At 34.9% G+C, this 288,358-nt stretch overlaps 22 protein-coding genes across 34 annotated transcripts; 11 read left to right on the top strand and 11 right to left on the bottom strand.

The window, feature by feature from the left end:
• Positions 1 to 13,303: 13,303 nt before the first annotated feature.
• On the top strand, positions 13,304 to 26,092 carry LOC106132076 (allatostatin). The gene is made up of 4 exons (XM_013331392.2): positions 13,304 to 13,416; positions 21,846 to 21,947; positions 22,256 to 22,386; positions 25,158 to 26,092. Exons 2-4 carry the CDS (start codon positions 21,858 to 21,860, stop codon positions 25,312 to 25,314), a joined length of 378 nt encoding a protein of 125 aa, XP_013186846.1. The 5' UTR covers positions 13,304 to 13,416; positions 21,846 to 21,857; the 3' UTR covers positions 25,315 to 26,092.
• Positions 26,093 to 36,192: 10,100 nt separating this feature from the next.
• On the top strand, positions 36,193 to 40,836 carry LOC106132096 (ovarian-specific serine/threonine-protein kinase Lok). The gene is made up of 9 exons (XM_013331415.2): positions 36,193 to 36,545; positions 36,731 to 36,860; positions 37,245 to 37,381; positions 37,615 to 37,742; positions 37,941 to 38,066; positions 38,291 to 38,494; positions 38,997 to 39,208; positions 39,487 to 39,688; positions 39,909 to 40,836. The coding sequence occupies exons 1-9, from the start codon at positions 36,365 to 36,367 to the stop codon at positions 40,152 to 40,154; spliced, it is 1,566 nt and encodes a 521-aa protein (XP_013186869.1). The 5' UTR covers positions 36,193 to 36,364; the 3' UTR covers positions 40,155 to 40,836.
• A 23-nt stretch (positions 40,837 to 40,859) lies between these two features.
• LOC106132095 (protein spinster) lies at positions 40,860 to 67,681 on the bottom strand. 4 transcript variants are annotated; one of them, XM_013331413.2, is made up of 10 exons: positions 67,138 to 67,681; positions 51,462 to 51,658; positions 49,075 to 49,226; positions 47,144 to 47,344; positions 46,266 to 46,397; positions 43,700 to 43,961; positions 42,793 to 42,891; positions 42,376 to 42,565; positions 42,020 to 42,044; positions 40,860 to 41,863 (listed from the first exon to the last, which is right to left on the bottom strand). In XM_013331413.2, exons 1-9 carry the CDS (start codon positions 67,337 to 67,339, stop codon positions 42,025 to 42,027), a joined length of 1,455 nt encoding a protein of 484 aa, XP_013186867.1. In that variant the 5' UTR covers positions 67,340 to 67,681; the 3' UTR covers positions 40,860 to 41,863; positions 42,020 to 42,024. The 4 variants fall into 4 exon arrangements, with proteins under 4 accessions (XP_013186867.1, XP_013186866.1, XP_013186865.1 ...); XM_013331412.2 differs by lacking the exons at positions 42,020 to 42,044; positions 43,700 to 43,961 and adding an exon at positions 44,604 to 44,865 and having other exon boundaries at positions 67,138 to 67,679; XM_013331411.2 differs by lacking the exon at positions 42,020 to 42,044 and having other exon boundaries at positions 67,138 to 67,679.
• A 1,619-nt stretch (positions 67,682 to 69,300) lies between these two features.
• Positions 69,301 to 71,729, top strand: LOC106132094 (LDLR chaperone boca). Its single transcript, XM_013331410.2, has 3 exons — positions 69,301 to 69,567; positions 70,566 to 70,820; positions 71,139 to 71,729. Exons 1-3 carry the CDS (start codon positions 69,437 to 69,439, stop codon positions 71,311 to 71,313), a joined length of 561 nt encoding a protein of 186 aa, XP_013186864.1. The 5' UTR covers positions 69,301 to 69,436; the 3' UTR covers positions 71,314 to 71,729.
• LOC106132092 (replication protein A 32 kDa subunit) lies at positions 71,725 to 74,463 on the bottom strand. The gene is made up of 6 exons (XM_013331409.2): positions 74,316 to 74,463; positions 74,144 to 74,226; positions 73,841 to 74,053; positions 73,316 to 73,501; positions 72,658 to 72,869; positions 71,725 to 71,863 (listed from the first exon to the last, which is right to left on the bottom strand). The coding sequence occupies exons 1-6, from the start codon at positions 74,323 to 74,325 to the stop codon at positions 71,779 to 71,781; spliced, it is 789 nt and encodes a 262-aa protein (XP_013186863.1). The 5' UTR covers positions 74,326 to 74,463; the 3' UTR covers positions 71,725 to 71,778.
• A 168-nt stretch (positions 74,464 to 74,631) lies between these two features.
• Positions 74,632 to 83,436, top strand: LOC106132068 (spindle assembly abnormal protein 6 homolog). The gene is made up of 12 exons (XM_013331382.2): positions 74,632 to 74,889; positions 74,970 to 75,133; positions 77,150 to 77,306; positions 77,702 to 77,887; positions 78,153 to 78,310; positions 80,410 to 80,569; positions 80,654 to 80,722; positions 81,004 to 81,147; positions 81,552 to 81,759; positions 82,141 to 82,324; positions 82,695 to 82,798; positions 82,914 to 83,436. Exons 1-12 carry the CDS (start codon positions 74,773 to 74,775, stop codon positions 83,057 to 83,059), a joined length of 1,797 nt encoding a protein of 598 aa, XP_013186836.1. The 5' UTR covers positions 74,632 to 74,772; the 3' UTR covers positions 83,060 to 83,436.
• Positions 83,437 to 84,022: 586 nt separating this feature from the next.
• On the top strand, positions 84,023 to 93,078 carry LOC106132142 (protein lap1-like). Its single transcript, XM_013331480.2, has 2 exons — positions 84,023 to 88,013; positions 88,175 to 93,078. Exon 1 carries the CDS (start codon positions 84,345 to 84,347, stop codon positions 87,102 to 87,104), a length of 2,760 nt encoding a protein of 919 aa, XP_013186934.1. The 5' UTR covers positions 84,023 to 84,344; the 3' UTR covers positions 87,105 to 88,013; positions 88,175 to 93,078.
• A 9,662-nt stretch (positions 93,079 to 102,740) lies between these two features.
• Positions 102,741 to 107,544, top strand: LOC106132080 (cationic amino acid transporter 4). Its single transcript, XM_013331396.2, has 7 exons — positions 102,741 to 102,818; positions 103,552 to 103,703; positions 104,126 to 104,374; positions 104,458 to 105,437; positions 105,587 to 105,803; positions 106,176 to 106,337; positions 106,687 to 107,544. The coding sequence occupies exons 2-7, from the start codon at positions 103,562 to 103,564 to the stop codon at positions 106,911 to 106,913; spliced, it is 1,977 nt and encodes a 658-aa protein (XP_013186850.1). The 5' UTR covers positions 102,741 to 102,818; positions 103,552 to 103,561; the 3' UTR covers positions 106,914 to 107,544.
• A 144-nt stretch (positions 107,545 to 107,688) lies between these two features.
• LOC106132140 (acetyl-coenzyme A transporter 1) lies at positions 107,689 to 112,890 on the bottom strand. Of its 2 annotated transcripts, none has more exons than XM_013331477.2 (8): positions 112,688 to 112,883; positions 112,383 to 112,613; positions 111,947 to 112,236; positions 111,433 to 111,790; positions 111,136 to 111,255; positions 110,596 to 110,778; positions 110,008 to 110,229; positions 107,689 to 109,485 (listed from the first exon to the last, which is right to left on the bottom strand). In XM_013331477.2, exons 2-8 carry the CDS (start codon positions 112,593 to 112,595, stop codon positions 109,315 to 109,317), a joined length of 1,557 nt encoding a protein of 518 aa, XP_013186931.1. In that variant the 5' UTR covers positions 112,596 to 112,613; positions 112,688 to 112,883; the 3' UTR covers positions 107,689 to 109,314. The 2 variants fall into 2 exon arrangements, with proteins under 2 accessions (XP_013186931.1, XP_013186932.1); XM_013331478.2 differs by having other exon boundaries at positions 107,694 to 109,485; positions 112,764 to 112,890.
• A 2,194-nt stretch (positions 112,891 to 115,084) lies between these two features.
• Positions 115,085 to 128,752, top strand: LOC106132124 (uncharacterized protein F21D5.5). Its single transcript, XM_013331453.2, has 6 exons — positions 115,085 to 115,395; positions 115,733 to 116,427; positions 116,576 to 116,845; positions 117,108 to 117,257; positions 127,752 to 127,957; positions 128,593 to 128,752. Exons 1-6 carry the CDS (start codon positions 115,263 to 115,265, stop codon positions 128,714 to 128,716), a joined length of 1,578 nt encoding a protein of 525 aa, XP_013186907.1. The 5' UTR covers positions 115,085 to 115,262; the 3' UTR covers positions 128,717 to 128,752.
• LOC132902378 (uncharacterized) lies at positions 118,652 to 119,759 on the top strand. Its single transcript, XM_060947190.1, has one exon. It carries the CDS (start codon positions 118,755 to 118,757, stop codon positions 119,661 to 119,663), a length of 909 nt encoding a protein of 302 aa, XP_060803173.1. The 5' UTR covers positions 118,652 to 118,754; the 3' UTR covers positions 119,664 to 119,759.
• Positions 128,753 to 128,760: 8 nt separating the features above from the next.
• On the bottom strand, positions 128,761 to 137,129 carry LOC106132125 (cationic amino acid transporter 3). Of its 6 annotated transcripts, XM_060947187.1 has the most exons (14): positions 137,087 to 137,129; positions 136,532 to 136,821; positions 135,939 to 136,132; positions 135,192 to 135,502; positions 134,497 to 134,625; positions 134,265 to 134,419; positions 133,879 to 134,120; positions 132,546 to 132,695; positions 132,052 to 132,201; positions 131,577 to 131,794; positions 131,042 to 131,207; positions 130,703 to 130,867; positions 130,121 to 130,271; positions 128,761 to 129,874 (listed from the first exon to the last, which is right to left on the bottom strand). In XM_060947187.1, the coding sequence occupies exons 2-14, from the start codon at positions 136,543 to 136,545 to the stop codon at positions 129,871 to 129,873; spliced, it is 2,049 nt and encodes a 682-aa protein (XP_060803170.1). In that variant the 5' UTR covers positions 136,546 to 136,821; positions 137,087 to 137,129; the 3' UTR covers positions 128,761 to 129,870. The 6 variants fall into 6 exon arrangements, with proteins under 6 accessions (XP_060803170.1, XP_013186908.1, XP_060803169.1 ...); XM_013331454.2 differs by having other exon boundaries at positions 136,532 to 137,117; XM_060947186.1 differs by lacking the exons at positions 136,532 to 136,821; positions 137,087 to 137,129 and adding an exon at positions 136,467 to 136,517.
• Positions 137,130 to 141,577: 4,448 nt separating this feature from the next.
• LOC106132049 (sodium channel protein Nach-like) lies at positions 141,578 to 146,096 on the bottom strand. The gene is made up of 10 exons (XM_060947405.1): positions 145,996 to 146,096; positions 145,333 to 145,527; positions 144,564 to 144,851; positions 144,371 to 144,452; positions 144,187 to 144,272; positions 143,559 to 143,761; positions 142,986 to 143,151; positions 142,654 to 142,757; positions 142,256 to 142,466; positions 141,578 to 141,593 (listed from the first exon to the last, which is right to left on the bottom strand). Exons 1-10 carry the CDS (start codon positions 146,094 to 146,096, stop codon positions 141,578 to 141,580), a joined length of 1,452 nt encoding a protein of 483 aa, XP_060803388.1.
• Positions 146,097 to 148,059: 1,963 nt separating this feature from the next.
• Positions 148,060 to 148,887, bottom strand: LOC106132048 (uncharacterized). The gene is made up of 2 exons (XM_013331362.1): positions 148,696 to 148,887; positions 148,060 to 148,248 (listed from the first exon to the last, which is right to left on the bottom strand). The coding sequence occupies exons 1-2, from the start codon at positions 148,885 to 148,887 to the stop codon at positions 148,060 to 148,062; spliced, it is 381 nt and encodes a 126-aa protein (XP_013186816.1).
• A 4,347-nt stretch (positions 148,888 to 153,234) lies between these two features.
• On the top strand, positions 153,235 to 160,701 carry LOC106132047 (sodium channel protein Nach-like). Its single transcript, XM_013331361.2, has 11 exons — positions 153,235 to 153,317; positions 155,063 to 155,194; positions 155,424 to 155,630; positions 155,947 to 156,112; positions 156,614 to 156,762; positions 157,024 to 157,165; positions 157,403 to 157,483; positions 158,199 to 158,451; positions 158,694 to 158,889; positions 160,076 to 160,182; positions 160,440 to 160,701. Exons 1-11 carry the CDS (start codon positions 153,235 to 153,237, stop codon positions 160,682 to 160,684), a joined length of 1,761 nt encoding a protein of 586 aa, XP_013186815.1. The 3' UTR covers positions 160,685 to 160,701.
• On the bottom strand, positions 159,162 to 159,605 carry LOC106132078 (acylphosphatase-1). Its single transcript, XM_013331394.2, has one exon. The coding sequence runs from the start codon at positions 159,526 to 159,528 to the stop codon at positions 159,223 to 159,225; it is 306 nt and encodes a 101-aa protein (XP_013186848.1). The 5' UTR covers positions 159,529 to 159,605; the 3' UTR covers positions 159,162 to 159,222.
• Positions 160,702 to 161,366: 665 nt separating the features above from the next.
• Positions 161,367 to 166,245, top strand: LOC106132046 (pickpocket protein 19). The gene is made up of 8 exons (XM_013331360.2): positions 161,367 to 161,494; positions 162,036 to 162,230; positions 162,566 to 162,719; positions 163,053 to 163,183; positions 163,383 to 163,556; positions 163,845 to 164,109; positions 164,474 to 164,672; positions 165,430 to 166,245. The coding sequence occupies exons 1-8, from the start codon at positions 161,367 to 161,369 to the stop codon at positions 165,666 to 165,668; spliced, it is 1,485 nt and encodes a 494-aa protein (XP_013186814.1). The 3' UTR covers positions 165,669 to 166,245.
• LOC106132139 (uncharacterized) lies at positions 165,402 to 167,388 on the bottom strand. The gene is made up of 2 exons (XM_013331476.2): positions 166,924 to 167,388; positions 165,402 to 166,769 (listed from the first exon to the last, which is right to left on the bottom strand). The coding sequence occupies exons 1-2, from the start codon at positions 167,252 to 167,254 to the stop codon at positions 165,811 to 165,813; spliced, it is 1,290 nt and encodes a 429-aa protein (XP_013186930.1). The 5' UTR covers positions 167,255 to 167,388; the 3' UTR covers positions 165,402 to 165,810.
• Positions 167,389 to 169,003: 1,615 nt separating this feature from the next.
• LOC106132131 (uncharacterized) lies at positions 169,004 to 170,811 on the bottom strand. Its single transcript, XM_013331466.2, has 2 exons — positions 170,459 to 170,811; positions 169,004 to 170,103 (listed from the first exon to the last, which is right to left on the bottom strand). The coding sequence occupies exons 1-2, from the start codon at positions 170,751 to 170,753 to the stop codon at positions 169,175 to 169,177; spliced, it is 1,224 nt and encodes a 407-aa protein (XP_013186920.1). The 5' UTR covers positions 170,754 to 170,811; the 3' UTR covers positions 169,004 to 169,174.
• Positions 170,812 to 170,870: 59 nt separating this feature from the next.
• Positions 170,871 to 177,973, bottom strand: LOC106132130 (WD repeat-containing protein 75). The gene is made up of 11 exons (XM_060947262.1): positions 177,784 to 177,973; positions 177,240 to 177,447; positions 176,816 to 177,099; positions 176,350 to 176,540; positions 175,807 to 175,971; positions 175,244 to 175,431; positions 174,157 to 174,909; positions 173,370 to 173,511; positions 172,317 to 172,459; positions 171,706 to 171,888; positions 170,871 to 171,190 (listed from the first exon to the last, which is right to left on the bottom strand). The coding sequence occupies exons 1-11, from the start codon at positions 177,891 to 177,893 to the stop codon at positions 170,894 to 170,896; spliced, it is 2,664 nt and encodes an 887-aa protein (XP_060803245.1). The 5' UTR covers positions 177,894 to 177,973; the 3' UTR covers positions 170,871 to 170,893.
• Positions 177,974 to 178,623: 650 nt separating this feature from the next.
• On the top strand, positions 178,624 to 182,819 carry LOC106132088 (ribosome biogenesis protein WDR12 homolog). The gene is made up of 9 exons (XM_013331405.2): positions 178,624 to 178,801; positions 178,891 to 179,190; positions 179,455 to 179,595; positions 180,129 to 180,304; positions 180,728 to 180,792; positions 181,166 to 181,310; positions 181,636 to 181,737; positions 182,244 to 182,373; positions 182,615 to 182,819. Exons 1-9 carry the CDS (start codon positions 178,743 to 178,745, stop codon positions 182,757 to 182,759), a joined length of 1,263 nt encoding a protein of 420 aa, XP_013186859.1. The 5' UTR covers positions 178,624 to 178,742; the 3' UTR covers positions 182,760 to 182,819.
• An 847-nt stretch (positions 182,820 to 183,666) lies between these two features.
• LOC106132087 (protein alan shepard) lies at positions 183,667 to 274,863 on the bottom strand. Of its 4 annotated transcripts, none has more exons than XM_060947575.1 (10): positions 274,568 to 274,863; positions 207,138 to 207,362; positions 192,899 to 193,170; positions 192,605 to 192,663; positions 191,817 to 191,908; positions 189,698 to 189,892; positions 189,361 to 189,516; positions 188,836 to 189,102; positions 188,368 to 188,406; positions 183,667 to 187,814 (listed from the first exon to the last, which is right to left on the bottom strand). In XM_060947575.1, exons 2-10 carry the CDS (start codon positions 207,267 to 207,269, stop codon positions 187,680 to 187,682), a joined length of 1,347 nt encoding a protein of 448 aa, XP_060803558.1. In that variant the 5' UTR covers positions 207,270 to 207,362; positions 274,568 to 274,863; the 3' UTR covers positions 183,667 to 187,679. The 4 variants fall into 4 exon arrangements, with proteins under 4 accessions (XP_060803558.1, XP_060803556.1, XP_060803557.1 ...); XM_060947573.1 differs by having other exon boundaries at positions 191,784 to 191,908; positions 274,568 to 274,860; XM_060947574.1 differs by having other exon boundaries at positions 189,370 to 189,516; positions 191,784 to 191,908; positions 274,568 to 274,858.
• Between the last annotated feature and the right edge of the window lie 13,495 nt (positions 274,864 to 288,358).

Below are 288,358 nucleotides of genomic sequence, written 5' to 3'. Positions count from 1 at the left end.
AATCAGTGTTAGACAGTTATTGTGATCACTTTCAATGATTTTGAGCTCGAAGCGATTTTAAAAAAATCACAATATAGGATGGTGCTACCATGTCAAATGCCTACTTTCAAATCATAGAGTAACAAAACAGCTGAGAATGAGAACCATACATTTATACTCGTATTCACTTTGCGATTTGTGCCTGTTATTGCAAACTTTCTTTGAAACCTAAGAACATAAAAGAAAACCTTAGTAGGTATATTATTCAGATATCTAAGGCAGTACCTATACTACGACTCAGCCATAAACAAGAGCGGCTCTGTGCCCGCTCGTGGCCATTTCATTCCCTGTCAAGTGTCGGTTTCTTTATGCAAACGAACAAAAGTGCAGGGGAACAGAAACGCCTCACTGATGCTCTGAGGGAACAATGATGCCTGTCTTTTCAAAAACCAAGCAGATATCGAGGTGATTTTCATTAGCTAAGTAATTAAAATTTAACTGTTTTATTATCGATATAAGCCGTGTGGTTTCAGCCTAGGAGAGCATTTTGTACACTTTCAACAAAATATTTTACGTTTTCCTCTGAGACAATTTAATTTTTGTTTACTAAAGTTCCTTTCATTTTATTTAATTACCTGCGTTTTATTACTTTTTGTAATTGCTGTTAATGTTAACCTTTATTTGAATTTAATTTAGTTTATAACTGTGCAGGTGAATCAGTATTGTTTTATATATCAACGCTGTGGAGATAAATATGAGTTATATCACGAAATATTATAACTGAATATTATGCTATGTACCTAACTAGGTACTTACTCCAAAATTCATGAACTCGCAATAGCGAGCTATTACTTAATTATGTCATAAATAAATAATTTTAATTACTGAAACATAATACTCGTTTACATTTCGTTGTATATTTGTGTTGATACTTGCGGCATTCTCGCCTACGACAACAAATATGAAGTAAATGATTTTAGTACGAGTAGAAATTTGTTAGTGTTATGCTGTAAATCAAATAAATATGATTCTTTTGCCCGCATATTTTTATTATACAAAGAAATTGAAACGCAAGCTAAAAAACGATGGATCTAATGTGAAACAATACTAGGTAGATCCAGCAGATTTATGCTTGTTTGTTTAGAAATAATTACTATTATGAGTTAAAGATTATTAATAAAGTAAACTTCTTTATCCAAGCATTACATTACTTTGCCAATGTTCATTCTTCGCGAACATATAAGTTGATAGGTATATATAATTGTGCTTTCAAACTAAGGTTTTCATTATTGAAGCTTCCGTATTTATCCAAAGCGAAAACTAGCAATCCAAAATTAGGAGTGTAATTACAGGGCGGACGGCTGCACTGTGCGGACATGAAATTGCGAGGTAACGCGAGTTCACAGGCAGCGGACTTTGAATATAGCCTCCTAATTGTCCGTGATAAACTGTTAATAATAAAGTGCGAAAATAGATTTGCTCATCATGAATTCCCCTTACAGTACGTATGCATAAGTAGATATTTACCTATTTATTTATTTTTTTAGCTTTTGGTTTATTTTGTCACTCATGTTTTAATTTTTTCCTTTGCCTTCTGCTTTATTTGCTATTTGATACAACTCAAATCAGTTGGTTAATATTTTCTAGGTTGATTTTTTTGTGGGGTTTAAGATGATAAAAGATTTTTGAAAATATCTTTATGTTGCTAACTTTTCACGTGCTTGAATAAGTCTTACCTAAATAGCGAGTATCTTCTAGCACATTAATCAAATTGTGCGATTGTGCGCCATATTCTATGATTTATTTACTTTCCCAACCACATGGAATGAACCATATTGTTTATTTTGTAAATACATGAATTAAATCCCACATCAAATTACCGTATTAATCAGTGATAATGCGATAAAAGCTATAAGAAATCTATTTGTTCGATACCAAGAACTTCCAAAGTCACGATCTCCCGTGATTGTGTAGAAGAATTTGGTCAAAACTTGTGTGTTGAACAGTACAATTATACCTTCAGCACGTGGTTTTCCCTGAATTAGGGATAATTTGGTGGTTAACAGAGGGCGAAAAATCAGTTAATTATGTCCATTCATCAATTGATCTAAAACAGTTCCAGTAGCGTGATGTATAAAGTCATAAGGTTGAATTAGTTGTTTACAATATGTGACTATATTGTATTTAATTCTTTCAGCTTCACTATTGCATTCAATATGCTTATATGTAATCTGATTTTTTTTCGTGAAAGTACTACGAATACAGACAGATACCTGCACACTAACTTAGTATACTCTTAAATCCTAGTATTTTTTCATCACATTCGTTGAAAGGATCCAAGGTCCCCGATTTAAAAGTAAATATGCTGGATCGTTACAAAGGGCAACTCCCTTCTGACTTTCGAGACCCTGTCAGCAGACCAACCTGACCTTTTGAATCAGTTGCCTTAATTTGGAAGGTTCCTTACAATTTTTACATACATACGTACATGTGGTCACGTCTATATCCCTTATGGGGTAGACAGAGCCAACAATCTTGAAAAGACTGATAGGCCACGTTCAGCTATTTGGCTTAATGATAGAATTAAGATTCAAATAGAAACAGGTTGTCATCGCCTAAAAAAGAATACCAAGTTTGTAAGGCTATCCCTTAGTCGCCTTTACGACATCCATGGGAAAGAGATGGAGTGGTCCTATTCTTTTTATATTGGTGCCGGGAACCACACGGCACTACAATTTTTATCTCATAACTTATATGTATATCTATCTACATATAACATGCAATTAACAATGTAAGTTACTTTTTATCACATTTATTGATAGCTAATATATAAAGAGAAATTTGCTGATTCACACAGAACAGCAGGAGCAAACTTTCCTTTAACACAGTTTTAACACAGTTATATTTTGAGCACACCTGTTACGTTACGCTAATGAACGAAGGTAACGTTCGTGAATTGATATTCTGTAAGAAGTTAATTACCTACGTTAAATGCATTCTTCAACGGTATTAAATTACGTAAAGTAAAGAATATTTACGCTATATTACTTATGTCTATTTGTTTTATGACTTTAATAGATTGATAGAGTTTTTGTAAGTCTACTGGAGCATACCATTTTTTTTTTTTGGGATATATAAAGGTGATAAGTCATTTTAAGAAATTATTAGTTCAAACACAGATAATAAAATATTGAAATCATTACAAGAGGTTGCTGTACTGCAGTGAACGAAATATCCTGAAAAAAAAGAAAATTCTAATTTATTACTATGTGATTTGCAATTGAACGTGTACGTATATTAATTGAATGCGTATGTCACCATTAGTGTGAAAAATAGATCATTATTTTCGCGCTTGGGATAATTCGCTTTTTAAACATAAATTAACTTGGTGGATAAATTACATTATCTATGTACTAGCTGTGCCCGCGACTTCGTCCGCGTGGAATAGTTATTTTGGGCATCATTGAAGCATTTATAAAGCCTTCCTCGATAAATGGTCTATTCAAAGCAAAAAGAATTTTTCAATACGAACCAGTAGTTCCAAATGAAACAAACTTTAAATGTTTTTCTGAGTTAAAACAAAGCAATTGGTGAAAGTTTTAAGTAAACTGTTCAGTAATTTCGGAGATAAGCTGATACATACAGATAGACAGACAGACAAAAAAATCAAAACCAAAATTTTTGCTTTCTATTATTCATTCTAAGTGTCCCTCTATCCATTTTAGTCAAAAATACTAAATGTAAAGACAAAATATTTTTACTGTTTTATTATACATATGTATAGATCTTTCACTTAGAATAGGACTCATGAAGAAATGAATGAACAAAAACAAGTATTATTTCTAAAATATACATTTATATTATTACTTATAAACTGTGTTTGTGATTACTAAAAATAGAAACACAAGTAATGGCTTTTACTTTCTCGATTTTGAAATTTATGAAAACAATCGCTTTATTTCATACAATTTTTTATTCGATTAAGTCAACACTTTAAATAGTTGACCTCACATGTTTTCACATGTTACTGGCCAGTTGAAAAAAGTTAAATTTTTTGTTTCTTATTAAGTTATTATTATAATTAAATTTTGAAAGCAATTTCTACGCAATATTTTGACACCGAGCTAATTTAAGGTCGCATTTATTTTCAACTAGAGGCCGCCCGCAACTTCGTCCGCATGGAAACCGTATCAATCCCGCGGAAACTCTGGAATAAAAAGTAGCCGATGTGTTATTCTGGGTCTTCAGCTACCTACATACCAAATTTCATTGTTATCGATTCAGTAGTTTTTGAGTGAAAGAGTAACAAATATCTATACTGACATCCTGACATATCACAAACTTTCGAATTTATAATATTAGTAGTATATAAGTAGTAAGTAGTATTTTCAATATATACATATAATTAAAGTTTTTATTTGATATGAACACAGTTTGTAGGTATAATCGTGTATTTCATAAAGCCACGTACGTATGTAACCTATATTCCATTGGTCTATTACAATAATAGTGACCTACACATAATCAACATTGTTCCGACATTTCTGATTACGCTATTCAGGGCAGATTCGGAGTGCTCTGAAATTTTATTACGTAACACAGTTGCATACTCTCTACTACTTTCTGGCATGAAGCTGGATAATGTTAGAAACTAACAAGGATTTATCAATTGCCTCGATCAGGTTAGGTCAAATACAAAATGTTTTTTTTTTTCTGATCTCGTCATAGTTTGTTTAATTTAGTGATGGATGAATTAATCTAACATTTTTTTTAATTGATTGGAATCAATATTTCAATTCTATATTTGTCGCTATTATGAAATAAAAAAAAATATTTATTTAGTTAAAATATGTTTGTAATTTTTCTGAAAAAAAATAAATATGTCGATTATTTTTGTCTACAAACAAGTTTTTAAATGATTTCGTGGTACAAATACAGGGTTACTCTTCTTTATGAACAATAAAGAAGAGTAACATGCTCATTCCAGCACTATAGTGATCCCGAAAAAGCTCAATCAAACTTTAAACGACCACAGACTGCTTATGATACCAATGAGTATTACTAGAAGAAAAGTAGTATTACAACGCATAGTTTCACGAAGTTTCTTGATATTCCAGTGTCCTCCAATAAGCATAGAAAAGGAAAATAGTTGCCAGTTCAGCGTAGTGCGAGCAAATGTCGAGGCAGCCATTGACCTGTGTTCGTACTGTTCATTATTAGACACTGTGCCCTAGCTACCCGTCCCAAGATACCTTTGCAGTAACAACAATGTAGGGTCAAATCACATCTATTAAATGAGCAACAAAGTAAACACGAGACCTGTGTTATGACAAACTTACTGTAATTAATCGCCTTTTATCAAGAAGGAAATAAATATTAAGATAAAAACTCAGGATATTTTTTCACAATGATGTGACCACTTTGTAACCTGGGCGGGCCTGGCGTAGGTGATGAGAGAGAGAGTGACTTAAAGAACCGCACATCACCACTGCACTAAACAAGGGCTAACAAAAGTCTATAAAATTAAGGTTGTGATGGTTCTATTTTTCGTTTCATGTACTATTCATTATTTTAAAATGGATGTCATACCAGTGTTGGCATGGCCATCGGATGGTGTAAAGGTATTATTGATAGGGTATTCGGTTTCAATTACTCGCAAAGAAGGTTGCAGGTCGCCATCCGATCCTCTCGCAGATTGAGTGAAGCGATCGCCTTCATGTGCCAAGGAAACGTGACAGGGTTTTACATACATATACACGTAACCACATCACTTCCCTGGGAAGGTAGGCAGAGACAACGCTACATCTTTTTATTTTCCACGATACCTTCTTTTGTTCTATCATTAATTTACCTTTTCATGCAAGCTCGTTGGTTTAACATACATTTTATCTGTCTTTTGGCCAGAACTTCCTTGATCTATTAAGGTGTTTACTTTCTTAAGCAGTAAACATATGGATTTACACTTTCTGCCTATACGCACATCACTCTCTATATACGCTAGATGAATAAGAGTCCTATTTAAGGAGAGCTATATGTTTGCCGAAGTCGATCTGCTTAACTCATTCATTAATCTCTGCTTTATAAATAAATGCCTTTAATTAATTGCCTCTTATCCATTTTCCCAACATGTTGAAATTATTTTGCAATACCCAAATACAAGGTTTTTATTGATTTGTTATCACATATGTATGTGTATGATGACCTTAGTTGCCTAATGGTCGTCACGCCTATCTATCGATGGATGCCGTGGGATAGGAGTCTCGTTTTGTACGCGTTTATTGTACTGTCATCTAATACGGTTGATATTATCACATCCATTTGAATATCGTCTATACTGCGCAAAAAAGAATGAAGTCTTGTGAAACATTGTTTTTTTTTCATACGTAATATCCCTTGCAGAGTAGAGCCAAAATCATGAAAAGACTGAAAGGCCACGTTCATGTGTCTTTTTTTTTCTTTTTTGTAAATATTATTGTCACTTTATAGACGAACTCGATCTCCCAGTAAGAGCTTACAAAGTCTTAGGAGCACACTTACGATCGTTATATTATTCTATCATATGCCACAAAAGCTTTGATATTTTCGCAGAAAGCGGACGTTTACCACAGATAAGAAAGCAATGGACTTGGCCCTTTCCTTTTTCTGCTTCCTCCTCTCCAATATTTTTTATTTTACAATGCGACTCGTAAAATAATTTCAAGTTGAAACTGATATCTTTTGCTAGGTGTTTCTTTTCGAAAGAACTGGACCCTAATCAGATATAATAAGTAGATACGAATAATATTTATCATTTCAAAGAGACCAAAGAAGAAAAGCCCCAATTTTTAGACGAATTTCATTTGATTTTTTTAATTTACAGTTTAATTTATGGCATTTGTTTACGCATTATTTAATATTTATTTTGCGGTGTTATCTGTGGCGACTTCCACTTCAAACCATAGGATACGGTAACAAAGAAAAATAGAAGTTAAGGTATTTGTTCAACACTTCATAGTAAAATGAAATTGTACATACGTACAGTAATTCTTTTCATTTCTTTTCATATTATGGTTAGGATGTTATAATAGTTTCTTAAGATTCGAACTTAAACTACTGGTCGAGATAATTACTAGGTTACCTCTGGGATTCTAAGTTGAATTGCTTATCAATAATTTTGGATTAGGTTTATAATTGTCAAAATAAATTGACCTTCATTTGTAATTGCTTTCGAGTCCCCACAGACAGGACCTTTATTTGTAAACAACAAGCCTGGTCCAGGAAATTATTGTCAAATAGAGACTTCGAGTAGCTTTTTGCTACTTAATATTACGGTGTTTTTAACTGATCTTAAACTTTTATTTTGCATTTTACTAATTATAAATAATAGAGGTATTAAATGTAAACAGGTATTTTTTAATATTTTATAGTAGGGTATACCATAATGTCATTTTAAAATATTATATCTATATTTTAATGGATAAATCATACAGATAAGCTACTCCCAAAGTAAGCTGGACTATAATAGGCATAAGCACAGATTTGGATATCTGTGGGTATAAAGCCACCTCAACAGGAATACATTATTTTCATCATGACCTAAGCAGCGACAGTTCACAATTGTTGTCTTTTACTGTGTCAATTTTGGTAAAAACTTTTTTATAGATTACGCTCATGTCAATGAGCGTAATAAAAGATAAGTACCTAAACAGTCATGATGATAAGGAATATACAAGGCATGAAATTATTATTCTGTGGCATAAAAATATCCTTTTAAATTTAAGAGCCGTAAGCATTTAGTTTTATTGGCCATCAATCGAGTCATCCATTTCCTACATGTAAGGATACACTGATGCCGACATTTTTTTGTATCGAGAACTTTATCGTCGAACAAAATTCAATAAGTAAATACAATTTATTCGCGCTATGACATGACGCAGTGTGCACATAGAATTTTTATATATTACCAGTATTTTTGGTATATTGTAAACAACATTTGGATCTATCTACAACAAATGGATGTGTATGTATATAAGTATTTATTATAAAATATAGTATCGTTAAGTTAGTATCTCGTAAACACAAGTTCAGAACTTATTTCGAGGATGACTCAATCTGCCCCGTAAATTGTCCCGTGTATTATATTTATTTATTTTTGTCGGCCTGTCTTTTTAAGAGTGTTGGCTCTGTCTACCCCTGATAAAGACATTATCATAGGTACGTTTGTGTCAACTTAGGGAGAATATATCGCAAGTCTTCGTGATTTTAAAATGATTGGCGGCTATTTTAATTAACAAATTGTGGCTACTTCATTTACGTCACACACGCCATCATCCAATCACATTGAGAAAACGATGCCCTCGACCAATAGCAGCGAAATGTCTATGGCGCTATTTCAAATGACATACGCCACCTAGCCTATCACAGCGCGTATGCTAAATCGCGAAAGCAAGGACTTCACGGATTTAAGCATAAATACAAGCTCCTCACTTTCAACATCGACGGAGCCACGGTTTTCCAAGCTAAACACCTAGCGTGTCGGAAGAACTTCCCTTTGGTGGCGGTCGAGCCGAATCATCGCTCCCGCTACACAGATAAAGAATAATAACAAAATTAAAAATTAAAGAACGGACCCAAACCAAATTAACATGAGCCTTTACCTATTTCCTTAGTTCGCTGGTATTTTCTAGGAAATAAATGGAACCTTTAGTACCAAAGGAAATAAATCCTGAATAACCCGCAGGAGCTCAATGGAAGGCATAAGGGAATCGTTTTTACAAGTCGTAAACGCCAAAGTGGCTTGTAATGGACTCAATCAAAACATGATAGATTTATACCAAATGCGAGTTGTAGTGATAATGTAGGCGTGCTTAGCTTATTTGCCAGCGGGAAACCTTTCTATGTTCTTCGACTACCAAGAGAAATAAGTTCAAAATTGTCCAATACCCACTCACTAAATCCGTTGTTAATCGTGAAAAAAAGCGTAAATTTCGGAGAGGAACGAGGCGTGCGCAGTGTCTTAATAAGTAAAAAAATATTTTTTTTCCATTATGTATTTAATATATATTTATTTCCATCATAAAGCCATACAGCGCGGACCAGCCATATACCATGAACGTGGCCGTTTCATGTTTCAGGCTTTTCAATACTGTTGGCTCTGTCTACCCCGCAAGGGATATAGACGTGACTATATGTATGTATCAATCTATTTTTCTTTTGCAAATTAAACCGTTATTTGCAGGTTGGTGGTTATTAATTCGTCGCCCCTTCATTTGATTGTATTTTTTTTATGTACTAAAATCACAAACTTTCAATATAAATCTATATTTCACCTCCTACTGTTCATTCAATTGCTATGTTTTAAATGTTTACCCTATGAACTGACTTGTGTTTTCGACGACGCTCAAGCTATCTTCAGAACTTCATACGAGTATGAAGACTTTGTTTAGATTATGCAACTTTCAACTAAGGATTAGATGTAGGAAAATATCCACTGGCTATCAGTCTACAATATTGTTAAACTTTTATCGTATAATATCTATATTAAAAACTAGACTGATTTAAATGAAATTTTAGCTCAGAAATAGACCTTTAAGAGTAACTAAGGGTACCTACTTTTTCTGAAAATCCTCCAAGAGCGAAGTCCAAGGTTAGAGGTTGATAGTTGCATTTAGCATATGAATTGTGACTGAGCGAATCTAATTAAATAATGCAATGTAGGACCTAATTAATCGTGGTGAAAACACAAAAACTTAATGAGCAAAGTAATTGAATACATCTAGTATTTATTTCAAAGAAGACGTGCACAGCAATAGCGCAAATGTAATTCGTGGCTTGCGAGTGTGCATAATTGAATATCCCAGACAAGCCGTATTTATTAAGCGAAAACTTTTATTTACAAGTTACCAAATGATCACATTCATGCCAGGCCGAAATGTCAAAAAGAGGGAAGTTGTGGCAGTGATTTACAGTTATTTATAAAAGTTACTTGACATTGCGGGTGGACAAGGTTTTTTTTTGTCGAATTCTTTAACCATCGTTCTCTTATTAGTGGACAGTACTTGATTTGATTTTCCGAACATCTAATTCATTTTTTACACGTTTGTTTGGAAATCCGCACCACACATTTACAGTGCGTTACTCGGGCACGTAGGCAGTCACGGCCTATCCGATACCCTTTAAAAGCACTCACGATCCATTATAAATTACTACGGAGCCCCCGTCCGTAACCGTTAAGTTTTATTACTACTAGAAACAAATATTATGAAGCATGAGTGCTTTCAAGTAGTGGACAAAATATCTAGGTATACTAAAGATAGGTACATAAATAAATTAATAACTTTATGCATTACTATTTATTTTTCATTGAAAAAGAATCGGAAAGATCATAACCAGCCGCTTCTATTCGTCGCTGGCAACCTAGAACATTTTGAAAAAGTTTATAAATGACACTAAAAACTACGACTACATATACCTTGAACAGAGCGCAGGTATAATGAATCGACGGCATAATTTTATGTCGATGTCATATAAGGCATAGGCAGTGCCTTGTTGTTCGTAAGTGGGTATTCAAAATTCCATTATGTAGCTCCGTGTGCAGAGAATTCATTTAGCAATTAGGTTATGGAAATTTCGGAAATATTAATATCATAAAGCCAGATAAATCCCTTTTGTATGGGCGATTCCTCAAAAAAGAGTTCTTATTAGAACCTTTTTCTGATCAGAATATTTAAAGGTGAATAAATTAAACTGTCGTATTTATGTGCACATATATCTATGGTGATGCTCACTAATTATATTTGTTTTTAAATATAAAGACAGCAGGAGAAGATCTCATATTGTCTAAGTATAATACTGTTTTGTGCCGTGTGGTTCCCGGCACCAGTACAAAAAAGAATGGGACCACTCCATCTCTTTTCCATGGATGTCGTAAAAGGCGACTAAGGGCTATCCCTTAGTCGGCTTACAAACTTAGGATTCTTTTTTAGGCGATGGGCTAGCCACCTGACACTATTTGAATCTCAATTTTATCATTAAGCCAAATAGCTGAGCGTGACCTCTCAGTCTTTTCAAGACTGTTGGCTCTGTCTACCCCACAAGGGATATAGACGTGACCATGTATGTACATATATGTATATAATACTGTTTTCACCACCACATATTTATTTTAACAATGTTAAAATGAATATGCGGTGGTGAAAACAGTAAGCGCACGGGAGCATCGAACACTTGAAGTTGATTTATTTGCTCCGAGGTCTGTTACCTTTTGCGGTTGAAACGCGATGCTCAATACCGTAGGATACTATTTGGCATTCCGGCTTGAATGACACATTATCGTTAGCTACAAGTTAAAAACGGAAAATAACTTAAAATCTTCAATCCCTGGCAATGGGAAGTCCAATTTTTTTTTAAGTTTTTTTGGTGGGATTTGATTTTTTTGTTTTGTTTTTACAATTTTTTATGGTTTTTGTGACATCCATCGATTTTTTTACTATTTTCTTGACGTCTACCGAGTATAACTCCGTCAACCAGGTGCTTCTATTTAGGTCCACTAGTCGTTCGCCGCGTAACTTTGACCTCGCGAACATTTTTATTTCTAACAAAAGTGTAAATATCTTAAAATAGGCTGATTTGATTTTGTTGCCCTACGAACTTAAAATTCTTTTGAGCCTACATACCTTTAAGGCTTCATCAAAATTATACCAGCGGTTCGAAAGTTAACGCATTACAACCAAACAAACATACATAGAAATAAAAATGTATTTACTAGCTTCGCTCGCTCAATCTTTATATAAATCGACTGATTGATTAATAATCGCATTGCCGAACTATTGATACTTAACGGAAGGAGGCTAGTTCTAAGAAAGGACTTCCCGAAATTCTTCCGGAAATGGGAAAAATAATGATAAAACACATTTATAAAAATTTTAACAAAACGACATTAGAAAAAAATCCAGTAAAACATGTCGAAGTCATGATATTTAATTTTTCCAACTTGTATCCAATTAAAGTAGAAATCGGACACTTTCCGGGTAATAATGACAAGCGTGATTGTGTAGTATCATCGAGGCTTAGCGGGGGCAATAATATAGATTTCTTGTTATCTCCGTCCTGTTTGCGCGCCGTAATCGGAATACCCCAAATTGTTATTAAATCCTTCCATGACATATGACGATTGATTGTGATGACGTGTCTTGCTGAAAGAGTTTTATTTCATAACTACACAAAGGGGCGTGAAAATTTTTATTTGGCGGCTCAAGAATCATTCATAGTGATGCATGCGTGGTGCAGGCGTCCATAGATCTGTCGTAAACCGGAATTTAAATCAAATAAACCTATATTACCTCGATGCCCAAATTTGTTTATTGAATTTGTCGAATATAAACCTATTAAGTTAATTTCAAGTCAAAATGTGACTTGACTTGACATGACAGTAAATTTTTAAAATAAAAATAAGACATCAGATGTGAAGTTTGGGAATTTATAAAAATAATCTCAATCAAAAAAAAATATTAGGCCTATTCCATCTCTTTCTCATGGAAGTCATGAGAGAGACTAAGTAACTCAGGGAATATTCACTTTTACCAACGTTCTACATTACCCGTACGTACCCAAAGAGGGTTGACGTCAGGCTGGAGGCCGTTACATACATACGTATAATATATATATACAATACGTATTGGGATTGGGTATATATATAATATATATATAGTCACGTTTATATCCCTTGAGGGTAGACAGGGTCAACAGTCTTGAAAAGACTGAAATGCCACGTTCAGCTTTACATAATATGGCTAAATGATGATAACCCATCGCCTACAAACAGAATCCTAAGTTTATTAGCCTTTCCCTTAGTTGCCTTTTTGACATCCATTGGAACGATATAGAGTTATCCTATTCTAAAGCACCCGAAAACCACACGACGCTGGAAGCCGTTCATAAAACTAAATTATATACAAAACATATGCCACACAATATTATAAGGAAATAAAATAATACAGGTCACTGAAGATAAACAATCTAATTATACTAAAAATATTTTAATGTTATTAACAATAAAATATAATTTTTCATCACATTGGCGATCAAAAATAACATTGCCTCTCGTACAATGAATAAAGATCGTTTTAAATAACGATGTAATTTTAAAAACTTAATTTGAAATTCAGCGAAGGTTTTGTTATTCCATAATTAGTGCTTGTTGTCAACATATACAATAGCGAGCGGCCGATTCTTAGCTTGAAATATGTAGCGGATGCGTAGCTTCTGCCGTGTAGGAACGTAGCCGCTACGTAGCGACTGAGCGGATAGTATATAAACCGCGCCAACACGCGAGGCACAGCATTGCTTTTGAACCATCGGCGGAGAGCGCGAGCAACAAGTGGCGTAGCCGTCGTAGCGCTTGACATCGTAGCAAAAAAAGAAGTTCTTAAATAGAAATTTTCTATAGTTACAAAGACGGTAAGTGCTTTAATAATCATTGATTTACAAAACTCTTGACGCGTTAAAAATAAAATTTATTTTAATTTATAATTATTATTTGAAATATTTTCTTTGAAACTTACGTAGTATTTGGACGCTTTTAAAACTTTTTAATGTAAGTTCATAATCATTGTATACTTTTAAATATTTATAGAATTAAATAACGTGTTTTTATGTACAGTACTTTATTTTACCAACTTAAACATTAAAAAAAACATCTCTGAAAGGAAAATTTTCATACATTTATTATAGTAAATGGAAAAAAAAAATTCTTTATATTAACAAGTAGCCCTAAAAGCTCGCTCACAGAAACGTGTCTAAAAAGCTAGCAGCATTGACACTTGAAAGATATCGCGACAACGCTACGCACGCACTACTTTTAATTTATGAAATTTCAGAATTTATATTTTAATTGATTTTAAACAGAATCAATTTTTATGATATTAAATTAAGGATAAGGTGGAAAATAAAAAGATAGTTATCATTTAATTGGCGAGAAAGTTATGAAAATTTATTTATATCATAATATTTAAGATAATTATCTTATCAACAAGTATTCGTAATTACGAATACCTATTGGCAGTTATACTGAAAGGGTTGCTTACGGTATACGAATGACCTTTCGCAATTAGTAAAACCGGAAATTCCAATTAACAACTTTGTTTGCTCGTATTTCATGGAGTATCAAAATATAATTACTAAAAGTATTCATACATTCGCATAGGTATTTATATTTTAAAAATAACTTAACATTTAAATAACAAAATTTAAAGTTTCTATTATGAGAACCATCATTATTCATATTTTTTTTCTGAACTTAGTATATCTTTTCGGTGTTTTAAACAGCATAGCTTTTCATTACTTGTGAAATGTAACTCCTAAGGCTCGGCTGTCATTTGCCAATCTCCAGGTCACGATGCTTTGATTTAATTAAACCAACTGGACATACTTCATGTCACAATACACTGTGTTCAGGACTTTTCTGCATCGTGATATATTTTTGGTTTAACATGGTTTCAGTATTTTCAGCCAAATCAAAATAAAGTTACTGTTATACTGTATTATTATATAATGATAATTACTTACTTCAAAAATGGAGCCCATAAAATGGAATATTTAACATTCCTTCACTTTTGATCTCAATAACATCATAAAACCATCCAGCTGAATGAAATCCTTATGGGGAAGCTAGAGACTATTGGCTCTATCTACCTCGTAAAGAATAAAGTCATGTTATATGTTTGAAGATATGATTATTTGAAATTTATATTATACATAATATCTACAATATTTCCGAACAACATATATATAATTATAGCCAGCTACCTACTACACAATAGCCTTTACGCAAGCGTTCTCTTACTTCTCTGAATTACGATTTATGATTATATTTTAATGATTATGATACATGTCACTTTTTGAACCTCAATTCCAAAAAAAAACTAAATCCAGCTGAACGTGGTTATTCAGTTTTTTCTAGGCTGTTGGCTCTGTCTAGCCCGCAAGGGATATAGACTTGACTATATGTATGTATGTATATGTGTAAAGAGTATAATAAAATACCAGTAGGTTCACACTGGCTTGACATGAACAAAAGTATATATGTATTTACAATTTAAAAATCATTTCGTATTTTCTTATTATGCCCTTAACCAAATAAGACAAAAGGAAAGACTTATGGTATTTAAAAAGTGTTTAAGCAAGTGCCTTCTTATTAGTTCCATAGAAAGCAGAATTATTCATGATGCTAAAAGTATGCTGTAACTTAAAGCAACATGAATAATGCTGCTGCTACAAAACTGTACCTAGTAAAAAAGAACTAATTCCCTATCGAACTCCATATATATAATTAGCTTAGCTCGCAGTTTTTTAAATAACAAAAAATGCTTTTTGCTCCTTAAAATGTATCGGAATATCCTCTGGACCCTCCCCAAGGTATGTGTCCCAAATTTGTGAAATTTTGGTGCTTAGCCCAATTTGATCTTTTCCAATTTAATTAGGTTTAGAAAATTCCCAGGCCAGGGGCATTCAATAAGACAATAATAGACAAAAAGAAAATAAATGATTTGAGCGAACTGATAAAAAAAAAACCTTTTCAAATCCAAATATCTTAGAGTAATAACCTCGAATTCAAACGCTTAATTATTGATGTCAATTCGGTATATAACTCTTCAGTTATTTCGAATGAAATCCATTGACCTTTCCAAAATTAATTAATATACATAGGCATAAATAGCACATGTACTTATACTTATTCTTAGTTACAAATATTGTCCTGAAAAATCTTAGTGACAACTTTATAAAACTCATGCGTTAGTGAGTGTGACTGACTGACATACAACGCACATCCCAAACAGCTGAATCTAGAAATTTGAAATTCAGTATTTGCTCTAAGAGAGGATTTCCAAAAATTTCTGCTGGAGCGGAAATTACCAGGATATTATGTTTTACCGAGTCCGAGAGGGGGACCGCGGGCGAACGCAAATCTTATCAAAAACTATTGCATTTTACTGAATGATTGACTGACTGAAAGACAACGTAGAACCTAAACCGCTGCATCTAGAGATGTGTAATTCGGCACGTGGATTCCTTATTTGGTCAAGGGTACTAACAGAGAACTTCTTAAACTTCTGTTTCATAAAAGTTCATCTAGCATATTAAATATAATTAAATCTTGTGTCTAGTAGATTTATATATTCCCAGATAAACACTTGGAGTGCGTAGACACATTTTCCCAATAAATAAAATGGATAATTAAATTAATACACCTTGCCCGTGTAACTCATTTTAATTATTTTAACTAAAGCGTGGTTACACGTACGGTAATATACATAGTTCTTACATTTACTTTATGGCCATAAATCCATTATTAAAGGTGAGAAGCTTCGGATATAATTAATAAGTTTCATATAAGTTCAGAAGTGCAAGATGGAGGACTGAGTTCCTTAAGTAATTTCCGCTCTCCTACATAACTACACCTTAGTGTACCCCAGACATTAATATATTAATGAATCTTAGTTGTTAGCCAATAAGGTATTTTGAGATTAGAGCGACGGTGGTCGAATCGGTAAGATGGCCGGTTAAAATGCGCGATGCGCTTAAAGGCATAGTTCCTTCATCATTCGGCATCCCACCTTGGCCATGTACCAATGACTATTTTCGAATTTATGTACATTACTTTGAACATTAACCGATGCTCTTACATTTTTAACTTCATTCAACAACATTTCTTACTTAAAAACATTGTGAGGAAACCTACATATTCAGGAAACTGAATGTGCAACCATGATCCAATACGGGTTAGGAAAACCTAACCCGTATAGGATCATTGGATTTTGCGTTGAATAGACCATTTATCGAGGAAGGCTTTAGGCTATATAACAACATCACGCTGCCACTATTAGGAGCAAAGAAATAATGGAAAATGTGAAAAACAAGGGGAAAATTATTTATCCTAGAGGGCTTCATTGATGCCCAAAATAACTATTCCACGCGGACGAAGTTGCGGGCACAGCTAGTGACTAATATAAAAATCGAATCAAATATATTATACGCCTAAGACCAGCCAAAAAAATGTATTTGCGTTAATTAATGTCTCCCCACCTTTGTATATAATTTTGCACGTAACCTTTCAAGAAATTCACGCATTTACGTTCGCAAGGATGCCCGTATAGTAGATTCAATGCAATTATGTGGACGTAAGTATGAACAAGCTAATTAATTAATAGAAGGTCCGCAAAAGTTCCGGCCTCGGGATGTTTTCATGTATTACTCGATACCTTTTTCTTACATGTTCTTTGTGTGATGTGAATGTTTTCGGAAGGCGTCGGCGGCGTAATGTGATGTGACATATTTTTGTTTTGTATTAGTCGTATACTCATATAGAATTAAGGTGTTTTACAATACTGTAAAATAACGAATTAATCTTTATAATAATATGTTTAATTGTACCTAATAAACATCCTATCCTACTTATATTATGAATGCGAAAGTGTATTATACCTAACTATAGATAGATGATAATGTATAAAGGTTTGCTTTTCACGAAACTACGAGTAAATCCCTATTATCATGCACACCCACGAGTTAGAAATATTTAAATTTGTCTGATTACATGGAATTCTATCCAGTGATCAGTGATCGTATAATTCTCTTGCTTTAGAAATGAAATATTTTAACCGATCTCTTTGTAAGCTATTGAACCATACAGGTTCGCAAGATTGAGCAGTCGTTGTACCTTTTCCTATCACATTCGAAACAAAACGCAATAGCTTGTATGTAATAAGGAACAATATTTCTTGTTGAAAGAGCGCGTTCGAAACTTTACGGGGAGCAATATGCAATGCATATCGTGGGATCATAAACACGTCTTTTTGTGACACATTTTTCTCATAAAGGAATATTGCTCAGAATTGTATTTAATATTAGGATATAGGATTATCCAGAGACGTATAAATAATCCAGCAAAATGACATTCAACAGAGCGTCATATGAATTTACATTCTTTTGTTATAAAATGAAATGAAAATGTCAGGAAATAAAAGTTTAATTCGGAAACAAATTTAACATTAAATTAAATACAAAACTCGGATGTGTCTTGATCAGGAGAAGTCTTACATGTCAGATTATGGGTACCTAAAATATATTCTCAAATAACTTTATTAATTAGCTAATATCAATTGCTTTGCGGGGAAAAATATTATAATAAAGATTAGGTTTTACTTCGCAGAGTTATTTTAACTGCTAACAGTTTCAAGTAATCTTCTTGACGTTGGAAATAGTAACATAATAAGTACCACATTTAACAACTGCTTCAACAACTCCAATAATCGCTTAAGCAGAATTCTTTGTAAACGCAGGTGTCTGTTTTATCAAAGAAAAAGTCGCTTGAGCAACCGTTTTCCTTTGTAAAGTTCTTTAAAGTTAAACTTTTATAAAATGACTTCAACCAACTCCATTGGGTATTCCCACCAGGACGTCATTTTGTGGGTGGCTTTATTGTACCATACCATGAACCACCAATTTTTTAATAAGCAAAGGAAATAATTACAAACAAAGCACACTTTTATACAAAATATTCTCATATTTTTTTCAATACTGTTGGCTATGTCTACCCCGCAAGGTTTATAGACGTAGGTAATATGTATGTATTTTCATGTTACTATTTTTTAACTAGTACCTACTTCTAACAAATTTGATGTTGTTGATTTTCGGAATGTAAACAGTTAGTTGGGATAAAGTTATGTTTTGACAAATTTTCAATGTGCGTAGGCCTGATAACTATTCATGGAAAGGGTATATAGCCCGTAACACCTGGCTTTGCGTAGGCTGAACGTAGATTATTGTAATAATTGAAACGATAAACTGCATTACATATTTTATTGTATTCGCCCGGGCGTAATTAACCTTACATACATACATACAAATAGTCAAGTATATATCCCTTACGGGGTAGACACAGCCGACAGTCTTGAAAAAAACTCATAGACCCCGTGCAGCTTTGAATAATAAATTAAACATTTTCACAAAAAATAAATAATAGCTGAACGTGGCCCAGTCTTTTAAAGACTGTTGGCTCTGTCTACCCCGCACGGTATATAGACGTGATTATATGTATTTAGCGCGACTTAGGTAGCTATTAACATTCATTACTTATAAGGACAGCCTTTTTCCGTTTTACTTCCTTAAAACATGTTAAGTCGGGTTTCAAATGATTTTCAAAACTGAGATTCTTTAATGGTAATGGTAGGTAATGTTGTAACAACAGCTAAGGCAAGACTGGTGAACTTTATAGCTAAATAAACGGTGAAATACGAGATAAGGCTGCGGTCTTGTTACACGTCTCGGCGGAGGTTATACGAATAAGTTTTTATATCCTCATACTAAGGTGATGCGACGTCGTTTGTAGGGTTAATATTTTTTCGTAACTTCATGTGGAGTACTTGTTATATCTCAACAATAGCTGATGAAAATAAAGACATACAATATATTTGTGGAGCTATAAGACGGGAAAATCATTCACGTGAACGTGGCCTTTCTGTCTTTTCAAGGCTCTGTTTACCCCGTTATTATATGTATGTATATACGAAAAATAAGCGTTCTACTACATTTCATTAAAACTTAACATCATCGGCTCGTTGTTACTATAATCTAATAATATATTTTGTTTAGCCCTCTAAGAAAAGAAATTATTTTTAATAAATAGAAAAAGTGATACAAGATTCTTAGTTATATTCAATTATACGTCAAGGTGAATCAAATTCTACTGGCCGTTGTCACCGAGCGCTCATGAAACCCCATCGGGACGCCCTAAGATGCGTGAGGAAATTACCCCTTTATCCTTTCCGTCCCACAACATCTTCTCGAAATATACAATAGATCTAACGTCTAATAAAGATGACCCGTTTCTCAAAGGGTAATCGCTTTTTAAGCACTTACGCACTATTGAAATAGATATGTCATTATTATAAAGCATTTAAACATAAAGGTATTATGAAATACGTATGTTAAGTTCACGTCCAATGTGAACTTATTGTACGTAGGATCATAATGTGTGGTGTGTTTTATTTAAATAAGTGCAAAATTATAAGTGTTTTACAACAGCAATTCACCAATCAAACTTATATTACCTATTAAAATATTTGGATACTTGTACATTTCAGGTTAAACGTTTTAACACCAATAAATATTGTATACTCAGAGTATTTATTGAATTTTTAGTATTAATAGATTTCGTTATGTTTCTCTGTTGAAGTATTCGTAATCGGTGAGCACAGTAATAATATTTTATTGTTTCCATTAGCACGGATTGAGCCTTTGATTAAGTAACGTTAGTCGAGATTAATTAGTTTCTATTGCATGAGCGGTTTATTGTTGCTCATAAAATTGGTCTTAGCGGTTGTGGTTTTCATCCTTTATTCTAATATTAAGTAGTTTATTTGCAAGTTATCAAATGGAATAGACTTTTTATATATACAGCGTCTAAATATATAAGCTAGTGCTGTTTTTCTAAAAGCACCGTTTCTGTATAACTTACAGTAGCTCGTTTATTTAGACTTCCATATGTCTATATATCTTCTTTTTATACGATATCAGAAAATGCTTATCAGGCTGAAAAACTTTTGCTGAAACACTATTAACTATTTAGGCATATAACAAAATTTTTAATTTGAATTAAATTTGAATTATTATATTCCTCTGTGTTTCTATTCAATCTTAAGTTAAGAAACGATAAAAGTTGTATAAAATATATATGGTACACGTATATGTAGTTGATGCAATGGTTACATCAATTTCATATACGAGTACATGTATTAAAATAATGTTTACAACAAGGCGTACAATGTATATGACACTTTGACATGAAAAGACGCAGGCGTCGAAATAAAACCACATTGGCGACTGTCCGTAGCAGCCGAGACACCCCGTGTCATGTTTATTTGATTCACTCGAGCTTAAACACTCCTACGTTGTAATTACTTCCATATAGGACTATCTACCTACATCGTTAGATTCGTAAAATTTGATTTATTATTTACCTACTTGTGTATATATCCCCAATCTCAACTACTTAATATTATAAATGCGAAAGTAGGTAATTTTGCTTGATATTTATTTTTTACCTCTTCGTCATCTTTCGAACCAATCTTCATGAAATTAGGCGGGATCTTTTGACCCCAAGAGTCTAGAAGAATATAGGGTACTTTTAATCCGAGTAAAAGCTATAAGTTCTTTAAGGATTTACTTACTTTTGTAGGTGGCGCTAAATTCGCGCGGAAGAAGATGCGGCTAGTATTTAACTTTCGACTTGATTTTAAACCGCCAAAATATTAAAAACTATTGTTTGTGTATTTTAGGAAAAACGAAAAAGTTAGATCTAACATAACTTTCTGTGAATATCAGGAAACTCACAATATATAATTGTTTTTAAAAATTACCATAATTAATTGATTTTAATATTTATAATAACGTTTCTACGTGCGCCTGATAACTGCTTATTAAAAACTGTTATAATTACACACATGTACATCGTTAGGTTCGTGAAATCTTATTTATTATTAAAACCTTTTTTATTATGAATAGGCATAGGTACATTTTAAAAAGTTACATCAGATATCACTGTTTTGTGAATATTTAGTAATTTACTTACAGAAACTGTGAATTTGAATACCGTTGCATAAAAATTATTTCCAAAACAATTGACTTACAACCGGACTGGAAGCTAAAAACAAAATAGTGATCTATGTGCCTCCTAACTGCTTTTGTTCCTGCTCACGTCGTTGAGAGGTCTTTCAAATGTTCCTGACACTAGACTTAATATTGCATTATTTTCGAGCTGCTTCTACCATATACAAGCAAATTACATTGGCTACGACGCACGGGACTCTACGTGAGATTTTTTGTTTCAGAATCCATTCAAAATGAAATCGGCGAGCATACACAACGCCAGCGCGGTGATAGTAGTGGGTACTGTTGCTCTGCTTTTCGTGACAGCTTTCGCTGCGCCAGTGGTAACCTACTTTTTATATAAAATACCTTTCCCTTTGGCCCCCTATAGAATTTTTTTAATTAATCCAAAACCGTTCCTTAATACATTGTTCGTAACAGACAACAAATAATTATGATTTGATAGGTATTAATAAAATTTATTTCCTTTTTAAATAACAAAAGATTGTATGAATATAAAAACTATAATTTCACAAAAAATATATATAGGTACTAAAAATAATTAAAAAAAAATTATGAAATGCAGCAATAATGGCGAATTTTTTTTCTTTTCTAGGTAAAATACAATGAATAATTTAACTTTTGTACACAGGAATCCGACGACGAGCAATCAGAGAACGCGCTGGTGGCGCGCCCCGACGAGCTGGACGCGCAGGCCCCCTGGGACGCCGTCGACACCGCCGCGCTGCGCAAGCTGCTGCTGCAGCTTGATGCCGAGAACAGGTTCGTGACGACAGCACATTATAATTATCAGTTAATAAGTCACTGAAAATAATAGTTAGATAAATATACACTGAGCATTATGAGAACATCTGTTGCAGATACGAGATCAGTGATTGAGACGTAACATGTATTACTATGATACACTAACGTAATGAACATTTAATCCTAAATCAACGCAACAAATTACAAACTAAGACTTGCTTGTTAAATAAGGAACTTCGTGAGTAAACACTAAACGAGGGAGTAAATAAAGTGATACGGTGTTTGCAAACATGGCGGCTTGGTCAAGTAATCTCAAGTGAAGCCTCTAGTCGCCTTGTGATTAGTACCCTCAAGGTAGTTAAGTGTCGGCGTAATTATAACGATACCTTGACGACAGCGATGCTTCGTAACAAGAACATAGTAAGCTTATCTCAACTTACACATGCGTGCTCTTAGAGAGAAGGCACGCAATTTCTATTCATTACTATTATTATATATTCATTGTTAAAATAATATTTGAACACTCATTTTCGTGGATTTTTGAGCAAATTTTTGTATCTTACGATATTTTAAATTTAAATAAATCATCAAATCTAAATTTAAATAAAAATAATTACAGAATGTTGATGCCATGCAGGGACTGTACAATTTGTAAATTAAATTTTAGTTTGTAGTCATCTTTTTTCTTTCTTTTTATAAGTAGTTTTAGTTTTAATTTGATTTAATAAACCATCTGAATTAATCAAAATTTTGTAAAGCCCTTGTAAAGACCATGTTATACTATGTACAAACGACCGCTTATAAAAATTATTGCTATGACTAGGTGAAATGTCAGGTCGAATATTACCATCGGCTTCCAAACTTTTGATATAACCTAAATAATCTTCTAAAGTTAGTTGGCTTATGGAGCGTTGATGAAGATATTTAACGTAATGGATAGATTACATAACATGTATAGTTTGACGAATACATACCTACGTACAGATTACCAAAATAAAAATTGTTTCGGCTTTATTAAATTATACGAAGTGACAGTTTGCATCAATCAAGTACAATTTTTTTTTTTAATCTTAGCTTACGTATGTTATGCTTATATAACCCTACGGAATGAATTTATGTGGGAAGATAAACCATTTGTTTTTTCTTTCACTGTACCAGACCATACCAGAATTTTATTCAGTTCGGTTGATAGAAATAAATACGTCCTCTTTAATTATGTAATAAGTAATATAACTATAATTAATTAACACATTCATCTGCTACAGAATGACCATTAGATATGAAAAATATATGCCACTCCAACGTATTAATTATACCTCTAACAGGGCGCGGCCTGCCTTCAGCATCAATCAATTCTATGGCCATATTGGAATTATCATCAAAACATTTACTTGCTCTGTAGTATATTTTATGTGAGCATAATTTCATTTCCATATTATATATTCCCTGGAGTTCACTTAGGATAGCAAGTTCATAATAGGTAGTTTAGAAATGGCAAAATTATTTGGTAGCTTTATTCTGGTGATTTGTTTTGTCATAAGTGTATATGGTTAGAAACCCATCAATTTTATATTTTTAGGGAATTCTTTTTTAGTAATATAATAACTTACAATATCTCATAGAATAAACCTTTCTTACTTTGATGGAAAATACACAGTAGGCTAACAAAAATCTGCCAATATATGTATGATTAAAAAAAAGAGCTTGTTATGCTGATGATATTTTATTATACGGCCTTTTGTAAAAAACATTTAATTCCACACAAATTCCCACAAAACGAATGAAGGTGGCGTGTAATACAAGAACAGAAAATTAAAGCTTTGAATGTTTAGCAACATGTCACCTGCCAGTACCACCGCATAGGAAATGGGTTTTGAATTCAAACTGCATGGATATTAAAAAATAAATGAACTCTTAGAGTCTGGTGCGAAAGATTCAGTGAATGAACATTGAAGGTGTTGAACCTACTTTTCCGACGAAATTTCTGAATTTCAATTCCTTTTTTCATTCTTAAAATGACTTAAACCATTACTGTGTCTATACTGAATATAACCAATATTACGAGACGAGCAAAAAGATAAAACAAACAATTTAAAAACAAAACAGATACATAATACATTTATTTGAAAATTTAATAATCACAAAAAACTTTTACTTAGGTATTCTAAATTACCAAGAAAGGTTTAAATACACTTAATATAATTTGTATGCCTTTTGTGTTCCATAATAGAGCTTGATTAAATTGCTTTCTTAGAAAGAAGGGCTTGTTTCCCTATTATATTCTAGTTGATGGTTTACTAAACATACTTAATTAAGTATTTTACGGATATCTTTTGCCTATTGATGTATAAGACAAGAACTTTTTCTCTACTAAAGTGTAGGATGAATTAATGAATGAATGAAAGGTAGTGTGATTAAAGTTTACGTCTGAAAAAGTCGATCATGCTTCTCCAGGTATCGTCTTGTCCAACTTTTATCGCAATATGCCGAATGGCCTAAATGCCATATTTGCTTTTTCTTTGCAATGACAGCCATGATGTTTTTTACTTTGGTGTTACTACGAACCCATTCTATACACCTATATGAAACTTCCGTTACTGAGTTAGTGACTAACTGACAGAAAACGCACAGCCCAAATCGCTAGGTGTAAGAACGTATATAATCTGGAACTACGCATGTAGTCTAGAAGTCCACTAACAGAGGAATTCCCGAAATTTTCGCGGGAATAAATGGGATTTTTCTCTAGCTATTATTAATATTGATAATTGACATTAAAATTTTGTGTACAGGATGGGTCGAGTAAGTCGGTCATGGCCGCAAGCCGAGCCCCGCGGCTGGGGACTGCGGACGCTGGACGGGCGGCTGGCGCGGCAGTGGCGGGCCGACAAGAGGCAGGTTCGATTCCGCCAGTGCTACTTCAACCCCATCTCCTGTTTCCGCAAGTAAACTGGCAACACTGGGACGCGACACACGACTTACTAAATCCATAGATGTGTAATGAAATATTTTTTGAGATCCTTATGCGCATTCATAACTCTATGGAACTAATGGCCATATCGAATCTTGTTTAAAACAAACAAAAGCAAATGGATGTGGTAAACGAGTGTAAATAAAATACTAAACGCTTGACTTCTATTAATTAAATTATAACAATTAGTGTCGGACATTTAATTCTAGTCAATAAATTAATATTAACATTCCAATTATTTTTCCCTTTTTCAATGGATAACATGAAATTAGTAATCTTAATAATGGCCTATATTTAATGTTAGAATACATTGTCATATGTATTTTTAAACTATTATACTGTAAACAAATACGTTCGGGAAAAACAAAATAGTTAAAATAACGAGAAACAAAAAAAATCTAATGGAACTACTCTTGTCAATACAAACAAATATTGTAACCACTTTTCCATCTTCACAACAAATTAAATTGAATTCACAACAGAGTATAATGTATTTGTATTTTACATCTATAAGTTATTGGAAGTATTTTGCAGGATAACTCTTTCATACAAGTTCATCTAAATTTTTTACTTTTTTCAGTCTCTTTTTTTCTCGCTGTTGTTATTACAAAAACTTTAATTCTCTGTATTTATATCTTGATGTATATTTTTATATGATATGAGTACTTTTTAAATTATATCACATTGATAAATAAATGTGGAATCATTAACAACATATGTGTAGATAAATGTTATGATTGATCCCTATCTTATAAATAGCTGGTTCACGAATTAAATTGTTTGTGTACGACATTTGTTTTATTTAATGAATCATGTAGCTTTTGCGCAGAGCTTCGATCCCGGTTTTTTTACAAAAAAAGCAGTTTATATTACTTCTAAAGATTTCTTCTGTACATACATATGGTCACGTCTATATTTCTTGCGGGGTAGACAGAGTCAACAGTCTTGAAAAGACTGAATGGCCACGTTCAGCTATTTGGCTTAACGATAGAATTGAGATTCAACTAGTGATAGGTTGCTAGCCCGTCGCCTAAAAAAGAATCCCAAGTTTGTAAGCCTATCCCTTAGTAGGCTTTTACGACATCCATGGGAAAGAGATGGAATGGTCCTATTCTTTTTTGTATTGGTGCCGGGAACCACACGGCATTTCTTCGGTACTGTACCAAATATGACCAAAGTCGGTCCAGTAGTTTTTAAATTTATTCGTTAGAAATATATTTTCTTTTAATAATAGCACCTCTGATAAGTATATGAATAATGATAACTTACTTTCAAACAAAAAAAGTCATAAAAGTTTTTTTTTACCTGCTACGACTAACTAAATGCTACGTCGTAGGCACGTCATAGACAACGCAACGAGTTCTTGCTACGACGTAGGTGATACTTCTACAAAAGAGCAGCTGCATGATGCTACGACAACGGTAATCAAGTGACGTTGTACTGTCAAGAGTTTATAAGCACTAGTTTGTTAGCAATCTTACTAACGGCAATCGAAATTTTTCACACGTTTACAATTACACAGTCGCCGTGTGTTTTCATATAAGATGACAGCAGTAAAGGTTCGTCTTGTCCATCTATTAAAGATTAACCGCGATGCGGTTCGGTTGGAAGTGTAAAGCATCGGTAAAGATTGAATAAAAATTCACCTTACCGCGATTGGGCCGCAGAACTAACATAAAAATCGGACATTTGCAATCTCCCGTCCAATCCTGTTTAGACCCGCAGAGAGAGAGAAAGATTGATGAAAAGGGAGAGAATTCAGCACAAAATATTCAAGCAATGACTACACATAATAACACTTAGGCATGTACACTATATGTTTAACATAATTTTCTAAAATGTTAGGTCCTTACGGCATAGAAGGAACAAAAAGTCGAATATTTTTTTAATATAATAAATACTATCTTTGCAGTTATTTATTATATCTTCAATTTCTAACTAACACTGGTTTTGATATTTATAAATATAACACACTTTTAACTGTGAAGCACGGTTTGATTGCACACTCGTCGACAGCAATATAACATTTCCATAAGTTTCATTTCAAGGGCAGGTAGGTTTCTGAAGTGGAATATTATAACGACATGTCGACAATATTAGAGATGACTACTTACACGTGCAATATTTCTAATAATACGAAACTTGTCGTTGCACATTTGTATAACGAGTTCCACTATATTATAACGCAGACTGCGACGCTGTGAAAGTTTGTATTGGTTCGGCGTGCATTCAACCTTATCACGTCTTTTTCCTCACGGGGTAGACGGAGTCAATAGTCACAAGACGCAAAAGCCACGTGTAGATGGATGAATTAGTGATAGTAAGATGGTAAGTTAGTTACTACTTACCTCCTCAATTTATAACTCTAAGTAAAATACGCCCAATTCCATCACTATGCATCCAGATGCACGTGGCCTTCGTGTCTTATAACTATAACTTCTTATTCGATAGTAGTTTTCTTTGGCGTGCCAGACAGACTAATTATGCACTAGTTCCAATTCATTTTGTCCAGATGCATAATCTAAACATAGCAGAAGGAAAGAACACGTGTATAAATCTGATTGAGCACCAACTTAATTTACTTATCTCATAAATTTTCAACCCATAAATGGCCTCCGTGGTCTAATATGGCGTTTGCTTAATGACTCGGAAGTGGTTTTGTATCCCGCGGGTAACATACTACTTTAGTTGTTCATTTACCCTTGTGCCCCGGTACAACTTAGTTATTTCTAGTTTGGAAACAGCTAGGACATTTTAAAGCCTGATTGTCCGTTGTGAAAGCTTATTGGGGTTTCCGGTGTGGTGGTCTTAATGTGAACCAAGGCAAACGCAGTAAACAGGTTTACATTAGAAGAGCACTATTTAGTTTGTACTATATTCGTATTCATTAAAACCTCGAGATTCCATTATACCACCATATCTATAGTAAACCAAACCGATGTACTTACTGATTTTGATAAAATTCAATATGAATAAAGATTATTATCCTAGGTCTTATTCAATTTATTTATTGCATATCATTTTGTAAATTTCAGTTCTAACTACTACAATATCAAATCTATACTTATAATAAATCTGTAGAGAGGTCAATTCTGTACATGGAATATATTATAATAAATCTGTAGAGAGGTCAATTCTGTACATGGAATATATTTTCAAAATAACTATCAGGGGGTGATTAGTGATCGATACTGATGCCAAAAATGCAATCAGTAAATTTTTTGTCTGTCTGTCTGTCTGTCTGTCTGTCTGTCTGTATGTTCTTTATAGAAACAAAAACTACTTGACAGATTTTTACGAAACTTGGTACAGTTATTCTTCATACTCCTGAGCAGGTTATAGTATACTTTTCATTACGCTACAATCACTAGGAGCAGAGCAGTGAAAGGAAATGTTGGGAAAACGGGAGAAGTTACTTGATTTTTTAAGCTTCCGTCGCGTGTGCAGCCTTAATGGTTAAAGATACAGCGAAACCATGTATAACGGAAATATTCTACATAAAATTATTAAAAAAATATCCCAAGACAGCATAAGTCTATCTTTTATGGTTGACTCACAATAACACGTGTAATTCCTAATAGCTTAGGAGTTCGGAGATTTCTGATTATATTTCTTTACTCTAATGTTTATAATACCAATAACACTTACACTCATTCGTAATTCTTAAAAATTAATATAAGTACCTATTCAATAAAAAAAGAATCATCGAAATTGGTATAGAAACACCAAACTTATACATGAAATAAAATACCCTAACAAGCCATCGTGCGTAAATACTGAATCATGCTATAAGGATTATGTTTGCGTAACGGTTGCCGCGCTCGACGCGGCTAGCGGCGGCAGGGTATAAAAGGGGCAGGAGGCGAGCGCAAGCTTCATGACCAAGGCAGCCAGGGGGAGACCTCACGCAGTTCTCTCCTCCAGCCTCCTTCTGAAGACGAAAATCGGGATCTACCAAACGTACGTCAGATCCCGCCTCACGTACGCGGCCCCGGCGTGGTACGCATTCTGCTCTAAGAACAACAGGAGAAGACTCAGCGCCCAAGAGAACCAAAGTCTCAGAGCAGTCGTCGGAGCCCCGCGCTACGTGAGGAACTCGACGATCCTCAGGGACCTGAAGTGGGAGAACTAGATATTCAAGAGGGCGGACGCGTCATCACACAGCCACCTGCATCGCGCCGCTCCACGCCTGCCCTCCGGGCCGTCGGGTGAAACCCTCCCCTCGCTGCCTTGCGGCAGACGTCGTCGACCAGTGACAATGCCGCCGCCGATGGGAACTTCCAGTGTTTGAAGACGTGAAGACCCAGGCCGTTACGGCCGCCCCATCGACCTGCCTACAGTCGTAGGCAGCGATGATGCCATTGAAGAGGGCCAAAAGCCCTGACCAAACTACTCCGACTCCCCTACGGGAGTATGGGAAGACCCGAAGACGGCAAGATAGTATTGCAAAGTTGAAACACTTTATTTTCATTTCTTTTGTAAGTTGTAGGTACATATTTCTGGGTATAATTCTATTAGAATATTTTTTTAGTTTAAATAGGCACTTAGATTTATCTATACTGATATTATAAAACTGAAGAGTTTGTTTGTTTGTTTGAATGTGCTAATCTCAAGAACTACAGGGTTCAGTTTGAAAGATTATTTTTGTGTCGAATAGACCATTTATCGAGGAAGGCTTTAGGCTATATAACGTCTAGCTGCAACTATTAGGAGCGAAGAAATAATGGAAAATGTGAAAAAAATCGGGGAAGGAGCATCCTTGAGGGCTTCAATGATGCCCAAAATGACTATTCCACGTGGACGAAGTCGCAGGCACAGCTAGTATCTAATATAAGTGAACATTAATTTTATCAAATTATACAGCAATCAACCTAAAATCTCTCTTGAACTACGTCAAAAGTGGCCTATAATTTTCCATGCATACATTTCCCGGCAGATGATCGGAGTTCCCGCGATCAGATAATACGTGAGGCAACAGGGGTACTATTCCCGAATTTGTCTTCCTATTGAAAACCGGCGAGACGAGTGATTCTCATTAGATACTGAATGAATATGTTATGTTTTTAATGGTGTACCTACGGTTGGGAACAGATCCAATTAACTCTAGTTTATATGGATGTGTGTTTAGTTTGATTCAGCAACATCAGCAACAGCAGCGCAACTTGACCCTGTTCATATTAACCAAACCTAAAGTATATTAATTGTTAGTAATAAGTTGTTATTATTAGTAAGTCAGATTTATCTACCTTTGAGATAACTAATCGTATAATATTGAACAGTACTTACCCCTTTTTTCACGTTTGTTGAACGAGTGACACGATTCGAAAATATCCCACCAGGATAACATTAGCAATACAAATATCCGCTTTGAACCCGTAACTCCCGTAAGCCGCAAAATTCAAATGACGCCCAGCGTTTCCGAATGAAACAACGAATTGTCTTTAATACCCGAGGGTGAAAGGTATTAGCTTCGTTCAGGAATTCAAATTAGATTTTTATATTGTACAATGCAAAATTCCTTTCCTGCAGTTGTTTGGCTTGGATAATTAAGAAAGTTCAAATCAAAAGGGATAATCTTTACTCATAACAAAACATTGCCCAATAGGGTATGAACTTTTCGTTGAACACACGTAAGTAAGTATGAATTTAAACTATTTAAGTATGTAACTTTTTGAAAAATTCAAATTTTGTTCATGGTTTTTTTTCAGTCTCTATTTTATAGCTGATTTATGTTCTCATAAATTAATTAATTTATTGATGGAAAAGGTTTTTCAATTATTTCTCTCTTGAGAAATTTCTTCCATTAATAGTTTTATACTCGTAGTATGTTAGTAGCTTTATTTTAGGTAGTTATTCCATAATATTTGCCAACAGGGCTGTTCGACCCTTTGAGAGATTAATCCAATTTATCAGGACGAAGGACTCCGTTCGCCGCAAATCAATTACCCATGCAGTGTCCATAATCGTGAAGTTGAAAACACGCGTACATAGAAGACTGTCTTGACATTGTCTTGACACTCCAAAGACTTGGTTAAACTATACTTAATATGAAAAGATTCAAAACATATTTACTTATTTATTTTTAGGTATGATCTCGCCTACAAGTTATAATAAATATGCCTGCTTATATCAAAAGGTAAGTATGTCTGAAAGCTGTAAAGAATATCTTCATCCTATATCGAAATTAGAAATGCAAATTTAAATTCACGACATCAAAAGCAGTACCTACAGCAGAACCAAAATCTCCGTAATTTGCTGAGGTAAGTAACCTTTAAAGATAATTAAAATTACTAAACGAACAACAGAAGAAGTCTTGTGTGAAACGGTATTGTTTCATAATGAACATATTCGAAACAAAACGCAGAAATTTCCATTATTTTAAAAGCAGGTAATATGACATCAAAGATGGAAAATGAATATTATGCTATTTTTAACCAACTTTCAAAAGAAGAGTAAATTTTCCGAGTGTTTTTAAAACGCATTTTAGTGTTGATCGTATTGGATTGTATCTTTTAATATTCCAGTTTTGTAATACGTGTCACCTTAATTATTTTTATTTTCCATCGGCTAAGGTAGCATAAAATCCATAGTGGTTATCGTTATTGATACCGTTCAAACTGTTACCTAGATTATGGTGTGATCACACTAAGTTTGTTTTATTTAACTCTTGCTAACAGCATTTTATTCCGTTCAATCCGTTCAATTAACATGTCTAAATATATTCTGGAATCTTATGTATATATATATATACCTTTTTATACGTAAGTATGGCAGATATTTTCCTTTAAATGTTTAGAAACATCAATGGTAACAAGGTAGGTACAAAATATTTCCAGTACAGAGGAATAATTCGTAATCATCATTCAGTTACATATATATTTCGATAAACACTGTTTAAAGTTTATTAAAAGTCAACTTATTATTTTTATAGATAGGTAGTAACTAACTGAATATTTGAAACCAATACTGTCTAACACTCTTCCCTAGGTACTATTATTTTAAATGCGAAAGTCTCTTTTGTTACGCTTTCGCGGCTAAGCCAATATAGCGATTTTAAATGAATTTAGTTAAGTGTAAATTAGTTATATAATGTCTTGACAGACATCGTGTTATTTATTTTGTACTAGAGGCCGCCCGTGACTTCGTCTGCATGAAAACCCTATCAATCCCGCGGGAACTCCGGGATAAAAAGTATATATGTATGTTATACTGGGTCATCAGCTAACTACATACCAAATTTCATCGTAATCGGTTCAGTAGTTTTTGCGTGAAAGAGTAACAAAAATCCATACTGACATACTCACAAATTTTCGCATTTATACCTAATATTAATAATAGAATGTGATGATATATAAACATAAAATGCTGGTTTTATATTTTCCATATTTATCTGACGGCCTCTGTGGCTCAGCGGTAGTACGCTTGTCTGTGACACCGGAGGTCCCGGGTTCGAATCCCGGTCAAGGCATGATGAGAAAAGAACTTTTTCTGATTGTCCTGGGTCTTGGATGTTTATCTATATAAGTATTTATTATAAAATATAGTATCGTTGAGTTAGTATCTCGTAACACAAGTTTCGAACTTACTTCGAGGCTAACTCAATCAGTGTAATTTGTCCCGTATATATATATATATATATATATATATTTTATGCTATTGGTTTGGAAAGTCCTTCAATATGCTTGTATCCGATTCGATTTGAATCAATGATAAATAACTGGGTGATTTTCTCGATGGGACGTAATGATATAAGCAACAACGTAATGAAGCTAACAAGGCTAGTTGATGATAATAAACCAAACATTTTTCTCTACACGTGTAATCAGATAGCTAAAGAGGTTAGTTATGTTAGGACATATTTTTTGCATTAACAGATTGATACCTAAATACCTTATTGTAAGTAGTGGTTTACTTATAGATAGATTTAAAGGATATTTGGCAAAGACAAAGACAACCTTCAGGGCTAACATCGGCTATTTTTTCTAGAAATTCCAACGGACACGGCATAATTAGGAAAATCCAGTTAAAGAGGGCAAGGCTACGGCTTAAAGCTATAGGTTCTTATTTATGTATTTAAAACATAACTGTGCCTTAAAGCTACAACAGTTGAATAATAATAGCATTATCTACCAGTCAACCTTTAGAAAAATCAAATTACAAAACAATTACAAGTTTTATTTAATAGACTGGACATACAAACATTGTATACTTATTTTAATAATATGGATACCTATGTTATAAAAGTATGTAGCTACGTATGTACTCGTAAAGGCACTTTCAGAAAAAGTGACTTGCGTTTTTGTATGAGTTACCTACTAAGTAATGTAAGGTACAAAATTTATGGGTAATTTTCTAAACTTAACGTCATCATCGATATTATTAAAAAAGTTTGTTTTTAAAATGCCTTTATATCCTGCCTGTCAAATTTTCTTGCAAAGTATAGTATTGATTTGCTTTTCTTACAATCGGGTATTTAAAAATATTTCCCAAAATTTCCCTAAAACGTTACCCCTAAGTGTTACTAGGTACGTATGAGAACTAAAATTACATTGTTTAAGGCTTGGTTTTGTATTCTTATTCTTCGGCGGGAAACCAAATTTTCTTCTTTCACGGATCGAGAGACTATTTGTTTTTTTTTTTATTATGTTTAAGAAAGGATAAGTGACAGCTGGCTCTGTCTACCCCGCAAGAGATATAGATGTGATTTCATGAATGAATGAAGGATAAGTACTTAGTGCCGTGTGGTTCCCGGCACCAATACAAAAAAGAATAGGATCACTCCATCTCTTTCCCATGGATGTCGTAAAAGGCGACTAAGGGATAGGCTGACAAAGTTGGGATTCTTTTTTAGGCGATGGGCTAGCAACCTGTCACTAGTTGAATCTCAATTCTATCATTAAGCCAAATAGCTGAACGTGGCCATTCAGTCTTTTCAAGACTGTTGGCTCTGTCTACCCTGCAAGGGATATAGACGTGACCATATGTATGTATGTATGTATGTAAGTACTTAGAGTATTTGAATTCCTCCCTCATACATAGGTAGACACCATATCTAGAAGTTGATACTAAAGAGCTAACTATGTATGTAAGCGCAGTTCTCACGTATCTTAACTTTTGGTATTTATAGGTACTTAGCTATTGTATTAAATTTTGGTGAGTAAAAACCTTTACGTAGTCTACCAGTGGTTGTTTGTCGAAACCTTTTCCTACCCTTTTATATGAAGCAAGGTATATGAAGCATAAATAATACCTAGCAAGCAATACGTAATTTTTTACATAAAATATTGGTAACTACGTGGATTTTCAACTTCAAACATTCCTAACTTTTAATGAACATGATCCTAGCTAGATCACGTGCGTGGCTGATTGGTAACCGAAGTGCAGACTTTATTACATATTTAAAAAATTACGTGTGATATACCAGTACGTAATTTATTAAACCAGACGACCTCTGTGGCGCAGTGGTATAGTACTTGCCTCTGGAGTCGTAAGTTCCCAGAGTTTGATAACGGCCATGCCATGAGACAAAAACCTTTATTGATTGGCCTGGGTTAAGACTGTAGAACCATAATTTGAAACAAGATAGGCCAGTAAACCTTGCTCAGAACACGTTTTCTTTGCCAAAACAAAAGTACCTTAAATATATAGTATAGTGCCCTTTATCCTATACTCTTTACACACTATCTATATATTAAACGAGCAATATTTGTCAATGTGCCACCTCTCATAGTAAATTTATAAAACTTCCGGATATCCATTCGTAAGATTCTAAACGGTTCAACCAATCGACGACGAAACAGACGAACTAATTTTACGCTTCTTTAAGATACGGCAAATAACACTGAACTCTCTGATTGATCTATGTTGAAAGTGGCAGTTTTTATGTCGTTTAATATGGGTCAAAATAAATAAAGCTATTTTTACAGTTTCAAAACAGTAGCATCATAAAAAACTTAACAAAGACGCACAAGCAACCGATTGCTCCGTAGCGATCAATGGCGGAGAGGAAAGAGTAGGAACACATCACTTATACAACTACTCAGAGCGCACAAATCATTTGGTTAGTGTTTACTTATTATTTTAGGCGTGAGTTCGATAAGTTCATCAATTTACGTAAATGTGGACGTAAAAAAATACTATTTATGTTTCGTTTCGCATCCTATTGTTCTCGTTATTGTCCGGTGTTTCCATTCTCGAAAATTGCTCTAACGATTTCGTTGAAATTTAAATATGATGTACCTATGTATATGGGCGTAAAACATTAATTTAGCTGGGTTGTCTGAAAGTCCCATATAATTTTTCCCATATTTTTGGCCAAAATCATTTTCCCATAAAAGATGGTCACTAGGTGACTATAATTTCGGTGCGCGCGAAATCATCACTGGTGGCTAACAGCCTTCTTCCTCTTGGCTTTTAGTCCCGGTTGCATTCTCATCATTCTGGATTGGACGAGTCCAATTTTTACACGAAGCCACTCCTATCTGACCTCCGCAACCTTTGCCAGCCTTTTTTTAGTAAACCTAAGATGTATTGGATTGATCATGGTTACGCATCCAGTTACCTGAGTGTGCAGTTTTCCTCACGATGTTTCTCTCTCCGTAAGAGTATCCGTTAGTATTCAAACTTATGTATATAACTTTCGAAAATAGTCATTGGTACATGGCCGAGGTGGGATTCTAACCTGAACCTTTCTGCGCAACAAACCAACCATCGGAGGAGAATTTTCACATAGGAGGACACAAATTCGATTCCCGGCAACATTTTTTAATTTTCTTGCGTTGGTTGGCTAACCTGACTGACTCTTGTTATTGTTAGTTGATTGACAGTTGACATCGGTTGTCAGTATTGTCAATAACTTTGTGAAGTCGATTCCGTTGGTTCTTTTTCTTGAAACTTGAAATTACCTTGCTGTTTTCATGTGATAGCTGATTGCGATGCCGCTTAAAAAGTGAGAACTTGAGATGTTTTAAAGTGTTGTTAAAATAAAGTCCATTTGTTTAACAAAATATCTTCATAGAGAAAGTCACTATGGGTGATGATATACTCACAGATTGTGAAAATACACAAACTCAAACCCAAAACTCGCAAATAGATTGGAGCCAACACAATACACCATCTTTCATACCTAATATTTGGGGAAGACTTTATCCTACTAAAACGTCGGTCAAAGGACAATATTGTTGGAAAAAACACAACGCTGAATATTATGGTAAGTACGAAGGTACTGTGTTTATTAATATTGTACTGGGTTGAAAGATTTATTTGTTATTGCCGACGCCGACTATGCCGTTCCTTGTCAGTCTTTTTCTTTCTAAAGTGCTAACATGGTACCCACCTAGCTAGTTAGAAATCTACCTTCAGAATAAATCCTTAAACCATTTAAAAACTTTACAGATCTTATACAAGCAGAATTTACACTGGGGAGATCACTGAAATGCACATATGTAATGAGAAGAGAGCTTGTAAGTGAAAACATAATTAAAAATGTTAGCAAACAACATTTTATTATCACAAGGGATCTATCGTAAGTTCTTATACTTAAGCCTTTTAATTACCAAAATATAAAAGATTATATTATGATGACTAATTATGTATGAGAGAAAGTATTCCATGCTTTATATTTGGATTGTCCCCGAGAAATTTTATATAGGAAGAAAAAGAAACAATGTGTTCATCATCTTCATTCTTCATCTTCACATTTGTCAAAGTCTTCCCCAAGGAAAAGCCTGCCTTCTACAATCAAGCAGTAGATAATAACATTCAGGTCCTATTCCAGAATGCCAAATACCACATTGAAGCATTTTTAATCAAAATATAAACTGTTATTTTAATATATTGAAATATTTATGAATCATCTATAACCAGGATCAAAAACTCTGCGAATTAAAATTCAACTTTTAATTCACAGAGAGCCCCTTAATCCAGCTATCATAACAGACCTATCCTACAATGGTACTTTTGTTAATGGAGAAAAAATTGGAAAAGGAAATAGTAGAGTGCTGGATGACAATGATGTAATTTCTGTTACACATGCTCTAATGAAGAGTAAGTTTCATATTAAAATTTCTTGTGTAATATTTGTCTTTGATAGTCTCATTAGGTACCTACCTAAATGCTTCTTATATTTTTTATGATGTCTAAAGTTACCTTATTATATTACTTGCTTTTTTTTGTTTTGTTTTTAACTCGCAAAGTTAACAGTTTTTTAATAGCAAGAAAAATTACAAACTAGTAGAAGTCTAATATAAATTTTATGAACTATTTATTATTTTTTTTAGTTTTTGTTTTCAAAGATTTACTTAAAAATGAACAAGACCAGGTACCCAAAGAAATCTCACAGAAATACTACATATCAAGGACACTGGGTCAAGGTGCTTGTGGAATTGTTAAATTAGTTTATGATAAAGTGAGTATTTTTTTGTAAAAATGAGCAAAAATGCATTAACTTAAGAAATTCATTTTAATTACTAAGTATGAGAATTATGAGTTGGAACTTTGTGTTCTTAGATCAAAAAGTTAATTATCAGAATATATTTCAGGAACTGATTCAGACTTGTACCATAGAATTTCAAGACTTCTTTATATAATTCTTTATCAATTTCAGAAAAAATGTTCAAAACATGCCATGAAAATGATTAAAAAGAGCAGGCTTACAAATGGACAAATCAACCATTTGACAGACCCAGAGAAAATAATGAATGAAATCAACATTATGAAAGCTTTGAGGCATGTAAGTATTACATTTACATTACTATAAAATTTAATATGTAGTACCTTCACATTGTTTTTGATTTCAAGTTATCAAGTGAAACAAACTACACTGCAGCCTATTCTCCATATATACTTCTATGAACCATTAGAGCCTTAGAAGCCTGAACTATGAAACCATGTACCTTGTTAGCCATTATTATGTGTTTATTTTTTACAGTATATGTAATTTTCCCTTCTTTCTAGCCCTGTATAATATCGACAGAAGAAGTGTTCGACGCTCGCGATGCTGTGTACATTGTGCTGGAACTCATGCAGGGTGGAGAGTTGTTCGACAGAATAACCAAACAGGGTCGGCTCACGGAGCAGCTTACTCGGTTCTACTTCAGGCAAATGATACTGGCAGTCAAGTACCTTCATTCTCAAGGCATCACTCACAGAGACCTTAAGGTAATTATTTTATAATTTAAGGTCTTGAAATATTTTATTATTAAATGATTGCAGGAAACACGAAAGCGCAAATACAACCTACAAAAATAAAGTTCACTCAAGGTTTAAGAGACCATGAAATTGAAGAATCAAGAGGTTTTGTTTAATTAAATAAACAGTAACTTCTGCCTAGGTTTTGCCTATATGAAGTTTCCTATATTTGTGAAAAATATACAAAACTTAATATTTTATAAAATTTAAAGACATGGCCTTCCAGTCTTTTCAAGACAGTCGTCTTTGTCTACCCAGCAAGGAATATAGATTGATTATATGTAGTTTAACTTACAGATGCCGCATGTGAAAAAATCCGACAACTATCAAACATTTAGGACCTTGTTATTAGTTTTAATTTAACAATTTAAAAAAAAAAAGATATAATTTTAAATTCAATTATTATTGTGGTACAAAGTAAACCCATACAGAACTCATAAAGAATAAAACAAAAAACCATTTCTTTTCCCAGCCTGAGAATGTTCTATTGGAGAGTAAGGACGAGAAGACACTAGTCAAGATTACTGATTTTGGACTGAGCAAGTTTGTAGGTGAAGACAGTTTCATGAAGACAATGTGTGGAACGCCACTTTATCTGGCACCTGAAGTACTGCGGGCGAACGGACAGAGATGCTATGGGTCACAGGTTGATGTCTGGAGCTTGGGTGTCATATTCTTTGTTTGGTTAGTATGGTTTCTATGAGGAATTTATTTACCAGTATATCATGTAAGATAGTATGCATTATTTTAACGTGTCTGTCTCGTCAGTTTAATATTTGATTAATCAGTTTTTATTAATATACCACCTGCAATAAATTGGAATGTTTGAAAGCAATCAATCAATATGTTATTTTCATTCTAAAATATTTTTGCTTTAAATTGTAATAATATACCATCTTTTTTATTTAATAAAATTTTCTTTTATAAATTTTATATACCTATTATATTTGGTTTTCTTTCAGTCTTGTTGGCTATTTGCCGTTCTCATCAGAATATAAAGACATGTCACTGAAAGATCAAATAATGAATGGAAGGTACCGTTTCTCTCAAGCGCACTGGAAAGGCGTCAGTTTGCAGGCCAAACTGCTCATGCGCGGCATGCTTACTGTTCAGGCTGAGAGACGCTTGACATTAGATCAGATACTCAACCATCCGTGGATGGAGGTAAGATTAGTCTTATTTTTTATTTCAAATCATCTTTCTGGAGTTTATCCCGGTTGCATCGTCATTAGGAAGGAAATCTGCCTATGAACATGTTTCAAGAGTCTATAAGTCAGGTAAATAACGTAAGAGGTTATATTCTCAATGCCGTGTGCACGCAATTTGTTAAACATACACATAAACTTGTACATTTACGAGTAACAATTGTTATTTACTTTTACAGGATAACGAAATTACTATTAGTGTGGAAAAATTAATTTCACATAGATCTGACACTAAAAGTTACGAGTTGATTTCGTCGGTTTCTGACGAGAAAGAAAATTCAGCAGAAAATGTCACTGTGATAAGGTTGACGGCCGCGGCCAAAAGGGCGATGAGCGACAGTTTCAACTCTGCCGAACCTATCCCCAAAAAAATGAGAGTTGCTAATGATACGAGCTCGACGAATAGCTATTGTTCTGAAGACTGATTTGCTTAGATTGGCTAAATATTATTATTACTATAATATCAATTTTTTTTGTGAACTTTGGCATAAACAGATACTATGATTTTAGAAGAACCAGAAAGGTAGACCTATCTCTTTGACTTGGTAATCTCAACTGTGGTGTCTGCTTATGATAATTTCCATTTTCAAATTTATTTTCTCACCTGCAGTATTGTTATTGTTGTTAACCCTGTTTAAGCTTATTTTAGAATTCGCTAGATAACACGTTATTTTTTTATTTTTTATTTTATTTGCCCACCTCCAGTATTGTCTTAGCAGTAATAAGTATGCTAAGTAATTATAGAATCTACTTAAGAATTTATCTTCAGATAGATTCTGTAGATAAGTTTTTAATTTTTAATACAATTGTACCTCAATATGTACCTCGAATTACTTAATTATTAATTTTAATTACATGTAAGAGAATTGTTTTTATTCCTAGTATATTGTGATTATTCTACTGGTCAATTAATGTTACAAGTTGATTTATTATTGTGATGTTAATGGTTGATGACTTATGTCGAACTTAAAACAAATGTCTTGTGTTGACATTAGAGTACAATACTCAATCGTAAGTGTGATTGCGTGGAACATTCATGTGAAAAATTGACGTGCCATCATGTTTCATTTGGCGTGCTCCCAGGTATGCTATTTTAATGAAAATAAGAATTGTTTAAAATAAAAATTCAATTGTTAAAAATAAATTATATTTTCCTTTCAATTCCTTCATATAATCTATACATGGTATTTACAAAAACAATTATTCTATTAGGGAGCTATTTATTTAATCATTGAATCAGTTCAGTCTTGCATATTCAATACAGTTTAACTTATGTGGTATTAGTAGTAATTATATAATCGAAATTTTAATCAATACCAAATCGAAATAAAACATTAAACAAGTATCTTAGTGAACTAAACAGTCGAATTTTAATTACTAACATACTAAGTTGCCAAACATATGAGGATAAACATTTATTTTTTATTAATGTTTAAGCATAAAATTAGTTGTTTGCTTTAAAATAATTTATAGGAACTTTTTATTTGCAACAATACGCGTATTTGTTAAACTGCTTGAATATCATTCGGTACTTATTTAATTTCCATCAAATATCTTTAATTTTCTGCTATTATCATAATTGAAATAATATAAAAGTTAAACAAAATATTCACCAAATCGAAGACTACTCAATGCCTAGAATTTTAATGAAAGTTAATACTTTTTCAGCTATCAATTATTTAGGCACATGATAATTTGAAATTCGTACCAATATGTACTGTGATGTCTAATTCCTAATCCAAACATACAATAGTTTAAGCTATGCAATGATTCGCTCTCATAACCCGTTCTCCTTTCGTACCCTAGCTATGCATTAAGTATCAGTCTTTCTACTTTGCGTCACAATCAAATTACATTAAATTACTTCAAAATGCATAAGCGCAGCAGCTCTATTTAAGATGTAACATTAAATATGCAGACACAGGTATCTTTCTTGACGAATATTTTACCGTGACAAAATGGCATTTAGAGAATATTCAAAGAGCGTATCTAAAAACGTAATTTGATTTGACTGTGGACTCTCTTTGTGAAGGTAGATGCGGTCCTCTCGTAGACCACGTGGAGAGTTAATCTTCACTTGCAGGCGCTTCATGGGCTGCTCTGTGCGTTGGTTCTCTGCTTTGTCCGTCGGCCTCTGAAAAAAGAATAAAAAGTCACTTAACTGGCTATGCAATGCCACTTATTACATGTGTTATATATTTTCCCCTTTATTGTTAGTTAGACGACATCAATATTTGTGGAACCTAGCAACAGGCGTGCACAGTAAGCCTTATTTTAACGTGCAACTCACCTACTTTACATAATTTTTGATGAAACTGAAACAATGTGAAAAGTATTTTCACAAAAACAACTTCAGACAACTGTTAGATTGAACAATAACTACTTGTGTGTTAAATATATGACTAAATAAAGAAGAAAAAACATTTAAAATAAAAGACACAAATAAGTACTACTAACAGTCTAAAAGCTACTTGTAGGTTAAACTATTAGACGTTATAACATTCAGAAAAAAAAAAAACTTACAAACAAATATAATAATAGTAAATATCTAAACAAAGACACAACATTCGTAGCAGTCTTAAAGCATTATTAACTAAAGCATAACACAAGAAACCAAAAGCAACATCAAAACATTTTCTTACTTACCGGCAATAGCTCTATCCACTTTCTGTTTGTCTTTGACGATGTACATAGCTGTGAGGAGGAAGAATACACCGCCGATGACCTCAACGAAGCACGTAACGAACAGTGCGTACTGCAGGGAGCGGAACTGCACGAATTGGGACGGCTGCTCCGAAGGATTTGTCGACAACGATCTCTTAAGGCTTTCGGATATCTGTAATATGAATAAAAAATATGTATTTACATTAATATTTTGTAAAGACCATAATTACTTTGTAGGTACTAGAACGACAGTGGTGGCTCCGCAGCCCGTACTACTGTCTAGTCTAGCCCGTGTACTACTATTGTAGAAGATACCCTACATACTATTTTTATAGGAGATTGGCTGCATTACGATAATTTAAATAAATAATCTAAAAGAAATAAAGAGGATAAACTTACCACCCCAACCAAATATGGGCTACCAGCGTCACCGAACATGTGCGATATTAAAATCTGGAATGCTTCCGCAGTAGATCGCCGAGGCGGTATCACAACATACTGAAAAATAATATAAAATTGTGTTTAATTTTAATAATTCACATTTAATAATCACATTAATGCAGCATCAATCCGTAGACAGCCATGTCAAAAATATTTTACCTGCATCTAGATATTAAGAATGTAAAAGCTTAAGACAGAAAATATATTATTTATAATGAAATAAGCTAATTTTAATAAATACATCTTGTTAAATCTACTTTTGAGTATGTATTATTTTTTATAATTAATCTTTCTAGCTACTGTCTACTTTATTTAAAGAAATAATAAAGCAAGTAAACAGTCTTGTAAACTTACAGAAATAAGTTGCATTTGAATTTCGCGCGGTTTTATTGCGCACTATTGCCATCTACGAAAATATGTATGAACTACTACCGCATGCGGAAGGATATCATTCTTTGTGATTCCTTAGTATTCTAAAAGATGTCGCTACTATTAAAGAAATGAAATCAGTTCACCCACTTGAATATATCGCGATATCAAATCCAATGAGATAACGACAATGTGTTTTTACAAGTTTCCTAGTCTGAACTAGGCAATAGTGATCCAATGTCTGGCTAATGAGTGACTGAATTCAAATCTGGTTTTCTCTACAAGCAGTTATATTAGCAAATAAATAATAATAATAAATACTAGTATTTAATTCATGCACATGCACCAAACCTACTAAAACTAACCACTCCAACAGCCAATTATAATAGAAAAAAACTTCCATCTTCTTCGTTCTCGGCCGCGGTCGATCCTCATATTCGACAAGACGAATGAGAGTCGAGCTCGCACCGGGAACGCCGGGGAAGGGATTCCTTACCATCGACATATCGGCCACTATTGCCCAGTTGAGATTCAGAGAGAGTTGGCCAATGAAGACTAGGACGAACGGTAGATAGAAGTAGCCTTCGCAAAGGAGCAAGGCGAGCGTGAGCGCTGGAGCCGAGACGAGCAGGCCGGCGCCGCAGATGACGGGGTGCGCGCGCGGGAACCGCTTGACGAGCGCCGTGCCCAGCCACGCGCCCAGCGGCACGCCCAGCAGCCCCGCCACCATCGTCACCACGCCGAACATTAGCGACAACCTTCGTGCAACATCAGGTCTTAGCAACGGGCCGGCAGGACGGCACGGGAACGGTGCTCGTTATTACGAGATGGGGTGATTGGAGCAAGATGAGCGCTTCACCCAGCGAACGCGCGCTGATGTTTTTTTTTAAAGGTGAGCTTGGTCTCAAAATCAAGGCAAGTTTTTCGTATAGTAATTATTCATAAAAAGTTCAAATGACGTCGCGAAGCAGCGCTCGCTGTGGTCAAGCACCTGTTTTCCCCAGTAGATATTGTTATGCGCGTTGATGATCGTTATCATGCTGTGTTTATATGATAGGTTACAACATTTTTGATATAATATTGTAATTAAAAAAAACTGTAACATATTGATTATAAAAAGCGGCATTCTATATAAATAAGTAAGTAGCACCACAATGGGATGTCACAATAATTATGATTTCCTAAACACATGATCGTGCATTAACACATTTATTTTGTCGTTGTCTCACTGGAGTATCGCTGTATTCGAGCCGGTGATCGATTTCTGTTCAGAGTTTATGCTTGCATCGGAACGCGTCCGGATCATGCTCGTGCAATAATAACCATAATAACCTTAAAAATTTAACTGATTGACCCTCGTACATGCAAGCATAATCCCATCGTGTCAGAAATGCTCTCACCAGAACAATGTCGGCGACGATCGACCAGGTGAGGTTGAGGGTGACCATCCCGAGGAATATGAGAACGTAGGTGAGCGCGACGTGCGCGTCCACGGTGATGAGGCCGAGGTAGACGAGGGGCGACGAGGCCAGCAGCGCGAACCCGCACACCAGCGGGTCGGAGTCCTGCCAGCGCGGCCGCAGGCGCTGCGCCAGCGCCGCGCCCAGCGGCACGCCCAGCGCGCCCGCGAACATACCCACCAGCCCGAACTTGTACGACACGCTACAACCCACATGCTATACTCTTAGCGCTGACCGAGACCAATATGGCAGGCTAGAGCCCACGCCGCGGGAATATTTTGTTTTGTTGTTCTCAATCAAACCAAACTTATGATAAAGGTAAAATATTTTCTACAGGCAGATTCAAATCAAATTTTGGCATTTGAATAAAACAGTCTTATGTAAGTAAACAAAATATTACAGACGGCGTGGTTGTCACCCGTTAATATTTCACACTTAATAAAAATTTTTTTTTACATCAATGTCATGATTTTCACTCTTAAAAAATGTGTGCAAAATTTTCAGGTTCATCATCTAAAATATATATTTAAGAAATGTTATGCTCGCTTGATCATCAACGGTATTTTAAATTATTACATGTTATATTACAAACACATTTTACAAATTAATGACAAATTCAGTATAATGGTAAGTAATATTTACATAGTGTTATGAAAACATGGTAATAAAATCAATATTACCTATAGTGATAAAGATACAAGAAAAAATGGGCATCGATCTGGTTTAGAGAAAAAGTTAAGACGCCGCAGCGCAAAGACCAAAGTAAAACTAATTAATGCTCAGTACCGGCGTTTGTTTGTTTGTAATATATTTATTGCACATAAATTCACACAATCACAAGAAATACTACATAGTACGTAGGCGTATTGCTAATTACGATTTATTATCACATGTTATGTGTATCATTACACATCACGCCGTTAGATGATTCGTCTCATTGTTATGCTATCAGTGTCATTCATGACCTGCATCAAATATTAGTACATCAACATATGAGTACGTTACTCATGGTTATATTACCCCAATTTAAAAAATGCGTCATTTCCGTATTTTCCGTTTCTGTGTATGTGTATGAGTAAAAATTCACTAAAATAAATGCAGGACTAAATAAAAACAAGTGATAGCTGAACTTTGTTTTAAGTGCCCAAGTTGTTTTCAAAGAACAGATTTATATTGTGCCAACTTATGTTTGAAATAAAAAATTACAACATTGTTACATATTCATAAAAAAATTTGACTAAATGTTTTGACAACTTTGGTTTCACTTTGATCTTAAAACTGACTTATTTAAGCAGGCGTATTTACTTCTTATTTAGGAAATAATTGTCCTACGCATGTCCTACGTCAGGGATATCCAAAAGCATTTTCAACGACGCATTAAACGACTACTTTCAAATGCATTTGAATATTACAGTACTAGCTTTATCCCGCAAGTCCGACCGCGTTGAAATAAAATTACCTCTTTCCCCGTTCCTACGGGAATATTCAGAAAAAATTATATTCATCAAGTCATGAAAATCGGTCTAGTGGTTTGGCCGTGAGCGCGCAACAGACAGACTTTCACATTTATAATGTTAATGGGTGTGTTTGTGTCACACTCACCTCTCGATAGTGATATCGACGTCGGGCTGCAGCGTCAGGCCGAGGAAGATGTACTGCGGGCCCCACCACGCCAGCGCGCCGGTCACGAACGCCACGCACGTAAACGCCAGGGTAGACATCATGAACGAACGACTGGAAATTAAAAAAAAAAGAAATTTAATATACTGCCATAGACATGGAAATGAATCGAGTTCGTTGGTATCTCAGGAAACATTCATTAAAGATTCGGAAAGCCGATCGCAATCAATATCGGAAAAGATCCCAGTTACACTTGAAAATGAGCGAGAGTATCAAAAGTGATGTACTCGAATGTCAATGTCCTTCCGAATGTTTTGACATACCACACGCGGTCATACAATGAGAAAAGTGAAACACTCATCAAACATTTACAAATTTCTTGTGAAAGTGAAAAGTAAGCTTCTAATCAATATTTCGGAAGAATGTGGCATGAGCCGAGTTAACGAAGCCGTTCAAATTGGGGCACATCGCGTCCATTAGTATATATCCCGGCTCTACACAGTTTCAATGTATTATTTACGGTCTAGTAGTAAATTATCTAATGGTTAGAATATTCAAAAGATTGCCATTGTGAATAAATATTTGTACCTACATTGATTTAAAATTTACATCTACTACATTGAGTTTCTGCGTCATAAATAACTGTGCATTGTGGGTTCGTTATTAGGCGTTTTCATTGTAGATTTGGCGTGAAAGAATAACAAATTAAGACACAAAAATCACAAATTTGGCATTAAGTATTTAATCTCGGGTTCAATCTCCGGCCAGATTATGACTTTTACCATATCACATTCTCAAACTTACTCTAGCTAGCTTTACCTGCGTGATTTGTCCAGTATAAAATAAAATAAAACACTCACTTTCTAACTAAAGATCGCAAGTCATCTCCGTACGAAGTGGGCTTGATCTGGCTCTCCTCAGCCTGCCCGCGCTCAGGGTCCTCCATTACCCACAATATGAGAGCCACGGCCACTGACCCCAGGAACGGGGTCACCCGGAGACCCCAGCGCCAATTGCCGGCCGCCGCACCAGCAAGCGACCCAACTATGTAACCCATTCCACTGGAAAGAAAAAGAACTCAAGTTACCATCACCTCCTTTTAAGGGCAGACATACCTACATTAAATCACGCCTCTTTTCAGGAAAGGTAGGTTAAGACGTACATCTTTCCGTTTGCCCACGATTCCTACATACTTCTTTCGCTTCATCCACATTCATAACTCTCATTGTATTCAAGAAATACCATCGGAATGTTTGACTAAATTTATCCTAATTCTGTTAAAACTTACTGAATAGCTTCTGTTAATTAAACCTTCCTTCATACAAAACATCAGGTTCTACCAAAATTTTCACTACATAGTTGATCTAATAGGTCAACTATTTTTTCCATATTGAGCAGTTGCAATTATCTTTCGATTCATATGACTATATGTCCAAATAAAACGGGTTGACAGTTTGCCTTTCTAGTATTCATTGCTTTTCTTTTTTTGTCACCCGTAGGCGCAGTCAACACTGGCTTCGCACTTTATACAATTTATTTGATCTGACCACTTGAGATTCATTTGTGGTTAATTTACACTATACCGGCATGGGAACCCGGTGGGAAGCATCGTGTCAGGAATGTGGAATAAAAAAGGAGAGAATCGTCATGTCTAAGTAGGTAGCTAATACAAATATTGAATCTTGGAATTGTTGTTAGTTCAAATTTTATTTATTGTTTTTGAAGCCCAGTAAAAATGAATATTGTGCGTATGAATAGGATAAAAACACCCTGCTGTAGTTATTGCGTATTTGGTTTCCAAAAAGAAAACCGAACCCCAGTTATATTTGAAAACCCCCAGAGTTATATGTATCATATAAACCAGAAAAAATTATAGTACCTATACACCTGTAGAAAGCCTGTAAAGTAAACAAAAGTGTATTTTATCTAACAGAAGGATAGTATGATAATTAAGAAACATGTAAAAATACCTATAATATTATTATATTACTTGTTGTAGTATTAGTTAACAATAACAGAAAGTGCGTCATGACATGAACCGTCATATATTATTCCATATGTTTCGCAAATATATGTATACGAGTACACCACCACGCACGTAAATTATATTTTCATTTATCTTAAAAAGCCCTAATGAAGTTCTCATTCGAAATATGTGTAGGTTCAGCAACTGCTTTTATGTTTAGCGTAGAGTAAATTTTATTTATTTAAACTTTATGCATATAAAATGTACAACAGGTGGACTTAATATTAATAAATTAAATTTGATTTTTATAGAAAAACTAGAAGTCGCCCGCGACTTCGTCCGCATGGAAACCCTATCAATCCCGCGGGAACTCCGGGGTAAAAAGTAGCCTATATATTATTCTGGGTCTTCAGCTACCTACATACCAAATTTCATCGTAATCGGTTCAGTAGTATTTGCGTGAAAGAGTAACAAACATCCATACTCACAAACTTTCGCATTTATAATATTAGTAGGATATTTTCCATTCAGTGCTCCAAACTGGAAATGTTGGTACCCCACCAGTAAAGAAGTGTAATAAGATATTTAGGTATGTTACAGACAGTTTTTGAGGACCTTATTAGTTTACACTATCTTTTCAACCGTGTAAAACTGCAATTTACATTTTCTCGTTCCTGTAGGAATTTCCAGAAAAAAAAGCCAAAACCTCGCATATTTTGATTGTATTTTTACAAAAGTTCATCAAAATCGGTCTAAATATAAAAGCGTGTCAGACCAACATTCGTAGTATTTATCAGTATGGATTACGGATAGACTATTGTTCACCTTCCAACGGGTATGGCGAAGTAAAAAAGCGCCAACATCTTGGTGCGCACGTTCCCCACGAACAAGTCGCTGATGATGGTGGGGGCGATGGTCGAATAGGACGCCTCGCCGACACCCACTAGCCCGCGGAACACCGCGAACCATGCGAAATGCTACAAAAATAAAAAAAATAAATAAAACGCCCCAAATTTGTCATGATGTATATCTATAATTCCACTATATACATAATATAATGTCTATCATGGTATATACTCATATGCTCATGGTGCTCACGCCGTTTATTTGATACCCATATTGAGATTCCTAGTGTCCGACCGAAGCTTCGGCTTCGGCTTCGGCTTCGGCCACCTTCGGCCAAAAAATCCACCTTCGGCGAAACATTCGGCTTCGGCCCAAAATCCGGCCGAAGCCGAAGGTTTCGCCGAAGGTCCGAGCGACCGTCGAGATTGAACGAACTGTTACGAAAGTCATGAGGCGCGGGGAGTCACTGTCAAAATATCACATTGCTGATTGCATGCATCAAAACAAGTCCGTACGTGTATTTAAACGAGTGTTTTTGTAAGAAATCAAATCATAATTTTTTACCAGTAGGTAAATCACAAACTTTTATCTATACATATAATAAAGCAGTAAAAATATTTTGTCTGTACATTTAGTATTTTCGACTGAAATGGATAGAGGGACACTTAGAATGAATAATAGAAAGCAAAAATATTTTTTTTTAATTTCTTGTCTGTCTGTCTGTATGTATGATCACGATTATCTCCGAAAGTACTAAACCGATTTACTTCAAACTTTCACCAATTGCTTTGTTTTAACTCAGAATAACATTTAAAGTTTGTTTCATCAAAATCGGTTCACAAAAAAAAAGTTATCGACATTTGAATGAACTCAAGGCATCAGTATGCCTGCAAATAAGTTACGAAATTAAAAATTCAAAGTCATTTATACGACGACATATTATACGACGGCATTATACTTATAACATATAAATATAAGTGAAACGCGACTAAGGGATGGGCTTACAAACTTGGGATTCTTTTTAAGGCGATGGGCGAGCAACCTATCGCTTTTTGAATCTCAATTCTATCATTAAGTCAAATAGCTGAACGTGGCCATTCAGTCTTTTCAAGTCTGTTGGCTCTGTCTACCCCGCAAGGGATAAAGACGTGACCATATGTATGTAGTCTACTTTAATTTCGACACCAACGCAACGGCTTCGATGGTCCAGTGGTTAGCCCGTGAGACTGTGAAGTTGGCGGTCCAAGTTCGAATCCCAACAATTACAAGATATTTCTTATTATTAAAAATATATTTTTTTTGTATTGTTTGAGTATTTTATGTAAAAAAACTGAAAATCAAAATACTACATATAATAATAAAACGGTAAAAATATTTTTTCTGTACATTTAATATTTTGACTGAAACGGATAGAGAATTTTTTTTTTACATTTTTTGTCTGTCTGTATCTGACTGTATGATTAAAATTCAACTCGAAATTTACGCGGACGAAGTCGCGGGCAACAGCTAGTTTATCTCTAAACCAACCACCTCTATGATATATCATCAACTTGTATATGAGACAGTCAATAGTGCTGAGAGAATATAAACCTTCGGCTTCGGCTTCGGCTTCGGCCGAAGGTTGTGGCGATAGCCGATTAATCGGCTTCGGCTTCGGCTTCGGCCAAAAATAGACCTTCGGTCGGACACTAGAGATTCCTGACAAAATACCTATGTTAAGCGGCGGCGGCATCGTGGACACAATGCCATCAACTATAAGAGCATTAAGAATACTCTCAACCAAGTCACTTAACAAACAAAAAAAAACAAAATCAAAATCGGTTCATCTGTTCGGGGGTTACGATACCACAGACAGACACGTGAAACATTTAAAGCCCAGTGGGATTTTTGTGGCGAGAGCTAAAAGTAACCAAGTAGATATTTCAGAATACTCAGGTTGGAATATGACAACGCACATTAAAGTAAATCTAGAACGGTCCTACCACAACTCTGTTACCTAATAATTACTCATTAATGTTTGAACTGGAAAGTCCAAGGGGAACCAAAGCATATATTTATTATTAAAACATTGGCTGAGCACCTTTCTACGAACTCTATTCAAAGTGGAAATTGTTAACGTATACATTATTGGTAAATGGTAAAACAATATCATACCTATCGACATAAACATGAATTCACATGATATTCGAATATAACTAACCCTACTTTATGTAGGTATCCCTTGGCAACATCGTGTGCTCTTAGTAATTTCGAGTCCGTTTAAACCGTCCAGCCTTTCGTTGCTGGCTGGGTGGGCAGGCGGGTGTCTTCCCACGCTTTGAAAAAAGGGTACCAAAGGCTAAAATTTCGATTCCGGTAATACGTACCTTAATGAATGATCCAAGGAATGTTGTGATGCTCCAGAGCGCTACACCGAATGCCATGATGGCGCGTCTGGAATGCCTGTCTCCGAGGTATCCGAAGATCGGTGCGAACACCATGTACGCCACCACGAAAACTGTCTGCAGGAGGCCTGCCATGTCGTCGCCGATTGCAAATTCATTTTTAACGTCTCCTAGCACTCCTGCAAAGAAATGAAGGGATAAATTAGCGAGAAATAATCCTGAAATGATGAAACTGTCATATTCTGACCACATAGAGAAACAAGCTATCATATTTTGGTTTGGGATAGAATTACGATGAAATAAAGCGCCAGAATTTTGTTTGATGCTGTTTTGTCTTAAATGTAACGGAAACTTCGTAAGATACAGATATCTTACGAAGTTTCCGTTACGTCTCAGAAGACATGCACAAATAGATAATTTGGTAAGAGTCTGAAAGTGGTATCACCGACGTCCATTTGACCGATTAACACTGCGGTGATACAATTTTTTGTTACCGGGTGACAGGACTTTTACATCAATTAATGATTTCGCGACATGAAAGCAGGGATCCATTCTGCCGAAGAATGTTTAAGAGATGAATAGTCGGTTGAACAACTTATTTACCAAAGTTGACAAGGAATATGTCTTAACTTCCCTCTCACCCTTTATTTTAAATCAACCGCAGAGTAACAGAAGAGGGAAGATAAGACATAACGTTTATTTAACATAACGTTCGTGAATTGCCTCCTGTTCATAGGTCAAACTACCATATCAGTTCAGACGTGATTTGATAAGAAAAGATTTATGCAAATTCCGTGTGAAGTACACTTTAGTTTGATGATTTGAACCGTTGTAAATTTACCAATACATTCAGTCAGAAAAGTATCGGGAATGGATTATTTATTTATGGTTCCAAATTCAAATTTTTGTTTTTTTTTGTCGTTGTTAGATTGGCACAACTGTTTTCCATTTTGGCGCGGAGTTTGAGTTGCATCTGTTGTTTACATTAAATACAGTGCTATTTTTAGTTATATCATATCTAGTGTGTATTGCTAATTTCATAATGGATAAAAACATCGAACAAAGAGATTGTCTTAAATTTTGCATTGCCAATGGAATATCGTGTTCGGAGTCACTGAAAATGTTACAGAAGGCTTACGGTGAATTGACTTTATCAAACACTCGTGCTTATGAGTGGTACAAAGCGTTCAAAAGCGGTCGAGATGTGATGGAAGATTTGCCTCGCTCTGGTAGGCCATCAACGTCTGCAACTGAAGTTAACATCGCAAAAGTGAAGGAAATAGTGACTGAAAATCCTCATTCAACTTTGAGAGAGATAGCCACCGAACTTTCTGTATCTCACGAGTCGATCCGTACCATTTTAACTAATAATTTGGGTATGAAACATGTTGCCGCTCGGCTAGTCCCAAAAGACCTGAATTTTTTTCAAAAACTCAATCGCATGAGAGTCGCTGAGGACATGCTAGAACGAGTCAATTCCGACCCAACATTCATGAAACGCATTGTTACTGGTGACGAGACGTGGGTTTACGAGTTTGACATGCAAACTAGTCAACAAGCTTCGGAGTGGCGCCTTCCAACTGAACCGAAACCGAAAAAACCACGCCAAAGTCGTTCAAAAGTCAAAGTCATGTTGACTGTTTTCTTTGACTATCGCGGTGTTGTGCACTCGGAATTCTTGCCGGAAGGTCAAACGGTAAATAAGGAATATTATTTGAGTGTTATGCGGCGTTTAAGAGAGCAAATCCGACGAAAAAGGCCAGATTTGTGGAAAGAAAATTCTTGGATTTTGCACCATGATAATGCACCTTCGCACAAGGCCATCATTGTGAACGAATTTTTAACCAAACACTCAACAAATACCATCGAGCAACCACCATATTCACCAGATATGGCTCCAGCCGACTTTTTTCTTTTTCCTAAACTCAAATTACCACTTCGTGGCACCCGTTTTCAATCGGTAGAAGACATAAAAGAGAATTCGCGACGAGAACTGACCTCAATTCCGGAAACAGCGTTTAAAAAATGTTTTGATGATTGGATTATTCGTTGGCGTAAGTGTATCGTTTCTAAAGGAGCATATTTTGAAGGTGATAAAATAAATTTGGATGAATAACAAACAGTTTGTGTATTATTGATCTTTTCCTGCTACTTTCTTGACAGAGTAGTACATCAAACCTGGACGTCATTGAAAATAATATTAGAAGCGAGCGTTATTGTTTAAACTTTTTAAAGACAACTATATGAAGCCTGCACACAAGCCACAGCTGCAGTCTATCTTAGCTTAAGCAAAGTGTCATTCTTAGAAAAAGCTATCAAATCTACGTCGTTACGTCTACGTTACACGTTTAGTTAAGCGTTAAATTTAGATTTTCCTTTTATAACCAAGCACGACGGAAGTTGTTATTTCTCGGTAACTAAAAAGAACTGTTAAGATATTTTTTACTTCATAAGTCAAGAGAAAAAAATACTAGTTTAACATTTAATAATTTAAGTTGCTAGTACATATTTATCTACGTTTTGCTTGATTGACGTCACATATAACTGTGAAACCGCCTACACCATTAAAAGTAGGTACCGCAAATTTAATATTATGAATGCATGTTTATGTATAATAAGGCTATCTTACTTAATTCGAGCTAAAACTTGCTGAAATTTTAGAATACTAAAAAAGCAGGCATCGAAATATATTTATACAAAAGTTTTCCTCCAACTAGAAGTTTATAGAAGTGAGAGTAGATGGTCGAATCGGTAAGCTACCCGGTTAAAACGCGCGTTGCGCAAATAGGCATCCCATAGGTTCCCACCGCGACCATGTACCAATGACTATTTTCAAAGTTATGTTCATTACTTTGAATACTAACCGATACATTGACGGTGATGGAAAACATCGTGAGGAAACCTGCACATTCAGGCAACTGGGTGTGCAACCACGGGTTGCGGGTCAGGTTCCCCGAAGACTGCGGAGGTCGGACGAGAATCACTTCGTGTAAAAATCTGACTCACTAATCTACGGTCAAGGGCTTACCCGGGGCTCCTCTTCAAAGTGGTGAGGATGCAACCGAGATTAAAGCCAAGAGGAAGAAGTATGTAGAAGTTGTGCTAGAGCTGAAAATATTTAGGTACCTATTATTACTCAATAGCAACAAAGCATACAATTATTAATAGTACTTACCTACTAACGTATAAGTTATATTGTAAAAAATCTTTAGATGTATTTCGAACTGGGACTCAAGATAGCGTGAGTATTGAGCACCAATGTTCGCTAAATGTTCATGCAGTCTTTTTTTGTTACACGAAAAAATGACCTTGGGAATTGGGGAGTTGATTGGCCGACGTCGTGGCCGCAAATTCGACAAGACATCTGATTATGTCTGCTTGTTTGAACAATAAGAACTTTGGTTAATATAACAAAATCGAAATCGGAAGATTTCTACGTCTTACATTTGTGACTAAGTTTGGTCTTCTGGTCGTGTTCATCCGAATACAGGCATTTCTATTTGCCCTATTCATGGCACCGCGTGGATAAGATGTGGATGATTTAATAATATGTGTCTATGTAAGGGATCGGCCACGAGGAAGGCCGGCAGGCAATAATATTTAAAAAAAAATACACATTTTATTCATATAAGTAAATCCTATTACCCGGAGCGAGTGTGACACGTTCAAGACTTGATCATATCATTAATACAAGTAAATTTTTACAGACCAGCCGTAAATACGTGACAGAATGTAAAATTAACTAAGACCACTATCCACAGTGCATTATACCCATTATACGACTCTAAATAATACTTAGTTCTTAAAAATCATTTGTAATTATTCAACATGTTTTTTATAAATATATGTAAGTAGCGTTAAAATACAACAAGTGCGATTATTATTTACTGCTATAGGTACTTACTTAATAGATGATGATGAGGACAGAATCCGATTACTACGTATAATCAGATGAAGGTAATTATATTTAAGTTATTATCAGTGCATTTGGTTCTACATTCTACTAAGTACCTACAATATACACGAACTGTAAAACATATCATGTGTAAAAAGTTGGAATGGGGCTACAAATAAACCTTGATGTGCTTAACATGGGTGTGGATGGTTTGCGAATACTTGAAAACGCCTGATAACACTAAATAACTTGAAAATTCATACATAGAAAGGCATAGGTAGTAAAAAGGAATCAACTTAGAACCAAAAATCTTCGAAGCTTATACCAAAGTATACTTAGATGATTCTTTATAAGTAAAATAATATTTTATCCATGATTTCAAAATTGTCACAGGGAACCTTTTCTCTTTATCTAAAAGTAATATAATAATCTATAAACGCATTCCCCATAAAGTTTGTTTGACACTTTAATAAATCATACCTTTTATTGCTCGGCCCCCATTGTTTGCTCCACGGTTATTTGTTGACTCCCCAGCTTGGTATTCATGGTCTACGTTTTAAGCTTTTTGGTTTACCTTTTTTAATTGAAACAGAAGAGGGATTAAGATTATGATTTATGATGAAGACAAGTTTTGTTTTTTGGATTTTTTCCGAATATAATATTAAATCCGATATTAGATCATTTTATGATACTACAAAATTATTGCGTAATAAAACCACGACATAAAACACAGCAAAAGAAATTAGTAAATATAGTCGTTGAAGCGTGTGCTGTGCTTTTCGATTATGTCCCAAAATTAACCCTATCCAATCTTATAGAACATGCTTCGTCTAAATATGACATTAGATAAAAATAAATATCCGGTAGATAATGTACTTAGATAACGTGTAAAAATCAATGAAAATATGTTTAAAGTTGGTGCAAAAGTAGAATGAATAATCTGGAATTATAAATTCGTGTTTACGTCATCCAAAGTGGCGTGATGTATGACGTACGTCTAAATCTCTCATGATCTTCACGGTCGACTATGGGAAGGTCAATTTGAGAAAGGTGAACTATCTATCTATATGTTATGTTATTCTAAAGTTCCATTTCACATATGTATACACATATTTACTTGGGTTCGGTTTTATTTACAATTTCGTAGTTACAATCGCATCAGTAAAACATAGTCTTGATAAACACCTTTCCATAGGAAAGTTTACTAAGCAAGCGGTGAAAGTAAAACCGATATGATCAAAAGAGTATGATATCTAAGTACACATTAAATTCGTTTATATAAATCCAAAAAAATAACGAACAATTGACTAATCAGGTGAAAACATAAACATAGTAGTTAGTAATTTTGTTATGAGATACTAATCTGATTATGGATTTAATTCATCGATTTAAGAATTTATAAGTTACATAATAATGTCCACTTTTGAACATTTATCTTCCGGGACTATTTCAATTTGATTCGACACTTCCAGTCACCGTGTCTATTTTGTCGTCCAACCACCTCGGACTGGTGTTTGTCTGTTTCTTCCTTCATCTGTACGGCAGATATGTCCGGCCAAAAATCATTAAAAATATTTTAAAGGAATTTCTTTCCGCTTTTAGATTCGCAACTTGGATATTTTTATCGTACCGGTCGATGTTATTCCCTCAGGTGGAACCTTCATGGTTATCACATCGCCCCACCTCGTGACGTGGGTCGCTCATGCGTGCTTCATTGTCATCAGACCAGACGCCCGGCACGAGACGCTAATGCTACGTCACCGGCTCAATTATCAAGGGGGCAGCACCAGCGACTGTAGCGTGGAGACCCGACTTCACACGAGCATAGCCTACGAGCTTCCACGAACGTCGTTTGCCGATTTCATCGTACTAATCACGCCATCCGGCTGGTCCAATCAACGCGCGAGGCTTGTGGCGCGAAACAGAACAGTCTGATGACATGACGGTGAAGGTACCAATGCGGTATTTTGTGTAGATAACGATAGTTTTTCTTCAAATTTTATCTTGATTCATAAGATGGTTATCTTAGAGATAAATAAGAGTCACGTTGTTTTGAATTTTAGATTCGTTCAACACCTGTGATTTTAAACCGAACAAGATATTTAGGTAGGTACAAAGTTTGCTTGTACAACATAAATTATTTGAAAATGTTTTTCCTGACTCCATCCTGTAAGTACCCAAAATTTCCAAAACAGAATGAAATATGATGTGGTTAAACAGGGGAGGGTAGGTAACGAAGTGTCAATCACAGCTAGTAATGAGATTTTCCACAACAGTAACGTAATCATTACTGGAAAATGGGAATAGGTTTGTGCACGCCGATTCATTTCCGGAAAGAGGGACTCAATTTTCTGCAAATGACGGATCACCCTAGGGGTTCAATATAGAGCCCTGGTAAATGAACCCCTTAAATATACATACACACATATCTGTTTGTTTGTAAATACTTTATTATACTTAACAAATTTTTAATAGTACATAATCTGACATAGAAAAATGCACAACATTGTTTATAAAGTAGATTTAAGTTACCTCTCTTTTTTTTCTACAAAATTGCAGTACAATCAATAGATTGTATGTAGCATGCAAATATGCAATGTACACACATTTATGCTCATAGCACATTATAAAACTGCCATATGTATTGTACAATATAGAAAGTGGGCTTGGAATCTGTTGAATTTTCTACAAGTCATTAGAAGACATTCGATCAATGATCTTGCTTGCCTCGCATCACAGAATGAGTAAATGAGAAAACTGTGAAGATTAATATTTAATACAAAACATAAAACTTTAGCAAAAACCCATTATTGCAGTTGAAGTTTATAGTACATAGCTTCCACTTAAGGTAGATAAAGCAATAAGCAACAAACGACATTTATTACCACTTACTAACAAATAAGAAAGATCAAAAGTTGAAATAAGAAACTGAACTACTCAAGGTAATAATATCTCATTCAAATAAAGTTCCTATAAGGTCTAAAGACTACGACCGACTCGACTCGGTTTAAAAGTTGTATACGAGCAAATGATCTTTGGAACGGAATAGTTACAAAAAAGTCGATGTACGGCAGCTGCGTGTTTCTTTCCATTACATCTCCGCTTCAGAGTAACAGAGATTGTAAGGTCAATAGTTTGATTTATAACTTGCAACATGATAATAATAAGCCTGACAACAGTTGCCAAGGTGTCAACGTATGTTTATCTGAAGCTGCCGTACTCATTTCCGATAATGTGATCGGTATTGTTATTTATAACTCCTGTTGACGAGAATCTAGAACCGGACCACTTGCCAAGACCAAGACAGTAATTTACAGAATGACACAAGTATGTCAGGTTAATTGTTACATAACATCTTAATCTTTTAGGTAAGTAGAGCGTTCATTCGAATAGAACAACTTCTTTTCATTTATCACCGAACAATTTGATTGATAAATATTTTCATGGCCATGCAATGGTATAAAACATTGCAATGGAAAATGTAACCAGGGCACTGAAATAGTAACACTTATCACCAGTCATTGTCCATCTTTACAGAAAGCAAGGTAAAATTTGCAAAGTGAGTAACAGACAAAAGATAACGAAACACGAAAACTATACGCAGAGTCATTACAGCTTTCTTCTAATTTTAAATAATCACTTCTAACTAATGAGAGTATAAGTTAACAGTTAACAAGAGAAATGTGGACAGATAAATCTGTCACAAAAATTTTGCACACAAGCTTGTGCAACTCATTGAATTTGCATGAATTTTTAAAATGAATCCACATATAATAAAAGTAAAAGCAATTCCTTTTCTACCTCTTCATCAAAAAGAACGTGTAACTTGTCAAATTGATGATGCTGGAAAGACATTTTTCATATTTGTTAATATAAATTCCCATTATTTCAACAACGTTTTGTAATTTGTACAAATTATAAGCTATTCCAGAAATCGTTATAAAATTAAGAACTTATCACAAATGAAAAATATAAAAAGTAAAAATTATGCCGAAACACTTATAAACTTGAAAATATATAAACTAGACATAACGTCGTTATTGTGTAATCCGATGCAAAAATAAGTTCTTAGAAAATTCGCAGCTCGAAGCAAACTCAACCTTTTCAGAATTCACACTGAGCAAATTTTATTATGCACTGTAAACTTATATTCATTGTTAATACTAAATAAAGCACATCATGAATAATAAACATACACGTTTTAATTATATTGAATTAACACGCTGATAGCTTGCCTCCAATGTAGATTTCAAAGTTTATTATTTACGAAAAAACACGTAAAATATTAACTTCTTATGTAATTAAAAAGTGCGTAAAGAAATATTCTTAATCTGTACAGTAGGTACTTGTGTCAAACTTAAAAAGCAACGACAATATGAACGCACATGGGTAATAATTGAGGACTTATTAATAGTTCTAAAGAAGTATCTTAACATGTTATTTTTATAACCCTCTTTAAATCATCTTCCGGATATTTAGTAATTATAAAATAGATGACTTTTTTGGTTTCCAAATATTTTTTTAGTGTAGTGCACTCAGAACTTCTTTTGAAAAGACGAAGCTCTTAATTTATAAACTGTGTTACCTACTCATTTTGAACCACAAGCTGGCGTCTACAAGTTGCTTATCATGTTTTGGCGCCATCTTATCCGGTGACTCCGGTAAAATGCATTTTGGTAGGGGATGAAAACAAAAACATTCGTTAGATACGAATGTCGTTCAGCGATAAGTTTAAACAGATATTTCCGCAATAAAACTTATCATGATGATATACCTAAGATGGGTACTTATTTACTAACCATGTTTGAGATAGTTTCTCGCATCTTGACTAACAATTATGGATCGTAGAATGAGTCACAATTGGCGCAGACCGACCGTCGCCAAATACAAACTTTAATGTTTTTGGCGACGCTTATGTATACCAAACTGAACCACTTTGACATGACATGAATACTACATAAATACTAGATAATCAAGCAAATATAGTAAATTATACATCTCTTGAAATCTCCTCATTAACTAGTTTCGTCATTAACGTAAAAATTGCCCCCTACCATGGAATTAATAACAGTATTTAACTACTGCTGTTAAAAAAACAGAGGACACTACACACAGTTGTGGATGTATCTTTTCTATTTCTAGCAATATGTGCCTGTATAAAATATATAAACACTTTCCTAAATATAGTGATATGGCATGCAAATTGTGTAACAGTATTTTCGTTAGAGTATTTAGATAGACGCTACTTGATTTGTCATTACTTAAATTCAGGTAATTCACGGCTAATAGACGGTGCATCGACCCCTCTCTTTGAAGCCACAGCCGCAGTAGAGAAACCATTACGAATTTACGAAAAGTTTATTACCACTCAAATTGATACAAAGGTGTATATTTTATTATCACTACCATGCGATATTCATTTATCTACAGTTAACGTTTACTTTGACAACGGTATATATTTTTATACATAGTATAGAAACGTGATGCAATCAAGTCATATCTTTCGATTACTTTTCACATCGTGATTAACTTCACAAGAAACACGTGCTAATCCGACAAAAAATAGTTTTAAAGTTTTATCGGATTAAATAAAGAAACTGTCTTTAAAGTTTCCATACATTTATGGTTGACCCTTATGCCATGGTTTCAGCGGAACTAATTGGGCTCAAGTGCAGTCTCAATAGGCACTCGAGCCTCGTACCGGTGCAAGTTGCAACGATACACCGATAAGCCGTACCTTAATGCGCGCAGCTGCACTGAATCACTCCAATCGTATCAAAGGCACCACTATTACAACTGCAGGTCAGTTGAACCCACCCTGAACAAGTTTAACGGCTGTTTAATTTCAGATTCTTATTCATTTGTTTCGCTGGCATAACCTAAATTAAAAAGCAAATTCCACTAACAGCACAGAATTACACATTACTAAAAATTTAAGGTAATCGTCCTTCAATGTTACAATGTTTAATGAGTTAAAGTGTAAGATGATGTAATACTAGCTCCGTAAACAGAGTAGTAGCAGTTAAAAGACCACCCAACCGAACAAAATCAACATTTTTATTTTTCCACTTGAGACTGGTTCAATAATTTGATGGAGGATAGCGTGTGTGCTTGGTTTGTCATTTAGCGTTTAGATAACCACACAAGTAATGGGCCTGGGAAATCAATTTCTTATATCGTAAAGCATGACAACATTACTTATCATGGTATGTTAAACTCCTAATCCTCTCTTAACGCGAGTGCAGCGGAGCATCTGAGCTTGTACATTCATCAGTAATCCCATTTGATCCTCGGTATGATATATCGTAATATGGGGGCGTCCGCTTAATTAGGGTTAAACTAACGGAAATTTAGGCAAAGGGAAAAGTGGATCTATATTTTGTGAAATATTATGAGATATTTCAATATAATGAGACATTTCTGTGACAAGACAAGGGTAGAATACAAACTTTAAAAAAGGGTATAAATAAAATTTGACGAATATAATCGTAAAAATGATTATTATTACTGTGACAAGGGAAATAAAAAGTGACAGGCTGAACGTAGTACAAAAGGGTAAAAAAGCAATATGTGTACACAGTTTTAAGGGGACAGTATTAATATTGTTCAACGTGACACCCTTCCCTTGGCGCATATTTAACCCCACACAGGGCGCGGTGTACAGTTGTATGAGATGTGCTACACAGCTAACACATTTTTTATTCATAAACGAAAACGATGTGCACACACTTTCGTTCGCGGTGGGATCCATAATCTGTAACTGTGTAATGTGATCAGGGGACCTAGAGTAATAATAGTGGCATTCAAATGTATATTAAATAGAAAACTTGAATTCATCATTCACATCAGCATTCGTCCTAGTTCAATAAGATTTTGTTAAATAAAACTGCATAATTGTTAAAACAATAAGGAGCAAGGGTCATTAAAGTTCCTAGATAACTCTTTATATTGTGAGGCGAAGGCTGACAATAGAACTCAATGATTGAACTTTGAACTACATCTACATATTGTCTTAGGTAGTTAGATGAAATTAACATAAATAATGTTGTAATAGATTAAAATAATGTTACAAATAAAATGGAGACTTAGCAGTAAGACCTTAACGTTTGTGCTACTACGAGTATTATTCAACAAACTAAGAAATCACTAGTACAGATTTACTTAATTTGTTAGTTTAATTCCTATGTGTCCAGTATATTTTACGTCTTTCCAAATCTTCCAATCCAAATAAAATAAATGCAAAGAACGAATAAAACGAATAAAATTTTATTCTTTCTATCCTTGCCTTTGCCGTCACAACACTGTGTAGCCTCAAACACTGGTTAAAATAAAAATACCACACAATCCTGCCCCAGCATGACAAAGCGTTTTTTTGTTTCTTTAAAGGGTAAAGTACACAATAGAAATATTGTGATGCCGTATGGTTAGAATATTATGTAAAATTAAAAAAAGGTAAGTTTATTGACTTTACGACTGCGATGGGAAATTTAATGAAGACTAGTAAGTTGAGTCGCTTAAGCAATTTACCTTTCATACTTCGCACTCTTTCCTTACTCCACAATAAAAATATATCTATCTAATCTAATATATTTAAACGAGCAATTCTTGTATATATATAATCAGGATCTCGGAAACGGCTCCAACGATTTTCATGAAAGTTACAGATTAGGGGCTTTTCGGCTCAAGGAATCGATTTATCAAGGTCCTAGGTCCTAACATTTTAAAAACCGCGTTTTAGGAAACTATATCAGCGCCATCTAACTATATCATTTTAAGAAACTATATCAGCGCCTATGTACGCCTGGGTACTATGTTTTTTTGTGTAGAACAAAATGAAAGCTTCCGTTAGCATCTTAACCTCTATAAGTGTTTTTGTTCTTGTGTACGGTTCAAATGTGTAATATTTCATCAGACAAGACAATAGAATGAACATTGCAACAGAGATCATTCAAATTATAGTCTAGATCGTACAAAAATGTAGAAACAATGAATACCTACGACAGATTATATTTTAAAACTTTGATGTTTTAATAAATTATGAAGCCTTTTTACAAAATATGGCTATTGGATAAAAAAAAAGTCACTTAAGACTTCCTTTTAAGTTCCTTCCTTTTTATCTTTTACGTGAAAATATCGGGGAATACCTGGATGCCAATAGCAAATATCGGATTCCAATTAAGGATCATAAAGATGCATACTTATATTTTCCGAATGTTTAAAACTGATTTCAGTCAAAAAGAGCACGTCTACCAAACTGTCTCTTAAGCATGCTATATAAAATATCCTCTGATATATTATAACTAGAGGCCGCCCGCGACTTCGTCCGCATGGAAACCCTATCAATCCCGCGGGAACTCTGGGATAAAAAGTAGCCTATGTGTTATTCTGGGTCTTCAGCTACCTATATACCAAATTTCATGGTAATCGGTTCAGTAGTTTTTGCGTGAAAGAGTAACAAACATCCATACATCCATACAAACTTTCGCCTTTATAATAGTAGTAGGATAGTACAACCGCAGCTGAACTTTTAAATTGACATTCTGTATACCAAAAGATTCTAATGAAGATTAAGACAATCGCGGCCCTTTTTATTACGGTGGCAACTTGTTCTTCACCCTCTGGGGAAATCAACGCTCCTACCCAACTTACTACAATGTAAACATCCCGAATGCAACAGGAAATCATCATTGAGATCATCTTTTATACATATCTGGAAAATGGGTATTTATAAAAATTGATTGCATCTACAGAAAGACATTGAAATATTTCTTTCATAGTGTTGATTGTGGACCTTCTATAAACTCAAATAGAGGCATATTTATAACTATAAACATATTTTAAACCTACTGCTGCGCCGCCTGTACTTTATTACTTTCTCAAATCTAAAAAGGACATTGTATTCAATGGAGAATAACTTTAGAATCATAGCGGGCCCACGCACGTGAGTAGACATTGGAGATTAGTTCTCTGATTACGTGACATCGACCCTTCTTGGGTGTTCAGCATTCATTAATACTGTGTATTCATTCATACCAAAAATAATTCCTTTGGACACAATAGTGTAGCAATAGCACCAACTCTCGCCTGACAAGGTGCATATGAGTTTTTATTATATTGAAGAATGTATGTAATGCAATGATATTATGAATCAATAAATAAATGAACTTTACTATGTCCAGTTTTTATAAAAGCAAGTAGGTACTTACTTATAAAATTTTAATAAACTGTACCTACCTATAAACAATTGGCTATGTGACTGAACCAAAACTATAATCTATCCGTGATTCACTTTGATAGCTAACAAATCAACCTCAATGCGTTAATAAAAACGTGGCCAAGTCCGTTTTACATACATTTTACGAGCATTCGACTTATCGAAGGGATTTTATGGTAATTCAATTACACAATCCGATCAACACTAAATTTTCAATAATTGGTGTCTGGCTATAAAAAGGCAATACTCAATGAGCCCACGCCACCTTTCCATCTCATCTCAAACCACATTTAACGATCGCCGACAGAGAATACAAAGGTAGGTACTAAAGCTATGAATTTCAATCTCACAATCATTTTCATCTCGTCGGGACTAATATCGTTAACACCATAGGTGGGATTAATGTAGTGACATCATGGTAGATTACGCACGATGATCCTAGCTCCTAACAATTTCGTAACGGTCTTACATTATATTGTAATTTTTATGGTCCACAAGGAGATAAAGAAGATAAATATTTCAATCATGTCTAAGTAATCTCTCATAATTCCAGTGAAACCGCCAACTTAAGCTCCAGTGTGATGTGAAGATGGTCCCACATAAATGATTAAGATTAAATCACGATATTATATTTTGGACATTCTCCTTAGTTTCTCTATCAAAAGATTCTTCTGATACTAGTACTATAAAAAAATAATGTTTTTCAGAGCAATACATTAGCAATTGTTGAAGTCTAAAATGATAATATTACAATCGCCGAAATAATTATTTAGGAACTTTTATATTTCTTCAAATAGATATGCCAAATAAATTCGCCAATTGATAAGACATCGATAGAATCTCTTGCCAATGTGAGTTTTTTAACACCTTAAAAATTCGAAGCTGACTGCATAACAGACCTGAGCTACACAATGGAAGATGATTCACTGTTAATGGACTTTAGGGTGACTGTCTCATTCTGGTGTCTTGATTATCTCAAAACTGGCTGAGCTTCAGCATGCCACTATTGACATAGTAGATAAGGTTGAAATTGTTGGCTGTATTTAATCCTAATCAAACACAGTAAGTGATGTAACTTCAAGAGGAGCTAAATTAAACAGTGCAAGTCAGTGTTTACCATAGCACATGGGTCCCATTCTGTTTCATGAATTATTTTTTCCAAAAAACAGGATATACATTGGAAATGTAATGGGCCTATTTACAAACATTGTCAAGGTATTTCTTATCTTCTGCCTCATTATCATTGAGAAGAAGACAATGTTCATGAATAGCCGCATTTGGCTGCAATATTTTGCTTCTACTTTTCTATATTTCACAACACATTTTCAAAAGATTTGGTTAATTCCTTATGCGGTCTAGGGGCACCAAGCGGAGATGAGAGGGTATTCTCGTTCACGTGAGCAAAGCCGCGACCATATAGTCTCACATAGGCAAGCTACTTGCACCAAGGACAGATATTCAACTATGTGCCTAATTAATGGTAAAAAATAATTACTTCGAATGCCATTGCTACATGGCAACAATGAATAACCATAATAGATCAGACAGATAGCAGCCACATCATGTGTTCTTGACCAAATGTTCCAATAATCAATTGTTGGTTGGATGCCTAGTTCTCCCCGGAGAACATGTAAAGAACAAACACCAGGATGATGGTGACACAAGTTTGTAGTTTGGGTCTAACATATCGCAGGTGTAATTATACACTCTTGGATACAAGATGAGCTGCAGCACAAGATTAAACAATCCCATTAAACTCTTGGCAGGCAACACATACCATAATCAAATAATTCTGATACAAATGCAGCCAACAATTCTGCATTATCAATTCCTGATGGAGATAATCAGTGAATAGATTACACATACAAAAAATACACAATCTGTCTACATTGATAATAATATTTTTTCAAAAGAAATTTGTTGCTAAAGGAGATTTCATGAACATTAAATTTCTCAAATGATAACAGTATTTTCTTGTTTAGCAGAGATTTTAATGAAATATTCTCTCTCAGCTCAAATGACAACCGGCCAAGTGTGAGACAAACTCGTGCACAAAGAGTTCAATACCATTACCTATAAAAAACTTGTATTTATTGTATAAGATCCTCCATTGTAATAACTTAAAGTGTCCCCCTGTTACTATTATTAATATTGATTTATATTTATTTACAATCATTACAGAACAACAACAGAAAAGGTGGACCCCAGACACTGAGATAGACACATAACAGAATACAATTTAAAACAACATACATACATGCATACATATGGTCACGTCTATATCCCTTGTGGGATAGACAGAGCTAACAGTCTTGAAAAGACTGACAGTCCAATAAAAAAAAAAAAAAAAATTATTTAATAATAAAATGTTTACTCTATAAAGACCCCTTGTGATGTAAAAAGTTTAAACTGTCATGGTTTGATAATAAAAGACAAACAGACAGACAGCGAAGGCTAACTAATAGGGTCCCTTTTTTGCCTTTTAAATAAGAAACCTAAAAAAATTTAATAGGTGAAAAATATATTTTAGTATACATTTAAACACTCACCTGCTAGTGTAAATCTGTCCATATAATTGATAAGATTAACGAAACACAGAATTCCCACAGTCATGTATTCAAGGAATGTAACATCCCTCAAATTATCTCTTCTTCTAGACTGCTTCTCAAGCAGAGCAGTAGCAGACTCATTATCACCATTCAACACCAACTGCTGATTCGACGTGTTTGGAGTTATGTTACTTTCGTCCATGGTGCCACTTCACTTTAAATCCAGTTAGAATAGATATATTCGTAACACTATTTTAAATTTCAAGAGTAGAGCGATTATCCAACACGGCACACGAGAAACAATGTTTAAAAATAAATAAATAAGTGCTCAACTACAAAACAATAAATAAATATCACCTTAGTAATTATTAAAAATTATAAAATAAAGAAGGCATTGCATTTTTGTCAGCCTAAAATATTTGTCTTTTCTTCTATTCAACAGTACATGACGTGTGAATGGCGTGAGCGATCAAACTTCAAAGAGATACCTAAAAAGAAAGTTTACAAGTACAACCTCAACTCACTCAACATTCTACGAAACAACTGACACTTCTGACAGTGGCATAAGTAGTGGTTATATTCTCTTTGGTCAGTAGATGGGATCTGGGATCACAATATCGATAACAAAATCATAATTATCATTTTCTGTGTTTGCTACACAGATTTAAAAACAACACTGTGGTTTGATAAACTTATTTTCATTGTTGAATGGAGCCTCAGACGAAGATACTTAATATGAAGATGGAGTACTTACTGGGTGTCTGAATTATAAATTTGAGTGCGTATTTTAATGTATTGTGGGTCTGTGTGTGTAAATCTCTGCGCCACACGTCACAAATAACCAATTACACAACGACTGTCAATCATCGCGAAGAAATTGACGCGCTCAGTCAGATTTCATGGATTGGATATAAATACAACCCCCAACTTAACATCGTCGGTGCCGCGGTTCCCCAGGCATAACACCAAGTCTGACGGAAGATCTTCCCTTTGGTGGCGGTCGAACCGAATTATCGCTCCCGCTACAGTCTAATTTACGTTTTGAGGCCATTCATACATATATACATAGGTAGACAGAGACCACATCTTTCTACTTCCACGATCCCTGCATACTTCTTTCGCTTCATCCACATTCATAACTCTCTTCATGCAAGCTCATCGGTTTCGGATACTCTTGACCAGACCTTTTGCTAGAACGTCCCCGATTTGATCAAGGTATGTTCGCCTAGGCCTTCCTACTCCAACACTCCCATTCACACTTCCTGTGTATATTTGCTTAGTCAACCTGCTCACATTCATTCTCTCGACATGACCAAACCATCTAAGCATTCCCTTTTCTATTTCCGTCACTATATCTTCTTTCACATCACAACATTCCCTTATCACACTGTTCCTTATCCTTTCACTCAATTTAACACCTATCATACTCCTAAGCGCTCTCATTTCCACCGCGTTTATTCTACTTTCGTGCTTTTTCTGCCATTCCAACACGCCCTCACGCACAGTCAAGCGAGCCTTTTGGACAACTTCTGATTGCTCATAAAGGCATGAAATGCTTCATTTACCATGTTCCCTGCATTCAATATTCTTTCAATAACTAGCCATTTGCTGTAAACTTTAAACATAAGCAGTAGCAGCAGCAGCAGTTAGTCATGTTAATAAGTCTATGGTTTTAATTTATTGCCAATGTCAAAGTCATCTCTGTCTTAATACAAAGGTCTGTATCTATTTGGTTGGGTATAGAGATGTTCATATAAAAAAAATATCGATATTCTTTTCGATATAATATATCGTAGTGTTCTATCGATACTTTGCGATATATATTTATCGTAAGTAATTTGTTTGTATTTAACTATTCTTTTTAATATGAGTAAAAACAGCTAGGATGAAGAAACGAATCAACTTTATTTATCATAAATAAAACTTTATACTTAACTACATACTTTTTTTTACTTAACTGTAACAAGAAAAACTTATAAATTCCAATATTTTATCTCTAAACCTTGCAAAAATAAAATTTTATTTACTCTTGGTTTTATATTGGCTGAAATATAACGATTGTACATATCAATACTAGGTGATTCGATAATATTGGGTGGCAGCGATATGTCGCGTGCAGGTATCGATATTTTATGAAATATCGATTTATATCGTTCATTTCACTCCTAGTTGGGTCTCTAACCTACCTTATAAAAATTTCTTCAAGTTTTTGAAGTCTTCTTGTTTATACCCAAAAAATTTTCACTACACTCACATTCAAACTGTAGTTGCAGACAAAATATTACTTAGATCAATAACCATGTCGAAACTTATTTTCTTCGTAATTATGTTTATTTGTAGTAGTAGTGTCGCGAAAAAATATAAAGATGAAGAGAAACCAGCTTGGGCTAAAAAAGATATAAGGGACTACTCTGATGCTGATTTAGAAAGGTAAATATAACATACATACATAAAATCACGCCTCTTTCCCGGAGGGGTAGGCAGAGACTACATCTTTCCACTTGCCACGATCTCGGCATACTTCCTTCGCTTCATCCACATTCATAACTCTCTTCATGCAAGCTCGGCGGTTTCGGGTACTTTTGACCTGACCCTTTACCAGGACGTCCTTAATTTGATCAAGATACGTTCGTCTAGGTCTTCCCACTCCGACCTTTCCCTCCACACTCTTCTTGTATATCTACTTAGTCAATCTGTTTTCATTCATCCTCTCCACATGACCGAACCATCTCAACATACCCTTTTCTATTCCTGTAACTACATCTTCTTTCACATCACAACATTCCCTTATCATGCTGTTCCTTATCCGGTCACTCAATTTCACACCCAACATACTACTTAACGCTCTCATTTCCACTGCATTTATTCTGCTTTCGTGCTTCTTTTGCCATACCCAACTTTCATTCCCATACATTAATGTCGGGACCAACACACTATGCACAGCCAGTCTAGCCTTTTTGGATAGTTTCTGACTGCTCATAAAGGCATGCAAAGCTCCAGTCACCATGTTCCCCGTGTTCACTCTCCTTTCAATACTTTGATCCTAGATATACAAACTCTTTCACTTGCTCAACTTTTTCTCCTCCAATCAAAATATTACATGCTGTCATTTCTTTCTCCATTTCAAAAACCAGTGTAAATATAACAGATAAATTAATGGGGACTATCTCAGTGCCATTTAGGGATTTTTAACATAAGATATTTTATTTACTTAAAGTATTTACATACATACATACATAATGTTTGAATGAATGTTTGGTCAAATCATTAACGCTTGAATACTATGTTCTCTATCCATCATTAAACATACAATACAATCCAGAACTATTTGTAAAAACTGTATCTACATTGTAGAACTGTATTGAATACAAGACTTATTGCCATATCTGTTTATCTTGATTAAAATTATACAAAGCATTATATTTTAGGTTATTTGATCAATGGGAAGAAGATGAAGAAACATTGCCTGATGATGAATTACCAGAACACTTGCGGAAACCTCCATCTATAGATTTGACTAAAATGGATATGTCTAACCCAGAATCAGTTTTACAAGCTACTAAAAAAGGTCAAACTTTGATGATGTTTGTTACTGTAGCCAACAAACCATCTCGAGCAAGGACTGAAGAGTTGACCAAAATATGGCAAACTTCTCTTTGGAGCAATCATATACAGGCAGAAAGGTTTATATTATTTTCTTAAATTATTAAAAACTTTTTTGATTGCCTAAACAAATACCTATTTTTAATCATATAAATTTTAAACAAATGTCTCATCAATCTGTATGTATACATATATCTATATGTACATGGATGTACATATATATCTCTATGTTTTATTTTCATGGGATTTTTTTTACAAAAACAGTGAAAGAAACATTTGCTACATAAAAGTATAGATATATAAGGATTTTTGTGCAACTATGACTTCATGATTAGTGGACCTTCATATTCTGTATTACAAAAATTAATATTATTTTATTTTATATTCCTTCCCTCTAGATACCTCATTGATGATGATAGAGCAATATTCATGTTTAAAGATGGATCACAAGCTTGGACTGCCAAGGAATTCCTTCTGGAACAAGAGGAACTAAAAGATGTGCAATTGGAGAGTCAGACATACACAGGAAAGAAAGCAGATGTAAGGAATACAGCTGTAAGAGATGAATTATAGTTCAACTTATTAAACACATTTGAATGAACTTTTGGAAACAGATCTTATTGTAATACAGTGAATAAAGTTTAAAAGTGGGTAGGTTCATGGTCTTTTGATATGCGAAATTCAATATCTTAACATAATGAGTTTCAATTTAAATTGCATTTATTTAATATATCTAAGTGATAATTATATGTATGTATGATTTTGTTTGGAATTAAATATTTAAAATCAAAATTTACTGATTTTAAATGTTTAATGCAAGTTTGCTAGAATCTGTCTGAAATACTACAATTGTAATCTACAGATCTCTTGTCTGCATAATTATGCAAACCCATGAAAGTCTTTGAACTTAATTTTCATAGATTGTAAGAGAAAACAGATTATTTCATTTTGTATATAAAATTATTATGTAATAAAAATACTTGGGAGAATGATGGACTTTGCTTTATTAGCAGCTTTAATTAACAGACATCAGGTATTTCAGAAGGCGTCAGTAGCCCTAAAATGTTCCTCATCAATTGTTGAATAAATATGTCCCTCTCCACACATCCATTCCAAAATATTCCTGAAAAAAAAAAGGATAATAATTTTACACTTGTTATACAAAAAAATTATAATTAAAAATATTTTATTTGGAAACAAGAACAAGTACAATTTAATTTACATAGGATGACATCTGCAGAAGAAAAGTAACTGTGTTGCAGATGTCAAAGCCCACCTCCAGAAAACATTTATATGATGTGTTTCCTTAATCTTAGCACCTAATCAATTTATTACAATATAAAAAAAGAAAGAAAACAGATTTGATGTTTACTATATTGTGTGCAAGTGAATTAGTGTTTTGTGTGGGAACTTGTACTCGTATGTGTTAGTGTAGGTAGAGAGAGAGTATGTAAGGGCTTATTGCGTTTTGAAACATCTAGAGAATATTTAAATAAAGTAAATAATTGTTATTCGCCAACTTTTATTATACTTTCTGTATTATCGTATGATAGTTATATGAACCATTCAATGCATGTAACCTTACATTTGTAAGATGTAAGCGGATGTATATTAAGTTTTTAATTTATTATGTTGAGCAAATAAGGTAGTATGTTGAATTTTAATTCAGCAGACTTTGTCAGAACTATGATGGGGTCACAGGCTAGTTGTGAATGTTTATATAGAATAATCTGAAGAATATAAAGCTGTCGAACTGTAAGTACTCTGCATTATGAATACATTCATTTGTAGGAAAGCAAACTGGATTTTTTGTTTGTTGTACAAAAAATATTGGCCTAAAGTTCTACTGGGTATATGAAATATGATTATAAATATTACTTTGTTTGTGTATCTCAAAGTTCTATAGTTTATACTAACTCAAATTCCATTTGTGACATACGGTCCTTCAAAGTGTCATACATATCCTGTTTACTAATTCCTTGCTCCAATGAACAGGCACGTATTAGATTAAAAACCATCATTTGTCGAGGATTCAGTCCGTTGACTGAGACACTACTATCAGTTAATCCAACCATTGAATTCGCAGGTAATCCACTTGATGCAGTAACATTATTATTAACAACTTTCTCCTGCAAAAATAAGTTAAGAGGTCTGATTAGCTTTTTCCATACATACATATAATCAAGTTTATATCCCTTGTAGGGTAAATATGCCTATAAAGCTGAACACTGCCAATTCTTCAAAATTGTTGACTCTGTCTTCCAAATTAAGGATAAAGACAATTATAATGTGTGAATGTTAAACAGTGATCTGACCATAAGCTCCTATCTATATCCCACTCCAGTCTTCCCTCCTTGTCTATTAGACAAGGAGGGCTTTGTGTCATAACCATAAGTCTTAGTAGGACTTATTCCTGTATAGTCATAGGACTCACAGAGCCACTCCTAAGAGAGATGGAGCGCCACAAAAATCAAAACCGAAAGAATTGTAATCTATTAATTGACCAATGAATAAGACCATTCATTTACTGCATACCAAAAAATAGGCATTATGCCTGTCACATAAAAGTATTTACCTTTTTAGAATCGGCCTCCATCTTCACTTTATTATGGATACACTGTAGATAATGGAATGTGATTGCATTGACATCTGTTACTGGCATTATTTTGAATGCCATTAAAACTTTCTTGCCTTTGTTTGTCTTTACATTGCCATAAATCTGAACATAATCATTAACCTGCACTTTTGGTGTTGTTTTATCCTAAAAAAGAAACAATTTACAATAAAATGATTTATTAGTATGCACTGTTTAAATAACATTAACAACATTGAAATAACTCATAGTTACAAATGTAGGTGCAAATGTCATGCATGCTATTGCATTGGATTTTATCTGACTGAGGTAGGCTCTTCAAACTTGAAATTTTGCATATAGGTATAGTATATTTACAGTCTAGAGAAGGAAATAGGGTTCTTTTCATCCTGGTATAAACTATAATTCCCATGAAATTGTGAAAAACCTGTATTCATTTGTTTGTGGCGCTAATTTGTACAGTTTCTAGTTGAAAGTCTGAAATTTTTAAAAATTTGATGAACTTACATCTTCATTCTGTTCAAGCCATAACACAGCTCTCATTCTACCTGTGATATCTTGAATAGTGTATGTGATTTTAGTACTTTGGATTCTAATGTTTCTTATGCGAGCAACAATGGAAACTATCTGAATTTCTGTACCCCAAATTTTAATCCCATCATCTCCACAATGTATAGCTTGTCTTATAACAATAGGAGCCGTCCGCGACGCTCTTCTGCCCTAAAAGTTAACAAACATGATATTAGATGTTTATTATAGAAAACTCTAAGCTCTTTACCATCAGTGTAATTAACGTAAGATGTGTCTCACCGTTTTCTGACCCTGGTTTGGGGTAGCCACATTCCCGAACTGACCCGGAGAATTGAAAAAACCACCGCCGGCTACTGATTGGTCTGGAATAATAGAATTTAATAGGAACTAGTTTAAAAGAAATTTAGTTGTAATGATTCATAGGTAATTATTATTTAGAACAAGAACTTACCGTTCCACATTTTGAACTTTCTCTATTAACTGATGACAAGAAATAACTTTTGTTAAGTGATAAGCAAGATTTTGACGAAAATTATTTATTATTTTACTATTTGAAGGCAGGCGGCGGGAAATCGTAGCAAAATCGTTTGGCGTTTCATGCATTTATCAGATTAGAACTGTCAGATATTGTATGTCAATGTCAATTTATTTTTAAATATTTTTTTCTTTGTGTGGTTGGCAAGACCAACGAATTAAGTATTGCTGCATTTTAGACATTTTTTTTTTAAATTTAATTTGAAAGTAGTTTTCTGTCCTGTCATGTCTCATGTTGTCGTGTAAGTCAGAAAAGTGTCACTTTAATAATTTGAACAGTTTGAGCTGCTTTAATTCCTTTGATGTTATTAGTTTGTTATGTTTGATGTGGTAGGTACTGGTTGTTGTAATTTGTTAATTAACATAATTTTAAAATGACTACGAAAAGTTTTCACCGAGGAAAGTATTATGTTACATTTAAACGTGGTTTCGAAGACTATAAAAAAGATATAACGGTAACAGTCGACAAAGTGTTCGAAGCCGACAGTTTGGTAAGTATTGCTTAAATGTATGTAGAGTAAAAACTTGTAAATTTCAAGGCAAATGAAGAGTAACCACTATAATTTTTCAGAAAATATCTTTATCTGATGAAGATGATCCGAGTTTTCTGTGCATATTACACATTACCCGCCTTGATTATGAAGACTTAAAGAAACAACAAGGTCTTCTCATAGATTTTGACAATTTTCCTTCTCAACTCGTAAGACTTTTTCAACAATGTGCAGCTAACAACATGTAAGTATATTTTTGGATATTTTACAGTAATTTTTAATAGTCTGATAGTCACTTACTGTATAGGATTGACAGTATCTGTAGATGTTTAGAAAGGTATTTACTTAATCTCTCCTGTCGCTTATCGTGGTGTGTTCCCAGTTACATCCTCTGCCATTAAGCTTCGGGGCCCAACCATGGACCCCAGTCCATTATGTTTAGGTACTTACTATCAAATACTTAATAGTTAACAGTAATGGATATAGTTATTGTTAACAATCTTTATAACATCAACATCTTGATAACATCAAGATTGTTTTCCTTATTTAATATGTCTTTTTATTTTAAAATACATGTACAAAATAATTTTTAGCCATGAGAAGAAAAACAACTTAATAACATATAGGTATCTACTTTTTCTAATAACCATATCTTATGAAATGTGTTTTTTGATTTAGGTACATTTCAAGATTTTAAACCATTATTTAAGTCCCTAAATTAATATGATGAGAATTTATTATTAGTCTGATAGTGCAGAAGAAACATAGTGTGTGTTAGCTCTGTCATATCTTCCCATGTATATTGTAAAAGTCAATCAAGAGAAAGGCCTTTATGCTAGTCATTCATCATTTTGGTAATGACACACTCTTTACTATCTATCTATACACCTTAAGTTTTGTAAGTGACTATTACCCATGTTACATCCCATGCCCTGACTCAAGAACAAATGTCTTAGTAGTTATAAAAGGTCTATGAACACTTATTAATACCATGATTATGGATTTTCCTTTAATTTTGATTGACTGGAAAAAATTCCATACATACATACATACATATGGTCACGTCTATATCCCTTGCGGGGTAGACAGAGCCAACAGTCTTGAAAAGACTGAATGGCCACGTTCAGCTATTTGGCTTAATGATAGAACCGAGATTCAAATAGTGACAGGTTGCTAGCCCATCGCCTAAAAGAGGAATCCTAAGTTTATAAGCCTATCCCTTAGTCGCCTTTTACGACATCCATGGGAAAGAGATGGAGTGGTCCTATTCTTTTTTGTAATAGTGCCGGGAACCACATGAACCCTTAGAGGATCACTTGTGTGTCTGTCCGTCCGTCGCTTACAGTCAATTATCTCCGAATCTATTAGACCGATTAAGTTGAAATTTGGTACACATATCAAATCCTGTGACCCAAACACAGAGGTGTGACGTGAGCAGATGAAATCTGCATATGGGGGGTCATTTTTGGGGGGGAAGGGGAAAATTAAGAAAAAAAATCTGAAAACTGCATCATGTGGCATATCAAATGAAAGGTGTTGTTGAGAAGATCTTAAATGCTTTTTTTTGTAATTTTTAAATAAATAGTTTCCAAGTAAGTTATTCAAGAAAATAGACGACCCCCCCCCCCCCCCCCCCCTATCTCCGAAACAACTGAACCTAAAATTAAGAATACAGAAATTAGTTTTCTCCTTATAGATTAAAAACCTATAAGAAGTCATGATAAACAATAACATGGTAAATCACTCAATATTGTGCGTACCAACTTACATTTGCAGGTGGAATGTGTGGGAGAACATATTTTTAGTTACCACAAACAAATTTGGGTCAGATTTAAAAAAACATGATAGGTAACATCATACGAAACCCTTCACGCGAGGGCGCTTTATTTACAATAACAAGTTACACACAAACAAACACTTACGTTTTACATCTTTATCCTTTACAGGATAAATAGACCTTAGAAATAGAATAGGATAATAGATCCTTGATTATGAGAGTAAAGTTTTTAGGTGAAGTGAATCTCATGTGCCCTTCACAACCTTTGCAAAGGAACAACTCAAATTGAAACACAAAAAGATATTACAGACTTAAATACAGTACAAGTATTATACTTATATCATTGATATCAAAAGGTTATGAGTTGCTTAGAGCACAATCAGGAACGCAAACTTCACAAACTAAAATATGTAGCATAATAATGATACTTTCACTTTCCAGAATTATATTCTAATAGTTTTTACACATTATTGTATATTTTAGGTTTATGATTATGCAGCAAACAAATCCAGTGCAGTACTATTTTGAAATAATTGAACACAATGAATTTAAGCGTTTGGTGCATTTGTCCTTGCGAACAGGCCCGGCCACTGATGCTGATATAAAACAACATATGGCTGAAACTATTCTTAACTTAAAGGTATTACTGAGTTTTCATCATGTATAACTTTGCCCATATCCATGGGAATCACCAAAAGTCAATCTGTCAATCCTTATCAGGTGCATTTCACATAATTTTGGTCTATACTTCTCCCTGTTTGTCATTTCCACATATATTGTTATCCTAGTTCTGACAAATAAGATAATTCAAATATTGTACACTGAAAATAAAGATCAAATGAAAGTTGCCAAATAAAACTCAGAATTGAGATGAAAGTACTTAATAGGAAAACTGGGAACGATAGTGGTGATTACCATTACTTACTATGACACTTTTACTAGTACTTACTATTTATATAGTCTTATTATTCTGAATTCTATGATATCTTCAATTATCATGAAAAATAAACTTAAATCGCTCACTTATCTTTGAAGAAATCATTGTCATCATTAAAAAGCTCAGCATCAAGCACTGATATGATGTGGAGTGATAAATGTGCGAATTTGGAACATAAAATCCATGACTTGACTTTAGCTGTAAGCAAAATGGAAGAGGATAAGCTTCGAAGAGAAACAGAATTCCAAGAAGCATTGAAACAAGAGAAAGACAGGTTAAATCAGGTCAGTATTTTTCTTTATTTTTGTATGAAAAAAAAAGATATACCTAGTCTGATAAAAGTGATTCTCTGATAGTTATTATATTGTAAACAAAAGCTGTTGGTTCTCCTAGATAATAATAAAAATTAATATTCATATTTTATAGTAATTGGCAGAGTTTAAGTATTAATTGATTATTATTGGCTTGTTTTGATATTAGTTTCGTTTAATATATGAACCAAGCACTACACATGATTATATAGCTTATCATTAATAACAATGTTTTCAGGAAAGAACACAGTGGCAAAAAAGTCTAGATGTGACTACAAAAGCACAGGTCACTAGTTTCCAGGAAAATATCCATAGGAAAGAGAAACATATTGAAGAATTGAATGCTGTGTCTAAACAAATGAAAGATAACATCGCCCAATTGGAAAATTTGTTGAGGTAACATTTAAAGTTTCTGATTATTTCATCCCTAAACAAAAAATTGTTTGTAGTGTATGTTTATGTATCTTACTCTGTGGCATTCCGTCCTTTTTATCCTGACGTTGGTATTGGTTGTGTCCTCACCTCTCAAACATTACGTGTTTGACCATAATCCTAAATTGGATCAGGTTTTAACAATAAGCAATTCCCGTCTTTGCAGGGATACCTAACCCATATTGAATTATGGTTGATCCGGTTGCCAGAATCTGTAGGTTTGCTCCCGATGTTATCCCTGGCCATACGAGGATATTACTCAGGCAAAAGTTATGCCGCTATTAGATTATTCGATTCTTAGTCTTAAAGCTAATAGTGTAATAAGAGTTAGATGCTGAATCGACTGTAAGACCGGGCTCGACGAGACTTACAGTTGACGAGTCTGAATATCGAATAGTGTAATAAGAGTTAGGCCGTTCAGTCTGCGCTCGCGTCTGCAGGGAGTGGACATGTGCGTGCGCTACCCATTTGTATGATAAAAGTTTTTTTTTTTTTAACGCGTAATTTAAAGGTAATCTCAGGAACTACTGGTTCGAATTGAAAAATTATTTTTGTGTTGAATAGACCATTTATCGAGGAAGGCTTTAAGCTATATAACATCACGCTGTAACTATAAGGAGCAAAGAAATAATGGAACGTGTGAAAAAAAATCGGCGAAAATTATTCATACTTGAGGGCTTCAATGATGCGCAAAATAACTATTCCACGCGGACGAAGTCGTGGGCACAGCTAGATAATGTATATACAAACATTGTGCTTATTTATGTATACGCCAAAGTTTATAACTATTGAAAATGGCGTGTTTCACAAAAATTAGATAATTTTACGCATCCTTGATTTATATCGAGATATGCAATATTTATTACATACATACATATGGTCACGTCTATATCCCTTGCGGGGTAGACAGAGCCAATAGTCTTGAAAAGACTGAATGACCACGTTCAGCTATTTGGCTTAATGATAGAATTGAGATTCAAATAGTGACAGGTTGCTAGCCCATCGCCTAAAAAGAATCCCAAGTTTGTAAGCCTATTCCTTAGTCGCCTCTTACGACATCCATGGGAAAGAGATGGAGTGGTCCTATTCTTTTTTGTATTGGTGCCGGGAACCACACGGCACAATATTTATTATTTATGGCAAAACGTCTTAATCCCTCAGGGGTAGACAGAGCCAACTGTCTTGAAACTAAAAGGCCACGTTCAGCTGTACTCTATGATAGAATTGAGATTCAAATATTGACAGATTGCTAGCTCATCGCCTAAAGGAATCCCAAGTTTATTATCCTTTCCCTTAGTCGCCTCTTATGACATCCGTGGGTAAGAGATGGATGGTGGTCTTATTTTAACGTGCTGAGAACCACACGGCTTATAAAATTAAATATATATAAATATATACGGGACAAATTACACAGATTGAGTTAGCCTCGAAGTAAGTTCGAAACTTGTGTTACGAGATACTAACTCAACGATACTATATTTTATAATAAATACGTATATAGATAAACATCCAAGACCCAGGCCAATCAGAGAAAGTTCGTTTCTCATCATGCCCTGGCCGGGATTCGAACCCGGGACCTCCGGTGACACAGACAAGCGCACTACCGCTGCGCCACAGAGGCCGTCAAAATTAAGAAAGGAGATTGCAGGGGTTAATACTTTTCTTTATACTGGTTAACTTCCTTTTGAATATTGAATTTTAAGAGGTAGGAGGAGGTACTCTGAGGTAGTTTGATAAGTCAGATGGTTCCAACACTTTTATTATTATTCAAACTCATTGCAGAAAGGGCTACGTGCTCCTTCGAAAGTACAGGTACCATACAACCGCCTACGTCGACAGATTGCGTGCGCCTGACCAAGCGTTGTCTAGTGTAATAGCGAGCAGTCTGGTTAAGACTCTCAGACAGTCTATATATCGCTTGCTGAAAAACGAATAGTGTAATAGGGGTCTTATTGTTACATGACCAACATAGAATATGTGAATCCACCTTAACTATTTGACCACCAACGCTCTTACATTATTGAATTCTTGTTTTTATTGAAAATGATTTAATTATTTTCCAGTGAGAAATCACAACGTTTGAATGTACTAGAAAATGAAGTTCAAAAGGCACACATTGAAGTGGCAACATTAAAAGCCAAACATTCTACAGTTGAAAGAGAAATAATTGAAAAAGAAAAACAATATAACCAAGTTAATTCTCGGTGTACATATTTAGAGCAGGTATAATATACTTTTTTTTATAGAAAATATGAATTATTTTTTAATTTATATTATTAATCATTGTTTTTTTATATTAATTCCCAGTTAACAAAAGACAATGCAGAAACTATAAAAGAACTAAATAGATCATTGCAGATTATGAAAAAAGAAAAGGTAAGTGTGACAATTGTATAGATTTTTTAATTTGTTACAAATGGTTTGTTCTAAACTCCCTATAAAATATGTCCGATTTGGAATAATACATTTGATATTTTTATTTTGTTTGCTTTTTAAGTTCAGAGGAAAGGGTTACATTTCCACTTTTCACTTTCGCTTCTCGCTCGATGGCTTGTAGATAAAAAAGAAATATTTCTTTTCTGACTTCGCCAAAGCGTAAGATACAATAAAGTTATCCAAATTAAGGTGTTTTTATTTATTCATTCTTGCTTTTACAGGCGTCTTTGGAAGAAAGACTAGCGCTCAGTGAGTCCCTAGTAAATAAGAACAACGAAGCAGCACATTCTACATCTGAGCAGCTTTTGAAAGCTAATCAAATCATTGCTAAACAAAATTCCGATCTCATTGAACTGAAAGAGAAGGTAACCCATCCATTACTAAGTCGGAAGTGAAAGATTTTGGAAGTTAAAATCCTTATTCTTGAATAAGTAAATCGTCACATTAAAACATTTATCCTCCAAAAGCATTTTCACTGTAAGTCATTACCTTGTTCACGGCTAAAATCCGACCAATTTTGAATGATGGATATGGTTAAATATCCCGATAAATTATTAACTACTTTTTGCTGTAATTTCTCACTGGAACGGGAAATACGAGTATTTTAGTTTACCAGTGGCGGAGCTCCGAGCAACAGCTATTAATTAATAAATAATTTGTGAAGCAAAGAAATTTTGTGTAATTGGTCTAATTGTGTGAATCAACTGCCTACATGAAATAAAAAAAAAAACATCGATCATCAATAATGATCAGTGTTATATTGTTTCAGTTACTATGTCGCACAGCCATAGCGCTAGAGCAAGAAAAGGTTATAGAAACTAACACAAAAGATATAGAAGACTATAGATCTGAAATTAATAGCTTGAAAGAGAACATAGAGAAAATAAATGAAGAATTAAGAAGAATAAATGAGATCAATGATTGTAACGAACAAGCACTTAAAGATAGGGATGAGACAATCAAAAATAATAATATGGGTTTGTAATGAATAATTCATTTTAACTCTTTTTAAACACTAGTTTCATACTTATATCAAAATATTTGTTTGATATGTCTTACTGCTTTTATGTTTTTATGGGAACTAATCTTAACTATCTAACACGGGACGCTTCTCCGAATTTCATAAATACACATAAATATGTGTGTTACACTATGGATAAGGTTTGATTTTACCATCAATTTTTGAATGATCTATATACATTTTCAAATAGCTTGATTAAAATAACAGCAGAACATTATAAAGTAATGATGTCACCATTCATCAATTGCGACGCCACTTACCAGCACTTACTACTTCTTATCTTATTTTCTACTTTCCCGAGTTCTGTGATCTTTAATGCAATGTTATTTTTTTTCAGTTATTCAGTGGTTACATAAAAAGATAGAGGGCAATGGTGAACAGGCAGAAATTCAAATACAACAGAAGTCTGGTATACATAGCGCTCACGCATCGACACCGTACTTCCTCCCTGCGAGAAATCTTTCGAACTCGTCCCAAGCTGTCTCTGACGAATCAATTAACTTTTATGCCACTTCTAAATTGTAAGTTATTTTCGTATCGCTTATATGTACTTAATATGTCGATAATGATTAGATGAAGCACTGTGACCAACAACAAATATAGTTATTAGTACTCTGATGACCGAGCAGTGTTCGGTGGACTTAAAAAAATATTGGTAGACGTCCCAAAAAATTAAAAATAGTATAAACGAAAGGAAGACAACTAAAAAATGGAAAAAAATTAAAAGTATTCATTGCCAGGAATCGAAGTCAGACACAAACAACAGGAGCCGATTTTCGATATGTGTGTAATAATGTGTACAAATATTTTAAAATACTTCTCGCCTAAAGCGGTCCCGTTCTGTTCTTTTTAATTGATAAATGATGTATGTATATTAAAATCACATTGCAGATCGACCATGGAAGACAGTCCTGCCTGCCAAAGCCAGAATACAAATAATAGGGTGGGGCTAGATCCAAAATATTTAAAGCCTGCTACAGAAAAAGTGAATGAAGGTATCAATTCAATATTTTCTTTAAGATTTTTTCTAGGAGTGACAAATATACTGCTTCATACTACTGCGTCAAAGTATTATGTTAGTTTAATATACTAGACCTACCTTCTTTGCAGATAATACAGGTCGCAAAGCAGACCTAGAAAATAAGAAGAAAGGGAAAGAAAATAATGCTAAAATATTGCCCAAAGTTGATTATAGGGAAAAGAAGTCTGGCCGGTCAACTTACCGAGCCACACCTGTGTCGGCTTATTTTCCATAGTTAACATTTTCCCGGAAGAACTCACTAACATAGGATTTGGTCCTGCTGTCTTTCTGAGCCAACTAGTTGAAGTTTGAAGTTCAACAAAAACAATCTGTGTCAAATTCATTACTAGCGACCCGCCCGGGCTTCGCACGGGTGCAAAATTATAAATGTTATTATACATAAAAACCTTCCTCTTGAATCACTCTACCTGTTACAAAAAACCGCATCAAAATCCGTTGCGTAATTTTAAAGATTTAAGCATACAGACAAACAGACTAAAATAGCGACTTTGTTTTATACTATGTAGTGATCATCATATTATTTCTCTGTCGGCTTGTTTGTCATATGAATATAAATATGTAAAGCAAAAAAAGACATTTTTGTATGAAATAAAGAATATATTGCATAGTACATATTGTTTTCATAGTACATTAACATTATGCCATCGAGTACTGTTCAATACCCGAGTAAATTCAGCTCTCTAACAGCCAGCAATTTTATGCAATCGCCAGTTCAAGTTTTGCACTGACAATCTGACGTGAATAACAGAGGTATGCAAACCTAACGACAGTTTTTGACGGCCATGGGGCCCAAAATTTTGAAGGCTGATTGATTTGACAAAGCCAAAAGGCAGACAAGGGTATTTTTAAAAGTTAAAATAAAAATGAGGTTTAATAAAAAACATTAATTTAGTTATGTTTTTTTAACCAGTAGGACTAAATTATACTTACTTATATGGCATTTATTTACCTTACGACTTTACGAACTTTACATCCATTTATTTACCATTATACATCCATCACGTTATTTACATCCATTTGAATTAACTCAAACAGTAACGGCGTCTTGGTAAGAGAAAATAAGTAGCAGTAATTAATGTAATGTACAACACTATTAAATTTTGACATTGACATATAGCTTGACAGTGGGCATCGATACCATAAAGTATCGACTTAGTCATAAATAATCGATAAAATTAAATTCGATGTGCGAGTGGTGCGATTGCGATTACAAATGCAAAGCGAAGGCAAGCAAGGTTAAGATCATTTTTTGTGGTTACGATTACGAATTTTGTTTGGATGATTCATGAAATGAATTATCTAAATACAATTGAAGAATAACTATCTAGTTTGGTGCAAGGATTGGTGTATATTAAAATATCCTCGTAAACACAATGACTACCAGTGACAATAAGTGTGAAGGAAATGGCCCTTGTTTTATTGTGATGAAGTCTTATTGATGAGTCTGTTTATCAAGATTGTTTATTTCATGTGTATGAGTGGAAGTGCCTTGCTTCAAAATGCCTTTCGACTTTTTGTGTTGTGTGAGGCCCGGAGTAGAAGATGTTATGGAACTAGACTACTCACACCAGTCTCTTTCTGATGTTCCGACGGAAGTGTTTGTGTACGAGAGGACCCTCGAAACTTTGTATTGCCAAAGTAACCGTATTACTGAATTACCACGCCAGCTTTTTATGTGCCATGGGTTGAAATATCTCGATCTCAGTGATAACGAGCTGCAAGCCATACCTGTCGCCATATCATCTTTGGTTAATTTACAGCACCTGAATATAAGTAGAAATACACTAGCGTCTATACCTGAAACTATGAAAGCACTGAAGTTTTTAGTATTTTTAGACCTTAGTGTGAATCCCCTGGAGAAATTGCCAGATGCTATCACCAATCTGATTGCATTGCAGGAGCTTTATTTAAATGATACTTATCTAGAATATTTGCCAGGCAATTTCGGAAGATTGGCAAGTTTACGAATTCTAGAGTTGAGAGATAATTATTTGATGATTTTGCCAAAATCCTTGTCTCGTTCTACCGAATTGTTGCGATTAGATATAGGGCAAAATGAATTTCAACAGTTCCCTGAAGTGATTGGAAGATTTACAAAGATAAGAGAATTATGGATGGACAGCAACAGTTTGACAAGTATTCCTGCCTGTATAAAGCCTTTAGAATGTTTGGTTCATCTTGAAGCCAGTAATAATATGATAGAAGAGTTAGCTCCTGAAATAGGATACTGTACACAGTTGGTGGACCTGAGCCTTTCCATAAACAGTTTGACGCAACTGCCTGATACCATTGGACAGTTAAGTAATTTGACAACACTGAAGTTGGACAATAACCGGTTGTATGCAATACCAGACAGCATAGGGCAGTTAGCAAATTTAGAGGAACTAATATTAATGTGCAACTACTTAGACAAAATTCCTTCTTCCATTGGTTTACTAAGAAAACTGCAATATCTAAATGTTGATGATAATATGTTAAGGATGATCCCTCCAGAAATAGGAAGTTGCTCAAAATTGTCAGTGTTATCACTTCGTGCAAACAAACTGACAAAGATCCCTCCTGAAGTAGGCCATTTGTCATCTTTGAGAGTTTTGAATTTGGTGAGAAATTCACTGAGTTATCTTCCTCAGTCCTTGTTAAATTGTGATAATTTAGTAGCACTCTGGTTATCTGAAAACCAGAGTAAACCTTTAGTGCCTATGCATTCTGAAGTAGATCCCCATACTTATGAACAAGTCCTCACTTGTTTTCTTTTCCCCCAAGTGCCTTTAACCCCCATGGAAATCAAACCAGATGAAAAACCAGAAAATATAGATTCACAACCACCAGCCCGACATATTAGCTTTGTTGACATGAAAGCAATACCTAAAATACCTGAAAAACCAGGTCAGTTGAGAAGAGCGCCAACTCCTTATCCAAAAGAACTGAGAGCATTAGCAAAGCATGCTAGAAATATTCAGAAAGATGGAACTCAGGATGTATCACCTCCAATGCAAAATGCAGTCCATATCAAAGCTGCCAAGATCACTCCTACACTACAACAAAGATTTGCTTCAGACAATAAAATTGAAACAGAAAGTTGTGGAAATGATAATCCTGATGGCATACCTCAAGATATTATGAAAATGTCTGTTTATGATAATCTTCCAGTTGACAATGCTTATGATAAACCTTTAGATCTGAACTATGAAAAGGATGCATCATATAAAAGTGTTGACCATGCTCTATACCCAGATAACAATGGTGGTACAAATAATGATTTCAAAAGTGATAATGTAGATCATTATGCATTATCTCAAAGAACTTATAGTACAAAACAAACTGACAATTATTCGTCTAGGCAGGATATTAATAGACCAAATGCTTCTATTGTGCAAAATTTGTATGGGAACCATCAAGTTGAATTACACAAGAAACATCCAGTTACCAATGACAATTGTTACAGAAATAGTTTAGAAGAAACCCGCAATAGGCTGAAAGTTCTCACTTTGAACTCACAAGAAAGGTGTTTAAACAATGAAAACAAAATATCACCTCATTTTGAAGATAAAACTTATAATAAGCAGAGACCGACACTCATTGAAAATATTTCACATTTTGAACCCATATATCCCAGAAAAGATCATGTTGCTTGCCATCCTCTGTCTGAAGGGAATTACAGAGAAAGTGTATATGATAATGAAACATCATACTCTCGAGGCAAAGAAAAAATATATGGTCAACGAAATTATGATACCTATAGTTATCAAGCACATGGCAGCCGTGATTTGTCCAGTCCTCGGATTCCTACAGTTAGTCAAGTAGTAAGCTCCACAACAATGCCAAATTTAAGTAATTATAATAGTACATATCCAAGTTCTGACATAGATAGTTCTCATTATTCATCTTCAACACATCACACATCAACACCAAATGCAAATGTTTATTGTGTGCCTTTAAGTCCTACATATGTATCTTCTCAGTCTCCTGAACTGTATTCACCCACTGGCCATACAAATTCCACAAATCCTTATCGTATGACAAACACGCCTCTTATATCAGATGATGGTAGTTACAGCCATATGAACTCTCCAACCAGTCAAAATATGTTTGATTTGTATGCAACTTTGCCAAAATCAAACCCACCAAGTGTCGCAAGTCACCGTCACAGCCCCAATGTATTATCAGAACCAGTCTACAACCGTGGCCAGCCGCCGCCATATCACATTGCCGCTCCCTACACAAAACATGCACAATATTTTAATGGTACTGGAGGATAGTGACGACAGATCCAAGGAAAACGGAAATGTTTTCTACATAGAACACATTCTTGTGAACGTTATTAAAGTGGTACTTAAAAATGCAGCAGCGACATTTAAAATAGGGTAAATATGCTCAACATCGCGTCGCTCTGGTCCTCCCAAACAAAGGTTTGGTTTTACTTTGACTAGGTATGTAGGTACCTATCTGAAGTTATAAAATATATTGCTACTTACAGAAAATATTTGTAATATTTTCTGATAATAATAAAGCTTTTGATTTAATACAACATGCATAATCATGATGATAATTTAAAAAATGAAAAAAAAAAGCTTGAATATAGCAAAAGAAGTAGGCAGAAGGTGTGAGTATGTAAGAATTTAAAAAATCCTACCTAGTAGTAGGCATATTTACCCTATGGAAAGAGTTCCTGCGAGAAATCGAATAAAATTTTCATGCTGATCTGCAAACGCCACGTAAGTACAAAAACTGAGAAGCACTCTTACAGAATTCAAAATTTTTGTTTTGACAGATATTCGATTTTATGTAAGGAATCATATTAATTGGATGTGCAATTCAAATGTGATATAATGTAATAAAGTCGGAGTTGAGTATGTAATAAGGTGCTAAGAGTTGGATCATATTGTTTTAATTGGAACATAAGCAGAATATTATTATTATGATAATATTTGAAGTATAAAATATAAATAAAATAAATGTTTTCAATGAAATGTGGCAAAGTCTAAGCATTTAGAAAATTGTAGGTACTGTTTAGTACAACTTGTAACAACTATGTTGTCTCTACAATGTCAAACAAATAGACATTGGAAGAAAGTATACTTTTAGATTTAGTATGATGTTATGTATTATATATCCGTATTATACTATTATTATATAAACTTAATGGGAAAGTCAAACCTAAAATATGTGTATTAATATATAAATACCTACACATTTAATTTTAATAGCTTATAATAAAAAATATATTAATGTATTATTTATTCATGTATAATGGAGATATGACTCCAATTTGTAAATACCTAGTAAATTACTATGGTAAAATAGTTTAATGTCATTATAAATTGTGTAGGTATTTATTTGCTCATTATTTTCTATAAATTTTTATATAGAGTAGGTATATTTTTTATTTTTTTATAGATACATTTATAAATTATGTTTTAAGTTCATTCATACACACTTACATTCTATATCTTCAGGGTTATATACTTATTGAATTAAAGTTCACTTATGTTACAAACTGCTGATAATTTACTTTTATATCTGTACCACCGTTCGCCCGCGGCTACGCTTGTACAGTACCATATGTACTTCTCTGTACTCCTATTTGTAGTGCAAAATTTTATTGAGATTTCGGTTCTTTAGTTTTGACTTGAAAGACGAACAAACAAATATTTTTTCACAGTATGAATATGTATTTCCGATTTGCATATATAAAATTTATTTCAAGTGGAATGTTACATCATTTAAGATAATTTTAGCTAGGTAGGAATATAAATTGTTTTTTTATTCTTTGTCATATGACTGTCCGTTTATTGTAATGTTTTTTGCCGTCTCAATGGTAGTTCTGAGCCTATAACGCAGAGGGCGAAACAATTCAAATCTCTCGTCATGTCGATAACCTAGAGACATAAATATAAATAAAATAATTAAAGGGTTATAATATGTATGTAGTTATGCATATTTTTCATTTAGTATAGAAAAAAGCATGCAAATGGGATCTTAACCTGGTAACCCTTAAATGCCAATTAAAAATTATAATAAGTAGTTATTACTCAGAAAAAATATAGTTATAATACAATAAAGCAAGAGAAACAGCAAATCAAACAATTTTCAACATCAAGTAGGTACCTTTAGATGCGCATAGATATTTATGTGCATTACATAATAACGACATTATATTATACACACATACACATATATGCGTAAATAAAATAAAACGTCATTATTTATATAAAATATTATATATTTTCTAAACTGTAACATTTAAGAATAAACATATTTGTAAAGCAATTCCTATATGACCTGTTCCTTTTTCAGAATATGTCATCTCGCTACATTTAAATTAACAAATACATTTGATTAAAATGTGATTTAAAAAAAATTTAAGCGGCGACTAAGGGATAGACTTATACACTTGGGATTCTTGTTTTAGGCGATGGGCTAGCAACCTGTCTCTATTTGAATCTCAATTTTATCATAAATCCAAACAGCTCAACCTGGCGTACCAGTCTCTTCAAGACTTTTGGCCGTTGTACCACGTAAGGGATAAAGACTTGACTATATGAATGAATGATAAAAAAAATAATATAATTCAACTAGATCCTCGAAGTCGCACTTCATAGCTTTATTTTTATAATCAAATTGCTGCTTCATAAAAAGTCTTGCCTAACGTACTTTTTGTAATTGATTTTCAATTTAATTTTTTAATGCAATCGCTTTTATTCGACCTTAGAACATAAACAAACAAAAGTCTTTTATGATTCGGAAATGCAATTAGTAATTTATTTACATGAATTCATGCTACCTATCAAGACATCCAGTCCATAAGATATTTATTTGTATGAATATACAAAACTATTTTTTTTCATTTTACTGATATTAATCTATTTGTCACCAGTTTTGTCCATACTGAAATTTTATATACATATTTATCTTATAGTTTATAGTCTTAATTTGCATTGCAAAAGCAAAGTCCTTTTTAAGCTTTAATATTTATAACAATATGCAATATATGTTTTAATACCTTTATGTTAAAAAATACGATGTTATTCAGTGCACTGCCTTTCACCTAATGCTTTTGTTAGTGTTATTCTACTTAAAAGCACTTTAGGGCACATGTTGATGACCCTTTCTTGATTTTACAATATAACATCACTTATCATGTATTTTAATTTTAATTGATAAAATTTATATAGGTAATTCTGAATAGTTGTTAAAATATTTTTTTTCATTTTTATTAGAGGAAGGATTGATGAAAATATCTTCTTATCTTATCTATGTATAAACTATCTATGATTTGATTTTTAATATTTTTTCAAAGCTGTTTAATTCTCTGTTAAACTATAATAACAATACAATTTATCAAAACTTGTCCAAACTACTTCACATCATAAAACTAAAATTATAAATAGTAATAATTGTAAATGTATGTTATTTATACCTACATATTAAAAATATAAAAAATATGTTAATATATTTTTCTCCAACTGTGATGACGTGTATAATTTCAACAACTTAATAGCCCGAAGTAATAAAGAATCTAGTCAATAATAAAAGTTTATTTGTGAATTAAATAAACTTTGTCAGGGGGTTTAAAATGATACATTTGCAGTATGTTTTTAATATTGGGACCATTTATTGAGCATTACAACATATTTGATCAAACATAATTCTATGCTTAAAATTTAAACATAAATAATAACATATATAATTTTATGAATATCTTCAAATGGATTTTACCTGTTAAATTTTTTGGACATTTATTAATAATGTTAATTATTTGTGTACTTGAAAATTAAGAAATAAGTTTAAAGTGTGAGCAATATTATAAAATTTCAATTGAAATAAAGAAGGATTTATATTATCTACGTATTTATAAACAAATATATTAACAGTTTATTCTAAAGATAAGGTTTGGTACTGCGAATAAGTGTCCGCCAAGTTAATCACTATGCACAAATATAACTAATTAAAAAATGAGAAACTTGATGTTTGTCATACTATAACAATTAATTATAAGTCAGTGTTGGCAACAGATGGCAAAATAGTACTTAAATTTTAATATCAGGAAATACGTTATGCCATAAATTGTATGATCAAACATTGTATAAGAAAACTAATGCGCCACATTTTCTGAAGACTGAAACGTAAAACATATCATATAATTTATCATTGTATTTTTTTTTGTACATTAGTTTCTATTTTTGTAATTCTGTAAATATCAACATTTCATGTAATGATTTTATGTACTTAATCGTAATTTACAAAAATATAATAATTGCATACTCATGATTGGGGGGAATATGGGCAATAAACTTAAATATTATTATGATGTTTACAATTAAGGTATTCTTTTATTGCTTATTCATAAACTTATCTATATTTCTTTATTCAAGATAGTTGTATTTTTTTGTGTTATGCTTAATGTAGTAGTTTTTCCATTACACACTTACATTCTCTTGTTAGATCGATTTTGTTTCAATTTGCGGATTTAACTTAGTGGAATTAATAAAACTTTGCCCGCGTAATACTTTGTAACTCTGTCCATTCTGATATTTCAACCCTTATTTATTATGTATGAAGAAGTTGTAGTACGGGTACGTGGCTGAAATTATTATGTTTTCAAAGCGCCATAATATTCCTAATTCTAACTACAGTGTGTACGAAGATCTTTTAAAATATTTGTTAAATACAGTTTCTAAGTATCTCAAATAAACTGAAGACAAAGTACAAACGAGTGCCAGAATTATTTAGGTTTTGCTCGGGTTGGAATTCCCTCTACCAGTCCGAAAAATAGGCGTGATTATGTATGTGGATTACCAGTTTATTTTGTTAATTTCAGAAAGGATATTTATTGAGTTTTCCTTGTATTATTACCGAATATTTCCTATTGCCGTTTTATTCTCCTTAATGCCAATATTCAAAGGAGATAGATTATTGTATTGGCTTATATTTAATTTTATTTATTTAATATTACTACTTTAGCTAATAAGATGGTAATTTTGACAAGCTGCCACATAAGCCAGTTTTAACCCTAATACCTTAAAGCAAATAAACAGTAATTGATCAAATTTTCATTATAATTGAGAATTATTGGTATTATGAATATTTTGGTTTATTAATGGGTAAATATTTTAGTGCCATAAATTTTCCTGCGAGTATTTAAGTGTGTCACCATCATTTTTCTTAAGATATTTGACTATGGAAATGAATGGAAATATGTGGTGTAAATGATCGAAGGAGCGACGATACTAAAATTATTAAGAAACAGTATCAAAGAAATTATTCATAACTTTTTATTTATCTAGTATAAGGCCCAGAGCCCAAGCTATGTAATGCGCCTGGAATATAAAATTAAGCTCCAGCTGTTTTTTGTTAAGCTCAAAGATATAAACTGATTATCGATTATTAAAAATCCGTGGAGAACAATGGAAGGAAGAAAAATGGAGAGTCCGTGATCGAATGGTTACGGTGCCCGGCTAAAAACGCACTTAATGCGTGTGTGGGCACAGGTTCAAATCTTACCTCGGTCATGTACCAATGACTCATTAGTTATGTATTAGTTTGAGTGCTTACCGATGCTCTTTCGGTGAAAGAAAACTTCGTGAGGAAACCTGCTTATTTAGGTAACTGAATGTGGAACAATGATCCAATATTCTTAGGTTCCCCTGCAAAGTTTGCGGAGGTCAGACGGGAGTCACTTTGGGTAAAAACTTAACTGGGCGAGTTAGGTTTTTACACGATCCAATCTCAATGGCCAATTATGAATCCAAGATCAAGGGCGAAACAAGTACTTCTCTCCAGAGTGGTGAGGATGTATTGGGACTAACGCCAGGAGGAAAAAGAAGAAGATACCCGCATTACGTTTCGTTATTTACGATTCTTTAAATGATTTAAAAAAAAAAATTAACCCCTTATTATTAACATCACGATAAAAATTTATTAACAAAAGCTGAGTTTTTGGTCTTTGAGCTTGAGGTTATAATTATAAAGACTGGAGTGCAGGTTCAAGACTGACTTGCTACAGCTGCTATTTTACAGGGCCTAACCAATTTACGTTGTAAAACATTATATTTAAGTTAAATTTAACACAAAATGTTGCACTTTAAAAACTCTACTCTATTTTATAAATAAATTAATCTTAATAACTTAATAATTTATTTTTAAATGTAACAAGATTTAAGTACCTACTTTTTATTTTGTAATATTATTATTGATATGCAATGTAGGTAGAGTAGGATTTCAATAAAAAGTTGGTTTAATATCTTTGTTTTATTAATCGTTTTAATCCTTCTTTATATTATTTTCTAAGTGGTTTTTTATTTTCTAAAGCAATTTATTCATATTTCACTTAATGCATTTATCTATACCTACGAGTTTTTGTCAACTTATGATAACTGCTAGATCAGCTAGATGAAAATATCACAATAGCTTTAGAAATTATCCTAAAAACTAACTTGACATTATTACAATCGGAAAAAAACCACTTCAATAATCACTTTATTGTTATTCAATTATATATTTGAAATGTTATATAAAAGTAAATATTCTGTGAAAATTTTAAGTGTCTACCTGTTACCGTTATAAATATTGTGTAAAAATACGAAATAAAAACACGTTTAGGGACTTATATGGGCACTTAATTTTTAGTGTTTGTTGTTATAGTGGCAACAAAAATACATTATTAAAAAAGCCTTTCTAGTTTCACTGTTTATGAGATACAACCTGGTGACAGTCAGACAGCGGAGGCTTAGTAATAGGGTCCCGTTTTTACGTTTTGGTACGGAACCCTAAAAAGAGTAAAATTATTCTAATACATATTCTAGATCTTGAGTAATGAACTTAGGTAATTATCTTATTTAAATTCAGTGTCTGAACTCATCTCGCAGAACGTAAAAGCAGTTTCATGATAAAATAAAATATCGACCTATTGAAGTAAGAAAATTAGCTCACTGGTTCCAGGTCAGCGAGCTGCCTGAAAGTAAACATTGAATGAACAAGCAACAAGTGGTCTCGATACCATGAACTACTACTTACTACCATAGTTATCTAAGTATATTAAAATTAACTGAACGATGTAGCTACTTGAAAAATATTACCAAAAATTCGGTAGGGATCTACCTACAATGAGCTACAGAAGTCAACAATGTGAATTTTAGAATTTCTGTCTATATGTTAGAATAAAAGTACCTACTAGCATCTCGCGAAAATTATTGCTCCTGCTTAAATGCCGTATTCTCTGATATTTTTAACTTGATTTAATTAAATGTACTTAAAAACTTCTCACCCCTCTAAAGCATCTTTATTGAGATTTTCAGTGAACTATTTCGCCACAAATTTCGTTTTTACGACGGAAGAAGTCGCGGGAAACAGTCAGTATATAATTTATTGAATTTCTAATCGTCGAACACTCCACCTTGGATCACTTCTGTTTGGAATTATGCGCAAAAAGAAACCTACATATCTCTATCAAAAATTACAGTTCCCACAATGTCTAATGAGGACTGCAACTCGGTTAACCGATTCATTGCGGATGGCACGCCTGCCGTGCCATTACTTTCTTTTACGTGTGGCGTAGGGCGCGGGAGCCGTGTCATTTTTAAATCGATGATAACTCCTTCAAATTAGGTTTTAGGGAGATCTACCCAGAACAAAATTGTCGCTATTTTTCATCTAAATCAAGGTCGTAGCCTTCGTTTCTGGTAATTGTATGATTTTATTAAAAGCAGGTGTAACCAACCTTTTCAGATGCTTAAAATTGCAATTTAATAATACCTAGGCTACATGACTCAATTTTGTTTTGTTTAAATATGGAAACACCTCTAAAAATAAGCCCACTAGTAAAAGAAATACCATGATTACTGAAGAACTCTTTGACATAAAGTCACACTTTTTTGGCGAGTCCAAAACGTTCCATAGAGAAGGCTACCTAGGTGTGACGTCACTTCTAAATAATATGTATTTCGTAGGACACGTGCGTGAACTTTATATGATAACTATGTAAAATATTGTGTTTATGGTATAGGCCTCTTAATAAAAGTTGCTTTGATTTTAATAAGTTACCTTATGATAATACAATTTTTTGCTTTTTCTATAGTTTTAAAATGGACTTGCCCAACTAACTTCAAATAATCTTTAATATAAAAATGAATCGCTAAATGTGTTGGTAAGCACTGTGGTAAGCGCATAACTCAAGAACGCCTGGACCAATTAGGCCAATTCTTTTTTTTTAATATTCTTCGTAGCTCAAGGATGGTTTTTACGGCGAGAAAATGTATGTACCTCGGGCGAAGCCGGGGCGAGCAGCTAGTAGTTACAAAATTAAAAGTGTGATTATTAGTTTCGGTTAGGTAAAAATTTATGTATTATGAAACATTATTTCCAAAACTCTACTCCTGTCATGTAGCCTATTAGTTATGGAAAAATACCACGTGCGGTTCAATATGGCTAATATGAGTCTTATTGCACACGACACTTCATGTCCTAAACAATGGAGGATCCCTGCCGGAGAGATAACAAATTGCATGTCCCTACGAAGTACCAACAATGTAAAATGACCAGTACGTTTTGTACAATATGGTCCATTTTTGCGTGGACAGATAAGAAAAAGGTCCTAAAAAATTCGAAGGTGAATGTTTTCTCATCTTTTGTGAATTAGTTCTGTTTTGCTATCCTTGGTGATCAGATCTGCGTGCGTATCGATGACATTGAGATCGTATATCTGGGCTTTCGACATTTGTGTTGTGAGGACTGTGTTACTGTGCTCTGATCTTCGTAAAAAAACGACTGCTGCTTGTATAACTGGACTCCGTGATCTGCCAATGTGACGACTCAGCCTGTGTACATAAATCTCTGCTTGCCGTAAACTTCATGTAAGTAATTTTTTCATGCCTAATCTGTAGTGTATAGTTAAAAATAGTATATTAATAAAGAAATTGTATTCTAGTAGATACCGTATTAGGTACTTATTGGGTAAGTTACTCTTATTGGTACTCTTTTGAACTCCTATAAGAGCACACTATAAGGTAGGTACTCTTTTGAACAGAGTAAACTTTGTTCAAAAGAGTACCTATCTATGTATCCAATGGAGGGATCCTGTTTGTTCTCATGATTAAATTTATCATAATATGGTTTGTCATAAGGCCTTTCTCATAATTTTTCTAACATAATAATTGATTCACATAAAGTTTATTGCTATAATGCTTGTGTAGGCATAATGTTAGTTTATAATAATGAGTTTTGCTATAAAATAGTATATCATAATGGGTTTGTCATAACAGTTATAGTCATAATCATAGTTTATTATAATTTATTTAGTTCATAAATTCTATTCTAACTCTATTTTAAACCCTTATAAGTGGCTAAAATTTGAATAAGTTTTTTCATAAGATTTTCTAACGAGAAAACGAGAGAATTTTGTTGATGGTTTCCTGAACCTGAAAATGTAAGACATTAACATTTCAATAAGTATTTTCACTTTAAATTACTTAAAAACACTAGTATAGGTTAAGGTACATATAAGTTTGATAATTTTTCCTTTGGTAAATTCAGAGAAAAATTGATTACCGCCGAAAGTGGCCACTTTTGGCGGTAATCAATTTCCCTCGGCGGTTTTGAAAGGAAAAAATATGAAACTGCGAAAAATACTATGTGTTATTTACTATGACACTATGGGATTAGATTTTTAAAATATGATACGGAATTTATAGACGAGTGGCGCTAGTTTCGCTGCACTAGTCGTCTTAATGACTTAATGTATCATATGACAACCATACTAGTAGTATTATAAATGCGGAAGTTATCATGCTTGTAATTTTGTGAATTTGGATGTTTGTTCTCAATCACGCTGAAACGGCTGAACTGATTTGGATGAAATTCTGAACGGGAATAGTACAATCAACTTAAGCTTAGACAATGTATAAATTTGAACGCGGGCGAATTGCGGGAAAAAAGCTAGTATTTTTAATAAATATATACCTATTAAGTACTAAATCAAACTTGACAGTTTATCATTACGTAGTGTAAATAAGTTGAAATTTCTTGTGAGCAAAACCAAAACAATAATTACAGAACTAACTTAAAACCTCATTTAGTCAAGCCCACATTCCTATAAAACTATTCAAACCATTAGGACTTAAAAATAAGTTCAAAAGGTTTTGCACACCTTCATTAGAAATGTCACTTACCTTCCATTTTCAAAAATACACTTGATATGCCACTTATAATCACTTGAAACAACGTTTCTGTATGTTCGCGTTAGATTTCGAATGTCAACTAAAAGTATGTAAGCCTAAAACATGTAAAAACTGGTTGAAATACTGTATTCTTTTCCACATGGCTGAAGACACAGGAGGCGTGTCATGTAATCGTATGGCGCTTGACCCGGCAGCCGTGTCACATAGTTTTTGTTGAACGCCATTAGTAAAAGTTTGCAAAATTAGGCATCGCAATGAATCGGTTAATATTTCCACAACACAATACAGCTGCTTTTGCAGCTTTCGATACGCTGCTACGAAGTGTTGGAGCGATCTTCCGCCACCTGTGCGTAACTGCGCTACGGATCACACTTCAAAGATAAACTGAAAAGCAGTGCCGGTTTTAGCACTACTAGCGCCCTTGGGCGAGATTTCTTCGGCGCCCCCTAATAGCAATTCAATTACATACGAAAAAAGGCAATGGGTACAATAAAATAACCATCTATTAAAAAAAATCGTTTATTAAACTAATAAAATTTCACTTTTCTAGCCTTTCTATCGGCAAACTCTTTTATTAGACATTCAAAGTCGATGTTTTCTGCAATTTCATTTTCGATTGACAAAGCTGCTTTGTTAATTTAGATTGAGAGATTGTCGATCGCAGATATGTTTTAATCAGCTTCAGCTTGGAAAAACTCCTTTCCCCACTGGCAACCGTTACAGCTATAGTCAGTAATATTCGCAATGCTATCCATACATTTGAATACAATTCCTGTAAGTTGCGATCTTTAATAAAATTTAAAACATAAGCAGGGGAAACCACATTCTGATCAGACAAAAAGGATTTCAGGCTTATGAGTTCATCACACAACATACAACCATCTATATCGGATTTAGAATCCACAGTTAATTTCAATTGGAGATCACTAAAGAGTTTGACAAGGTCAGGTTTTTCAGGAATCTGTTTTATATCGTATAAAAAAGACCAGCAATCGAGTTCTCATTTAACTGTTCATATCTTTCATTAACTGAAAATAATGTAGCGTCCAAGAGAGAGTTAAAAAATTCTACCTCAAATTTCTTTTCAGGAGAAACAATAGGCTCGTCGCGGGCAGTTTCATCAGCTTGACGCTTAACAAATCGAACTCTTATGTGGCTCTAAACACAGGTTCTACTTCCAGTTCTTCAGCCAATTCTTTTGCAGTTGAAATAGCGCTTTTAAAGCCTGTATTTCTATATTCTTCCACGAAAGTGCAGCATTTTTTCAACATTTCTGTGCATTTACTGAGATCTATATCTGGTGATTGTAGATGTAGTGGCCCTAACGTTTCGCTGATGCAGCGTCCTAGGCAGACGCGCAGCGTTATCATACAATCCTACATAGAGATTTACTAACGACGTTAATTTGAAAAAGTATGTCATACCAAACAACCCATGAAACTATGAAACTGAAATCTTTTAACTGTTCAGCTAGAGCAATAAGTATTCAAAATATTAAATTAAACTGCTTATCACTTTCATTTTATTTCACTGAATACAAAAAATAAAAATTATAAACCTACTTCAATACATGTACAACGTCAAACAGAACCATTTGATTCATCGTGATGTAATATCGCGGACACAGGCGCTCGGTCATCTCTAAGCCGATTTAGCCGCTTGCAGCAAGAAACAACCACACACACGCTCCAGCTTAATGTTTAATAAACATGCTCAAACAAAAATGTACCCGAATGTATGTACGTCATCTTAACTAATAAAATACATATCTTCATATTAATAATTGGTACGTTGTTCTGTTTTACCATAATATTTTTCATGTTGAGTTTGTGAGTGAGGTAACTTGAAACCAAAAAAATATCCCTTACGGTTCTTGTCTTTTTTTGCCGACTCAGTAGGTCTTGCTCAATGAGCGAGGGAACTATAAGGGAGCACCTGTGGTAAATTATAGACAATCAGAAAGAGGCGCCGGATGAAAAAGGGAGTCGCGGCCAGCGGGCTGCGGCGCCCCGTTTCGTCCGGCGCCCCTGGGCGGTCGCCCAACCGCGCCCTACCCTAACGCCGCCACTGCTGAAAAGTCACTTACTACAATCTCAATCCAATACATAATTTCCCTTTGCATTTTTCTGTAGTTTCCTTCTGCCTACCTTTTGTCTACTTTGCTGCAACAATAAGAACATAGTTACACTCCCGCTCATACTCAACATATTATTATGTATATAAACTCCCTAGCACTGCTGTCTACTTGTTATTTTGTGTTGATATTTTTAATATGTATCCTTCATATTGAATGGCAAAGCCTCCGTACTAGGTTCCACTGAAAATCAGCGCATTGTGTAACCTCATCATACACATGCATATGCTGAGTGGAAACCCTTTTGGTCGCATCATGTATTTTTTTTTTATTTCTGTGTTTATGAATGAAAGTGTCACATCTTGCGCCAAATAAAGATTTTTCTTTCTTTACGCAACAATTGTTTTAGAGGATCAAAAAACATTTAACGCAGAGGGGTACACCAATATTTGTTTGCCACTCGTCTTTGAAAAAGTTCGGGAGAAACGACCTCGCAGCAGAATCCTCCTTCATCACGACAACGCCTCGGCGCACACCGCCAGGCGAACCATCGACTTTTTAGAGACATCAAATGTGGAATTACTGGGTCACCCCGCCACACAGCCCCGACCTTGCACCTTGCGATTTCTATTTATTCCCCAAAATAAAAGAAAAACTTCGCGCTAAACGTTTTGTGAACGCTGAGGAAGCAGTCGCTGCGTTTGAAAGGGCCGTCGAAGAGACACCTAAGGAAGAGTGGTCAAGGTGCTTCTCCCAATGGTCCCATCGGATGCAGCGATGTATTGACGTAAAGGGACACTATTTTGAAAAGATATAATAAAACTAATATTATAGTAGAATGCTCAGTTTTTGATTTTCTAAAAACTTTCAGTTTGACCCTCATATGAGCTTAACTACATTTGAGAGTATTAGCACTATGTAGAGTGATGTGATTGAATGATGACAAATGATCTGCTTTTAGATTGTCCACTTAATTATAAATAATAATGAAGTTGTGATTTATTAATTGGGCCGTAGACGTAAGCGAACCTGGGCTCATTCATGATCATGGGATCATGGGAGGACACACGCCAGGGTAATGCATCAACATTCAAAATCTTCCGTTACTGAGCGATGAACTAATGAACAGACAACGTACGGTCGCGTTCATAATTGCAGTCATAGTTCGCAAAACTTTATAGCTTGCACCACTGCTACCACTCACACATTCACACAAATAACACAATAAACAACAAGTGGTGAAACGTTGGGTAACGCGCCATCAAGAAGAGGGTAGTGTAAAAAGTCGACCGCGCAGCGACCGTCGTCCGCTAATAATCAACACAGCGACAGCCACACAGCGGAGATCCATGGTGGAACAGTACGAAAATAATGGCTTCATACCGACCAGAATATTTGCGGAACAGTTCGACACATAAGTGGTTACTGTTCGTCGAGTTTGCATCGTGAGGGACTACACCACAGACAGCCAGCAAGAAAGCCGTATTTATCCGAAATAAATAAGCAAAGACGTTTAGAATTTGCTGGGCAGTATTTGGATTTTGCCTGGAAAGAAGCGATATTTACGGACGAAAAGTTCGTTTATGTCATCACTACACGGTAGACTTCATTTATGGCGAAGAAATGCAACTCGGTATGAAGAAAAAAATATTGTGCCAAATATGGAGTCTGGACACATATCTGTAAATATGTGGGGCTGGATGAGTGCTGCTGGACCTGGGGAACAGGGAAATAGCAGGACGCGCTATAGCTGCTCATTATGTGCAAGTGCTGGAAGAAACCATGTTACCAACTGTTCGGTATATTTATCCGATTGATGATATGCCAACAATATCATTTGTGCCCTGTGCATCGAGTCCATATAGTGCGTGAAAGGTTCTGCCAGTTTATATTAAAACTACTAATTACTTAGATAGTATTTAAGGACAGCTTCAATATCTTTTCTTTATGAAAATGAATAATTAAGCTGTAACCTTAATAACAGGAGATAAGTAGATGATACAATTAGTGTAATATGCTGTATGTATAGCTTTATATAATCATCAATATGTAAACAAAACTATAGGTAAACTGTTTCAATAAAATTTACTAATTTTAATTATTGAATGTTTTATTTTCTCCCTCTTGTTTAATATTTCTTGCTGATTTCCGTGTTTGAAGACAACTTTCCGTGTTTGTAATTCTTAGATATCAGTTAGTTAGTCAGTCAGTTACTTAGTTCAAATGGCACCTTGAAACATAAAAAATTGTCAGTAACACAATTTTTTTTTTAATTGGAAAAAAAATTCCTTGAATAACTTCGAAATCCAAGTAACGCTAGTAACTAGAACAAGCGAGTGTGAGCAAGCGAGATTATCTAATATTATCTTAGATCTCACTTGCTCACACAAGTAATAAAATTGCTACCCAATAACTTTCAAAGGAACCACTACCTACGTTAGGGTCGTGTGCAGATAAACTTTCAACCTTATTGAAATGTCATAAGTCTGGCAGTCGCAGGCTTCCATCTATAGGCAAATCTTATGCAAATAATGAGAGACGACGATATCTCGATCGACAATTATCGGGCCCAGTTCGGCCATCGTTGATTACCGTCTCTTTCTGTTTTGTTATGTTATATGTCATAGAATAATAAACTGTTTTTCTTAGTAATCATTGGTTTTAAAGACCGTATTCATTTGATGAAATATTTATTCTTTTTAAATATGCATGTGTGTGTGTATCTATTGGAACCACAGTGCACGCTATTTTAACCCGTAAGAATTTTAAAACTATGACTGCAGATATGAACGCGATCGTACCTACTCGTATATGCGCGGTGTTGGAATCTGGATTCAGAAATGTATAGTTTTTGGATAGTTAAGGGAGCACTAAGATAATAACCCCAAATTCTAATGGGAAGGGAATATCCCTACATTTGTGCGTGATAAGTCGTAGTCAGCCAATCTACTAAAATTTGCATTACTTTACTGAGTGATTGATTGACAGGAAACGTAAAGCCGAAATACTTATTTTGCTCTAGGCTACTTTAATTCACGATCTTTTGATTGATTTTTTATTATTAAAATTTCATAAGTGGTAATATATTCTCTCGTCTACATTTCTGTTCTACATTTGGATAGATGTGAAATTGACGTTGTTGAAGAAAATGCTGCAGTGCAGTTTGTTACTGCTTCTGCACTGACGTTTTGAAAGCAGCAGTAAACTTAGTTTTAAGTAACATTGGTTGACGTCAAATAAATTGACGTCAACCAATGTTGTGAAACCAAAAGATTTGACAATTATTAAATGATATTGAAGTGTCCCATAATAATGAATTTAAAGTTTTATAATGAATTTTAAATTCGATAACCCCTTTTTCGTTTCCGTCACCTTGATTGACATCAAATCTTGCTACTCAGATCATTAGATTTCCGACGAGCTTTCCGTTAAAATATTGGCATAATTTATGCTGACTTTATATAAAAGCTTGTAAGCGTAAAAAAATCATTCATGTCCAGGGGTCTTAGTAGTTACCTACATAATAAAGTTGGTTTTTAATATTCCTTATATTACTTATTTAGATTTCCCAAGTTCACTGCCTGCCCACACATACTGTAAACACTGTTATATCAAGAAATCGATTAGATGCGCGCGCCGCCCTTAGATAGAATGTAGTTCGTGCACTCCATTACCGTGTCAAGTATTGCAAATATTGTATTGTCAGGTGGTTGTAAATTAAACAGGTACGTGTTTATTATGAATTTTGACAAAGATGTCTTTCACTGTCATCTTTTAGATTTTCTTGAAGAGACTATACGCTTACACTTATGTAACTTATACCTATTATGAACTTCATTTGTAGTTAGTCTTACCTATGACGTCCTTCAAATGTAGGTATGTATAACATAGAATAATTGCCAAAGTCTAAAATAGCCCGAGAAATATCATAATCAGTAGGTACCAGGAATTTGAGAATTACATTCAGTCTTTTTCTTAAATTATGCCATTCTTATAACTTTTGTTTCAACGTCTCTATTACACACGCAAAGAATAAAAAGGTTTAGGGGTTTACGTTTAAAATCCATGATAATTTTATAGTTGAACGGGAAGTACTTACCCGATGGGTTTAGTAACCATAAACTCATACCTTTGCTAGGTATGAGTTTATGGTTTATTATTTCACGATGGTTTCCTGTAATCCACACGCTAGCCTGATTAAATGCTAGTTAGGCATAAGTCTCAGTAAAGTGTCATAGTGCATTATGAAGGGCACTGCTGGTCTGCCTGGTAATAAAAATAATCTCGAAATTTGCTGTAAAAAGCTGTATGGAATAGCAGATGACCTATGAATGAAGTAGCTAAAAGATGAGCGAGAGCTTAACATTAACGAATAACTGTCTTTTACGTTGGAAAGTTTAATTAAGTATAAAATACAGAAATTGTAAACCTTTTGAAAAACAGAAATAACGTTTTTAGGTGAGGCAAGATGCCGGGAGCAAGGCACAAAATTCTTGGACATGTATTGTCCGGTTTTTGCCACAAGATGAATCGACGAAAACCCTTACATGGAGATGTGATGGACACTCCACTGAATCGTTGTCTTACTACTTTTGATATTACGCTGTTAGGTAAGTAACCACGCTAATAAATTTATATTTTAAATGTAATGTTGTAAGTCTTATGTACTTATTTTGTTTAATTTTGACACTAAAAATTCGGTATACTGGCGTAAGTCGTCTGCTAAGCGAATATAGGTATAATTATGTATGAGCAGATGTCTCGTTTATGTATGGTGTGGTGGCTGTACGAACAACCTGTGGGGATAATTACTGTGGGAAGAGTTTCAAGAATGGTGTTAAAGGCTTATATTTTCTCAATATTAGTTCCAAACTGGTGCCGACGGAGAACTCTGCTGATACCGATGATTGGTATTCTTTATTATTGAAATAAATAGCCATAAAGATTTTTGACCATTATCAAGTTAGGTAGGGTTGTTTGTTTGATGTAGATTCTTCAGATTTATTCTAAAGTGCAATTTTATTTCTTTTAGGCATAGGCCACATGGTTGGCGCTGGGATCTACGTTTTGACTGGAGCTGTGGCAAGACATATGGCGGGTCCAGCTACAGCCTTGAGTTTCCTACTCGCTGGAATAACGTCCACGCTAGCCGCTCTCTGTTACGCTGAATTTGGAACTAGGATACCAAGAGCCGGCAGCGCGTATGCTTACACATACGTGAGCATCGGCGAATTTTGGGCTTTCATTATTGGTTGGAATATTGTTCTGGAGTACATGATAGGTAGGCACAATTTGAATAACATAAGAGTACTTCCTATGTATTTATTAACATCATTCATAGTAATGAAATATTACCTGTTTCAGGAGCTGCTTCCGTTGCCAGAGCTTGGTCAGGCTATTTGGATGCTATGTTGGATGGTGCCATTAGCAACGCCACTATTTCTATTACTGGAGAACTGCACGAAACTTTGCTTAGCAGATATCCAGATGTCTTAGCATTTCTCATTTGTATAGTTGCTTCTCTTATCCTTGCTGTAGGAGTGAAAACTTCTGCCTATATAAACAATGGCCTAACAATCCTAAACTTGTTGGTGATATCGCTTGTAATATTTCTCGGTTTTTACTATGCGGATATAAGCAACTGGTCGGAAAAACATGGCGGGTTTATGCCGTTCGGTTTTAGTGGAGTGCTGGCAGGAGCCGCGACTTGTTTTTATGCTTTCGTAGGTTTCGATAGTATTTCTGCGTCAAGCGAAGAAGCGAAGGATCCGTCGCGATCAATTCCGATTGCTACTATGTTGTCAATGGCGATGGTAGCTTTCGGTTATATTTTGGTTGCTATAGCGTTAACTCTGATGGTGCCGTATAATACAATAAATCCTGAAGCAGCTCTTCCAGCTGCGTTAGGCGCAGTGCATGCTGACTGGGCGAAGTACGCAGTTGCGGTTGGTGCTGTGTGTGGAATGACGACAACTTTGCTGGGTTCATTATTTTCTCTACCACGTTGTTTGTATGCTATGTCTGTCGATGGCTTGTTATTTGGATTTTTTAGTGATGTCAGTAACAAGTCCCAAATTCCTATTTCAAATCTTATAATATCAGGTGTGTCTTCTGCTTTGATAGCTCTTCTGTTCGACTTGGAAAAGTTAGTCGAATTTATGTCGATTGGAACCTTGCTGGCGTATACGATTGTTAGCGCTGCTGTTATTATTCTGCGCTATCGCCCCGCACCAACTGTTGATGACAAGATTTTTGGTGCTCCTCCAGTGGAATCACCTGGAGATCGAGAAGACAGCTCAGCTACCGGCACTCCTGCTACTGACGGCGGCTCATCTTCATCAGAGGTAGGTTATTTTGAAGAAACGATTTGTTTTCTACATTCGCTACAGTTCATCTTCATGGTAAACTCAAACAGTAACCATTAAGAAAGCACTGATGATCTAAATGTGTCTAGCAAATCTACTAATATTAACATTATTGCTCATAATTGTAGATGTTTGAAGCCCTTACCGTTGGTCGACTGCGTGCTCAATACGCGTGGTTGGAGCCCCTGGCCGGAGGCCGAGCGCCCGGGGCCGCGGTTACCGGCTGCGTGTATACCTTCACCCTGGCTACGGCGGCTCTGTGTGCCCATAACCACTTCTTGGCGGAACCAGCCGGCCTTTGGGTGCTACTGCCGGATATAGTCTTAACTCTCATCATTATTGCCTGTAAGTTAATTTTATTATTTATTGATTATCAAAAAACAAATAAATTTGATTGTAAAATAAGTATAAGTATGCAATGGAGTAGGACGGAGAAGCAGCCCCAGGGTGATATTAACAGACTGAAGAAATAAAAGTATAAAATTTCAAAATGAGGATTTATATATGCATGGAAAATCACCGATCAATAATCATCTAAGAAAATTTTACAAGTTTTTTTTTTATTTTACACAGATGTCTCACACACAGGTATTATGCATATTACGCTTTATACTTGACTTACCAGTTAATATTTGGTCTGCTGGTACCCGAGTTCTTTTATGCTCGAAAAAAACGCCAGAAAAGTAATAGAAGCAAAACTATCTTTTTAATCTTTAGGCTTGGTGGTGATCTGGGCACATCAGCAGAGCCCCACCCGGCTGCCGTTCCGGGTGCCCTGGGTGCCGCTGTTGCCGGCCGCGAGCGTCATGCTCAATGTGGAGCTCATGATCAACCTTAACGCCCTCACTTGGGCACGATTCGCGATATGGATGACGTTTGGTAAGGTCCATATAAGATTTATTTTTGTATCTTTTTTTCTTTAGCGAGTTTCGCTGTATAGTTGACGATTACCTTATATAGACTTTTTGCCAGCTTTATAAGTATGTGGGTCTGTATCGAAGACTGCATGTGTACAACGTAATATCTACGTATAAGTACTTACGCCCACATAATTTTTGGGCTTTGGTCTGAAGGAAATTCAGGAATGAAAACGCCTGTTTAAAATATTATAAAGTGCAATTTGGTGGTTTATACCTGTGTTAGTCTGCCAGTAAAGTAAATACCTATACAAAGGTGATCACTTACCTTATGAAGTTTGAATCGAAGTGAGTTTTTTTTTCATTTCTAGGCCTTCTTCTCTACTTTTTATACGGGATCCACCACAGCAAATTAGGCGAAGGTGTTACTGGTCTCCTATCGCGGTCAGCGAGTGGTGGGGGCCACAGTGGCGGGTGGGGAGCGGTCGAGAAAACAAGTGCACTTGCGAGGAGAGTGGGGCGCCTTGGCAGAGGCAGTAAAGGCGATGACCGCAAGCCCATTATATGCGACGACGAATTAGCCAGGCGGGATCCGTGATTCTAAGCTCGAGCAAAGCCTGCTTCTCTTCAAAGATTCAATGGCGCATGATATAAGATGCCATGATGGGTTATTAGCTCTCCTATTGTTTTGGGAATATAACTAATATGTTCGTGAGCTTCTTATGGCAATGATCTTGTAAGTATTGTCACAAAAACCATTATGCTAGCTGGTATAATAAAACTATAACTGTCAATAGATCCACTGTTATGACGTGGCTTTGTATGTTTTGTTTCTCAATATTGACTTCATTAAATTAACTTTAAAAAAAAACTTGTGTTCCTAACCGTATAAGATGCCAATTATGAAAATTAACTTATAATTTCTCAAACTTTTTCTAGTTTACAAATTTAATAGAATAATTATTTTTATTTTAATAATACAAAATAAAAAATTTTGGATATCACAGGCGACCTTGTTATTTGTACTGAAATATACCTAATAGCAATTTTTATCTAACTCAATTTAAATCATTTGTAAAAACCAAATATCGTAAATTTATATGTCGTGAGTTTACCACCATAAAAGGCGCAACTAAGTGTTCAAATGACGTTTGAGCTACCTTGATCCAGATTTTTAATATTAACTATGAAATGAAAAGATTCCGATAATGTTTATATTACCCTTTATTATTATATATTTACAATTACAATATATACATACACTTAGGTAAAAATAACATAAATTTAATAATAGATAAGTACCCTTTCCTGAATTTAGGGTCAATTACTGTTGAACTAAAATACTGATATATTTATAAATATTTTGTTTATTGTTTAGCTAAATGGTTTTTGTACCTATCTATATAACAAAATTATTTGTATTTATTATGATGTCAATAAAAAATGGAGCATAAATTTAGAAATAACGTAAGACAAATGGTAAATGAGAAAGTTAAAGAAATTCTAAATTTATATATTAAAGCTGAATATTAGTTGTCTTTTAGACTTCCATTATTTTTATTATATATAACAAGTGTTTAAGACAGAACGCACTAAAATATGGCAATTTAGCACAATAATTTAGCTTCATGTTTAAAATATAAACCAGCTTATTATTTATAATTGACTGGTGCTTCCGAAAGCTGTATAATCTTATTTATAACACATTCATTGGAACAAATATGTTAATTTCTATCCATTGAAAAAAAATCTACCAAAGGTCATTTTATATGGCTGTACTTTATTAACCTTATGGTTACGACAAAAATAGCAGATAAAATGACTGTTGAAAATAAGGGTTGATTCAAGATTTGGCTTGCAATTATGCGGTTTATTGAACTAAACGCGGCCTTTCAAGACCGTTGGATTTGTCTGCCCTGCAAGGGATATAGACGTGACTATATGTATGTATTGAGAAAAGTTATGGTGCCATAAAATTTTAATTTATTGTTAGAAAACTGATATAACATTTTACGTACTTATTAGTTACATGCATTAACGTAGAAAAGAAGGTGGACGGAGTGTGGCTTGAAAAAAAAGTGAAACATAGTAATAGCGGCGTTGTACGCATGTGTGAGTGAAACTTGTTATTTCGTGAGATATCTATGACGTAATGGCGGCCGACTGTCACACTATTGGTGAGAATTTGTGCGTCAGGCGCGTATATATACAGTGGGCCGGCATACTATTAGTGCTTCATTTTGCCGTATTGTAAAACTCCGCCTGCCTTTTTTTCTACGTCTATGGTCACATGTATGTTTAATTGTTAACAGATTCTATAGAACACTAGAATTGTTGTTATTGTAACTGTATATTTGTTGATGTGTACATAAAATGTATAATTCACTGACACTATACTTTTTCTTTCCACCCGTTTTTAATTAAGTTAAATACTGAAACCTATCATATAGATTAATATTTGCACTTTCAACATAATTTCATAAAAATAAATAGAAACCTATATTATCACAATAATCTTAGTAAATAATTCGAGGGGAAAATTACGGAGAAAAAGAAATCATTTTTTTAAATAAAAGTAATTGCTATAACTACTTATTCAAAGTAGCCATTGGATCAAAAATATATATTAAAATAAAACAATAGAAATTGAATGCCTTCTTAAATGGCAAGAATGTATGTAAAACAAGATCATGAATATTTCTCATTTTGAAATAATTACTGTTGCATCCAATGACTTTGGTAAAATAATGTATTGCACCTATATTTCACATCTTTATATGTATAAGAGAGTTACAAAATGTAAGTTATTATTTTATACGAAAATATTTTAGTTCCGTTGTTTAACAAAGAAGCATGTCTACTGAAAATATTTTAAATTGGCAGTAGACATGCTCCAGAATTAAGGTTTTTAAATTTTATTTATGAATGGAAACCACTGGCAGTTTTCATTGTCATATTTCCCTGATTTAACCATAGATGTAACGGAATGTAGATCAGTCTTATCTGTTCAGCTTTCCGATTTGCCAGGCCGAGGCGGATAGTCGCTGTAACCGGTTGATCGTGGGTCTTCCCCACTGCAGCCACAAGAAACCGACTACGAGACAAATTGCCGTCTCTATATAAAAACCGTCAATACGCGTGACGCACGTCCCGCCATTTGTTTTGCAATGCTAAAAAAAGGAAAATTATTGTAATGTTAGGGTTTCCTCAAATACAAATTCGAGGAAATTTTTAGTGTGAGTAGCTGCCGCAATCTCAATGCGTTATTCAATTTTGCCAAAAGAGAAACATAATCATTAATTTTACATTAGAAAAAATATAATATTTTCAAAATTGGACACAAGGTATCACTGTATCACTTATTGACGTCACATCACTTAAATCTAATAATAACTACTACCGCTTCCATAGCGCATGTGTAGAAGAAGCGGCGAAACAAACTACATTGCAGCATTTTCACCGGATAACAATTTAATTTTCGCAATGATCTCTATGCAAAAATTGATCATTTCCATGAAAAAAGGGAACACACTACAAATATATTTAAAAAAATATATGAACATTATAAGTAAGAGATTAATTTATGAAAAAAGAAACTGTAAGTGTTGTTTTTATTTGATTCATGTGTAGGTCCAGTATTTCGTGCTAAATATTTATAATTAAGAAGATTGACGAATGCGTTTAAAACTTACCTCAGTCTCCAGGGGCGATGAGCAAGTGTTATCATTCATTTGGTTCGATGAGCATGTCTTAAAAGTCAAGTGATCTATTGCCCACAGAGCAAGGGTGTTAGGCCAGTTGGTCCCTAAGTTAGACACTGTGTTGAGGAGCGTCATGTACGTGCCGCCGACGGCTGGGTCGGAGACTTTCGCAAAGAATGCCATTACGGCCACAAACATACAGTACAAACATGTCTGCAACAAGTAAAAATATAATATTTAATAGACATTTAATAGAATTATTATGTCAGTTGCTTGCTTTATATATCTAAAAGGGTCTTAGAAAACAAGGTGTTAGTCATATGGTACTTAGAATGGTACGTAGAATGAGAAGATTTGGCAAGGTTTTATGGTCCGCTGGTTGTTTAGACATATCAAGCCGACCCAGCTCAAGTAATCAATAGATTAGTATTGAAATACAAATTGATTATTAGATTATAAAAAAAAATTCAAAGTAGTTACAAAATATTACAAAGCTTTCATTCTCATATACCTACTTGCAAGCATGTCAGTGCAAGTGTCGCAAAGCTGTATTAGAAATAAATCATGTCACCTACTCACCTGGTGGAATATATACAGTGTCATTAGTACGAATAGGTACGTATATGAAGGGCCGGAGTCGCCAAGTAGCGAAGGTGTGACAGCCACTAGTGCCGCGGCTAGTGGGCCCACTAGCAACCGCAAAGGGAATGCTCGTAGCCATAAAGATAGTGGTTTTGGACCTGTTGTGTGCTTTGCTAATATCTAAAAGAATAGTAGCATGTAAATGAATTATATGATTTATTGTGGTGGGGTCAAAAGCTCTAGTTCATTACTATTTTGCCTACATTAAACTAAATTTTCTACAAAACAAGATATTACACATAAAAGAGGTATTATGGTCATCAAAGCTATTATCGCCATTTTCCTGGAGAGGATCTGGTTATATAACTTGAAGCCTTATTTAAAAAAAAAATGAAAACTAATTTTAAATGATCCGATAAAAGAAGTAACAAGTAAAGAAGAAGTTATGAGAAAAGTATTGTAAATGGCATTGTATATTAAATGATATTGTAATTTTTTTATAAGTATTAACTAATATAAACATTAATGAAAACTTACTATAGGCATCAAAATTTGCACTGGCACTAATGGTACAGCAAGCAAAGCCAGATCTTCACGAGGCACTCCTGCTTCCACCAGCTTAAGACCTGACACAGCATCGCTGGCACTAAATCCAAGCTGAAAAACGGAGAATGTAAATTTTTTTGTGAATTTCCGGTGTTAACTGTACAGGAAAATTAAAATAATATTGACAGATTTGCTAGTTAACAACTCAATAACAACAACAGTTGAAAGTTTTATAAGGAACTATATATACTTTTTTATAAAGAAAATATTTTTAGAAACAATGTTTACCTTAGCTGTAAAAAGCACCAAAGCTAAAGTGCGTACAGCAGGCAGCTTCACAATGGTATACAGTTGTTTGTATGCATTCAAAATGTCGCCCATTCCCTTCACTTGACTTTCCTTGGTATCGGCCACGTCATTGGCTTCATGCTTCAAGAAAGCCACAAATGTTGTAGTAATAATAAAAATCCAGCCCCAAAATAAAAGAAAACTGGAGAGAGTGACAAGCCCAGAATCAATAGGTTCATTTCTCAGGTATTTATTGCAGAAGTATGGAGATTCCAAAGCCAAGAATAATACATAGCCCAGGAAAAAGCCAGCAGTCTGGCCCACAGTGTTACATGTTGATGCATGTCCAACATTACACCTGCAATACAACATATCCATAATTTAACACTTTTAAAGTGAAATACTGCTTCACATAAGCTAAGAGTGAGTGACTCTTATTATAGAAAAATATAATTAGAATTAGAGGTTCAGATATAATAAAAACATTTTTCATCATTATTTACAAATTATATACCTTTTCAACATAGTAAGAGCCCATCCATCCACAGCAATGTCTTGTGTTGCAGCCAAAAAGTTAAGAAATAGGAAAGACACAGTGAGGCACATCATAGACGGGGCTTCACTATCAGAACCCAGCCACCCTGACACACTGCTTGACATGATGATCATGACGATTCCAATCAAGTATTGCACTGGTACTAGCCACGTCTTCCGTCTCCCAAATGCTGGCCAATACATGGCATCCACTATAGGAGCCCATAGTAACTTGATACTGAATGGCCAGTTTACAAAACTAAATTCTGCCTGAAAAAGAAATTATGTTTCTATAATATAAACACAAGTTATGCTTTTCAAGCAAGGCATTTAAATTGAGTTAGTAAAAAAACTTTTTCAATTAATGAAGTAACAGATTTGTTTACAGGAAATATAAAATCTTAATAGCATTGTACCTGTTGAGTATAAGTTATTCCTCTATTCTGGAGTAGCATTGGCACAGCACCAGCGAGGCCTAGAGGAATACCTTGTAGAGTGTACAGGAACAATAACACAGCAATATTCAATTCATCCCCTTTGATATTACTCTCTCCAGTTTCGCTTATTGTATCTCCATTTTCAATTAACTTCTCATCCTCAAGTGTACGTTTCCGCTTTGTTACAGACATAATTATTGCATTTATCGCCTGAAATATTGACTATACATTCAAAAAAAAATATTAACCAACAAAAATAATACACGTCAGTAGTTTTTACAAACCTTAATTTTTACGAATTATGAGATGAACCTATATTTTTGTAAATTTTATGATCAATATGTGAGTTTTGCGACGCACCTGAATAAATTTTTCACAGAAAAGTAATGCCGAAGATTTATTTTTCGAAAAAACAAATGTTTAGTGCCACAAAAAATCTAAGCTTTTGAAAACACTCCGTGGCTCTGCCAACTGTCAACTATCTACACTACACACGCACTGTCAGATAGGAATGTGAAAAAAAAATCGATTATGGAAAAAATCGATTAAAAATCGATTTTTTTTATAGTAAAAATCGATTTTTATACTTGATTTTTTTTTCATTAATAATCGATTAAAAATCGATTTTTATAATCATCCAATAAATGCACCCCGAAATTATGTTTTTGTCTTCTGGCTTTGAGCCCGGAACGCGAACTGCCAAAGAATACTATCATAGCTCCATAATATTACATTAACGCCATCTGTGCATTCTTTCTGTGCTCTTAAAACAGTTAAGATGATTAATTTAATCAAACATTCTCTAGTTGGAATTAGTCAATGAACAGTATGTTACCGACATTCGGTTGATATTTTATTCATTATTCGTTGCTGAAACTTCATTTTTCAAACTTGATTGTTAAAAACTTTAATTTGTGTTGATTATACAGGGTGACATTTAAACAACTGCATCCTTTTAAACATAGACTATACCCATGCTTCTGAGCCGTTTGAGCCTATTTTTATTTAAATTAAACTTCATCATTTTCACATTTAAAAAATCCTCAAAAATACGTCACACGCTTTATTAAGACCAATACTACAAAAATAATTTTAAACTAAACATGTAAATAAATGTCTGAAAAATAAATTATTTTTCTAGTATCAAGATCAAGTAAAGTGCAGAGTTGTCGAGATCGCTCAGCTGAATGCATTGTGTCGTTGACCTCTGAATCTTACGCGTCGCTTTTCCGCCGGCCGGGGTGATATTACGTATTTAGGATCGTGGATTTTGATACTTTTATTTTTTTTTCGTACTTTCTGAAATATGAACCGATATTTTTCTTTTTACGTTTTTAAATATCCTTTAGATAAGTACACTTAGCAGTTAAATTTATGCAGTTGAATTAAATGTCACCCTGTATAAGAAGTTACTGATTTTGTTGTTTATTTTTAATGAATAAATCTATTGATATAATGTATATGGCGTTTATTTTGACATAAATTGAAAAATTTGGAAAAAATCTATCAATATAATAAAATCGATTATTTTCTTAAGAAAAATCGATTATTTGTTAATCGATTTTTCATACTTAAAAAATAAATCGATTATATAAAAATCGATTTTTTATCAGCAATGTCACATCCCTACTGTCAGACCAGTGTTGCCAACTTCCACTTAAGGCTTGCAAGACATATAACAGACAGTTGCTTGATTGGGTACATTTCAACCTAAAAAGTTGCTAATAGTAGCTTAATTTCCTTAGTACCGATTTTTTGCAGTACCAATTTAGGTAACACGTAGTTGTGACAGCATTGGCCCTTTTTGCGTAGTGAGCCACTTACACGGAGGATAGAATTAATAAAGGAAAAAATCTCAAAACCAAAAGTTGCTAAAAAGTTTAGCTATAAGTTTTTGTAAAATGTAGCTTATGTAGCTGCCTGACTTAAAAAGTTGCCAAGTTGGTAATACTGTGTCGGACAGCTGCAAAGACCAAATCTCGTGCAACTGTCAACAGCTTATCAATTTCAAGTTAATGTCAATCATGTTGTAGAGGTGTTCATATCAAAAAAATATCGATATTTTTTTCGATATAATATATCGTAGTGTTCTATCGATACTATGCGATATATTGTCCAAATATATCGATATTTTCGATATATCGTAAGTAATTTGTTTGTATTTAACTATTCTTACAATATTAGATAGTGTAGCGTCCGTTCAGCCTCCATGGATATCAGACACTTTGACTTTACATTTTAAATGAACAAATCTGACTGACAGACTGATGAAAAAAAGGCCAATCAAACTAAGACTAAGACGACAATAAGACACGACGACTTGAACAGCCAAAACAAGTGGTTTTATTCAGACACGATCGAAAACAGCTAAGACGAAGAAACGAATCAACTTTATTTATTAAAAATAAAACTTTATATTTAACAACATTCTTTTTTTTACTTAACTTTAATATTGGGATTTATAAATCCCAATATTTTTTCTCTAGAAATTGCGAAATTAAAATTTTATTCACTCTTATGGTTTTATATCGGTTGAAATATATCGATTGTACATGTCAATACTAGGTGATTCGATAATATTGGGTTGAAGCGATATATCGATATTTTATGAAGTATCGATTTATATCGTTCATCACTCCTATCATATTGATGATTTGATTAATGTTTGACCTACGTTTATTTACGTAGTATTTTTATTTGTAAATTCAATTTTATGTATCATATTAAAGTATTTCCTTCTAATAAAATAAGCACTCAGCACAGCGCAATTTTCATCTACATCCTATATATTCATGAAAGAACATTATTTAGATACAAAATACAACTTTTAAATTTCCACTAGGTTTTGTTTTGTTAAGTATGTCTCGTCAATGTATTTTGAGGTGTCTATTGAACTCTCACCTTCCCATAAATTTAAATCACAATGCAGAAAATATAATCGGTCGCAGTAAATTAACAAAAATTAAGGATCAGGCTTGCTCTCGCCAACAAAGTAAGTTCCTAATTATTGCATGTTTGCAAACTTATTTAAAGATTTCTATGGTTTAAATAGATACTATTCTAGATAGATATAATATTCCTTTGCTATTTGTAGTCTGTGTTTAATGAAATGTATTTATCTAAGTACTTTTATCAGTTATTAATTGATGTTCAATGTTGATAATAGTTGATAATCATGATGACTAATGTTCTTATTTGACAGAAAAAGACACAATTGTATTTGTAATCATTTCATAAATTTATAGAAGGATCTTATAAAGTAACAAGCTCAGGTATTTTAACTTTATGCAGGTATGCAAATATTTTCTATTTCTTGTTATCTTTTACAGTTTGGCTTAAAGCAGACTGTGAGAACTGTTCAGTTGAAATTAAGCAACTTGGCGTTAATCCTTCTGGTTTAGATGGTTTTGCATTGAAAAGGAATGAAAGTTATACAGTTGGCCATGGATCTAGATTGGAAGTTTTATTAAATAATTATGTTCATATCATTGAGTTTGATCCACCACCTGAAGACTATATTGAAAACAAAGTTTGCCGTAAAAGAAAACTAGAACCTGATTACAGTAATATGCAGTCAAGTAAACAGATGAAAACGGACACAAATTCTCATTTTTCAAGTTCAGAAGCTCATCGAGATATGTGGGAAGAAATTGACAAGGGTGAATTGTATATATTTACTTCTAAAGGAGTTAAATCTAGTAACAAAATTGCTGCTTTTGATATGGATGGTACTTTAATCAAAACTAAATCTGGAAAGGTGCACCCGGTTGATACAAACGATTGGCAAATAGCATTCCCAACAGTGGAACAAAAACTGAAAGAGAAGTTTATGGAAGGCTTCAAAATTGTGATATTGAGCAATCAAGCCCCCATTGGTAATGGAAGGGTCAAAATAGATGACTTTAAAAAGAAAATAGAAAGTTTGGTGAAAAAATTAAGTGTGCCAATCCAAGTTTACATAGCAACTGGTAAAGGAATTTATAGAAAACCGTTGAATGGAATGTGGAAGTTTTTGACTGAAAAGGTATATTATTTTAAATATATGATACACAAAAATAGACTAGACAATGATTATAAATTCTTTTGCAAAGTAAAAAATACTATAAATAATTTAAACATTTCATAATTTTTTTAATGAAAAATATATCACCAAACATCTATTTCTTTTTTAGAGGAATGACAGTATCACCATAGACACACTTCATAGTTTCTACTGTGGAGATGCTGCTGGCCGGGCACCTAACTGGGCCCCAGGCAAGAAGAAGGATCACTCTTTAGTCGACAAGTTAATGGCAGAAAATATTGGTGTCAGGTTTTTCACCCCAGAGCAATTTTTCTTAGGGCATTCCATAACTAATGTCCCTATGATCAAACCAGAATTTTGTCCCAAGGAAATTGTGCCAGTGCCATTTGATGAGAAGCTTTTAAGCACAACAAAAGAGGTAGTGTAAAGAAAATATACTAATATTCAAAATGTCTATTACCATTTTTTATGTATTTTTCTTGAAAAAAATCCATTGTGTCAAAATTTCAACAGTCTTGTAGTAGTTGTCAGCTTGTAGAAGTGTCTTCCTATGTGAAATTTGTACATGCAAACAGGCATCTTTATCTGTCGCAGGTAAACAGAATAACCACATAATTGAAAGACTATATTTCAGTGAGTGACTAATGATGATAATTCATAGCTGGTATTGTATTTTTCAGATACTTGTTTTAGTAGGATTCCCTGGTAGTGGAAAATCATTCTTAGCAACACAAATTGAACAGAAAACTGGTCATCGCTATGTTGCCGTTTGTCGTGATGTTATTGGCACATGGCAGAAGTGTGTGGCTGAAGCAAAGTTATTGTTGCAAGTAAGTTTATATTGCATTATTTATATACAGCTACATACAATTGTAGGGCTCTTCGGATGGTAAGCAGTAACTCAACCTTTGTAATGACTTTTATGAATAAGATGCCTATTCTTACATTTTATTAAGGATATTGGGAGGAAAATTATTTATTGTTACGTTACAGCATAGCATCCTCAGTCATGAATATTTAACTATCTTTATTCATATACATACATACATACATAAAATCACGCCTTGTTCAATTCGCGAACTACGATATTAGAGCTTTACAACAAATAAAAACGCACACACACTTTAAATAATATATGTATATTGAAAAATAAAAGCGACCTAAATTATATATCTCTTTTATGAACTATTGCGTAATTAGTTTTTTATATTCAAATTTTTTCACTAAAGTTCCTTAATAAAAAACAAAACATGTAACTTTTTATAACTGGCCAGTAACATGTGAAAAAGAGGTTGATACTATTTAATGTATAGACTTAATAGGATGACAAATAGAGGGAAATGAAGTGATTCTTTACATAAATTTCAACATCCCGCCCACCAAGGACTTGTCCTTTAAAAAACAGTCTATAAGAACTTAGATTCACTTCAATTAACAAAAATTCTAGGACGTATTCTATGTCAAACCTTATTGATTAATTACATGTAAACGTAAGATTTGTGAAATTATTATAAAAGAAAAATTATATACAATAAAACCGCCCACCGTGACAAGGCTATTACATATCTATAATACAAATGCTATATTTATTATATAAAACCGCCCACCATAACATATGGTGGAACTAAAGAAAGAACCTAGAGAATATTATTCAATTAATAGAAACTACGATTAATTTTTAACAAACATGAATCATTTAGGCAGAAAACAAAGTTTATTTATAGGACGTTTCAACAATTTGTCCTTGCATTTTATCGTTACAACACGAGTAATGTTATCTTTGCCTGGATGAGTTTCAATGATTCTACCAAGAATCCATTTAGTTGGAGGAAGATTATCCTCTCTAATAATTACAATATTACCAACATCAGGTTCTGATTTTTTAGTAGTCCATTTATACCTCTTATCTAAATTTAATAAATAGTCTTTTGACCATCTATGCCAGAAATCATTCGTATTTTTTTGGACTAATTTCCATCTACTAGTTAAATTAACATTTTCAGTTTGATTCGCAAAATTATTGTCACATACATTAATGAGAGGTTCACCTACTAGAAAATGACCAGGCGTCAAGGGGAGAGGGTCGACTGAATGTTCACTTAACTGAGTAAGTGGTCGAGAATTGAGGCAAGATTCGATCTGCACTAAAACCGTACACATTTCCTCATAGGTCAGACTACGATCCCCTATCACCTTCTTTAAATGTGTCGTCGTTCGTAGCTCGCACCGCGTGCGCACGTCACACATTTAACTCGCGTAAGCGGTCGGTATCTCAGATTTTTATTATCATTGTTTACGTCTTGACGTTATTATCTAAACTTACTAACATGAGTTCCGGAAAGTGTGGCCAATGTGACGAGCTACTCACGGAAGGAGTACACTGCGCTGCTTGCGATGCGGATTTGCATTTCCATTGTGCCGGAGTGACTGAGGTAGGATATCGAAAGCTGGGAGACAGGAGATCAACTTTTCGTTGTCAAAAATGTAAGCAGACGGGTAATAGGGCACTATCTCCGACTCCGGTACCCTCTGCGGCTGCTACTGACGCAAATTATTCTACACTTCTTATGGAAATTAGGCAAATAGCTAAGAAGATGGAGCCCTTGGAGAAGGTGGCTGAGAATGTGGCAGCCTTGAGGCAAGAAATCTCTGAGCTGAAGACATCAGTTGCTGAATCCAGAAGTGAAGTAAAAGCTTGCAATGAGAGGGTTACGAAAGTTGAAATCCACCTGGAGAGGATAGACATGGATATCCACGAGCGTGATCAGTGGTCCCGCATGAATAACGTTGAGGTAAAAGGAGTACCGCAAGGTAAAAATGAAAACCTCTTCAATATCATGAAGACTTTGGGGGATAAGATTAATTACAAGATAGATAAAAGTTATTTTAACTTTTATACTCGAGTCCAGTCTATGGATCCAAAAAATCCTAAGCCCATCATTGCGTGCTTCCATAGTAGGTACGTCAAAGAGGATTTTATAGCTGCAGCAAGGTTATACATGAAGAGTTCACCTTTGGCGTCATCGGACTTGGGACTCGCCGGAAACTCGAGGATATTCGTGAACGATCACCTGACGGCTCGAAACAAGGATCTTTTAGCAAAAGCCAAAAAGGCGGCCCGGGAAATGGACTTCAAGTATATATGGGTGAAGCATACAAAAATATTCTTGCGGAAAACCGATACCTCACCTATATTAAACATAAAATCGGAAAAGGATCTTCTCAAAATTGTTTAGGGGCTAGTTTTGTTTTGTTTTTGTTTGTTAAACCTTTAATAAATGCACAATTTCATAATTACCTTACGATATTTTTATTTATTGCGGAACAGTGGAGGGTAGATTGGATGGTACTGGATATTACCTGCATATTTAGTATGAAAATAGTTTTTATTTGTTTAACAGTAAGTTACATTTTACTTTGTCTTTTGTTGAGGAGTTGGGCTCAATATTCAATGATAACGTCTTTTGTGTTGACTAATAGGATTCTATTGTTAATGTATCCCAAGCAAATACTGATTATCATTTGCTTGAATAGATATAGTTATTGTAGGCTGACATATATTTTGCATGATTATTCATTTTTTCTTATTAAATTATTCACTGTTTCTATAGCTATTTATAAAAGTGCTTGCACTTAATTTATTTTATCAGAACGTTCGTGGCCTTCGAACTAAGACAAATACTTTTTTAAGGAATGTTTATTTAAATAATTACGATGTAGTCGCGATTACTGAGAGCTGGTTGGTAGATAGTATTGTAAGCTCAGAATTATTTGATTCGAGGTATTTAGTGTGGCGGCGGGATCGCGACTACTCGAGAACTAACCAGACTATGGGCGGTGGGGTACTCGTAGCCGTGAGACGAGATTTTGTGGCAGCGGAAAGGTTACATTGGCGTAGCACAGCCGAGGATATTTGGATAACGCTTTCTTTACGTAATAAAAGTTCGAATATTATTAGGATACATATATGTACAGTGTATTTATGCGATGAGAATATGGGGAATTCACATAGAACTCAATTAGAAAATTTTATGTTTAAATTGCACGATAATATTATGTCTTGTCCTCAGGATAAATTTATTATTCTAGGTGATTTTAATTTAAGTAATCTCGTTACTTGGGTGAGTGGTTGTGACGTGTCTTTCCTTCGACCGACTAGTGTGTCTGGGGAACATATAATAAATCTTATTGATACTTTGAATGTTTGTAATCTCGATCAATATAATAGCTTTGAAAACTGCAACGGACGAATCTTAGATCTGGTTTTAAGTAATGAATCCGTAAAGTTGAACTCTTGTAGAGTACCTTTGGTTCCAGAAGATCCTCAACACAGATCTTTCTGCATCGAATTAGATTTACGTGACATTGAAGTATTACAGGATCAGGCGCGTAGAAAATTTCAGTATTTTAAAGGCGATTACACATCTATATGTACCAAGCTTGATGATATTGATTGGCATTCCCTGTTCCTTAACAGCGCACTAGAAAATTGTATATCTTTGTTTTATGAGAAGTTATATGAGTTGAGGGATCGATACGTTCCGACTAAACTAGTTTCGTCAACCCAGAGCCCACCTTGGTTTAGTTCTGCACTTTTAAAAATATTCAAAGAAAAGTATAAATACCATCGTAGGTTCAAACGTTATGGAAATCTTGCAGATTACCATACTTTTTCTTTTCTGAGGAAACGTGCAATTGAAATTGAAAACAAATGCTATCAGGATTACATGAAAAAAGTTCAGGATTCTATTGTTAACAACCCCAGAGCATTTTGGTCGTACGTTAAAAGTAAAAATAAACCATCAGCGTTGCCATCTTCAATGGTGTATGACGGTAAAGTTGCTGATTCAGGTCAAGATATAAGCAATTTATTTGCTGATTATTTTCAGTCCACCTTTTTGGACAGCTCTGCTACTGGTTCAATCGGTGTGGGTTCTGCTCAGCATGTGGATATTCCTTCCACGTGTAAAATTTCCTCAATCGAAATTTGCCCGAATGAATTGCTTAAATTATTGCAGTCACTTGATGTTAACAAATCTGGTGGTCCAGATGAAATTCCTCCTATTTTCATAGTCCGTTGCTGTAAACAATTGGTAGTACCGCTTTTAATATTATTTCGTCGTTCTCTGTCGGAGGGCGTTGTGCCGAAGTTGTGGAAATCCGCCTTCATTACGCCAATTCATAAAAAGGGGGATAAGAATGACGTAAGAAATTATAGACAGGTCTCCAAATTATGCCAATTTGCGAAAATATTTGAAAGAGTAGTTTATAATCAATTGTACGAGGTTCTTAAGTGCTTTTTTACCGAGAATCAGCATGGCTTTTTGAGGCAACGGTCAACTACGTCAAACCTTCTGCTAGCCACTGACTTTATCACTGAGGGAATGGATAATCTGGCCCAGATAGACGTAGTATATACCGACTACAGCAAATGTTTTGATAGGATTGATCATGATTTGCTTATCAATAAATTATCTCTTGCCGGTATCCACGGAGATTTACTTCGGTGGTTTATGTCATATATTGACAATCGTTCTCAAGCGGTGGTTCTCCAAGGCTACATGTCCAAATGGTTAGCGATCCCCTCTGGAGTACCTCAGGGTTCACTGTTAGGTCCTCTCTTATTCGTCATTTTCATAAACGATGTTGGAAAGTGCTTCCTGAACGCAAAAGTGTTACTTTATGCTGATGATATGAAAGTACTTAAAGTTATAAATAATATTGAGGATATATATAAACTACAGGAAGATCTCAATCGGTTTGAGATTTTTTGTAAAGAAAACAAATTGGACCTTAACATATCAAAATGTTTTTATATCTCATTCACTAGGAAGTCAACAATTTTAGATATTGGTTATATATTAAATAATACTAAAATTACAAAAGTCAATGCTATTACCGACTTAGGTGTAAAATTCGATAGCAAATTACTGTTTGACGAACACGTGGATTATATAGTATCTAAAGCATCTAAAGCACTTGGATTTATTATGAGAGTCTGTTCAGACTTTCATGATATTAAATGTATTAAAGTGCTATATTGCTCTTTTGTCCGAAGTCACCTCGAATATGCCTCGCAGGTGTGGAACCCTCAATATAACGCCTATAAAGATCGCATTGAGGGTATCCAAAAGAAATTTTTGAGATACTTGGACTACAAGGCCCGAACTAGTTCACACGGTTATGAACAAAGATGTAGGCGTTATCACTTCCTTCCACTTGAAATCAGACGTGTAATCAATGATGTCGGTTTCTTGATTGGAATAGCCAAAGGCTCAGTGGACTGCCCGGAGCTCCTCTCCAAAATTCAACTTAGAACTGATTTATTTCATTATAGACAACGACCGCTACTTCGCGTTCCATTTAGTAGGACTAAATATAGACAGAACTCCTTCTCTGTACGTGCTGCTAAGCACTTCAATAAATACTCCCATCGGCTCGACCTGTTCCACAGTAGTAAAAAAACAGTTAGTTGTTTACTGAGTGGATCCTTTTTCAATGATATTTAATAAGAATGTTGCTTTTATCTGTTCTTTTACTTTATGTTCATTTATACATTTATCTATGTACATATGTCATGACGCAGTTTTTGTAAATCTTTCCATGGTTGCAATTCTACTTGTGAAGTCTTGTAATTAGCAATCGCAATATATCATTACTACTTATATATCATATAAATTAGACTGTAAGACTTCCATTAATAAATAAAAAAATAAATAAATAAATAAACTGAGCGCACACCTGCTTCCCAAAGACCACCAAAGTTAGGACTAAGAGGTGGAATATAATGGAACTTTGTTCCTTCCATAGCTAATAATTCCGCAATCTCTTGAGGAATAATTGATTTAGTTGCGTTGAAAATTTCTCTGAGCTCTTTGTCAGCACCAACAAAGTTAGTGCCGTTGTCGCAATGCAAGTCGGTGCAACGACCACGACGACCAACAAACCTACGAAAAGCGGCAATAAAACCTTTGGAAGTCAAATCAGATACCACTTCTATGTGGATAGCGCGAGTTACCATGCAAACAAATAGGCAAATGTAGCCTTTGTAGGATTTAGCTCCTCTACCAGGAGAAAATCGGAGATTTATGGGGCCCGCGTAGTCCACACCTGATGACATAAAAAGAATTTCGCCATTAGAGTTTATTGTTCGAAAGTACACCACTCCAGCGTAAGCCATTTGAGATGCGTCTGCGAAGGCATGCAGTTCAACTTCACAACCTTGATTAAAATTTAGCCATCTTGGAATAAATATGGTTTTCAGTTCTGAGAGTTCAGCTCTGTATTTGAGCCATTCGTGTAACAAATCTTCAGGAAGTTCATCATCCCAAGACAACCCAGACTTCCACAATTTTTGAATGAAAACCTTTGCAGTTAAAACAACTGGAGCAATCCAACCCATTGGGTCGTATATACGAGCAATGTCAGACAACACCTGGCGCTTTGTTGGTGATTTATTAACTTCATGTAACTCTACTGCATATTGAAATTCGTCTGAATCTCTGTTCCAACAAATGCCCAGAACTTTTACCATGTTGTCAGCCTTAATATGAATTGATGGAGCCGTCTTCTGATTGTCTTGACCGATGAACTGGAGCAATACCTTGTTGTTGCTACTCCACTTCTGTAATTGAAATCCGCCCGCTTCCATTAGCTTGTTCATTTCAGTATAAATTTGAATAGCTTCTTCTTCTGTTTCACAGCATGTCATTAAATCGTCGACATAGAAATCTCGTTTCGTGATTTCTGATGCTGTAGGGTAGTTGAGTTGTTCATCGTCTGCTAAACGTTGCAGTGATTTTACTGCTAGATGAGGTGCACATGCTGTTCCAAAGGTGAGTGTGAGCAACTCGAATTGACCCAGTGGTTCATCTGGGTTGAATCTCCATAATATCCTTTGAAAGCGTGTGTCGTCATCGTGTATACGTACCTGCCGGTACATTTTGACTATGTCTGCAACTATACATATTGGGAATCTTCGCCATCTCATCAAAATGTGCCTTAAATCTTGCTGCAGTTTGGGACCGATAAGAAGGTTGTTATTCAACGAAACACCGTTCGCGCCTTTACATGATGCGTCGAAAACAACACGTAATTTTGTCGTTTCCCTATCTTCCCTTACTACGGCGTGATGTGGAAAATACACTGCCTTTGGATGAATTGTTTCGTCCTTTATTTCCCTCATATGACCCAGGTCCAGATATTCTTGCATTACCTTACCATATTCTTCTTTTAATTTCGGGTTCTTCTGTAGCTTCTTCTCCAAAAGATAAAATCTTTTCTGTGCTATCTCCTTCAACCCTCCGTATTGACACTCTGGATCATCGCTATTAAAAGGCAATCTAACCACAAACCTACCTTCCTTGTTTCTAGTAGTAGTTAAATCAAAAAACTCTTCACATTTTTCTTCCATCTTGCTGAATTTCTTTTGAATTGAGTTTGGCTCATTTTCTAACTCCCAAAACTGTTTGAGTAAAAAGTCTTCTTTGACTTGAATATTTAAACTTACCATTTTTGAGACATCAGTTGGTGCTCCTTGTGGCACCTTACCTGAAATGATCCACCCAAAGATAGTGTTTTGTGCTAATAAGTGTCCCTCTGGGTGTTTGATGATGTCATTCAAAATGATGTCGCCGTATACTTCGGCTCCTAGTAAAACGTCGATTCTACCAGGTGAAATAAATCCTGGATCGGCCAGTGATAGGTTCTCGATTTCTGACCAATCAGGTGATGAGGGTTTGCTAGTAGGCAAACGCGAAATAAGAGATTTTAATACGTAAGCAGAAATTTGAATACATTTACTTGGGTCCCTACGAGACTCAATACGGAAAGAAACCATATGTCTTATATGCAGTCGACCATCTCCTACCCCTGACACGCAGCCGCTAACAGGTATACGTTTAAGGCCTAACGTCTGAACAGTCTCTTCTGTTACAAAGGAGGCTTGAGAACCTTGGTCGATCAAGGCACGCAGTAGACAATACTTCCCGTTGAATGAATATGCTTTCACAATGGCCGTTGCCAAAAGAACGTCAGCTGAACCGATGACCGTTTCTTCCTTCGCAAAATTAGCAACGACGTTCACGCCACGATTGGGTGATGAATGTTGAATATCTGCTTGATTTTGTCGCTGTGATTGTGTGTGCGCGTGATTGTTTTCCGAATTATTAGTAAGCTCTTGCTGTTTCTCCTTCTCTTGATGAAGCAAGGAGTGATGTCGTCTACCACATCTACGGCAACTTGTTGTGTAACGACATTTATACACTGAGTGAGTGGGTGATAAGCAGTTATAACATAGCGATTTGGTCTGTACGAACTCTTGTCTCTCACGTGGTATTAGCTGTCCAAAGCTCTTGCATTGGTAGAGAAAATGATCTCCCGAACACATAGTACATTGATGTTTTGTAATGTTGTCTTGAACAGATGCAAATGATTTAACCTTCTCTGTACGTTTGTATTGAGGAGCCTTGGAAATTTCTTTACCACTGTCAATCATTTCCAGTGTCCGAAAACGAGATTCTAAGAATACTACCAGATCAGACCACGAAGGTAAGGCATCGGATGCAATTCCACTGGTATTGACTTCCCATTGACGGAGTGATTCATTGTCTAGCTTGGACACCACCAAGAAAATGAGGATGACATCCCACTGCTTTGTATCGATTCCTAAATTATTAATTGAGGTGATGCACGACGTTGTCGTATCCAACAAACTTCTAATTGCATGGGCTGATTCGCTAGTTATTTGTTTTTGACTGAATAAATTCTTGAGTATTATGTTTAAGTTGTACCTTTTGTTGTTGTATCGAGCTATCAATTTTTTCCAGGCAGCATCGTAATTTAAATCCGTGGTGGGCAAATTTCTTATAAGAACTTCAGCTTCGCCTGATAAAGTACTTTTAAGATAGTGCAGTTTTTCTACAGCGGACAAGCTACGGTTCTTGTGTATAAGTGAGGTAAAAAGATCAAAATATTGCTGCCAATCCTCATATTTACCACAGAATTTTGGTAACTCGATTTTTGGTAATTTGACTTCGTTGGACCTGTGTTTTTCTACGACAGACTGAGATTCCATGGACCCTTGGGCTTCCTCAAAGACCTCTCCCGTTCCACGAAGAGCCTCTTTCAAACAGCCTTTGTAGTGAGTGTAAGTTTCTTCAAAAATATCGTATATCCCTTTAACAAAATACTCTTGAGTTTTGATTTCTTCTGTAGTTGCTGAACCGTAAATATTGAAATGCTCCTGATTAAATTCTTTCCATAAAGCATCAACATTTTCTAGTCTTGTTTCTATATATCCTCGTGTTATTCTGTCCTTTGAATTCTTCTTGTAATTACTTTCAGCTTTTAATAACTTGGTAAGTCTTTCTTTTTGGATAACGATTGATTTATTCACACTCATGATGATAGGCAAGTTTGGTTGGTGAAAAGTCAATGGAATTCCTAATGAAAATAATCTAAATATATGGAATATTGAATTAAATTATTTGTAAATGTCTCTCGTAAAACGTTTGAGTATATATTTCCCGTCTAGTCACTGGGTATAACTCGAATTATTCAAAGTTAATGAAATCACTTAAATTTTTTAAAAGTTCATATAACTTCGTGAAACTCGCAAGTCCAATAATTAGTTAATTTTATAAGTTCATTTACTCACAGTTTTATGGTCCAAATTAGCTTGATTTATAGCACTCACCACTACCACTTCATAGAATGTTTCATAAGTCTTTTTGAATGTTATTCCCGGGTTTCGGCACCAATTTTGTTCAATTCGCGAACTACGATATTAGAGCTTTACAACAAATAAAAACGCACACACACTTTAAATAATATATGTATATTGAAAAATAAAAGCGACCTAAATTATATATCTCTTTTATGAACTATTGCGTAATTAGTTTTTTATATTCAAATTTTTTCACTAAAGTTCCTTAATAAAAAACAAAACATGTAACTTTTTATAACTGGCCAGTAACATGTGAAAAAGAGGTTGATACTATTTAATGTATAGACTTAATAGGATGACAAATAGAGGGAAATGAAGTGATTCTTTACATAAATTTCAACACGCCTCTTCCCCGGAGGGGTAGGCAGAGACTACCTCTTTCCACTTGCCACGATCTCTGCATACTTTCTTCGCTTCATCCACATTCATAACTCTCTTCATGCAAGCTCGGCGGTTTCGGGTACTTTTGACCTGACCCTTTACCAGGACATACATTTATACATATGTATATAACTTTTGTGTTATAACAATAAAGCAATATATTGCTTGGTTAGTATCTCATGATACAAGTGTTGAATTTAAAAATCTCTTTTTTCAGAGTGGTAAAAGCGTCATAGTGGACAGCACTAATCCCGACGTAGAATCACGTGGTCGCTGGATTGCGTTATCGAAAGAGATGAACGTAGACTGTCGGTGCGCAAAGTTGGCTGTGACGAAAGCGCACGCGCAGCATAACAACAAGTTTAGGGAACTTATGAAGATTAACCACGTACCCGTCAACGATATCGTGTTTCACACGTACAAGTGAGTTACAATATTTAGCGTTGTTTGGTCTCATTTTTAGTGCTATTGTCTTGAAAAGACTGAATGGCCACGTTCAGCTATTTGGCTTAATGATAGAATTGAGATTCAAATAGTGACAGGTTGCTTGCCCATCGCATAAAAAAGAATCCCAAGTTTGTAAGCCTATCCCTTAGTCGGCTTTTACGACATCCATGGGAAAGAGATGGAGTGGTCCTATTCTTTCTTGTATTGGTGCCGGGAACCACACGGCAGAATTTACTGAGCATTAAATTGTGTCATTTGGATTTAATTTCATGAAGCTATGCCGTCTCTGTGTGGAACTTACCTAAATCACTATAATGTATTGTCTTGATTTTGTAAAAAAATAACATTTCCGGCCTATTGTTCTCTGTCGCCACGTTACGTGTTTCTTCTATATTTACATGTTTTGTCAATGCATTGTAAGGTTTGCTATGCAAAATACTATTATGTTTGTTGTTATGAGTATTTTATCTATTTTCTTTATAAACCAATCACAGTGAAATAAGATTTTTTTTATGATTATATAAGAAGTATTTTCCATAAATTGGGTATTCGAAAGTACCCAAAATATATAATTTGTAAGAAATAAATGTTTTTAATTATTTTTGTTACAGAAATAAATACACGGATCCAACTTCACGTGAAGGTTTCAAAGAAGTCTTAGAAGTTAAATTTGGTGCAAACTTTGAAGATAAAGCTTCTGAAGAATTGTATAAAATGTATTTGTTAGAAAAGTGATGTCGGCAACGGGTTGGAATAAAACACGTTAAAAGATAGCAGCTTTTATTGCAAATAGAAGATGACAATACCCTTATGTTTATTAATTGAATTTAATTTAAATCACTTAGGCCGATTGACTTAAATATTAAAGAATTGATTTTCACAAAAATAAGTGTCATTTTGACTAATCGCCTAATTTACTATAAGGCATTTATATAAGCAGCTGTAATTTGATTCGTATGTACAAGACATAAGATACAATGCGAATTAGAATTATCTTGCATCGTGCCAAGCAGTGCCCAACGACAAAAATGACGATGCTATGTTTTATGAATCATGGACGGATGTTAGGACCCACAGTTTGAAGGAACGAACGGTATTCGAAATTTTAAATAAGAGGACACTGTTTGACTGACATATTGGTGGACGACCGAGACCGCGGGGTCTTGAAATTTGGCATGGAAGGTTTTATGTGGTCTGTGGTGCACTATTTTCCCGAAACTTTCGTGGGAAAGAAAATTTATGAGATTATTAAAATTACACGGGCGTACGTCGTAACGACGTTGCCGTTGACGTGATATGTACCTCAAAATATTTGTGAAAGTACCTACCCATACGTGAAAATGGTCGTTCGTTCCATCAATCTTTATTGGTTCAAGCTATTACATGATTAATGAGAATAGTTTCTTATATTTACAGACATACATCAAGATTTAAGCCAGACACTATCTAGCAAATTTAACACTAGCACTATAAGGCATTTATCACAAATTCACACTTAACGATGATATATCTGCTTTCTGTCTTATTACTTATATCAATATAATAACTACCGTCACAGAACATAAAAAATGTTTCTTCTCTTTTAAAATCATTGTGTCCTTAATTTTGCGTAGATTAACCAAAATTCTACAAAAGGTATAATGATTTTGATACTGCATTATAAACTGAATGATAAGCTGCTCACACGACACTTTTTTCTCGTCACGCTGCCCACGCAATTCATTTGGTGTACTCAAACTTATCCCAGCCATTGCAATGTGCGTAAGTGAGATTATGAAGATGAGATGATGATGAGATACATTTTACAATTCCTGTCATTCGTCGTCAGGCTCCAGATCTTCGTCAACGTCAATCAGGTTATCCAGACTCGTATCCGAGTCATCGTCTTGTCATCTGAAATAAGCATGGATGCCATTAGGTACATATTAGAATTTTAAGCTTTAACAAAACCCATTTTTAGTTGCTCTCAAATTTAGCCGCAGATAATCAATTATAATATCTCGCAATTTCTGTTGAGAGGGACTCTTTTATATGAAAATCTGCCAAGCATCATAAAATAGTTCCTAAAAACTGTTGATTTCAGCATTAAAGTTAAAGATTTTTTTTAAAAGAGATAAATTTGTCATCGGACTTCTTTACCTGGTGATATAAAGCGTGTCGATGTGTTCGAGACGCGGGTCGAGGGGCACCGCGGAGACGGTCCGCAGTTTGCGCCGCTCCAGCGCGGTGCGCGCTTGCTGAACAGCCAAGTCGCCGCACCAACGCTCGCAACGCGCGTATATCACGACTCCTGATGATTAGAAAATAAAATATAAAGATTTGATAGGAACTTCTATATAATTGCAGGGTTCCATTATCTTCTTTCGTATTTTTATTAAATGGAGTGTCGGATGCTCAACTCTCTGAACTCTCTCAACTGTTGTCTCAAACTTTGAGAATTAACCGTTGCTTTTACAGTGAAGGAAACATGAGGAAATTAGGAAACTCAAAAACAACCATGACCCAACGTGGGTTTCGTTCTCATCTCTATCAATTTGATTCAAATGGTTGTAGGGTATGTGGACCTATAGGCGTATTATGGGCTCCTTCTCAGAGAGGAAAAAAATCGCTTCTTACGGCAGAAAAAGATGAGGATTGATTTGTTAATGTTAATTACTAATGTAAACATGTTAATTACTTAAACTTTAATTATAAATGGGTTAACATCTATCTCACACTTGCCTGCTCCAGCAAATAAGGTGATAGCAGGCCACGAATCTAACAATAAAGGTGTGAGGAAGAGCAAAGACATCAGTAATGCGATTGGTCCTTCCACGGACTGAGTCTTTCTCATACTAAGACTGTGAGCCGGCTGCCACGCTGACATGAATGTCCCACAAAGCCATACTGAAACACAGAGAAACACAAATTTTAAAAATTTTATACTAACTAATAATGAAAATTATTATTTTGGTAAACACCTCGGTGGTTTTACTTCTAATAAACTTGATATTTAGGTTTTTTATTTAAGACGTGTACCTTCAAGACGAGTAACTCTATGCAAAAAGCTACAGTACTCACATGGTATTCCAGTAGCAAACATGTACGCTCTGATGGTTTCGTTGCAGAAAGCCACAGCTAATATAGCATCGGCCAACACTTGCACGGCGGCGCCCGCGGCCGCCCAGCGAGCTCCGCGGACGCACGGCGGGGCTGGCGTTTTGGCTTCAGGAGGAGCTGTCACAACCTGCAAGGGTAAACTTTATTTGATACATATGTATCTTATTCATAACATCAGAAAATCATGTTTTGTCTGTATGGTATTTGGTAGCCAACAAAATATTGTTGTTTGCAGAACATTGACAACATTATTTCAAATATGAACCATTATTTCACTTGTTATACCTAATTCAGAGTCGCAGCGAAATTCCTGAAGGAGATTCCACGCGTAAGTTTTGAAAATAGTTAAAACATTTACGTCGAGCAAACTTATCCACTAAAAATTGTTCGCCATGTAATTTTGCACAGGACAAAGAAATTCCTTTTTACCCTCCATTCGTAGCTTTTGAATGTGCCATTACAGGTTGGTACTCGTAACAGTTAACAAAATACCTACCTGAATCCTGTCTCTGTACTCCTTGACAACAGCATCGATGTCCGTCGAGTCGTCACCAGAAGATATTTCCTGGTCACTAGCTTCCCCGTCAGACGGAACTTCGCCAATCTCAGTAGACACTTCTCTAGCGCCGCTGCTACAGCTTGTAATCTGGTCTAGCTCTTCAGTGGGACAACCAGCGTACTCGTCTAGGAGTAAACATTCGCGTTCTTCGGTTTCTGGAATGAGTACGAGAATGTGTTTTATGTCGGGGAGTAGGTATTTTGGTTCTGGTAACATTAAAATTTGTAAAAGCTATATCAGACCTTTAGAATTGATGTTGGTCATTTGTTAGTGCTAATAAGTAAGTTGAAGAATTTTAACACAAAAAATATGTATATGTGCTTAGAGATCCTTAAATTAACCATTCCGCATTTGGTAAGAATGAATAGGAATATGTTTATTATTTTAAGTGATGAGGTTTATAACTACTAACCTTTTGTTGTAATTGCGACTTTGGATTTTATGCTTTCCAAAGTTTTTGTATGGCGAATGGCAGAGGGAATGAACCAAAGTCCTCGTTTGCTTTTAATTCCAGATTTTGATCTTGATGGTCCTTGGATGCCTAATCTTTTGTATTCAACATCTGTAATTTTAAGTGTTATTTGCTTTTAAAATTAATAACAGGGAGAAACTTAAACGATGTATACTTAAAACTTCTGCTAACAAGATCAAACTTAGATAAACGCCCAGATTAGTCAGAGTGCCATGAGAAAGAAAACAGAGATTTTATAAAGATTAATTTTTCATTACACACTAAAACTTTAGGTTTTATGAGATGGTTAGGTCCGTTATGTAGACAGATATGTTGATCTATTGTTGTTGTCTCAATAATTGTCAACATAATATCCAAGTCTCATTATAGAAGTTGTTTTTATAATTGGAGGATTGTGTTGGCGGGAGATATTAAATCATCAAAATTTGACTTACCGCCTGCCTCCTTTTGCTCGGCAGTGGGCTCGCATCTCATCACGATGAAGTGCAGTGCCTGCACAGCGATGCCCAGGAGGTGGCTGGCGTTCATCAGGGTAATCATGTGGGAGAGGGGACAAGCGAACGCCAGAATTGCTGCTAGGCTCCCTGGAAATTTGTTTAAAATTACGATCACTTCATGCTGTTTCCAACTTTACATACTCGTAGATTGTCTTCTATCTGTTGTTGTTTTTAATGCTGTTTCCAACTTTATGTAGATTTGATCAGGTGCCCGTTGTATTCATGTATTCCATGTGTTTTGTCGTTATAATTTACCAATATATAAATACATATATACATAAATCACGCCTCTTTCCCGGAGGGGTAGGTAGACACCACATTTTTTGCACTTTCCATTATCCCTGCCCTGCATAGGTCTTATGCTTCATCCACATTAATGCAAGTTCATTAGTTGCGTTTACTCTTGACCTGTCCTTTTGCCAATATTTTTATCAAATCTATCAGCCTAGTCATGTGAGAGAGACAAGCAAATATTTGTTTCTGTTTTGTCGTCAAAGAGGATTGCTCTTCATAATTTATCAAACTACTAATGTCCATTTGTTTACAGTTTAAACAAATAAAGATTTGATAATTATTTACCACGTATACAATTAGTATTTGCACTTAGAACTAGATAGACCAATTAGGCATACGAGTATTTTTATTTCTTTAAAATTATAAAATGCCTATAATGCGATTTGTGCACATCTAGGTATAGTAAGAGGATGTTGAGTATTAGTTAGATATACGGTAGCCCAATTATTTTTGATGAAACAACACTACGTAAACCACTCGTCCAAGGTTAAGTGATCATTAACAAGTGCGGAAAAGTTATTAATTTTCTTGTTTGAAGCAGTTGCAATTGGTTAAAGCAATCGTTCATTATCGGACTGTCTTTGAGTAAGGCCTTGGCTCAAGTGTGTTGATGTTCTTATCATACCAAACGAACATTCGACCAATTACCTATATGTCGAAATACGTCAAGCGCAATCGCATACTTGTTGCAACAGAAGGTAAGGTACCTACGTATAGTATGATATTTACTTGACAACTACTTTATCTTGGGTTATGGTAAAATAAGTAGGTGTTAAATGAATGAAGGTCATAAGTAGTAGATACCCCTTAACTACCAAAATATAAGTTTTCGCATGAAACAAAAACAAGGTTTGACTTAGGATTGAATTAAGCTCTATTTCTCATATTTGCGTAAGAAGTTACACTGTGCCCCTTTTTAACCGACTTGGCATCACACGCTTAATTTTGATTCATGCAAATAAATAATGCCACCAACCTGCAGTAAACACAGCCAGCACTGGACTCCCAGTCGTGGTGCTCTCATAGGTCATCGACCTCGTCAAGACCTTCCACTCCGGAGAAGCCAAGGCCACCAGTACTGTAAATAGCAGTGGACACAATTCGGTCAGCGCCAGGCAGACCCCGGCCACCGTCACGGCTGCTAAGACAGGACACACCCAGTTAGCTGACCGCGCTTCTAGTAGTGTTGTCACAGGTAGGGACGCGTCGATTGTTGTTCTGGAAGAAACGTAAAGAATATTCGTGAGACTCTATTCAACGTTAATAAATAAAAGAAAAGTTGAATGCGCAACGAATTTAAAAGCTTTTTTGCCTTATAGTCCAAGTTTACATGTAAAAAATATTTATAATACTTTCTTTTACCCTTTCAACATATTGGCGTACAGGAAACATAGCCCGGATAAAACCACGGCTGGCATTCCCACTTTCAGCAATAAACTTTTTCTAACGCTTCCATTTTCTTTTGGCGGTAAAATTACGCTGAAGGAATATGAAATTGGCGCTCCTGCTGCAAACAGCTGAAATATTTTTTTTTTTTTTACAATAAGATGCTTTATGTTTTCTAAATTTTTTAAAGCTAATGTTGTTAACTTACTTCGTAAACTGTTATCGGGATCGGTAAATTTATATTTGCAATATCAAAGTTCATTAGTCCAACGATGGCGAAGAATTGACTAAAGGTGTAGAGAAGTATAAGCAGCATAAACGTGAACATTACACTTTCCTGAAATAAAATGATCATGATATAATTGGTCATAGTTTACTTATAAAAAATGCCCTGTTATTATTTGAAGACAATGAAAATACTATAGGTATACTCGTAAATACAATGATAAGTTCATGGAATATTTAATAAATGCGCTATTTAATTGAATTTGGTAAAATTTGTCTTTTATTTATATTGACGGCCTCCTTGGCGCAGCGGTAGTACGCTTGTCTTTAACACTGGAGGTCCCGGGTTCGATCCCAGCCAGGGCATGATGAGAAAAGAACTTTTTCTGATTGGCCTGGATCTTGGATGTTTATCTATATAAGTATATAAGTATTTATTATAAAATATAGTATCTTGATTTGAGATTGATGATAATTGAGTTAGTACCTCGTAACACAAGTCTCGAACTTACTTCGAGGCTAACTCAATCCGTGTAATTTGTCCCGTATATTTATTATTTATTTATTATTATTCTGATATATTCTCATTCATTAAAACTGAACCGCGGGCCCAGATGTTTATTAATAATATATATTTTATAAAAGCAACTAACAACTGATAAAGAAATCGAGGCTCACCTCAAGGCCACACATGAACATGGCACAGACTACCATGACAACCGTTACTCCCAGTACATCAGGCCATGGCTCTCCTAAGGACCGCGTCTCATAACCAAACAGCCACCGCCTGGTTCTTCCCCCCGTCACGTGGTCCGCCGTGGCGCTCAGGATCCTAGCACATATCGCCACGGCCACCAAGTGGGAAAGAAAAGACATCCACATAGCCATAAAGTCGCTGAAAGAGCGAAGGTTCCTGTGGCGTCTGCCTCTAACGGTTCTTGTGGGTGGGAGAATCTCCGCCAACATCTTTAAGTCTTTACAGGTGAATGCTGCAAAGCAAAAACACATTAACAGGTACTTGAAGAGTATGTTGGTATGTAAACAATTTTGCTTCGATAAGACAGTGTGTTATGAGTTTGAAATTACATATTTCTTCGGCTTTTAATTCTGGCAGTTACGCGTCATTGATAAATCACTGCGTCTATAAAAATAATATTTGCCCAAGTTCAGAATTGGCATGATAACATTATCAAGGTCTGAGTTCGCAGAAGCAAGTGGTGCTAATCGCAGTCCTCACCGCTTAATATGTATATAATTAGCGGTCTTCATGAATAGGTACTAATGGCGACAGTTTTGAAAGCAGAAGAGAGTAACAGAGAGAGTTGCAGTCAGCAAGCACGGCGCGGTAGCTGGCTTAGGTGGATAGTTGAGTGCCAATGACCTACACGCTTTGCCGCTGTTGGTGAGAGTGAGGTGAACACTTACTGGCGACCGCTATGAACGCGGACAGTAACATGACAGCAGGCACGGAGCAGTAGCTGGAGTTGGCGGCGGCGAGCGGCGCCAGCAGAAGCGCGCCCAGGGTCCAGCGCGCGCCGCACGCCTCGCCGCTTCCCAGAGCGCTCAGAGTCCTACTCATTTTGCTACACTCTTTTGGTTCATTTGCCATTTTTGATACACTAGAAAAAATATATGATTTGATACTGCATTTGTTTTAAAGAAAGTCTATTGTTACCATTAAGGATCGTTTTGCGACGTTTTCGAGTTGGTTGCAAAGAAAAATGAATACCTACTCCTTCATAAAATTCTTATGATTAGAGGGAGCAAATTGCGTTTCAACTAACATTAGATTAAATTATAAGGCTCTCCTCGAGTAAGTTACGACATGCTGTGTTTTTTTTCTTTCATACATTCGTAAGTTGGATGAAAAATAGCATTATAAAAATATAACCACAAACACTTTTCGTTTTAAGAAATTAAAATAATTCGTATAAACAATAATGCCTTGAGCACCTTAGCTTAATAGTTATAAACATAGTCTAACGTACGGAACGTAACGAGTAGGAAATGCGACTTACCATCGTAACTTCATATAATTTAAGGCCACTTTCAGAATCAGATAATTCACGTTAAGTCTCTACATTTTTATTAACCATATGCGTTTACACTGTGTTCCTTTATTTTTAAAAAAACAGGAGGGTGTTATAATTTGTGAAGAGAGGCGGTAAATAAAGTCGAGTTTTCATGTTTATGCGGACAAGAGAGGAGTATGGAGCTATATCGAGGTCCCTCTTGTTCTTTCACTAATCGATACGTTGAGCCGCTGGTGTGTCTAGGTAACAATTTATTTTTGTATGAAAAGAAAATTCTGGGAACAATACACACGCTATATTATAATAATAGTTAACTTCAGTCTATCAAACATGCTAATAATATGTATCAAACATACAATAATAACTAATCGGTTGTTTTAATGTGTTTAAATTAGATTTCAGTTATTGTGTATCATCACACATCTCCAATATTAGTGTCATAATTATTTTTAATATATACGTACTATACGAGTACAAACAAGATAAGTTCATATAATAATGTCCGCATATTGTTCCTTCTTTATATAAATAAGTGGTTACCATACAACTATGACTACTAGGGCTTCGTACTAAACGGTTTGCACTGTCAGTATTTCCTTATTTATTGGCTCTTATCAAACAGGCTTTGAGCACCTGTGACTGTGACAGCGATGCGATACGATGGCGATAAGTTTATTATTTATAAAGTAGAAATACAATTAGTATAAAATATTTATATTTATATGAATTTATCAGACTGATAATGTGATATCACTGATGTGCCGTGTAGTTCCCGGCACCAATACAAAAAAGAATAGGACAACTCCATCTCTTTCCAATGGAAGTTGTAAAAGGCGACTAAGGAATAGGCTTACAAACTTGGGATTCTTTTTTAGAGGATGGGCTAGCAACCTTTCACTATTTGAATCTCAATTCTATCATTAAGCCAAATAGCTGAACGTGGCCATTCAGTCTTTTCAAGACTATTGGCTCTGTCTACCCCGCAAGGGATATAGACGTGACCATATGTATGAATGTATAAATTTATATTATATTAATATAATATTCTTATAATATCAGTGACAGAAATGTCTACTTATTCACAGCAAGGTTGTCTCGTTTGTTGAAAGTGACAGGTACAGAAGATACTACTAAAAATCTTAAAAGTCTTGACATATTTGTCATGATAGGATTTGGCATTTTCCCTGTATAGTTTTTTAACACCAAAGGTCCTTAGAAAGATCTGACGTTCAAGTAATATTTTGTGAGTAATGTTACTTCAGAAAAGAGCACCTGAATTATATGATCACCAATAGTCAACACATAATTTTAAGAAATGAGTTTAACTATCTTACTTAACACATATGTAAGTGTTGTTGTTGGGATTTACTTTGAGGCGGGATTAATTGCTGAGGGCTACATCATGGCTTCATAAACTAAAGACGCATAACAACATAATTTAGTCCAATTGTCGTATGGAATGACCACGCTCTGACTCAATAGTCTTATTAGTTCAGTTCGTGGAAAGATTTCCGCATTAGTAATCTGAAATATAGGATTTCAAACAACAATTTTTCAATTAAACCCACGGGATAGACAAATGAAGATGAGTACCTATGGGAATTCAACAAGAATTTTCTAGTAAAACTAGATCGCATAGATAAAAGAACATAGTTTTCTAAAACGCCACATCAGGACAAGCCATAGAAGTGATAGGTATTTTTAGTAAGCAGCGTTGCTCTGTTGGATGGTGAGGGTGAGGATACCAAAATTCTTTTAAAACTAGGGTCTTATTATTGGTTTTGCCTTGGCAATGACCGAGTCTTCAACGCCTAGATGACAGAATTATAAGTAAATTCTCACGATCGAAAGATAAAGGTACACATTTGGTTACTTCGTTAACTACATTTCTATTATCAGGCCAAAATGTTGAACTGGGCCTATCCGTCTTTTCAACACTGTTGACAGTCTACTCAGTAAGTGATAAAGACGAGACTATATGTATGTATGGTTGTTAGGCGATAACTTTCGAATCGTATGTCTGATTTTGATGAAATTTAAAATGTGTGTAGAATCTGTATCTATCATCAAAATCGGTTAAGTAGGTAGTTTTTGACATATTCACAAATTTGTACAAAAATTAAAGTGTTCGCGAAGTCTAAGTTCGCGGCGCACGACTAGTTATAGTTACTTTATTTATTTATATTTTATTGAAAGACAAAGGAGAAACAATAGAGACTTATCGCAGATAAGGGTATCTAGTTATTTCTTTATATCAAGCTTTCAGGTATTCAGTTGACTACAAAAGCTGTATCTTTGTTAAGAATAGGGCCTTTGTTTGTTCGCAGATAACGGAATGGAAGAGACCAGCTTTAACTTTAATTAAAGGCAAGTCAAAAATTTATTTTTTGTTTTATTTCTAGGTACTCAAAACGGGACGAAGCCAGATTGTTTTAAATTAGGTGATATGATTCATCGTTGTTGGTTATTATAATACTGGTTCTCGTTTAATTTAGCGTGTATAGGATTTTATGGGTGTGTAAGTTGCCTTGTGAATTTGCATTAGAGTATTTATGTGTTTAAATTTTGTCAGGGACTAAATTCGCGTAAGGTCAACTATATTGGGCTAGTTAAGCTGTCCGTCCTTTATAAAACCTATCTTCCAACGTACGCCCGATCTTCCAACGATTTAAAATAAATTACATCCATTATACCTTACCCTCACTTATATAGTACCTACATGTTTTTTCTAATGTGATATTGTGTTAACTCAACCTAACTCTTGTAACTTCTCTTTTTACTTAATAATCATATTATATAATGCACTAATATTATCTCACTACTATAATAAATGCGAGATTATCTAAGTATGTGTGGATGTTGTTGTTACTCTACTACAGGACTGATGTTGATGAAATTTGGTACAGGGGTATAAAATATAACCTGGAATAAATTATCTGGAAAGTAATATTTTTTATTTCGAAATACGCACGGGAACGATGGACCGAAGAGCAGCAGTTTGCAGACAGAATGCAAGCAACTGGACGGAAAAAAGGAAATGGACTACTTATCTGCCTACTTTCGCAGTTTTTCATTTTTATGGAAAACGCTCATTATCCATTACATCTGACTGACTGAATGAATGCATCGTCTGTACTGTCGCTAAAAGCTTTGAAAATTTTTCTCATTACATCGCTCCTGTCTTTGGAGCGGGAAGAAGGCGCGTGGGCGCCAGTTCCCTTATAAATGGCTCGATTGTTGCCTATCCAGACATTTGCAATAAACGCCTTGGCACAGCTTAACGTCAGTGAAATCACTGAAACCGTCTGGATTCAGTGCTAGTTGCAAAGATGAAATTTCAATATGTGTGCGCTTTCGCTGTGTTCGCGATAATCGTGTGTTTACTTACCACTTCTGAAGCAAAACCATTTCGATCGGGGAACATAGATTATGTGAGTTGTTTTTTTTTTACCTAGCATGTGTTGTTCTTAATTTAAAAAAGTTTCTTCTTTTAGGGTACCTGTAACCTATAACAATTAAAGAAATAATAAATGATTTTAGCACAGCCGATCTCGAGTATTTCTAAAGTTGTTACATACTCGTACATTTGCTCTACAATTACTATTGTGTTTAAAAATAAAACTTTGAATAACATTGGCAACATTATGACTGTTATCGTAACAGTGTAAGACTGTGTTTTTCACTTTTTGAATTAGTAATAGATTAATTACTATACTACAAAGGATAAATTCAGAGAAAATATTTGTGATAATTAAACCGACTTGTTTAAGCTATTTCAAGAAAATGAAAAGTGATCAAGGGTAATAAAAAGAAATAAAGTGATAAATAAGTCATTAGCCTTAAATTGTTCCTATCGATCACACATTAACGAAACTCCTTCCTCCTCAGTTGGAAGCATTGCGACGGATGCAGAAAATTCCCCAGTGGCACTGCATGCGTTACCGGCGGTACCAGCTGCACGGACCCTGCAATCGGTGGCTCATGAGGAGGACCTGATACCGGAGATAGCATAGAGTAGACGGAAAATTTTTTTGATTTTTTTTTATTTTGTGCCAGTGCTAAAGAATTACGAATACGGCAGATCAATGAGTTAAATCACCAAATTTCATAATCTTTGGCCTATCAAGTGTACTCGTATATCCTATTTTTACTGGCAAAAGTTATTAAGTTAGGTAGTTATTTTTTCTTTTTCTAAAAGATAACAGGTAATCGGATAAGCACGAAGTTTATTGGATTGAATAATGTGTTGAAAATAATGATTGTTGTTTTACATATTAAATGCATTAGCATTTTTGAAAGTTACATGATTACATTATTTAGTATTTTCAAAGTACCTTGTTCATAAATTCTCGTTTAAAACGATTTAACATTATAGTAAAATCGTCAAAAAAATAATGAAAAAAAAAACCGAAACACATATTAACAAAATAAAATAAAAATAAGGCATATCTAAGGCTCCCCAACGAAAGAGAAATATAAATTTAAATAAAAAAAGAAATCACTTTCTTATGTACGAGTATTTATATATGAGTTTGTGTCTATATGTATCTTGTATATTTTTATATATGTAGGTATGTATGCCCTTAAATATATATTTTTTTTCTTTATATTGTATGTTCCTATGTTTATCTTATACACCCAACGCAAGCATATCGGTTCTATAGATATAATTATATGTGTGTGCACTGATTACAAAAATATATGTCACAATTTGTTAAAATTACAATAGAAGCCTATTCTGAGAGGTGGGGACCTGGTGTCTTGTATGACCAGGCAGTTTAAGCCTATTTCAAGCACCAGTCTTCACAAAATTTACAGTAATTAACTATTTTATTATAAGTAGTAGTATAAGTTACTTGCATGCACCAAATGTAAAATTTTGTGAAGAAAATAAATAAATTTATTATTATTATATATAAATAAAAGGTACTTATACAATAATATTTGTATTTTTATCCTTGTCCAAACTTGCAACTATATATTAATCCTTTGTTTCTATCGCGCATCGATAAACTATATAAAGTAAGTCCTTTAAATTTTGACTAGTCTAGAAAAAAATATATATTGTTATTTACGCCGTTGGTTGTCTTACAAGAAAGTGGTAGAATATCCTATTCATTTGTGTAAAGCAAATAAGTATTGTCGTGAGTAGTAGCCATAAAGAGGCCGAGTAATGATTCCTGCTAGTTGCATCAGTGTAACTGCTGTCTTCCTGTAACCTAAAACTGGGACACTTCCAGAACGTACCGGGTAAGGGATCGGTGTCTCACTGCCTCAGTTCCTAGTCATGTTAACGACCTAGGTTAATCTGATTATATCATACGGATAACAAGTACTTAGCCTAACGCTGGTAACCGACTAGAGTCTGTGTAAAGATTTGATTGTTGACTTATAAATATATTGCTTTTTGTTTTCTTACCAGAAATTATAAGTAGGTAAGTTACCTATCTATCTATAAAATTGGTACATATCAGAAAAAAATGGTTAATGGATCAAGGTAATAAGTGATAAAATAAATGCTTACTTCATTATTTATTGCGACCTATTTTCAACCAAGCTTTTGAGATAAAAAAGGCTAAATAAAGAAGCATATAGGTATAAACCAGTAGGGCCTACAAGAAAAAGGAGCTAGAAGTTTTTAACATTCCGTTATTAAACTATTTATTATAAGCAACAAATTTAGTAGTAAATACACCGCTATTGGCATACGGTCCTACTTTTTGAGAATTATTCATAACATTGATAGCATTATCATTAACGCGATCGCTCAGTATAATTTTAACTTTCTTCCTTTTCTTAACATAATTCCTCCGATCCAGCCAGATATTATTTACAAAACGAACTGAGAAATAAAATATCAGTTCCACAAAGCTGAGAATGCTGGCACCAACAAAAAGCCCCGTTGTCCCTCCTACAGAAACTGAAATTTTAAACCAATATATATTTTATTTACCTCTCAACTTAGCCTTAGTATAAGTACTTAACCAGAGTATGACCAGAGCAGACAGAAGTACCCGTTTTCTCCGCCAACGTACTTAATAGTTAAGTACGCAAGTTGGTACTTACTTACTCATGTTTTTAGGACTTACAAAGTTATACCAACTTACCCACTAAATCAAGGTGGCTTCTTACAACTCTGCGTTTAAATCTTTCCGATGGTAAATATGCGAGCACGATTTCTACTTCTGCTTTTTTCTTTAAAGTACGGTTTCTGTAAAATGAATAAAATTTTCTTTTCAATATTTATACACAGTTTGAATTTTAAAGCCACGCATCTTTTCCGGAGAGGCAAGCGGAATCAATATTATTACATGATGACCTACACTCACGACACGAAGTTCCTCACATGCATGTATCTAATTATTTGAATCCATCTCTTATCAAGCTATAGGGCATTTGATAATATATTAGAAAATATAGTAGATACTGGTACACTCACGTTCTTATGACGTCCTTAATGACAGTAATCTCAGCTTCATGGCATGATGGTAAACAGTTACAAGCCATTCCAGGTCGTGTGGCCCAATTGGGTTTTAGTGTGGTGAGGTGTGTAGCCCTGGAGTGGAGGCAGGCCATGCCGGTAATGTTGCACAGTTCAGCTTCTGCTACAAAGTGGTAAAAGAGATAGATAGGTTTTTACAAAATATCAGTAATTACAGCAATTAGCTACTTTGGAAGTCTGTAATTCAATGGTCGTCAATAAATTGGTTTTGTAGTGTTTTATTAGAGTTTAGTGATACTTAATTGGGAAGGAATCGTGAAATAAAAGACGTAGGTACCGCTTGCCTTATGGACTGGATTGACTGGTATATTGATAGACGTACTTCTTTACTTAAGTGTATAACAACCTACAGTTTATACTTAATTATGTAACTTTTTCTTACCGATAGTTTAAAAATTAAATAAATAGAATAAATTTCCTCGGCATTTACAACCAACGCGTGAAAATAAGATATCAGTGTACTTAACAGTCAACATAGTTTTTTTTTTATGATATCCTCGTTGTACTTACAAGTGCCAACCATGAAGTGGTCGTTACATCCACAAGTGTCTATTTGGGCTTGCTTTCGACACTTAATTGTGCAGGCGCTGTAAGAGTAATGAGGGTAGAGTCCTCCTTCGTTTTCGTCGCGGGTATGGCAAGCCCGCTGCTCCACTGATGTTTCTGATGACACCAGTGGGTCATTTTCAATGTTACGGACTGTAATTCGCCGACTGAAAGGTTACTTGATTTAAAATACCTATAAATGATATAAATAGGTACCAGTCGATGTCATTAGCTGACAAAAGGAAATGTTGTAAGATTGTCAAATTTGTTATAAATACAGTTAGTAACTGTAAGTCTCTCTTTTAACATAAGACCAATTTACCGCTTGCGTTTTAAGCTATTTTCTTCAAAGATGAGGTACAGTTACAACAATATTTCTATGAAATTTTTGTAATAGGTAAAAATTAAGGGGAAGCCAGTGTAAAACTTGGAATTTTTACTATCAAAGGTAGCTAGCCAGTTGTATCTTAATTCTATTAAGATCCAGTTGGCTCTACCTACCCTGTTAGGCATGAAGACGTGATGTATGCGTGCGGTTTGGGACTAAACGCTTATGGACTTGAGTGAATGATTAGATTTATACTAAACAAACCTGTAAGTATGCTTCGTCTGAACTTTAAAAGTAGCGGATTGTAGAGTAGTAATGCTAGGTATTTCATCTTCTCCTATGGTATAAACCTACAAATTATGTAAATATTACGATAGAAAATATATGCAAATGTCAGATCGTGTAAATATCGAAAATTTTAATATCAAGTGTACTTCATACTGCTTACCGCCGCTGCTAATAAAATTTCAAACTTGATAATTCCTGTTTTATGGGTTCTGTTGCAAACCATTGGATATGGATTTGGCTCCCTGAAACGTATAAAATTTTTCATATATTGTCTTTTTTTCCTAACTCTGAGCCGTCTATTTACTGGTCCCCACTTTATTAGAAGGCTACTCACAAATAGACTTGTAACTTACTTTGTTTGTATAGAATTGAGAATAAAGCATGTGCCAATATCAGTATCTATGGGCTGGAAGTACTCGCAACAGTCAAACATATTCCCATTGTACGAACAGTTTCTTATAATCTGCGGACAGTCACTTCGAATCAAGTCAGCGTAATAAGTGTAGTTTTCCATCGGACACAGTTTGTTCGGATTCTTTGCGTGATGACATACTTCAACTAAAGTGTAGCTTATTCCTCGGTAAAACGCTATTTCTTTCAGAGCATCTTCTAAATCTAGAAGGTGGCCGGGTGGCCAGATCCTAAAACAGTAGATATGAATCTATTGTACATACATCTTACTAACAACTTTACCAATATTAATGTATTAAAACTTCACTTAGTCCTTAAGCTTCAACAAGTGCGAACTTTATAATGATTTAATTGAGTTAACTTAAAAGCATTATCTCCTACTGAACCTTTAAGAAATTATAAACATAGGTGTCAAAATTTGATCGAATTAAGTGATCATTTCTAGCGTTAGTACGAGTGGCGGAGGACTGCCTGATATAAGTTCTCTAGATTTTGACTGAGTGCAATAGATATTTATAGTAAGTCAGACTATTTATTGAGAGGTTTTCCTATGTTATTTCTTTTATGATTCCAAATAAGCCCGCCATTGCAAGTGATTTGTTTATTTTATAATTATGAACTATTTTCTTGTTACTGTGTAAATTTCTATGCAATAAAGATATTACAAACAAACAAACAAAGGTAGATAAGGAAGCCTATAATGGTACTAACGTGTCAGCGACTTCGTACACCTTATCAACATTGAGCAGTTCGCACACCGCCACAGCAGGCAGCCTGGTCTCCCAGTCCACGTAGGTCGTCTCCACTCCGAAGCTGATGGGGTTCTCCACGAAGGAGTCCCAGGCAGCTATGATGAGCAGTGAAACTCCATACCAAGCAAGGACAACTAGAATTGCCCATACAACTCTACAGAGAAAAAGATTTTACGTTTTCGATTCGCGAAATATAAAAGCAACTGTTTTAGACGTTATACGACTTTATAAGTTTTAATATTTTTTTCTCTTGTCAAATCCAAGTAATTCTAGCTAGTATAATGAATTTTCTACCATTAAAATTTTGGTTTTATCATTAAATTTTACGTAACATACCGTTATACGTAACCTATTTAGTAAAAATTTTACCTTACCGGCTTTGATCAAATACATACTACTAACTGACTGCAAATGCAGCAACAGAGCGAGGTGTTTGATTCAGTCCTATCGAAGGAAAATTTATTTGTGCTCTATTTTTACTAGAATTACTATTATTTATCTATGATTCAATATGCTTTGTATTTTTTTGTTTGTAACCACTACACACTGTTTCAGCAATTGTGGTTCCTTGTATGCTCTCTAAATAAATATTTATGAATTGGTTTAATAAAATTCTACTTACCTTTCTACCCAATGTTTTGTATCATCAGCTATGAAATGCACCCCAGCAATAGTGCAATTAGAACAATAATCTTTTAGGAGAGAACGACAAGCGTGTGGCATTTTGGACAACTAAATAGTGACATCAAAAGCGGAAAATTAAGCTTCACCTCGAAATTGAATCCTTTTATAATTATTTTACATTGTGCAAGCAATGAATATTTAATAAAATAATTATAAACAATTGTGCAACGTCGTGTTATTATGCAGTGCCACGGACACTGACATTCAAGGTTACGTAAATACAAAATGTTTTATTTGTTCATTTTGTGTGCTTTTTACACGAAGTGGCCCTTTACTTAGCATTTCTTTCTAAATAATATACTTAAAATAGCTTCGTTTTTAGAGTGTTAATGAGGCAAACATGCACATTATAACTATTGTATATTTGCTATAAAAAAATTACTCACTACGTATGGTTACACTACGATGGTTTTTCTTTGAAAAGTTGTTCAGTTTAATACATACATACATATGATCACGTCTATATCCCTAGCGGGGTAGACAGAGCCACCAGTGTTTAAAAGACTGATAGGCCACGCTCAGCTGTTTGGCTTAGTGATAGAATTGAGATTCAAAAAGAGACAGGTTGCTAGCCCATCGCCTAAAAGAGGAATCCCAAGTTTATAAGCCTTTGCTTTAGTCGCCTTATACGACATCCGTGGGAAAGAGATGGAGTGGTCCTATTCTTTTTTGTAATAGTGCCGGGAACCACACGACACAGAATTTAGGCTAAAACTTATCAAATTTGATTTTATGTAGTTCGTAAGTATGCACAAATTTAAAGGTTTCGTGGCATAATAAAACGATTGTTTGGCTGACTCAATTATATTATCGTACAGATTTACATTAAATATTTACAAACGTTATGCTTCTGTAATTATGCAATTTAACAACAAACAAGTATTCAGATTTCTCACTTTCACAAAAATTGTAGTGGCTATTTTTCATAAAAACATCGTTCTCTTTTCTTAATACCGATGAGTTCTTCAGTATAATAAACAAAATTACTTAAAAGTTAGCCTGTTTCATCATCAGTGTAAAGTTAAATTAAGAGGAATTAATTACATTCGATTCGTTTTAATTAAAGACTATGCCCATAATTTTGGGTTATTTAAGTTTATATTTTAAAAAGTTCCAATACACATTATAATAAAGAACATTTTATCTAATAAAAGAAGAAAAATAGAGTGTGTATTATTAAGTATTACTTTATTTTACGTAATGACAGGCGCATGTTACGCAAAAATATGTCTACAATCAATATTTATGTTAACCCACACATACACTATATTTATACATATACACTCCACATGAAAAACAGAAATCCCTGTCTCCTGGGTTCTCCTGTTCTGCCCTATTAAAACATTTTTTTTACAATCTAGCTTTATCCTTGAACTAGAAGAAAGACGAAATTCGTTTTATACAATGATTTAATACCACAGAAATCTAATTACGTATTCTGACTTTTGTTATTAACTTTTTAAACACTTATTTTCTTATAATTCCTCTTCCTATTATTTGTAATTAGGTATATAGCAACTCCGCTAGTGTGTTTTTAGTTTTCCTTCATATTATCACTCCCAGTTCCTCTCAGAATTCCGGGATGATATACTGAAGGTATCCTTCTTTATAGTCTTCTCGCTTTATACATTCTTGATTCTTCTTTTAGGTGATGGGCTATCAATCTGTCACTATTTGAATCTCAATTCGATCATGGAGCCAAACAGTTGAACGTGGCCCACTAGTCTTTTCAAGATTGTTAACTCTGTCTACCCCGCAGGGGATATAGACGTGATTATATGTATGTATGTCTTTTTATACAAAAGTTATAAAAAAGTACCCATTGATGGTTACTATTAAAGCATCGCGATTATCACAATTTCGTATCTAATCATAAAAAATGTGCGAGGAATGTTCGAATAACCTTAGGGTAAGAGAGTGGAAAGATAAGACACATTATTAGAAACACTTATTGAAAAATTGGTCCTCGCATGAAGTTAAAAGTTTATAAAGATGATATCATTTACAAATGCTGTAAAATATCTGGATTGGTGAAGGCTGGTGGTTCGAAGAAGTTTTGGTGAGGATGCGTCGGGGCGTAATGCTGTGTCGGGGGCTGGGGGAAGTGCCGCCGCCGGGGGATGAGGCCGGCGTGAGTCAGCACGTTGTAGATCTGGTGTCGGCCAACATCGTCTGCTTCTCTGTGGTGGACCTGAAAAAGATATAGCCATATTATCACGTCTTTATCCCTTGCAGGGTAGATGGAGTCTTGATTGATAGGCCACGTTCAACTCTTTGAATTCATAAAGAATTGATGGTTTTATGATGGAAGTTAGATACAGAGATTAATGACTACAGATTAGTGATACACGAAGGTTATAAAATGGAAGGATGTTGCTGTTTCAAAGAAATTCATTCCGCGCGGCCCAGTGGTAAACCAGTAACTGTCACTGGGAATATCGAAGATCCTCGGTTTGATTCAAAGGAACATATTTTACATGTTGTGAAAAATAAAATGTTGCACTGGGGTGTGCTTTTTTATCAGATTAGCTTCTGCTCTGCGTTATCTTCCAGTGAGCTGTGAGGAGAGATATGTGAGGGAACAAATTTAAATTTAGCCCTTAGCGAGAGCAGAAACATGTTAGTATGAAAATGTTACCAGTTTCTCGCCGTGGTGAAGCAAACTGGCCAATGGTAGCACTTCGCGGAGATGTGGGTTGTGTAACGCTGGGCTCCTCAAATGTCCGGGAAGCTGCTCCTCTTCATGTCGCACCTGCACCACCGCGGGGTGCGGGGGTGGGATGCAACTTGCCAAATAACATGATGATAGTAGAAGGACTAGGTGCTTCATCCTGCTAATCTGGAAATTTTTTGGAATAAGTACATACATACATACATATGATCACGTCTATATCCCTTGCGGGGTAGACAGAGCCAACAGTCTTGAAAAGACTGAATGGCCACGTTCAGCTATTTGGCTTAATGATAGAACCGAGATTCAAATAGTGACAGGTTGCTAGCCCATCGCCTAAAAGAGGAATCCTAAGTTTATAAGCCTATCCCTTAGTCGCCTTTTACGACATCCATGGGAAAGAGATGGAGTGGTCCTATTCTTTTTTGTAATAGTGCCGGGAACCACACGGCACGGAATAAGTTTTTTGTGGAATTTAATTTTTGGAATAAGTTTTTTGTGGAATTTAATTTTTTAAAATGTAAGTGGGGAGTAGGTACCTACTAACAAGAAATAGCAAATGATAGCGATCCAGGAGGTACCATAAAAATATGCACGAAGGTTAAAAAAGAAGAAGTAAGTTTTTATGGTTCCGTTGACGCAAAGAAGTTTTACAATTTACGGTGAGCCCGACCTTATAGATTTTACTTTTTCTTTTTGTTTCAAATACCTTATATATAAACGAGGTGAAAAATGTTGACAAATGATAATATCAATAAAATGACAATAACTGACGGGACTATCAAATTATCCACTTTACTCAGCCTTAACGTGTTCTACCTGTGACCTACTTTTGGGTCCATTATTAGAAATTGTTCTCAGTTCAGTTATGTGATGTCCACTATTGAAATAGGTACTGCCACGCATTTCTGTACCTACTTTGTAGTGATAGCAAAACAAGTGTTATGCATGTTGACAAACAAAACTTACAAAATGACAACAATTAGGCCACGTCTTGATAGGGATGAATTTGCAATAATATGAACCTGTCATCACTTTTGTGTTATTGAGCGACTGGGCAGTCAACGTGGTGCCGATACTACTGGTGGTAAGACACTGTAAAATTGCGTGTAATGTTGCTTAGAGAGCAATAAGATCACTAGAATCGCGATTGATAGGCTACCGGGATCATTCTTGTGTGATGTTTAAGTTTAAACGCTGAATATACTTCAAGTATAAACGACCCTGAAGTTCCTAGTGCAATCGCAAGATTTATACCCAAGACCTACGTAATTAAGCAAATGCCTTAACCATTGGACCACAAAGACGTGTTATGATGTTAATTGGTATTTTTGTGGTTCCCTTATGTTTTTTTTTCAACATATAAATGCGTTGATGTTTTGAATTAAGTACCTACTTTGTAAAACATAAAGTGAAAGATGAAGCTGAAGATCGTACCATTTGTTCTTATTTCTTGAAAAGTACTTTGTTTCCGATAAGATAATATCAGACATGGATGCCAGCCATTGTGACATAATGTGTGTAAGGCCATTATGAGTTGCAAGATGGTCATTTCTCATACTCGGGCAATTGACCCATGAAGACCCAAGGTCGCAGTGCTTACCAAAACAAATTTCACTTTCAAATACGAGTATAGATAAATAGGTAGGTACATTAGTTTGGTCAACGTTGGTCAATCCTCGAGAATGTTAACAATAAAAGTGTGTATGTTGTTAATGTATTTGTTAAAAGGGTGTAATTTTTTGACTTGCCAATGTTCTGTTCGGATTGCATTTTGAGAATTCCGAAATGAACAAGGAATACGCTGTCTGTCCGTCCATATTGCTCAGACGCAGATACGATTAGTACGTAAGAAATTAACTGTGACTAATTACATTTATTAGATGTATCTACATTAACGACCGTTTAATTTCAGCTCATATTCTGTGCCACATCATATTAACCATGTACTTCACCATGGTCTGTGAAACCAGACCGGAAACTCCGCTTTACATTTGCGAAATGTTGATCGTGTGAACTGGGTCTTTTGGACCCTATTATTACGTATGATGGTAGTGTCATATTAAAGAATGTTTCAGTATCCAAAGAACTTCACAATTTTCATACGTAAATTGCTACTCAATTATGTACTGTGGGCCACATAGAACATAGATAAGAATGTGTACTACCTAAAAAGGTATATACTCGTACCTTTGTAGCATATATACATGCACGATATGTTTTCTTTGAGTAGTATTTCTTAATATTTAAGTATATCTAAAATTCATGTCGTCATATTTCTTCACCTATTAAAGTTTGTGTTAAAATATAATATGTTATAACATTATGTAACTTTTTATGTTTGTTGTTTAGGAGCTTACTTTATTTTAATTAGGTAGTTTTAATATTAGTATAGTTTAGAAATTGTAATAATCACATTTAATTTTTCTTAAAATTATTTATATAACTATAATAATATTATGTAACTTTTTAATTTAGTTTTAGCTAATTTCTAAAATATTTAAATAATACTGTCATCAAATCATCATTAAGTAAGCCTTACAGTTGAACGTGGCCTGTCAATCTTTCAAGACTGCTGGCTCTTTCTACCCCGCAAGGGATATAGACGTGATTATATGAATGAATGAATAATACTGTTTTTGAAAGTGCAAATAGTACCTACGCCCATGTTTATGGCCGGTGTAAAATGATGAAGAAAACAATTTGAGTGGGTGTACTTGCTGTTTTTCGGGCCTATGTCCCGTGGAAATTGACTACAATAAAGCACATAAAAAGTATTTTTGTAATCATTTGAAATACATGATTCAGACTTCTTTTCTTCGTGACAAACAATAGAACAAAAGGTTATATATGGAATGCAATTGTATAAATTAAATTAAAAAATGAAATAGAATACCGAAGTATTGGCAAAGTATAAAATTCCCTTCCCGCGTAATTACATAAATAAGAACTTACAACAACAATCAATATTCGTCATAGAACACAGGTTCTATAAAATATCATCGCAGGTTAAATATGCTCGAGTTTCAAATATTTTTAACGATGAGTATAACACAAGAAACAAAACAATCCAGAACTTACAACAACAATCAATTATTCGTCACCGAAACACAATCGACAAACTTTTCACATCACTATCCAACTCGATCCCAGTTGGTCGCGAGTGTGTACCAGCGTTGTGTCTTTGCGGATGGTGAGCGGCGCACACCACTACCACGGGCTGTTGTAATCGGCCATCAAACCACACTACTGATTTTCGACATTCTGCACATAGACCCCACACTGCGGATTTTCGACATTCCATAGCCTTTCACTACGACACCCCGGCGTTATTATATCGCGCGTTAATTAGGTACCTGCTTAATTGTATTTCTCAGTGTCAGGCATTTTTATTTTTATTAAATCGACAAAGTACCTAAGTATAAAGATATCCGCTCTTTCCGAAGTAACACATTTCAACATTTTCGACCAATTCCATTCACATTTTTTACATTGATACCTATGTAATTAAGTATGTACCTAGGTACTAATTAATTTAGGTAGGTAGGTATCATATTTCTAATTCTAGGCCAGCATTGTCATAATACACTTAAAGATGTACAGAAAAACTATAAATAATTGTTGTCTTTTTAAACCTTTTGTGGTATTATACGTATTGTTACAGTTAATTTTAGTCTAAATATTCGTGAAATCCTGTATGATTTACGATAAACGACCATGTATGCGAGCGAAGCCGCAGACAATAGATAGTACCGATAGGAAAGTATAGCTGTATAGTGTAGGACCAATAAGAGAGGTATCCGAAAATTCATTCGCAAACGGGAAACAAATCAGCTAGCTGCAGGCATAAACGCGAAGCTCAAGACCGAGCGGGATGGCGACGCACTGTGGATGCCCTCTGCCCCAGCTACATAGGACCTTAAGTCAAGTAAGTCAAGCTGCAGGCATAGTAGGTATACCTCTAGTAAACTAACTATAATTTCTGGACTTGATCTATATTTGTGTGCTGTACAACTGTACATATCTGATAATTTAGATGTTATCTGTCAATTTCCACCTATTACCTTAGGATACATTCATAAAGTGCAGTAATTTTGTTGGGTCACGTAATGGTCGCTTTGCACGTGAAAAATGTTAGCCTAGATTTCAATCAACTTAGTTTGAAACTATAAACATTTTTAAATGACTCATTACTTGTTATTACAATTTTGACTAGTTATGTGTGCAGCATGATAAATATAATCGAATCAATATTATTTAGACGATAATGTCAAGAACTTTAGTAAGACATATCTAGACGATAAAAATATTGTTAGAATGTGGATCGTAGAAATCTCAACGCAATGATCATAAACCACTACTAGTATTGTGTGCTTACGCAGATATTAATGTAGGCTTTTGATTAAACTTTAAATTTTTTTAGGTTTCCAGCTCTAGAAATATGATATTTAAACTTCGAATAACACATAAGTAGTTATTTATGACAAAGTGTTTTATTATCTTACAATGCAGATTAGTTTACGCAAACCGCAGACGCAGCAAGCACGTGATGATGACATGCAGAGAAAGGATGACCCGCACTTTGACCGGTAAAGTTCATGAGCCGAAATATCCAGTGACCGCCAATAATCTATTTTTATATAATTCTTTGACATTGGTTTCATAACGATCGAGACTTAAGATAAATAAAATAAATATATACGGGACAGATTACACAGATTGAGTTAGCCTCTATAATATAGTATCGTTGAGATACTAACTCAACGATACTATATTTTATAATAAATACTTATATAGATAAACATCTAAGACCCAGGCCTATCAGAAAAAGTTTTTCTGATTCGAACCCGGGACCTCCGGTGTCACAGACAAGCGTACTACCGCTACGCCACAGAGACCGTCAAAAGATGTTTAAACGAAGTTAGAGCATATGTGACTAATTCATTATCAAGTACCTGTCTATATTATTACTTATATAAAGTTTTAATTAAGTAGGTATGTGAGTTCAGAAATTAAACCTAAGAGTATGAAGGCTTTCGTAGTTGCCCATCATAGTAAAGCAACTTATGTGAGCAACAAGCTAGCGTAGGTAATTAAACTGTTTTATTTTACTTTTTGTTTTTTTCTTATCAATTATTAGGTACCGGTCACAATTCATGAACCTCTTTGTTTCAGTTGTTCGGTGTCTTATGGATTTCATTCAAAAGTTTTTTTTTACATACGGTAAGGAAAGTAATGGATAACCAGAAATGTAGACTTTTTAATTTTATAAGAAATTATATTAATATTGGAATGTTTATTTTATTGTGATTGAGCAATTTAATGAAAGTAACAAGTTTGGATCAGGAAAACAACGTGTCAAAGGATTCTGCATTTAAGTACGAAGCTTATCTGTGATGTCGGTTGCATAATTTAGGATAATTAAGTGCTTATATAACGAACGAGTATTTAAGCAAGCCGTGTGGATCAATAGAGTAAACGGGCATTGGTCTAACTACAAAAAAAAATCCGCGTTCATCCGAATCACTCACAAATCTTTGGCATTCAAAATTATAATAGGTATTGAATCAGAAGAAGTTTATACGTGTAGAAAACAGACCTGTGTATTCATTGTGACGAATAAATTCAGATACTACTAGACCGCTTTAAATGTGATCACATTCACACATGCACATACACATATTTAGCACAGAAACACAAAACTTTCGGCAGTACCTAACAAAGGCTTTTCTGGAATTTCCCACTAGTTAATTTTATAAATTTTATTTACACAATAGGTGATCGTCTGTTTGTCAACATTCTCGCAGATGGCCTTATTGTTTAGCAATGGCTATTTCGCAAGTCCAGCCGTGATCATCTGGCCAACTATCACTATCATATTGTATCAGCACGTAATCGATTTCATTTCGAATAAAGATCAAAGCATAACTCTTACGTAACAAACTGTAGTGGTCCGTCTTTTTAATAATATTTTTTAAATATGTAAACTAAAGTTACGGCATTCGCGCTTTTTCGAGAATATACGACAAATATTAAGCATGCCACATAATATGGATGCATATATTTCCCAAGTCGAGATCTGTACACTTTTGATGAAGTCTCAAGCGCCATAAATTATATGTAAATATAAAATAGAACACGAGAAGAGACAATCAATCAAAATAGTTAGATTTTATCAACAAAATGGAATAGTTAAAAACTCATTAACGCGCATGTTTTAAGCACTCTTTAGCAATGTAGATACGCGATAAGCTGCTACCACATTCAGAATTTTACAAACAAACATGGACAGGAAATATTCTAGGTCAATTTATGCAAACCGACGTATTCACAGGAAATCACCAGTGTCGGTTAAACCTAGAACTTTAAAGGATACTATAAAGGCTGTTACTAAAGAGTATTGTAAAGAATCGTCTATTTGTGGTTTGAAACATCTGGTTGATGAGAATACACCGAATTTGGAGAGGTATATATTTAGTGTTTAAGGTGGTTCAGTTATTAAATTTACAAGTTGCACGACAACTTTGGTGAACTTGTTTACGTCGCCAATGGCTTGGAGGTGTTTGCCGCAATGAGTTAGTAGGTTCAGTTACATAACCGTTCTTGTTATGATGCAAAAAGTCTGCACAATTCATTTTCCCATTCAAATAATTATGTGGCAGGAAATATTACGTTTCGTGATACATTTTTTGCAGGATCATATGGAAGATTACGTTGATCGGTGCTCTAGTTTGTTCCGTGTCGCTCGTCTGGATTACCTTTGAGAAGTACTACAGAGCTCCTCTGGTGACCACCCAAATGCCTGACGGGGTCGCTGTGAGCAAGATTATATTCCCAGCCGTGGGTATTTGTACAAACAATCGTATTAGTAAACGTGCTGCTATTGAACTGACGAGAAAACTGTACGTAATATTTTTGTGTAATATGGATTATTTAGGTCACAATTAGTATGCAACGAACGTGAACTAACTTTGTACAAAAGATATTCAAGAATAGTCTTGACGATTTTAAATGAAGAGCACATTAAAAATAAATTAAATTATTGACTATGAGAATATGATAAACTTTCTAAAATTTTCTAATAAAGTCCTCGATAATTCAATTTAATTTTTATGCGATTTTTTAAGCCCATGGCGCTCTCGCGACTAGTTTAAATTCTAAACTAACTTTTAAGTTTTGTACTTACATATGTTAGGTATGTTATTAACACTTCTGCAGACTTAAAGAAGAGCGCAATAAGAAGTACAATGAACCAGATATGATCAATTTGGTCCGTGGAATAGGCCACTTGTACAACTTGGAGCCAGCCAGCCAAACAACGGTGTCAATGGTCAGTCTGCATGAGGCATTAGGAGAATATGATGTCAATGAACTAATGAAAAGTGTATGTTGAAAAATTTTACTTGATTAACTTTGAATATTTAATATGCTAGTCTTTAACAGGGATATGAAAAACAAAAGAGTAACGCCAAAAAAATTAAATTCTATTACATTACCTACATACTGGGTTCGGAAATTTTATTTTCCCTTTTTTATAAACTTAGATAAACTTAATTAAGTATAAACTTAGATACTCTTACAAGGCTCGGGGCTCACATATTTCCACGGCATGATAAGGCTCTTATTTCAATCAGATCGCTCAGAAACGAATTTAAATGCATAACGCTATACATTTATTTATGCTAATTTATAAAGAGATAAACTTGGAAACTTTGATTTTGTGTTAGAGCTAACCTTAAGGAATACTGAACCGATTATTCCTTCACCGTCAAAAGGTACATTATCGGCGTATATATTATGAGCTATGTATCTATGTACCATAGGTGAGGCCGAGGCGGGCCGCTAGTTAGTTTGCAAATGATGCATCATATTTTGTAATGTGCAGTTAACGCCTCGCTGTGAAGAGTTGCTGTTAACTTGCGCCTGGAACGACACCCCGAAGAATTGTTCTGAACTGTTCGATTTCCGGCTAACCATGGACGGCTACTGTTGCACTTTTAACTACTTGAGACAATCAGATGTTAAGTTTCAGGAGTTAGTATTAAAAAAATATTATACCTAAATACTTTCATAAAAGTAAATTCCTGATCTGATAGTGAAAACAAATTATAGTGCAGATTATAATATCAATCTGAGAGCAATACTTAAATAAAACTATGGAATGTGATGGACTATCATTATTCCTTAATCTCCATTTTATCAAATCCAAGTCTGTAAATATTTTCTTTGATTGATTTTTATAATCTTGTTTGTGGCATGCAAATGATGTTTTATTTAAATTATTCCGCTTTTCAGCAACAATGGTGTTACACGCAGTTTAGATATGTACAAATATGGCAACAAATCATCATTCGATTTCGACCAAGGTTTAAAAGTATTGCTTCGATTAAACACAGACGATGACTTTTACTACAATGTACCATTACAAGGAGCAAAGGTAAATCCTGCCAGAGACGAGAACCTACTTTAGTATTTATCGTTCGTAATTGTTACAGAATTTACAGTTGTACGTTGTAGGAGTACCTATGTCAGTCAGCCAACATAGGACGCTCGATTTTTATACTGATGCAGAGTGACAACTGAAACAATATATTGTAAGAAGAGGATAGACAAGAGTAGATAGAGTAGAATAAACATTATTGACAAATAAAAAATTAATTATAATACATTTTAGTTGCAGTTCTCAGACGCCTACGATTTTCCTGATGCACCGAGCGGCAGTTTTGCGATGCAAATGATAAATCCCGGAGTACAGGTGAACATTTGTTATAAGTTAATAAACTTAAATTTATTATAAGTTAGAAGTTAAATTGTGTAGTGGTTCCTTTGTTACCTTTTACGAAAGTAGGATTTACGATTTGTTTCGGCTCCACTCGGTTTAAGCTCCTAGAACAATGTTAATTGATTTTTATTGTCTTTCTGATTCCTAAAGCTTTGAAAAATTGGTTAATGAAACGTGAAAATGCATTCCGCTTGAGTGAAATCCCTTTAGGTATGGGGCATTGTTGTTTTACTTCTCTATAAATAGGCTCTGTATCACACTCACCCAGTGGTCATATTTTTAGAACTAATTTGTGTTGTAAAAGAATAGGTACCTACTTATTTACATACATATCTACATAAATCACGTCTTTATCTCCTACGGGACAGACAGAGCCTTGAGAGCTAATAGTCTTGAATTTTTGAGTCCAATAGTCTTTAAAAGCCTGAAAGGCCACGTACTTGTGCAACACATGACTTTAACAAGGTAAGAATAATTTGTTGGGTCAATAGCATACAAATCTGAATTCGGAATTCTGTAGTCAATAAATACTCACGGGACAGAGCCGACAGGTGACTAATACGCCGTTTTTGTTACCGCTATAGTTAAATTTAACGTAAAAGTTTATGATGCAAATGCAATTCAAACGTTCTTATATAAACTAACAAAATCAACTCGTACTATCGTATCGGACATTCATAATTTGCAGATGACCGTAAACGTCGCAGCTACCTTTACTGAAGCGTCTCGTGACATTCAACATGTAGCCGTCAAGTTGAGAAGATGTTTGTTCTACGACGAATCATCATACCTGCCCTTCTACACTAGCAGCGACTGTATGTTGAAATGTCGCATGTTGTTCCTGCTCGATCACTGTGGATGCACCCCCTTTAATATGCTGAAGATGGATAACGCTAGAACTTGTGATATGAGAGATGTTGCCTGCTTGAGAAAGTATTATGGTATTTATAAGTATTTTCTTTAAATAATTATTGTACCTTCTACACCATCAGCTACTATATGCTGAAATGTCGCATGCTGTTCCTGCTGGACCTGCTGTGGATGCATACCCTTTAATATGCTTAAGTTGCAAAAAATAATATTCAAAAGAATACTTGAAGAAGACCATTTTTTTGCGTGTCTACCAATTTTTAAAGTACTTAAGGTATTTTTTTTTAAATAAACTAAAACTTTTATAATTTAGTTCAGTCGACAACTGTCCGTCCGGATATAGAACCAATAGCCCCTGAGCTGGAGATGGATTTAGCCGGCGGTGGCCTACCGTGCCCTATGTGCTTCCCCACGTGTTCCAAGACGGCGTACAGCTACGACTTCTATGACCTCAACATTTACCCGGATCATCTCAACAAAGTGCCGGATGCCGACAGAGATCATTGGCTATAAGAATTTTTAAGAGCACGGCTATTTCATATAACGTGGTTTCTCTATTGCAAAGTATATATTTTAATTCGATAATATTTTGTCAGACTCATATACTTTTACTTGGCAAAATTTCATAGTACTTTTACTTTTACTCATATACACACGTTTACATCATAATAAATGAAAATGAATAAATTTAAATACACTGCAATATTTTAAAATTATTTTTGTATTTAATTTAGTACAAACACACTTAAAAACAGATAAAACTTTTAAATTTTGGCTCGCATTCACATATCAAAATCCTTAAGTAAATGATAACGTTTTTAGAGTTGTGGTCGATAATCATTTTAGCGACGTATTTCAAAAGTCTTGAAAGCCATATTAGCTATCGGCCCCTCGTTTCGGAACGCCGCCTTCTCAATCACAGACTTGGGACTGCCAGTTTTTTGCAACCATATCTTCATATCATCAATGAGGTTTTTGGGCCCTTGCAATTGGCCAATCACGGTGCCTTGTGCTGTATTCATCACCCAGCCCTTGAGTCCAAGCTCAAGAGCCTTCTTCTGAGTATGTTTCCTAAAATATACTCCTTGAACTTTACCGAATACTTCAAAGTCAGCAGTCGATAGTGCAGTTTTCTTTGCATTCGCCATTTTTTTTAAATTTGTGCTTAAATTTTATAAATTAAACATTAACAGAAAATAAAGGCAAATCTGAGGACAATTCACATTTTGACACTTGTTTACTTTCGTTGTTCGGGAAACCTGCATGTCATTATTTCTCGGTTGCGAAGGTTTTATTGAACTAACAAACATTTGAAACGGGGTAGACAAGAGCCAATAAATCACAAGTCACATAGGCGTCGTTTAGCTGAAAGGCTGATTGAATTGAAATATAGGTAACTATAGATAAAAACTGATGCTGATCATGCTGATGATGACCATCGCCACCCCAAAAAAAAATCCCCCTAAAATTTTATTAGACTGGGATGTTTTCTACATTTGCCACTTGATTTTACGTAAACTGTTTTGTTATCCTAACTGTTATCTAAGTTGCCACTTGATTTTACCTAAACTGTTTTGTCATTTAAAATAACTAGATCACTCAGAAAGTTCTAAGCAGACCTAGTCATTCAACTTAGAACAGTTACGTAAGTAGCACAAGCATTGTAAGTTGAGAATACTGTTCCTGCATTTCCAGACAAGGCGCCAATTTCACCGGAACATCGATTGTACACGTCAAGTACGCTAGGGAAGTCGCCGACTGTTACGGCCAGAATGTTATCATGAAGTGGTTTGATTTGTTCAGTGAGTATTCTAAGCGCTTGGCATTCAAATACAGAATCAATATAACATTGTCGACAGCACCTGAACACAGTTCTTTGTTATGCGATATACATATACTGGCTAAGATTTCTTGTACCTATAAAAAATTATTAACCGTCTTAATGTAGGTATTTACTTTGATAGATAGATCTTTATTGCACCATAAGAGTATACCTACAAAACATCACTGCTACCTCAAGCTGAGGGAATTGTCTGATATAAATAAAAACTGTTTCCAGGTAATATCGGCTCCACTTGCGGCTTCGTCACTGGCTTCAGCTTCGTCTCAGTACTAGAGTTCATCTACTTCTTCACCGTGAAACTAATAAGGGATTACCATTCCCGTCATCGTCGGAATGCCATCGTCAGCAGCATTGAGGAAGCGTCTCCGCAGGTCCAGTCTGTAGGCCGGTATCGACCTATATACTGGAATGAATTGACTGGACCAACTCGTTTTGGGTTCCAAGTACCACCGACTAGTTGAAGTTTTGATAAAAAATAGCAGTCAGCTCCATAGCAGCATAGTGTTTATATAAAAATAAGAATCTGGCCATGTCGATGTTATATCAATGTAAAAATTAAGTTTATAGAAAAAAAAAATTATTTCTTTTTAGACATATCATTTGGTTTTCCTTCTTCAGCAAATATATCACGTAATTATTCATCCCTTAAGGTAGACAGAGTTAATAAAAAAGACTCAAAAGCTTTAAATTTTAATTAAAATTGTGAGGTGCCTTTGATTGATATTCAGAGATACCTAATGACAACCTGCAAGCCCACTGCCAAAAAGATATCTCGGACAACAGTCAGCCAATTTTATACATAAACTAAATAATAGGGTACTTATTCATTTAACGTATGTTTGATATAAATCGTTTCAGGTAAAAAAACTACATTACGTTTTCGTTTTCAATACGATTAAAAATGTATTCGTTCATCTGTGTAATCCCACATTGATTAAGATCTTTATTATTGGTAAAATTGGATATTTATCTGTTGTCAAAATCAATGTTTTGTTTGCCTATTATCCTAGTTGAATAGTTCATGCAACTTTAATTTCCCAAACGAATAATGTACAACAAAAAGTTTCATGGCAGAACTCATATGATATTTAACTTGATTGAACGTGTAACATTACCTATATCGTAACATAACCTAGTAGAAAAATGACATCTTATGAGTCACCAAAAAGATATTTCGACATTTGGTGGGCAGGTATAAAAAGGTTGCCTGAAACGACTTCTATACATGGATTTAGATTTATTGCCGACTCGAAACGGCATTGGACCGAACGGTGAGAGATTCAAATGAATGTCCCTGTTTATGAAGTTGCTTGATATGGAGTCATATTATTATGGCGCTACAAATTTGTAGAATAACGAGCAAAAGAGGGTCGCTTTGTGTAAAAACAAATGCAAATAATAAGAAAACCTTTCTGTAAAAAAAAAGAGTACTTTAAGGTCTTAAGGTTTTAAATATTGACTAGTTACCACAACTTGGTAAAAACATGTCTGCTTAGTTATTGTTTATCGGCTTCCACTCTAGCTTATGTTACTTAAGAAAGTCTATTTTAGAAAAAAAAAATCAACAAAATCGGTCCCGAAGTTTACTTTTACTTTATATATCCAATCCATACATAATCCTTTGGTAGATATGATCAAAGGATTCGCCCGGTTGGTCAGTTGGTTAACGCCAGTACAAAGAGATATAGTGCGTGTGAGAAGCCGCCTGTAAAAGCTTGTATTATAATATGTAATAATGTGGAAGTAAAGTTATGAAAACTTCTTATAACTCGGGAGAGGTATGTACCTTGCTAGTTTTAAGATCTTTTTCAGAATATTCTGGCTGGCTTTCGTCGGGATATCTTGGTATGGTTCGTCCCTGCTGATCCAGGCGCAGTACGCAGCGTACCAGAACAAACCCATTTCCTTCGTGGTAGAAACCACGTACAAGGACTGGAATACTGACTTCCCGTCAGTGGCTGTTTGTGAAAATGATAACACGCGACGCATTGAGGCTATTTCCGATAAGTAAGTATTGAAGATAACATTACAAAAAAGTAAATTAGTAAATAATTAAATCATTGCACCAAAAGAAGTAGTAAGTGCATATCACAACAGGCTGTATTATCACAATTACATTCGCTCGTCCTCCACTCGATAGGTTTGGAAAAATAAAAAGGATTAATAAATGTAACGTTTAAAAAGTTGAAAGAAAGTCGAGTAAAACAATATCTATACGATGCGCTTTCTACGGCTAAGTTCAAGAAATATCTTAAGAACCTTGGGTCGTATGTTCCCACAGATTACTCCCAATGTAAAAGGGGGTAATCTGTGTATGTACCGAATTTTAATTACATTTACAGATTGTGGGGCGAGGATCATGATTTCAATATGGAAGAAGTGCTCAAAGAAATTGCATTTTTCAAAGGAATCACATACTACACTTCTGAATTTTGTGGCTTAGAAAATCCCTTGCCGGACTGCGTCAAGGGGAATCTCAGTCAATATGCTAGCATGGTATACATATAATATTAAAGCTTTTTAATCAGTTTACAGTATGATATACATTCATTTGGGCAGTGCAGGTTTCCACATTCCATTCCACAGAAAATATAGTGTTTCCCAGCTGCGTCTCTTCTGGTGCAGATTGTAAAAGGAAAGGGCTAATGAACTTAGATTTCTTATTTAGGCGATGGGATTCAAGTTTTACTACTTTGCTAAAGTAACAAAGTACTTAGTAAAATTTGAATATCAATTCCATCATAAAGCTAAAAAGCTAAACGTAGCCTTTCCGTCTCTTCGAGACTGCTGGCGACAAAGTTTTATATAAGGAATTTTGCATTATTTTAGGTTCGCAGTAGCTGTGAAGACACATTTGCTAATTGTTCTTGGAATGGCGAAAGTTTTCCTTGCTGCAAATATTTCAGACCAATGGAAACTGAATTGGGCACTTGCTTTGTCATCAATAGTATCCAAGGGAGGTATGCAAGGATACAACATTTTCAATGTAAATGTTTTTATTATATGTCGACCTCTAATGTTCTATGTGGTGTAGACATTTCTTGTTCTATATCGAGTAGGTATATAAGGTGCCTAACCTAAAAACTCCGATCTGTAAATGCAACAGCATAAAATTTTATAGGGAATATGCTAAAATGCTATAATGAATTTTTCTTTTAGAGAAAAGAATGTGCCGAAATTGCCAATGGTCAGCAATAAAACAACTGGCCCAGGCGCAATCAATTTCCTTGTCTTGGTCACTGCTAACGTTTATATACTGAATGAGGAAGAAGTTCCTTCTCTCACTACGATAGGGTCAGATGTGCTTACGGTTGGCCCTGAAGTAACGCATAAGTAAGTACTATCCATAGACAAAAATAGATTCGACTTAATTAACATTAAATCTTTTTGAAAAGATCAACAATACTCGGAACAGAGAAACAACTTCGGGTTCGAGGATTCAAGAGAAGAATCGTAGGTACACTCGACACTTAACCATTAACTAGCTCTTGATTCTTAAGATAAAACAAAGATTTTAAGTTGAGTGTTTGGCCTCGTGAGGTTCTCTTTATTTGAATACCATTGGTGACCATCTTTTTTCTGCGTTTAGGAGAAACCGTTTAATCAAAAAATCCATTTCAGGCGATACATAACGATCAGAAACATTGAGAACGACGCAGAAGCACGTATGATTTCGCCGACCAAAAGGAAGTGCCGGTACACGGACGAAAACTTCTTAGACGTGTACCGTCATTACTCGTACACGGCGTGTACAGTGCAATGTAGGAAAGACGCACAACTCCGTCTATGCAATTGCACCAATTACTTTATGCCAAATGTACCCGATCACTTGAAGTGCAATGTCAGCGGCATTATATGTTTGAATGACCATGTGAATGTGCTTTCTGTGAGTATGAAGGATTCAGACTTCTCGCTACTACCTATGTAAATGGTTAAATTAATTATTTACTTGTTTGGCTATTTTATTTGCCAGACCAATAATCTGTATAAAACATCTTTTACGGAAGGGTAAGGTAGTGTGGTTAACGGTTTGAAAACACAGAAATATTTCTATCTCTTAAATTTACTTTTCTATTTACCAGTCAATATCAAAATTTAGGAGTGCAAAATGTCTTCGTGCGTTTATGTTATTATAAGTATGTTATGGTAACATTGTTAATATAGTTACACGATCTCAACCAATAGTTAACTAATTAAACTGTAGGTATAGTACGTAAGTATAATGAAGAATTGCACATAATGTGTTTCAGGTCTTGCGCGCTGAATGGTCATCAAGAACCGGGTTGTATTGTAACTGCTTGCCTTCCTGCACTGAAGCAGAAATATCAATTGTTAAAGATTTCAAAGCTACCACCTCAGAGCCTTATGCAAACGTCCAAATTGCCCTGGCCATGTTACCAAGTGAAAAGTACAGGAGGAATGTTGTTCGAGGGGTTTTAGATTTAGTTGGTAAGGATCAACACATTAACTGCTGAGTGAAAAAAACGAGGTTTTTATATAAATAATAAAGAATAGGCATGATGACATTTTTTTTCCTGTTTGGGTGTTAATTTAGTTTCACAACAACTAAAACATAGGTCAAATAATGGCATCAATAAACTACCTTAGATTTACGAAGAAACATAACACATTATTTGGACGAGTCCAAAACGCTACTTAAGTGTGACGTCACGCCTAAGTTTCTTGTTCGCGTCATGAAAGTTATTTGTATGGTAGCTACCTTAATAATTGCGTTTATGGATATAATGTCTTAATAAAAGTTATTCCATATTTTTGTTTATTCACTCCTTTCAAAGTCATTTTTAAACAATTTTAAATAATATTTTGATGGACTTTCCCATCGTACTTTGATTGAATATAAAACATATAGGGTGTCAAAATAAAAACTAAAAATTCACGTTACGTATTTAATTACGTGTATCCTGTTATTAACTAATTAATATTGTTTTAAGACCTTGCCATCATCCCTATTATAAAGATGCCTACTTATATGATAAATCTAGACAAAGGTTAAGAAACCCTCAAACTCAAACAAAGCTTGCTAGCTGGAACTACCTCGTGTTTAGAGCAAAATTATAAAGATATGTTGAGCCATTCTTTTGGGTACGAAAGAGGCGTTCTTATCTTTTTAGGTTTCAAAAATTTAAGGCAACGGAAATATGAAATAAATTTTACACGTATTTTAAAACCCTTTATAAAATTTCAGTGTCTACTGGAGGTACCGGGGGTCTTTTTCTCGGCGCTAGTATCTTGAGTTTCGTGGAGTTGCTATACATTCTTCTCATTCGTCCATTTTGTGACATATACAGCAAAAGAGATGAGGATCCTTGGTATAGAAAATATGGGACTCGGAAGCTGGAAGACAACAAATTCGTCCCTAATCCAGTTTGGAGCTATAACGCCGTTAAAAACGATGCTAATGTTCCCACTGAAAATGTTCGTTAAGTTTAAGACGAACGGTATTATTAGATCAGTTAAATATATATCTACAATGTTTTTTGTAGTGTTTGCAAGAAAATAATGAATTAAAACAGGATGTATCCCATTTTTTTATTAATGAGTGTGCAATGAATTGATATCTAATAAATTATTTAGCAAGTTCAGGTATACAATATTTTTCAACAATTTCTTCAAAGATTCCCAAAACCTTGTTCTTATAATCCTCGTTAATGCTCATCATTTTCTTTAAAAACTCGCCCTTATTTTCGGACATTATTTGATTGAACTGTTCCGAGTCCGAAAAAGTTTCAGTAGTCAATTCATCATCAACCCAAAATAATTGAATTAGGCAAGCGCATGAAACGAGACCCCATTTAGTCATTTCCTCAGCTGAGGCTAAGAAATCCTGTTTATTTAAGATTTCATTAATTTCTATACCATGATTAGCAAGGTTGACTGTTAATTGTTTGTAGTAATAGTTTAAAAAGGTATTTAAATGAGTTTCTCGAAATACAGGGTCTAAATTACAGTACAGTAATTGCATAACGTCACCCGTTGGTGGATGACATTTAAAAGCCTGAAAGTCCACCAAAACACAGTCGTCTGGTTCTAAACAATCTCCCGATTGTTTATAGTGAAACATCAAGTTATTGTTCCATAAATCCCGATGACATATAACATTCCTGTATTTGGTTGAGATTTCGGTTAATTCTAAAGCAGAGAACCAAATATTTTCCCAGCTTTTCTCTATTTTCGTTAATGCTTCTTTATTATCTTTGTATTTTGAGTAAGTTCGTATTGCTTCTAAGGCTCCGTTCATGCATTGTAAGAACCACGTATTTGTTTTAGTATAGACAAGATCTCTCGTTAATTGACTATATTCATTGTATAAGAAACAAGAACGCCCTGATATTTTACTTTTTTTTTCTTCGTATACGATAGAAGAAGCATGAAATCGCGATAATGTATTCAGGGCTTGTAAAGTATGCGGTTTATCAAATCTTTCAAATTTATTTCGCAATTTGTATTGTAAAGCTGCTAAATCTTCAAACACCAACGCATCATCATCAATGATTGCTATCATTTTGGGACTCCACGGTCTTAGATCTAAAAAGCAAAGAAAAGAAAGAAATTAAGTTATCAATTTATGTAAGTATGTTTTCGTTATTAAAATTTTCAACAAAATATTAAGTTAATTATTCCTATCCGCTAAGTTTTAGGTATGTGTTTTAATATGAAGGATTAGATTTTGTTTACTTACCATTAATATCAAGCTTCTTTTTGATGGTAGCATACAATAATACTTCTTTTTCAAGCAGGTTATACTCTTTCGCCATGTTTGCTTTTGCTTCGTTAGATTTTGACGCGCCTTTAATGAAAAAGTGTAGCACTTTTCTTGACCCCGATTTGTTATTCGTCACATGTATTTGAAGCCGCCAGTAATCAGCTATAAACCCTAGCATTTTATCACTAGCATGTTTAAGATAAGTTTTAAAACTTAGTTCTTTGTCTGTGTAACCACAATTCTCAACTATTTGCTTTAAATTTTCTTCCGTAATAAATTTATTTGAATCTTCACTGTATGCTTCCATGGCTGGCTTTTATTGAACAACTCTAAGCAAGAAAATACAAAAAATAAATGAAGAAATTTTGGCCGATATTGTTCTTAAGTATATGAGTAAGTACAATCAGGAGTTGTCCTCAGTTTGTCTGAGTCGGGGACTAGGTAGTAATATTAATACAAAAGTAAATATGTCATCTTGTAAGTACATTACATGCAATGTATGTAATCATGTAATGTACCAAATGCCTTTGATACCAAAACAAATATTGGTTGGTTGATAGCTTGCTGATGTTATGTAATTTTGTATTTGATAAAAAATACAACAGAAAAATCCTAAGAAATTTAACAAACGCTATTTATTAGTTATTTAATATAGTTATCTAATAAGGTTTCGTAAAAACAAGAAAAACAACATTAAACTAAGCAGATGAAGGCCTGGAAAGGGTACTTTTAATTAAAGCATGACAATCGCTTTTTGTTAAATAATACCAGTAGGTACCAGAGTGCACCCATGGCACTGCACGCGTTAATGGCAATCATCTACCTAATATGGCAAATTGAAGCCGGATTGGTCTAGAAACTTTAGCTGTGAAGAAGCCCTCACGGTGAGGGACCTGCTTAAACCTGCACATCTAGGCAACTGGAAGTCGCTTCGTGTAAATCTCTGACGAATCTAATCCAAAATCGCGAAGCTCGGGCTCCTCACCAGAGAGGTGAAGACTAACTGGTAACTACCTATGCATTGTGCTGAATGAAATTCATAAATGTATTTATTAAAATATAAATCAATGGGAAATGAAATTGTCTTCTAATTACAATAACCACGTCATAGTAATATCAGTAAATGTATTTGAATACGAACAAAGATTGCGCAAATAATGAGCGCCACGTACGTAAACTTTGGAAAATTATTATTTAAACTAAAATAACAATGTTATCTCTTTTATGTATCTTTTTCGTATTTGTATCAAACAAATATGGTATTTATACTCTATGAATAAACAACTATAAAATATTTAATATGATAAATTTTGAGTTCCGAGTTTAAACTTTCATACCTACAACGGAGTTTGACTTTCATGTCTATAGGATATGTTTTTCATGAAATTGTTCGCCACGCTGAAATATCCAATCCAAATCCATCCATCTCTTTTTCGTTCTTCCCCTACTTCTTAAACCTTCCAATTCCATATTTAAGGCTATTTTTAGTAACATGACCTTCCTCTCTTCTCATGATATACATAATAATAAAGTATTATTTTTGTCTATAGAAAAAAAATTAAAGTTAAAACAAAGTGATCTATGTACATCGGTACATTGTACGAAAAACTACTAAGTAGGTACTTAGGTGGCCGAACTATGGAATGACGTCCACGACAAGATGGATAGTTTGACTATCAATAGTTAACCTCCTAATCGTATTGATATCGCAAACTCAATAACTACAATACTAATATAGAAGTAATTTTAGATAGATAGTAACTTCAATATTATTTTAGCCTATCGATAGTGACCTTACTTCGTTTTGTTTAAAATCTTAAGGTTACGCATTAGTCTTGGGCGAAGTGGTGGTCTTAAAAGTAACGTTACTGTGTTACTTTCAAAACCATCAATATAAACAGAAAATACAATAAAGATGGAGAAGAATAAAAAACATACCTAGAAGCTTTTTCAAAACGGAAGTAAAAAATGGTAACGGAAATCTTTTTGGTTCATCAAAGGAACCACCAGTTATAAACAGTAGGTATAGTACCTAATTTAGAATGACAAAACGACAATTTTTCCAGTCTTTATAATTAGAATTGAAATAACATCAAAGTTCTTTATAAACTAAATTAATATATATAAGAATTGTCTATAGGTACAAATCACAGGTACAAACATAGATAAAATATTTTTAATAGTGTTGGCGATTCGCAAATCGGCGATTTCATGCTTGATTCGAGTATTAACTCGAGTAGATGTATCTTTCTATAATTTCATCAAATAATTCGAGAACTCTATCATGGTATTTTTTATTTTCTCTGGCTATTTCTATAAATTCTTCGCTTCTCGACACAACATTAGCTTTCGCAGAAGTTTCGGGGTTACAATATATTTCTTCTTTTTTTTCGGGGGGCATCGTTGCTATTGGCACTATCAAGGCTGCTTGTGTAATACCAAATACAATACTTTTTTCATACAGAAGATTAAGTCCTGTTTTATCAATAAAAGTATTTATATCGAGGTCTGCAAATTTTAACTCTTCCGACAAAGTTTCATAATAAATATTAATTATCTCCTGAGTATATTTTTTTCTGAATAATTTCGTAGTATTAAAATATATCAATGAGGATAAATCTAGCATCGGGCAACAGTATAACACTGTTTGGAAATCAACTATTACAGCATGGGAACTCCCAAGGTATTCCCTCTTGATTAATATATTGTTGGTCCAGAGATCTCTATGGACTATGACATTTCTTTCTTCAGGCTTCGGAGCCATTAGGGTTATTGCATCGTCGAATAATTTAGGAATAACTGTTTCTATTCTTTGTATAAAATCGGAGAAGGTTTTAAAACTTGAATACTCTTTAAGAAAGTCAATTACAGCATTTCGTCCTGTATCACGCCAGCTTTTTCCTTTATCTGGTTCTTGAAGATAGTCCTTGTAGTCTTCCCAAATCGAATACGATCTTCCAAGGCTTTTACTTTTCCTCTCTTCAAAGAGAATAGATTCTGAATGAAATCTAGCTATAGTTTTGACTGTTGTTATAATATCGTCCAAGTCCATCGGTTCTAGATGGTTAGGCATTTTATAGCCTTGTTGAGTTACGTCTTCGAACACGAATAGGTCATTTCGAATAAAATATAACTTCGGTCGCCACTCTCGCAAGCCTGAAAAACAAATTATCTGTATATGAATAAAGTCTTTATGCACAATGCAAACCTAAAACTCCCAAAGGGAATTTGGTCGAAATTTGGCAAACAGCTATGGCAATGTAGGCATAAGAGGCGCGGTATTAGCTACTAAAATGTGTGTATTTATATATTCAATATTTTAATGTGTATTGTTAATAATATCCTACGAATATGTACATACACTTTTAGGCGATGGACTAGCAACCTGTCACTATTTGAATCTCAATACCATCATTAAACTGAACGTGGCTTTTCAGTCTTTAAGAGACTGTTGTTTCTGTCTACCCCGTAAGTCATAGGGAATACGCTATTATGAGACAGATTTGCTTACCCATTTTATCAGGAAATTCCTTGAAAAGTTCGCTCAACATGACGAATTCTTTCTTGAAAAAACTTAATTCTTTAAGATATTCGGCTTTCCATTTATCGAATCTCGGCATGCATTTCACAAATAATTTAAGATCCAACTGATTTCCTTCAAACAGGACTACAATATTGAGTTTTAAATGGTCTCCAAGATATCCAATGACTTTGTCCGAGAGATCTTCAAGCGACCAATCGATAACTGAACGATATCCACATTGTTTAGCTATTGAAGCGATTTCTACATTAGTCAATAATTCCATTATTTCTAACGTGTGTGTAACTCAAAGTTGAAAAATAATGTAACTGTACGGCACGGCAAATATTTGTTGTAAATTATAATTAGCTTATCATTAACTCAAGATAAGAAAACAATTAAGTGTATTAAAATATAAATTTATTATTACAATCCACATATTGTCGATGTCGTGTGCAAGTCTAAGAATGGTTCTTTTAATATTTTGATTAGTTTCTTTTCTTTCACGTTTTCGTAACTTGGTGTCCAGAATTGTTCGACTTTGGGGACGTCACGCTCTTTGAGAGCACCTTCTTCATCACTGGAATCCGGTTCTTCTCGAGCTTTATCGCCTTGTTCTTCTGTTTGGTCTTCTACCTCTTGAGTTTGACCTGACATTTGTTGTAAGAAAGAGGTGCAGAGCAGGCTAACTGGGGGTACCATGTGTGGAGAAGCTGCGAGGAACTGAAATAATATGAATTATGTTATGAGATACGATACTGCCCGTAATAGGACTATTTATAAAGGCATCTATTGAACTTTTTTAATCAGATGATATTACTGAAAACTCTCTGGTTAAGAACAGTTAAAAAGCTCGCATACTAATGGGATTTAGGTTGCTCTTATAGTCTTTTAATACTGATCTTTGGTGCACATCAGTTTTCAAAGAGTATAGCGGATATAAAGCAAGTAATAGCTACATTTCTGCTAGGGTTAGCTCCCTAGAAGAAATGTAGTACCGAAATCCAAGGTTATGGAACCAGTAAAAGAGTCATATTTAAAGATCTTACAGGTTAGATATAGCCTATTCCTACCCCTCCGGGAAAGAGACGTCATTTTATGTAAGTAAATCTCAATTCCATCATTTAGCCGTACAGCTTGCCGTGGCATTTTAGTCTTTAAGAAACTGTTGGCTCTGTCTACCCCCTAAGGGAAAAAGACGTGATATTATGTATTATTGAAAAACTTAATAAACGTACTTGTAATACAGACGTATTCGCAGTGTCCTGTTCAGCATCAGTGCTAACCGGCACCGCCTGCCTCACGCCCGACAGCTGTGTCTCAGCGAGTAATGCTCCGAAGTTGGAAGTGGGAAGGTTGCGTCTAGATATCACTTCCAAACTGTCCTCTTCTGTCTTCTCTGGCTCTAGGCTGTAGATCTCCTGGAAAGTTAATGAAAATTTATATCGCCTGCATATGTTTATGTAAATTTTATAATAAAAGATATGTGATGTTCCTAATCATATGTCAAGAATAATAAAAAAATATATATATCAAAAATTCATACAAAGATGAACAATAGTTATGCAATACCTACATCAAAGTTGCATTACTATAATGTCAACAAAAACTAGGCGGTACCTGTTTATGATTGTGTAATTGCCCTGATTACATTTTTGCAACAGAATTTTATTGAATAGAGTTAATCTCTACAAGGTTAAATTTAATTCTGTGCTTAAGTCATTACAATCTCTACAGTTTTTGCGGCATGAAAATGAACATACAAACAAACAAAAGTACCAGACATATAAACTTAATAATATTTGTAAGTATGGCAGACATGCGAGTGAGAAGCTTTAAGTCTTATTACCGTATCATTTCTCATAAGGTACAATCTGATATCATCCCCTGAAGACGCTCCAAAAGTACATAGTTTGAAGACGCCTGTCTTGGGGTCTAACAAAGCTTTGCGGTTCAGCACTGGAACGGAACTATGCGGGGTGAATACGTAAACTGAAATTGAGAAAAGAAATATTCTTAAAATAAAAAGTTGTAAATTCTCTTTAAAAATCTATGAATATATTAGCTACTTAGAATAGCATACATGATATTATGAAGATTTACGAAAAGATTAACTTATATTCGCTGAAGTTGCTAGCATTCATTAGCGAGAAACATATGAAATATAAACAATATCTATATAATTAATAACAAACTATTCTCTGAGGGATTAAGTTTCTCTTGAAGGTCAGATGATATATCTTCACAAATACTTTATCTTCATAAAGCAAATATAAATGAATATGAACATCTATCAATCTAAACTTAAGAGTAATCTTTGCTGACTGATTCTATTGTTCCTAGGATTTGATAGCGAGAAAGATACGAATTATGAACACGATGGTGAGGTTTTTCCTGAATCTATCATATCTTTGTGTTTCTCACTAAATTCAGTCCAATTTTTGTCTAGTTTATCCGTCACAAACAAAAATATATAATATATCTTTGTAAAACAAGTATAAATGAACACATGTTTATAAATATAAGTTACTTTTAACTTTCATTTATAAACATGTATTTTTTTACTAATAACTTCAATAATAATAAGTAGTGCCCTTCTACTGAATTTCTCGTTATTTAATGGTTTATTCTTATTTTTTCCTTGATGTACATAAATATATAAATAAACATCGCTAATTTGTTTACTCGCAACTTTCGGTTAACATACCTAAAATTGCGATTAATTTAACTGTTTCTAGCATTTGTTAGCGGGAAATATATGAATTATAAACATTACGGTTATTACTTTTGATTACTAGTATAATATTTTTTTGATTAATCCGTAATAAACAAAACTGCAAGTAATAAAAGTATAAATGAACATATCAACCATTCTGTATATCATTAGAAAATATAAAATTACCATCATTGTTTGTTGTGGTGACCGCCATTTTGTTTGAAAAAGGATCCGAGGTGAGGCATGTGGGATGTGTTTGCACCAGCCATTTAATAGACAAAGACAACAAACTCCACACGGCCAAGACAGTGTCTGTCGTGCACACCAACTGGAAGAAAGAATCTTATTTGTATATTTTCTATCAATGTAGGTATCTCTCAATCTATCATCTTTATATGTAATTTCTTTTTTACAAACAACAATTTTATTATTTTTGCATTTAATTATTTATTTTATGATGAACTAGCGACCCGCCCCGGCTTCGCACGGGTGCAAAATTCGGAAAAAATTATACATAAAAACCTTCCTCTTGAATCACTCTACCTGTTACAAAAAACCGCATCAAAATCCGTTGCGTAATTTTAAAGATTTAAGCAAACAGACAAACACACTAAAATAGCGACTATGTTTTATACTATGTAGTGATTTTAATCTATTTGAAATATTTAACTGGTAAATTTTTCTCGCGTTAACTCAAAAAGGTCTTGATATAATTCAAATATTTTTTAAGTATACAGATTATAATGTTTTTAAATCGGCATGTAGTTCCCAGCCTATGCTGTCAGTACAGCAAAGGCTGTTAACTACAGATTTAAAAACACGACAATTATAATTCTAAATTCCCATAGAGACATACATGTTGATGACATTACTAATTTAATTTCACTTTCCAAAAAAATGAGAGAGGTTATCATTCAAGTCTAATCAATTTATTACTATATTCACAAGATAACGTACTGTTGATTATACTTACATAATGTGCCGCGTCAGAACTGCCAAACTTGACTTGTTTCCCTTTCGGACGCAACGCGGGATGCGACAGCACTGTTCTTAATGTGCACAAATGTGTGTCCCACAATGTCAACTTGCATCCGAACCAGGCAGCGATCAACGACGCATCCTGCGATATAGCCACGCCGCCCATATCTAGATCCTTATTACTCTTCATCCCTGGATCGACACTTCTAGCACCCACGATCTCTTTGTGTGCCCTAAATATCTTTCTAACAACATCATTGTTATCATTCACTGTCATATACCTTGGGCTATCAGTAGAAGATTGAATGTCTCCTACTTTAAATTTATTAAAAGCATCATTCGATGTAAACTGTGCGATACCGGATGAATAGTAACACGCCGTGAGGCAACTCCATGCAACTCTCTTTCCTTCTGTTGTTTTATGCGATTCTCTTTTCCATATCCTGAACTTTTGGTCCGCGCCTGCAGACACGCAAAATTCTCCTCTATTGTCTAACGCTAAAGATACAACATTGCAGCCTCCATGGGAAAGATTGACGCATGTATTAAGTGTGAATGAAGGCCCGTGCTTTCCGCTGAAGGACCAGAATTTTAGTTTCTCTTCGGGGTACATTAGCCCATCGTTTCTGTATTCGGAAGTGACTAGCCACTGACCGTCGCGATTCACCGCCGCGCATGTTATTTCGGTTTCTAAGGGCATTAGGTTCTCTCGTTGAGCTGAAATTTTGTTTACCTGGGTCACGTCAATCTGAAAATTAAAAGAAATATTATAGTTATTGAGTTGTGGAAACATGGAAAATGTGTATTGGTTTATATTGGTTAACCCGCAAGGGACATGTGAAGTTTTATATTTCCCATCAACTGGCGTTGGTACAGGTTGTCTTACTAAGAGTGCAGCATGATTCAGGGTGTGGGTTAGTCAGATATTAAAAGTCAATGTCTGATCTTCATTATCTCCTGTTAGCAGGGAAGCCTTACTCAGATATGATCATATTTGAAGCACTAGATGAATGTTTCCATTCATCAGTTGTTTTTTTGACAAAGGTAAGAAAAAGATGGAGCGGCTCATCGGTATGACTTACATTGTAGAGCACTTTGTTGGTCGTTGTGGAATACACCTGCAGATGTCCAGTACGGCCCCCCATCAGCAAGGCGGCCGAGGGGCGGTGGTACACGAACGAAGTGCCGATGGCACGAGCCGCCGGTGACAGGCCGCCGCATTCCAATATCGTGGACACAACTCGTAACTGAGTCGATGCTATCACCACAGCTGATGAATAAATGGCCTATGTTTAGATACTTGTTGGCACTACATGCAATAAATCATAATTACACAGACATTTGATTCTTGTCCATATGCTTCGAGTTGACAAACGCCTACCTATCTTTAGTTGTGTCTGTTGTATAAAAACCAAAACTCATCATTACCATCCTGGCACAAATCCCAATAGCATAGTAAGAAATTCTCTAGGAAATAAATATAAAATTTTAACAAGCTCAAAACCATGACTGTGTGGGAAAGTTCTTGTAAAGCATTTTAAGGCTTGCAGACACAATTTTAATACATATAAAAAATCCAATCCATGTGTGAAAATAATTTTAGGGCTATGTAGTACTTACAATTATAGTATGTAATAGTACTTACAATTATTTGAGAGAGTAACTGCCACGTGTGTGTTATTTACAGTTATGAATCTTATAATCCCAGGGATCCTAGGGATGAACTCCTTTTCATCAGATTTATTTGCCAGGTGACCGAGAGTCCACTTAATTAATACTTCTTCCATGCCACCGGAATATAGATAACTACCTGTAATATTATTAAAGAACAAATGTAGTTTTACAATGTGAATAAAGTGTAGAAGAATCTGAAAATGTTTTCTATTCTCTCTTATTAAAACTCCAAAACAGAATTGAATGAAACTTTACAGCAATTCATTTGATGTTAAAGTCTATTGGTATAGGTACTTAAAAAAGAAAAATATAAACAATCTTTATTTGCCTTTGTTCGTAAATTAATTCTTGGTCATTAAGAGAAATAACAAACTTATTACAAATATAATTTTTCTTTACTATTAAACATAAACAAATGGACTATAGCTATATTCTTATTTATTATTCTTATAAAACACATAGACTACAAATTATACATGATAAGTTATAGGCAAAAGAAAGTATATAAACTCACCTTGCTTCGAAAAGCAAACTGCAAACACTGGCAGATAATGCCAATGCATTTGTTCTTTAGCAACCTGAGAGTAATCGAAAAGATTGCCTCGCATGACTGTCACTCTGCCCAGAGCATCCGAGATGGCTACAGCATTCTCCTTATGGTGAGCCGCAATCCCTAATATCCGAATCTGATTGGAGTTTGTAAGACTGTAAAATTAATAAGACTGATAAGTTTAAAAACTAAAAATGAATAAATATATGTATTTAATAATACATAGGATAATGATGACACCACTGAAGTTATTTAACTGTGTATATGATATATAGTGCATAATGTTCAGTTTATGATTTTGATATTTAAAATAAATATCCAATATTTTCAAACCCTGCTTTACATATACACCTATTTAATTTTTATCCTTGATCCTTCTGTTATTATTATGGGCAGGTCCTAAAAAATAGAATATTGAAAATATACTTACTATGTGACAACATGAGGTTGATCTAGGTTTTGTATAGTAAGTATTTTTGTACCATTTATTATAGCTGCAAATCTATAACCATAGCACCAACCAATAGCCACACGGATCATCTCATTGTATTTCACTTCTCTATGTGTGTACTCCATTAACAAATCCCCAGTTTTTAACGAGTATGTACCCAGGTGAAGTTGTATGGAAGAAGTCCGCATAGCTGTTATAAAGCATTTTGAATTGTCGATCATGTTGAAAGTAACTACCCTGGTATTGGGCGGCAGTTTAAGATTCTAGAACAAAGGAAATATTGTACATTATATCTTTAAATTAAGAAATATGTAATAGATATTTGAAAATTGCTTGTACCAGAAGCACTTAACTACCTGTACATTTAAAAAACCTTACTTAATATAAAAATCTCAAAACTTACGGTTTCTCTAAGAACAGCTCCTTTTTCCCATGTCCAAGTTGTAACACATCCATTATCTGAACATCCATATAAATTATAATCTTCATTGTCTGGGAATTCTATATTAACAATTTCATTGACTTTTGATTCAGTTTCAAGTGTTCTTACACAGTCGCATGTTTGGATATTGTATACTCGTATCACATTCTCCACTATAACAAGAACTGATCTGAAATAAATAGAATATGTTTGTACATAATGCGCTGCTGCGCCAACACCAATCTCCTGTTAGGTTTCCTTCCACCCAAAGGTTAACTGGAAGGGATTGCATTAGTTGCGTTAAGTCCGCCTTTGTACCATCTCTATCTGTTTTGTGCTGTTTTACTCTTATGGTGCAATAAAGAGTTTTATCTATCTATCTGTATTGCAATAGCAATAAGCTGTGTAAGAAAGCTGCCCGCGCGAGTGTCACCCGTTGCCTCTTTCAGCTAACGTACGTACGAGGAATGCATTATACCTGTATATCTGCCGAAAATAAAGCAACACGAGTTGACTATCTACTTACAGTCCATCTGGAGAAAATACAGGTTGACGTTCTATGATACTTCTACACGACTTTCTTTGGAAATTATATTTGCAATCTACAATATTACTATTGTAAGTTTTAACACCCATTTTTATTCAAAAGAAAACATAACCTAAAACTATCACAACAAGTTGGATTAAGTTGGACTTGCACTAGACTTGCACGACCTAACCTCGAAATTTTATTTTTAGGATGACATTGACATATAAAGCAGTAGAAGCAAAGGCTTGTGCACAACACAATATAACAATTTCTAAACTATAATAACTACTAACTACACTACATTAAAGAAGTAGTGTGTTTGTGACTTTGATTGTTTGTTCATAAGGGCCGAATCGCTATTTCGCTATCTTGGTGCCAATAGGACTCAATACAGCGTATTTTAATTGATTTTATTTTCATTTTGTATATTAAATTCCCATAATAAACCATGCGTATCTTTACCAATGTAACATCGTTTTCGTCCGAATAAAGCCTCCAACTTCATCTCTACGTCATCGCCCGAAAAATTGTCGAGGTTAATTAAATTTTTGGCATTTTACCTCAAGACCGAAGTCTTCTTCTGATCTGCCAAGACTTACATTTTTGTAAATAAGTATTAGTTTTATATTTAGGCCGTATTGTAGTTTTATCTTTTAGTTTTCTTTAATTAATTTTATTTTAAATTTATTATGGTAACTATCACTACATAAATAAGAAATAGACACTAAGAAATAAACTCATTTATTTATAATTATTAATAAAGCCTCCTCAGCACAACGCATCTTGTTTTTTTTTAGTTTTACTCACAATATTTTTCAGTGTCAGTTGTCTGTCATTGTCAGTATAAGTCAGTTAGAAAACTCGTGCGTGTGTGGTTGCAGCTAGGGTGGGAAAACAAAACAAAATCTAAAAATTATTAGTTTTATAATTTAATTTGGAACTGTTATTTTGCTGAAATGGCGGCTGATAACACTGAAGCACAGCTTCAAGTGAGATTTGTAACCAAACAAGAGCAGTAAGTTACAATTCCACCGGATAACCGGCGTGGTCTTATAACCATGTTTTCTAATATTGTTTTGATGATTTTCGAAAATTTTATTTCAGATATGCTGTTTCCGATAGTCCGTATGCAATTCAAAGCAATGTTCAGTCATCGGAACTCAACACATTATTAAATGCTTTATTGAAAGAAACAAACAGTTCTATTGAGAGAGCTGTTGATTTTGATTTCTTGGTATGCGGCGAACTACTTTGTTCGACCCTAGCAGAACACCTGCGGGAAAAGGAAGTGTCCACGGAAGAAACCATAGAGGTCGAATATCTGGAAAGGTTTCCTGCACCCTCACCTCAAGATTGTTTGATGCATGATGACTGGGTATCAGCTGTACAAGCCCATGGTAACTGGTGCGTAGATATATAAAAATTCTGTTAATTTTACAGATATTGTGGGTTCAAAGAATTTACAAATAGTTGACCGCTTATCATAACAATACAGTTCAACTGTTTGTGACTTAACTTAGTTTTTGAATATAAAAGAATATAACAGAGTTATGAATAACTATACAAATTATTTACAAATCAAGTAATACCATTTTCAATTTTGTGTTCTGTTTATATTATATCTTAATCAATAAAACTACTTTAAGTCTTTTTATTTTGTAATTTCAGGATCTTATCTGGTAGCTACGACAACAGCATCCACATTTGGAGTACTAAAGGGCAACACAAGCTGGCTATACCTGGCCACACATCACCTGTCAAGGCTGTGTCATGGGTCTCCTTTGTGAACGATCAGGGTATATTTGTGAGGTAAAGGTTCTCTCTTTAATTTATTTATTTATTAATTCACTAGCAGCTGATCCATGTATATCACTGCACTTGTGTTTTAACTGTTTGTGTAGTCTTTTTGCTCTATCGCTGGGCCCAGTCCCTGATAAATGGCACACAAAATGCGGTTTCTATTGTGCGTAAAATTATTCTTTTATGATGTGAAACGGGACAGCAATTGTTTTTCGGGCGATCAAAACAGTGTTGTGTGTTCCACTACAGGGGCAACCTCTAATAGTAATTGTTCTGGTTATGCTTTTTAAGTCTACTAGGGCAATTGATTGAAATTGAGTAAGTTAAGATACTCCAAATATTAAATTATGTCACAAATAATATTCTGCATACTTAATTATTTAAAAGAGAGATTTACCAAAGTTAAATGTATACAATAACCAAACATTTATACATTATATTGATATTATATACACATACAATATCAACATGATTTTAACTTTTCATTAGTCGAACATCACTTCATTCAAACTTTATGATCAACATATTTCTTCTTCTTTCAGTGGGTCACATGATCAGTCTGCAATGTTATGGGTTTGGAATGTCAGCCGAAACTCAGTGGACTGCGTGGTGACATGTCGTAGCCATGAAAAAGGCATAGAGTGTATTGCTGTCTCAGCAGATGGACAGAAGTTTGCAACAGGAGGATGGGACAATAATATCTGCCTATGGAGTGCCGGTAAGGCTTTATGGTGGACCTGTAGTGTATAATTTGTAATTATAATTATAATTTTTTTTTAAACATATAAGTTTGAAACTTGTGTTGTGAGATACTCACTCAACAATACTATATTTTATTTTATAATAATTTAAGATTAGTCTGGGACTAATTAGAAAAAGTTCGCTTCTCATGTTGCCTGGCCGGGAATCAAACTCAGGTCACACAAGCGCACTAAAGCCGTATTGTTAGACCACAGAGGCCTCATGCATGTCTCAAAACTGGTAACCATTCCTATCCAACCTTTGTAAGAATGATATTTCTAGTACTTTGTTTATCAACATTTCTCTTTTTCATATATTCTTCAAAATATGGGATAATTTTTTTTATAGTTATTTATTTGTGTACTCTAGTGAAATTTTTTTTTAACATCTGAATTTCCAGGTTTATCTGAAGATGAGAGTGCACCAGCCAAGAAAAAGAGTAAACCAGAGCACGTGAAAACAAGAGTAAGTCATGCAACCAACAATTAGCCAGTAAAACTATTTTTTATCAATATTTTAACAGACTATATTACTTGATGCATAAACATCTAAAGGCCACATCAACATATTTTAAAAACAAATAAAACAAATGAAGATTATAATGTCAATTTCTCTGCTTTGTTATATTAATTCCCTTTGTATTTAACAAGTACTGTATACTTATCCTAATTCTCACCTCGATATGGTTTCAGCACAGTAAGTTTCTTCTAATCATCAGTTCATTACCCAATAATATTCTAATTCAGACTGATGCCTTCATGTATGCATACAACTCATATTTCTTAAATCCTTCCATTCCATTTTTTAGGGTTCAAATAAAGGAAAATTAACTTTGCAGGAATCTCTGGCCACACTGAAAGGTCACAGGGAAGCTGTGTCCGGAGTAAAGTGGATGGATTTTAACACTGTCCTGTCTAGTGGCTGGGACCACCTGCTGAAGTTGTGGGACTGTGAGCTTGGCGGCATCAAACAGGAGATCGCTGGTCAGTTTTTATAATATTATAGAAACTATTTAATGTTTGTCATATGCAGTGTGTAACAGATAGGGTATACCTATTATATTTATTGACTTTTTCCTATTTGATACTATTTCAATATAATATTGCCAAATGTATATTTAATGAATGTGCCGTGTGGTTTCGGGCACCAGTAAAAAAAAAATAGGACCACTTCATTTAGTTAAAGCCGTAAAAGGCTTACGACATCCATGGGAACTAAATGAAGGGTTAGGATTATAAACTTGGGATTCTTTAATGGGCTAGCAACCTGTCACTATTTGACTTTCAATTCTATTTTAATTGTTTACAGGCAACAAAGCATTCTTTGATGTTGACTGGTCACCTCTCAACAACAATATCATCACAGCCTCGGCCGACAGACATCTACGATTGTATGATCCTAGATCTACCGGTAAGTTATTGAATTTACAAGGTTCACAAATATATGTACAATACCAGAATATACCTGCGTACAATATTACCACTTTCGTAAGTTACAACGATGTACCTGCGCAGAAGTCTTATTTTTGTATGGCGCGAAAATATTTGAGCATAACACAGGATGCCATTTGCGCGCGATATGAACTGTATTGCTATTAAAAGCGAAATATTAGGAGACATTTTGTTTTTGGATTTTAAGTAGTATGTAATTTTTTATAAAGTATTCTACGCTGTCGAATATTGCTGAGGGGACTTATAAAAGTTTAAAACAATATATTACGTTATTTTCCATTTACGTTAGAGTATTGTATTTCTTAATGCACTAATAGACTATAAAAGCAACCTACTGAAACTTGCTTCGGTAAAAAAACTAACATACGGTATTAACGGTTTTCAATGACGAATCACACTTTGAACTATTGTCGTAACTATTCTATACAGGGACTTTGTTATTAAAATCTATCTCGTTTCTCACAGAGAGCATAGTTAAGGCGACATTCACATCTCACACGGGATGGGTGCAGTCTGTCCGCTGGTCAACGACCCGCGACACTTTGTTCTTGTCTGCTGGCTACGACGGCCAAGTCAAACTGTGGGAGACTAGAAGGTTGGTTTCTTTTTTCATATCTATTCTTCTCCTTTCTGCAGAGGAGCCCAGGGTACGCCGTTTGACAATGACCCTGGATTGCGTCAGTCAGGTTTTGACACGAAGCTACTCCCGTCTGACCTCCGCGACCTTTGCAGGGGACCTAAGTCATGTTGGACCATGGTAAAAGCAGCACTAGATGAATGTGTTTTCTCCTTGAAGTGATAAATAAGTAAATAGTATTTTTGTTTGCCTATTTCAGTCCAAGAACGCCTTTATATGATCTGAGCGGTCATGAAGACAAAGTGCTCTGCTGTGATTGGTCCAATCCGTCTCTCCTCATCAGTGGTTCGTGTGACAACACCCTTAGAATATTTAAGGCGAAACCGGCAGTCGGCGACGCGTAACGTAAGGCCTAATGTTTTGTTTTATGTGTATAAATATATATATATAACAGTTCTTATTTATGTTTTTTTTTATTTCAAGACCGAGAACCTTAATTCTAGTATAAATTCTCAGAAAAATATGGTATCGTGAAAATAATGTTTAAATTGAAAATAATAACAGGTTGACACAATTTTTTTAAAGGATACAAATAATGAGAACTGTTGATGAATTATGGAAAATTTTACTTCAATTATTTCTGTCAATTTGATTGTGCAATTCGGAAAGTATTTTAAGCTATTAGCTCCGTTCACATATGACTTCTAATACGAGTATAAGGCGGTTCACACCCCTATACTCGTATTACGTAGAACGATTGACATTTATTATACGCTCTATTTTAAAAGTCATAAAAAGGTGGGGGCAATTCAGCATGGATGTTAAGGGGCGGGTTAGAATTATTAATAAAATAATGAACTAGATTTGGTTTCGCTTGTTTTATTCAATCATTTGCTCTTACAAAATATGTTCAATGCAAAGGAACATGACTTGTCACAATAAAACATGCTTCTTAGTACCATTTTGATTTATTTATATATTATTTTAGTTTCCATTCAGCATAACTATTAATAATGCGGGTCACATAAAATGCTCATAGCACAATATAGATACTTGCAAACACTTTGTAACAAAATAGATACATAACTTTCCTCTGTGTTTCTCTGCGAGAAATGCTTTACACTATTATCATAGTTATGCCAAACCTCACATCATAACACAACGAATCGAAGCAACATGTCCCTTAAAAATATTCTTTCTTACCAACAATTTCATTTCATTTTTTTTTACATTTTATCAAGTTTTATTTTTGCATTTTATATTTCTAGTCTACCTAACTAAATTTTTATCTAAACTATTCTACTACTAGACTAGTCTGATCGGTAGAACACCACACTATATTAATACACATTGGACAAATACATTCGTATCGACACCTCCGACAGTTTTTTTTTTCATTTAGCTTTCTTTACACTTAGTCACTACATAACAAAAGAAGTGAAAGCAAACTTGTTCAACTGAAACTTATCTCTTGAATGTGTTCACTAATTTCCTTAGCCTGCTCTTACTCGCTAGAGCGGAGTTGCGCGCGCGCCGCCGCCCGCCTTCAGTCCATTCAAATTAAATTATTTAATAAACTAACAAAGGAAACTACCCTAGAGACGAGCGGAGCACGCGCGCCCGCGCCGCTTTGGAAATATATTAATCTAGGGTTCTATGCTATCTATCTTAGCGTCGAAACATTTTTTTTCTATTCTATCCTATCTATAAGTTAAGCCTAGTCTACAAACTAGCCATCGTTCGTCATCATTCCTAGAGCTTCACTATTCACTTTTTCAAAACGAGTCGAGCGTTCTCTTATAGTTAACGACTTAATTTTTTAAACATTTACTTAACACTTCAATTCTATCGACATGATTTTGATGAATCATTATTTTGGTTTTCAAGTATTGGTTCCCGACATGCAACATTTGTGCTACTGTCACAGGGCGCTCGACGTTATCGAGCTATCATTTTCAGATATCACACATGCCAAGAGTGTCGAAGTGAGTTAACTAGGAACATCTACTTTTTATCCTCAAGTTAATTTTTTACATCATGTGTGAAAAATGCAACGATTAGACAGCCACATTATTTGTTTTAGTTGTTACAAAATATTTTTAACATAGTCTTTACATTATCGCTACGTTTATGAATACGGTAAGTTCTCTATTACCTGTAAAAATATTGTGTAAAGCACATGCAACTGCTACTGTATCATCTGATTCATTACTTTAAAGGAAGCTGAAGGCACTACCATCAAATTAATTTTATTGCTTAAATTGGAAGGAAAGCATTAGAAAAATAATTTCGTGCTAAATTATTATCGCTCTCGACACTGTCTACTCTAACAAGGTCCGTGCCACCCTATTATACAAGTCACTTAAATTATGTTGGTGTGATTACTCTAATTATTTGCATTACTTATTTCCAAGGGAACAACAATTTGCATTGTTGAATGAAATCATATCATAACTTGAGAACGGGACTCGAAAAGGTCAATTTACACGGTACGGGACAACAAAAAAGGGAGTTTACATTACACATGTAAAATGTTTCAATACGTCGACATCAATTTAAATGCAAAGTTAGCGGAAATATCTATCGGAAGACTGCTTTCACAGGAAGCCACAGTGTACGTGTACGTAACACTAAACGATCAAATTACTTAACTAAGTACCACGCAACACTCGGTACTACATTGCACTTCGTGGTTATTTTATTTCACAAGAAGTAAAGGCGGTTTCTTAGTCAGTTCAATAAATTTGGCTTGATCAGAAATTATGCGAGAATAATACTGATCTATGGAGTATTATGGGTCAGTACGTCCGAAACGTTACACTAATTAAAATCTCACTTTAGATTAGCCTTTGCGACGTGAGTCGGGTTTGTGTCGGTATGGGGCAGTCAGCTGTCACTACGTGCGGTGCCTCTACGTGAATCTTAGCGGTGTTACTTTATACATTCGCAAACAAGTCACAAATCACCAGCTAATTTATGTACATTCCAAAAAAAATTACTTATTACGGAACAACAGTACAATTCAGCCTTTTCCTGAATAAAAATAAACAGAAAACAAATACAGATCTACTAATTCGTTCAAAATCTACTTTATTCATTCAAAACCTGCCGTCAGCTAGAATCAGTTCCTGTATTGTTTTATTGAATTTCAGTTTACAGGTTTTGAACAAAGTGAGATTATCTCTTAATCGTCAGTTAAAATACAGTTAATATATCAAACATTTAACTAGTCTTCAGTCCCTGAGTTGTATAAATATTTTCCTACTTCTTACTCGACTTTAATGATTTGTATACTTTGGTTCTGATGAAACTCTTGACGTGCCAAAATAGAATTAAACAGTTGCGATATAGTAGGCTTTTACTCGTACCCATCAACAATGTATATACATGTATACATATCCATGTATAATTTATATATATTCAATATAAAAATATCAAATTTCATATAAAGTCATAAAGTGTACCCAAAACCTACGTGATGGTACAAAAAGTGCTTATATACACCAAAAGGTGTTCATACACTTTGGATTTCAAATCCATTACATTTTATAATGTGGAAATCAATCGTGGAATTTTTGTTTGAAGTTTTCTAGTGGAATGTGCCGACCGCCTACAAAATAACAACTACAGTTGACTCAGTACATGATTCTCAAAAAAGGATCACTTCGTTTTTCACGTATTCAAACATGAGTTTTCAACGTACAAAAATTTGTATAGACTCGTAAAATGTATAAATAGACTTTACATACAACTGCTTATTGCTAAATGTTACCGTGCCGTTCGAGGTGGCACGCCCGCAGTGCCTAGCGCGCTGCGCGGCCGGGGCGGCGCGCTGCCCGCCGCCCGCTACTGTGTACTACCGTCGCTTACTGACACAGAGACTAGGTAGGGGAGAAACACGGATCAACAAATATTGGAAGTTACAGTATACATAAATTCAGTCTGTTCTCGGGTTTGGCAACGACGTTTTAGTAGAGAAACTATTGCATCATACAACATATTATACATCGAGGAGTCGAAAAATGATTAAACTACTTGTGATGATAATTAACTATTTCTACGTAACATAATTATGACTGAAGGGTATTATTTCTTGTTTAAATACGAAATAGCGTCATCGTAGGTGGAAATTTTAAGTGACTCGAGCGGTCAAGCTGTTCAGGCACAAGGAAATTTTTAAATAATAATTTTTAAAGTTATTTGCGATCCATGGAAGACTGCGCCGGTTAGACTATTCATGAGTGTATTATGTTAGATAATACTGCATAGGTATAGTACCATTTTTGAAATAAAATGATTAAAGCACCACGCCAAACACATTTAATTTATACATACCCAAAACCACATAAGTGCAAGCAAACGAGCACTACGCTTGCGCAAATGAAGTTTCAGCTAATGTTTATATCCGTGCGTTTTCAAGAAAGCGGGTTACGTCTCCGGTTCCTACATACAACAAGCAATAAGAGCAACTCTTGTGATTGTATTTTTAAAATACTTTTTTCGCGGAAGATTCTATCTTCACCATAATATCCACTGCACGCAATAAAGCGCGCTACTTCACCTCTAGCTCTACACGCCTAAGTCATTTTAGTATAAATCTTTGATTCCACATGATATGACCATTTCCACTTATCTCTCTATCCACTCCATTCTTCATAGATATTGCTTTATTCTAAAACAGGTGTTAATAGGAAAATAAATTGAAAGAAACTGTACAAATATTTTGATAAATATCTATAGATTCTGAATTGGATTGCACGCATTTTCTTTACTCAGATGTGATTTCATTTCATTATTTGATTTCTTATCATTTTAATTATGACACTGATTTAGTTTGATTTAAAAGTAAAATTTTATGAATATCTCCCGTCCAAGGGACGAGTAACTTTGAAATTTCAGTAATGAAATTATATACTATGCTAAAATAAATACCTAACTATCTTAAATAATCTTTTCAACGTTCGGAACCTGGGCCTAAAATCTTAAATTTATTTTCTCATAAAACAATAATAAAATTATAATGCAATAAAAACGCTTTAAAATTGGAGCTATATCTATACATCAAATCCTCTCCTCGAACCGTCACAAGACCTCATCAAAACATCACAGCGAATCAACGTCCAGCGCAAGCCAGCGGACCGCGGACCGAACAAACACCGAGGCGAACGTGTAGGCTATAGCTAGAGGCGCCGCGCGAGCGCAACTTTCGATGAAGTCTATAACGGCCGCAAATTATAACTAAAACAAATTAACATTGTAAAAAGTCACAGTGCTTTGATTTTTGGCTCGTGTACAGCTCGGATTGTCGTAGCGTGGCTTATGATCTACTTGGGAGGCGGGTACGTCTGGTAAGCCTCGTCGGGGGACGCCGCTGTGGACGCGTGCTCGCTCTCCATTGGCAGCTGGATGATAGGCTGCGTCGGCCCCTGGAAGTACTGGTACGGATGCGACGCAAAGTACTGAAACATTACACCGGGACAGGTCAGAGCAGCTCGCAAATACCAACTCGACCGACGATAAATAGTGTATGGAAAAGCAGACGGAATATTCTTACTTTGAGCGTGATATTTACTAGCTCACTAAAAGCTTTTCGTGGCTTCTATGCTATCAAAGTTTTTCAGCCCCACTAGTACTTATGGAAGTATATTGTCCATTCTGCTATACCAACAACACGAATAGGCATATTAAGGAAGCGTAATATTGAAGTGACGATAAAACATCGGCTATTGTCAGGTTCGTTTATGTTGCGTTCCATATTCGATTGAACATTCCATCTGCTATTTTTAAGAATAGTATGTCTGGGCATACCTCAAGCAACGGGCTAATGAAAACTAACTGACAGTTATTTTTTGACATTAGGAACGATCAGGTGTTAGGTGTCGATATTCATTTGTTTTACATATGGAGCACAGGGTGTGACAAAAGCGGGGTACTAAAGTGAGTGGCGGATCGTAAGCACTGGGACACGGAAGGTTAGAGCGGTTTGCTTCGATTATAAATACCAGCACTCACGTATAATTCACTTTCCGGCCTTATGCTGTCCCAGTTTACCTGGAAAACAGAACACATCAGTCAAGTACTTTGTTTTTTCTTCATTTGACTGAATGTTTGTGTCTGGTTTATGTCTTTGAAATCTAGTGTCTTTTTCTAAGTATTAACTAGGTTTTGTTTAAGTGTTAGCCGGACTCCCGTGAGTGATCTTTAAAAAATATATACATTATTATTTTTCATAGTTTCATAAAAACTATGAATATTTTAGAAAAGTATGTTACATTTACATTTGAATAGTGTTATATGCTCATAACTGCCAAGAAATTAAGTAATCCTACGCCCCCACTCATCACTAACTAGAGAAACTCTTTTGCAGATTTAAGAAGAAAATAACACGGAGTCACTGCCTCGGAGTTTCACTTTTCCCTAGGATTTTTCTATCCACGTTACATTAACAAATCAATCGTAATGAAATCTGTAAGAACTTACGTATTGGCTAGGCACAGAGTCGATGGGTATGTGCGTCGGGTGGGCGGGGTGCGCTGCGTGGTGCGCGGGGTGGGCCGAGGGTATCAGCGCGGGGTAGGGCAGCCAGGCCGCGGGGTGGGCCGCGTGGTGGTGGTGGTGCAGCTGCGGGTGCGGGTGGAACGCAGTCACGCTGTACACGCTGGCCCCGCCGCGGTACACGCCCGCGCACTCCCCGCCTGCCCCCGCTGCGCCTACGCCGCCAGCGTATACGCCGCCGGCAGTCATCGCCTGGAATTTTTTCGGTCATATTTCAATTTACTGATTAATAGGTCTATGTTTGAAAATTAATTTATTTAGCTATCATTTAAGTTCTATGGAAAAATATGGCCCTGATAAGAGTGACCGTGTTTGTTGGTGGACATAGGTCGAAATGAATCAATATCCTTATTCTCTTGACATTTTTTTTATTTTCCTCTGTTGGGGTTCAGGATATTAAGAAGCTTTACAGAAAACTTATTCTAAGATAGTAATTTTGTGTTTGTATACCTCTATTACCTGCGTTATGGAATCATTGGTGTCCCGCCACGCTCTACCATTGTTGTCGTTTTGCTTGTTATAAAGTGCTTTCTTCTTATTTCCTCCGTCCGCAAATTTAACTAATAGAGGCTCCTTGGCACCAGGAATAGCGTTTCCGTTAAACATCTGAAATAAACAAAAATTTTATTCACTTTAAAAACTGTTGTCGTCCCTGGTAGGTAGTGGTTCGAATTTTATTTATTGTAGACCTTATAACACACAATGAAAATAATTACATGTTAATGTCAGCTAAATCTTAAACAGATTTGTGGAAGGATATATAGGATAGGAATACCGAAGAGCTTACTTGGATAATTTGCTCGCACTTTTCCCTAGACTCCATCCGCGCAAATCCAACGCCTTTGCTGTGACCGTGGGTGTCGCGCAGGATCCTCGTGGATACCACCTGGCCGAATTTGGCCAGGAGTTGGTCCACATCGTTCTCTTTGAAGTGAGGCGGCAGGTTCGCCATGTACAGGTTGGTAGGATCTTGCTCTTGTTGCTGCAAAAGCCCAGTAGCAAAAGGTGAAGAAACAACTCTCAAACTCACTATACAATACCCTAATAAAGATACTGATGGACCTCGAGAAATGTATGAGTTACATGAGTTTTAAATAGCAGTATATCAGTCAGTAGTCAGTTTCCAAATGAAAGGGTACACAATTGCCGATTGAAATTAAAAATAAGAAATCTAAATGAATGAGAGGTCCATCATTTCAAATAACTATGTACTTTATATTTACAGGAATCCACAATTACGTATCTATTACAGTCGGCATTACGAGTAAATTAATCTTTTTAGCGTAGGTATGTACAGTGCGTGACTGACTCGTTGAGATTTCAAATTGAAGACCATTTGAATTATGCAATAACTCTAAGACTTTCCCCATTTTCATTAGTATCCATTGAAATGTTAGTACGTTTCCTGCTCTAATTCATATTTCAAAGCATTTGTTAGGTTAACACAGTGATGTGAAGGTTAATTCAGAGATTAGTAAAATTAGCTTGAAGCCCGCATAGATTATCTAGACACTGAAGCCAGCTTTGTCGTAAATCAGCAGATCGATCTAATATACTAAATAATATTAGGTAGGTGTTATCAACGAGTTGGGCATATACATCAGCATAGAGGTTATGAAGCTATAAGTCGCATACACACTAATTGAATATCGAAAGCATAGAATACCCGAGCCCAGTAGCGGTAATACAATTACACATTGTTATAACGCTGAAGCAAACGGCATAATTACAGAATCAACAAGATGAAACAACTTTCGAAGTATAGAATTAAGTAAGCGTTATAATTGCGTTAAATTTGCACCACTGAAGGGATTAAATACTTACAACACAAAAGTGTTAGAATGATCTGCTCGAAATATTGCTGACATACCAAATGACTTGTCGGTGTCCGAAATAGACTGAGAAATGAATGATTTGGATTGATGGTTTTACCATTGTGGTAGATCAAACGCTACCGCCCATTACGTCGATGATCTAAACACAGCCTACGTCATCTAAACATTGTCACACATCTATTGAAAACAAATGCATTATGGAAATTTGTTAAACACAATTTTGCTAAAGTCATTACCTAAAACAGTATAGGAAAGGATGTTGATGAATGCGTTTATATTTCAAAATCTAGTAAATTTTGGTACTATATAGAAAATTCAGTTTGTTATAAAATGCTTTGAGGTAAGTATTGCAGCATTTGTCAAGTGTTATAATTATATAATAGGGTAAATACTAAAGCTATAATTAAGGGTAGGTGGAATGTGGGACTGGATCAAAGGATGGATTCAATTCACGTATTAGAAGATAAAAGAAAAGAATGTAATCCATGAACAATTTCCTAGGCACGTCAAGTTTGCGATAAATCATTTTTTTATACAGAGATGTTTTTGCGATAAATTTCTATATAATGTAGATTACATAAGCGCCATTAAAGGTATCGTGATGGTAATTTTTTAAATAAATACTTTATTCAAGAAAAATCATTTCTGCCAACGCAAACTTACTGATACAGACCTATTCATATTATATTGGAAGTAATACAATTATGCATCAAATTCTACCGTTTTTTCATTTCTGATTAAAAAACAGTAAGATGTAGTCGTTTTTAGGGTTTTTCGAAACTGACTGTCTCTAAGACCATCAATTGTATCATTTCATGATTTTATTTGATTTAACGGTTAAATCGTGGTGAAGTGAGTTGCTTTCATTTATTTTTGTATCAATAAGAACCTAATTAAAGTAATGGGTCAGGGCGTTATGGAAAACGAGGAAATAGGATGATACAAAGGCCATTGATAGTAAGAAGAGGTTAAGTGAGAGCGGACCAGATCAGGAGCAGGCGGTTAGTCATAATAGTATTACTTGCATGCACAACGTACACGGTTCAGTCTACGCAGGAACCAGATACCCACTTTAGCCATCTGGGCCTGAACACCTTTGGCTTGTAATCCTTTAACAGCTGCCTCCGCCGACGCGATTGTCTCAAAATCTACAAAACCGTAACCTGCGGGAACAAAAGTTATTATTGAATAGTCATGGGAAACGCAAATCAAGAATAAAGGCTGTAGGAATAACGACTTGATGAATCATGCTTCTCATTCAGGGTAGCTATTATCTCAAACGTAACAAACATCTATATAACAATTTCAATAATCATGTAACTAATGAGATGACCAAATGTCTACACGAAGTAGCGTGAAATGTGACTTCCATAAAATATCACGAGGAAAGTGCACTATCCAGAAACAATATTTTTTATAAAATTATAAGTAATTCATCTGTGCTTTAGTGCAAAATATAGTGAGGATGATCAATATCTACTTAAAAATAACACAGTGAAATAAATACGAGTATATCGAAGTTAAATATGATAACATTAAACTTGTAAATATGAATTAAATAGGTATATGTAGCTAGTGTCGTGCATATATTGGAAAAAGTCTCACCATAGATGGATTAGTTTAATGAAGGTATATGGTAGTCTAGAAAATATTAAATACTATATTAAATAATCCAGTTACGAACATATAACTGTTGCAATTTCTATTTCATAGGCATAAACTCGAGGATATACTTCATATACATACGTGAAATAGGTTATCTATGCACAGAGTCAATTGCTAAAGTACTCGAAATACAGGTAATAATTAAATCGCTATGATAGTGTTAGGGTTCGAATGCGTCAGTGAATGTTGTTTACCTTTACATTTATTTGTATTTTTATCCAATATTGCTTTTGTTGAAATTATGTTGCCGTACCTGAAATACCACAAAACAGATTAGAATTAATTCATTTTTTGAAATACTTAATACTGCTGTGACGCGCATAGACATTTTGAAATTATTGAGCTTTAATGTTGACTTGAGGTAAGACTACTTGTAATTTTATACAGGACAGGTAATTTAAGAAACTGCCGCGGAAATTGTACAGTAGGCACTATCAAATGCAATGCACGTCACTACAACATTATTCGGACAACAAAACAATGCTTACATCTGGCACATTTGGACGAGGTCCTTATCGGTGGTGTTTTGGCTAAGGCCGCGTATGTATAAGTTGGTGCGGCTGAGCTGTTCCCCCACTTGTCCGGTGGTTGATGCCGTGGAGGCCGGTGGTGGGGGTGCCGTACTGAGGCTAGTGGACCGGGTGCCGCCTGCCGAGCCGGTATTCGAGGAGGACGATGACGCCGTGTTGGCCGGCGACGCCGCCGTCGGCACCCGCGTGCCGGCCGCTCCGCAGCCGCCGCCCATGGTCGCGCCGCTGTACTGTAAACATTAATGCATAATGTGAAACGCGTCTTGTATTTTATGATCATCTAAAATACGTATAACGACTTTAATCCCTTATTGGGTATCAAAAGCCACGTTTATCTGGCTGATTGATAAAATTGAGATTCAGAGGTTGGTAGCTCATCACCATAGGTAGTTAGACTAGGTCTAAAGGTTCGACTGGTTAGAGAATCCACCTGTTGTATATTATTTTTGGTGAAATAAAGTTTAAATAAATAATCACCTAAAAGAATTATGTAGATAGATTATCTAGATTTAATGTGGCGTTCCACACAAAAATACACAGTTGTTTACGTGAATTGGGCCACATTTGAGTATAGTGGTGACAGTTTAGTTGATTTTTAGCAAACAAGTAAGTTATAACGGAAATTCCACAACCAAAACTAATATCCCAAATTCTAGCGAGTTGAATAACTCTGAACGATGTGGCGTATAGGACTTTATTGAAACTAACTGCTCTTGGCGCGACGTGTTAAGACGCCGTCCATTAGTTATTTAGCTGGTAGATAATGAATAGGGCGGAGTAATGAGCACATGGCGATTCAGAGCACGCACCCTTAATCGACTCGTATGCGTGGCGTACTCGGTGACGGCGGCGTACGGTTATAACGCGGGAAATCCTTATCTTGCGCATATCATGGAAAGAAGGGATATGCTTGCTGTTATGTGATAATGAATTTAACCTAGCTGCTATCGAGGGATAATGAAACTGCGGAAATGGATTTATGAAAGAAGAACCCAATAGTACACTGTTAGAATAAATAAAAATAAATCAATAAAGTACGTGTTAAATTTGGTGCTTGTAGCCTACAAGCCTTAATCCGTACCTTCTCTATAAGATCAATCATCAACTTTCTATCAATATATATCTATACCATGACCCATGGTATATATTAGAAATTTTAAATTGATTTTATAAGTCAGTAGGCCTTCAGGGATGAATTCAGTTGCATGGCTTGGGTTTCTCTTGTTGTTTCCATGACTAAGTCCACGTCTAAGTATCCAAATTCTTCAGAGACGAGACGAGAACAGTAATACAATCAGTTTTTACGAGATGAAGTTCTATGTTAGCAATAATTATTTGCAAGAACAAGAAGGCTCCTGTGGAACATGATTGTTGCCATTATCTAAGCTCTAGGATTAGTATTAGATTAACGATGTGCCAGGATGTAGGGCAATTTGAATCGAATTTCTATTACGGTGTAATGATTAAGAGCTAAATTAAAATAGTGCTAGTCTTAGAAATACCTACGGCGATATTAATGGCGCATTGGTGCATTCCCGAAAAGAATCCTGCATTATTCTTAATCATGACTTAATGCCAAAATTAAATGAAATCCCTTCATTGAATTTGACTTTGTCTTCATAAATAATATCAGTCACCTTTGCCCTTTATATTCATGTGTGATTGCAGATTAAACAAAGTATTATTTTATAGTTGTGAATGTTATCAAAGATATAGTCATCTGAATAAGTTATGATTCTTTGAACCGGTATGTAATAAAAAGATAAACTATATAATTTTATGAAATTATTTCATCCGTGACCAGATAATTCATTTAAATATAACTTTGTAAGCATACTTAAAAGATAAAACTTATCAACATATTTTTATTTTTGTTACAGTTATTATATATTTGCCTATCTACCTATTTTATAATTTGATTTAATTTTTAAGAGTTGTTTTGTACCTATGCAAAAATAAACATTTAATTTACGAGGTGCTCTAAAAAAATAATATGTACCTATGTAAATGAATTTTTAAATAATTTTAATTCAAGTACCCTTAGTATAGAAGTCGTTTCAGCACCTCTGTCCGTCATCATATTCTTGGGGATTGTGCCGGTTGCGTTCTCCCCGGGATCCCTAAGTCTGCTTTTGACCACAATATAGGAGTGAGTATGTCAGGTAATCACATAATATTTGAACTTCACGTCTTATTTAAAAATTCCGGAAACATTACTTATCGAGACTGTGGGACAGTCGTCTCTCCGAAATGTGTTAGATATAATTTCAAAATTATGTTCTTACAAGGAATACCTCCCTGTGAATATAAGGATGTCTGCTTATAGTAATGTCATTATTCATCTAGTTGTGTACACGTGTTTAATAACTCCGTGCAATATGTTGGTATAGGCAGGTAAATTATCCCGTTAAGGTAAGTTATTCGCACCATCAATGTACAATATGGGTTTACATGTGTTGTTATTTACATATTAAACCCATAAACAGCGAGTGTCGTTGACACAGCGTCGCATCACGCTATATACTTGTAGTGTAGGTATCTACTGTTATTAATGTATTCTTGTTTACCACTTGTAAGGATATGTATGGACGTATTCTTGTTTATTTTTAAGCGGTTACAAAGTACTTTAAATGTTGTGGATGTAGAACGTATGATATGGCGTGCAAAAGTATGAATATTTTTAATATTACGTGAATCTGAGCGCCCGAAATTGAATGTAAAGCCGTCATTGAATAAAAATATAAAGGATTCGTTTGTAATACAAATGAATTTTTTCTTTTCTGAAAAAGACAGGACTTGGAGATATGATTTGCACAGGATAATTGCACACAACGCACAAGAATAAAGTATAGAAAGTACTTCTTCTTGTTCATCAAATCAATGAAATTGCGTGACAGCGATATTATCCTTTTACAATATGAATTTTTTACAAAAAAGAAACAAAGAAATAATTATTTGATGAAATGCATCAGAAAAAGCGTAAAAGATATCGCAAGAAAACTTTTACAAAACCATCGAATTATTCAAGAGAATAATAAAGTCTCGACCGTCTAGACGAGGCTGTCCAAAATCATTCAAAAGAAACATTTGAAATTGAGAATCTTAATTTATTCAAGAAGTAACTTCACGTTGAAGTTACTGGGGAAGAAGTTACTTTTGTCAGGCGTATTCAGTCGGTATGCACTTTCATTTGCATCAAAACTGTATGTAAAATTCGGTAGGATTTTGCCGATAGTTTTAAAATAAAACCTAAAATCATAGTTTGTTTGCTTTCCACAATCCACGTTGCAAGGCAGCAACAATTTGTTGGGTTAGCCTCGAAGTTTTTGTAAATGGAATTCAATTCGTAATCCAATTGGAACCCAGGTGAGGCCAGACGTCGCCAATTGTACCAATTTGAGTTAATGCGACTACTGACCATTGGTCGGGGAGATCGCATAGAATCAGATGGGGAAAAAGGACAGTAAATGCATTGTTAATTTGTAACGCTTCAAGAACGTTTAAAGAAAGTTCTTTAGATATCTTGGACGAGTTATCAATTACGTTCTCTCGTCAAAACAACGAAGTTATATTTAGGTATTTACATACATACATACATACATACATAAAATCACGCCTCTTTCCCGGAGGGGTAGGCAGAGACTACCTCTTTCCACTTGCCACGATCTCTGCATACTTGTTTCGCTTCGTCCACATTCATAACTCTCTTCATACAAGCTCGGCGGTTTCGGGTACTTTTGACCTGACCCTGAGGTATTTACAATAAATCAAAAACAAATATGTTGAAAAAGATTCACATTCTAGAGGATTTCATTCATTCTCAAGCTCGCGTAAGTTAAAAAGAAAAATAATCGATTATGGAATACTTTATCTAGTTTTATTGAAAATGTTTTCCAGCTGTTACAAAATGAACAAACTCATAATTTTATTTTTAAATAAGGTATATTTCAAAATAAAGTATTTAAAAAATTAGATCATGTAAGTGTATGTTTACCTACCTGATGGATGAGACAACGTGATTTAATTAACAACTTTTAACCTGTGATAAAAGGCGAAAATGATCACAGCTATTAAAGCCGTGTGCCGGGTCCTCGTCATGGCGGCCACCTGTGCAATTTACTCAATTTAACTTTATTATCTGGCCAGAATTTGGACGATAATTAAGTGAGTCAGCCGCGTCCCGATGGGAACGGACGTCGCAAGTTTTGTTACACTTTCAATGTTAGTTCGCTGACCAACTATGTGATTTATTACCGTATAATTTGGGTTTGTTCGAGACTCGCACTCAAGATTCGTTTGTCTGCACTAATAAATAAGTTTAGGTCGTTTTAGATTGCGTATTAAAGTTATTTTCTGTGCATAAAATTGCTATTAGACATAGAGTAGACTTTATAATAAATGTGTTTAATACTTATTCTTATTAGAGCAATGATTCTGTAATTCTGTGAGGGGTTAAACTTTGTTTTAAACGCTATGTTTAATCAATACTCTAGCACCATTAATCTCTCTTGCTTTCCGTCAGGCAGATTGGGGTCAAACGCTTTCAAATTCTTAATACAAATATACCTACTCCGTTAGTTGTGGAATTCGCAAGAGTTTCAAATCCGACGATATGATGGTCCAATCAGTTCGGCTCAGGTTCGACAGGTGTCAACCTCCCCGAGACGAATGATGGGGGGAGAAGGCGGCGAGGGGGGGACACTTGACATTTCTTGACGAGTAATCATCACGTCGCAAACACGCCCCAACTTCGCCTCAACTCCGGAAACTTTTGGTTTACGGATTTGCGGATAAGCGAGCTATTTTGTACTTATTTCATCAGAGCCGAGCGCTAAGCCCTAGAGAAATATTTGAGCTGAAGATTCGTTCAACTTGTTAAGAATTTTACTTAAATTTAATTAGACTCTTATTTAAGTTGCGAGTTCTATTTTTCTATTTCCGTTTTTGTAAGGGGGAACCATGTATTTCTATATCGTTTCATTACTTAGAAAGGAAATAACGAAACAATTATAAATATAGAATAACCAAATGGAAGGTAATCGTTAAATATATAATGAAACACATTTACAAGATATTGCTTGTAGCCCGATTTTTCCATGCGGTAAAGTGTGTAAAATATGAAATGCATAATTTATATCGTTAAAGGTAAACATTCACGTATTATATTCAAATCACGTAAACTCACATACCTACATATATGATAAAATATTTATGAAAAAACAAGTCCATAGTAACATTTATGATACTTAAAAGGAGTCTTTACCTATTCGGAGCACGTAGCAACAGCGTAGAAGACGATAGCGGATTGACAGAAAACTTACTGATGATGATAATTATAATAACCTACTTTAGCCTTAAACAAACAACAGTACTCCAAAATTCATAAATGTAAAAAATGTCTCGTCTTCGTTTCTGTGAATCATTAGTAGTAGAGTAAATTCTATTACGAAAGTCCTTGAGACTATTTTCTATAGGGGCAAGTTTCGTCTATGTGATCTAGCTGCGCTAATCACAGGATAAAAATCCTGAAATTTCCACGGGATTTCCATTTCATTTATTTTTTACATTATTTCAGGTAATATTCATAATGTGCACTAAATTTCATCAAAATGAAAGAGTAACAGGCACACATCCTAAAAATTTTCACATTTATATGGCAAGTAAATAGATGTAGTTTCTGCCTACCTCTCCGGGCATGATTTTTTGTATGTATTTAACAATTAATTATATAAAGACAATCCTTCAGCAAACACCCTGGTATAGATTGAATCGTCTCTAATCTCCTAGAAACTACACAGGCTAATAAAAACACATTTATGTAAATAAACATAATATTGTATTTTGATTGTGTGAAATTTGCAACAAATTCGCGGTGGGTTTGTTAAATTGGAATTTACACTAATCCTCCGCACAGCCCAGCGCGCACTTGGATTACGTACGTGCTTTCATAACAATTGGTTTGGATAGGTGTGAATGAGCAAATTTTGATGGTAATTTAATATTATTTGAGTTAAGCAAATCCATATTTAAGTAATTTCAGAACTAAAATATTAGTTTTTAGAATACAGATAGGGCAATATCATTTATTCTGTATAATAAAGCCAAACGTGGGGCACTTGACTGTTTTCGATACCTTTGGCTCTGTTTACCCAATTAGGAATTTCGACGTGATATATATAAATTAAGAAATATATGTATGAAAGAAAGTACATACACTCATTGACATATATTACTACTTTTGAAATCGTTTTATACACGTGTGTATAAATAGAGGAACCTTACAGAATGGACCAACACTGAGCACTTAAATCTACTTCCACAGCTTTCAATCATTCATTTACCCAAAACGACTTCCCTTCAGTTATAAAAGCATAAGGAAAAGGGTCAATATTCCCGCGTTATATGGTAATGTATAGATGGTTCTATATTGGGACGAGTATCAGACCAGACAAGGGCTCTTAGACCGTGTCGAGGGCTTTTATCAACGTTTATTGTGCAGGGGGCGTCTAGCAAATTAATAGGGCTTAAATTTTATTTACTCGCTTCCCGAATGCAGTCTAGACTTGTAATTTGAAATTGATTAAAAAAATCTGTTTGATCCGCATTCGTGGGTGATGTAATATTTTTTATTGTCGACAAATGTATGCCAAATTATAGTTAAAGAGTCCTTTATCAATTTAAAATTAAAACCGGTGTGTCGAATTCATGCCGAATGATTTCGTACGATTAACTATGAAAACTTTATATGAGTTTCTTTTTTATGTAAAAAATTCCAGATATTTATCGCAGTAAGGTTCAAATCCGTTCAGCCATTTAGATCGAAACAAATTTATATAGTGAATTAATTTGAAAGCTGCAAATGCGACAGACGACACCGGCGTCAAATAAAACCTAATTTTTACAAGGATGCATTCAAATAACTTGAGCTCCTGAAACTAGAAAAATTGTCAAAGCTTAACGTACCTACCTACTCCTGACAATTTTATTAAGAAAGTTTTCTAGTTTTTGAAGTGAGCACCCAGTTTGGAATACTAAATAGGTTCGACCTTAACTTTTTTTTTAAATATAATTGAACTATTAATGATCTGAAATACCACAATTCCCGTTCCTGTGGGAATTTTAGGAAATCCTCTTTTAGTTCACCCCTACACCAGAAGAATCTAAACCAGAAACCAAATTTCAAGTGTCTAGATCCAGCGGTTTGGGCTGCGCGTTGACGTCAGTCAGTTATTCACTTTCTTCTTTTATGTATAAGATTAAAGGTAAGCCAGCCATAAATCATCATGTAGGTAATTTTGTTAAGAAAATTCTTCGAAGCAATTTCAGAGTTCATCAACATTCGAATGATATAAATGCTATACTAGCTCGCTCGTACCGCAGCTGTGACGATCGACGATGACGTCACGCGTAGGAAGGAACGGGAGGGGAACCAGGAAAGCATGATGGGGTGAGAGAGGAGACGACTCAACAGTTGGTCTTGGTGGCGGCTCGATAGCGCAGCGCGTGCGTGCGGACTCCTACGTCACACGACCGCATGGCCGACCGCATGCAATCCAAACGCATACAACTTAATAAGGAATTAAATCGGTGTAAACTCGGCATTGGAAACTACTCGAATAAATGCAATTCCCGCCTCATTGAAGCGCTCACGCATACATCCATATACAGAATCGCTGACAGAGCTCACGAAATGAAACATAAATCCCATTCAATCTATTTAAATTGAGCACTCCATTTGTTTTATCGCCGTTTCAATCAGAGTATCGACGAAATTCATTCTGTATTTACTTACGGAGGCGAGACAGTATTAAAATTAATTTATAGCCCAGATGTTGTGTCGATTTCCATTAATTCCAATTTCACAAATTTTACCCCAATGTGCTCTGATCTGTTAATAAATTTGTTTGACTATATTACGTTACTCTTTTTTTATACTAAAATATACTTAAGAAAAGTTCACATCATAAAATTAATAAATGTGAAATTATGTGAGTGTTCTTACATAGGTAGGTACATACGTTCTTACATTCACGTCTATATCCCTAGCTGGGTAGACCGAGCCAGCAGTCTCTTTCACGTTCCGTTTGAGTGTTCTATCACGTTAAAATTAGTGGATGGATACATAAACATAATAATTAATGCTTCTATACCTTTTGATAGATTTAAATAAAATGTTGCTTTAGGAACAACACTGTTTTAATTTTACTGGCAAATAATATTATCGCAAGTGACAGTAACCAAATAACTGTCACGAAGTTAAGAGACTAGAGAAAATGTTGAAAGATCGTAACAGTAACAGTACAAGGGCATTAATTTGATTGATACGAGATAATTGGGAGAATTCCGGAGTGAGGGCGGCTCCAGATGGACGGCCAAAATTAATTACCCATCGCATTCAGTTTTCTATTATTTCCACTGATTGCTAATTGTTGCTGTAAAAGGTTCTACAATTACGTTAACGTCAGTTTTTGATTTGATAATGAAAATGTTTATTTAACACAAGTAAATTCATGCATTCATACTCTATCTTATATTATTCGAATATTCTCATAACATTAATATATTTTTTTATTTTCCATAAAAATAGCACGGCGGAACGCGTCCGAAACAAAAAAAAAAACATGTCCACCACTCCTCGAGCGAATTTAAATATCGGTAGCTACCCCAGCCCGCGTCACTCCAACATTAACATAATTCAACAAAAAAATATCCGCCCGTACTACGAAAAAGGCTCCTTTTTTCTGCGCGATCTGACCCGACCCGCCGTTCACAATATTGAACAAGTTTCGGCGACAAAATTGTGTTATACGCGTATGTATGTTTTACATTGTACGTTATGTTTTGACATGAATCATGAAACGAAAGGTTTCAAATACCTACGTACAAAGACAATACCGCACTGATGAGCCCACCGTGAAATATCCTCACAAAACATTAGCCGAGGCATGTTTCCTCGGTTGCTGTTCACGAGGGGCTAGGGTCCTTCACCTTCCGCTAGAGCCGAAATAAATCTAATTCTTTGGATGACAGATATCAGCAAGCCTTGTTTATTTATACTTACTTTCACCCCGAATTAGGAGGGTCGCACATGTGGGACGTGCCCCGCTTCATTCTACAAAAATAAACTATAATGTTCACTAAATCAACAACCGCTCGAGGAGATCATATGTATTCGATTTTCGATACAACTTTCATGAAAGATGGACTCTGCGGTCAGCAATGCAATGGAGTAATGAAATAATGGCGGCAGAGCTACGGGATAGGATCCCACATTACTCTGTCCGACATTGAAAAAGGATCTCCTAAATAATATGACCGTGGCTCTGAAAATAAATGTGGTAATTTCATTTACAAAATTTTTTCCTTGTAACGCATACATTTTAATATATCAGCATAATCTTTGAATGTATACAGCGTGCGTGTGAAAATGAACTGGCAGGAGGTTTAAGTGGGTAGGAACGGCGGAGCCTTGACGATTTGATGGGTGGCAGGGTGGAAAGTGGATGAACTTAACTACTGACTCATTTCTCGTATCCGAGCCCCGCTGGACATTGGCATTATTGCGTGTAAGGAGGTTAAAAGCATTTTTTTGGTCGCTAATAGATCGGATTAGACCGTTTCTGAATTTTGGACATAATGCGCTAGTGAATTAGAGACGACCACTTATGTCTTTCGTTGTGATAAAAACCGGGCCCTTCACCAAAAAAGTAACCTCTATTTAGGGCTGCCACGTCCGGGAGAGGGCGCGATGAATCTAACAAGCTGCGGAGTTGTGACAGCCCTGACAGCTGACATATTTCGGTCATTAATCAAGCGGTCATAGATATATGTTACTACTACAAACTGGGGACTGAGATACCCAATCATATGGTTAAAAAAGTGGGAACGAGGATGGTTTTATTTATTAAATGTTTTTGTATTCAAAGTTAAGTGTATGCTTAAGTAATATTAGTGATATTGTTAGTTGTCGCAGGATTTTGTAGTAAAAATATATAACTACCTACTATTTAGGATTAAATGTGGCTTAAAATAAACGAGTGTTGTGTTTATTTTGCCACAAATGTTGAGAGAGCGGCTAGGTCGTAGATGCCGGCTACAAAAAGCAAATAAAATAAACATTTATAATTGATAGCTCCAACCCTTTAGTGGAATATTATTATGATAGTTAGAAATCATCAACTGGTTTTATGACGAACGATTTATGAGTTCTTTTTTTAGTTTTGTATTATATCTAAAACCGTAAATATTTTTATGTATTCAGAATCGAGATGTAAGTGTTTTATTGTTTATGTTTAATCACGAGGTAAATCTTGCTTAGCTTGTTCGAAGCCTATGCAACGAAATAGATAAAACACCCAGAAATAAAAAGAAAATTATCATGAAAGTTAGGTCCTGTCGTTTTTGTGTGACAACATTACACAAGAGAAACAAAAAAAAAACAAGATCAGGATCTTACTTGTCCGCTTGTCCGCTAGTAATAAACTAACTAAAGCAACCTCATCAGCATAAAATTTAAATAATATTTTTTTTTACCAAATTTATTTTCGTGGTATGAATCGCAAATCGCATTAAAACTCCAACAATGTAGACATCGCATCGATGAGTTAATTCGATTATAACAACAAGCCAACCTGCACTGAATATTCAAAATACGCCGTTAGAAAAATAAGCGGAAAATAACGGAACAAGAGAGCAAATCGCATAAGCGAAATTCTCAAATGTTTCCCGATGTAAAAAAAAGTGTTCAGCATCGGCGAGGCAGCTATGAGATAAATCCTGAAGGAGACGCGATGTAATAAAACACGTACGAGACTGGCGCTACATTTTATTTCAAAAAGCGATAAGGGCGCGAGAAATTCCTTTTACGAGATTTCTGTGGAGGGTGGGTGGTAGGTGCAGTGAACACGCTCTTTGTGCGACATCTGGTTTGTGTTGCCGATGTGGCGACGCCTCGTAAACGCAACTTCGTGTACGTATACCGAGACCGAACCAGACTACTACAATAGCGATCGGGTAGACACTCGCTTAAACATTTCGATAGCATTGAACTTTGTAAATTGCTTTGCTTCTGTTGAGGACCACGTGATATATATTTCTTTTTAAGTAGTATGTGTTTGACTTGTATGACTCTGCTCAAAAAGCAAATATGGTCATGGTATTAAATAACCGAAATCTGCAATATGTCTTGTTGTACTCAAATTATGCAAATAAAAATTTTATTTTGTATTGTAACAATTCAAGGCCTTAGTAGAGTCTTCAAAACTTTCTGCCCTTCCTTAGGAAGCGAATTTAAAATACTGCTACGGCTTCGCCAAGTTGAATTGGCATGTCCACTTAGAAGGAATTTTCAAATATTGAGTTTAATATATGAGTAATAATTATAAAATTGTGCAATACATAAGTGTGAATTAAAAAGTTCTTAATTTCATCAAAAACTTATCCATGAAAATAAAGTTATTATTGAAGCTTCTTTATAGCTAATAAGTTATGAGATCTTAACAAAGAACGTTAAGTTAGTAACTTTTTATTTACGAAAAGCTCAAAGCAATTTTTCATTATTTATGAATTATGAAATGTTTTGAGGGCGGGCGTATAGAATTACATTTATTCGCGGCAAGCGTCCTCAAGTTGAGTGGCTAGGTACTACTATCCGGTTTCTAAAAGCATTGAGTGTTCGAGGTCCACATTACAGTTTATTGGCGATCGCCAGAGCACGCCAACAGCGCCCTAAAATAAAGGAGCCAGTGGGGCAATAACGTTTGTTGCCTGTTTGGCTTCACTCAACCCGACTATCCGTTACTTTCCCATATTTACCGAATGCTATAGCCATGTCGATATTTGGTAGAGAGTGCGTTGACTTGTTTATAAAGGAACTTGAGTATTTTAGTTTTATGCAAATCACGATCTAGCGACAGTTAAGTGGAAAGCATTAATCACATAATATTGTTTTTGTGTAATGCATAACGAAGTCGCGTCGGGAGTTGGCGCTAAAATTGATGGAGTGATGTCAACGCGCTGACTTCGCGGTTAATTATCCAGCATGGGCAGTGTTGCCACACTGATGGAATTATAGCCAGTTACAACCTATATTTATTTTTAAACAAATGGATGTAAGACGGCGCTTTTATTGAATTAATTAAAAAGTTAAGTGGGTAAAATATTCATCTTTTTAAAAGGAATAACTTATAACGCTCGCCGTCACAAAAGCGCTTAGCTCTCTATGTACCTACTGCTTGAACATAAGACGGTACTTTTTAAATAATATAATATGAAACTTATTGTCTAACTTATTGTGATATATCCTAAACTACAAACATGTAAACATCAATTTCCGTAAGATTACATTTAAACACGTAATGTCTGCGATGTAATCTTTATGACGCGGACGCGCCAATTGAGAAAACAAAACCATCGAAGAACAAAGTAACAAAAAAAATGGCTTGCTGAAAAATGATAATTTGCATGAATATCTCGAGGTTCATGTAAAAGGCCGCCGAAACGATAGGCATTGGAACAACGTAGGCGCTTCCTGGCTGGCTAGATTTTTAATAATGTCAACATAATTGCAATACCCTATACTTTCAACTTCTACTTTCGCGCGTGCAATGCTACGGAGGTAGGAGGTAGAAGATAGAACTCGGTGGAGCTGACACGTTTTGGCCAGCGCAGCGCTGGGTCTAATGTGTATAGCGGCCTTAAGGAAGCGGACACGGTCGGCTAGACAGCGGGATCACGCCGCCGCCGCTCGTAAATCAACTCGTAAACTGATCTCATTAGACCACAAAGATGGCGCCATGCTTACATTCAACCTTTATTGTACTTCCACACAAATCAGTTCTTAGGGCAAATGTAAATTAAGTACTTTATTCGTTCCAAGATGTATTCCTTTAGTTAATTGTATGTTAATTTTGCTTATTATTAAATAATTTTTGTAATACTGGACGTCATTTTATACAGGTAGCATGAAAGTTTCGTCGAGTATTCCAGATTTTCATATAAAATTATCAGATACGACTTTCGTAGCTTATACTATCAGTATTTCTCTCAGATTAAAATGATAGCTTAGTAAGAAACCAATATCTTACCTTTTTAATAGAAAATTGATAAAAATATATTTCCAGTGACTTTTCCTGTTCTAATGCTGCATTAGATCCAAATCATAAATCACGAGTCACTGGGGAGTTCGGGTTTCATTTCAGGAGTTGCTAAATTGTCGGTTTCGGATTAATTGCGGGGGATGAAATGTAGCTATTAAATATTATCGAGTAAAAACATTTCACACTTTTCTGAGATTATACGTTTTTATAGATTGATAATACATTTTTGCATTGTGGTGAATATATATTAAATGAAGTATAAACTAGTGTTACGACGTACAGGGCAAAGATTTGTCGCAGAAATTGATGTTCTGTTTTTCATTTATTGGTAGTTTGGGGATATCATATAATAAGTTAAGGTAAAAAATATATTACCGCTGTTAAGTAAATGTTTCTTAGGTTCACTAAATATAACATGAGGATAAGTTTTAGTTATAAACATGGCCTCTTTGCTAGTTTTATTATATTTACATAACATACAACATTTAAAACAAATCATAACGACTGCTTATTGTTTTTCTCTGTACCATTCACACACAACATACACAGTTCATAGTTCTAGGTTATTTATTTCATACTGTAATAATCCAAATAAACATTTGCTCATGTAAAAATAGCAGATTGTGACTCATATTTCAAAATACGTAAGAACTTCCTTATTAAATTACTCTTTACTGTGAAAACATCATTGTGCAGCGGCAAGGTCAAAATGAATCATGAACCAAATGCAGCAATGTGTTCTTACTCTGAGGGGAACACACAGAGCGCTGACCTAAATAGTCTGCAGTTTATCTGCGTGGGAGTTTCAATGTCGGCGAATAAATGTAACATTAAAAATATGATGAATTAAGGAACCCATAAAACTACACTCTATTTTAATGGAATCAAAACTACATTGCTATAAGTCTGGTACTTATAGAAAAAAGTTTATTTTGCTTAAAGAAACGTTGTGATATCATCGACGGGTCAGCAATATGACTCCTTTTTATACAATATAATTAATTATTAAGGAAAACGTGAGGTGAGTTTGGCAAATTGTAAGTTCCCGAGATTACTAATAATATCTGAAATAAGTAATGTAAAGTTATAAAATATCTCACTTGATGCGGCGTGTAAGGGCTTGGCGCTGCTGCGTAGGGCTGCGGCGGCGGCGGGTAGCGGCAGGGCTGCGGCGTGTAGGCCGCCGGCCACTGCTGCGCGCCGCCGCGGTATTGCGCGCCCGCGCTAGCCATGCGCGCCGCGCACGCCCCCGCGCCCGCGCCTGCGTTCGCGACCGTCACCGCGCCCGCGCCCGCTCCGCTTGCTGAACGACAACCGCCGCTGCTCTGTAAACAATATTTTTTTAATTAGTACATATACCGGATATACAAGTGGTGTCAATAATGCTCTTCTTATTTTGCAAGAAGCTTATTTGATTTTGTAAACATATATTTTATTAAATATTCTGTTGAGAACCCTGATTTGATTAAAAAGTAGGTACCTACTTTAATAGACATAAAAGCATTGAAACTCCTATGAGTAAATTAGAAGGAAAATTTAATAATAGTCATGTATAAACTACTATAATTTACTCAAAGCAGTCCCTTCAAGTGTTTGACAAATTAAACTTTTGTGTCGCTCACAAATCGTTGTGTAACTTTCTCCAAACTCATTTATTTAAATAGTTAAGTGACAGGCTACTATTGATTTAGGCATTACCAAAGGTTTTACACTGAAAAGGAACTATCAGGTTACACGCCATCAATTTTCTCCGGCTTTATTATCTTCCAGTTAGAGATACATAGGTAAGAAAAGTTAGTGACACTTAATAGTAATTGAAAATAATTTATCCTGTATGTATATATGTGTTAGTGGTTTCGGCAAAATATTACAATTGACGTTTATGTTTCGCAAGGAATTGTATTTCTCTACTCAATATTTTTAAACCAGTTTTAATTACTGTATATTTTTATTAATTCCTATTAGCTTTAGCTAAAACAATCTATAAAAGTTAAGTCATTATGTTTATTTCTGTTATATAAATCTGAATGTTTTATACTAAGTACCTAAATGGAAACGTAAAATGCAAATAAGTAATCAAAATCATCTATTCCGCTCGTGCACCTGTTGTCTCTAGATACCTAAGGGAGCGTGGGTTTTATTTTATTTTCTTCATAATTTCGAATTGAAACTAAGTATCTTATAAAACTCCAGAGGAAGGGAAAATAAGTAGGGTTAATGTGGGTATGTGACCGTAAACGTACCCCCATTTACGGTACTGTAAAAGCGGAAGTAAATCGATTTTCCAACTCAATTCTACTATGACACTAGTTACTTCGTGTAGACTTAAGTCGTACATACTATTAATCATCATAATATCTTTATCCTTTACAGGGTAAACAGGATCAGTCTCGAAAAGACTGAAAGGCCACGCCACGTTCAGCTGGGTTGCTTAAAGATGAAATTTAATAAATATTTACTATTTTTTATATTTACATATACATACATACAACAATACAGAGAGAGAGAGAGAGAGAGATTCGTATAGATTCAGGCAAATACCAGAGAAAAGGGAAAGACGGTTTTCTGTGGACTCTTAAAATTAAAATTAAGACGTTAAATAGGATACAATAAAAGTTAAAAAACTTTCGCAAACTTGCGATAAATAACTTCTGTTCGTCAAAGGGATGGTGTAGGTTCTAGCACTCGCTCTTTCTAAGATGATCTGATAAGATCAGAAATAGTCTACCAAGCCGATAAAAGGGCACGTATGTGTGCCGGTTTGATAGCATAACATTTCAGTTTAATTTAAGGAAGTTGTAAATTATATGACACGAATAAAGTTAGACGGAATGTATTCGCATTTCACCCAAAAATTTTCACATAACAGTATTAACAACACATCAAATTATTAGGTAAGAAATAGCAAAAAAGATAGATTTTCTCTTATTTATGTTTCGTCTACAAAAGATTGTGTAATTAATTACTGAGGTGAGGGTGATTAATTTTGTTTTGAATGCGATTTCGTCACACCCTGTTGTTGAATAAACATTTTTATTGAAGGGAAGGAGGGAAGAGAGATCTAACATGAACACTAATTCAATAAACTTAATATTTAAATGCATTTTTCATACAAACACATGAATTTCCCACTTCGGTCGGATCACACGTAACTCTCGAATTTAGTTTCATCACGGCACTGACGTAGACATATGACTATAGCAGATTACCATCTCTAGTGTGTACCTACATTAGTAAAAAACAAACAGCATTCTGAAATTTTTAACAAGCACACCAATGAAAGACGTCTTTGCAGAGAAAAAGAAGAAACGTATTGAAAAAGAGAGTAAAACAAAAATTACCAAGAAAAACCTAGGAAACTGCAATAAAGAAAATTGTGCCAAAAAATGTAATAATAAGAAATGTACCAAAGATAAAAAGGTTAAAAACATAGACTGAGTAAAACTAAAAACCAAAGAGTTAAAAAAGCAAAAATAAATTTATTTAAAAGTGACGATGAAGAATCCTTAGAAGATTTAAATGAGAAATTTATTTGAGATGATGAGTCAGAATATTCAGAAGAGGAGACTTTGTGTGCAATTTGTCTGGACTCGGGCAAAAGCGGAGAGATGTGGTATCGATGCAGAAGTTGTGGAAACTGGGCACACAAAGAATGTTCTGGCAGTGACAATGCATCTATTTTTAATACGTTTAGTTTTTTGAAAAAAATATTTTTTATCGTTGGTTACTAAGATTTTTATACTAACATGTTACATTTTGTTGATTTGGCTATGGTAAGAATTGTTTATGGGAAAGATTTATAATGTTGGCTCCCATTTCCCATATAGGCTCTCATTTCCCGACGTGTCGGGTAATGAGAGCGAATTTGTTTTTCTGTGTTTTGTTTTGTTATTTCCAAATGCGTACTTTTAGTTGATTCAAACTGTGATTATCTGATACTCAAATACATAAGGTTTATATTCCTAATTAAAGTTAATTACAATTTCAACAGATGTCGTTTTTATAAACAATTTTCCTTAGTAGGCTCCAATTACCCCCCACTCCCCTACAGAGCCGTGACGAAGCGTGTCTGCAGACTTTCGCAAACGTCTAGGCTAGCTCTGTCGTATTTACGATTTTATACCTAAGGAACGAACGATTAAGTACCGTACAGTTTTCGATCTATTTCGTATTACTTGTTATAGTGTGCATCTTTAATAACGCCTCTATATTGGCAATATACAACATAGCATCAGATGGCGTACTTTCAGACTAAATTGGAAAAATTTATATCATGTAATAAATATAATATGTTGTGAGAACCGGACGTTCTACCATGGTATTCATATAGGAAGTTGGAATATGAAATTGTTTAGTTCCATATTTGTTATTCCAGGCGGGTGCGTTCACAGAAAATGAGATTTATAGTGGCAATAACAATGTATAATTTCTCCCGACGACCCCCATCTTGGGACTTAATTATTTGAGTCACGGAATTCGAAAAACCGTCCAGAAAAGCCTAAGGGATCAGGGCTTTGTTGTCGTTTTTTCTCGGTAAGCAGTATTTTTTCTTTTATAACTATGTATTTTTTCCGCTATTGTAAAAAATAGGTGAGTATGGTTGTAAGGCGATAAGCGAGCAATCCGCTTAACGCGTGCGTGGGTCACGGAATTAGGGTAACGTATAGATTCCTAATGATGGCGGTGTCTTGTCAGAATTAAGTGCGTCTGACCGCTAATAACAGGTTATTTGCCTTCAACATTTTAACAGACTTGGAATTTGAGAACCGCTATTTACACACCCAGATTATGGGAATGGGTAAGCCGATAAAATGATCCGAGCGTGTCATGTGTTTACAGTTTTTATGTTTTAGGCAGTGAATTTATAATTAAAAAGATACCTACATAACTATGTATCGAGGTGTATGAAAATTTAGCTTTGGACTGGGTCTTGGCGGCAAAAGGAAAGGGGATTTTCAAAAATCCTTACTTATTCTTCATACTAGATCAAATGTGATTCAAGTTTAATAGTTTTATAATAAACTAGACGTTTGCCTGGTGATTCGTTCCCATAGGAATTACGATAATGAAATAAATCTCGCTTTCAAACATAAAAAAGGTTCGTTTATGTTATGAGTTAAATTATTAAAATTCACAGCAATAATAATTTACCAGTCTAAGAATGGGTTCGATGAACTTGAGTCTTAAGTTCAAGTAAAGTACGTAGGGTTACAAGTAACTTTTGTGCGAGCAGTCTAGGCATTTTGTGTAGGTAGTTATTTATTGCAAGTCATTTTAAAGCTTGTACATTGCAATTTAGACACTATAGGCAAGACGTAGTTCGTTTTTACTTTATACGACAATTCAAAATAAGCGAGTATTCATTAAAGTAATAGCTAGGTTCAATCAAATCCATTTCTAAAGGCCAGCAAAGGTAAGGGAACGTCCAGTAGTTACTGTCTTATATTATTAATTTCAATTATTCTCGTATTATTTGTAATGTAAACATTTATTGAATGTCGATTTTTAAGTAAAGTAAGGAAATGCTTTAAGTTATTTTCGTTAACAAGAATAATTTGTTACAATCCGCGAACTAGACTTAGATACAAAAAAGGAAATTGGCAGGGCTTCTTAACTCGTTTTCGCTACTGTTAAGAGCCATCGTCTTGTTGGAGATTTAGTTTTATGTTAAGTGGGATCACTGGCGACGTCGGGGCGCCCGTCTCGGGGGCGCTTGTTGCTGCCCGCGCCCGGCCCCACGCTCACCGTGGACCTAAACCAAAGGCTCACTCAAATTAATCTAGCTGGAAGAGATTTCCTACTGAAAGACAAAGCACTTAGTTTCAAATGTTAATAATGGTAATTACGTATTGCTTTTATATGTTTATTAAGAAAACTCTCATGGTCAGTTTGTTCAAATTGACCCTAAACAGCCTTTAATTATTTAGGTATGATTTTCTTATAAAGATAAAGATTTCATAAAATGAAAAATCTTAACAATTCTTTAATTAAAACGAACATCAATCTAGGGAAATATAATATCAGGCATTCAAACTACAGATCAGTAACCTTCCAAGCAAATATTCGTGAATCCAATTTTCATTCATCAATTCATCCAGTATAGATCATTTTACCTATATGGAACAAAGTGCTCAAAGTTCGACGGACTTAAATTCGATGCCAATACAAATTGAAGTAGATTTGTGGCACGACAAAGTGTCTTATTTCGCTCGATGTCATATTGAGTTTTATTCAAGAAGTTGGACAATTTTGTTGCGGCGCATCGCCGCACTGTGGCATTCCTATTTCTGTGGAAGAGTTAATGTTGACACTTTAAAGCGTATAAATTGGTCGTGAAGACTCGCAATTCTGCTTTCTGAGTCACCAAACATGGCAAAACTTTGAAACACAAAGATATTACTTACGAGCAAACTAAAATAATTTGGGTTCAAGTATCAGTCGTTGTTCATATGTAGGTTGTATTTTGTTCACAATTATTAGGCAGTATGATGAATTAGGTATAGGTACTAGTTATATTAGTCACGAATTTGGTTTAATTTATCAATATCTTCACTTCAAACTAACTTGTTTAAAGTAATGTGACTTGTATAAAGTTTTATTTCTTCTATACCATCTACTTTGTGGCCATAGTGATCGAATAGACAAGCCTGTATAAAGTGGATTTACGGAGAAATCCAGTGGCTACGTTTTACACTCGTGTGCTTCGACTTTATCGCATGCTCTGTCCAGTGTTTTATTGGTATTATTTTATGGAACGGCCGTGTATTTACAGTTGATGGCTATTGAGAATGATTGTGCTCAAATAAATTTAGCTGACGGCTCTCGTAAGATTGCAGAATAGGACGGAGACTATCGTTTTACAGTTAGTTATTTCATATATATTGAGGAAACATAAGATATATACTTTATAAAAGTGAATGTATTTATATAGGCAGTAAGTCGGCGGACGATCCAGACAAGGTCAATCCTTTGTAGCGACAGCTCTGCAAATTAGAAGCCGACTCAGACCTTTCAACTACTCGCAGTCATTCCCCCCGAACGCCCCCCGTCTGATTGCCACCAGCTATCGCAAACAAAGCCAGATGATGAGCGCAGTTGTGTATCCGGAATTTCGAACGCTTCCCTCAAATGGATAACTCTGTCAACGATTTTAGTAATTTGTACTGTTTAATCTGTGTCAAGATTTGCCTCGATAAAGGTCTTTCCGAAATTCCTTCGAGCTATTGAACTTCGTGAACCAAATCCTGCCTGAGATGCAGGAGCACTGTTTGAAGTCGCAAATCTTTGAATAAACAATGTCTAGACGGCTAATACCGGCCCGTGGCACTTCACGACAATAATAGATACGTAAAAATATCTCAGCGAGTCTCAGTAAAAATGTACTTGCCATCTTGTGCAGGTCAGTTATGCGGTATTGTTTGTATCATTATTAACTTGAATCCGCGGAATGCGATGAGTTTTTTCTTCAAACAAAGATCGCATATTTCTTGATGTGGTAAAATAAGCTATAAGTTGCAATAAGCGTATCGTAATCAGAAATTACTTCAACTGCTGATGATGCTGAACTGTTAAGTCCTTTACAAATAACTATGTCTGTATAACACGTTTATGCTTCGATTATACCTAAAAAAATATGAAAAATCCGCCAGCAGTGATCAGTATCAGACTGATGTACGAGTACTTGCGTTTCATATTTGGCCAATGATATTATGTCACCTGATACGACGAGGTGTCGCAGTTGGCATATGCCAGAAATATGATCCGAAATGTATCCACACAACGCTTGTATAACACATGGCGTGCAGTCGATTTTAGATTCGATCGCGCCTTTATTAAATAGAGCTTTTCGAAAGTCATGCAGGGTCTGACGTCGTAAAATACTACAGTATGCGGTGACTGCATCATTATGTGAACAATGTATAGGGCTAGCGAATGCTAAACGAGTGAGGGAATATTATTCAGCAGTTTTTGCTTTGGCCGCCGGCACATTTGTATGCGATTCGCTTGGGTGATTGTTGCCCAGGAGATTAGTGCTTACCATTATCATTTTTTTTCTATATTCTTTAGCCACCGTCACTTCAAAAATAAACTTTAATGACATAGTTTCTAGACATTTAATACATACATACATATAATCACGTCTATATCCTGTGCGGGGTGGACAGAGCCAATAGTCTCAAAAAGACCAATAGGCCACGTTCAGCTGTACATATATATTAACATTAAATGCAATTTAGTAACTTTATTTTATTAGCTAAGTGTGTTAATGGTTCCTAATTTTCATTTCACCAATCTAACGGAACTTACACTACTACACACGACGTGCTAAACTGGCTTTTCTCAAGCGATTCAGTGATTGCGACGTGTTGCATTGCAATAAGGAATTCCACAATGAGTACTGAATAACGGACTTGCGTCGGCATAGTGCAAAAGTGCCTTATGTACTTGGGTATTAATGTATTTTCCACTCACACCGAGGCAGCGTGCGTCGGTATGTGTGTCATCTCGAGTGTAGTGGTGCGGTGCGGAATGCGGCCGCGTCCTTCGGCGTACGCCGCGCCGGTTCATTTGCACACAGGCGCGCCACGGAACCTCCATCCAGACAGACATTTTATTGCTTCCCAATTACAATTCCGATATCAACATCATCGGTTTTATTGCTCGTGTCAAACCACTCGGAAGTCCATTTGGAACGAACTGTACAGTCATTGGACATTGTTTACGCGAAGGACGTTTAGGTTTTATGTTTGGTTATCGGTCAACTTGTATTATTAACACCATGTCCTTTCTTTTGTTTCAACTCATAAAGATACGGATAAGATAAGGTATCATGAAGTGATAAAATAAATCAAAAGCACCATGATAATAACGCATTATCATGTAACTTTATAAAAAAAATATACATGAAATGTACTTGAAAGTTGCTTCATACCTACGTAAATACATGCCTAAAAGACAACGAAAACGGATTTATTCTTGGATTGTCTAGACGAAATAAATAAAGTTTGGCCATTTAGTAAGCACGTAGGTTGCTAAGTAAAGTTTGCAAGTCGTCCAGCCCTGGTAATTGGCGCTATTCTATAGAAGCGCAGCCCGCATGCAGTACATTGTGGGGCTAGAGAGAGATTTATCGCACGCCCGTGTGCAGAATGCAGTAATGGTGTCGCCAAACTGGCAAGAACCTCGCTTCTGTGGCCCAAATATGAATGTTACGCCTTTGCTTAAGGCTATAAAAATTCTTCGTCTGGCTCTATGTTTCATATTCGTGGTTATAAATAATGTATGAGACTTTATATCATTGGGATGGAGATGCATTTCTAATTTAGTTGGAATTAATGTAAGAAGATATTGTCTGGGGTCTGCTCTCATGGGAATTTGAGAGAATTTAGCTGTGTTGGTACAAAATTTAATATCAGCTATCTAGTATTTATATATACATTAATATCAGCTATTTAATAGTAGCTCTTATCTTAGGTATTGAGAGCGTTACTCTTTCGTGTTTTGATTTTGATTTTTTAAATATTTTCTTTCTCAGTCGATATCTTCGAATTTAATTACATAATGTTTCTGTATTAAAAAGAGTTTCCCGGATTAACAAATTTTATTCATCCGTGAAATGACTAGTTAGAGCTCGCGTGTCACAATAATAACGTCATATAAGTAGTTGATACATGTATAGCTCCAAATCAAATAAACATTTCTTGTGTAAACATGCAAAGGAAACTAAACTACGATTACAATCAGTAATTTTACTTTTAAATTGGATCGTGCGAATATGGATAAAAGAGCCTAACACTAAGCCAACCGTTTATTAATATCATAAACATTTCTTTAGGTAAGTACCTACTTAAATAAAGTTAAACAAATCTTAAATATCAGTAGGTACCTAAAAAAACTTCCACAAAATATGTTTTAACTGTAACACTATATAGAATGTCTAATTTTTATTATTACAAAGTCACTTTCGCAGTTACGATGTTAGTCTGGACTTGATTCTATTTGATAGTTTCCTGAACTTTTGATCGGAGGCTAATATTAACTTTACGTGGGTAACACTATCCTTCACACTGCGTCCATTGTTTACAAATACTGCACAATGCACTACTACCCATGCATCTGCTAAACACAAAGAAACCACAGTTCATCGCAGATTTATTTGTCTGGTGCATTAAATAAGGCGTTACGAAAATGACTGACTCTTTGTTGCTTTGTATGACGCAGTACTTTATGATTCAGAACCTATTACTACAATGTTAAGTGCACTGTTCACATTAGGCCAGTCGCTGGACTAGCATTATTGGATCCCAGCAGACGCTGGTATGCGTCAGCTTCCGTACACAGAGTTTGTGGGGGGCATACATTTTCGCAGGGAAATACACGATCGGTAATTTGATTTGGATTAGGTTTGTAATTTAGCAATACCCTAATATTGCTTTTTGTTTACTTAAGCAAACTATAAAATTGTACTATGTTTTGTCAGTAGAAAGAATAATTAAGTAGTAGTAAGTAGTAGTAGTAGTTTAAGTTATCATTTCGCCCTCAAACGAACTTTATTCGAAAGCATTAGTTCATTTAATTTTTAAATGGCATTTGTAGCGTCAGGACGTTACTGCACCAAGTGAACTTCTAGTGTGATAAAATGAACTGGAAACTATTGTGACCAGATAAATAATTATGTGTAAAGTTTCCACTGGTCAAATGCATTCAGCATTATCGTCATAGTAAGTGTGTAGCCTTAAGTAATTACGGACAAGTCTCAGCCGTGGCGTTATATGCTATTATCTATTTTATAAAAGTGCAGTCGGTTCCGCATGTGCTTGCTTGCACCGTGATTCATTCGGCCATTAACCATTAATCAGTTTGTTTACCAATGCTTTTATGAACGATAAAGTTCTTTGTAAACATTTAAAATATCGAGTATTGAACTGTAGTGAGAGGTCGGTTCAATGTTAATTTCATATGGATAGACAGTTACTAATTTTAAAATGAAGAGAGTTTTAGTACACTTTTAAAATGTGTTCTTCTATTTACGCTGCGAAACTCAATCGCTCGCAACATCATCAAATAACCAGACATTATTATTTCATGACACAGCATTTATTCGACAGTTTTAGATAATATCATCTCCACAAACGAGCTCTATTTGGAAGAACGTGGGTCAGTAAATTTTAAATTTAACATCTGGTGATTTATGCGGATAAATGAATTGATTGATATAAATTTAAACCGTTGCGATATATGCCAATATGTATTACTATAACTATTATGTAAACTCAATACCTACTATTGTGTACGCAGTATTTACAATTTATGAGATGTGTCTCTTTCCCTTACGGGGAAGACAGATCCAACCGTTTCCAAAAGACTAAAGGGCCACGTTCTGCTGGGCTTCAATTGTTTAATAATTAGCTTTACTTCTTTGAAGGAAGCACAGAACCAAAACAAATAGGACCCGGCTGGCTCGATGTCGGCCGTACTATTCTGTACTTTGTAGAATGAGGACAATAATTTTTTTATCAACGAGAATCGCAAAGCTTAAAGGGAGGCGGAAATTTTTTATCAGTCTGATAAATGGAATTTTGATATCAGACGTTCAATAATGTAAGTACATACTACAATCACATATTTATCTCTTATGGAGTAAACCTCAATGGAAGTCAGGGTAGATAGGTACACTCAAAAAGACTGAAAGGTCACGTTTAGCTAAGTATATGACTAATGATGGATTTGAGATTCAATAATTTTCAAGTTGGAAAAGGTGTATTTGGTCTCATGCTTTGCCATTTTAATTTCATTCACTTTCGTAAATATTTCCATTAATTTGATGCCAAAATTTTACAAAAGTTACATAAAATAAAAAAAAAACAGATAATTTAGTCCAAATGGATTGCATTGTTATCTCAAAAACAACACAACATTTCTTTGTAGGTAGTTAAGTTGGCCCGTGTTTTTCTAAACAATGCGTCTATTTCAAAAGTTAAACATGAAATAGTTATTTATTAAAATCGTGGATGGCCATTGTTGTCGGGAACAAAAACTGTCCCTTGATAAAGGATCGGTACAGAAAGGAAGCGGTAATCCTCGCCGATTGGGATTATGGCAAACTAAAAGCGTTACAATACTTACAAAAGATAACACACGAGCCGAACACAATGGACGAACAATAATACGTGGAGTAGGCAGTAACGTGACGCATTTGTTATCGATTTCTAATCATACGCCCGCGCGCTGTCGTCTCTGTCATATGTTTGCTAATATTTATTGATAGTTTGCGGTTTTAATTCCAAATTTGTGTTGTTATTTTTTTTTGCTACACTGTTCTTGTATAGATTTGAAATTGAACTTAATTTGTGGCAGAGTTTGAAACCATTGACACGATAGATGAAGAACTTATTTAAATTCTTCAAATTAGACAATTATTCTTTTAAATTCGACTTTGAATATTTGCAGCTAATTTATGTCAGTCAGACTGCAATACAAATTAAAATGAACTTCACCATATTTTAAAGTCAGCTGTATATATTTCTGTACCCCGATTGATAATCAAATATTTCAAACATTGTGTTTGCTGTGGGGTCGGCTGCATTTTCAGTTTACCCCATTTGTGTAGCAAATGTTGAAAATCGATTATGTCGAGTCGTTTTGCCCCGGGCGGCGATCATTCGTCGACGCTGTCAACCGCCGATTAGTCGACCATTGTACTGATTTCATTACATCGATGTTCGAAGTATCGATAACACCAACATTCGATTGACCGCATTGTACGCAGACTGTAATACTACAAAAAACCATTTTTCGAATGCATTCATGATATTATTGTACTCATACTTACATAAAGCTATCTCGCAATTGTTTTTTTAAATTATTCTGAATAGCGGGTTTATTCCCAGTGTGACTGCCACCGGAGCCTAGCGCATTGAAAAAAAACCCGTGGTCGGTTTCCATTGTCAAACTTTAGTCTTTGTTCTGAAGGTGGTTTGTCATTATTTACGTTATCAACTTCGTTTATTTGTACAGAATAAAGAGACAGAGATAGAAAGATGTCCTTTAATTCTCGATATCTCCTAAGCTATTTTCAAATAATATTGTCAGCTGTAGGCTTTAAAGCAAGGGGTCCGATAATTAATTAAAGTGATCTTTTCTTTTTCGTTTACTATGTAAAAATTAGGCGAAGTTTGTCAGATAATTTTTGTTGCTAGTTCCTTTTTGTTAATCCTGCCATCCACAAATAATGTATAGTTTTAATAGATTGTCATGAGTGCTAGGTATACATTCTGCTTTGCTAGAAAACATAGTGGTCATTAAACGTACCTTCTTTTTTGCAACCCATTTCGTCCATCTTATCGTCATCGTCATCGTTCTGCAGATGCAGAACCCTTTTTAAATGCAATCAAATCTTTTCGATCCTATTCGATTTCGATCGAAGCACATTTCGTGCGGTTTTTTATTTTCGGAAAATCGAATAGGATCGAAAAGATTTGATTGCATTAAAAATTAGCTATAACTAGCTATCATTAAATCGCTTTAGAATGTTAAATAATAATAATATGATTTAACCAAACATGAAATCGGTGTTAAGGGCATTAAAGCGGCCAATGAAAATAAATATAAATTTGAATTTAATCTTGGAGTTTTATTACGGTGGGCAGGTCTCGGTCACGCGATCAACCCTGGCGCTGTTTGGACATCAGGTCGTAATGGAAATGTGCCTTTGATATAATGCACAGATACTATCGGTTAGTGCCGTAACACTCCTAATTGTGCCTTTTAATCAAGTAGACGGGTTGGTGTTTTGTTTTAATGTCAGTTTGTAGACATTTTTTTTTCATAATGTTCATAATGCAAGCAATGCAAAATCCAAGCTGAAACATTTGAGTTGTTATGGAAATGTGCCTTCAAAATAATACATAGATATTATCGTTAATGCTCTTCTGACACTTCTAATTATCAAATAGAAGCGGTTTTATTTTGTTTTATAAAGACGACTTTTTATCATAAGGTGAACCTTATTGTGAACAATATGTTGTCCAATGATTTATTGATTGTATTTTAATAACCGTCGTAAAATTATCTTAAACTGAAAATGTCAAACGGTATTGACAAACAACAATATTTTTTTTACGTTTTGTATGATAATTATCATCACGTTACCTAGTAGATTTACTAGATTACTTATATAAATGTTTGCTAAACCTAACTAGTAACAAGACCTGGAGAGGAGCCAAGGGTCGCCTTTGACCAGCCGGTAAGTAAGGAATGGACACGAAGCGTAGGAGCATTGGATACTAATAAAACTTCCTTAGGAAAGAGTTATTGATACCGGATCTTACTAGGTATATGAGTAATATTCAAATGAGAAAGGGTTTCTGCATGGGTTTCTTAAAAGGGCACTCGCGTCTAGCGCTCTGGGCCATAACGTATTCAGGTTGTATACTTAATCAGGTCCAGGGATACCGAATAAGTAAGTACGAGAAAGCCAAAGCCCCCGGGTGCTTAAAACATATTCCACTTATTCAGTCGGCCCGATTTCACAAAAGCATTGAGTTTTATTTTTAGAGAACTTCTTTCATCTATTATTGACTGATATGAAGTGATAATTACAGTAGACTGCGTTTACAAAACAAAGCAGTTTTTATACATTGGTATGTGGTATAATAATCTCAGGGCATAATGCAGTATTCCATAAAATATTATAGGCCACTAACTTTTGCCAATTGGTAAGGAAACATTCATAATTGAAAATATAACAAAGAATATATTATACGACATAAAGAGTACAGTTCAGCTGGCGATGTGTGTTAAGTAAATGCATGTTTGTGTGTAAAGCTATGTGATGAATATATGTATGTATGTATGTGTGTAAACTACCCACTAGCCATTGTCGGTGACAGTAACCTCGCGGGACGCGTTGGCTGTCAGAGTTTCAATCATTTGGCAGCCATTGTTCCCAATGTTTCATTGTTGCGGTCTGCTTCTGGAATTGTACATTTCACTGTTTCCCACTTAATTCTAATTTAGTCCCCTATTTGAATAACATGCCCGTCATCTGAGGGTATGACATTTGCTGGCTATATTATTTTGCCTGAAGTAATAGCAATATCGTATTCGTTACTTAGTTGTATTTAAATTTATGGCTATATTCGATTTTTGCATGGGGCTACGGTTTGATGGGGTTAAGTTATATTTGTGTAGACGTTACCTGTAAAGTAAGGGTAAATCAGCTTGCTGGGTGTGCGAGGGTGGGAGGGTGCCAGTGGCTGGCAAGGGGCTTTGATTGATGACTGTGGGGCCGCATTGTGCGTACGCTTGCCCATTGTCCGCGCAACGTGAATCGAAACAACTGGACGACCAACGTAAATGAGCTCTTTTATAACTGACGATTATCTCGTGCGTGATTTGTACGCTCTCATTCTGAGAAATCTAAATTTATTAAGATTTCATGTGCTTTTATCAAGTAGAAATTAATTATCTAGTTCCTTTATGAATGGAAGAGATCCCTTCATTGGAAGTAATTTATTTCTTTTCAAACTATGTACTTTTTCTTGTAATTGTGTAAATTTCTGTGTAATAAAGATATTACAAATATAACAAGCAAATAAAAGTTATTTTTTAGCTTGAAATAAAAATAAGGTGATGGCAGAAAAAAAACAGGTACATATTTTGTGATTCTCCCCAAGCCACAGTAAATTTCTTTTGAAATAGAATAAATGTATGAGGTAAGTATGCAATAGAAAAGCATAAATCCTTTGCCCCAATACAGTTGCAGAAAACTCTGATTGGCATAAATATTTTCACAGTTCATAAAAAATAAATGTATGTCAAATATGTGTTGGGGAGGGAAACAACGGTCTCCAAACAAATAAATGAACTGGAAGAAATTTCTCGAGGGTACAAACACGGGAGGCGAGTGCACGGCTGTGCGACTTGTCGATCGTAGCGACGTGGCTTCAAATAGGTCGGAAAATAACTCCATTCCCGCGGGCACGACTGCGATTCAATCAAGTCTGATTCAGAATTTGGAGTTCGTTTACTGAGAGACGGGCGCCGATCCGAAGATTGAGAGAGAAAGGATTTCGCGTAATCGTTTTACCGGTGTAGTCGAAACACCGAGCCGGAAAACTCGCGTTTATTTTAGATAACTGGCTCGCCGCTTGACAGGGTCGGCTTAGCAATCATGCTATCAGCTACTTTTATTTCAGTAAACATATTTTCGGAGGAATTGTTAAAATACATAAGATTTTATAGTTTAGTATGTATGCCATTCGAATCATTATAAGCATAGCTCTAGAAAAAAAACCAATTAAATACAAGAAAGCAAGATATAAGATTCGCTAAAAGAAAAGAAAAATGTTATCATTTAAACTTAATACAAACCGATCGTGTAGTCATGATTTTCTTGATTTAATAATAGGTAACAATAAAACATGTTTACCCTCCTTCCCTCGAGATTGCCGCGAGCGGAATATTCTCCGTCGCGACGGTATATGTTTCGTATTTTCTAATATTAGCCTTATTAAACTTCTACCGAATACAGAATGGAATTGCAAATAGCGTTTATCCGATATGGAAACCGCCCCAATCACACGGCCGCTTAGACCGCAATACGCCGGTTCTCTTCCTTACCGAATCTGTTGACATCGTACCAATTAAGCCTCTTAATAACGAATATTGAATCTGTAAACCAATTTCATAGACAAGCATTTTGGTTTTAATCTTGAGACCCTTTGGTAGTTGTATAATTCCTTAACTTCATTCATTAAGATTATCTTGCATTTAAAGTTATCGCTTAAGCAATGAATAAAGCGTAGATTATTGCGGAATTATGTTAATTTTTTTTCATTTTAAACTTAGATATTCACATTTTTATAACATTACCTAAAATGTAACAAAGGAGAGGTATGTATAGAAAGAATATGAAAAACTTTTGCTTGGCTAACCTATTTGTTGCGAATTAATTATTTAAAACAAATTAACATGTTTACTCCTCAGAATTTACTCCCAAAGATATTAATAACATTTCAGTTAAGTAATTTATATATTTCGTGATTATGTCTGTCTTGATTAAATCATGTCAGTACATAATCCTACCCAGGATCGTTATATGAGGTGTGTGTACACTAATCTCCGTGGTTTAATCGGAACAGATGTTATCTGACTCCTGAGATGGGGCTGGCTGATTTATTTAGCGGAACATTCTAGAAATTTATGCGAGAAGAGAATTTGCAGTGAAATTATTCAAGTAACGTTAGCGATATTTATAGGGCTTCGACTTTGTCGCTAATTAGATAAACTTAAGGCCGACTTGGTTTGATAAACAAAACGCAAAATAATAAACAGATAAAGAGAATGTACTATGTTTTTTCTAAACACAACTAGATAAAAAGGCCTGTCTTCTTAACTTAATTTTCTATTTAAGGTAAACTTCATAGAGGAAAGGATTATATATTTTCTTTTTTAGTAAGTATAAGTATACCTCCACTTTATGTTACTCTTGTGTCTTCTCCAAATAAATAGTAATACGCAGCCGTAGAAATGTCATGTGGAATAGTTGGGACCGCTCGAATGTCCGAGTGGTATAGCCTAATGTACTAATTCGTAGTTATCACACCTAATCGCGCAATAAGACCCTCACTTAAGGCTTGCTACTCCAAGGGACATCCAATTTTCTGATTTAATTTGCAATCGTCTACGACTAACTATTAACTGAGTATTAGTGTTAGAAACTGTAAGTTTTAACATTTTACTGTTACTTTTTCTTCAATTAACATTTCGATGTAACCCAATTTACATGAGAATTTAAAAAGGTATTTTATGAATTTTTGCTCTAAATAGTGAAAATGCTGAAAAAATTTTACTAACTTCAATACCAAAGTCTGGTAATAATTGGGATAAGTAATCAACGATGAAATAAATTTTCTTAAGCGTTTTTTGTGAATAATTTAATTCGATGATTTTATTATTCAATACAAAAGGAATCGGATAGCTGATGAATTTTAATGTTGTTTCTTTGAATATTTTGTTTATCCAGAAGCGTATTCATCAAATATTATTTTTTTAAATATTTATAAACTTTCGAAAATCTTTTGAATTTAAAATTTAGTCAGTTTCATTATACGTGAACTTATACATAATTATTAATATGTCGTGCCGGGTCGTCTTAACATTTTGTTAACGCAACATGTAAACTTTCTTGTAGAATTCAATACTTTTTTTTTAACTTTTTAATAAATTTAATTTTATCCATATAATTTGCATAAAAATGTCTGAAAATATCGTTACTATGCTCTGCTTAGATTTATAGTTTGACAAAAACGTGAAGTATAGACCCTATCATTGTCAACTTAGGCCGCTTTAGGCTATAAATAGTACTTATAGCAAATTGAATTTATTTTTAAATACTTTAAGTACGATTTGAATCACATAGTCTGAAGAATTTACACTTCACGCCATTAAATAACTAAAAAGCATAAAACTGCGTTTCAGACAAAGTGCAAGCATTGTCTGAGATATATTTATAGGGGCGAGGGCGCGGGCGACGACCGCGCCGCAAGGCCACAAAACAAAACGTATGCGGAAAAGTCTCTGTATTAATTTTACAGAATTTACAACTCCCTACAAATTTTTATATGAAAATTTTATTTAATTTTGTCAAAAATGATAATAATTGATATCTAAGATGAAAAGGGAATTATGATAATTTGCAATTTTTCTTGTTTTTACTCAAGAAAGAATTGTATGTTATTGAGCGTCTTAAATGTACCGTCAGCTATTGTACCTACGTTTTTATAGAACTTAATGTTCAATATGTTATTGAGTAATCGACATCCCATTTTTTAATATTGGTGAAAGTGAAAATTCTATACTTTTATTATTTGCGCAGGACGCGAGACGGGCCGCCCGCCGGCCGCGCCGCCCAATGCGCACTACATTTGAGTGAATTTATTGCCACGCGCATATGTTGCGAACACGGCTGGACGTGGAAACGTGAAACTGTTCAAACGATTTCTATTTCACCACAAAGGATGCATTTGAACTGGTACATGACAGTATTGAAGTAAGACTCTATATTAGGTTATAGTTTACACATATGTATGATGGTGGTTGTTGCATAGTTGTAGCTATTGCTTACAAAGCTTCCCTCGAGAAAAGAGATAAAAAGTGATTATCCGATACAGAAGAATAGAATAGAATAGACAATTCCCAAATCCGGATTATATGTATTCTCATGAATCAGTTATCAGTCTTTTTACAGCATGTTAAGTACTTATGAGCCTAGAATGAAAGAAATAAAATTTCTGATGTGAAAATAATCAATAAGACTCTAAACTCGTGTCCATGCCGCTCTCTCGTTACTGCATGCTTATTTACAAATCGTTTTACAACCGCAAGTAATTTCGTTCACGTGACGAACTGTTCATTTTAGGGCTTACAGTCAGTCAACACAATGACAGCTAGACTGGCTAGCAAATGAGTCACAGACCAAGTTCCACACTGTTTAGAATAAACATGCGGGGTATAGCATGGTTTAGCTGATAAATATTCCATAGGACGTCGTTGTACAGTATAAGCTTAGACAAAAGTTTAATCGTAAAGTTTAATTTTTAGTAAAATTTTAATTACTTTTTTTTATTTCATGGTTGAACTTTAAAAGAAGATTTTTAAAACACTTTATTAAAGTAATACGCTAAAGTTTTAGTTCACCCTCCACTCGACTTAAATCTTTATCGATTTTTTTAAAGTTAACATCTTTTATATCTCTAATTTCTCTAATTTATTTATAAGCGAACTTCAAGTATTTTATTCAGATAATCCACTTCACAGAAAAATCAGTGCTCCCACGAAATCAGTCCAGTTCATTTCACGTCCGGAAAAGTAACTAAGATAAAAGGAAAACAATTAATTAACTCATTTCCCGCAATTAACAAGGGACGGACACGAATTACTTAAGCATCTGGGGTAATCAGCACGGCGGTTCCTCTCGGCGGAAACCAGGCTTTCCCCGCGTTCATCGCCGCCCTTTGTCATGTACAAACAATAAAATCATTTTGAGTAAACGTTGGAATCCTAACAAAAGGATCACCTATTAACGGCTTTGTTTTTCGCTTATTTCTATCCTGTTACGTTTTGGGGTGATCCGATGTTTTTGGTGTTGTGATTTTTAAGCAATTACTGTTTTGTTTTACTTCGAGTAATGGCGCTTGTTTGATATCGTAAATGAAATGATTCCTTTATGTTCACTTAATTTGAAATAGGTATAACTCGTGTGGTCCTTATCAAATGTCGTCTGAGCGAGCGGAATAGTATCCATCCATGGTTGATCAACCTCGAAGATTATCAAAAGTTCAAAAATGTATGCACTCTTCTACGCTTCGTATGTTTATTTCACACCTTGATTTCACGATAACACAAAACGGATTTACTAAATGTTCCCAAACAAAAGCTCTGAGTATTTTACAGCTATTGACCTGCAAAGGTTCGATTCTGTGGGTTCAACACCGTACTTGTGCGTTCAAAGGAGTCTTTCGATTTCAAAGAACGCAGGCACCGTCGCGGGTGTAGGGGGAGACGTGGAGGCGCGTTTCGTGAAAATTATCGCGTTACCGTGCTTGGTGTCAGTCGTGTTTACAAACAAGCATTTAATTGACGCTGGAATTCCAAACACCCACCGGTGTTAAAGGAAACACCCATCTCCCTCGCACGTTCTAGGTAAAATGCACACTTTTACCGCCATTTTAGCGCTTAATTAAAACTATGAGCATGAACATGACACGTATATCTCACATGACGCGTGCAAACGAATGCAGACACATGGCCAGTAAATCTCGCTAATGAACTTGATGCGAAGATAAATGTTGCACGCTATTGCGAATGGTTCGCCGAGCTGGATTTGAAGTTTTAAATCAGTATGTTTCGTTGTGAAAACTGAAGCCGGCGTCTTGCAAACCAACATTTACTTGATGAAGATAACAAACAAGAGAAAGTGATGGTGCGAGCCAAAGGAAGGAAATTAGTGTTGTAACAATGAACGCGGTTTAGTAGCCGCCTGCTATGTACATAAGGAGTACCGAACTGTTAATCTCATTAGTCGTGTTTGCTCGGGTCGGATTCAGCATGGCTTTTTTATTGCTGCATGTTGTGCTCAATCCTTAACGCAGTTGGAGATAACTTGATAGCCGTTTCATTTTTTTTATCTATTATATGAGTCTAGAATTACAGATTGACTGCAGGTATGTAACATGAAAGAATTGTGCAGTTTCCCTAAATTAAAATAATCCTTAATATTAAAAAAAAGCCTATATTTATAAAACAAATCTGATAATCTTGTGTAAGTACAATCTAGTGTTGGATCCATAGAAACAACATTTTATTTACGCACCTACCTTAGCATCTCAAAGTACCTTATGTTTTTTAGAATACTTATTTTTACCGTGAAATTACCATTTTGATGCTGAAAGATTTATGGTTGTCAGATGTTGGGGATTATTTCTTGCGAATTCAAGACAACCGGTGTCATTTACTCTGAATATTCATAAGGCGGCGAGTTAGGGAGTTAATACCGCATCCGATTAATGTTGATGTTTTCCCGCATTTATCTTCGCGATGGGGAGAGGGGGTTTAAGACGTGGTCTCTTAATAACATGCTACGACATCTCTCACAGGTATCGTTCAAGATCTTATTTTCGTAAATTGTAATCATAGGAAGAATTTCAGTTGGTAAATATTTAGTCTTAGGTATATGTAACAATTAATGTTTTCAGCCACGTCCCTGACTTGTAAAGCTCTTATCATCTTTACTTTTTTTCATAAAAAATGCTGTAACTTTTTATAAAATTGCATTTTGGAGGTCCAGTCGTCTGGAAATCGACGCAAGCACGTCCCCTCAATTTGTTCTCCTGTGACACATTAGAACATAACTGTTCATTCGGAGCTATTATGCCCAGTCTAATATTTAGAAATACCTTTCTTGCTAAAATTAATTGCAACACAAATTTACGGGGCAATAAAACTGAGATATTTCCATGTTTTCGTGCGTAAGAATTCTTTTAATTAACACTCGAGTCGTTAAGCGTGCTAACACGAGCTAAAATTAAGCTCAAAACACTGTAAATAATAAGCATAGTATCAAGTATTAACAGCGGGATAATCTCACAGGAGCTAGCTTCAGCACTAAACAAAACTTAAATCGGCGAGCAAAGCCGTAAGAAAACTCCGGCGGCGGAAACCGCAGACCGTTTTAAGTAAAATATTAAATGCGCCGTAGGATTTGTTCGTGTACCGAGAGGCTGGTGCAAGCCAGGTTTAATATTTGATGAAACGGTCTAGCGGTTGAGGACGTTTTGTCTCGCCCTTAATTGCGGAGTGATGCGTTCGCGAAGTGATGCCCAACTCTAATGGTCGTCAGAGAAAATATGAAACGTCCCGTGGCGATCCCGCCGCTTGCTCAGCGGACTAACTGTTTATTGCGGCCCAGACGTTAACGCCTATAAATTTTATGTGTGTTCACAATGCCGCCGTAAAATGTTGCAATACCGCTAAATCCCGTTGTTTTTCTTTTGGATCTAAAAGTAATATTTTATTTCATCCACAAACCGTCTTAGGGAGGCGAGTTGAAATTGCTTTTTCTGTTTCGTGGTATAGCAACAACGGCAACAATATAGTCGTAAGCCACTGATTTTAATTTCCGCCCAGCTACGTGAACCATGAATGATACAATTAATATACTTAATTGTATTTTAGTATGGAAACCTTTATCATAAATTTATCCATAAGCGCTTGTTCTAGTATGAAATAGTAGCATTAAATTAGGGTTTCGAAATTTACTGTCCAGGTTATCAAGGATATTAATTTACACGAGTTAGGGCTACGTGAATTCCAATGTAGATAATAGACAAAACAGAAGTCAATTTTACTATGCACAAATATTCAAAGAACTTTTTACCTTCTTACACAATTAAGATAGTTGAATTTTTAAGACGTGACTATATGTATGTATGTAATTTTTAATATTGAAGAAAGTAATAAAAAATTAGGGAAAAGAGAAGCCTATTTTCAGTCAACATTGGATTAAAGGCAACACTTGAAACAGTTGGGTACTGAAAATTGCTCCTACAACCAAAAGTTACCTAAAATCAAAACTATAAAATAACTTCATTGCTCATCTCATTTTCACCAACTCATCAAAAGATAATGTAAATGATATCGGGGCAGCGGCGTGGCACAGATTTACGGTAATATAAGTTAACATAACAGCTAGTTTGATGAGTAAAAGAAACAAACAGGACACGCTCTGGTGCCTTCAATTACGCGCGTGCGATATACGGCCTCGTAAAGACTGAAATGACGAGAGTACAGAGGGTTAAGTCTTCTGAATGAGAGTCTTCTGTTGATGAATACAAAAAATTTTTTCAATTAATAATGTACGTAGTTATTTTAAAAAAAGTGTTTTTTTTTAATTATTAGAACATCCTTTGAAACAATATTTGGTTATTTTCGTGTACGTAATTTACTAGAAAATTTGCTTAAGTATATTAGCAAGTCAAAATAGTCAATTTCGAGAATGACACACTCATCGAGATTCTTAATTTTTTTAATTTTAATCTAACTAAATTTTTACTTTTTGTTCATTTTTCTTCTGGTTAATTCGGCATTCGTACTTTGTTTTGGCCTCGTTTACACTTTTCGCAACGGCAAAGGGGAGACGCGGGACCAATCTTTGTAATATCGGTACAGATTCCACGGATGTAATTTCCGTAGCAAAATAACAATAGAATTAACACTTCCTTGTTACAATTTATTACAAAAAACCTGAAAGTATCAGTAAAATTATAGGATTACTGCAGTTAATATAGCTTTCTACAAATGTTCCTGATAACTTCAAACCAAGCTTTTAAATCATTTTTAACTTAAATACAAAATTAATTCCAATATTTCTTCGTAATATAAAGCTTTGCATTTTAATGCAACCAGTCGGTACCAACTGCATTCCGCTTCAATAATTTGCTATCTGTGACTAATTAAAGCAAGTAGTTGATGAGTAAGGCGTTCATTGACTTCTGCACATGCTTCGTACGTCACATGATATTGAATACGGAAAATAAGTGTTCCTTTGATATGACAAAGAAGTGAATAATACAAAATGGAAAAAAGATTCGTTTGAAATAAAAAATGGATGAGCCTACTGCAGTTTTGATGACTTCACTACAAAGCATACGTTAAATAAATACCCACTAATCTAATGGTAGTTGTGGAAACATGCACATAGTAAAACAAAAAAGAAAAATTATTCAATTCACAATTGTTTAAAATAATTTTGAACGCGCCGCTTTATTTTACTGTTCCTATCCCTTTTCATTCCGCACAATACGATAGTGACAGCATATGTGGTTTCTTCGGAGCTCGACAACACTCGACGGCTTACGAATGGAGCCATAGAACATTTCAATTCAAATTTGAAAATTAGTGATTGAAGAAAAAATATGGCCGCAAATTGACCGCTCCGCTCATATAATAAAAATAGAAAAAGTGCGCATCTTTGAAACAAGAAGAACCCTGGCCAGGGCCCAAGATACCAAAATACAAGAAATTAAGGTACGTGTTGTGCGTTTACATTCCCGCTTCCCGCTTCTTCCTTTCACAATATTCACTCTACCAAAAATCCAGCGACCTACATAATTGTTTTTCCGCTATCCCATTTTGTGGTCCATTACGAGCCGCATAAAACCCGCTTCAAACCCGCTTCATGCGTATTGTTATTGACGAGATTTGTTTAAAACCGCGATTTTCTGCAGATAATCATAACCGCATTGCGCCGACATTCGGCCGGCTTCTGTGTAGAATCTACCTACACAATTAAATAAAAACGTCCGCTCAGAGTACTCTCACACCGCTCACCGCTTATTTTGAATAAGATTTTGGTATTAAGTGTTTTATTTCGTTAAAATACCTCTATCCGCCATCTTTTACCATGGAATCTAAACTCAAGTTGTTACAAGAGAAAAATAAGGTTCGCTTTGAACGTCTTACTAAATTATACGAGGTAGGCAAACATTTGTCTCCATCTACTACCGAATTGCGCTCGATTGAGACTTTTATGTCCGATAGTCAAACTGTAGACATATTGCGTAATGATTTCATGCAAACTTTGGATGAAATTAACCTATTACACATGGAATTAGATCCCAAATTCCAACCAAATTATAAGTCACTTTCATCATTTGAAGATATTTATGCTCGTGTTGTAAGGTTCCGTGTAAATCTAAAAGGTAAATCCGTTTCTTCGAGTGCAGTTCCGCAAACAACGAATAAGGCTCCCTTCAAACTAGCTCCGCTTAATATTCCTAGCTTTGACGGAAAAATTGAAAATTGGCCCGTTTTCTATGAATCTTTTAAAGCTAATATACATTGTAATCCAGATTTAACAGATTCACATAGAATTCAATATTTAGTTGGAAGGCTCACCGGAAATGCATTAAAAATTATAGCAGGCGTGATTCCTTCTGGCGAAAACTATAAGTCCATTTGGGACAGTTTGACAAAGAAATATCAGGATAAGAGAGCCCTAGGTTCGTATTATGTTTCCACGTTGCTTAATATTAAAGCCGCTTCAAATAACTCTGTTGCATTAAATAATTTCATAGATACATTTGACGCTGCTACCGCTGCACTAAATCAATTAAAAATTGAAGATACTTATGATTTTATTTTATTTAATTTAGCATTCCGCAAATTAGATTCAAGTACCGCTCAGGCGTTTGAAATGACTGCTAGAGATAAAATAATTCCGAGTTATTCAGATTTAGTTGAATTCATTAAAAGTCAAGTAAAAATCTTAGATCGCACTGCTAATAATAATAATTCATTTAACCGCACTACTCAAAATAACAATGCTACTATTAATAATTCAAACCGCTCCCGCCATACAGTCCATTCGTTCGTAACCCGCAATAATAATAATATCGACAACCGCTCTGTATGTTCAATGTGTAATACGTCTGAACACTTTCAGCTTTATACTTGCCCCGCATTTAAATCTTTGTCACCGAAAAATCGCCTTGAATTTATTAAATCGAAAGTAGGGTGTGTAAACTGCCTTAGCTTGACACATTCCGTGTCAAAATGTAATTCGAAGTATAAATGTAGACAATGTGGAAAAAGTCATCATTCTTTGTTACATTTAGATTCATCCTCAAATAAAAACTCACCTTCTGCGTCATTTCGAGATTCGTTCACTAGGACAACCATACAAGACAGCGCTGCTTCGGCTGAAACTGGTACAGAGAATTGCGCCTCTACCTCCGCGGCATCAATGCCCGTTATTAGCAAAGATCGCGAGCACGTATCGCTCTGCGCTCGCTCACCTGACCTAACGAATGTTCTTCCCTGTACCACGTTAACTTGTCATAACCGATCTGAAGTGCTTCTTTCTACCGCCAGTATTTACGCGTATAATGATAAGAATATAAAAGAGACTGTTCGATGTCTTATTGATAATGCTTCACAGAATAATTTAATTACTCTAAACTGTTGCAAGAAACTTAATTTGAAAATTATTCCGCTGTCAAATTCGACTTTAAAGGGTGTTGGTTTGACTTCCCGGCCTGTTATAGGGTATGCTAATTTTACGATTTCTGCAAAAAATAATAAACAAACTTTTAACTTAACCGCATTAGTCATAGATTGTATTACCGATCGTCTTCCTATAGATTATATTGACACATCTATTGTTAGGCATCTGGTAAACATACCGCTTGCAGATCCATTCTGGCATATTCCTGGAGAAATCGAAATTGTCCTAGGAGCAAAGTTATTCCCATTCTTACTTCTTAGTGGAAAAGTCATTGCACCGCCAGCTCCGCCCGCTATTGAAACTGTTTTTGGATTTGTTTTCATGGGTGACGCCGCTGCTAATACCGCTTCGTCAGTCATTGGCGATATAACCGCAATTCCATCTTCATCTTCCGCTTCATTTCTTACTTGTTTTGAAAAAAGTATAGATGCCTCTCTTTCTAAATTCTGGGAATTAGAGGAAGTTCCTGTGAATAAATTTCTTAGTCGTACTGATGAAGAATGTGAACAAATATACTCTTCTACAGTCTCTCGCGACTCATCTGGTCGCTATTGCACCGTGTTACCATTTGCTAAGGATCCCAGTAGCTTAGGGAACTCGTACACTGTTGCTCATCGCCGTTTATTGGCACTGGAACGCAGACTTAGCGACACAGATTTACGTGTGAGCTATAACGCCGCTATCATGGATTACATAAATAACAAATACTTAGATCCAGTGTTACCATCGGACGAGTCTGATGGAGGTTATATAATTCCTCACCACCCAGTTGTCAGATTGGACAAACAGACTACTAAAGTCAGGGTTGTTTTGGACGCGAGTGCTCAATGTCATAATGGTGTATCTCTCAATGATATTTTACACACTGGACCTAATCTTCAAGCTGATTTATTTTTATTATTACTTAATTTTCGTTTATTTCCAGTAGCTTTAACTGCAGATATAAGGCAGATGTATCTTCAGATACTTGTAACTGAGGAACATCAAAAATATCAAAAAATACTCTTTCGATTTGACCCTTCTGAACCGATTCGTATGTTCAAGTTCAACAGAGTGACGTTTGGACTTAGGTCGAGCCCATTTGTTGCAATGCGCACAGTACGTCAACTTTGTAATGATGAACGTTCTAATTTTCCTGTAGCAGCAGCTATAGCTGAAAAGGAGCTCTATATGGATGATTTAGCTAGTTCAATTTTAAATGAATCAGATGCTGTCGAAGCTTCCACGCAGTTGATTAAAATGTTTAAATCAGGTGGTTTTGATTTAGTTAAATGGTCGAGTAACTCTAAAATGGTACTTGATAATATTCCGCTACCGCTAAGACTTTCACAACAAGTAGAATTTGATAAATCCGCTTCTCTTAAAATATTAGGGCTGGAATGGCAGCCGGAGAGTGACACATTTGTTTTTAAAATAAATAACGATAATCGCTCTTGTACCAAACGTTCTATACTTTCTTCAATCGCCCGCTTATGGGACGTGTTAGGTTTTGCCGCGCCTGTAATTGTTTATGCTAAACTTCTAATTAAAGAACTTTGGCTTCAGAAGGTTGGATGGGATGAAGCACCTCCGACAAATATATCCGCTATGTTTATTAAATTTAGAGAACAATTGCCACTTCTTGCTAATTTAAAAATTCCGCGCCATCTGGCTGTAGCTCAGGGTTCTAAGGTTAATATAGTTGCTTTCGCTGACGCTAGTATGAAAGCGTATGGCTGTGTTGTTTTCTTACATGTTACCGATCCTACTGGTAACATATGTGTCCGCTTGGTTTGTGCAAAGTCAAAGGTTGCGCCAGTCAAAGTAGTTTCACTTGCCCGCTTGGAGCTCTGTGCTGCCGTCATAATGTCTAAACTAACCAAATTGGTCTACGATACTTATTCAGCGCGCACGCCTATAGATAATGTTTATGCTTTTTCAGACTCAAAAATAGCTCTTTCGTGGATTCATTCATCTCCACATCGGTGGAATATTTTTGTCAGCAATCGTGTTGCCAAATGTCACGAGAATCTAGAGCCTAAAAACTTCTACCACGTCGCCGGAGTTCAGAATCCCGCAGACTGTCTGTCGAGAGGTTTATTACCTGAACAATTACTCACGCACAAATTATGGTGGAACGGTCCTGAATGGTTAATTACGCCTGTACCTCAGTGGCCGATAGAATCTTTTCAGCCTGAAAAATGTGAAGACTTGCCAGAATTTAACAGTAAAACGCTTGTCGCAACCGCTTCTCGTGGTATAGAATTGTCTCCTCTTTGTTCTTTATCGTGCAAAGTTTCTTCATGGAATAAACTGTTAAGAATAATTGTATATATTTTACGCTTTGTAAGATTATTGCCCCGCTCTAAAAGGTTAGAGACCTCTCATATAATTACCGCTGAAAACTATTTGCTTCGATCAGTTCAAATCGCTCATTTTACAAATGTCATAAATGATTTGAAAAAGGGTAATATTCCTTCTGCTCCGCTTAATAAATTAGACTTATTTATATCGGAAGATAAATTAATCAGAATAGGAGGTCGATTAGCTAATTCAAACTTACCATTCGAAGCGAAACATCCTATTTTACTTCCTAAACATGATAATGTTACTTACTTGATTATAGACTATTTTCACCGCGTACATTGTCATACTGGTGCCGCTCTTCTTAGCTCTTTGATTCGCCAAAAATATTGGATAATATCATCTCGATCTGTTATACGGCAACGAGTACATAATTGTAATTTTTGTTTTAAAAATTCTCCTTCGCATCCAACTCCTAAGATGGCGAATTTACCCGCATTTCGTGTTCAAGAGACAAAAGCTTTCGTTCATACTGGCGTGGATTACGCTGGGCCTATTAACATCACTATTTGTAGACGTCGTGGTCAGCGAAGTCAAAAGGCATATATTTGCCTATTTATTTGTTTAGTGACGAAAGCAGTTCATATTGAACTTGCCTCAGATTTATCTTCTATTACATTTCTTTCTGCGTTTGAGAGATTTATATCCCGTAGGGGTCCAGTTTCTCATCTATATTCCGATAATGGAACTAATTTCGTTGGCGCTAAGTCTCATTTGAATGAGCTTTATAATTTTTTACTTTCTTCAGATTATAATGATTTACTCTCAAGCGAGCTTGTAAATCGCCGCATAGAATGGCATATGTCTCCTCCCCGCGCTCCGCATTTTGGAGGAATTTGGGAGTCAAATATAAAAGGTTTGAAGACTCATTTGTACCGCATTATTGGCAATCAACTACTTACATATGAAGAGCTTTTAACAGTATTAACACAGATTGAAACAATAATGAATTCACGACCACTCTGCGTATTACAGGAAGAACCGCATCTTGAGTCTTTAACTCCCGCGCACTTTATTATGGCTTCTCCACTACAGTACTTGCCACTTGCACCTGTTTCTTCTACGCCGCTAGTTACACGTAAATCGCTTCTCGATCAAATGATTCGCTCATATTGGAAAAGATGGCATTTAGAGTACTTGAATAATTTACAGGTTCGTCAGAAATGGTTGAAAGATGTAACGAACGTCAAAATTGGTACTGTAGTGTTGATACATGAAGATAATGTTCCCCCATTACGATGGCCAATGGGAATCATTGAAAAGACTTATCCAGGTGCAGACGGTACTGTGAGAGTAGCTTTAGTTAAAACTCAAAATGGTTTTCTTAAAAGACCAATCGTTAAATTAAGTCCATTGCCGTCGCAATAACAATACCGCATTTTCTTAATAATTTCTTATTTTATGAATGTTATTATATTATTTTTTCCGCTTTAGTTAATATTAAAATCCACTACTATTTACGCTACTCTATGAGTGATTTCCTTTTATTTTTCTTTTGAGAAAGCGATGTTTCTCAAGGCGCCGGAGGATGAACGCGCCGCTTTATTTTACTGTTCCTATCCCTTTTCATTCCGCACAATACGATAGTGACAGCATATGTGGTTTCTTCGGAGCTCGACAACACTCGACGGCTTACGAATGGAGCCATAGAACATTTCAATTCAAATTTGAAAATTAGTGATTGAAGAAAAAATATGGCCGCAAATTGACCGCTCCGCTCATATAATAAAAATAGAAAAAGTGCGCATCTTTGAAACAAGAAGAACCCTGGCCAGGGCCCAAGATACCAAAATACAAGAAATTAAGGTACGTGTTGTGCGTTTACATTCCCGCTTCCCGCTTCTTCCTTTCACAATATTCACTCTACCAAAAATCCAGCGACCTACATAATTGTTTTTCCGCTATCCCAAATTTTAACAGATGTTTCTTAAAAAAAATACAAATAAAACGAAAAATAAGAAAAGGATACTCCAATGTAAATATAAAAAATTAGATCTAGAAAAAAATATGCATTTAAGTTTTGAAGTTATATTTATGTGGGATCAATATTTGTGTTTTTTTATCCTGCAATCCGTTGGGAAATTGTGCTGATCATACTTTCATCAATAATATAAAAATATTTGACTTACCAAAATGAAATTATTATTTTTATTAAATGTTTTGTTGTAAAATATCAGTGTTCTCGTACATACCTGAAAGTAAAGGAATATAGAAATTAATATTTGGCAAAATAAACATTATGTATTTAATAAAGATTGTTTTAATGCACATTTGTAGAGCTCACAATCAAATTTAAATTTCAATCAACGACACAATAAAGGAACTAGACTTGCTTGCAGGTCTATGTATGTATATAAAATACCGGAAGTAAATGTAAAAAATTCATTAATCTGACAACTGATTTCCTATCGGTTTGCTATTTTCATAAGATTAACTGACGAACAATGCCCTTTGCATTAAATTTATGTGTAACTTTAAGGTTTGATAAAGGTTATAATCAATCAACAAAATAGCCATAGCTTTAATTTATTTATTAAGCAGTTTGTTCTTGTTAGAATTCAAAGAAAAAGCAAAGTTAAAAATGGGAAATATTTTAAGAAAATGCAGATATTCTACCGCGTCCCGAAGTAAAAGAATTTGCGGAAGAAATGGTAGATAAGCTTTCTCGTCTGCGAGTCCATATCTTATGAATTGCTAATAGCAACCGATCCCGGTGTGCTTCTGTCAGCTTCCATTAGAGAATACTTACGTAAGTACTCTATATAAAGCTGGAAGTTCCTGATCTTACACATTTAAACAAATAAGTACTTACCACAAGTTTTGGCCTGTGGTAAAAACAAAGAAACACTATGTTTAAATCAGAAACCTTCTTGTTTCTGTAATCACATAGTTAAATCTAAAATGTTTCATTATCATCAGGTTTAAACACATTAATTACATACAGAAGCCGTGGAATAAATATATGCAAACAACAAATTGTTTCATGAACGATACGAAAGACAGTAATCTCGTTCAGTAAATTACACAGATATGCACGACCTGGTATAAACCCGTTATGGCAGTAAAATGCTTCTTTATGCTAACCAAAGTAAATCATACTGCAATTAATCTTTCTAGTTAAATATTTCGGTAAAACAACGTGAGAAAGGCATGCAACATCTAAGTTATGCATTGTGTGTAGAGGTTTCATTATAAGTTATGTGTCTAGTGTATGAGTAAGCACCGTTGCCGTTAAAATAGGCCTAATTTAAGTAAAGTTATAATTAAGGTTGTACTATTTTTAATAAGCCCGCATACGTTCATTTTACAATTTACAATGTTTACCAGTGAAATATGAGTAAATTATGGGACACGTTCAGTGGGCTAAAGCCAAAAGAATGTATTTTAAATACCTTGAGGTACATAATTGTAATTTTTTAATCACGGTCATTTAAATGTTCAATATATTTTTCTTAAATTAAGAAAATTTTTATTCTTTAAATTGACTTTATCATTATTTTATTGCTTTAAAAATTACTGCGCTAGGTTAGAATTTAATTGTGAATTCTATCATTTTACTATTACAATTTTTCTTTCACAATTCTTTTTTGAGGTAATTGCCTCTAATTTAACCAAAATTTTACCATCAAAGTATCTATCAAAATATCAATACAACATCAAATTTTGCGTCACGATTTTATTTAATTTACCAGACAGCAAACGCGTTTAGAAATTGGGTGCAAAACAATTATTTTTAACACACAGTTACTAATTATAATTTCCTCCGCTCTGCCATTCGGAAAACTATGTTTGTGTTCTATTTATTAATTAACTGCTAAATACGCTGCAGTGAACACAATTATACCACTTTAGAGCCATAATGTTATTTCTACACGTTTGAAATACGGCCAATTGAATACGGACTAGCTGATAATGGTAGTGAATACATTTTGGCAGATAAAATATATCCATATATGTAACAGATACTTCTATCTATGTAAACATATAATTATGAGTAGGTATTATGAGCATTATATATATATGGTCATTATATATACCTATGTTTTAGAACTTTGCATGGGAACCTAACCAGTATTGGATCGATCATGTTTACACATCCAGTTGCCGGTATGTGCAGGTTTCCTCACGATGTTTGTCCTCCCCGTAAGAGCATCGGTACTTACCATTTATATTATTCTGAATTCTATGAGCATTACAATGATTCGTACTAACATCACGTTATGAAACCTGCCAATGATGAGTGACATGTCATCCGTTGGAGCTGGTAAGGACATCTTGCCGCCTTGGACCGTCAAGAACTCACAAAGCGCGTATGCTAATACGACATTTGCAATTAAGATTGTGTCACAATTTAAAGAGTTTACAGAGAAGAATTTGCAATATTTAACATAGTTAAGTTTTTGGTCCCAGTTGGGTTAGTATTTAGAACTGAATTGTACAAAACTGTTAGTAGGGTCATGTGGAATTCTCATTGAGGAGATAATAGTTTTTCCGTAGATATAAGCCAACAAAAATTAAAGCCTTAAATTAAAGGATATCAAATTGGATATGCGTTATGTTTGAAGGTTGTTTATATCACACCGTAATCTAAGTTTTTGTTAAAGTATGCGGTATAAAGGATCGTTCGCATGTTTTCCTTATTTAAGTTAGACTTTCAGATAAATTACACTTTTTCAAGAAAATAAATTTTAACAGCTTTTTTCTTAAAAATGTCAAGTTGAGTGTCGATGTGGTACATAATTCAGAATCAATTCTGTATAAACCTTATTTTGTAACCACACGCCCACCAGGGGACGCCATTGTTTCATATAAGTATGTGAATAGCCTCTCATCGTTTTATATTAATGAAACAAATTGTCATACATTGAGTAGATGACATCAACTACTTTTTATTCATTATATTCCACAATCAATTCCTTTATTCATTGCTTGGAATTTATTATGCTTTAAGTACAAAAATACTTTTTGATCAAAACTGTACTTGTAATTGAAATAATGTAACCACGTTATGTATAATACAAAATTAGTCCTTTTCTAAAAGTTTTTATGGAAATACGTAAGCATTGACTGTAAAACATAATTTAAAAAACTTGAACGCTTAAGAAGCATTATGTTGATTTTAAAAGCATTCTATCCACAACTTGAATTCCACCGCTGATACTAATTGAACGAATTTCTAAGTAAAAGTTGAACAACAAGAAATCTGGCATGGAAAGTTGGCGTATTTCAGGGGGGCGCCGAGCGGAGCGCATCACCAAAAGAATGTAATAAGGCACAGGTGGTGAACTTCTTTATTGGATTTCGCACGTTCCCGGCCGACGTGTTTGATGGCCGGAAGATTCTTGCCAAACTCTTTGCCAGCTATTAATTCCCGCTCGAAATGTTTTATACTTGTTCGGGTGCAGCATTTGTAAGACTTAACCGATCATAAATCGGTTATCGTAATGCTATTTGCTTATTTGGTCGAGTGAGTGATTTCCAATTTCGCGGAATATACGTCTGGACGTCTGAATTGATAGATAGTACCAACTTATTATAAATATATTATAAAGTTAGTAAAACATACAACAAGGAGAATATTAAAAAAAAAAAAAAAAAAATCCTAAGTGCATTAAAATCACTTTGACAATGTTGCCTAACTCTCTATATTACCTAATTCTCGCTCGAAATTTGTATTTTACACTTGTCCGGCTGCAGCATTTATAACTAGACTTTGTATGCTACGCTTATTTATTTTGACAAATTAATTGTTTTCCAATTTGGCCTACATACTATAGGCCAAATAAAATATAATTTAATAAAAATGAAAACTATGTTCGTATTGTTACAGGTAACCATTTCCTGCATAATCAACATTTTAAGGACCATCGTAGTAAAATGCGAAGGTCGCCGATTTCACTTGCAGTGTAAAATATGGAGTAACAAGCCGGCTGTGTCACGAGGTCGACTCGAAACTGTTTCTCTGCGAGCCACGACGGCTGAAAGGAAAAGTATAGGCCGAGGCGCGGCATGGCTGCAGACCGTGTCATTGACACATGCAAATTTGTACCACGCTTCGGTGTCGGGTCATCGAACCCTCCATTCAATGACTGTCGAAAGTTGTCCGTGAATATGACGCACCGTGTAGCCTACAGAGAGCCCCGCCCGCAACACGCGATTGTCGTTTTTAAAGCCATCTATTAATAAAGTGAATTTACCTCGTGACCAGACACAACTTGTAGGAGAACACCAAATAACAATCTAGCTTAGATTCTGTAGTGAAATCGGAATTTGCGGCAAACGCAGTCCTAAGGTGCTGAAATAAGGTCGTTTGTTTGAAGAACGTTTTTACGGAGTGCACCCGACAGATGCAATTCCCCACGAGGTGCGTCTGGCTATTGTATTATTAGCATTGCGGATTTCGACAAACGCTCAACGCTAGACGTCATTCGCAAATACAAACGGATGATATGCAAATCTCTCCAGTCTGGGGTGATGGCGAGATATTGTTAGGTGTGGCATTTTGAGTAGCCCAGTCTCCGTTATGTTTGACGCACCACTATAAATAAGACTGTACTTTTTGGAAGGTACTAAATACAGATGATTATGTTAATGCTTTTACTTCGTAATGTTCAGAGAGAGTACGGCAAGCTGTGTTACATGCCGTTCTGGGCAAGCAGCCGACGGGCCGACCTAGATTGCAGGATGAAAATATCTGGCGTGCTATCATTGCTTGTTGGTCATGTTGACATTATCTATCAGTTTTGACGTCATGCTTGCAGTTACCGAGGCCAGACTAAGTGCAAACTTTGTTGTAACTATGTTAAAACTCCGCTATAATTTAAAAAGTAGAAAGAGACCGCCGCAATCGGTTTTAAATAATGACATAAAATGGACATACTATGACACAAAATTATAACATTATATTTAAAAAAATCTTAATAATGAATAAAACAATAGTAATTAGTTCCGTAATGAAAAACATGTACGTAATCATATAGCTCAGAAGAAACGGCGGAGATGCCATGCTACTGAATAATGATAGATCCCGCCTGTCAGATGTCTTTCACGAAATAAAGACATGATTTATCTGCCGACACATAAATGTTTACAAACAGAACCCTGAAGTGTCAGTGCATTAGTACATTTTTAGTATTAGTACATGTGTTCTCAAACTGCGTACAAATGTTTTAGATTCAATGTTTATATCAATACTCCTGATAGTAGGTATATCTGTCTATGTGACTGATTAAGATAATAAGTTGACTTTCTTAGAAATATCATTTTTAAATGTTCTATAATAGATAAAATATTTTTTTACAGCAAGTGCATTAAAAGGTTGTGTTGAACGCTAACGGACTGTTATTGTACTAATTATTGAAATACCAAAGTTCCAAAACTCAAATCAGGAGCAAAATAAATTTATCACTTATGCACCTATTAACTGATTAGGGATCGAACCCGGAACTTTATTTCAGACGCAAGCTCACCACTGCACTAGATGTTGTCAATTAACTATCAAATGACGGCAGCTGTGTAAAAAATAACTTTCAAGATAATACCGAGCCGTAGGTCAAGCGCAACGATTATGGCATGACCACCAAATGAATCATAGCCATCATCCTATTCACCTCAGAGAACTAAGTCCATCATAATAGGATGTGACGTAAGTAGTACATGTACCATTTTTAGTGCCAACTATTGACATAAGAATTATCCATTTGAAACAGCTGTATAATGCTAACAATTTAATCGGCATAGCTTTTATATTTTACTTTTGTGAAAGTCTTCAATGATCCTCTAAATATGGAAATATACAATCAATCTAAACAAATAAAAAAATAAAACAAATATAAGATGTCATATAGAAACAAAATCAAATTATTTTCGTTCATGCAATAGCGTAATAGTAGTATTGATCAGCATCGGCGTGTGGAGACGGGTGCGCAGGCGCATGAGAGCTTGCGAGTGACCGCATTCTTCGTAGTTGAAAGTAACACGGTATCCGGCAGCAAAAATTACGCCTCGCTCGACCAGCCGGAGAATTCTGATACTTGTTGCACTGAGAACCGATTTATCAAGATTGCATTATGTAGAAGTAAACGATTAACAAATCGTAACATGCCGGTGTTTTTCCGATTTACTGGGTTTCTTTTTAGATATAGGTATCTCTATACTTTTAAACTTTCGCGTTGAATGATTGCTCCCGTCGTGTGTGTGTCGGTGCATCCCGGACGAAACGTCAGGAAAAAAAGGGTACGTTCGCGTTAATACCCATTTGCATACATTATTAAATCTATAAAAATATGCATATAATAGACAAGAATTCTATTAAAACATACAGTCATTAAGATACAGTATTGAAAAACTTGTTTACCAATTTTCCCGATAGCAGACTGTGTTTTTGAAGCCATCAACATTATCATCAGCACAACGACCTTTAAATATACAAAAACTTTTGACATCTTTGTAAAAAAGAAGACCGGCGAATAATAGTTAAGTTGTTTAGTTCCAACGAAAACTTTTACTTTTTAATTATGTGGTCGTATAAAAAACAATAGGATAACAAAGTTGGTTCCTTTTTATTTGCCATCATCATTACCTCTGAGGAAAAGATCTTACCTAGGATTTATATTTGTTACTTCTATCTTATTTGCGTCTGCAATCTTCGATAAAACCTCTGAATACGAGCAAACGGGATATTAAAGGCTTTCAAATCACGATGTTTGTATAGCGTGCAGAACAACAGAACAGGTGTGTTCCATTCAATGTGCATAATATTCAACAATGGCGATCAGACAATAATAGCACGCCTTATTGTCACGCCGTAAATCTTCCTTCTGAGATTTGATTTTTATTCTTTACTTGAAAAATTCTTCCTGATATTTATGTATTCATATCTCAAAAGTTCATAAAGCTGAGAAGTTGTTTTTAGATAGTATAGTAGTTGATTCCAATTAAAATGAGCAATTCTTTTCCTGTTCAAATAAAATCCGCTGCGTCCGCGGGAGCCCTCATCGCGCGATTATTTTGCGCGAATTTTTTGCCCGTCTGGCCGCGCAGATGTGTTGTCGAAAAGACGATTAAATTTTTTATTTTTTACAATATACTTCGAGCAAACTTCGTACCCTTGGTTATTTTTTTTCATCGGCTCCTGGTGAGAACCCACATTTCTATTTAAGGTAAACCTAAAATCGACGTACAAGTTTATGTGGCATGAGTCAAATTTATGCTGAAGAAATCTGATTTTACGATGGGCTCGTGATAAAATATCACCAGATTTAGGATTATCTGTCGGTAGGTATGGTATTCAGCATGACGTTGAATTCTCAAGAAGTTTGAGTGGAGATCATTATCATTTCGTGCGGGCTCGTAATGAGCCCTGAGAGTGTATTTATTTAACGGTGCTTGTTTACGTAACACGTGGTGTGATTGTTAAAATGAATGGCCGGTGAGGTTCCCAAGGCGGCGGCAGTGTGCGGCGAGCAGGACGGGCCTCTCTAGTGGAATAGCATTCCGTTATCTTGCGGTCATCAGTCTCGGAACGGGTTGCGGGCCCGGGGCCCCGGCGGCAAGCACCGGAACTGTCGCCGCTGAATACGGCGCACGCGTCGGCCACACGTCTCGATCACCTCACGCGCGTCACATCACTTCACGTCCCTCACATTATGTAGCTGTAACCACCGTATACGAGATCCTGCTTTGCACACGAGTGCACTTACCGAGGATTAGGTGCCGATGGGGAATGGAATGCCCCTCGAACACTGCAAGGATTAGATCGAGGTGTTGTGTTGATACCTGAATACTTCATCATGCCTATTATGCTAACAAACTATTAGAATCATAACTTATCTACATAAATTGTTTTATTAATGAACATTATTGTAATTAAACACAAATTAATATTGATAAATTCTTGAACTTTGTAAGTCATTGACGCAAGACTCAACAAGTCATCGGCCTGTGATACTCATAATTTAGACATAATATATCAATTGACAGCATTTAACGACAATAACTTAGTGATGAAATACACAATAGGTTGTTCGTTTCCATAATAGTGAATGTCCCGCACAATAATATAAATCTCTGTATGGCATCGTGATCACGTATACGTAAACTGATGTTATCAGAGCATTAGCACAATGTAATCATAAAAACGTTGGCGATAAAAAAGAAATGTTGACAATAGATCAATTAGATAGGAAGATTAAATCAGTGTTATTAATTGTTACACTTCTTACATTGTCGAACCCGTATGCGCGCGCATACGGGTAGGGATCTATAAATAATTGATGAGATAGATAACTGTGCTGGTAGCGCGTGCGTCTGGCAAATATGCGTTAGCAGCGGAGAAGGGAGGAAATATCAATAAACCCTAATAAATATTCATTTTAAATCTTTTTGTGAAGTAAGAAGTCAATTACCAATCATGTATCTTCTATTGAATAGGAGAAAATGATTATGGCATCGAGAATTAATACGGGAAAGAGAAGTTCAGTCAGTAACGAAAATAAACAGAAATTAAATTTTAATTAAACGCACCTAAAAACCTGTATTCGCTGAATGATCAGATCAAAACTCTGACGTCACTGTAGTATTACATTATAGAGATAAAACCGCAATGACGCATTGAAACAACACTCGATGTTGTTTCAATCCATGCTGTCATTTCAATAGAACTGTATAACAGTCGCAGCCTCATTCTGATATTGTCATTAAAACGCAAGTCATTACTTTTTTTGCTTTTCAAAATCCTTCCCCTCTTAAACTTCTATTCAAAGAAACGACGGTGCCTAGCTGAAATTGATTTCATTAATTTGAGGCGTTTGTTTTTCGAGTTTGAGATTATTCTCTTCTAAATTACAAGTCATTATTTTTGGTATTTTATCGACTTGACAAAGAGGTTGGACCGCTCGTAGAGTTTCCCCAGGAAATGTTTTTACATCATTATTCTTTTGATGGGAAAAGGATTAGGTTTTTTACGTTTTACTAAATTAAATTGTGTCTTTGTTATAATGTTAGACTTTAACCTCGAGACCTCGCTCTTGTGGATATTTCCAGAAATAAAATTTGCATTTGTTACTCCTGAAGGTCAGTCTATCTATATGATAATTGCGCCCAAATAGATTTTAATCATTAGAATCTAATAAAACGAAAGTTTTATTTGTTAAAAATTTTAATAACTTTGTTACAATTAATTAAGAGGAGTCTATTATTATACTGTAGGAGAGTATATCTACACTAAGCGTAGTCCTTTTCGAAAAGTCAACCGAGAGAGTTAATAATTAGATTTTTTGTAGACAAGAACAATGATTCTGTGGAGGTACAGCCGCGACATTCGATAGCTCGCCGACGCCGTATCAGATAACACAATGCCAGCAGAAGCCGTAATTGGCCTGGCTTTGTGGTGGTCTAACATCTTCTTGGAACTGCCTTTGATGTGTCGTCGGCTGAATCGATGATCTAATTCCCGTTATGTGATTACCGATCTAGGTATTAGATACGGTAAAATATTAAGACGGAATTCATCGAACGTTCTTATATTTCGAATTCTTGTACTGCATGCGTAGCGATATTTTTAAATTGAAACATGCTGTTCACATTTCAGTAGCGTTGTTTTTAATTTATGTAATCATGTTATCTTTTATCTAAGGCATTGCAAATTTTAAAATAAGATAATTTATCGATAAAAGCAATCAAAAATTAAATTAGAAAGACAAAGTTTCATCATTGTAAAAATTTAGACCCTCAAAAACTTAAAATGGCAACTGTTAGCGAGTACTAAGTATCTTCTAGGGATCATGGAACAAGATTTGGTCTCCGTCTGCCCCTTCGGGCAAGAGTCGTAATTTTATTTATCTATGTAGCTTGTACTGCTAAAGCTAGTAACGTTCTAGCAGATATGTAAACAAGCTGTAATTTCCCCAATTAAGTACGCGGCGCGTGTGACGATGGGCTGTTTGCCATGTGAATAGTGCGTCGACTAATGAGCGACCTTTCCATGCCTGTGCCCCGCTTTTACGATGCAGTGCATTGGCAATATAGCACTTGCATAAATTAATTCGATTTATTGGCACCCTTCTTTGTATACCGTATTTCGTTGAGATTGTTATGTAATTTTCAATCTCAATAAATAATTTGGTTTTTAAAAGTAAATAAGTATCGACGAGCTAATTTTTCTTTTAAAAAACTTCTTCGATGCACAGCTTTGACGTTTTTCAATTATCGAAGCCTATGGTAGTCCTGATTAGAAATAAATCAATTTTACCTAGTCCTATATATTTCCGCTTACTACGATTGTAAGTATTTGTATTGAAATTTGAAATGCTTAATGCCTTTGAATTTTATGAATGTAAGTACTCGTATTTTTATATTCTAGTTTTCGTAGTTTACTGCTGATGGTACCTCTTTTGAATCAACAGAAATGAATGCTGTAACTATTCATCGTCTATTTTGTAATGAATGCCAGTTGCTCTAGCTAATGAGCGACCTTCCGATCCGATGCTTTTGTATCACGATATTACGATGCGGTGTTTTTGGCACTTACAAATGTGTGCCTATTTTGGTAGATCGCTGCTGAATGAGAAAGCTCTTTACAAATCTAAACTGTGATTATAATAGTCGCTACTGAACCACAGTTCATTAGTACATGAATTCAACATTTTAAATGCTAAATGCCTTTGATTTAAAACAGTTTTGATATATAATGCTGAAGTATCTAATAATAACAAAAAAATAAGAGTTTTTAATATCACTGCTACTAAAGCACTTTTAATTTTTTAAATTATTATCCTTAATTATACACACAATACAAATAACGTGTTTACCTCTTACACTGGCACGAGTTAGGTGTGTTTTTCTATGCGTCCTAAAGAGCATAGAAGCTAAGTTTAAATAAAACGTGTGAAATTATCAAAATAATGGAAAAGAAATAAAGATAAAAAAATGTTGAATAAAGAAATTAATTGCTTACATAAATGGGCTTAATTACAACAAGGAAGATAAATTATTTAAATGTGCATTTAGGATATGGGACGCAACTACCCGTGACTAAATATTTTTCATTGAGAAGTGTAATATGTCTTCTTAGACATAATAAATAGCATTTTGACTTAATAGATTGATGACATCATGACTACGTACTATGGGTACTGATTTATAATTGTGGGTATCACATACCTACTAGGGATGTCAACATTGAAAAACTTTTATTTAACTTCATGGTTATTAACAGTTTCGGTTTAAGAACGAAATAGAATTAATCTTCTTCTTCCTGGATTGTGTCATTAAGATTTTTACTTACTTTGCAGGTGAACTTAACTCATATTGTTACACTTTCATTTGCCTGAATGTGCAGGTTTCCTCACGGTGTTTTCTAATGTACTTAAAGTAATGTTCATAGCACATAAAAAGTCATTAATTAGTTCATGGCCGAGGTAGGATTTGAACCTGTACCCCCACACGGATTTCTTGCGCATTTAAGCCGGACACCGACGTTCTCGACGAAATATAAAACGGTATTTCTCCAACAAACATGGACAAGAACTAGGGTGTGGTTTTAAATCAATTACTTTATCATATGCGTAGAATGTTTAAAATTTTGTGTATAGTAAATACCTTGAAAATTGTATTGCATAAGTTTTTTTGCCTTGAACATTTCCATTACCATTATTTTGCCTAAAAATCCTTTTGCTAAAACATTAGTTATTAGATTCTGACACATCTGAATACTTTATGTTGCCATGATCCAAAGAACCATTATCGACGATGCGACAAGCGACTGCACTGTTGCGCTCACGAGTGCATTAAAATAGCAGCATAGAAGTGCAATGTTGTGTTGCGGAGTCGCGGGCGCAGCGCGTGCGCGGCCCTGACGCAAGGTCAATGGCACGCGCCTCTCCCGCTCGCACACCGGAATTCCATATTTAAATCTCGTCCGCAGAAAAATGGCGGTCGGCTCCATTCCGCGGCCGCGCCGTGTGTACGGAGAATTAATAAAACATGCCTCCAGGTTTTTCTTATCGTTTTTTCCGAGTATCGTTAACAAGCTAGTAACAGTGCGATGCCAGTTTGCAGTTACGTACGAGTCCGCCGCACTGTGTACAAGAAACTTAATCATAACTTTTTATAGAGATAACGATGAAAATTCAGTAAGTAAATTTAGTTCTGAGAATGTTTAACTGTATAATTTAATAAGCAAAAATTATTTTGAGCCTATTCAACGACATTTATGTTCATAAATTTGACGGTGAAGGTATTTATTAATTAAAGCAAAATGTGCGAACAAGTATCAAGCGTATTTCGTAGCAGTTTATTAGCGGTTTTCGGCGAGTTAAAGTTCGTAGACATGGTGCTACGAAGGAGCGGCTTCGTAGAGGGGCGGGCGGCGGACTCAATTAACTTGCTACGACAAACTGCAAGTCATCGGCAATCGCAGCCGATCGGATTTCAGCACAAAAGCATTGTGTGGGCGATGGGGCTACGAGACTAGAAACTAATGGGTATCACAATAGTGGGGTTATTAGTGAATTGTGAACATTCATGAAGGTGCATGTTTCGTACTAAAACATAGTTAACTTGTTAATAAACTTAATTTTACCTACACTAAAGTTATGAAAATCAATGGTATAATAAGAAACTTATTTCCGTTTTCTATTTACTTGGGCTCTTTCGTTTTCAATGTTAGTAATCTAGTGACATATCAAGTAGTGTACTTGTTTATCTAATGAAAATATGTACTTTTAATTTCCTCCTATAATTGTTAAAAATTCTGTGCATAATCAATACAAGAAAAAAAGAAACTGACTTTATTCCGTCGAAAAAAAGTAACAATAGGAAATCCGAGAATTTCACAGTACGCAAAAAGCGGAGAGAAGTTGGCATTAGACTTCACAAAAAGTCCTAAAGAACAGAGTCACACTCAAATTGAACACACGAGCAATGCGGCGAAAATGGCGAAATTAATTAATGTCCCCTTCAGAAGCGGGGAGTAGTCCTCGAGGGCCGAAGAGTGCAAGTCACTGTGCGACCAAGTTAGATAGAACGCAATAAATTCTGCCGAGAAATAAACCTTATCTGCCAACGGCCCAAATGAACTGTTTCTTTACTGTGATCGGAGTTTGTATAAGGCGATTGCAGACGTCAGAAAAATGGGTATCAAGAAAGATAAATATTGGAAATATGTTTCTGACTTTGAGCTGATGAAGCTTTAAGGCTGAAGTTGCATTTTGGTACCTATACACAAAGATGGGTTAGAGAAAGATCTATTTTGTAGAACTTTGTGAAAATACAAAACCTCTCTTTTGAATGGTTACTTCTCAATAAATAAATACAATCACTTGTTTTAAATTAAACTGGACTGTCGACCGTATTTTTAATAAGCAATTTACTTCTTTCTCAAAGGAACAATAACGCGCACTCCATTTACGCTTATAATATGGTTTGGGAACTCGATAATACGAGCAGCTAATGATGCATAATGACTGTTGCTTCGAATCCACGGCCTCACTTCCCCAGGGGTACTGAAGCTTGACCGACTGTGTGTGGTGGTACCTATTCGACTATGACGAATAAGAACAATGATTATCGATTGTATTTGCAAAAAATTTATCAATTTGTAGCGTTTGTCTGTGTAGCTCAGAATCCAACGTTACTGGCCGTCATAACTTTTAATAAACAGTTTTTCAACGGTTTTAATTGAAGATAATAAAGGAGGGAAACTTACTGAGAATTAAAAAACATTTTTCATGTTCACAATTAAAAGCATCGGGATTAATCTTCCTACCATTACACTAAGCATTCGATGATTACAAACTGATCAAAATTAGTTCGCTCGATACCCGCGTATAGCGTGTTTTAAAAATGGGATATGAATCGCGTCAATTCCGTAAATCACTTCCGTGGATACTGAAGCTGTCCTAGTGTAGCCAACCATTCATTATTAACTGTAGATCTGTGGCTATTTCGCAGAAATATTTTTTTTAGTGTACCTTTTTCCTAACAATAATGGTCATTCGACAAAGAATTTCATGAAGAAGCGATCAAAAAAAGTTCGTTTCGGTCGTTCGTCGAGAAATTCACTAAAAATGGACCCAGACGTCTGAAACATGAAAAACGTTGGTTTAGTTTCCACATAACACATTGTACATTTTTAAAGCTTTTACTTTTGGGATTGGCAACACAGGCTTGTCCGTTATTGAGAAGGCGTCGTTCCCGTCACTCACGGTAAGTGTAAACCGGAGATGAGGCGACGGCCATTGCTGGCACCCGCAGCCCATCTCGCCCACTACACTCGAGGCAATTCGAGCGGATTATCCGTACGTTTATGTGTGCTGCTCGTATGAACTGGTGAGTCGAGAAGCGTTTGGTAATTGCACGTTGTGGAGCTTAAAGTTGATGGATTTTGTTCTTAAAAATTCTTGTGCCTATTGCATCATCATCAAATTTTTCAAGGACAAAACTGATGGACATAGATCGGGCTCAAGGATTTCCAATTTTAACTTTCGAAATGTACTCGTATATCCATCCATGTTCTATGTTGTATAAAATGACTAGTAAATACTTTATTCTTATTTCTTCATAAAATTATATTATTATAACTTACTTTCTTTCTATCATCATAAATACAAAATGTTAAAGTGTTTTTGCTTTTGCTTCTCAACTATTTTCTAAAATAATCGTAATACATTTCAGTCAAAATTTTCATGATCAGATCGGGTTTCAGCGTCGATATTCAGAACTTTGAACTCACATTCATTTGAAGTTAGAGATAAGAGGAGAGTTTTTGCTTGGAACTGTTTTTGGTGTTAGGATGTTATCAGGGCTTGGGCCCCGAAGGCTTTCACATTGAAATAAACTTGCCAATCCGTAACTTGGTAATTAGGTTATATAAATGTTAGATGTATATTGTTTTACGAAACAGACCTGTATACAAGATGATACTCGTCCGTATATCAAAAAAAATAATAATTTGAAAATGGAATAGTACTTTAAATTTTTTCTTGTTCGGAACTTACGACTATCGAAAGGTAATCAAAGTGTTATACTCCCATAAACAAAATTGTGTGTATTAGACAGATTGAAGCATTGAAAATAATTCTTCGTTGGAAATCCGAACAGTGATCAAGGTAGTCTGTCTTTGTTGAATGAGGTCGACCGCGTAACTAACCAATTTATTTCTCTAGTGAATACTCAGCTTGTTTTAGTTTTGAATATGAACGAGCCAATGTTCGCTAAGTGTACGTATATGTAGGTACATTTATTATGCACTCACTCCGCCCGCGGCTTTGCTCATGTAACATAGTAACTTATCTTTACCACGATTAGGTGAATAGGGAATACAATAGTTAGTTACATTAATGAGGTTCGAATTTTCTAAATATTTCAGGTCTTTTTTTTAAGAGACTAATTAAATATGCAATTATGAAAAACTCGATAATATTTTTTGGGACGAAACTTTAGAGCGAAACGTAGAATAAACTTATGTGTGTCAAATTAAGTCATCATCCTCTGTATGAGTTACAACTTGTATTGATTTTGTTGTGGAAGTTTGTCTAACATAAATAACAAGTTTGCTCAACCCATTTCCCACAACAGACTTTCACATTTTTAATATTAGCGGTTAGAACTGTCATAAAAGTTGTGAGACTTGAAATAATAGCTATTTCACACAATATGGGCAATCAATTCTGCAGTAATACCTTAACGATTTCACTCGCCGATGGACAGCAGGTAATCAAAGTTTGCAGCGTTTAATACTGTCATTACCCAAAGTATCTGCGCTTTGATTAAAATACCATCGTTACAATTCAACCGTACGGCACAAAATAAACATTAAGGAGTTGACAACCATTTGTTTAGAATTTCTGTCAGCGAGGTCGTAAAGCGGAATTATTGTATTACCTAGCGTTGTTGGATGGGAGCAGAAACTGTGAGCAAGTATTTATTGTATTCGAAAATTAAAAGGAAGATAGGAAATCCCGCGGGGGCGGCAGGAGGAGCGCAATCAGAGGCGCCGTTGGATGGCAACCTTAAATACCAGACTTAATTGAACTGCTTCCGCGCTGCGCTGGGGCACATAAATACACTTTGCGGATTCCTTGTTCTGATGATTGCAAATATCGGACTCACGATATTAGCATTTATGTCCACAGATGTTGAATGTTATACATTTTAAAAATTATTTATCACATATATGCAATATCTGTGGCATTTGACAAGGGCAGACCATTATTTCTGGTAGTAACAAATCACAGTATATCACAGAGATCATAATTAGAAAACCTTACTAAAACCAGTAAAAATATCCCAATAATATCTTGTACATGAATCCTACAGCAATAAGAAACTTTTTAAGACAGAACACAGAACTTTTAGAATAGAAACAGTTTTGATATTTCCAATGAAACTTCCAGCCAAAGAATGATAAATAACAAGAAAATAAATGCCAGAGTTCAAACCGAACAACAGAAGAATCGTCGAAGAATTCATCTTACTTTGCATCACTGACGTATCTTTGAAAGAAACGTTGTCTGGAGAGCACATCGTATTTTCAAGCGAGAATTGCATTTTAAAGAACTCGAGATATAAAAGAAGACGCCTAAAATAAATCGCACTTTCATGTTTTTGGCTCCGGGCGATTTGCGGCATCATACGGAAACTGAAACAAGGCTATAATTTCCTAGGCTCTGTTGATGTCAAATGTCTGTAGTGGATTTCATTCACTTGTCTCTACGAGTAAGTTATGTGCATGAAATAAACTCTTGATTTCCTTTAAAACAAAACGCTCTAAATTATACAATAGGTATAACAAAACGCTCATAAAATGCCACTAGTGAGCGCCGTAAAGTTAAAACATAATTCGCACCTTGGAAATAAAATCTCTATATTCCATTTCGCAGTAATTTGGGGAATGAAAATTTCAATGGAGATAAAGCTCGGACGAGTGTCATGCGTTGAGAGATGTTCGCGGAAGCTCGAAATAATATTTAGTAGAGCGGGCGCGTCGGCGGGCGAGCTTTCGGGGGCTTTTGGCTCGTGAACTCTCAGGAAATGAGGCATCGTCCCGCCGGGAAATTGTTCCTTCCAATCATTACGCTCACTACAATATCCTAACTTTAGAAGACTTTAAAAACTTGAGACAGATCTATGAGGGAGAATTATCCTTATGCCGTAAAATTCATAGAAGGATTCCTTTTATTAAAGCAATTAGCATTGAGGACCCGCTATCTCCCGTTTATTAATGGCTCTTGGCTATTATGAATGTTGCCGTTAAAAACTTAACTGCCATTTATTATTATAATTAAACTTTGTAACTTGAAATTTACTGTTAATACTCTTCTTCTAATTAAAGGGCTACAATGTTGAGAAATACAAAATTTTTGAGTTAGTTAACCCAATATCTTCTAATATTAGAACGTGTAAAATATTGAAAAGCATTAGCGTGCGAGGTACTACAATTTCCTATCACTTATTTAAAACTCCACTGAATTTTATAAATATTTAAATTTTATTTACATGAACGTGACCAATCGTAAAATTAGAAAATACATAGTTAAACATGCGTTCAGCAAATGAAGATAATCATAGACAAGGAAGCTAAAACTTATGCAAAAGCAGAACAAGCCGCAACAGAAAAAGAAAAAACAAAACCGAAAATCGATTCCGAAGTGGCCATAAATTATACGAAAACGAAAACCACTTGGCATATTCGCAGTTAAGCTTTGGCGAATCAAAGCAACTGATCGGAGTATTTTATAAAGGATCCTAGTCCAGTATCCGCTACGGATCCGTACAGCATCCGATTGAATTAATCAGGGAACCGGCGGTGGTGCGGTGCGACGCGATAAACATTTACATGTGTTTGGTTATCGATTCTGAAACGCAGCTTTACACTAGGCGGGATTAACTGTTAATGGACATGAATGAATGTAATCGAATGGCGATGATTGAAAGTGAATGATCGAGTTACAGGTATCATTTGATTGGGAATTCCTTGAATAGGGACGGATTATTATATTAAATTAATGCAAACTGTTACTAATAATTATGCTGTGCACATGTGAGATCTAACTGTTGTTTTTAATGAAAAACTCAGAGTTATATAATAAGACTTTATATACTAAAAATAACGACGATACAGACATAAAATCATATTTGCCTACACACGTCACGACAAACAGGCATTTCAAAAGCAATTGAAACTTTATCGATCAACTTGAGCGATGTGGTAGCTATTTTTAGTACTTAAATGATTATAGGAAGTGATGAGACGAGTCGGGTTCGTCTCAGAGGTCCACAAAGGTCCAATTGACTAACCAATAGCGAGCGGCGGTGTGGCTCGCGTGGGCCTCATACCATACCACGCGTGAATTTTTTTATCAAATCATAAATAAATATATTGATTCAAATTAGGTTTTAATCCCAACCTTATCCCTGTTTGTATGTGTTGAATTCGTCCGGTTTTTTATTCAAAGAATTTGTGTTGGCTCGTAAGCCAAGTGGATATGTTCATATTCATATATATGTATAACATCTCATGAGAGTTAGTACATACTCTAACGTAGAGGTACATTTAAAAAAAATTACAAACTATCATAATATATTTTGACAATGTCTAGGATGTTATCTACAAATTTTTTTGACATGGTAACTGCTGTTTTGATGCAAAATGAGCTGAAAACTTATCGTTTACATATTTTTTATAGCCACTGAAACGAATTGAATCTGCAAAGTGCCTGCGGGATTGGAGAGTGATTCCTAATAAATGGTCCACCTAATATAACCGACGGCAAGCGACCTCCTTACATTGATATCTTCTAATTCTTCTAAATATGTGGAAATTATATCTTTCTAATTAAAATAAGAATTCATAGCATTGATATACTTTAAAAAAAAATTCAAAATAAAAACTTGTGTGCTAGCTATAGTTCGGTTTCCTTAAAATACTTCCTTGGACATTTACGTATAATAATTTAGTTCATTGGTTTTGGATGTGCATTGATGTATATGTCAGTAACCTTTTCCTTATAGCCCTATACTTATATACACAGATTAGTGATGACCTTTCCAGCGGATAAATAACAAGGTTTTATGAGAAAGGCATCAAGTGCGGTTGTCTCTCATAACCAGATGGCCACAGAGGAATGAGTCGTTAACAAGGCTGTTCTTTACTAGACTTAAAGCAGGCGGTTCATTCACATTAAAGCTTTTTATAGTCTTAAACATCATTCGGCTATGAGTTCTTTCATCTTGTTTTATTTTATTAATAACTCAATTTTGTTTGAAAGTCACTTAAACGAAGTGACAAAATTAATCTTGAACATTATTTAATATCTATTACATAAAGGAATTTAGAATAATGTGAATAAAAAATACTAATTTGTGTACTAACCATATTTTAACTCATATGAAAGCATTACATAATAAACAATCTTTGGGACAAGCATTAGAATTTGACCCAAATATTTTCTATTATGTGATGCTTTTAAACAGTCTTTTAGTAAGACAGTAAAGATAAACAAATGATATCAAACAAAAAACTTCACAGCATACTGTGCGGGCGGAAATACCATATTGATCGCATTTACGTTGCACCAAATCTGGTTTGCCCATACTAAGTCCCATCAGATAACAGCGGCGCGTAGCACGGATAGCGATTTCGTCGAACAACCGGGATGCGCCCAATTCTTGCCAATAAACGCCCCCGAGATGTATCAGCCTCAACACAGGGCCGACTATTCACGCAATCAACACCTCTATAGTTATAATCGTAAAGAGTAAAATCGAATATAACATTTTGAAAGTTGAATCTTTACGAGATATATAGCTTTTGAATTGACCAGCGTATTCTCTACCGTTCATAGTTTTACACACACGATTAGCTGATGGAGGAACCACTAAATATGGATGGATTCTGATGCTCAAGACGATTGGCCTCTAAAATTGTTACACGAAGCAGATACGATAGCGTATGTTTATTTATTCATAGGCAATTCCCGTAAGGATTTCTTCGTGGCCCTGAACCTTAGTCAATCGTATAATGTGTATTTATATCTATAAATGTTATTTATTTTACTAAGTGCGTATGGTAATATGTTTCTGTTAAAAATCCTAACTAAGCCATAATCGTGTCCTTAAAATTTTTTGCTTGCTTTCGTTTAAGCAGCCTTTGATAATTAAGTAACTATGAAACTCAAGGCGAAAAGCGACTGGGCCCCGAACCTTATTATGTAAAAAGCAGAGGGATAGCCAAAGAAATGTTAAGGTGATAAACGAGTTAAATACTTGCAGGCAGTTCGACTCGAAAAACTTGGTTCTGGCATTGCAACAATGACGTCATAGCGCAGCCACGTGACCTCAGGAGTCGCGCCGCAGCGAGTCATGATTCATCAGACGCCTCGCATTCCTTCCTCGGCCGCATAGGTAATAGGAAATGCCACATCGCAATAAATTCGCAAAGGCTATGCTAATAATTCACAGCATTCTCACCAGTTCTCAGAGACAACCTACATTTCGGCATTCTGAACGGATTGATGTCAATGTTCCCGGCAAGTATACCGTGCACCATGAATAAAATGCTAATTTCGGATTCTGCTCTTTGTGACTCACGCAAAACAGACTTAGTCTGATGCAAACAATAGAATTTTAAACGCAATAAGCGAAAGAACTTAAATAGATTTAGTTTTTTTTCGACCTACTATATCTGAATACACAATCTATCTAGCTAAATGTGGCCTTAATCAAATTCGTGCGCTGGAATAATGAAAATGTATTTTAAAACGCAGTGTTTCGGTTTAATGATGAGTAGGAAAGGAATGCGTATTGCTGCAATTTCAAATGGTAAAATGGTATTCCGTTTAACAGTCAGCATGCGCAGGCGTGCCTCGCCTCGGCTTTCGCGGCGCATACCTTCTTCATGGAATTGATCATTGACACAGATATAGATATAGCTAGATAAAACCCATTTATTTTATTCAAACTAAAAATGTCAAGTTTTGTACGCTTGAAGTCAACAGGGCGAAATAGGTTTATTTTTTGTAGGTGTCAAGCCTGATTTAGCTCCATACAAGTTTTTGTGCTTAGTTTTAACAGAGATGACATCAAATTAAACAGTTTCAATAAAGGGTTTTATTGAACTCGAAGGACATTATAATATTTGCGACGTCTAGCTAGAAGCTAGAGTCTATGATCATGGACCATTTAGTTCCGACTACAAACCTTGTGTGATTCATACTTAGCGGAGTTTACGCTTCAAAAGCGACGCAGAAAAAACTTACACGGCACGGGTATGTAATGCTTTTAAAATTATAATTTCTTATGAACTGAGATATCACTATTACGTACCCATTGATTTTAAATGTGGTTAACTAGGCGGGAGATTTATCTAAGAAGATACAATGGCAGGAAGACGTAGTACGTATAAGAGGAAAATTGCAACAAACTAAGATCAATTGCTCACGATAGAGTAGGTAAACCAGCAGGATAAAAAATTATCGATCCTTCTTTTCTCCTCCATTTAATTGAATCTGTTTAAATTCTTTGAATTCAGAAAAAAAAATTGTTCCATTTTCTTTGTCTAAATTAATTTATATCGTCGTAATATTAGGTCGGTTCTAATAAAGGCACATCAACAGCAAGTTGCTAATTAGTGGGCAGTGGGGAGGACGGACGTAGCGTGCGATGCAGTTTTTGTAGTATTTTCTGGGCGGACGCATTGTCTGACTACTGTACTTATTTATTTTCCTCTAAATTGTAACAACAACGGGGAAAACTTATAAAACATTATTTCGGGGAATATAATACTTGAATTCCCCGAAATATGCTTTTATAAAGTTGAACAATTGTATTTATTCTTCACGCAACAATTGTATTTGTACAATTAAATTAAATTTAATTAAATTTTTTAACACAAATACCTAATATGTGGAGCTCAACAAAGTAAGATTCCGAAGACAAAAAAGTAGCATTTGTACCGATGAACGAAGAGCACTTTACCATAAATTATCTGAATTTGCATACAATTAATTATCATTGCCTTAGGATATAGGATAAGATTGTTAATATTTTATTTTAGTTGATTATTTGATAGCTATGTGGTTTCACGTTTGAAATACTATACACATACTTTTTGCATACATTTATGTAAACTCGTAGTCAATAAAAATACCGAAATAAGTTGGAATCTACCGCACAATTTTATAGATTTTGCCAATTCATTTTAACCGTTTTGGCTAGTTTTACGACTTTTAATAATGGTTATTCTCTAGAATTAATTTGCGATATAATACAAGTCTTTGTCTATGGAATTTTACACTAGCATTAAATAAGTCGGCATAAAGAGTGAGAAGACTATATGAATTTGTTTTGTACTGTCTCCATTTAAACTGTTGTCAGTTGACATTGGACTATGACTGTACGTTTATTTATACGCAATAATAAAAGCATAATGTGGTAGATATAAGCTGGCGCCATTGGCGTCGCCAGGCGATATCGTGTTTGTACTGACCGCAACATGCTCTCCACTCCATCTTGTGCCGCAAATATTTGTCGAGTAACCGATCACCGACCTTATTGACTGGCATGCGATAGCCGTCGCAAAACATCCCGGGAGAATGAACGGGCGCATCCGAGTGCACCCTGAGTAGAAAGGATAATCTAAATAAGATAAAGATTGACTCAAATTTCAAAATTCATTCATTTATCATGTATTTAAAATATATCCCAGGCAGGTAGACAGAGCCAACAGTTTCGTTAGATGGCTGAATATTTATATTAAATTATAAATCAACATAACTCCTATTCTCTGTAAGAAACCTACTAGCCATAACAAATTTTGGAAAAATCATACGTAACTATAAATCGTCTACTATCTATGGAATATTCGGTGTGGTTAAAAAAATCTAATACAGCTCAACAAATGTAGATAAACATAATCTGGGTGAGCCTCTCGAAAGACACGAGTTCAAGTAATCTCGTCATACATGTGAGGCCCAAATTCGTTTATGCTGTACATCGGCCGCCCTAAGCCACCCGTGATTGGCTCCACTGTCAAATAATGCGGGCTCTAACTATGACAGAGGTTATGAACCCTCGGATTTAATTGAAGATTCTACGTCCAGACTCCTGAATCAAAGTGGGGAGAGTGCAGAAGTAAAATCACATCCAAATCACAACTTATTATCATTTATATGTGTATGATAAAGTTTGTTTCTTTTTCACAATTAAATACTTTAGATCTTGAAAAAGGGCAAAGGATCCTTTTTTTTCTTTATTACAGGACTGATGGCTACATGAATGACAAAAACATCTGGCTTGGGCTTGACGCAGGAACCTCTTTCAGGTTGTTGTTAGTACAAATTAAAATTCGGTACACTCGGTATATCAATTTTATTTTAATTTGACACTCCAATTCATATATTTTTTATAAGTAACTTTAATTAAATGAATTCATCAAAACAATGTATTCTCTTGTTCACTTTGTATCATCTTTTTCTTATTCTCAAAATTATTGTGAAGTTTAGGTAGGTACGTAATTAAAGAAAATGCTGCAGTGCAGTTTATAACTGCTTTTTCTGCACCGATTTTCGATATCAATCAATATTATAAAACCAAAAGATATGACAATTATTAAGTGATGTCCCATATTCAAGAAATTTGAATCTGAAGTTAGTAAATCTAAAAGGAACGGAAAATGTAATTTTAGGAGTACACTATGAGAGGATTTTCCATAACCCACCGTATGAAAAATTAACGGGATTTCTCGATTTAGGATGGCGGAGCCGTGATACTCTAAGTACATGTATTATCACGTGTGCAAAAACTTGCGGAGCACGCAACACCGTATATAAGTTGTAAGACTTCTTTATGTCCCCGTATTTTGAAATGAAAATAATTATGCGTAGTGCCGCCTATTGGACTCAAGTCTGTATTTTACGTGTGTATTTTCTGTACTCTCTATCATTTTATACTGCTGACAACAACGGCTCGTTGCATTGTGTTTCGTGGGAATTTACTCCAGAATTCGATGACGAATTCAATCTATTATGTATATTCGGTGAGGGCTTTCAATAATCACCCTACAGAATTCAACGCGAAGTGCGAAGTAATTACACTAATGTTATTGATTTTTAGGCTGTCGTTGAGTAAAAAAGGAGACGACACCCGTCTTATTCTGTATGTAAAAATATCTTCGCTGGATTTCATTTAGTTATGATGCAATAATCGATAATGGTTGCAAAATACTGAGACATTGTCACATTCTAGAGAAACAACAAATATTAAAGAATTTTCATGTAAGCAGCACAATTATATTGTGAACATGTACTTACGTTTGGTAAAGGAGAATTGTTTTTATATGGTCTATTCTCCAGATCATAAGAAGACAAAGTGTAGTTTATATAATATCTGTAGTCACGAAACAAGGGGTCTAAAAGGAAATGTGAACGTACCTGAAACAATATAAAGAAACGAGTTTAATAAAAAGATCAAAATAAATAGTTGTGAAAGAAAAAGATTTTATAATGTTCTCAAAAAAAGTGGTTATATTCATTGTCCAATTCATATAATTTCTACTACAATCTTAAAGCATAAATTAAAAATTCATTCAAAGACTTCATCTTAATTTAAAATAGCAGCTTATCTTTAAAATTAAAAATTAATAACAAAGGCTACGTGCTCTATGTCCAAGTTACTACAACAGAATGCTAATTTAGTACCTAACTATAATGCAAAGGTAAGATTTTAATATTCATAACATATATAGTATAAAAAATAATATAAAACCATGGAAGAACTGGTGCGTTGTTACAACTCATAGTAATCACCACCATCAGTCAGCATAACGTGTTCATCTGATTTGACAGCAACGCAGAAAATGCGACCGTTGCAAGACGACAAATCATTCCAACAGTTTATAGCAGTGATGTGTATAACTTATATTAATCCGATTTCGAAGAGTTTACTCGATGAGTTGATGCGATAAACGAAATGTTGCCTGGCAGAGCTTTTGTCGTAAAAAATAACATAACAGAATTCTATCAGACAGGGTCGTAGCTTCTAAATAATTTGACGAGCTGGACACAAAATAAAGGAGACACAGTAGCCTTAAATTTTAAACATTATAACTGAAGACATGAGTCGGTGAAGATTGCTCTTAGGTAAAAAAATCCATTCACCATAAAATTCAAACTAGATTGTGCTATAAATATTTGACGAATAAAAAGGCATAAGTATTTCATTAAATACTGCGTTTGGTTCGTAAGTAAGTTCGTAAAGCATTGACGTACAAATGCGAAACTTCACACTTTATTTTGCAACTGTGATGTAGATTTAGTTTTCAGAAGCTTGCGTATTTTTTAGGTTTCAGTATGTGATTACTAAGTCACGATGCAGATATTTTTGATTTCTATGACCACAGTACGTATGATTTTCAGTACATATATTTTCCATTTGAAAATAATATACTAGCTAAATATGTACATTTAATGATGACGAAAAGAGAAACTTTAATGAAGTGCTTCTTCTGTATTGTCTTTTATTTTTGGGCTCGAGGCACCTGCAGGCGCCTGCTAATGGTCCCAATTATCGGAGACTTGGCCGCACACCGAGGGCCCATTACCCCTCCCCCTTCGCTACTTCATGAAAAGAGTCCAAGAGCTTCGCGCCGAAAGGATGTCGAGGCGACGCCGCGCCGCAGAAAACTACGACCTATTTTAATACGACAACGAATATTTCTCTAAAATGTATTTCTGAAATATGAACAGTAATATTGCAGATATATTAAGGAAGATTTCCCTCTCAAAGAAAAAGTATTGGCGATGACTAATGAGCCGCATCTACATATATATGATTCATTGGCAGCATTGTAATTATGTATGGGTGGAGCTGTGACCAGACATTAAACATTGTTAATGTTGTATTTTTGTGAAGTGAAGCAAAAAACATCAATCAAGAGCACCACTCACGTAGAAAAAGTTTTAGTTACGCACTCTTTATATTAGACTTACGAGTGAAGATAAATGACCAATAAATTTTGAAGTAATAATTAATAGTATCTACATTACCGATTTCAAAATGTTTGTAGTCTCTTTGTGTAGAGGCTTTAGTTATTTTGCGAAAAAAAATTACACGTTACCAAAAATAAATGTGGTAACTTTTCTCCGTAAAACTAAATTCAGAAGTCAACCTTGTTTCAAATAGTTCAAATAATAATTGGTACTTATAGGAAAATAATTTCTTCGAAAACCCAGCTTACTAATCCTCGGATTTTTTCGGTAGATTCTCGGTCCCTCTAATAAAATACCTCGATGTCGATTCCCCCGACACAAATCACCGAACTTTTCCATGAAATGAGAAATTGTAAAGAACTTTAAGATTACTTCTCTAACACCTATTGGTTTGATTTACGAGCGGCATAACGACAATGCAATTTCACGAAATTATAATAGAATTTAAAGATCGATGTAACTTTAAATGTAAACCAAGACACAAACTGTTACATATATGTATATGCTTTAAATATTTTGTGATGTACTCGTAAATATATAATACTCAAACCAATTGTCTTGTCTTGAAACACGCGATATCTTGTAAATTAAATTAGTCTGTGAAATCACTGTTTATTAGTAAATAATGACATTATCAGACGTCATTCAGAATCTTAATATTGAGCGCTCTTTTAGATAACTTTATTAAAAAATGGAAAGTAATCAAATTTAAACATATATCACGTCGTTATTCTTAACGGACTAGACAGGACTAATAGTAACAAGACTACTGTTTAGCTGGGTGGCTTAATGAAGTTTTATAAAAATAAAAAAAATAATCATTTGCAGCCTGAATACAAAAATATTTATGAACTATAGGAGAAATTTCTGGACTATACTTGTATAAGAATCCGAATAGTTATGATTGAAGCAAAAAGGGAACATCATTCACTTTCACCAAGCCAGTCTTCATTATATTAAGCAAACATCGTAAAATGGTCATATACAATGTACATTGTAGTATTAAACGACTATCGAAATCACCATCACGGCAAGACGTCTGTCCTTATGATTGTTTATCATGTACCTACTTGAGTTAGGTACAGGGGCGTGCATTGTCACATGTGACACACCGGTTATCAGCCGACATCCGCAGCCCGCGTGATGAGGGCGGAATGCGTACTTTTACGTGATAAACAACCCTAGCTAACATGCGAGATATAATTATCTACTCGTGTGATTTATTTGTATCGCTTGAACACAACTCTTGGCATTATCCCGAATATTCCACGGTAATTATCTTAAGTCTATTTGCTAAACTAATTTGTTACTTATGAGCAGTGAGTTAAATGATTCAAGAACTTAAAAGAAAAAGAGTATTCATATAAATAGGTTATTTTATTTATTATTAATTTGGTCATACACTTTGGCTTGAATTATATTAAAATGTTTCATAGGATAGGTATTATTATTACCTATTAGGTATATTAGTATCACTGAAACCTAATTTTAATGACATCAGAGTAAGACTTCCATCCAACATCTTGATGCAATTTGTAGTGGGTGGGTCTTCTTTCCATGAACCTCCCAGCTTTAAATTGCTTTAGCAATTCTAATGCAAATTAGAGGATGTCACAGAAATGCGACACAATATGTAAGAAACATGTTATACTTAGATTTCATGCAGTATCTGCTTGGATGTAACTTGTTTGAAGATCAAGGAGCAGGTCTAAAAGTCTGATCTATATCATTAAGTATGATACCAGTACATTATACCTATGCATAGAGATGATAGTATTTTGACAGATTGTAAAATAACATTATTATATGCAAAACTTGCACATGAAAATCGAATTGTGATAAATGGTCGCAACCGTAATTGTAGTTATAATTGAAAGGTAATGGATTCAGTTGAAATGAGTTGGTCAAATTCATGAAATGAACATTCTTAAAAGTGTGGCTAGTTTTCAAAAAGCCGAAAGATAATGATATCCATCTGAACATTGGATATTTTGTGATTCCTTAGAGCTACATGAATCTGTATTTTGCGTCCCAATTAAGTTAGGTTGGCTACCAGAAACTAGGATACGAATACGACTTCAATTACAGAGTTTAAATGCAGGTTTATGTTTACAAAACGGGTTACAATATATACGTACATTATGTGAATGTTAAAGGTACCCCCACAGAAGATGAACTTGAGGTATACATTGTTAACAAATATAATATTGTATATGGTTAGTTGTATTAGGTGGTTGAAATTAAGGGACTACTTATTTGGGGTATTCAATTACATACATTTGAGCAGCAATTGTAATAATATTTTGCTACCATTCTAGCTAATTCTCTTATTAATCCTATTTTGTTTAATGTAAAAATGGATCTATAAGATATGGCAAGAGTATTTTTTTTATTTTGGTTATTGAATATAAGATGAAGTTTTCACCACGCTCGAGATTGTCATATGTTTACTAGGTAAGTCCTTTACATATGAAATTACTAAAGTGTCAATAAAAAAGTAAAAAAAAAAGTATGTACTACGCTTGCTAGTAACTTTAAAAATGAGTATTGAACTTAATATCCCTATCTACTAATCAAAGCTAAACTAACCTCATTAACCGGTACTTTGCGTGGAGTAACAAATTGCCTTCCACATAAAATAAAACATCTAATTTATAACTCCCTAGTAAAACCGCATATAGACTATTTGATTGAGATCTGGGGTACAGCAAACAAAACTAATTTAAAAACAATACAAGTAGCTCAAAATAAACTTATAAAATGTCTTTTTAATTATGACTTCAAAACACCTACTGTTAATATATACAAAAATACAAAAATAATGACAATAAGGCAAACATACTTATACTACACATGCCTGTTAATATATAAAATTATAAATAACCATGTCCACACACTAATATCTTTCCGTAGAAAAAGTGAAATACAAAAAATCAAACTACGCAGCGCAAACCATTTAATACTACGCACTCCAAGAACAAACTATGGAAGATTTAACATACAATATGAAGGAGCGAAAATGTATAATAACCTACCAAAAGAGATGAAAGGAGTAAAATCAATAGCTATTTTTAAAAGAAAACTAAAAACATATATACACGATTTTTATAATTAACAAACTTACATCACCTTGCGGAAAACAAACAAATATAAAATTACAAAAAAAAAAAAAAAAAAACAAACTAAATTCATTGCTGACACATCTAGAATAAAGTAATCCTTGTGTTGCCGGGCGCGATCGCTTGCAGTCGATGACGAAGACGACGTCACTCCGTAGCTCCGTAGATCTACCCTACTATTTTTTTTCATATTTATTATTCTATACCCTCTGTGTCGAGGCTATTGGTTTTTTTATATTTATATTTATTTTGTATAAAATGCATGCCCATACTTTATATAAATATTGTTTTCTCAGTAAGTGATTTATTTTATGTAAATCTTATGAGAATAAAGTTATTCTAAACCTAAACCTAATCTACAAGACCATTTGGCATTAGATTAGATATGTCAGATTTTTTTCAATTTACTTGTTATCTAATTATTATGTAAATAGCTCACCTCCATGCAAAAGTGTAGAACAAGTGTATCAACGAATGAATCCAATTTATTCAGAGACGATAATGAAGTGAATATGGATATGTGCGTACGTGCTGTGGCTATAAATGTTACGTGTTTGTTCCGGGTAACGATTCGGGAATTACTGTTTACGCTGTTACAGTACCAGGAAAATGCACGTTTTCATTTGAACTTACCACAGTATTAATAATATTATTAGGAGACTTAGACACGCCGTCCATCAGATTCAGATAATTTTTTATATTGTTGATAATACAGGTATCGCGAAATGATTGTTATCAGATTGAGTACACGAAGTGCGCTGATACTTAATTTCAGAAGTCTTTAATTAGCAAGTGGAACGGGAAGGTGTAGTTAGATATTTTCTCTGCCTAATTCTTAATATTTTTAAACCTTTTTTGTATACACTTCTAATGGCAAATCCAAAATATGATAATATTACGACAGTAATAAAATAGAAACTATTTTAACGAAACAGGTCCCCATATTTCGTGTTCCACGACCGCTGAAGTGGATTGAAATGGTCGGATTTAAAATGCTTAAATCCTTCCAATATAGAATTAACGCTGGAGAAATTTGTCAAATTTTAAATAAGCAATTCTTTTGTAGCCATTTTTGGGTTTAAGCTAAAGAATACCGCAACACAGAGCTACTTTTAATTGGTAAAAAAATATAATTGAACAATTGCGTCAGTTTAAGCACTTGTGATTTTAAGTTAAAATAATACTCTCAATTATGAAAACCCACAGAGTACCTCTCCCCTTATCAACGATTGCAACGAATATCAGCGATATCAGTTAATAAAAGTTGGCTGTTCAATTGTGACGTCGAACCTCATAGTTTTGCTCTCACAATGTTATATATGTATATTGCTTCATCTATTTTTCATTGATATTATTTTAAACGACCATTTTTGTTAACCCAAAAGTGAACTATTGTACAGGAAACAGCACCTTAATTTTATGTTAAAATAATATGCTCATCTTTTTTTTTCAATAAGTAATCAATACACTGTCCGTTTTAAATTATGTTTTAGTTACAAAAGAACGATTCGTATGAACAATATTCAAAGAGTGATGTATCTAATTATACTGAAATCGGCGAATGACGCACTTCAGCATTCTTCGCCTTACTTGTGAAATGCAGGCCAGGGTTATGAGTAGTCTGAAACTATATACCTATAATAGTGTTAATTATTTAGTGTTTATAACTAGACATATGAAGCTTTTTTATATAAACCCAGAAGACGACGGTAATAATTGTGCACTATTTGGTTTAGTATCTCGCAGAGTTCAGTATATCAAAAAGAAAAACAGTTGGAACGCTGCTCTTATGATCTATTTCTAAAGAACGAATAGAGATATCAATCAATTTAGAAACAATACTAGCTTTTGCCAACTACAAAATAATACTAGTTTTGCACAAATTCAACGAAGATTACTCGGTCTTGTAAGTTCTTTATATAACTTAACGATTTAGCAGTAATTACTGTTAAACAATGTTACAATATTTGCATCAACAAATCAAAATCTAAAGGTGCTGTTACGATATTTGGGAGCAATTAAGTTATATGTATATTGCATGCAAAGAAAATGTCGCAAGTAAATAAAATAAATTAAATGTACGACTAGATACGTAACAGAAAATAAATATATAACTCTTTTTCTTCATTGTGAGGAAATAAGACGCTATGTAAGGCGACGAGCGCGATCAATCTGCGGTTGAAATGGCGATGTCTGACCCGGCCGGCGCCGTCGCGGCCGACGCACGGTGCCGGCTCAAGGCAAGTTTTAGGATAGAGCGAAATATAATTATGGTGCCCCCTGGCTACGTATGTTACGTATTTATCCTGTACGGCTTGATAACCACAATACATAAAATCCTCGAAGACCAAATTTAGATAAATCACAATTAGGATAACTGGAACTGAATAAAAAAACTAATATACTGTACCGATCCTACGTTAAAAGTGGGATTACGTAACGACAAAAAAAAAGTACAGATTTAATAGTAACGGATTGTTAGCCCATCGCATTTAAGAAGAATAACATATTTAAAAACGGTTCCCTTGATTGACTTTTACAATCTGGGAAGTGAAGAAAAACTGGTATAAGTTACCAGACCAGCAGGCAAGCTTGCACTAGATGAATATACTTAATCTCTTAGTTGTCTGGCTTTTTTTATACAAATTACAGCAATAGAACTAAGAAGAAGAGATGAGGCAATTTCACATGGCAAATGTTTACTCGCAAATATCATTTTAATGCTTGTACTTGCTTGCAATTGATAAAAACAGGCGGAGGCTATTATACATGACCGGTTAAGTCGGCGTACTAAGTTTGAGACAGAGAGAGAATTATTTTATTATTGTCAATGAAACCAGATAAAAAGTTGTTAAGTATTAATTTGCCATTCAATGTTGATGGCAAATGATCATTTCCTTTTACACAAAATTTCCTAAATCACTGAGAGGTGATCTTTACTACTTGGAGTGGCCCCTTCTCTCTACTCTGGTAGAGCCGGCCCTGCCAACGCATCCCGTTCTCACTAGAGACAAACTACGTAACACTCAGCACTTCTGCTGTACTGTTCTCTATCATATAGTTTATCGTATAGCCTAACACATAAAGCAATCCATTATGGTAATATTTTGCCAGAATACAAGATGAAGCGAAAACGGTACAATACAAGGCACATCGTCATATTAATATTCTAGATGAGACTCCTTCATTGATCTTACATAATTCAGGCAAGCTGCGTCATGCGTTATGGTCACCTTGAATGCGATTTTTTTATTCGTTTTACCATAACAGCGACAAATATATTGCTTATTCCAGAATTTACCGATATTTAATTTTTAGGACCGGCGGACATTATTTCTTATCAGGCTCTCGGAATAGTACGTAAAGGGGGGCGAACTGCGTAGGCGGTATCTTTCGGCTCAATGCTTTCCGCACATATAGAATAACATTTTTACTGTTATTCTATATGTTAGGGTTAGGGTTTTAATGGACTATTGTTTGATTTTCCACCCTGAAATTTGATGAGCCAGAGTTGGCTATATTATTTCGTGCATCAATTATGCTTTTGGTACTTAAGAAAACTTCCTGGTTAGTTGTATTTGTATTGGAACTATTGTTTGTAATTAGAAAATATTGAAATACAAGTCTTCATGATCAAAATAAAACAAGTCCCAGAATTTTAAGATTCCCGTAGTGTACTTATTCTGTTTGTACTTCTATTCCTTAGCACATAATGTTTTAAGAAAATGAGAAATGATATAAAAGAGATTATTTAAAAAAACACTTCGATGCATTCTTCTGTACACTGCATTTTTAGAGAACAACGCTGAGAACAAATCTCATCTCATATATCTGTAATAGACCCAATCAAGGCTAATCTGTCACAGCCTTTCCAAGTAAGGGCATCATTGGTATCGATGTCGATAAAAATTCTTGAAGTGCGTTGAAGGTTTGAGACGGAAACGATGTGGTACTTGGTACGTGCCGGAGCGTGCATCCTCGTGTCCTGAGCGTGCAAAGTCGGTGGAGTCTGCAGTGCAAAATTATAAAAATTGTTTCCGGTATGTATTATATGAATAAATCAAAGGTTTTAAACTTAACTTATTTAAGAACATTGCTCCAAATTAAGTACAATTAAAAAAAAAACAATATCCGTTGATTCATATTGGTGAAACTAAAGACGATTGCATCTCATCTAACTTGAATGTTTTGTTACATTCAATGTACGAGTGTGAAAGCAATAAAATTAAATAAAATTATGTAAGATTTAAGAAACTTTAGGTACTTCAGTAACTTGCGCAGATAGATTTGCGCGTTCCATAGTTATTATGCCAGGTTAAATAAAAACAAGAATTTTAACTCAAGTTACATGTTACGACCAGCTTTAGTAATTTATTGTGATTTCTCTCCTGCACTTATAGTTTGCTAGTGGTAGAGCTCCCAAATTTAGATAAAAATGGAGTTCCTTCATACCATCCTTAATTTTAAAAGTTTTTACCGCAAAGTACAGAAGCAACTTAACTATACACGAATTTCAACATGTCTTATCTAGGTTCTTCGTCGGCACTGTATCTTAACCGAAGAGATACCTCTAAGACTTCCTTAAACAAAGTTTGCCAATAACCTTACTGGGGCTTAACCTTTTTGAAAGTTCTTTTCTCAACGCCTACGCTTAAGGTAAATTACTTGAATCTGGACCAGGTTTGATGCGTGTTGGAAACTGTGGCTGGGTTGCGGTAGGTCAGGCGCTCGGCGAACTGCATTCCTCGTTGCAACGCTCACACTAAATATAGCTAACGTGAACGAACGCGTACGCTGAGCAAACCAAAGTTAACTCGTTTAGATTATTGCAATTTAATAAGAATCATAACTGCCACATACGTCAAGTTTGTTATCCCTTATGGGGTAGGTAGAGTCACTCAAAAGCCACGATCCGGTAAATGACTAATTGATGGTAGTGAGGTACTGTTAATTTAGATATATGTACATTTGTGCGGTAGAATTATAAGTGATGAAATAAATAGTTTAAGGTATAATTTAAGTTATGCTATTAGAAGTTACAGCGCAGTCAAATAATCAATGCTGAAAACAATGGAAAATTAAAGTATTATATACAGACTACCAAATTGACGTTCTTAATAATCTGAAAAATTCAAAAATGCTTTAACAATAGTGCATAAAAATGCTATAAATCTTTATTGTTTAATTTACCGAAATAAAATGTTTAAAACATGCCAATACATGAAAACCTGAATGGCGCATAATGAGCAGTAAAGTTTGCAACTTAACATGAACACGATCAGCCAACAATGTTACGGGAGGACTGCAGTAACTTCTGAATTACAATGTGGCGTATAAGGCCAAGTGCACAACCTCTGCAACACGTCAGGCATATAAAATATAAATTACAAAAAATCCTATGCATTTGGTTGTAGTGTAATAAGTATTGTTATACTAAAGCCTATTATTTGAAATCTATGTATATTGGGGGAGTCATGACAAAATATGTAATCCTACATATTGCATCTATTATAGCTTAGAATACTCCCCACAATTTTTTTTTTAACAAAAAAATTATCAATAACGATTCATCCGTTCGAAAGCTACAGAGTTATAAAAACAGACAGAAAGACAGAAATAATACGGTGCACTATAACCCTGACGTTTATTCGTCAGGGGTTAAAAACATTTTTATTGAACTTGAAAAATAGCGTCTTTGGACGCGTACTGACGACCGCATAACAGCATTTATTTGCTTATCGGACACATAATGCAGTAACCGCACGTGATAACGGAACAATGAGTGTAAACCCGTCGCAGATACCTACAGTGCTGATATGCTTATGCTTATCTCCCTATGTCAATACTCTTTTGTACCGAAGATACGGCAGTCTATTTGCTTTTAATGCGACCAGCGCATTCCTACGTGTTGAATAACCTCGACAATGGGCCGACCCATTAGTGAGCGATTTGGCTAGTTTATATACTAGTTATCTTTACAAAGGGACGTGATGGGCATTATCTGGACACACACAAAATAATGAGCACACAAAGTATGCTCACTTCAATCCTAAGCTCGCGAAAGAAGGCCTTTGAGTACCTACTTGTACTAAAAACTATATACATTGTATTAGTCATATAAAACATGCTAGTGCTTTGCACTCAGCTGTACTAGAGACAGAAAAGTAACTAGGGAAGGAGAAATAAAGATGAAAATACTTATTCACTTAACTCAAGAGGACTGTTTTGGATTAAATCTTCCATGATTTGAATGCTTTTTAAATTTTAAGTTGACATCTCAATATTGAAATATTGACTCATTCTGCACGTAGAACAGTGTTTTCTCTCCTCGCGTCTCTATATTTTGTAAATGCGTGGTATGCTATCTGGTATTACATAAATTACCATGCCTTCATTATCGCTTCGCCACAGGAAAAGTTGTTTTCGAAACATTTATAAATACATTAAAATCGTGAGCGACAGGGGCTATCATAACACAAATATTTAACTTTTGTTTAATGTGCGTTAATGTCAGTTGATGTTTCATTATTATAATTTGATTGTTCTAAGAAAAATTATTGGTTAAATTATCTACGTGAATGGTATAAATGGAGTATCGGATATTTATTTTGTTTTCCTAAACGTGCATAAACATTAATGTTGATACCTAAATGGACAAATAATTCATTTAAGTAATGAACTTTGTGTCCTGATTGCTCATATCAGCTATGTATTTTGTATCCAAACATCTTTGTCAAGGTTTGAATTGACTATTAGTTTTAATAATTAGTAATTTAAAGTAGACACAAAAGTCAAGATATTAGGAAACAAAAGCTATTATTTTTGTAAGGAATAAATTCAAAATCGTCTCTACCGATTTGGACTATACGAGTAGGTATTATGTACAAAAATAGACTGGAATTTATGGAATAAGACTGGTAGAGAATGCAAAACGGCTTTAAGTCCGCCCTTTGTAATTTTTTTTTGTGCAATAAAGTTTTATAAAATAAATAAGATACGGCAGTTAGATTTTTAATGATGATTAGATACTTTTACTTTACGTTTTGCCAGATATTTTCACGGGGGCGATGATCAATGCAGTCTGTACCTATCAGATAAGTTTGGAGAATTGAATAATGGCGTGTTCCATTTATCAAAAAATCTTTTACGTGCAAGATAAGACTTTTGTTGTTCGGTATCCGCGTCCGATGTTTATCTTACAAGTGTTAAACATTTTGCAAACAGCTAATAATATTTATTAGCTTTTTGTGAAAATTTTAACAATAGACGATTAAGTCTTCTAAGATATTTTTTTTCTTTAAATTTGATTTTTTTAAATCTTATTGAGTAAAAATGTGGAATAGATCTTTCCAGACTTCCACAGTTTGATAAAACCTTAGTACATTTTTTTAATAAAACCTACCCAATACTGTTAGTGCAAAAACTTTCACTAGAATGTCTGAACATTTTCAATGCTTGGCAACCGATGGTCTCCATGTTATCGCGCGACCTTCACCAGAGTACCTAGATTGATATGAGATAACGAGTTTCGTTGCCTCATACTGCGTGAAAATGTTTCTTTTTGTTTTGCATAAATAAACTATTGTCATGAGTTTTTTTACCTAGTCGACGTCTAGGTATGCCTCAATAAAAAAATTCACATGTCCCTGTGTCTGACTACAGCTTAGCAAATTATACTTCAAAAATAGGAAATTGAGCTGCTTTTTTTAAATTAGTTTGGAACTTAATATAGTATAATGGAGTTATAGGTCTTATAAAAAAATAATTTCAGTACCTACTCGTAATATGATATCTTCAAATCCTTTGACTAATAGGCATTTAGATGTATTTTATATTTAATTCATTATTTCACGATCATAATGAGTAAGGTATTACTTGAATATACTGTTAACATACCTACGATAATAACCTACGATAAAAATAAAAGAAAATATCATATGGGCAACAATACCCAATAAAGAATATAAAGCAGCCATTTAAAGTTAGAGTCGGAAACATCAGGATTTATATAGTTTGCAATAAAATAACGCATTAACGCCGTAGAGGCGGCGGGTGGCGACGGCGGCGCGGGCGGGCCAGACGTGCATTTTGCGCAAGAGTGCGGCTCGACGGAAGTCAGCTGGCGGCTCCGCTGCACTCACTTTTGCACTACTTATACCTCTATTTTAACACATGACATATACATCGAAGTAAGTATGTTTTCATTACCCGAACCGATTAACATTCATACTCGAATGCGGCATTACAAATCATAACAACATATTTCCACGGACGTGCAAACTGCGACTCCGTAACCCATCTTCGCAGTAAATCGACACTGTTTATCAACACGCTCCATGCTGTCGCGACGACGCAAGAAAAGTCGACGCGATACCTCCGCGAAATCGTCAACCTTTGGCACCGTCGGGTGCTACGTAGCAGCACTACGATCCATCGGGAGCAAATTCGCGAGCGACTCGAAATAGACTTTTAGGAGTGATGTCGAGCGCGTGCATGCAGTGATCGATCGCACTCACCGTGCGGTCGCAGGCAGTAGGCGCGCCGGTCAGCTGAGCTGTCGGCTCCGGTGGAGAGCTGGTCGGGGCTCGCTAGCAGCTCGGCCGCAGGGTCCTTTCCTGGTGACGCGCACTTGCAGCAGATACACTGCACGCGGCTCGAACGAGATTCGATCTCAGATCACGAAGGGTACACACACATGGACCGGGACTGAATGCGTCAAGCGTAGGCGACATGCATCGCGGCTCTCGCGTACTAGCGGCGAGAGTGTCGGCGAACGACTGAGACCGCGCGGGGGGCACCGCCGGCACCCGCGCCGCCCCTCGCCGCCCACTTCCTCCGATGAATGACAATAATGGAAGACGTTCAACTCGGCCGCAAACTGAATAATATGAATCATTGCATTAGGGTGCAGCCCCGCCCGAGTCCGGCCCGCGAAACCCCGGTCCGCAGCACCTCCGACCGATAAATATTCATGAAGAGCTTAAGTACGTTCCTGTAATGTCTAAGCTGAACGCTGACGGACTCGCGGGACGCTCGGCGCATTTTTTACGTGCCCATTACAGAATCTTTAATAAGGGTTAAAGGTGTAATGATCTTAAAAGGCAAGCCATGACGGTGGCGGTGCGCCGGGGTTGCCGCTGACCCCGCAGCAGCAGCCGGCCGCGGCAAGCGCCGCCGCCACTAATCTTATCCGCGCTAATCTAATCCGGCGCGGCGCGACGCCCTCTTGTGTTTTCTTCCAATTGTGTCCACTCGAGGTAAATTAGAAGTTTTCTCGTGGGGTTTACAATGGACTCTGACGGAGTTCATTGTGCTTAAAGAAAAATCTCTTACTAGTAAATTAACTCTACCACACATCCCTAAAACTTCCTAGTGGGTCCCATTTCACATTTTTATAGATAGAGATTTTATCGCATGTAATAATAATAAGTTGTACTATAAGAGCACTTACAGAAATATAAAATGCGAATTTTCAGAAGTCGTAGAGCGCTCCGTAAACAAATGTACTCGTTCAGAGTGTGCTACGAGTTTTATCAATATAAGGGGGATTTGAATAAAATTGCAACAGTTCTAATGGTAAATTTAAAATCACCAAATAGTGACATATCATGTTATGTTACATAAGTACATTGGTTAGTTTGCACCGGTAATAACTTTTTCTTAGGAATATTAAAAACTTATATTACTTATACAAATTGTGTTTGAAAGAAGGCAGATGTAATAAGTTTTGTTTTTACAACATATGGTTACATATGGTTATACTAAGTATCAACCCAGATCGTTGAAGTTTGTAATAAACTGAAGTTTATTTTAAGCCCAACTTCCGGATGCAAATGTAAGTTACAAATTAAAACGATTGGAGCATTAAGTAAGGTCTTACTTAATATGCACGAATTAAAATGTTAAAAAGGCAATAATTTCATAATATGTAAACTTTAGAGGACTTGCTTTTAAAAATATTACATAAAATGGTAATAACCATTCACACACTGAGACTATTATTATATTTATACTTATTATATATTAATATGCTCGACCCCCAGTTGCTTTTCTTGGTTGTCAATTAGACTCGGATTTGTAAGTAACTAAATAAAAAATATATAAAATGATAAAAAATCCAAAATTATTCAGTGTCTAAGTAGAATCGAAAAGGTGTGTTTTTCTGGTAAACTATCAATTAAGGTCATTGTGACTCCGCATCGTTTGAGTTTCTGCAAAAACAAAAAAAAAAAATCTATCATAAATCTAACTAAGGCATATTTTTCCTCATATGTTAACAAATAAATAGGCTGCAATTATGACAATAATAGGCAGTTATTTAGCAAAAGCAAGTCCAAGTAAATTGGATATTAAACCTCTTCGCGGGTCAGTGTCGCGATACGGCTCAATTTTATTTTTCTTTTTGTCGGTTCCTTAAAGTTCATCTCGTCTAGACCGGTTCACCCACAGCACAGATTTCTGCATCTTGCAACCGACCCGCCATACAAGTTGCTTTATTTCGCTTTTTATCCTTTTGCAATACCGTAGGAATAAAAATAAATTGGATAGAAGGCTATCTTCATAGAGTAGCTTAGTAACAAAGTTGAATGCAACCGCCGTTGAATGTTCCTTTGTGGTTATGTTTTTTCTTTGTAGCAATAATTATTATTTAATTGTAATTTAATTCCACTTAAAATATACTGAAAATGTCTTGGACTATCCGCCAAAGTGAAAGTGCTTTTGGGGCAAAGAAGATGAGTAATTATGTATTTGTGGTGCGATAAATAATTAATGCATTTTGTTTATTTGTAAACTCTTTGTGTACAAAAAGGATTTCATAGAAAAAAATACTACAAAATAACGATGAATATCAAACATCCTCCAGAACAATGAGACCTCCAACATCATCAGGAGAAGAATATCTTCCAAATATTTGATCTGGACACGATGGTAAAGTAGACCAGATACTTGAAGGGAAGAATGGCTTTAATTTATTTGAAATTTGCAACTTCTAAAAGTCGCTGTATTCTAAACATGCGTCAAATTTCAAAGAACAGGCGATAAAATAGAACCTTAAATCCCCATGACAGTCATACTTCAAGAATTTATAGATTATTAACCGAGTTCTGATCTTTGTCGACATCATTGCATTTAAACTTACAGTTAATTGCCCCGTATTTTCTTGAAATTTAATTTTTTTTATGAAATAAGTTTAATTTTAATAACAAGATTTTTTTAACATGTAATTTTTTATGTTTTCCCTCTCATGTTTCCTTTTTGGTTTAGGACACCGAGGTCGAGGTCTACTGAAGACAGCATGAACAGACACTTTATATGCCGTTTTTTCCCTTAGCCTGCCTGACACCTGCCTTGATAGTTATCTAATTAATACAGTGAAATCATTTTAGAATCAAAGTTTTTCGCAACCTGTCTCGGTTTTCGCTAGTACCGAGGAAGTATATTTTGTCAGTCGGGAAGAGTCCCTAAGTAGTAATAGAATAAGAAACTTTGCCGTCAAGCGCAGTTTGATTTAAGGTTGCAAATAACTCGTTGAATAGTCGCGACACGAGTATCTCCCTCGGGATATGATCCCGATTTGAGGTGAAACGTCGACTATATTTTTCTCTATGATCAATGTGCGAAGTGTAACTAAGTAAAAATTTGTACGAAAAATTTCCATTTTAAATATTTGTACTTTTTTTTAAATAGAACGAAATGTGCAAACCTTACCTGAAAAACGTCGGAATATTCGTGAAGTAATAGGTAAGATAACCCCCCGAGAAATAGTTTTCCTATAAAATGTGTGCTTAATATTACTTTGACCACGAGAAATCAGTTTTATTTAAGTACATAAGGCTTATTAGTTTCACACCGAAACATCCGTAAATCAATCACGTACAAAGTTATATGAGCGACAGTAACAAATTGTCAGTTTCAATATGTTTTGAGAATCGTGATAAAGTAGGTAGGTACTAACAATCTGCGGTAATTTTAATCATTAAAAAATATCGTAAAATTAATCTTTACATCCATAACAGCATCGTGTGGAAATCACGACTATAATGAAATTAAACTGAGGAAATTCCATCAATTATGACATTATTTTGTGACTTTTTATATTTGTTTTTCTAAAAAATGCATACCGTAGATATAGATACGCTATCACAACGATAGGTAGGCTTAGTTAATTTTATGTCGTATTGAAATTAGATAATTATTAGGAAAGTTTATTTACGATAAGTCGAAAATCCCCTAACACACTTACTTTGTGACGGCTGACAGGTTTTATTTCTAAAGATCGATTTCTTAGTTTAAAAAAAAATGGAAAGCATTTGTTTTTTTAAAAATAGGGTTCAGTCATGACATTTTACTGCGGTTGAAAGTCAAGGGCATTTTAGTCTGGCAAAAACAATTTACTAGGCAGTATCTGGCTAAAACTATAACATGATATAAACAAATGTGCCGTGTGGTTCCCGGCACCAATACAAAAAAGAATAAGACCACTCCATCTCTTTCCCATGGATGTCGTAAAAGGCGACTATGGGATAGACTTACAAACGCGGGATTTTTTTTTAAAGCGATGGGCTATATACCTGTCTCTATTTGAATCTCAATTCTATCACTAAGCCAAATAGCTGAACGTGGCCTATCAGTCTTTTCAAGACTGTTGCCTCTGTCTACGCCACAAGGGATATAGACGTGACTGTATGTATGTATGTAAATAAACATAAAATATCAAAGCTAACGTTGATCTTCAATATTTGCTTTAAACAAGGATATTTTTCCTCGAAACAGGATTAAGTGATGCATAATACTGCATGAAATTCCCAGTGGAAGGCAAGCCAACACAGGATTGAGAAGGCCTTTGGCGGCGCATGTAGGTTCAGCGACAAAGTAACTCATTTTAATCCTCAGAAGAATGGCTGCTTTGCAAGCCTAAAACGAATAAGCTAAGGGTTAAATAATGCCTTTGTATTCACTCTTGCATGAACATTTTTGTTCGACAGGGTTATATTTATGGCAGTAGTATACTGGTTATCTATTGTCTTTTTTGTTTAAAAAACAATAATTGACGTCTAATTTTGTTTTACCTTTTCAAGTTATACTTAACTGTAACAACTTTTATTATATAAGTAATATATTACATTACTAGTACGATTTAAACATCATATTCTTTCCCAACAAAATTGTAAATCAATGATTGATTTTCTCAGATATTTCTGCAATATCCTTCAAACGAGGGACGCCCCATTTTTCCACAAAATCATCCTCTTAATTCCAACAGAAAGAGGTTGCCTCCATCAGTACGCGGACGTCGATTTGTTTCGTTCATTCCTTCATTATTTTACCAAGTTTTTTTTATTAAAGTTTATGATCCGTTGCATTACGTCGACTCATTTATCTTGCCCTAAAGCCGGGTAGCATGTCGTTGACATACCGTCCATTTCTCAAATCTTATTACAAACTCGTAGAAATTTAGCTTGTTATAAGACCGTACCATCGCAGGATAGGTACAATACTAATAAAAGGGATTTAACGATTCAGATTTAATTTCTGAAAAAGTAAAAAAGAAACCATGTTTTCTTTTCTTGTGGATGTCAAAAAGGGACAATAGGACTAACAAAACTGTATTGCAAATCTTTCCTTTGTCACAGAATATAAGGTTATACTTAGCTGGCAATGTAATTACCAATATCATTAAAAATTTCTTCATTTCAATTCAAATTCATCAAACAAAAATGTTTTTATTCCTTTAGCATATTATCCACCCACTGAAACGATAAATAAAGCATCTTATTTACACTGATACTATATTCATGCCTACTTAATTGGTATTTAACGATATGTTTTCGTAAACACGATTAGAAGTCCAAAGTAGGTTAACATGAAGCCATGTATGAAAGTATTTACATTTATATCTCGGTAAGAACATTAACGGCAATTCAAAACTAAGCTTTGAGCACAAGTTCAAATATTATAAAAATAATTTTCTGAATTTCATAGAGATTACAAAATGATGGATGTACTATGTATTTAGAAAAATGGGATTTTCAAATTTTAACAACTTCTTTCCTGGCTTTCTTAAAGTCTGGTTAGCACACACCATAAACAACTAGCTTTTTGCCCACAGCTTCACTCACTTTGAGCTAAAATTATCGTATTTCCTGTCACCGTGAAAATTTTCAGAAAAAATGTTTGGCTATATTCTTACAAAATTTTGTCAATATCCCAGCTGCTTACCGTAAAACTGTAACAGACCGACCAACTTTCGCATTTACAATATTAGAATGCAAGTATAGATTTAAAACAAGCTCTACGTCAACAGATTAGAAGAATAATCTTGTGAATTTCCTGGAGTGCGATAACAAAACCACGAAATTGGATTGTGCGATATAATCTGCCCTGGCGGTGACAGCGCAGCGGACGCGGCCGTCTGCCCCGGGGCTTTTTGTTGCCTTAGCTCGCTGCAAGCCTACTCCGAGGGAATCTATAACAAAATACTAGTCTGAAATCTACATATTTTAAATGGAATAATATATGAACACATTTATGATGATATTGATATTACTAACATATTATGAGTCCTGGTTACTTAAATAAATACTATTTCATTCATTCATTCATTCATTAAACAAATCAAAAAGTTTAGATACAATTCCAACTAAACCTTGTTCAAGAAACCTAAAAAAATTTATTTTTTTCAATGCCAACCCTCTTATTCAGGGCGCAAAATGTAAAGCCTCAGGCTCAGCTAGTGTGACATAAAAAAATTACACAAATTAAGACTTAATTTTCATATTTCAATGCCATTAATAGTTTATCAATGTTCAAACTCTTCCCACACACACATTCAAATACATCTGAGCATTCAATACGTTATCATGTTTGGTCGTTTTGTAAATTTGTACAATTAAACCATTAAAACCGTATACGACAATTGGTTAATCATTTCCAGCATAAAAATCCTGTAATAAACAAAATGTGCTTTACCTACAGGCTTTAACAACGCACCGCTTCTCGGAAAATATCGGTTGCCCCAGTCATTAAGATGATAAAATGAGATAATAATAATGACTCCAGTTTATCATCATCGAGTTCGTCGACTTCTTCGATTTCCCATTATCTTGATTACTGACGGGAATGTTACAATCATACTGATATCGTTTAGCTAAATCAATACTCTGATTGGTTGGAGATTATAAAACGAATAATGTATTTTATTTATTTAATCGGATCTTCTGTGCAGACAGAAATGGCTAATTATTTTACTAAATACTTGTGGCTCAAAACGCATTTAACCTGATTATTTGTATTTTTTATTTAGGTACCACTTATTCCTTCTTGTGTCAGTTATCAGACGAAGAAAGTCGGCATAAGTAAATACTCGTTAAAATTCCACTAGGATCAAAGAGGAAAGTCATATAATCACCCGATAATATACTTCCACACTAAAGAAGTGCATATATTTTTCTTCTTTGTATCCTTTTCCCACTCTTAACATCTCATCGTTTATATATGCTAAATATATATGTTAATTTCAGTGCAGTTAAAGATAATGTCTATTTATTATTTTGTCATAAAATGAAGTTAGTTTTGTCATAAAATACACGACGGTGCAGTAGACAACAAACAATATAGCAGTAGCTAAACACTGAAATTCTCAAGTACGCGTACATACCTACAATAACTCTGGCGGGCGTCTCTTCATCCCGGCGAAATAGTTCGCAGTCTTCAAAGTTTGCAAGTAGGATAAGAGATTAAATTCAACGTTATACATGCAGTTACCGTACACCTTCCATAAACAGATAAAACTGTTTATATTTGATGTTGAGCTACAGTTATTAACTATTTGAGCGAGGGCAAAACTACAGGCGGCGTTATTAACTATGAAGCGCAAAATCAAAGTTAGTTTCCAAAGTCTTAAGATGGTCAATTACCTATTTATTCGTATTAGTTATATCTTTTTCCTCCTGGATTTAGTCCCGGTTGCATCCTCACCACTCTGGAAGAGCCCTGACATTGACCATGGATCCTGCATTGTAAGTCAGGTTTTTACACGAAGCGACTCCCATCTGACCTCCGCAACCTTTGCAGGTAAACCTAACCCGTACTGGATCCATGATTACACATCCAGTTGCCTGAATTTACAGGTTTTCTCACAATGTTTTCCCTCACCTTAAGACCATCAGTTAGTATTTAAATTAATGTACATAAATTTGAAAATAGCCATAGCACATGGCCGAGGTAAAATTTTAACCTGTGCCTTTCTGTGCATCACACATTTAACCGGGCACCTTACCGATTTGACCATCGACGTTCTTCGTATTATTTATGTATATCATTTTTAATAATCGCACATAGTACTTTGGTTAAGCCTTCCCAATCAGTGCCAAGAGTTTCATTATTTTAATTGTATCCGGTATTCAGGGAGGGGAAAAATATTATCAGGCAACAATGCAAAATAAGCAATTAATGGAAAATAAATACGACATATTATCATGATAATTAATTATGATATTCAATGTCGTATGAATTTATTTACAATGATTGATGCGGTAACAACTATATAGTTTTTAGTCCTTACTTATCTTAAATATTAAAATAAATATTTTCAGCAGTAGGTTGCTGTATTATTCTGTATTTATCGAAAATGTAAACTACAATATCATCAAACAGAGTTATCGCTGTGGAATAATTAAACAATGCTAATGTCTGTCTGTGCATATAAGTACTACCAATACAGAATATAAACGAGATTGCGTTTACGGCTAGTAGCAGTGGTCAAGTCCGCAAGCTAAGTACCGCTAACGCAACTTTAGATATTGCTGCGTTCATACTGGTCAAGTTAACAGACGAGTCAACTGGTATGTTTTAGTATCCTAGAACACTTGGTTTGTTGACGCCGCCTAAGATGATATGTTGCCAATGATCCTAATAAACTAAATAAAATTTCAATGTCCTCAGCCTTAACTCACCTGTGTAGCGATAATTTCGATTCAATCTAGATCATTGGATCAAAAATTTCATAAATTTTAATTGCTTGGTTAATTGTTTTAAAGTCACCATTTCTTCACACTTTCTTGCTCTACTTATATTGCATAATGAACTAGGAGCAAATCTAAACACCGCCATTTTCCTTTCTAAGAATACTCGCCCATTTACTAGCTTAATATGAATCAGCCTTATATGCTGCCGGGCTTCCAGGAAAAATGCGGGTATTCGCTCATTTAGGCCGAGCTCAGATGAACTTAGGAATGCCAGTTAGAACTGTAATCACGATCAGGATAAACGGTGCAACTCGAGTCACTGGCGAATTTTATTTCAGAAAATACCTGATTACCATTTTCTTTATTTCTGCAATAAATGGAGAGCTGTTTTTTTTATGCTGAACCAGTGTATTTGAAATATTAAAAGCGTCGTAGGTATTGCAATCTCTATGAGCTGATCACTGTTTGCAAAAGGTTAATGAAGCTCTAGTAAATTAAATAATTGTATTAAGGGCTAAGAATTTAATGTTTTGGACAAAATATCACTTTATCACATCGATTTATCTAAAATAATTTTTACCATTCCATCACAAACCAATAGAATTATTTAAAGACTAACAATAAAAATATTTAAACAATTAAGTAGTGTCTGGCATTTTATTTGCGTTTATTGAGTGTTAAAAGTGCACAGATAAGTGCACTCCATCCATTTATCCTATAACAACGTTATATTATCATTATCCCGCGAATTGCTCCGCTTTGGCGACGAGCGAGCGACCGCAAAATTGAATCAGGAAATATAGGGGCACATGTAAAATATTTGAAAATTTTGTTTGACCAATGACATCTTAATATAAAAAAAGGATAATTACACGAAACTATTCCCATGTGACCTGTGACTCTGTTGAAAGACGAATTGTATCACGCTTAGATCATATTTGGTTACATAAGATTTAGTTGCCTGAACATGCAAGCAAATTTTCCCTCATTGTTGGGATTTTCCTACTGGAATGTACCTACGTGTATTTTTAATTAACCTTGTTTAACATTTTTTTCACTGTATAATACATTAAATTGTTCTTATCCACACCCATATAATGGTTTTACTTTTATCAAATTATCATAAATTGGTATATCAAAATGGCCCATTTTGATATTGATACATTCATTGTCCCATCCAAAACAAAGTAATTAGTAATGAATTTACAAACTAATCTAGTAATTGATATGTCAATGATGATTAACCTAATTAGCTTTAATAAGGAAGCAAGTGAGATGTCTGTGCACATGATAAAAGAATTCAGATCATTCATAAAGTAATTTTCACCGGTTCATATTATCTTCAATGTGTTTTCAAAGCACACGCACGCAACATTAACATTGTAAATGATGTGTCGATATATATTCACGATTCTTTGAAATTGCGCCTAGCTTGGATTCTAATTCTAAGCATCTACATGCAATCTATCTGCGGGCAGAACTGCAATATTACAAGCTAATGGCCGACCGGGCACGCATCAATAGTTGTTACATTGCTTTACTCGTACCGCTTTATAGTGCCCTTCAGCAATAATCTAGATACTTCTGTTTCAATCACTTTGATTGGATTTGTTATGTACTACACTCCTATTGTTTTACCAGAATGAGTTCCAAACTTGTGTTACGAAATAACTCTATGATAAATTTTTTAAACATACATATAATCACGTCCAGTAGACAGAGACAACATTTTTCAACGACTTAAATGCCACGTTAAGCTCTATGGTTTTATGATAGAATTAATTTTTCAAATACATATTATAATGATAAACATCTCAAACAGATAAATGTTCGGGATTATATCCCTGGACCTGTGATTCAGAGGCATCATAGCCACTGCGCCCAACAAGACGCCATATTGTAATCGAAAGTGACTACATAGTTTGAATTTTGTTTTCTGTACAAAAGGTGTTCTGTACAAAAACTGTGAGGGTGAGTGACTAATTTGGTTATGTTGAAGTTTGGTATATCAGTAGATAAAATTATGATGACGTAAGCATGCGATAAGGATTTTTGTAAGTTCTTATTGAAAATGAAAGTATAAAAATGTATAAGTACGTTACTCATTCAGGTTTAATTTACAGTTTGTAGACTGGTTTAACACATGACTTATTTCTTAATCCTTAAAATTATTTGTTCTACAAAATTCGTCAGTAAGTGCTTTATGCTCATATGGGATTTAATATAATTTCGCATTTAACTTTCTACTAGATAAAGTTAGATAATTGTGTAAACCGCGTTCCAATCCTTCAATAAGCCGGGGTAAATATCAAGACTTGCTGTTATTCTAAATGCTATTGTGTCACTAGATAAAGAATTGTGATAGGCAAAAACGAAAATTTTGGACAATTAATATATCGTATGAGTTAACAAGAGTTAATACTCTCTACTTTCCGACCTTCAGCATCCTGAATTTTAATGGCGATAAACCCTGTAAACCCTGGCGGTAAAATCAAACCATTTTTTTTAGACATTGCTACACAAACTACAATTGTTCTTCAGCCACATCTTATGTACCTAACACATTATTATCATTCCTTCTTAGTATATTTCTGGAATTTCTTTTGCACACCGATTAAATAGTTTACTGTTATTTGCGTGTCTTCATTTCACAGACAAAACATTACAATGCGGAAGAAACCCACCCCAAGGTCATATTAATCAAATTCCAACTTCAGCTGCATGTCAAGGTCGATTCAAATATAATATATCTCATATGAATCTACGTATTCTATTTCCGTACCTCGTAGTGGTCAAGTAATCCAGTGCTATGTTGCAAAATTGAGAGGATCGCCTTGATGGACCACTGTTAATAGAAATGGGAGCGATTTAGTTCGTCCGGGATGCCGTTTGGTAGCATGCGAAGCGGTCAGTCAACCGCTCGAGCCCGTTACGTCAGCGGCCACTAGCCACAATTAGATCACATGCGAGACTTGCAATGCCTAGACCAGACACCGGTTGTCGATGGATATGATAACCGCTAACATTCATCTATTTGATCTTTAATACCAAAGTCCGTCCAGGTCAGAATTCCGAGACTAAATACACTATAAGTCTGGATGTATGGATTAATCCAGACTTATAGTGTATTTGGAAAAAAAATTCTCTCCTTGTGTATTTGGAAAAAAATTTCTCTCTTCCTTCCTGAATGTCCATATTTTCTCACGATTCTTCCCTCAGCATAAGTGCACCGGTTTGTAATCAAACCAATGTATATACCAATGTTAATATAAATAATATAACTCAGAAATAAGTAATGGTTACATAGCCAAGATACTTGCATTGATATATCTGCAGGATAATATAAATTTTTATATCTGCAGTCTATCAATAAAAGATTGCAACATTTTTAAAGCTCCATACAAAAATAAACTAAAAAAAATTAAAGTTAACCTTTTTTATTTAGATTTAAAAGTTCACTCGTCGTAAATAATTTATATCAAGAACTTATTTGAATGAGCGTTATGTTAACGAGCAAAATTTAAAATGCAATTTAAAGTTCTCCTGCAAACAAGTTGCTTTACATTCCCTTTGCTAAGTTAGAATCTTCGTAAGTATAGTTCTGTGGTCCATTCTAAGTAGGGTTGCCATACGTCCGGAATTACACGGACATGACCGGAAACTAAATTCTTGGCTCGAAGTTAATAATACAACATACTATACTACTTTTCCAAATTTAAGAGTCAGGAATTTACGTGTTTTTGGATTTTTTATGTAATGATATGAATATTACCTTCACAAGAAATGGTTATTTTTATACATTTCCCTAATATAATTCAGTTAAATGTGTAATTTATGTTTTCATCAATGATTTTCTTTTAAATGTCGGTTTTACTGGAATCAATAATTTTTCAATTTGGTCACCCTAATTCTAACTTGTTCCTTCTTTGTGTTGCTGAATAGCTAATTGGATGCACATTAAGGATGTTAACAAATTGTTATATGGGTACATTCTATAACATCTTTTATAATAAATACATTCAGTAAAAATGAATTATGTTCATGTTGCTACTATTTCCACGCTATAACTTTACAATGTCGTTACTAAATTATAATAAATGTTCACTTTTCATCTAATAAATTAAACGAATAGTGCACGTATTCATACGTGCACGTATTCATCTCTTCCAGTTGACTATTCAATTGCTTTGATAAAATAATGCGTACTTACTGAATAATGTGTACTTAATGAACCTTACAGTCACTCTAATATTTAGCTTTCATGTCTACACCAGCTTTTCTTCGCTTCCCTCGTGAAGGTATATTCTATCTTTGTTACCAACTAAAATCCAAATTTTCAGCTCGCATATCAATTTTACTAATTAAAGCTAAAATTTACTTTATTAACATCAAATCATTTTTCATAAAATTTGAAATTAAATAACCTTATAGTAAGAAAGGAAAATATTCAAGAGAATCGAGTGTCCTACCATTATAATATCAAAGGTTTCTGATATTTATTTAACAATAGGCATTCTTCAAAGGAGGAATGATTACAAAGCGATGGTAGCTAGCTGTATCGGGCTCTTGGGTGCAGGGCGCTTGTCTGAAGGGCTAATACTCGATCGGCCCTTAGAATCCACTGCCTATCCATCCGACGTCATACGGTGAATCACTACATACCTACGTTTGTTTAACAGGCTTCCATTTACTAATAAACCATGGCTAATGGATGCGGTGGTTCGTTAATTATACTAGTTTACAAGGCATTTGGCCAAATGTACCTGATTCGGTATAAAAATTATCTCTACTCATGTGTTTGTCAATCTCATAATAACATATAATTAAAATCTCTCAACCTTCCTAAAGGGGTAGGCAGAGAATACCTCTTTTCACTTACCGCGATCCCTGTATTCAGATAAGACTTCTAGTTTCATTCATATTCATAACTCCCTTCATGCAAGCTCACCTGTTTTGGGTAGACTTGACCTGACTTTTGCCCAAGGCGTCCCTGTTTTTACTAAGTTGCGTTCGTCTTAGCCTTACCCTTTTATCAAACCTCATTCAAAGTTCCTTCATTAATCACTTATGTATGACCGTGTTTTATGATCAGTTTTTATTTTAAATATGACAGATAGGTATTGCTTCTTGCATTTTCATTTTATGTCTTCGGAAGCAGAGCTTTGATATTTACTTTTTTAATATACCTAAGCAATTATTACGAAAGTTTATATAAGGGAAAATTAATAACACGAGAGTTGACCAGATCGCATTTGAATGTTTCTAACAAAAGCTTATAAAGAAATTTTAGTGTTTAAAAATACATATTTTAAATAGTTGTTCGTTGTTTCCAATGGAAGT

This window comes from Amyelois transitella, chromosome 13 (assembly GCF_032362555.1).
Source record: "Amyelois transitella isolate CPQ chromosome 13, ilAmyTran1.1, whole genome shotgun sequence".
NCBI classification, from domain to species: Eukaryota; Metazoa; Arthropoda; class Insecta; order Lepidoptera; family Pyralidae; genus Amyelois; species Amyelois transitella.
Note: the sequence above shows the minus strand (reverse complement) of the source record. Positions and strands in the feature narration are given on the sequence as shown.

Coding starts and splice junctions, on each gene's coding strand:
- LOC106132076 (XM_013331392.2), top strand. CDS start 21,858: ATGAAATCGGCGAGCATACACAACGCCAGCGCGGTGATAGTAGTGGGT. Junction 21,948..22,255: donor CAGCTTTCGCTGCGCCAGTG/GTAACCTACTTT, acceptor TTTTGTACACAG/GAATCCGACGACGAGCAATC. Junction 22,387..25,157: donor CAGCTTGATGCCGAGAACAG/GTTCGTGACGAC, acceptor TTTTGTGTACAG/GATGGGTCGAGTAAGTCGGT.
- LOC106132096 (XM_013331415.2), top strand. CDS start 36,365: ATGGGTGATGATATACTCACAGATTGTGAAAATACACAAACTCAAACC. Junction 36,546..36,730: donor ACACAACGCTGAATATTATG/GTAAGTACGAAG, acceptor AAAACTTTACAG/ATCTTATACAAGCAGAATTT. Junction 38,495..38,996: donor TCACTCACAGAGACCTTAAG/GTAATTATTTTA, acceptor TTCTTTTCCCAG/CCTGAGAATGTTCTATTGGA.
- LOC106132095 (XM_013331412.2), bottom strand. CDS start 67,339: ATGGACGAAAGTAACATAACTCCAAACACGTCGAATCAGCAGTTGGTG. Junction 49,227..51,461: donor TCCTTGGATCATTCATTAAG/GTACGTATTACC, acceptor TTATTTTTGTAG/CATTTCGCATGGTTCGCGGT. Junction 41,864..42,375: donor AGTGGATAGAGCTATTGCCG/GTAAGTAAGAAA, acceptor TTCTTTTTTCAG/AGGCCGACGGACAAAGCAGA.
- LOC106132094 (XM_013331410.2), top strand. CDS start 69,437: ATGTCGAAACTTATTTTCTTCGTAATTATGTTTATTTGTAGTAGTAGT. Junction 69,568..70,565: donor TCTGATGCTGATTTAGAAAG/GTAAATATAACA, acceptor ATTATATTTTAG/GTTATTTGATCAATGGGAAG. Junction 70,821..71,138: donor AATCATATACAGGCAGAAAG/GTTTATATTATT, acceptor CCTTCCCTCTAG/ATACCTCATTGATGATGATA.
- LOC106132092 (XM_013331409.2), bottom strand. Junction 73,502..73,840: donor GGCTTGAACAGAATGAAGAT/GTAAGTTCATCA, acceptor TTTCTTTTTTAG/GATAAAACAACACCAAAAGT. Junction 71,864..72,657: donor ATGTCACAAATGGAATTTGA/GTTAGTATAAAC, acceptor TTTTTTTTTCAG/GAATATTTTGGAATGGATGT.
- LOC106132068 (XM_013331382.2), top strand. CDS start 74,773: ATGACTACGAAAAGTTTTCACCGAGGAAAGTATTATGTTACATTTAAA. Junction 75,134..77,149: donor CAATGTGCAGCTAACAACAT/GTAAGTATATTT, acceptor TGTATATTTTAG/GTTTATGATTATGCAGCAAA. Junction 81,148..81,551: donor TCATTGAACTGAAAGAGAAG/GTAACCCATCCA, acceptor ATATTGTTTCAG/TTACTATGTCGCACAGCCAT.
- LOC106132142 (XM_013331480.2), top strand. CDS start 84,345: ATGCCTTTCGACTTTTTGTGTTGTGTGAGGCCCGGAGTAGAAGATGTT.
- LOC106132080 (XM_013331396.2), top strand. CDS start 103,562: ATGCCGGGAGCAAGGCACAAAATTCTTGGACATGTATTGTCCGGTTTT. Junction 105,438..105,586: donor GCGGCTCATCTTCATCAGAG/GTAGGTTATTTT, acceptor TCATAATTGTAG/ATGTTTGAAGCCCTTACCGT. Junction 106,338..106,686: donor CGCGATATGGATGACGTTTG/GTAAGGTCCATA, acceptor TTTCATTTCTAG/GCCTTCTTCTCTACTTTTTA.
- LOC106132140 (XM_013331478.2), bottom strand. CDS start 112,595: ATGTCTGTAACAAAGCGGAAACGTACACTTGAGGATGAGAAGTTAATT. Junction 111,256..111,432: donor TGGTGCTTTTTACAGCTAAG/GTAAACATTGTT, acceptor TCCGTTTTTCAG/CTTGGATTTAGTGCCAGCGA. Junction 110,230..110,595: donor CACTGTATATATTCCACCAG/GTGAGTAGGTGA, acceptor TACTTGTTGCAG/ACATGTTTGTACTGTATGTT.
- LOC106132124 (XM_013331453.2), top strand. CDS start 115,263: ATGTCTCGTCAATGTATTTTGAGGTGTCTATTGAACTCTCACCTTCCC. Junction 117,258..127,751: donor AAGCAAAGTTATTGTTGCAA/GTAAGTTTATAT, acceptor CTCTTTTTTCAG/AGTGGTAAAAGCGTCATAGT. Junction 127,958..128,592: donor ATCGTGTTTCACACGTACAA/GTGAGTTACAAT, acceptor TTTTTGTTACAG/AAATAAATACACGGATCCAA.
- LOC132902378 (XM_060947190.1), top strand. CDS start 118,755: ATGAGTTCCGGAAAGTGTGGCCAATGTGACGAGCTACTCACGGAAGGA.
- LOC106132125 (XM_060947185.1), bottom strand. CDS start 136,299: ATGTTAGTTGAAACGCAATTTGCTCCCTCTAATCATAAGAATTTTATG. Junction 132,696..133,878: donor GCTGGCTGTGTTTACTGCAG/GTTGGTGGCATT, acceptor ACAAATTTCCAG/GGAGCCTAGCAGCAATTCTG. Junction 131,795..132,051: donor AGTCGCAATTACAACAAAAG/GTTAGTAGTTAT, acceptor TACTCATTCCAG/AAACCGAAGAACGCGAATGT.
- LOC106132049 (XM_060947405.1), bottom strand. CDS start 146,096: ATGCCACACGCTTGTCGTTCTCTCCTAAAAGATTATTGTTCTAATTGC. Junction 144,453..144,563: donor CTCAATTCTATACAAACAAA/GTAAGTTACAAG, acceptor TATACGTTTCAG/GGAGCCAAATCCATATCCAA. Junction 143,762..144,186: donor CAGACGAAGCATACTTACAG/GTTTGTTTAGTA, acceptor GTAACCTTTCAG/TCGGCGAATTACAGTCCGTA.
- LOC106132048 (XM_013331362.1), bottom strand. CDS start 148,887: ATGAAGCACCTAGTCCTTCTACTATCATCATGTTATTTGGCAAGTTGC. Junction 148,249..148,695: donor TTCACCACGGCGAGAAACTG/GTAACATTTTCA, acceptor TATCTTTTTCAG/GTCCACCACAGAGAAGCAGA.
- LOC106132047 (XM_013331361.2), top strand. CDS start 153,235: ATGCAGATTAGTTTACGCAAACCGCAGACGCAGCAAGCACGTGATGAT. Junction 155,631..155,946: donor ATTGAACTGACGAGAAAACT/GTACGTAATATT, acceptor ACACTTCTGCAG/ACTTAAAGAAGAGCGCAATA. Junction 160,183..160,439: donor GAAGTGGTTTGATTTGTTCA/GTGAGTATTCTA, acceptor AACTGTTTCCAG/GTAATATCGGCTCCACTTGC.
- LOC106132078 (XM_013331394.2), bottom strand. CDS start 159,528: ATGGCGAATGCAAAGAAAACTGCACTATCGACTGCTGACTTTGAAGTA.
- LOC106132046 (XM_013331360.2), top strand. CDS start 161,367: ATGACATCTTATGAGTCACCAAAAAGATATTTCGACATTTGGTGGGCA. Junction 161,495..162,035: donor AAACGGCATTGGACCGAACG/GTGAGAGATTCA, acceptor GATCTTTTTCAG/AATATTCTGGCTGGCTTTCG. Junction 163,184..163,382: donor ATCAATAGTATCCAAGGGAG/GTATGCAAGGAT, acceptor TTTTTCTTTTAG/AGAAAAGAATGTGCCGAAAT.
- LOC106132139 (XM_013331476.2), bottom strand. CDS start 167,254: ATGGAAGCATACAGTGAAGATTCAAATAAATTTATTACGGAAGAAAAT. Junction 166,770..166,923: donor AAAGAAGCTTGATATTAATG/GTAAGTAAACAA, acceptor TTTGCTTTTTAG/ATCTAAGACCGTGGAGTCCC.
- LOC106132131 (XM_013331466.2), bottom strand. CDS start 170,753: ATGGAATTATTGACTAATGTAGAAATCGCTTCAATAGCTAAACAATGT. Junction 170,104..170,458: donor GGAATTTCCTGATAAAATGG/GTAAGCAAATCT, acceptor TTTGTTTTTCAG/GCTTGCGAGAGTGGCGACCG.
- LOC106132130 (XM_060947262.1), bottom strand. CDS start 177,893: ATGGGTGTTAAAACTTACAATAGTAATATTGTAGATTGCAAATATAAT. Junction 177,448..177,783: donor GTATTTTCTCCAGATGGACT/GTAAGTAGATAG, acceptor TATTTATTTCAG/ATCAGTTCTTGTTATAGTGG. Junction 174,910..175,243: donor CCAACAAAGTGCTCTACAAT/GTAAGTCATACC, acceptor TTTAATTTTCAG/ATTGACGTGACCCAGGTAAA.
- LOC106132088 (XM_013331405.2), top strand. CDS start 178,743: ATGGCGGCTGATAACACTGAAGCACAGCTTCAAGTGAGATTTGTAACC. Junction 181,738..182,243: donor GTATGATCCTAGATCTACCG/GTAAGTTATTGA, acceptor CGTTTCTCACAG/AGAGCATAGTTAAGGCGACA. Junction 182,374..182,614: donor AAACTGTGGGAGACTAGAAG/GTTGGTTTCTTT, acceptor TGCCTATTTCAG/TCCAAGAACGCCTTTATATG.
- LOC106132087 (XM_060947573.1), bottom strand. CDS start 207,269: ATGGCTAGCGCGGGCGCGCAATACCGCGGCGGCGCGCAGCAGTGGCCG. Junction 193,171..207,137: donor GCCCTTACACGCCGCATCAA/GTGAGATATTTT, acceptor TAATGTTTACAG/TACAGCGGCGCGACCATGGG. Junction 189,893..191,783: donor TCCTGCGTAGACTGAACCGT/GTACGTTGTGCA, acceptor GGGCTTTTGCAG/CAACAAGAGCAAGATCCTAC.